Here is a 288358-nt window from a genome sequence, read left to right as displayed (position 1 = left end):
GTTGCTGACCTCTTATTTGAACTCCCAACAGTGGTTAGCACTGTTCCGTCACAGCGCCAGGGTCCCAGGTTCGATTCCCAGCTTGGATTACTGTCTTTGTGGAGTCTGCACATTCTCCCCGTGGGTTTCCACCAGGAGCTCCGGTTTCCTCTCTCAAGTCCCAAAAGATGTGCTTGTTAAGGTAATTTGGACATTCTGAATTCTCCCTCTGTGTACCTGAACAGACGCCGGAATATGCGACTAGTGGCTTTTCACAGTAACTTGCAGTGCTAATAGTGTTAATGTAAGCCTACTTGTGACCATAAAGATTATTATTATTATAGAATAGGTCTTAACACAACCCGACTAACCAGCTTTTTAACCCTTCAGATAAAATGACACCCTTTAACCATCTTCAATAATCTCTGTACCACATCCACTGCATTTCACTCCTCCTCTCCCTCAATCCACCATAGATATTAATTCCAATTGATTATAAAACCAGATTGAATGCTTGAAATTAGAGCTTCTGCAGTGGGTTTAGAAACCAGGGAAATGTATTAATTAATTTGAGTCTCACTTAACATCTTCTTACTCTCCGAGGGCGGCAAGGAGACAGAATGTACTGTGGGTGTGGGACTTTAATGTCCATCACCAAGCGTGGCTCAGTAGCACCAGTACTGACTGTACAGGTTGAGTCCTAAAGGACATAGCTGCTAGACTAGGTCTGCGATAGATGGTGAGGGAACCAACAGGAAGGAAAAAAAAAACCTACATCGCCTCCTCAACAACCTGCTTAACGGAGATGCAACTGTCCATGACAATATGTGACCACGCAAAATCCTCATGTAGACGAAGTTCCGTCTTCACATTGATGGTAATGCCACACATCTTGTGTGGCACTACCATCGTACTAAATGGAATAGATTCAGAGCAGATCTAGCAATTCAAGATTGGGCATTCATGAGGCACGATGGGCCATCAGCAGCAGAACTGTACTCGGCCACAATCTGTAACCTCATGGCCTGGCATATTGGGTAGCACAGTGGTTAGCACAGTTGCTTCACAACTTCAGGGTCCCAGGTTCGATTCCGAGCTTGGATCACTGTCGGTGCAGAGTTTGCACGTTCTCCCTATGTCTGCGTGAGTTTTCTCCAGGTGGTCCGGTTTCCTCCCACAGTCCAAAGATATGCAGGTTAGGTGGATTGGCCATTATAAATTGCCTAGTGTCCAAAAAGGTGAGGTGGGGGTTACTGGGTTACGGTGATAGGGTGGAGGTGTGGGCTTAAGTAGGGTCCTCTTTCAAAGCGCTGGTGCAGACTCGATGGGCCGAATGGCCTTCACTGAAAATTCCATGATATCCCTACTCTACCATTACCATCAAGCCATGGGATCAACCCTGGTTCAATGAAGAATGCAGGAGGGCATGCCAGGAGCATCACTAGGCATACTGAAAATTAAGGCGTCAACCTGATGCAGCATTGACACAGGACTACTTGCATGCCAAAGAACAAAAGCAGCAAATGCTAGGCAAGAGCTAAGCAATTCCACAACCAATGGATCTGATTGAAACTCCGCAGTCCTGCCATATCCAACAATGGAATGGTGGTGGACAATTAAATAATTCACTGGTGGGGGAGACTCCAATAATATCCCTGTCCTCAAAGATGGTGGAGCCTTGCATATCCATACAAAAGACCTGGCTGAAGAATTCACTCTAATCTTCAGCCAGAAGTGCTGAGTGGATGATACATCTCTGTCTCCTCTGGAGATCCCCAGCTTCACAGATGCCAGTCTTCAATCAAGTCGATTTACCCCACACGATATCAAGAAACGACTGAAGGCACTGGATACTGCAAAGACAATGGGCCCTGACAATATCACGACATTAGTACTGAAGGGTGTTGGGCGGCTGGTGCTGAGGTGTCGGGCTCAGCGCGCGCGGAGGTCGGAGCGGCGGGGGGGCGGAGCCAAACGGAGGTCAAGACAGCAGGCCCGAAGCCAGGGCGCGATGTAGGTGAGATATCCCACATCGGGTGGCTCCCACCTAGAATGTTGTAAGAAGACTGATGTCCGGTCCCAGGAGAATTCTGGAGGAATACAAAAAAGAAGAGAAAGAAGTTTTAAAGAAACTTGGTGAAAGCTTTTTTTTCCTTTTTTTTTGAAGGAAGAATTTTTTGTTTTTCTATTAAAAAAAAATTGAAGGAAAGAAGGGTGAAAAAAAAAAAAGTTGTGAAAGGATGCGAAAAGCAGCGCCAAGAGAGGAGGAAATGCAGGCTGGCCGTTGAATGAGAGGACCAGCAAAAGCGCTGACAAGACGGCGGATCCCGGACCGCATGGTGGGGCCGCACTACTTACGGTGGAGAAGATGACCGAAATGATGGCGGTGGAGCTGGAAAAGCAGTTTGCGAGGCACATGGAGGCTTTGAGTAAAGAGTCATTGGTGGAGGCGGCAATCCCCCGCTGAGGGTAGCTGTGGCAAAGACATCGGCCGAGGTAAGACAGCAGGGTGAGAAGATGAAGGAAGTGGAGGCGGCTGTGTCGCAGCACAATGACCAGTTCACCTCGATGGGGGACGAGCTGCGGAGGGTGGTGGAGGTCAACAGAGGACTCCAAGCAAAGCTCGAGGACTTGGAGAACCGCTCAAGGTGGCACAATCTGAGAATTGTGGGTTTGCCTGAGGGGATAGAGGCCCAAGGCCAACAGAATACTTTGCTAAGAAGTTGGCAGAGTTGATGGGGGTGGGTGAGAACCCCTCCCGGTACAAGCTGGACCGAGCCATTAAGGCTGAAGCCCAAAGTGAATGAGCTGCCAAGAGCGGTGATTATCTGCTTCCATAAGAAGCTGGGCGAAGCAGAAGCGGGAGGTTCAGTGGGATGCTGCTGGAGTTTAGATCTACCAGGACTTGACGGTGGAGTTGGCAAAAAGACTAGCGGCGTTTGGGCGAGTGAAGGTGGCACTGGACAAGAAGGGGGTGCGATTTGCTATGGTATACCCGGCGAAGCTAAGGGTAACGTATCAGGCCAAAGACTTTTATTTCGAGACAGCGGATGTGGCTGAGGCCTTCGTGAGGGCAAAAGGATTGGGACAGACGTGAGGAGCGGAGCTGGAAGAGAGACTGGACTGTGATTGGGGAGCTGGAAAATGTACAAATGTTATAACTTTCTTTTTACTGACATATATTGTAATTTACTTCACTTCACATTGTTACAGAGTCCAAGTTATTAGTTGGGTTGATTGGCATTCTGTGTTGCAACGGTTATATCTTATGTTAGTGAATGGTATGGGTTGGATTGTTGTTTTTGTTTTTTCTTTCTCTGGGACTGGGTAGAAGGGGACGGTATATCTTGGCGGGGAAGCCACCCGCGCAAGCTAACTAAAGTCGGCCAGTGATCGGAGGTGAGGTGAGAGGAGGCATGCGGACATTGGAGCCTGGTTAGCAGGTTTTGGTGGGCCTACGAGGGGGGGGGGGGGGGGGGGGGGGGACATTGATGCTGGAAGATGCTTTAAGAGGGAATGTAGGGGGGCGGGGAAGGGGTTCGATGTTAATAATGGACAGGGGCGGCTCAGGCTCATGGGGCAGGGCCCGGTGGTATGATGATGGTGGATAAGAAGGGTGCGGGGGGTGAGAAGGTTGGGGGGGAAGGGGGCTGTGTGTGTTCATGGCGACTATGGGTGACCCCTAATTCCCTTTTGTCATTTATTTGTGTGAACATGCGGGCTAATGTTTGGGGTTTGGTGGGAGGATGGGATTGTTGTTATTGATATGGGGATTGACATATTTGTTATTGATTATTGTTTATTGTTGGTGGGTGTAAATTTGGGAGAAAATGTGAAAAAGGAGGAGAATAAAAAATATTTTTTAAGAAATAGGTAGATTGTTCTGATGAAAGATCATCAACCTGAAACTCTAAATGTTTCTCTCTCCACATATGCAGCTCACTCGGCTAAATCGCTGGCTTTTAAAGCAGACCAAGCAGGCCAGCAGCACGGTTCGATTCCCGTACCAGCCTCCCCGGACAGGCGCCGGAATGTGGCGACTAGGGGCTTTTCACAGTAACTTCATTGAAGCCTACTCGTGACAATAAGCGATTTTCATTTCATTTCATTTCATTTCATATGCTACTGAGTATTTCCAGCATTCTCTGTTTTTATTGTCAAGATATGTTGTGTGTTCACAAGTTTAATGTCAAAATGTTTGAACTGCTGCGCTGAAATGCTGTAGTTGGTCATTTGTTTGAATGGTACTTGATCTGAATTGAATCCAAGCAACATCATTCTTGCACATTTCGATGGAAATTATGGTCTCCTGACAAGTTTTATTTTACAAGCTTTTGGAATTTTTAGTTCCAGTTGCTTTCAAACTCGTGTGGTGCTGCCCACAAATGGAGACAAGGTTCATTATCTGAGGAGTCGAGAATAGCACTGAATATTGTGCCGCCATTAGCAAACATCTCCAATTCTGATGTTATGATGGAGAGAAAGTCATTTTTGAAGATATTTGACCCTCGGACACTACCCTCAGGCGCTCCTGCAGTGATGTCCTGGGTTGAGATGATTGATCTCCAATAGCCACAGCTATCTTCCTTTGTGCTAAGCATGACTCCAATTGGGGCAGAGTTTTCCCCTTTCTTCCCATTGACCTCAACTTTACTAGGGTTCCTCGATACCACACTCCATTGAATACTGCCTTGATGTCAAGCATAGTCAATCACTCTCCCCTCTGAAATTCACTGCCATTGTCCTTGTTTTGGACCAAGGCTGTTGTGAGCTCGGAGGTCGAGTGCCCACCCAAGGTGGAACCCAAACTGAACATCGGTAAAAGTTCATTGCTGTTTGATAACACTGTCAAGAAAACCTTCCGTCACTTTGCTGATCAAGAGTAATGTGATGGTGGTAAGTGGCTGATAGAGTATAGTTTTATTCATAGTTTTATTCAAATAGGTGCTAGTTGAAGGCATATAGCTAAAGAAGCAAAATATTGTGTCTTGACTGAGAACCCAGTTATTTTCTCATATAATGAATTAACTATTGTATTCCAGTGTTTTGAGAGCACTGAGAGCGGATTGTTCTGTCTAATCAATTAATCAATTATTAAGGTCTCTGCCAAGCTATGAGACATAGCAAAATGTGAGAAAACATATCCAATACTTTTCCTAAGACTGCGTCCATGGATGCTAAGTTAGTTTTGATAGGCTCCAGTCAATCTTAAGTAATGTCGAATGTTTGATTAACAAATCATCCTTTAAATAACAGACATTCATTTAAACAAACCAGGTGGTCTCAGCTGAGAATTAGTAGCCAATGAACGTAAATGAGAGGTTAAACGAGAAATAAGAATTCCCATAAAAGTAGGACTTCGTGGTCGAGATCTTTTGTTCCTGAATTCATAGAATCATATAATTTGCAGTGTAGAAGGAAGCCATTTAGCCTATTGAGTCTGCACCAGCCCTTGGAAAGAGCACCCCGCTTAGGCCCACACCTATCCCCCCTAACCCAGTAACCCCACCTAACCTCTTGGGACACAAAGGGCAATTTAGTATGACCAATCCTCCTAACCTGCACATCTTTGGACTGTGGGAAGAAACCGAAGCACCCGGAGGAAACCCATGCAGACATGGGGAGAACGTGCAGACTCCGCACAGACAGTGACCCAAGGTGGGAATCAAACCTGGGACCCTGGAGCTGTGAAGCAACCGTACTAACCACTGTGCTACCATGCCGCCTATTCTTGAATCATTTATGTTTGTTTGTGTTAAAGTGATTTTCTTTTGCGCTTAATGCTTTTTGCCACGTGCTTGACTTTTTAATGTAATGTTTGATATTTTGTTTCTAAGTTTTTATTGCGTTCTTATTTAAGTGTATACCAGTGAGTAATTAATGATGATAAAGTTGTAATTCTGACACCTCCCACCAAACGCACACTTCCGATTCTTATTAGAAGGTAAAAAAGTACGAGTCCCCACAGTGGCCAGATTGGGTATTTGTTCTGCTTGTGGTCAGGACACACTAGGCGAGTTTCCAAATGTCGGGTAGATGCCAGTGTTGTAGCTGTATTTGAACAGTTTGGCCAGGGAAGTGACACATTCTGGAGCACAAGTCTTTGGTACCACGCACCAAGATGTTGGCGGGGCCAACTGAATCTGTATCCAGTACCTTCAGCACCTCCGGGTGCTCCGGTTTCCTCCCACAGTCCAAAGATGTGCGGGTTAGGTGGATTGGCCATGCTAAATTGCCCGTAGTGTAAGGTTAATGGGGGGATTGTTGGGTTACGGGTATACGGGTTACGTGGGTTTAAGTAGGGTGATCATTGCTCGGCACAACATCGAGGGCCGAAGGGCCTGTTCTGTGCTGTACTGTTCTATGTTCTATATTTTGATATGTGGAATGAATGCTGGCATCTGTGGTGCTGAGGATGTCATGAGGTTGAGATTGATCATCCAGCCGGCACTTTTGGCTGAAAGTGATTGCAAATGCTTCAACCTAATCTTTTCTCTTCGTGGTTTGGCATCTAATTTTGCTGTGAAGAGCCTTGGTTTGCCATTTAAATTGTTTGAATCTTCTCCGAGTGTGTTGTGGCAATCTTTTGATTATGGTGAGACATTATCGCCAAACACGATCCTGTTTTTGTAATCTGCATTTCCAGAAGAGCAGGATATCAACCCTGGGTAATCTCTTCCCTCAATGTTGATGTTCATTTAGGATCCCTGACATTATGCTGCCTGAGCATGAAACTGGAAACCTTTGCTTCTGTTCGACTCAGCTATTTAGGGCCACTCTGTTGAAAGGAGGTGGGTGGGGAGTTCTCTGGCTTTGAGACTTAATTAGCCAGGGATCTTGCTTTAGTGTAAAATTGTTCTAGTCTGTCATTTGATAAAGATCATGAACATTTTGTTGCTTGGCCTGTTATTCACTTTGTGAGATCACAAATCAATTTGAATGTGCTTTTGAAATATTAACCATGTCTGAGTCACTCCCATTTGGTGTTTATGATTATCACAGCCTATTATTTATGCAGCATTATGCACAATATATTGTTCAATGTACTCTATTCTACTTGGGACATACTGGGAATTGAAACATCCTCCTTCAGTTAGTTTGCTGGGGGTTGATGCTCTAATTTTAATTTAAGATAAAGAGTAGTGATCTGCCATTTTAAGTGCACCAATCCCTTTGTTCTATCCCCCCAAAATTACAGAAGATTTATTCTTTGCTTCAGCGAATGAAGTGTGTTGTCTGAATAAAGTATGTACATCATCTGTTAGTAAAGGAGACCCACAGCAGTGACAAAGTTGTACTATTCTACTAATAATTAATCTTATCTAAAAACGCAATTATACATATTAACAGTGTAAAAATATAATTGATGCAAAAATTGACTGTAGAAGCATGGGATTATAGATTCTTGTTCTCTACTCAAATGCATGCTCATAATAGAATGATTGTGTATTAATATGACCCATTTTACTTCCCAAAGAGCTGTGCAGCCAATAGATTGCTGTTAGTGTTACAAATGCAAATTCAGAAACCAATTCCTGAAAACAAGATCTTTGAAGCAGCAAATGAGTGACAATACTCATTAATCAGTTTTAATCAGCTTGAAATGTAGTTCATCTTGGATATTTAAAAAAAAAATGATGCCTGTTTTGAGAAGAGGCCTTATTTACAGCCTAAAGTTGGGTATATATAGCAATTGGCTTGGTTGGCAAGTATTGATGGTGTCACTATTAAAATTTGTTTCTGTGGTGGTTGCTTTCTTTAGTTTATTGGCATCAGTCACCCGTGAATGCACATTGCAACATCCCCAAGTACATGCTGGAGTTTAGTCGTGTTGGTGTTACGATCCCTGTCGAGATGGATAGCTTTTAGAAAGTATTCAAATTTGTGTCTGACTGGGTGGATTATACAACAAGATTTCAAGTTTCACGACTTATGTAATAAACAAGCTAAAACAATATTGTCCAAGCACTCTTTAATTGGCAGCTTGCCCTCTAAACTACCGAAACTTTAAACATTTTTAAACAATAGAAATTCCACCACCATGGCTATAATTCACACTGCCCCTTAACTGGACATCAGTCCAATGCTACTCTCAGTACAGGAGAGCTTACATCCTCTTTCCTTTTTAAACCTGATAGCGTCTATTTTCTGAACTGTATTTCGCTGTGACAGGTGAATTGGAGATTCTTCACTCTAGCCGAATCTTCCAATCTTGTTTAAATCCTGATGTGTTCTGTGTTTTCAACTTGAGTGTGAGTACCATTGAAGTTTGAGTGCAGGAATAGCTGCCTCTCTCTCTTTCTCTCTCGCTCTCTCTCTCTCACACATGTTCTCACTCCCTCTCTCTCGCTTTCTTTCTCTCGTTCTCATTCTCTTGTTCTCTTTCTCTCTCGTTCTCTTTCATGGATTCTTCCCATCTCCATAACAACATGAATCACATGGGTTTTGTATCCAGGTAGGAATGCTAATCAGAAAAGTTTAAATCCCAACTTCACTCTCTTTTGAAATTAGATAGACAGTTTAAAGTATAATCATTTACTAAAACATGAAATTCCTCACACATTCTAACTTGGAGACTACATTCTATTGACCGTCAGCAAAGCTGCCCTGGTCATTGTTTACACGTGTGAATATCTTCCATTATGTTCCAGTAAGATAGCCTCTTGCCTTTAAAAACCAAGATACCCAAGTTTGTTGTTGGGCAGAATTCAGTACTGGTCATGTGAACCCCCTGCACTCCATTTTACTCTAAATTAAAGAGTCAGGCCATTAGCATAAAAACTTTTGAAACTTCAGAGTTGCAACACTGTCCAGGATCTATTTACATGATAGTATAAATTGAGCGATATGACAATGTGCCCTGTTTATGTACAAAATTGACTTTTTTTGTGTGTTTTTCCCAGTCTGTGCATCCCCATCCATTTGAGAGCAGACCAAGTTAATAGTAGATGAGACCAGATGCTTGCGAATTGTTGAGCTGCTTTATATGGGGCTGGTTTAGCTCACTGAGCTAAATCGCTGGCTTTTAAAGCAGACCAAGCAGGCCAGCAGCATGGTTCGTTTCTCGTACCAGCCTCCCGGACAGGCGCCGGAATGTGGCGACTAGGGGCTTTTCACAGTAACTTAATTGAAGCCTACTCGTGACAATAAGCGATTTGCATGACAGCGAGGTTAACTGTTAAATATAATCAGATTTGTGTAGCACAATTGGTACAGATTACCTTTACAAAACAGCGCAGGGTGAAGATGGCACATCTGCCATTACAGCATCACAGGAACTGCTGCGTCACGGTGCCAAGGACCTAGGTTCAATTCCTTGGGTGACTGGAGTTTGTACGTTCTTCCCGTGTCTGCGTGGATTTCCTCTGGGTGCCCCGGTTTCCTCCCACAGTCCAAAGATGTACAGGTTAGGTGGATTGATCACCCTAAATTGACTCTTCATGTTCAACAGATTAGGTGGGGTTACTGGGTTACGGTGATGGGGTGGGGCGTGGGCCCAGTGTAGCCATGCTGGCCACGCAAAATGGACACTGAGCCAAACTAAAATGGAAGGCTGCTGAGAAACAGACAGTTCAGCCAGAACAGCAGTCTGCAAAGAGCAGTTTGCATTCTGCAGCAGCAGAAACCAGTTTGGGCTCAGGTAAAGAGACCTTAGCTAGGTGCAAATGGCAAAACGCTTTGCATGCTAATGAGGCCATCAGACTTGAACACCCACACAATAGATACATTTGGTTCTGAATGGACACATTCCAATCAAGACCCAGACATCGAGGCACCAGAAACCTCCGAACAAAAGGACATAAGAAACGCCCCCTCCATCACGGAGACCCCCTCGCATTGGGGAATTAATCCAGTATCGATAAGAAATTGATCCAATAGGTAGAGCCCGCCCGAGAAGAGGGAAGGACAACGGAACCCCTATAAAAGATAGGGACCTCGTGTTGTCCGGTCTGTTAAACCTGTGCTCCGGCCCCGACTGACACCTGGTATCCTGACTCCAGCCGTTGAGCACCAGCCGCCGAAACCGTAAGTTCAACGCTCGCTACGCGATCCAAGCCCGCTAGACTCCCAAGTGCCAGAACGCTTGCTGAAGGCTGCAGACAAAACCAGGACGAAGGCCTCGTTCTCTGACCTTGCCTGTTCCTGTTAGATAAGTATTCTGTTTGCTTATGTTTAGTTGTAGCTTAGTCTCTTAGTGTGTGTGCATGAGTATTTATTATTAACTGTATAATAAATATTGATCGTTTGAACTTGACTAATCGGTGTATCGTCTTTATTACTTTGAATTTGACCTTGGAATACTTGTGACGTTGCCTATACGGCAGCTGGCGACTCCAGAGCTTAAATAATTACATAGAACAGAGCCTAGCAGTGTTAAGCACACGTCGAACTCGGAGGCGTGTTAATACACTCCAATAAACGCGTTTTACGCCCATAGTAAAACGTGCAACACCAGATAACGTGCTCTTTCAGAGGGTTGATGCAGACCCGCTGCGCTAAATGGCTTTCTTCTGCACTGCAGGGATTCTATAATAATCTCCCGTCAACTGTTGTTTGTCTTACTTCAAAAACAGAAGTTTTTCCAGTGTTCGAGTCATTTTCCATCAGTAAAAGCCATTACAGATTTCCATTTTAACGTACCTGATTACCCTTATGACTTTCCTGTCTCAATAGGCCTTTTCCCCTGTCCCGTGTCCCAATTTTTATTTGTATTTCTTTACAGGCAGATGAGTACAGAAGCCTCATAGTTATGGTACTGGGCTAATGATATTGAAGTCATGGTCAGATCCCACCAGGGCAAATTGCAAAATTGAATTAATTTAATCTTGTAATTTATAGGCTAGCACCAGCAAAATGACAGTGCAAGTTGCTGGTTGTTTTAATGGCAGAACAGGCTCGATTGGCCAACTGACCTATTTCTTATTGTATGAAAACCAGCTGGCTCAGTACTGTTGTATCTATCACTTCAACCTGGTCTGAAATACACTTTCTCCAGTCACACACACACTATTAGTGAAAGTTAAATCGAAGCAAGTTGAGATGAGCAACAATTATTGACTTGCCAGTTTTTGGAAATAAATTTAGAGTAACCAATTAATTTTTTTCAATTAAGTGGCAATTTAACGTGGCCAATCCACCTAACCTGCACATCTTTGGGTTGTGGGGGATAAACCCATGAAAGCACGGGGAGAATGTCCAAACTCCATACGGACAGTGTCCCAGGGCCGGATCGAACGTGGGAGCTCGGCGTCGTGAGGCAGCAGTGCTACTCACTGCGCCACCACGCTGCTCTGACTTGCCAGTTTTGTCCTTTATTTCATGAACAAATGGAAAGAAAAGCAGGGTAAGTGTGGCACGTCTTTCGGGACTTGTGGGAGGAAACCGGACTGCCCGGAGGAAACCCACGCAGACACGGGGAGAATGTGCTGACTCCGCCCAGACAGTGACCCAACCAGGAATCGAATTTGTGACCCTGGCGCTGTGAAGCAACAGTGCTAACCACTGTGCTACCGTGTCGCCTATATATCGATACTCCTTCCAAACCCATTCTCTTGAAAACAGTCAAAACATTTTGAAAGCTCACATCACTCATGTTTACGGTTCTTCAATATTAATATTAATTTTTTTTGGAAAGGGGTTGAAACCCACGCAGACAGGGCGAGAATTTGCAAACTCCACACGGACAGTGACCCGGGGCCAGGATCGAACCCGGGTCCTCAGCACCGTAGGCAGCAGTGCTAATCAGTGCGCCACTGTGCTGCCCCATTACTTTTTAAAAAATAGATGGAAATAGAAAACACAAAAGCTGCATTCTGTAGTATAATTTGAGACTTGTATCCAGTCTCAATGTTTAGAATATTAACACCAAAACTATGTACAACTCTGTGGCAATGTCAATGTAAACTTGCTGAGTTTACTACAATTGATGTTGAGGGGAATCTAAAAAGAAACTGATCTTTCAGGGTGCTGGCTTTAGCAAGTATATCAGATTTGTGTGCAGTTTTGGTGTCCTTATCTGAGGACGGATGTTCTTGCTATGGAGGGAGTGCAGCGAAGATTTACTAGGCTGGTTCCTGGGAATGGCTGGCCTGAGATATGAGGAGCAAGTCGGGTAGGATTATATTCATTGAAATTTAGAAGAATGAGTGGGAATCTCATAGAGACTTAAAATTCTAACAGGATTAGACTGGGTAGATTCAGAAAGAATGTTCCCGATGGTGGGGGAGTCCAGAATTAAGGATCATAGTTTGAGGATAAGGAGTAAACCTTTTGAAACGGAGGTGAGGAGAAATGTCTTCACCCAGAGAGCGATGAATCCTTGGGTATTCACTACCACAGAAAGTAGTTGAGGCCGAAAGGTTGCGTAATTTCAAGAAGGAATTAGATATAGCTCTTGGAGCTATGGGATCAAGGGATGGGGGGGAAGGCAGGATCATGGTATTGAACTTGATGATCAGCCATGATCATGAACGGTGGAGCAGGCTTGAAGGGCTGAATGGCCTCCTGCTTCTATTTTCTATGTAATGTTCTATGTATTTTCATTGGGTTTGTTGCCAACTTCGTGAAATCCCTGCTCGGAAAACTGACAGTCCAAAATCCCATTGATACCAGTACAGAAATGCTGAAGCATAGAGAATTGTAGATTTTAATCCATGTCCAATCAATAGTTAAATTTGAGGATTTAGTAACACATTATTTTTGCATCTCAACTGGCAGCTTTGCATCGAGACGCGTGTTAATTTTCCTTCCAGCCACGATTGCTTGCAAATATGGCGATTCCTAAAAGGCCAGTGAAAGTCTGAGTGACACTTAGCTGAAATGATTTCGGTTTTCAAAACTAATTTTTCCAAAAAATACTATATCCCATTATCACTACAGTATTATCAAGCAAGCCTGCTAACCAATGCCTACAGATCAGTCTTGCTCACTTAGCCTGAAATGTGTTGCTGTTAAGAGCCAGGATTAATGTAATTTGAGGTTTTTGTCAGTTTGAAGCAGTTTTCAAGTGCTAAATTCCAATCCCATGTGATTTGGAAACTCAAAATATTTTCCATATTTCATAGCTGAGAGAATCAATTATGGGGCTTTCCTAGGCACCCAAGTCTCACCTATCACATACTTGTTTTATTTTCTCCCCTACCTGACTTGTTTGTATGTTTCTTTATAAAATAATTTTGCTTATTGAGGCAGAATATTTTAGACTTAAATAGAAATATTTAAAATTATAAATTCAACTTGTGTGCTAATAGGGTGCCTGATTTATTTATGCAGAATAACATTCAAATTGTTATGGAGTTAATTTGATTTTGAAACTCTTGACTCATTCTAAATATATGTAGGTATAATATTTAAATAGAGGATGAGTCATGCAACCGGAAAGTTGAACTGTTTTCATAATAAACAATTTGAAAAAATGGTAGCAGTAATGTAAATTGGAAGATGGCTATGAGCGCTTTGTTGCACAGAATTTATATCTTTTATATATTCGTCCTTGGGATGTGGGCGTCTCTGGCAAGGCCAACATTTATTGCCCATCCCTAATTACCCTTGAGGAGGTTCTGCTGAACTGTTGTCTTGAACCGCTGCAGTCCATGCAGTGTCAGTACACTCACAGTGCTGTTAGTGAGAGAACATGAAAGACTTGGTTTATAAATACTTCCAGATTGCTTCAGTGTAGCAGACATTGAAGTTTTCCACTGGCTGCATGAGCTTCAGAAGCTGCTTGTGCAAATACCCAACTGACATCAATATAAAAGCAGCTTAGAAACTCACCATTTGTAATATTTACGGTCACTAGCAAAATCTGACTTTGGTGCAGTGGAAGTGGGCTTATTATCATCATCCAGACCACCTTTCCAGGCAGTGTAATTTAAAGATTTATGGATGGGAAACATGGGTTTGGGATAGGATGCTGATGTGTGATACTCTTGATCAGTCTCACTGAAACAGGAAATGGCAAATGCAAAATAAATAATTGCCCATTGTCCACTGCAGTGCCTACTTCACCCCCAACCCGTTCTGCCAGTTTAATAGTGTACAACACAGTGGGAAGCACGCAAGATTAGCATAGTGACTTTTCACCCCTGAACTTGTTCAATTGCAGCCCTGAATAAATGATTGAAGATCGCTGCAAGGGCTGCTACCCCTGCCAGTCACATCTCAAGAAAGAAGAAAAAAAGGTACTTGATTGAATCCATTCAGATTCAAACATAACAGTGGAGAAGAGAAGATGACCTGAAGGAAATGGAACGTGTGTTTTGGGGAGGGTGTGGGGTGTATGCACGTGAATTTGAGTCGTCTTAAACCTGTCCTAGGCAACTATAAATTTTGGACATTAAGTATTTCCATTTTAATCTAAGTTTGCAATATTTCTCATGTCTGCATGGGTTTCCTCTGTGTGCCATGGTTTCCTCCCACAATCCAAAGATGTACTGGTTAGGTGGATTGGACATGCTAAATTGCCCCTTGGTGTCCTAAAGGTTAGATGGGGTTAAGGGGATAGGGTTAGGAGCAGGGGCATTGGCCAGGTCGGGTGCTCTTTCGGAGGGTTGATTCAGACTTGATGGACCAAATGGCCTCACTCTGCACTGTAAGCATTCTATGATTCTCTGCTTACCTTGGCAACTATGGATTCTCAAAATGGTGGGTCAGATGCGAAATAAGAAAATGTTACTTATGTATTTCTTGTCAATAATTGGCCCACTGCCTGGCTTAAATGGAAAACAGAAACTATCACCCTAGGTATAGTTGCCTATTTTCTGGGATGTTGACCTGCAACAGCTTTGAGAGCTGTTGGAACAAATGGATATTTTGCCAAGATCAAGCAAAATTTCAGATAAATATAGATAATTTCTATCAATATGTATGCAAGTGGCAAAAAGTATTGCAATTCTGAATGTGATTCGTAATAGGCAACAAATGCTGGCCTTGTCAGAGATGCCCACATCCCATGTATGAACACAAAGAATCCTGGCCTCTTCTTTCACAACACATCTGCAGTGCTCAGTGTATAGTGATCAAGACGGGGAACCCTGAGGGATTTTCTTTTTTCATTTGCCCCTAAAATGGACCAGTTGTACCTCACCGGTTGGGTGTGGTAAATTAGCAAACTTCCAAAGAAGGACCCCAGGAATCTCGGTGCACTGTTACATTCTTCACTGGCTAATTGCTGGGGTACTGCGTGCAATTCTGATCACTTTATGATAGGAAAGACGTGACTGCACCAGAGAAGGCACAGAGAAAATTTATGAGGCTGTTGTCTGTACTGAAGAACCTCAAAGAAAGATTGAATAGTCTTGAGGTGCCTCCTATGCAATAAATGTTCTACGTTTCTTTCCCAACATCCACTGAAATTCTTTTTAACAAAATGTTTTATTGAGGCATTTCTATATATACACACCAAACACAGCCATACAAAAACAAAAAGCAAGCAAACAGGAATACAAATAATCAAATGTCTAACACCCCACTGTTCTGCCTCCCGCTCCTCAGCTCCCCTACCTCCTTTCTTTAACCCCCCCCCCCCCCTACTATTTTCAAAGAAGTCAATGAATGGCTGCCATCTCTGGATAAACCCCACCACAGACCCTCTCAAGGCGAACTTTAACTTCTCCAGCCTGAGGAACTCTGCCAGGTCATTCACCCAAACCCCCGGTTTTGGTGGCCTTGGGTGCTGCCATTCCAATAAGATCTGTCTCCAGGCTACCAGGAAGGTAAAGGCCAGGACATCAGTCTCTCTCGTCCCCTGTACTCCCGGGTTGGCTGACACTCCACAGATCGCCTTCTGTGTTCGGGACCATCTTCAGCCCCAAGACCTCTGACATAACATTGGTGAATCCCTGCCAGAATCCCCCATGCTTCAGACAGGCCCAAAGCACGTGGACATGATGATTCGTAGGCCCACCCGCGGACCGCCCACACCTATTCTCCACCCCTTCAAAAAAACTGCTCATCCTAGCCACAGTCATGTGTGCCAAGTGACCCACTGTAAACTGAATAAGGCTAAGCCTAGCACACGACAAGGATGCATTCACCCTCCTCCCACTTACACTTCACTCTCCACTGAAATTCTAACGAACAATATACAGCCCATAATCTTGTTCTCTTTATAATTATTTGATCTGTCTATTTCTAGAAATGTATATATTTTTAATTTCAGATTTCGTAAGGCTGAAAGCCTCTTTTTAGGAATAGTTGTAATTTTAATGGGAAATATGTAAATAATATTTACTCATTTTGCATCTGACCCACCATTTTGAGAATCCATAGTTGCCAAGGTAAGCAGAGAATCATAGAATGCTTACAGTGCAGAGTGAGGCTATTTGACCCATCGAGTCTGAACCAACCCTCCGAAAGAGCACCCTACCTGGCCAATGCCCCTGCCCCTAACTCTAACACATTAACCCCACCTAACCTTTTGGACACGAGGCAATTCAGCATTTCCAATCCACCTAACCTGCACATCTTTGGATTGTGGGAGGAAACCGGAGCACCTGGAGGAAACCCATGCAGACATGAGAAAGTGCAAACTCCACACGGTGACCCAAGGTTGGGATTGAACCCAGGTCCCTGGTGCTATGAGACAGCAATGCTAACCACTGTGCCTCCCTGTGGTGGTGCTATTTGTGTAGTTAACTGATGTCACGGTCAACTCGTGACAGAAAATAAATATACATATATACATATATATGTGTGTATGTAAATTATATGTATACTGTTTTATAAAATCAGTTTTTTTTTCTGTGCTGTTAACAATGGAAAATTGCTGAGCTAACAGTATGGCTACAGCGTGTCACCTGATGCCTTGCAGCAGTTTACATGTAACAGTGAGTCTGTTCCAGAAGACTTTGAACAAAGAAAAACCTTCACAGGTCTCGATCTCATACAATGCAGTTCTAACACAGTGGTGTCTCCAAAAACAAAAATAATCCCACTTCCAATTAAACCTCAGGATTTCAGTCATCTTGTGTCCAACACGGCTGAGGTATGTCACATGACCAAGCTGCAATGTGATATTGCCTGTTCTTTACTGTTTTGACCTCCAATATGAACAAATCTCCAGCCAACCGACTCCAGACGACATTCTCTGTGCCTTCTCCCATCTTGGGAATCTTGCTTTGGGAAGGCGGAGAACTCTGCAACCACTAATCTCCCTTCAGAAGGAACATTCCTGTTGATTTCTGATTCTGCACACATGTAAAACACATACTTATATTTTACTGAGGTTGTGCCTGAGCCACCTTCATTTTTCCTTATCCCCATTTATTGTATGAGTAACAAAGGGTGGACATTGTAAAACCCCTCTCGCGCATGTGTAGGCAAAAATAAACCACCCCTTTTGTTTTCACCGTACCTCAAGTTTACCATGCAAGTTATTAATAGAGATTTGGGACATTTCAAATTTAAGGGTTGGAGAAAATACACCACCATTTATAAAGGAGGAGATCAGAATTTTTAAAAACACCTTTCTGTTTATGGACTGATAGAAAGTGGGGCAGTCAGGCAGTTTTAATTGACCGCCCTCCTGTCCGTGACACAGATGATAAAGTTTTTGGATTGCATCATGGCTGGTATCTAGGACTGGGAAGGATGCAGATTTGTATTTAACTGTGTGGGACCATTTCTTGATGAGACCAGTGGTTGACATTTGCTTAGTGGTTTCCTACTGAATTTGGAAACTAGAAAAATGCATTTATCATGCTGTTCAGTTAATATTAAATTGCAAATTGTTTTTTGACAGTTAGAGTGCAGAAGCTTTTGGCATTGAAAGTACACTCCAACTTTCCTATTGAATAGGCTTGGCTACAAGCGGTGGGGAGGGAACATAATTCATTCCATCGGAGTTGAATATTGAAGCAGTAAGATATTTTGCACACCTAATTTTTAAAAATAAGGTGAAAATTACCGATGGAACCAACCATACAAACTACCAGTGTGTCAGCTACTATAACTGAATAATTTGGTGTTGTTGATAAAGATTTCATGTACATGTGTGTCAAAGGAATAGTTTGGTGACAGGTGATCTGCTCTGTTTAATTTTTAAGATGGCTGCAGCAGAAAATGGCCAGATAAAGCTTCACTTCCTCCAAATATTAGCATGTAATATTTTGAGCACTCACTATAACAAATACGCGGAAAACCCAAAAGTTTAAAAAGTTAGCTTTCAGAGTCGGACGTGCTAACAGGACTTCTGATGCCACGAAAGGACTACTCTTCACTATTTAAAAAGGCAAAAAATACAGTGGAGGCGGAGACAGCTGAAGCATTTTTCTTCGGTTTTCACAGACAATGTGAAAGGAATTCAACTACCCAATGCCTGTTCCGTGCATATTTTTGTCACCTGTTTAACAGCTCCCACAAAAAATAGATTAATTTGGAATAAAACCTGCTTCACAGAATTTAATGTTTACCATGCTGCCCATTTACAGGCTGCAAGCTTAAAAGTAAGTTTTTCCATTTTATGTAGCAAAATGAGGAGGAAGTTCAAGATTGCATATTTTATTTACTTTAAAAGCGTTCCGCAGGTTATGCGAGACCCTCACTTCATACTTTTGAATTTTGGTTTGATTTATTGTCACTAAATTACCAAAACCAAGCAGGTAAGATATTTTGCACACCTAATTTTAAAAAATCAGGTGAAAATTACCGATGGAACCAACCATCGGCCCAATATCTATCTATTATCAAGACTTTTTGACTTTGGGTTTCGTGTATTTGTTATAGTGAGTGCTCAAAATATTACATGCAAAATATTTGGAGGAAATGAAGCTTTAATCTGGCCAATTTTCTGCTGCAGCCATAGTTTACGAGTACGCTGGGAGGTTGTGCCATTTGTGTAGTTAGTAGGAAATGTTAACCATTTAAGGAAGCTCCTGCTTATTCAAGTTCTTGGATGATTGCATTTCTGGGAACTATGTGGAAGAAGGAACATTACTAATTAATTTTTAACATGAAACAAATAAAGGATTACTCAATGTTGGATCCTCCCTGTGACAGTATTAGTCAGCAGAGCCAATGAAGCAGTTCCCATTCAGCTTTGAATGGAAGCTGTTAAATTGGAGCTATTCTGCAATAAAGCTGCCTCAACGTCAGACTAGTCATTATTCACATCTCTGGCATGAACAGTTGAAATTGCAGGGCAGCCAGAAAGCAGCACGCTAGAGGAAGCTACCAGAAGTCTACTGCTTCCCTGTCTGAGATCAGTGTAAATATAGAGCTGAAATGGTGGCTATGCTTCTACTAACGTTTTTGATGCTACGGATTCGGGTGAAACAATAATTGATGTTTTAATGCAGGGAAATTAGCGGTGCTGGATTGTAAACTTGAACTGGCAGACTGACAGAAGCTTGATTTGAAGCACATGGGAAAATACCATGGAGGCTGCTGTTTTTTTAACTGCAATCACGGTATTGAAGATTGAAGCTGCTTTCTTTAACTTGTTACCGAAAGGAAACTGTTAACTGTCTGTTGCCTTGGGAAGTCTACATTGAATTTTTCCCCCTCCCGGATGATCATGGTTTCTTGTTCGCTGCCAGTGAAGTGAACTGGACTGTATGTTTTCAGCTCGTTGAATCTCCCATTGGAGTTTCTGCAGTGACTAGCTGCTGGAGAAAAGCGACTGCTCAGCACAGCATCATTGCCAACGGAGTAATTGTCCTATTCTGATTCTGGGTCATACTTGTATGCTTCACCTTATTGTACGACGAATCCTGTTCGTGTTCGCTCTCTGTCTGTGTGTGTGTCTCTCTCTCTCTCTCTCCCCCCCCTTTCTCTTTCATTTGGCTTATGTTTAATTGTACTGTGTAGAGTTCATTAAATCAGTCTTTATGTGAAATTGGTTTGTAGTTTCTCCTGGATACTGCTTCGGCCTATTACACGGGGAAAAAAAGTCTTAGGCCTTCTGTGTCTCTACGTGTAAATCACTGAAGATCTAAACCACATGATTTGCCTGCTTTTCTATTTAAGGAATGGTGTCATGTCACCCATAACAACAGCTATGCTGCATCAAGGATACTCTGTCAAATGAGGAACCAGTTCAGTATCACTGTATGTGTTGGCACCAGGGTTGATTTTACACCGGAACTACTTCTGAAAAACCATATGGATCAGACCAGCATATAATCTCCAGCATAGTTAATTATCGTTTTCCATTTAAAAAGTGGAAGTACTGACTCTGAATAAAGATTATAAAAATAGTCTGTAAACAGGAGATCGTATGAGCCGAGGTGTGTATTGTTGTTCTGGAGGAGGTGGACGATGATTGCCCTGTTATTACTTCTAAAAAGCTTCAGAAAAAGTATGAGGATGTGTCAAAGTCAGTTTCGTCTGAAGATGGAAGGGTGAGCATATCACAGCTTATCTAAACATAAACCTGCACATTTACTGCATCCACTACAATATGGTAAATGTGCTTGTCCAGGTTATATCTGACAGCCTCTGTGGAGAGAGAACAGAGCTAGCGTTTCGAGTCTGGGTGACTCTTCGTCAAAGCTACAGAGCTACAGACCTGAAATTTTCCATCATTTTCCTGTTTTTATTTCAGATTCCAGCATCCCGCAGTAATTTGCTTTTATCCAGGCTTTATCTCTTTTTCATACACATTTGTAATCTTTTAAAAGAAAAACTGGAGAGTCCAAACATGTGCATCTTCAGCGGTTTGGTGGCTGAGAGAAATAAGCTCTAAGTTGTATGTGTTTACACCTCTAATGAAATGTGTACCAACAGTTTCCAAGGATCTGGGCCACGCTTTGGAGAAAAAACACACTGCATATTGCATTTCACATTGACATTTGAGTGTTTAGCAATCCTGTTTAGCAATCCTGCATAGTTACTGTGATAGATGTTGGCCATACTTGTCAACTAGTGATGTCATAGCGTATGCTAAGTTATTTTTAATGTGTAACTTTGTTTCTTTTAATGTTGCAGCCACCACTGGTTCACGCTATTTTTAATGGAGATCCAGATGAAGTCCGCAGCTTAATTTTCAAAAAGAGGATGTCAATGTACAGGTAAGTTATGTAATTTGATTATCTCTGCTTCACACCCCCCATCCCTCCATGGCCTGTTGGTCTTAAATTGCACGTGAGCAACTTTAAAAGCTTATAGGAATTTTCAGAGTTTGGATCTGAATTCTACCCAGTGTTTTTATATATCTATTAACAAAATCTGTGAAATTTTCAGTTTGACAAACTAGTGCAATGCTCCCGAAATTCTGATCTAGATTGTGTCTTCATTTTGCAACTGAATATTCAATCTCCATCCTCCACACTCCATTTTGTTTATTTATTTCAGTGTCTTCCAATGGTTTAGTGGGCTGGCCTGCTGGTGTGTTAACAGACGTTGTTGATTCCTTGTCCAATTTGTGATTTTAATTAAACTATTTAGCGACCAGAAGCTTGTTGCCTTTCTAAGTCTTTCAGTTTCCCCTCCCAATCTTAGGCAGGCAGGAAATTTGGTTAACTGAGTCTCATTAGCATGCTTTCAAGGACCTCCTTGTGAAGGGATTGGCCTGTTATGCTTCCTATTGAAAATGTGCCAAGTATCCTAGAATAAAATAACTTTTTTATTTTGTAATTTTGCCATTCTTCTAATTTATTTGTTCCAACAATGCTTGCAGCAATTCCAAATTGGTCAACCTGAAAAAAGTGATTTTAAAAGCGCGAATCATTTCTGTTCGAAACTTTTTGTAAATTCAGTTTTGTTTTAATATTCATCTTTTTCCAAGATTTACATAGAAATGGTTGGGAAGGAATTTTAAAAATGGTTTCTGGAAGTACTAGCATTGATTCTATAGTAAATCTACTTGAGTTGTCCAGCCTTAAACAAAATTGATGTTTGAGAATGTTCTGCTTGCATGCCTTTAAATTGTTTATGAAAACCAATATACATATAGGCTAAAAAATGTTTCTAATGCATCCATTTGCAAGTACCTTTTTATAGCATGTAATATTTCCTGCTTAAAACCTGTGAATCATGACAGAGTTCTAGTGTTCTGGTGTTTAATGGTCTGGTCTTTTTAAAATTCTTATTAAATAAAACACCTTTAGATCCAAATTCTGTACAGCGGCCATTTACTTAACCTTCATGATTATTTCTCCTCAAATTTCTGAGGCAGCTTCTGCTTTCTGCTTTAACTGTAGGCAGATGAAAAAGTCTTGACAAGTTGATGTTAAACTGAGGTAACCAGACATTGGGGCTGTGAAGACAAATTTGAGATAGTCCCTATTAAATAGTATTGTGACCAATTTATTCAGAGATAGTTTCAATTTTGTAATGTTTTAAAGTTTAACCTCTCCCCTAGTCAGCTTCAACCTGCAGTGTGTTTATAACATGGCAAATTCATCTGAGAGAGGATACAATGGTCACTCAAGATTTTGAACATCAAGCTCAACATTTTATCTTCACCTATTGAAAAAAATGAGTTCAAACCATGGTAAATTTCACATTGGGGCAGATATTGCATGGACTGCAATGTTGACTTTGCTATAACAGCACGATAAGCAAAGTTTTCATATTCTGTTCAGAGCCTATCTGATAATGCTCCTCAATGTCTGAGGCACGATGGCACATTGGTTAGCACTGCTGCCTCACAGCGCAAGGCACATTGGTTAGCACTGCTGCCTCACAGCGCCAGGGACCTGGATTCGATTCCGACATTGGGTGACTGTCTGTGTGGAGTTTGTATGTTCTCCCAGTGTCTGCATGGGTTTCCTCCCACAGTCCAAAGATGTGCAGGTTAGGTGGGACTATGAGGTTACTGGGGCAGGGCAAGGCAGGGGGAAAGGGCTGAGGTAGTGTGCCCTTTCTGAAGGCTAGTGCAGACTCGATGGGCTGAGTGGCCTCCTCCTGCACTGTAGGAATTCGATGGATGCATTTTTCTGCTCAATGTGCTGTATAAATTGCTTCCACTTGAATGTACACAGTGATTTCAACACACCAGTTCTCAAATTTGTACAGAGTGTTTAATTAAGCATTGTGTAGTTCCATTTGTTCATGGATGCATTAGCACTAAACTTTTTAGTTTACCTTACTAATCTGTGAAATATCACAACCTTTTCTTACTGAATAATTTTGATCCTCCCTGCCTGGTAGAAACTAGTCGGTCAGTTACAATTGGTCAAATGTGCGAATTGTAGCGTTTGACTTTCTGCCCCCAGTCTTTGACTGTAATTTGCTTACTGAGCAGGCGGGAAAGCTGTCTTCTGTACACCTTTATTCAATACGCATATCAGGCTCCAGGATATCCTTGGGATTGGTTTTCCAGCTAAAATGACAGACTTGAGTAAGGAATCCATTGTGGCTTTCCTTCAGGTCATACCAGCGAGAGAAGCTGGGGTCAGACAAGACCAAAACAGCAAGGTTTGCAAGTTAAAAAAAGTCTAAAGTCTTATTTTGTGGGACAGAAAAATCACGAGAACCCCCCCCCCCCCCCCCCCCCCCCCCCAAAGTAAATTTAAAGTCTTCTCTGCACTCCCAAAACCTCTTCCTGCAACTTATCTGTGTTGGGAACAATTCCTTTGATATCTGTACAATTGCTGCTGGCTGAAATTGCTGGGACAGCTATTTCCCACCCCAAATTATGGGTGGTAAACTGACAGGGCCTCAGGGAGTAAAAGTTGTTGAATAGGTCAGGACCCACCTGAAATACTGCCCCCAAGTTGAAATATTGGCTTTGGGATTTTTTTTTCTTTCATCTTGTCGATACATTCTTCTAAATTATTTTGATTACTTGTAGTGGTTCACAAAGCTTGGAAAGCTACAACATTTTAGCTCCGAAATAATGCTGCAATACAGTCATTTTATACACTAAGTCTGTCGACCATCAAGTGGCCTGCAAGTGCCAGTGAAGATGAGAAGCAGAACTACAGACACCATCCGTTACTAAAAAGGCAGATTACAAACCTAAGCAATATTGTTCTGTTCACATGTAAGTGAAGTTGTTTGCAAGGACCATCAAACATGGAATGCAATTTCACTGCCCATTAGCTTTAATGTCAGTAGCAGGAAAGATAATGGAGTTTTTGCTCAAAAGATGTAATAGAAAAACATACAGAAATGGGAATGTAATAATACACATTTAGAAAGAGATGGTCTTGCTTGACCTACCTTTATTCTTTAAAGAAGTACAGAAAATATAGATGAGGGCAATGTAGTAGATAGAACATATTTGAATTTTCAAAAGGCCTTCGTCATGAGTCTATTGTGCAGTGCCGTATTGAAGATCAGATCATGTGGAATCATGGGACAGATCGCTGGCTGGATGGCAAGCTGGCTCCAAAACAGAAAGCAAAATAGTGTTAAGCGTAGCTACTCTGGTCACAGCACTGCAAATTAGGCATGCAATTGGCAAGTTAGTTTCAATCCAGATAAATTTGAGGTGGTGCGTTTGAGGATGAAGAATAAAGAGGCCACATACTGCTGGTTTATAATCTAAATATGGTGAAGGAGCAGAGGATCTAAGGGCATGGATTCACAAAATCAAATGTTTTTAAAAATATTTTTATTCAGAAAAGAATTTCAATTATCACACACAGAACAGTCTAGCACAATTATGCAACTTTTATAAAAAATATCCCAACACAACCCCACCTAAAACAGAATACCCCAGAACTTCTCCACCCTAGTTACTCTTCATCCTTTCCACCTGCTTACCCGCCCCCCCCTTTTTATAGGCTAACGACAACCAGCACTTTAAAGAAGCTAATGAATAGCATCTACCTCGAGTAGAACCTCCCCCTCCTGTGACAACTTCCCTTCTCTATACCCTTCCACCTGACTGACGACCTAAGTGCAATGGCCAAAGGCTCAAACAGCAAAGCAAACCATGACTGGGAAAGTGGACATCCCTGTCTTGTACCACTATATAACCAAAATTAACACAAACTCAGTCCATTGATGCCCGCAGTGGGTGCCCTAAACAAAAGCCTAATCCAAAAAATGAATTTGGGTCCAAAGCCAAATCGCCTCAATACCTCAAAAAAGCACCACCACTCCACCTGGTTGGATGCTTTTGTCACGTCCATGGAGATGATTACCTCTGGATCGACTCTCAAGGAGGGTGACGGCGCCACATTCAGCAGATTCCTAATGTTGGCCAACAACTGCCGGCCCCTTATAACCAAATGTAGTGACACAGTCAATCGGGTAATTTAAAAAAACACTAATGCCAGGGTTTATTTTTAAAGGATAGAATTGAAAAGCAGAGACTAAACCTTGGTCAGATCATGCTTGGAGTGCACTGTTTCAGTCTTCATTTTTAACAAGCATATAGAGGCATTGATAATATTTCAAATAAGATACCAGAACTGAGGAAATAAACTTAGCAGGATTGGCTGAACAGACTTGCGACCCTTGTTTTTCTCTAGAAAAGAGAGGGCTGATAGAGGTGACCTTAAAGATACTGGAAGAGTTCAATAGTGTAAACATATAAAGAATGTTTTTACTTGTGGGGAGACCGAAGCTAGAGGTCGTAAATATAAGGTAGTGACCAATAAACCCAGTAGGGATTTATTAGACACTGCTTTACCCCCAAAATGGTTAGAATTGGAACGTGCGACCACAGAGTAGCAGAGGCAAATAGCATGGTATTTTTAAGGGGAAGCGGGTAGTAAAAAGGAGTAGAAGGAAGTAGAAGGGGTTTGATGAAGTGGGGTGGGAATGGGCTCATGTGAAGCGTAGACCAGTTGGGCCAGATGGCCTGTTTATGTGCTATATACTTGGAATTACTAGTGTGATAGATACAGTACAAATCTGTAATGGAGCTGAAATACAAATTTTTCAACTATATAAGAGAAAATCAAGTTTAATCTTTTCGTTGGGCAATGTGTTGACTTTTTAAAAAATAAATTTTGAGGACCCAATTCTCTCTTCCAATTAATGGTTAATTTAATGTGGTCAGTCCATCTACCCTGCATATCTTTTTGGGTTTTGGGGTGAGACCCACGCAGACACAGGGAGAATGTTCAAACTCCACAAGGACAGTGGACCGGGGCCAGGATCGAACCCGGGTCCTCGACGTTGTGAGGTGGCAGTGCTAGCCACTGTGCCATCATGCCGCCCACAATGTAATGACTCTTGACCAGGGTTCCAGGTTCAATTCCCTGTTGGGTAACTGTCTGTGGAGTCTGCACGTTCTCCCTGTGTCTGCGTGAGTTTCCTCCGGGTGCTCCGGTTTCCTCCCACAGTCCAAAGATGTGCAGGTTAGGTGGATTGGCCATGATAAATTGCCTTTAGTGTCCAAAATTGCCCTTAGTGTTGGGTGGGGTTACTGGGATATGGGGATAGGGTGGAGGTGTTGACCTTGGCTAGGCTGGCGGACCTAAAAGTGGATAAATCAAAAGATGAGTTGCCCCAGGCTGCTATGGGAGGACTCTGACCCAAATTTTTAATTCCTGTCTGGCCACAGGGGAGGTGCTAGAGGATTGGAGGGCAGCTAATGTGGTTCCACTTTTCAGAAGGGTGGTAGAAATAAACCAGGGAATTACAAACCTGAGAGTCTCACATCAGTCGCAGGGAAACTCTTGGATAAAATTCTGAAGGAGAAAATTAATCTCCACTTAGGAGGGGGCAAGATGTGTTCAGGGATAGTCAGCATGGCTTTATCAGAGGAAGGTCATGCCTAATTGATTCAATTTTTTGAGGAGTTGATTGGGTGTGTAGATGAGGGTAGCGCAGTTTATGTAGTTTATATGGATTGCAACAAAGCCTTTGACAAGGCTCAACTTGGAGACTGATAAAAGAAGGTAAAAGCACATGGGGCCCAGGATAACTTGGCAAGTTGATCCGGAATTGGCTTAGTGGTAGGAATCAGAGGGTGGTGGTAGAAGGCTGTTTGTGGGATCAGCGCTTAGGTCCCTTATTGTTGGTGATATATATGAACGATATAGAAGACAGCGTGTTGGTAGGGTGGTTAATATCAAGATCTAGATCGGTTGGGCAGATCAGTGGCAGATGGAATTTAACCCTGAAAAGTGCATGGTGATGCACATTGGAAGGAGTAACAAGACAAGGGAGTACTCAATGAATGGCAGGACACGAGGAAGCTCTGAGGGATCTCTATGTGGCGACTAGGGGACTTTCACAGTAACTTCAGTGCAGTGTTAATGTAAGTCTACTTGTGACACTAATAAATATTATTATTATTAAGAGATCTTGCATGGTCCGCAGGGTATTGGATAAGAGGAGAGGTTGGATAAACTAAAATTGTTTTCACTGGAGCAATGGAGATTGAGGGGCACCCTAATAGAGGTTTAAAAAATGATGAGTAGCATGAACAGAGTGGATAGCCAGACGCTTTTGCCTTGGCTGGAAAAGTCATTTACTACGGGACATAGGTTTGAAGTGTGAGGGGGAAAGTTTAGAGGAGACGTGCGAGGCAAATTGTTTACGCAGAGGGTAGTGAGTGCCTGCCTGGAACTTGCTGTCGGGCAGGTGCTGGAAGCAGATGCGATAGCGATGTTTAAGAGGCACCTTGATGAACAAATGAATAGGATGGAAATAGAGGGATACAGATCCCGGAACTGCAGAAGGTTTAGACAGGTATCATGATTGGCGCAGGCTTGGAGTGCGAAGCGCCTGTTCCTACATTGCACTGTTCTTTGTTTTCTTTGTTCTTTGAGGGAGAATGATTTTTAAGGTGAGGGGCAGGAGGTTTATGGGGTGTTTAGAGGAAAATTATTTTCACCTAGAGGATGGTGGGAGTCTGGAATGCACAGGCTGGGAGGGTAGTAGAGGCGGGAAACCTCACAATCTTTAAAAATTATGTGGATGAGCACTTGAAATGTCATAATGTTCAAGCTGGGATTAATGTAATTTTGTCAGTACCGACTTGATGAGTCAAAGGGCTTCTTCTGTATTGTATGACTCGATGTTTCTGATTGTGCATGTCTTGTGTAATTCCCAACAACAGTTACCTCAACCCCGATTTCAGAAGAGTGCCATTACTGCACAAGTATGCCTAATTGGCTTGTCCTACCATCCTGTGGTGTCTCAAAGTCTAACAATAAGTCTGTCAAATTATCTGCAGTTTACTGTAATGGAGTATGTATTCCATAGTTGCAAAATAAATTCTGAAACTTGCATCAATGCAGATGGATTTAAGACAGTCTTGGGTGCTAATTATCTGGCCGTGATGCAACAATATTTAAATAAATACTGATCAGAGGTAATTTTGATATTGTTACATTTAATTTGTAACAGATCGTTAAAAATGTTGTGCAGGCAAACTCCACATATAGACAGTTGGAAATATATACTGCTTTGAAATGGTTTTTCAAAGCTGCAGAATAAAGATTAATAACGAGGGGGAATAATTTTTATTTTATGCAAGTTTAGAGTACCCAATTCATTTTATCCAATTAAGGGACAATTTAGCGTGGCCACTCCACCTTTCCTGCACATCTTTGGGCTGTGGGGGCGTGTAGAAGCCAACAAAACTCACACAAACACTGGGAGAATGTGCAAACTCCACACGGGCAGTGACCCAGAGTCGGGATCGAACATGGGACCTCGGCGCCGGGAGGCAGCAGTGCCCCACCATGCTGCCCAGAGGGGAAATAATTTTGAGGTGAGGGGCAGGAGGTTTAGGCGGATTTGAGGAAAAGTATTTTCATCCAGAGGGTGGTGAGTCTGGAATCCACTGCCTGGGAGGGTAGAAGAGATGGGAAACCTCACGGCCTTTAAGACGTACATTAAAAGCTGTCATTTGGCTAAGAAATGGCTCCTGCTGGAGTACTGTGCTTTTTGCCCCCCTTAGTGCCATGGATTATTTATTCTCTGAAACCCACATAGTTCTTGTAATAAAGGTCTTGTATGACTGAAATGCCCAAAAATAACAGGGAATAGAATGCTAGGAGAAGAAACCTGTTGACTGAGTCTGAAGCCTCTCAACTCATCGGCAAGTAAAATGGTCGAGTCAGTTTCTGTTTCTCTGTCCATTCCACTAATGGCCAATGTGCTTTCTAGTACTTTGGTGAAAGAATTTGAAAAATACCCACAAATTATGTCGGAAAACTTCAAAAAATCAATTGAAGAGGCCATGGGCCCCTTTCGAACGACACTGGGGAAAATTAATCCGACCATAGAAGATCGGGGAGCCACAATCAAAGATATGGAGATGGTCTTATGGGGCCACAGCGATCGGAACTGTCTTCAGTGATCGAAACAAATAGATAATTGAGAGCCAAGAGGAATGATCTAGAAAATAGGTTCAAGAGGGAAAATATTTTGATTGTGGGGTTGCTGGAGGGGATGGGGGCCCATTGCCCATGAAGTACTTCTTGGACATGTTCAGCAAGACGGTGGGTGAGGGTGGATTCACATCCCCGTCTGAATTGGACCTAGCCCTTCGTACACTTCGGCCGAGGCCTGGTCCTGAAGACCCACGAGTGCGGTGATAGCGAGTTTCCAGAGCTTCAAGGAAAAGGAGTGGGTTTTGCGATGGGCAAAGGAACACCACGACTTCTTGGGCAGACCACTCCATCAAATTCTATCATCATGGGTGCGGAGCCAGCAAAGAAGAGGGCAGTGTTCAATGGAGCCAAGGCCGTCCTGCGTTAGAGTGGAGACCGGTTCGGTTTTGTCTACCCAGCTCGACTCAGAGTAACCTTTGAGGGAAAGGACTATTTCTTCAATGTGCTGGAAGAGGCGGACTCTTTCGTTAAAAGACACAAGTTGGGTACGTTATAATTGGGTTTTTGGTTCTCTCTGAGTTGAGTTCTTATAGTTCTTATTCAGAATTGGTGTTTTACATTATAGAGTTCTGTTTATTATGTTAATATATAACTTTCTTTGGTGTGCAAGCTAAATGGGGCTTTGGTATTTTGTTTATATCTATTTTTCTTTTTCTCCAGTTGGCTACCTCCCTGCTGACTAAGGAGTTAGTTAACAGGAGCAGTTTAGAAGGGTTCGCTGCATCTCATTCTAGTAGTTTTTTAAAATAATGAGTTAGAGTACTTGTTTGTTTGGGTTTGTTAGATGTAGGCGTTAGTAGTTTTTGCTTGCCTCAAATCTATTTGTATGTGGGTGTGATTGTATTCGAGGGCGATGGTATTGGGGAGAGTGGCAAATAGGTGTCTGTAAATTTTTCTTTTCCCAGTCTTTTGACTTGGTTGGTTGCCATCTTGGGTGGATCTGTTGCTGTACCTTTTAAGTATCCCTTGGTTAATCTTCCTTGGTGGAAATGGCTGACTCTTTATTGAGGGGTGGAGGGAGACCTGTAAATGGTTTGGTCACCTTGAACGTTTGGAGTTTGAATGGCCTAGTGAAAAGATCATGGGCATTTGCTCACCTTAAGGATTTAAACTTTTATGTGGTGTCTTTGAAATAGACCCATTTGCAGGTCAGGCACCGAAATAGACTGTGCAAGGGGTGGGTGGTGGGACAGATCTTTCACTCATGTTTCGATGGTAGGGCCAGGGATGTGGCGATTTTAATTCATAAAAATGTTCAGTTTTCTGTTTCTTAAGATTTTGGCCAGCACCAATGACGTTAATGATCTGTGGATATCTGGTGAGCACCCTGGTTGTCATGGTTAACATTTATGCCCCCAAATGGGACTATACAAATTTTATTAATACCCTGCTGGCCTTCCTTCCCAATTTAGACTCTCATCTGCTTATTTAAAAAAAAATTAAATTTAGGGTACCCAATTATTTTTTTTCCAATTAAGGGACAATCTAGCGTGGCCGATCCACCTCCCTGCATATCTTTGGGTTGTGGGGGTGAAACCCACGCAGACACGGGGAGAATGTGCAAACTCCACACAGACAGTGACCCAGGGCCGGGATCGAACCTGGGTCCTCGGTGCCATAGGCAGCAGTGCTAACCACTGCGCCACCGTGCTGCCCTTGCATCTGCTTATTTTAAGTGAGGAGCTGAATAGTATCTCGTACTCTAGAATGGATCGTTCCAAACCTAAATCTTTCCCCATCCTGGATAGCCAGGAGTTTGTCAGCTTTCATGATGCAGATTGAGGGGAGGAGGTAGTTCCTTGGCACTCCTTGCACCCAAGCAATAAAGAGTTTTTTTTCCACGTCTATCAAGTATATTTGCAGATTGAATTTTTTGTTCCAGACAGTCGTCTTCTCCCATCAGCGGTGCCGGCTGAGTACTCAGCAATTGTTATTTTGGATCATGTCCTACACCTTATTGATTTGCCGCTAGAGTCTGGCCCCACCCAACATCCACCATGGAGATTAGACACAAGACCATTAGTGGTTAAAACATTTTGTGAGCATATTTCCACTGCCATAGAGGACTATATAATATTGAACAAAACTGAGTCAATCTCACCTTCCATGTTGTGGGAAGCCCTTCAGGTGGTCCTTAGGGGGGAAATGATCTCCTACAGAGTGCATTTGGTTCGGACAGCGAGGATGGAGCAGCAGAGGCTGGTGGACTCCATTCTTGAGGTGGGCTACCAGTTCTCGCTTGATCCATGTTCTCCTCGTGTCTGCGTGGGTTTCCTCCGGGTGCTCTGGTTTCCTCCCACAAGTCTCAAAGACCTGCTTGTTATGTGAATTGGACAGGTTGAATTCTCCCTCAGTGTACCTGACCAGGCGCTGGAGTGTGGCGACTAGGGGATTTTCACAGTAACTTCATTGCAGTATTAATGTAAGCCTACTTGAATGAAATGAAATGAAAATGAAATGAAATCGCTTATTGTCACGAGTAGGCTTCAATGAAGTTACTGTGAAAAGCCCCTAGTCGCCACATTCCGTCGCCTGTCCGGGGAGGCTGGTACTTGTGACACTAATAAGATTATTATTATTAATAATCCTACCCCGGAGTTGCTGGCAAGTAGGAAAAAACTGCAAACACAGTTCAAACTATTGCCAATTAGAAAAGTATTAAGTCAGCTGCCACGATCAAGGGGCACATTTTATGAATACGGGGAGAAGGCGAGTCGTCCTTTGGCTCACCAGCTTAAACGGCAGGCGGCGTCCCGGGAGATATCTCTGATACGCAATTGGAGAGGTAACCTAGTAGCCCTATCTCGGGTTAATGCGGTTTTGAATCTTTATAGATCGGAGCCTCCTGCCGATGGGTTGGTTAGGTCTAATTTTTTGCACAACCTTCCCATTCAAACATTTGAGGTGGAAAGGAGCAGTGAGTTGGAATCGCCGTTATACCCAGACGAAATTGTAAAGTGTACTGGATTCATGCAATCTGAAGTGGCTTTCCAAATGAATTCTATAAGAAGTTCTCGGAGCAGCTTCTACCTTAATGATTCCCTATCCCAGGGATCGCTGCCCTCTACCCTCACTTAGGCCTCTATCTCTCTGCTTCTTAAGAGGGACAAACCCTATTTCACTTTTGAACGTCAAGCTACCTGCCAAGATGCTGGCTTCGGCTGCAGCCTTGCCTCCCAAATATAATCACTGAGGATCTGGGGGCTTTGTGAAGGGCCGACAATATGTCACCCTGTTAAATGTTGTCCTTTTCCTCCCCTCAGTGCCGGAACCTGAGGTGATAGCATCTCTTGATGTTAAAAGATATTTGCTAGAGTGTAAGTATTTATTTGAGATTCTTGGGAGGTTTGGTTTGGGCACCAATTTATTTCTTGGATTTATCTGTTGTATAAGGCCCCTCACTGTCGGTGTTGGTACGAATGTCCTAAACTCTGATTATTTGAATAGGGTAATGAGGCAGACCTGTCCACTGCCCCCACTCCTGTTTGCTCTGGCAATAGAGCTGGCTCACAATAGTGCTGAGGTCCTCTTTTATTTAAGGATGACATCCGGGCAATAGTAAGGGATGACATCGGTGCTATGGAGGATAAGGTTGAATCCATTTGGGTGGAAATCAGGAATAGTAAGGCGAAAAAGGTCACTGATAGGTGTAGTCTATAGGCCACCAAATAGTAACATTGTGGTGGGGCAGGCAATAAACAAAGAAATAACTGATGCATGTAGAAATGGTACAGCAGTTATCATGGGGGATTTTAATCTACATGTCGATTGGTTTAACCAGGTCGGTCAAGGCAGCCTTGAGGAGGAGTTTATAGAATGTATCCGCGATAGTTTCCTAGAACAGTATATAATGGAACCTATGAGGGAACAAGCGGTCCAAGATCTTGTCCTGTGCAATGAGACAGGATTGATTCATGATCTCATAGTTAGGGATGCTCTCGGAAGGAGCGATCACAATATGGTGGAATTTAAAATACAGATGGAGGGTGAGAAGGTAAAATCAAATACTAGTGTTTTGTGCTTAACCAAAGGAGATTACAATGGGATGAGATAAGAACCAGCTAAGGTAGATTGGGAGCAAAGACTTTATGGTGGAACAGTTGAGGAACAGTGGAGAACCTTCCAAGCAATTTTTCGGTGCTCAGCAAAAGTTTAAACCAACAAAAAGGAAGGACGGTAGAAAGAGGGAAAATTGACCGTGGATAGCTAAGGAAATAAGGGAGAGTATCAAATTGAAGGAAAAAAGCATACAAAGTGGCAAAGATTGGTGGGAGACTAGAGGACTGGGAAATCTTTAAGGGGCAACAGAAAGCTACTAAAAAAGCTATAAAGAAGAGTAAGATAGATTATGAGAGTAACCTTGCTCAGAATATAAAAACAGATAGTAAAAGTTTCTACAAATATATAAAACAAAAAGAGTGGCTAAGGTAATTATTGGTCCTTTGGAGGATGAGAAAATGGCTGAGGAACTGAACAGGTTTTTTGGGTCGGTCTTCACAGTGGAAGACACAAATAACATGCCAGTGACTGATAGAAATGAGGCTATGACAGGTGAGGACCTTGAGAGGATTGTTATCACTAAGGAGGTAGTGATGGGCAAGCTAATGGGGCTAAAGGTAGACAAGTCTCCTGGCCCTGATGGAATGCATCCCAGAGTGCTGAAAGAGATGGCTAGGGAAATTGCAAATGCACTAGTGATAATTTACCAAAATTCACTAGACTCTGGGGTGGTCCTGGTGGACTGGAAATTAGCAAACATGACACCACTGTTTAAAAAAGGAGGTAGGCAGAGAGCGGGTAATTATAGGCCAGCGAGCTTAACTTCAGTAGTAGGGAAGATGCTGGAATCTATCATCAAGGAAGAAATAGCGAGGCATCTGGATAGAAATTGTCCCATTGGGCAGATGCAGCATGGGGTCATAAAGGGCAGATCGTGCCAAACTAATTTGGTGGAATTTTTTGGGGACATTACCAGTGCGGTAGATAACGGGGAGCCAATGGATGTAGTATATCTGGATTTCCAGAAAGCCTTTGACAAGGTGCCACACAAAAGGTTGCTGCATAAGATAAAGATGCATGGCATTAAGGGTAAAGTAGTAGCATGGATAGAGGATTGGTTAATTAATAGAAAGCAAAGAGTGGGGATTAATGGGTGTTTCTCTGGTTGGCAATCAGTAGCTAGCGGTGTCCCTCAGGGATCAGTGTTGGGCCCACAATTGTTCACAATTTACATAGATGATTTGGAGTTGGGCACCAAGGGCAATGTGTCCAAGTTTGCAGGTGACACTGAAATGAGTGGTAAAGCAAAAAGTGCAGAGGATACTGGAAGTCTGCAGAGGGATTTGGATAGGTTAAGTGAATGGGCCAGGGTCTGGCAGATGGAATACAATGTTGACAAATGTGAGGTTATCCATTTTGGTAGGAATAACAGCAAATGGGATTATTATTTAAATGGTAAAATATTAAAGAATGCTGCTGTGCGGAGAGACCTGGGTGTGCTAGTGCATGAGTCACAGAAAGTTGGTTTACAGTTGCAACAGGTGATTAAGAAGGCAAATGGAATTTTGTCCTTCATTGCTAGAAGGATGGAGTTTAAGACAAGGGAGGTTATGCTGCAACTGTATAAGGTGTTAGTGAGGCCACATCTGAGTATAGTGTTCAGTTTTGGTCTCCTTACTTGAGAAAGGACGTACTGGCACTGGAGGGTGTGCAGAGGAGATTCACTAGGTTAATCCCAGATCTGAAGGGGTTGGATTACGAGGAGAGGTTGAGTAGACTGAGACTGAGACTGCACTCTTTGGAATTTAGAAGGATGAGGGGGGATTTTATAGAAACATATAAAATTATGAAGGGAATAGATAGGATAGATGCGGGCAGGTTGTTTCCACTGGCGGGTGAAAGCAGAACTAGGGGGAATAGCCTCAAAATAGGGGGAAGTAGATTTAGGACTAAGTTTAGGAGGAACTTCTTTTTAAGATAAAGATAGTTTTTTGAAGAATAAAGGGATTAAGGGTTATGGTGTTCGGGCCGGAAAGTGGAGCTGAGTCCACAAAAGATTAGCCATGATCTCATTGAATGGTGGAGCAGGCTCGAGGGGCCAGATGGCCTACTCCTGCTCCTAGTTCTTATGTTCTTATGTTAAATGGAAAGAGATTAATTGGGAAGGGGTGGAGCATCAGGTATCCATTTACGTGGAAAACCTACCTCTATCCAGCACTCTCCAAAGACGACTTTCTGCACCTTCTCTGGGTGCATTTTGAACTTGGACAAGAGTTAACCCCCCTCGGTGGCGAGCCCAATTGTTGCCTTTTCACCTTGCCTTGCCAAGCCAAGCTTTTGCTATCGAGGGGTCTTGGTGACTCACAACTGGGCCTCGCTTCATAAAATGTACCAGTCTGGTTAGTTAAAGCAGATTTGCAACGGTGGGACAAATTTCTCCCCCGGTTCCTTGGTCGGCAGGGTTCAGGCTATTAAAATGAACGTGCTTTCAGTGTCTCCCGTTTTTCTCCCAAATCCTTTTTTTAAAATCCAGGTCAACAAATTGATATCATCTTTTGTTTGGGTGGTAGGACTCCCTATTCTGTGGCGTTCTGCTCTAAAGTGACAAGCAGTTCCCAATCTTCTGTTTTATTACAGGAGCCAATAGTCAGAAAATATTGTTGTGGTTTAGCGATCCTAGATCCAAATGGGGATAAATGGAAGTGAGCTCCATACTACACCTACTCTTTGTGCACTAGATACTGCACTGTTGCCTTTTTATTTTGTTGGAATTTCCTCCTGACGTAGCGGTGGTCTTCTCCCTGAGAATTTGGAAGCAGTTTAAGCAGCATATCAGGCTCCTTCACCTGTCCTCACTAGCCACTATTTGCAATAATCACAATTTCCTATCTTCTGGTTTGGACCCGACATTTAGATCGTGGGAGGTGAAAGGTCTGGAGCAGTTTGGAGACCTCAGACAATGCTAAAAAGGTTGAATCAGATAGTTGAATTAAATTATTTTCATTTAATGTACAATTACATGTTCACTTGAAATTGCTTTCTCTATTTGAATGACAACTTTAAAAAAAAAATGTTTATTTTGAAGTTTTTCATAATCAAAACAACCTGAAACAATCAAACAGAAAAACACAAAAGAGGAAAAAAAGAGGCAAAAAACACACACCTAATTAACTTAAATTCAAAATTAACCTAAACCCCCTAAGAGCTGACAGTAACTAACTTCTTTACAAAGGGAATAAATGGTTGCCACCTTAGGTATAATCCCTCCACCGATCCCCGATGGTGAAATTGACCTTCTCCAAATGCAGAAATGATATTTGATCACCCAGCTAAGCAGATGCACTAGGCGGGATGGTTGACCTCCACCCAAGCAAAATTCACTTCCGGGCTATCAATGAGGCAAAGACAAGCACATCCGCCTTCACCCCACACTGCATCACCGGCGAATCAGACAACCTGAATATGGCCATCAGTGGACATGGAATCAAATCTACACGGAGTATCATATCGTGTTAAAGAAGCAAGCCCAGAAGCTTATCAACTTGGGACAGGTGTTCAGGGTTCATACTTATCCACAACCACAGGGAAGAACCTGTTCATTCTTGCCCTGGTCAAGTGCATCCAATGCAAAAACTTTAACTGAATCCGACTCAGCATCAGACTCAGCCGAGCACATGAAGAAATGGAGTTGACCCTGTGAAAGGGCCTCACTCTACACCTCACCATTAAGAATGGGACCAATTCACCCCTCCCATTTCATCAGGGAAGAGGGTGGCGCCAAAGGAAAGATGGGAAAGCTTTGTGCGATAAATTGCGAATTTGAAAATACAAAAAAAAACTGGCAATGGGCAGTTGGAATTCTCAGTTAACTCCGAAAAAACTAGCAAACCTCCCTTCACGAACAGGAGCCGTTGGGCTTTCTCTTGGATCCTTTTCAAAAGTGTGAGAGCAATGCTTAGAAGCAACACAATTTTCATCACGCACTTCATGGTGGAACAGGAATGGGTGAGAGTTGGACATTGCTTCGGATTAATCAGGAAGCACAGAAAGATGGAGTATACAGAATTGGTCCTTAATTGTGAGGTATCAATTCTCATTTAAAGGAATGATTCTTCAGGATTATGTCATTTTCATTAAGTTGTACTACTTTTAAAAAAGAATTGCAGGTAAGCTTTAGAAACAGAAACGAGTAGTGCTCTAAAGAATTCTATGGTAAATTAAAAAAAATATTTTTATTCTCCCTGTTCCATTTTCTCCCAAATTTACACCTACCAACAATAAACAATAATCCGTAACAAATATGTCAATCCCCATATCAATAACATGATCCCATCCTCCCACCAAGCCCCAAACATTAGCCCGCATGTTCACATAAACAAATGACAAAGGGAACCAGGACTCGCCCATAGTTACCATTATACACACAGCCCCCCTCCCCAAACTCTCACATCCAACCCCCCCCCCAACCTATGTTTGATGTTATCCAGTTCTTGAAAGTGCATAATGAATAATGCCCATGAATTGTACAACCCCCTCCATCCTTCCCCTCAGTTCAAACTTAACCTTCTCAAGAGTCAAGAATTCCAACAGGTCCCCCCGCCACGCCAGGGCACAGGGTGGAGAAGGTTGATCTCCATCCCACAGGATCTGGCCTTCGGACGACACCCCGAATATGGCCTCCAGGGGGCCCGGGTCCAGTTTCACGTGCACCCACTTTAGAAATACCCTAAAAACCCTCCTTCCAGTAATCCTCCAGCTTTGGGACGGACCAAAACATATGAACGTGATTAGCCCACACACACAATGTTCACACACATCTTCTACTCCTTCAAAGAATCGGCACATCCTCGCCCTCGTGAGGTGTGCTCTGTACACCACCTTCAGCTGAATCAGCCCCAACCTCATGCACAAGGTGGAGGTATTCACTCTCCGGAGCACCTCACACCAGAGCCCCTCCTCCGTATCCTCTCCCAACTCTTCCTCCCACTTGCTTTTATCCCTTTCCAGTGGTAATTCTATGGTAAGTTGATTGGAGAAAGTTTAACATTCACTTTGTATCTGATTATTTGAAAATGCATAAAGGAGCAAATTGGACCTACACAATTTGAACCAGGCTCTTAACATTAGTTTTTTCCTGTAAACCTGGAATTCCATTTCAGTACCTGAATAAACAATTGAGGTTAGGTGGGAGAATTTTTTCCACGGTGAGTAATATGGTAATCCTGCCAAAATGTTCGAGCAGAACATTCAAATCATAAGTATGATTTACCACTTTGGGTGGCTGACATTGATATTTTCCCCTTGCTATTTCAGGCATATGTTGTGTATTGTTAATGGCCTGTTTGTTTTAATTCAGAAATTCCATTCGTTTCTAGATCCCGATGATGACAGCGGCAATCTGTATTTATATAGCACCTTTAGTATAATATTCCTCAGAGGACTGTTGCAAAGCAACGTTTGACATAGAGCCGCAGAATGTGATAAGGCCATAAGACATGGAAGCAAATTAGGCCATTCGGCCCATTGGTCTGCTCCACCATTGAATCATGGCAATGCTTCTCATCCCCATTCTCCTGCCTTCTCCCCATAATCTCTGATCCCTTTAAATCAAGAACCTATCTACCTCTGTTTTAAAGACGCTCAGTGACTTGGCCTCCACAGTCTTCTGCTGCAAAGAAGGAAGGGTGATAATATGGGAAAGGTTGGTCAAGGTTTTAAGGAGTATCATAAATATTGCTGAAAAATACATTTTGTCGAAGCTTTGGAAGTTGTACTCATCTCAGCAGAACAATTACAAGAAGACCAATATCAGGGAAAACAATACCTTCATATTGAATTAGCAGAGCGTGCTAAGTATTGTCATGGGGACAGCACCAGTTGATAACGACTATCAGTTAACTGCCAAGGATTGTTTTAAATTTAAAACAGGCAGCTTGACTCTGATTATTAATAATAATCTTTATTGTCACAAGTAGGCTTAAATTAACACCGCATGAAGTTACTGTGAAAAGTCCTTTATCGACACATTGCTGCGCCTGTTCGGTAGAGGGAGAATTCAGAATATGCAAATTACATAATAGCACATCTTTCGGGACTTGGGGGGAGGAAACCGGAGCACTTGGAGAAAGCCTATGCAGACGTGGGGAAAACGTGCAGACTCCGCACAGACAGTGACCCAAGGGGGAATGGAATCTGGTCCCTGGCGCTGTGAAGCAAACAGTGCTAACCAGCGAATGGCTATTGCTTATTTTATATGGCAATCAGCTAGGGTTGAAAATATATTGCGTCATACCTAAAACCAAGGTTGAAAATAGTCTGGTTCAACCCCTAGTAATTTGCAGTGGAAGGTGATGGATTCGCTTTTTTGTTTTATAAATTTAGAATACCCAATTAATTTTTTTCCAATTAATGGGCAATTTAGCATGGTCGATCCACCTACCCTGCACATCTTTTGAGTTGTGGGGGTGAAAAAACACACACAAACAGGGAGAATGGGCAAAGTCCACACAGACAGTGATCCAGAGCTGGGAGCCACACTTTGGACCTTATCGCCCTCCCCTGTGATCCACTGCCCCGCCCGTGATCCACCGCCCGCCCCCTGTATCCACCGCCGCCCCTGTGATCCACCGCCCGCCCCTGTGATCCACCGCCCGCCCCTGTGATCCACCGCCCGCCCCTGTGATCCACCGCCCGCCCCTGTGATCCCACCGCACGACCCTGTGATCCACCGCCCGCCCTAGTGATCCACCGCCCGCCCCGTGATCCACCGCCCGCCCCTGTGATCCACCGCCCGCCCTGTGATCCACCGCCCGCCCCCTGTGATCCACCGCCCGCCCCTGTGATCCACCGCCCGCCCCTGTGATCCACCGCCCGCCCCTGTGATCCACCGCCCGCCCCTGTGTCCACCGCCCGCGCCCTGTGATCCACACGCCCGCCCCTGTGATCCACCGCCCGCCCTGTGATCCACCGCCCGCCCCTGTGATCCACCCCCCCCCCCCTTGATCCACCGCCCGCCCCTGTGATCCACCGCCCGCCCCTGTGATCCACCGCCCGCCCCTGTGATCCACCGCCCGCCCCTGTGATCCACCGCCCGCCCCTGTGATCCACCCCCCGCCCCTGTGATCCACCGCCCGCCCCTGTGATCCACCGCCCGCCCCTGTGATCCACCGCCCGCCCCTGTGATCCACCGCCCGCCCCTGTGATCCACCGCCCGCCCCTGTGATCCCACCGCCCGCCCCGGTGATCCCACCGCCCGCCCCGGTGATCCCACCGCCCGCCCCGGTGATCCCACCGCCCGCCCCGGTGATCCCACCGCCCGCCCGGTGATCCCACCGCCGCCCCTGTGATCCCACCGCCCGCCCCTTTGATCCCACCGCCCGCCCCTGTGATCCCACCGCCCGCCCCTGTGATCCCACCGCCCGCCCCTGTGATCCCCACCGCCCGCCCCTGTGATCCCACCGGCCCGCCCTGTATCCACCGCCCGCCCCTGTGATCCCACCGCCCCCCCCCCTGTGATCCCACCCCCGCCCCTGTGATCCCACCGCCCGCCCCTGTGATCCCACCGCCCCGCCCCTGTGATCCCACCGCCCGCCCCTGTGATCCCCCCCCCCCCCCCCCCTGTGATCCCACCGCCCCGCCCCTGTGATCCCACCGCCCCGCCCCTGTGATCCCACCGCCCGCCCCTGTGATCCACCGCCCGCCCCTGTGATCCCACCGCCCCCCCCCTGTGATCCCACCGCCCGCCCCTGTGATCCCACCGCCCCGCCCCTGTGATCCCACCGCCCGCCCTGCGATCCCACCGCCCGCCCCTGTGATCCCACCGCCCGCCCCTGTGATCCCACCGCCCGCCCCTGTGATCCCACCCCCCCGCCCCTGTGATCCCACCGCCCGCCCCTGTGATCCCACCGCCCGCCCCTGTGATCCCACCGCCCGCCCCTGTGATCCCCACGCCCGCCCCTGTGATCCCACCGCCCGCCCTGTGATCCCACCGCCCGCCCCTGTGATCCCACCGCCCGCCCTGTGATCCACCGCCCGCCCCTGTGATCCCACCGCCCGCCCCTGTGATCCCACCGCCCGCCCCTGTGATCCCACCGCCCGCCCCTGTGATCCCACCGCCCGCCCCTGTGATCCCACCGCCCGCCCCTGTGATCCCACCGCCCGCCCCTGTGATCCCACCGCCCGCCCCTTGTGATCCCACCGCCCGCCCCTGTGATCCCACCGCCCGCCCCTGTGATCCACCGCCCGCCCTGTGATCCCAGCCGCCCCCGCCCCTGTGATCCCACCGCCCGCCCCTGTGATCCCACCGCCCGCCCCTGTGATCCCACCGCCCGCCCCTGTGATCCACCGCCCGCCCCTGTGATCCACCGCCCGCCCCTGTGATCCCACCGCCCGCCCCTGTGATCCCACCGCCCGCCCCTGTGATCCCACCGCCCGCCCCTGTGATCCCACCCGCCCGCCCCTGTGATCCCACCGCCCGCCCCTGTGATCCCCACCGCCCCGCCCCTGTGATCCCACCGCCCGCCCCTGTGATCCCACCGCCCGCCCCTGTGATCCCCCCGCCCGCCCCTGTGATCCCACCGCCCGCCCCTGTGATCCCACCGCCCGCCCCTGTGATCCCACCGCCCGCCCCCCCTGTGATCCCACCGCCCGCCCCTGTGATCCCACCGCCCGCCCTGTGATCCCACCGCCCGCCCCTGTGATCCCACCGCCCGCCCCTGTGATCCCACCCGCCCGCCCCTGTGATCCCACCGCCGCCCCTGTGATCCCACCGCCCGCCCCTGTGATCTGACCGACCCGCCCGCCCCTGCGATGCGACCGACCGCCCGCCCCCGCGATGCGACCGACCGCCCGCCCCCGCGATGCGAACGACCTCCCGCCCCTGCGATGCGAATGACCCCCTGCAATCCGACCAACCGCCCGCCCCTGCGGTCCGATCCACTGCCCCCCCCCCCGCCCTTCTTATCTGCGATCGATTGACCATCTATGCCTATAAATCTTTCCCTTCAAGTGTTTACCCAATTTATTTGAAACTGTTACTATTGAACCAATGGCCACTATACTTCCAGACAGTGCATTTTAGATCATTGTGCATGTTTAAAATAAATTCCTCTGTTTCCTCTGGTTCTAATGCCACTCATGTTAATCCGTGTTCTGCATTACTGACACTTCTGCCACCAGAAACATTTTTAATTTACTCTTATCGAAACCATTCAAAATTTTGCACACATCTATATAAAATATCCTCTTAACCTTTTCTAAAGGGAACAGCTCCACCTTTTCTGGTCTCCACGTAACAGAAGTCCCTCAGCCTTGGTACTATTCTGATGCATTTCCTCTGTACCCCCTCCAAGATTTTGCCACCCTATCTAATTGGCCTCAACTTTTGACCATCTTTTTATTATGTGTTTATATAAGGGCATCCGGAAGGATTTTATGTTGCTTCTTCCATGCATCCTGACAAAACGTACCACCTCACTGCATAAATTTTAATTTGCCTCGTGCTTCCCATTTCAACAGCCTACCAATGTCTTCATTATTTCTGATATTTCTGAGTTTTGTATCTTTGTAAACTTTGAAATTATGTCAGTGTACGCTGTTCATTAATATATACCAAAAAACATTGTCTCCTGGAAAAGACTGCCTACTTCCCTCCAGATCACTTTTCACAATTAATATTTGTATTCGCACTGCGAATAAGCCTTTAATCTCGAAGGCTTTTATTTGTTGATGGATTTGTAATTTAGTACTTTATCAAGTACCTTTTGAATGAAGAATATCAACTGCATGACTCTCATCTACACTCTGTGATACCTCATCAAAAAACTCAAATCAAGTTACTCAAACATGATTTGTCTTCAGCAGATCTATACTGCCTTTCATTTTTTAACCCATAATTTCAGAAACGCCAAGTACACTGGGTTAAATAGCTGGCTTGTAATACAAAACAAGGCAGCAGCGCGGGTTCAATTCCAGTACCAGCCTCCCCGAACAGGCGCCAGAATGCGGCGACTAGGGGCTTTTCACAGTGATTTCATTGAAGCCTACTTGTGACGATAAGTTATTATTATTAATTTTGTCCCAGGTTTTATTGTCTCTCAAATATTTCCCACCACCAGTGTTGGCTATTTGGTCTGTGGGTGTCCATTCATTTTTAAAGAGGGTGTGTTACAATTCTTGAGTTCTCTGGCATCACCTTGATATTGGAGGAGGATTGGAAGTTTGTAATCAACCTCAGCAATTCCCACCCAACTCAATAACCTGGTGTGCATCCTGTCCAGCCTGGGTAACTGTTCTATTTTGAGGACTGTCAAGCTTTTAGGTGCCTCTTTATTTTCTAACCATCATTAATTGTTGGTGCCACTTTTACTGCTAGACTGGAAACATTCCCTTCTCACATGAAGACTGATGCCAAATAATCAATAGTCTTCTCAAGAAATCTTTTAGTCCCAACTCGATCCCACCTTTTGATTATCCTTTAACAATTAATATTTTGAGAGGTTTTGGGGTTTTGTTTTATATTTACTGCTAATCTATTCTCAGACTGCTTCTTCCTTATTTTTAGCTTTCATCTGTACCATTTACATTTGGCATAGTTCTCCATTGTGAACCTTATCACCATCTGTCTCTTTTTGTCTCATCTTAGCCTCTATATGTTATTCAGGAAGCTTCAGATTTGTGTGCCCTGTATGTGAACCGTCTCATCTTCGAAGGCCATGTAACTTCATGATCGTTTAATCTGATTATCATGACCATTCTCACAGTAATCCTATCCTGCAACAAATCTTATTCACCCAATGTCAATGTCCTCACTGACCTACATTGTCTCCTAATTCTCTAAAACTGTATATTTGAAATTGTTATTCCTGACATTAAAATCCTATCTCTGTACCCTCCTCTAGCCGTATAACATTCTCATCACAAATCCTCCATTTCTCCTGTGCCCCACCTACCACTGCTCCCACCATTGATGGTCTTCAGCTCCTAGGGGCCTCTCTCTCAGGAATCCCATTTGGTTAAGTCTTGTGCGCACACTTCCTCTTGTAACCCCCTCTGCTTAACAGCCACTGTTGGTCAGGTTTGGCCATTTGCTACGGTACCCATTGTCTTCATAGCTCCATCATGTTCCGGTTCCATTAAAGATGCGACAGAAAAAAAACCTACATTCCTATCACAATTTCTCAGTACAGCCCAAGGTGCTTTATAACCAACAAGTGATTTTTGAAGAAACCGGTGTAATGAAAGTAAGAAAGAAAGACTTGAATTTGTATGGTGCTCTTCACAGCCACCAGACTTCTGAAAGTGCTTTACAGCAATTGAAGTACTTTTGAAGTTTAGTCCTTGCTGTAATGTTAGAAATGCAGCACCCAATTTGCACACAACAGCTCCAACAAACAGCAATATAATAATGAACAGGTAATCTGTTTTTTTTTTCTCATGAAATTGATGAGAGATAGATATTAACCAGGACACCAGGGATAATTCCCCAGCTCCTCTTCACCATAATGTCACTAGATATTTTATGTCCAGTTGAGGGGGCAGAGAGGTGTTGGTTTAGTACTCCCGCTTAATCCTTTGGATTGTTGCCCTAGATTTTGTGCTCAAGTCTCTGGGGTGCAATTTAATTATATTTTTAAGAATATGTATTCCTACAGTTGTACAGGGTTAGGATGCAGTTTTGTTAATTTGTATAGTTATTATTTTGCATCAGTAACCAATATTTTAAATTGATTCAGTGAATGATTATGGATTTGCTTACTGTTTGCTACAAACATTATCCTGACTTCTGTTCATGTTACAAATTCCAAACAGAAAATATGTGCAGGTTAGAAGCCACTCCCATGTGTGTATAGAACCAAAGAACCATAGAACTCTTAGAGTCCAGAAGAAGCCCATTGGCCCATTGAGTCTGCACCGACCCTCAGAGAGCACCCTACCCAGGCCCACTCCCCTGCCCGACCCCAGAACCCCAACATAACCTGCATATTTTTGGACACCTAAACTGCACATCTTTGGACTGTGAATGGAATCGGAGCACCTGGAAGAACCCCCCCCTCGCTGTGAGGCAGCAGTGCTAACTACTGTGCCACCATTTAAATGATATAAAGTTGTAAGTTGGCAGTGATTATGGCTTCTGTAAGCTCACACATTTAAATCTGTTTCTCTCAAATTTTACTGAATGAAATGAAGATCAAAAAGCTGAGAGTGTGTCCTGATGAATGATTCCCAGAAGTTCAAAATAATCATATTTTGAAACTTAGATGTAGGAACTTCATCAAATGTATTCTCAGGTCAGACCATGTGCTGCAGACGGATGCATTCAGTGCAAAGACTGTAGTGCAGAAGGGATCCGGAAATGTGGGACTTTGGATACTTACGTATACATACACATGAACACATTCCTAAATCATATTAGAATAGCATAACATCCCTCTTTCTTTAAAAAAAATGCCTCAACATATTAAGATAAGTTTTAAAAAATCAACAAACTACTTTTATACTTGAACACCTTTTCTAAGAAACATTATTCACAGTATTGCTTAGGTGGTGGAGCTTGGTTGACATTGCTGTCAGTGATGAATTGTTGTGTGTTGCTCCTGTTGTATGAATTCTACTTGACGTTGCAGATATTGTGTCACTTGCTGGTGAAGTTGTGTTGCTTGTTGTTGATTATGCTGATGTCTCATTTGTTAGTGATGTTCCTGGTGTTGCTAATGACCGCTTCTGCTTTTCTAGCTTAGGTGTCTGTCAATCATGGATTTTGTTCCTTCTCATTTGCTTACTGGTAATGTATGATCATGGAGTCTCAGCTTCACCAAGTTTGCTGGGTTCCAAGTTTTTATGATTGGATCCTGTCTCAACAACTCTCAAGGATTTGGCATCCTTGCTCATGTGTTGCCATCTTTCTGCCTGTGCATCAGTGAGTTGTTGTCTGAACTTCCTCTCAGCTAATTGAAGGGTGCATCTTGCTGGGCAGAGTTATCTTGTTCTTTTGGCGATTGAGTAGCTCTGCAGGTGATTTCATGTCAGCCTTGAGAGGTGTCGCTCAGAGCAACAATAAGTCAAGGGATGGCCTTTCCTCTTGGCGTTTTTTGAATTGGTTCCATTATCATATATTACTCATTCAGGAATCCCTTGATTAGCAAACTGAACTTGTACTTCTGAGATGATTTTTGTAGCTCTCTAATCTCTCACCTGTCTGATGAAAGAGAATTTGAGAAATAATCTGCTACAATGAGGTGCCATTCTTAGTTTTGTGTGAATAAATTGGCTCCCACAGTATGCCATGGCCTGTGTAGTAGTTCGGTAGCTAGCATCTCGTCTTTCTGTTCTATATTGTTATACTTCTGGCATACATTGCATGCAGATATTTATGGCTGGATAATGTCTACTTAGTACGCAGCTGATATGGCTCTGAGTTTATGCTTTTCCATTTCCATGTGGCCGTTAGGTATCTTCTGAAGAAGTTCTTCCTGGGTCGCTTTGGGTATAATGATTCTGGATAAGGCCAGCAGAACATTATCTTCCAGTGTGATGTCATCTCTTATAGACCAACATTGCTGGCTGTGTTTGCCGTATCTTATCGGGCCATTTCTGGATCCCTTGCTGAGAGAAGCTTCTAACTGAATGGCCCATAACTTCCTGCGTCACATTTCAGAGTTATCCAATGATGCGCTGGGGAATCTCATTAGGAAGTTCCCATGCGAGGATTTACCCAGCAATTGCCCAGAAGTGCTAATTTCCTCTGGAGAATTGTGCTGGGCTGGGAACCATCCAACTGAAGCGATTTAAATCACTAACTTTGGGTGGTTCTGCCAGTTTTGCCCTGATAGCTACTTTGAAAGAGTTAGAAGGGGAAAAAAAATCACTCCTAACTCCAGAGTAACTATTTAAACACCCAGACCCAGTCTCGCACAGGACACCCTGCGCACACACACACACAACCGCCCCCACCCCACCCCCATCCCCCAAGAGATCCACCTGCAATCACCATCCCCCTCCCCACCATCACTAGGCTCCACCATCACTAGGCTAAATGAACGTAGGGTCAAGAAACCCTACTGCTGATTGTGAGATTTTATGTACTGGAACTTGATGTGCATAATCATAATCACAAATTTAAAACTGTATAATGTTTAAAGTACCGTACCGTGATTTGTGAAGCTTGAAGAAGTGCAAACCACTTGTTGCATTTAAAGAATGGAGCTAGTTGTGCTGTAGAGAATGAATGTGGCAATAAATATTTAACAAATGATATTTGTGCACTTTGATTGCACTTTCTGCATGGCGATGTTTTGAAGTATATGGAAAGTTCTGTGGCAGCAGAACAGTAATCCACTGTGTTGCAGGCTGTGCGTGTGAAGATAGTATTGGAGTCAAGCCAGGCTATAAAACTTAATTTCATCACCATGGTTTTTTGGAACGCTTTTGCTCAGGTAATATGGATGAATGTACGATTAAGTAGTCTTTGTGAAATTGGGAAAAATAGTACCTGGAAATTAAAAAATTAATATTTAATATTGTGTTGAAATGCCGATCAATAAAGGTAGATGTTCATAAATAATCACAAAGAGAATGTTCAGTGTGGTCTTGCAGAGCTTCCTATAAAAATGTGGACACATTTTAATTGATGTTACTAAGAAAAAAAAACTTGAATTAATAATGCACCTTTCATGACATCAAGCCGTCCACAGTCCTTCACTGTACTGAAGTATTTTTGAGTTGTACTCGATGTAAGAACAGCTTAATTTTATATAGGCACATTAAAGTAGGGAAATTTATCAAGTTACGTAAGAAGCAGAACAGATAAAAATTGACTGAGAAGGAGACTACCATTACTCTTTTTTTCTATTTATTCATGGGATTTGAGCATTGCTGGTTGGGCCAGAATTCATTGTCCTTGAGCTGAAAGGCTTGCTAGGCCACTTCGTTAGATAGTTTGGGGTGAACCACATTGCTGTGGTGTGTAAGCCAGACCAGGTAAGAACGGCAGATTTCCTTTGCTAAAGAACATGAGTGAACCAGATTGGTTTTTATGACAATCAACAATGATTTTTAATTCCGGATTTCTATTGAATTCAAATTTGACCAACTGCCCTGGTAGGATTCGAACTCTAAGTATTACCCTGGGTCTCTGGATTACTAGTTCAGTGACACTATCACTGTGCTGCCACCTCTTCAATCAGCTGACTAAATGCGTGATCAAGGAGAGAGGATCTTCAAGGAGCAGAGAGAAATGGCAGTCAAGAGATTTAGGGATAGAATTCCAGGTCTGAGGACTTAGACAGCTGAAGGAATGGCTAGCAAAGGTGGAGTTAAGGGAGCGAAGGATGCAGAGGACTACAGGAAACATGATAGTCAACATTAACATAGTAAGGTCCCAATAACAGCTTTTGAAATAAATAATCAGATAATCTGTTCTAGTGTTGTTGGCCATGATATCCAATCAACTCCCCAGTTCATCTTTCTAATTGAGCCATGTAAGATTCACTATCTCACCAGGCAATCATTTTGACAGTGTGCTCCTCTTCAATCCTGTACTGAGGTGCCCTCTGTTGCCCCATCATTGGCCATTCCTTTAGTTGCTTAGGCCCCAATTTTGAAATTCCCTCCCTACAGCAATGGCTCTCTACCGTGTTTCCTTCCTTTAAGACACTTCTTAAAACCTACCTGTTTGACCAAGCTTTTGGTCAGCTATCTAAAATGTCCTTTTATTGCTCCGGATCATACTTTGTTCTGTAATGCTCCTATGAAAAACCATGTGACATTTCATTGTGTTAAAGGCACTATATACATTTTTGTTTCCTTTTGCTTTACTTGCCAGCTTTCTGAGCTCCATCTGGCTATTCAAAACTCATCCAGAACTTTGCTGACTGCATCTCACCTGGACAAATTCCTGTCGATCAACGTCTCCTTTGCCAACCTCCATTGTTTCCCCATCTTTCAGCACATTAATTTTTCAAATTCCTTTTATTTACAAATCCCTTTACTGCTTCATTTCCACTCCCAATCTATGCCGTTTCCTCCAATCAATATTTCATTTTGCATCCTCCTCTAAGATTATAGGCCAGAATACATTGATCGGACGGGTGCTCACCCAACCCAGAAGCACATGAAATCGTGCAAGATGTCAGTGCAGGCCCTGACATCTCCGCGTGCTTGACCAATATTTTGGTCAGCGGGCATGCGGCATCTGAAGCTCACGCGCTGACAATCAAGCGGGCAATTCAGCCCATTGAGGGGCCAATTGGAAGCAATTTTACTGCGCTTATGTACTTTTACGGCTGGTGGGCAGGCGGATTATCCAGGTGGCCGTTGCATTTTAGTGGCAACCATGATTTGGGGCAGGATGAAATATTGAGGCTGAAATTAAATTTTAAAAGGTCACTGTAGATTGAGGTTTGTATTTGAATGTCCTCCCTAGACACAGCAGCGTTTTTCCATTGGAATTTACTTTGAAAAGGTAGGCAGCTCTGCAGCTGAGGGATTCCATTAGAAACAGCAGCCTGCATTCTTCTTTTTCACCCTGCCCATCCTCTTCCTGTTGAGCCTTTCCCAGCACATGTTTCACTGTCTGTTAATTAGCCAATCAGCATGAAATCATGTCCCAAGGCCAAAATCGGTCGGAAGCTGTATTGGCTGTGAACCCTGTCATTTTCCTTCCGAATTGCTCCTGCCAATGTCTCCCTTCAAAACCTCCCTTAAATCCTGACTCCTAACCACTTAATACATTGGCACCACCCAGAAAGACGGACTCCTGATTTGGTTTGGAGGCTGTTACCCTAAAAGGAGAAAATAGAAATGCTTTACATGCTTCATTGGGGCACCGATGCATCGAAATAGAAGTGTTATTCAATTACTGTGCAAAATTAAGAATTTTTTTTCTCCATTTATATCTATACATCTTCCTTTCTGTATATGACTCATACGTTATGGTTTTCCTGTGCGCTTTTTTTTAGTCACACGATGAATCACTTTTCAGCCCACAGAAATCTCCCATAGAGTGCTGGAAATAGTCTTTAAACTAAACCATCTTGATTCCCAGACAGTACTCCTCTTCCTCCCCCCCCCCCCCCCCCCCCCCTTTTAAAGCTGCATAAGCATAGTAACAATAAACCGTTCAACAATTTTATCATACCTTTTCATAAAAAACAGGGGAAAAACCTTTGGTTTAGTTTCTGCTTAGCACAGTAGACATGAGCAGCAGTGTATTAGGCGTGGATGGAGCTATTTTTATCAATGTGTGACTTCATGAAAAGAGCAGTCAATGAATGGTAAAGGCACGGTGAAATTTTTGATTTGATTTAACTTCTAATTTTTTCCCTGCCACTGCAGATAGTCCAGCCTGAATCAGCGTGTAGATTATGTTCAAAGTGATACTTTTCCAACAGAGGCTGTTGAAAAGTGAACATAGGTTGGAAACATCAATGACTTTCTCCTCCTGTCCCTGCTTCACTAGCCTAGGGACTCTTGAGGCCAATTATGATGTCTCTACTACATAATTTCCTGGTCCATGACTCATTCATTGGATAAACTTGCTGAGCCGCTGGGTGATTAGGCCATTAGGGAAATCCACATTTGCTTTTTTTTTCACATTTGAATTTTTCAGCATGGGTTTTTTGAAGGCTCAGGTGATGCAGCGTTTTTTTTTCTATTTTAGAGCAGTGAGCCCTGACAGCCTCCTGTTCACTCCAGGATTTTCTGTCCATTCAGTCTGTTGCTTTTAGTTGCAGTGTTGCTATGAAATCTGTCGTGCTACATTTGCCACTGTCAATTCCGCTGCTGCCCTCTGATTTGCTTATTCTGTATGAGAGGATGGGCAAGAGCCCTGATTTCTGCAGATCTCCTGCAGATTTTAGCAGTATGTTTTCTGCATATCTCCTGCAGATTTTAGCAGTATGTTTTCTGCCATTTAGCTGCCCTTTCAGTGTTTGATCCTAACAGGGAGAGGTTTGAAAATTAATTGTTCAGGCATTACAACATGGTCTGTAAATCCTTGTCAGTGTATTTTCCTCTGTTCGGTAATTTGCTTAAATTCAACAGGGTTAATATGTGTAAGATATGTATGTATGACTGCTAACTATCGTAAGGAAAATTTTGAAGGGAACCAGCTGCAAAGAAGTTGTTGCTGGAGTAAGTAAGAAGAAACAGTTTCCATTGACGGGCGGGTTGGCAACAGACAATTGGCAAACGAACCCAAGGGGAGATGAGATTTTTGTACTTGTGAAGCAAAATCTTTCAGGCTTAAGAGAAGGTCAAAGGATTTGGACTCAATGGCTAACTCTTTCAAAGAGCTAGCTCGGGTATGATAGGCCATATGATGTCTCCTGTGCTATAAGAATATGAACTGTGTGTCTTGACTTTGGAATTCAAGTGGAATGCTGTTGTACGGTTAGTTGCAACTTTAGATGACAATTTACTACTTTTGGCTTGAAATGGAGTGCTGTGACAAGTATGTCTTTTGTTAGCATTGTCACTCAGAAACAAATAGGAGATTTACTCTAAAATGTTTTTTCTCTTGTTGTAGGATGCTGAGAAGAGAACTCCTTTGCATGCTGCTGCATATCTAGGAGATGCTGAAATTATTGAACTCCTTATTCTATCAGGTATATTTCAACTATACAGTTTAGCCAGTTAAGACAACAATTTGTATTTTCTTTGGAATTTACACATCTTTTTGAAGTTGCAGCAAGAGATTAGGAAAGCCCCTGTGGAAATACCAGGCAATGTTTATGATTAGGATTTTGCATTTTCGCTTTCTCTAACCAAGTTTAAATTTTCTAAACTTGACTGCACCTCTCACTTCATGGTACAAGCTAGCCCAGTAAAAATAAAAGTAGCTTACAAAGTCGTTTAACAGCTAATTATTTTGACAGCTGCACCAGACGGCACGGTGGCACAGTGGTTAGTATTGCTGTCTCACAGTGCCAGGGACCCGGGTTCAGTTCTGTCAAGAAAGACGATTGTTCCTTTCTGCGCTCAATGGCCTTGGACCATAAGACATAGAAGCAGAATCACTTGGCCCATCGAGTCTGCTCCGCCATTCAATCATGGCTGATATTTTTCTCATCCTCATTGTCCCGCCTTCTCGCCATAACCCCTGATCCCCTTATTAATCAAGAACCTATCTATCTCTGTCTTAAAGACACTCAGTGATTTGGCCTCCACAGCCTTCTGTAGCAAAGAGTTCCACAGACTCACCACCCTCTGGCTGAAGAAATTCCTCCTCATCTGTGTTTTAAAGGATCGTTCCTTTAGTTTGAGATTGTGTCCTCCGGTTCAAGTTTTTCCTACAAGTGGAAACATGTTCTCCACTTCCACTCTATCCAGACCTCGCAGTATCCTGTAAGTTTCAATAAGATCCCCTCTCATCCTTCTAAACTCCAATGAGTACAGACCCAGAGTCCTCAACCGTTCCTCATACGACAAGCTGTTCATTCCAGGGATCATTCTTCTGAATCCTTTCCAATGCCAGCACATCTTTCCTTAGATACAGGGCCCAAAACTGCTCACAATACTTCAAATGGGGTCTGACAAAAGCCTTATACAACCTCAGAAGTACATCCCTGGTCTTGTATTCTAGCCCTTTTGATATGAATGCTAACATTGCATTTGCCTTCCTAACTGCCGACTGAACCTGCATGTTAACCTTAAGAGAATTGTGAACAAGGACTCCCAAGTCCCTTTATGCTTCTGATTTCCTAAGTATTTCCCTGTTTAGAAAATAGTCTATGCCTGAACTCCTCCTTCCAAAGTGCATAACCTCACACTTGTCCACATTGCATTTCATCTGCTATTTTGTATCATATACTATCTGTCCTTCTACAGATCTTTGTATCATACTACCTGTCCCTCTACAGATCTTTGTATCCTTCTTTACATAGCTTCTTGAACTGGCAAGAGTTTCACTGAGGCCTTATAAGGCTTTTCTGGGCAGCGTTCCCAGCAATACTGGACTCTAGACTGACAGCTCTACACTCCTCCCTTAATTGGGTGACTGTGTGGAGTTTGCACATGTCTGCATTTTGTCCGGGTGATCCGGTTTCCTCCCTCAGTGCAAAGATGTGCAGGTTAGGTGGATTGGCCATTCTGAATTGCCCCACAGTATTCAGGGATGTGTAGGCGAGGTGGGATTACAGGGGTGGTGGTGGGGGGGAAAGAATTGGGCTTAGATAGGGTACTCTTTCAGAGGATCGGTGCAGACTCGATGGGCCGAATGGCCTTTTTCCGCACTGTAAGAATTCTATGGTTCTATACTCAGCAATGTTGTCGATTAGCCCCTAAAGTGCAATTCAGTTGCTTAGAATCTATCAGTTGGGAGCCCTAAAGCTCGGAATAACAACTAGGACTTAACAAGTTACACTAAATTAAGTCTACACTAATTTTCTGCTGAAACGTAAAAGGTTAAAATTCCATTGGCCCCACTACTGACCAAAGGATGATGGTGCAAGACTGATGTGTTGCCAAACCTGAAGACGCTGATCGTACCTCAATCTATGAGGATTCTATACAATTATGGCTGGCTGTTTGTGTCCACCTATGCTTCATTGGTGCCTGCCTCAATCTACCACTAAGTCAAAATAAGTCCTAATAGCTGCATTGTAAACTGTCCTGCTCTGAGGCCCATCATGGGTTGATAAAAATCAAGGTGGTAAAGCTTGGAGCAATGGAAAGTGTCAATTTTTATGTCAAGAAAGATGATTGTTATTTCTGGGCACAATGGCCTTCCGTTACAGGGCTTCTTGGCTATTTGAAAGGACCGCTGTGATGTTCATGCCAGCTCTGAGCTGGCTAGAATTTCACTGAGATCGTATATAGCTATTCTCGGCAGAATTTCTAGCAAGACGGACCTAGACTGAGAGCTCTACACTCCTCCCTTAATTGGGTGTTGGGGCTGAAGATTAACCAGTGGTCTTGCTCAGCTACAAGTTTTTAACTTCGGATGGTGCCTGCAGTAAGCATTCCTCTGCCAGATATAGAGAAAAGTTTACTTTCTGCTTCAGTGTCAAATTTTCTGTTTATCTGCTTTTGCATATAAATAAGTACACAATCATTCAGACTTCAGACAAAATGCTGGAAGGAAACTCTGAAGGAGGCAAGTGTAAATTGCTCTATATAATGCTTCAAACTGCAGTAATTGGTATTTCTTAAAAATGGCCTTCAAATTCGAACCAGCCAGACCATATACGTGTATTTTGACCATTGTTTCCTCAGATCTGTGTCAGACGTATTTAAACAGTGAAATGTTTAAATATGTTATATATTTTAAATTTCTTTAAAAACTGGTCTTGGTCAAGTCTTTATTTTATAATAATAATGTTTATTAAGTGTCAGAAATAGGCTTACGCTGCAATGAAGTTACCGTGAAAATCCCTTAGTCGTCATACTACAGTGCCTGTTTTTGTTAAAGGGGTTAATGAGCTTTGAACCCGAGCAGTGGACTTGCTGTTTTAAGTCAGTGTTCCAGGTTATTGCGCTCGTTCTTGTTATTCCGTTGCATATCGTGCAGGAAGGTTTCAGCTAAATTTCTCCCCCTTGGCTAACCTTATGATGATATGAAATTGGTAGGGAATTCTGTGTTGGCCATTGTTATTTAGATACATTATTACTTGTACAATTTTATATTTGTAGGAGCTAGAGTTAATGCCAAAGACAACAAATGGTTGACTCCCCTGCATCGTGCTGTTGCCTCTTGCAGTGAGGTAAGTGTAAATGACTTTTCACATTGCCATTGCAGAATTAGAGAACTTGACCTTAAAGGCACTGTGTGCAAGTGATTTTGATTTTTCATGTTTTGAATAAAGAATGTGCAGTTGCAAACATTAGAAATGATTAGCTAAGTGGATCACCTTGACTGTTGTAACCAGAGGAAAAAATGAATTTGACTTTAAAAATGTAAATAAATGTTGGAATTTTGCTTATTATTTAATTTGGCAGTTCATTTGCAGTCTTGACTGGTGTTGAAAACCTGGTGTGAGGTCTTGTAGTTGTAAATGCACTACTATTGCAAAAAGCTGATGTCCTGTTTGAGAAGAGCTTTCATGTCTATGGACTTCTGGTGCTTTGCTAAAAATTGTTCTATTCTTGGCATGAAATTTTCTCAAATTTTTTTCTGGCATTGGTAGTATTACCTCAACAGTTGCTAAGATACTGGTCAGAAACCCCAATGTTTTATTTAATTTGTCACAGACTGAGGAAAGGATACTTCGCTCCAGGAATGATTCCACGCACATGTAGAGTTATGTTGTATTAAAACAAACTTTATTACTAGCGCAGTATTAAACTCGCTTCAACATCAGTTCAACATTATATACATTTTATAATGTTTATAAAAATATAGCTCACAATTACCAGTTAAACAATGCTTAACAATAAAATTAAACACTATCTCCTAACCACTATCTTTTCATCTCCAATCAAAAAACCCAGGACAAAACCCTCTTTTAAATGCAGTGAGAAGATCCAGGAATACTTGCTTTATAGAGATGTCTTGGATAAACTGCTTTTAGAGAGATCCTTCAAGAGCCAGCGTGCAAATTCTTGCCCGTGTCAAACTACTGTTTAACTTCCCAGCATTTAGCAAAAAGCTCCTGTGCTGTTCACAGTAAACAGTTCTTTGAGAAACTGCTGGTCTGTTCACAACCTAGTCGAAAACTCAACTCCTGACTGCCGTAGCCCCTGGCTCCCTTTAAGCACATCACCTCTATCCCACTAACTGGAGTATGACCTTCTGACTAAGACTGAACACAATGTCTCTAAAACTATCTACTCCCCAGGTAACCTTTCTGTAAACAAAATTCCATTCACCCTACTTCGGCAAAGAATATCCATGGCTGGAGTGAGTTTTGATCTTTTGCCATATTTTAATTGCACCTCTGTAGCCCCAAAGTCTAGCTTACTTTTAACCAGGATTTAAAAAAAAACATAACTGCCGCAGCCGAATACACAACTGTAACCCAGGCTTTTAACCATTAATGCACCAGATACATATAATACAATAGATATGAAATTCATACATTCATCACATAGCCCCCAACTACTTCACAGACCAGCTAATAATAATCTTTATTATCGTCACAAGTTGGCTTAAGTTAACACTGCAATGAAGTTACTGTGAAAATCCCCGAGGCGCTGCATTCCGGCGCCTGTTCGGGTACATGGAGGGAGAATTCAGAATGTCCAAATTGCCTAATGAGCACGTCTTTCGGGACTTGTGGGAGGAAACCGGAGCACCCGGAGGAAACCCATGCAGACACAGGGCGAACATGCAGACTCCACACAGGCAGTGATCCAAGCCCGGAATCAAACCCGGGTCCCTGGCGCTGTGAGGCAACAATGCTAACCACTAAGCTACTGTTGGAGAGCTTGTGCACCACTCAAGTGACTTATTTACCTTTATCATTTCTCATCTCTACCCAAACAACTTCTACATCCTGGGTTCCTGAACTTCGGTCATCCCTCTCTAATGCCATCATGAATTAACAGAGTCATCCCTCCCACGTTATCCTTGTCCTTCCTAAATGCCATTTACCCGGGTCCAATCTATGCAATTTTGCAGTCATGTCTCTGTAACAGCTACCAGATGGCACTTATTTATTTTTACTTGTACTATCAGTTCAAACAGTTTTGAATGCTACTTACAGTCAGACCGTTAGTTTTGTCCCTTTTTTATTTTGGGAGCTTCTTGTCTGCTGATTTACTCTTAGAATTGTATTCTGACTTTTGCTCTCATGATCTGTTCATCATTTACCATCTTCATGGCTTTCTTTCTTGTCTTGTCTCAAGTCTTCAATTCACCAAATCTTCTCAAATATGATCCATTGCCCCCAATATTTAGTTTAAAATCCCTCTTCTTTCTTCGTTCCCTTTTTGCTTATGTAAGAAGTGGACTTTGCCGAACTAAAAGTTGGCTGCGACAGGGAACATGATTCACAAGTTGGGTACAGTTTCTGGATAAAAAAGGACCCTCGTCCTTTTGGATTCTTACACCTTTTATTGTGAAGACGCATTACAATCAATTAAACCAGCCTGGTCCTCTAACAAATGAAGAGCCATCAAAACTTGTTATAAGTGGAGGGATGGTAATTTTAAAAATTCATTCTAGGAATGTGGATGTTGCTGGCTAGGCCAGCATTTATTGTCCATCCATAATTGCCCTCGAGAAGGTGGCGGTGAGCTTCTTTCTTGAACCACTGTAGTCCATGTGGTGCAGGTGCTGTAAGGGATTGATTTCCGGGATTTCGACCCAGTGACAGTGAAGGAACGTCAATATATTTCCAAGTCAGTGTGGTGAGTGGCTTGGAGGGGAACTTCCAAGTGATGGTGTTCCCATGTGTTCTTCCATCGTCATTCTAGATGGTAATGGTCATGGACTGAGAAGAATATCTCTAAAGGGCCTTGGTAAGTTCCTGCAATGCATCATGTAGATAGTATACATTGCTGCTACTGTGCGTTAGTGGCGGAGGGAATTGATGTTTGTGGATGGGGTGCCAATCAAGCCGGCTGCTTTGTCCTGGATGGTGTCGAGCTTCTCAAGTGTATTGGAGCTGCACTCATCCAGGCAAGGAGTGGAGAGTGTTCTATCGACTCTTGACTTGTGCCTTGTAGATGGTGGACTGGCTTTAGGGAGTTGGGAGGTACATTTTTGCCGCAGGATTCCTAGCCCGTGACCTGCTCTTGTAGCCACAGCACTTATATGTCTAGTCAGTTCAGTTTCTGGTCCGTAGTAATCCCCAGGATGTTATTGGCGGATTCAGCGATGGTACAGCTGTTGAATGATGATGAGTGCTGGTTATATTCTCTCTTATTGGACATGGTCATTGCCTGGCACTTGTATGGCATGGTTGTTACCTTTCACTTGTCACCTAAGGCTGGATATTGTCCAGGTCTTGCTGCATTTGGAGATTAACTGCTTCAGTATCAGAGGAGTTGCGAATGGTTCTGAACATTGTGCAGTCATCAACGAACATCCCCCACATCTGACCTTGTGATGGAAGGAAGGTCATTGATGAAGCAGAAGTTGGGCCTGGACACTACTCTGAGTAGTGCCTCACCATTTTTCTTCTCAAGCAAACAATGGATTTAGACCAGAAATGTAAAAACTGCTCATTAGCATGGGTTGCATCACGTGACTGAGGTTACTAGCTGTTGGAAAGTTTTAAATATTACATTTCTGGATTAGCAATCTGTGGGCTGTGAGCCTCCATCCTGTCAATACCAAAACAAGATCCCAGGCTGACAACAAAGGCTGCCTAAAGGCTAATCATCCTCAAAGCCTTTTGGACGATTGCTGCCTTTGTCTGCAGAGCAGATCAAGTCTCTATATCCACCTCCCCCTTCATTACCACCAACTTTAAAGGAATTCTGCATCTCCCTGCTTTCAACGAACCCGGCTGAACTTCAACTCCGATGCGAAGGAATCCTCACTGGAATCTAACATCATGACTCTGGTATTCACACGAGTTAATAACCATATCTTTGACCCTTTTATGTTACTAATAGTTGTCAAACTCCTCTTTTCTATCTCTTTGTGTGCTTGTGTGTGTATGTAGTTGCAGCCCCCCTCCTCCACTCGCAGTTTGAATTGTATGAACAAACCATATTTCTGATTTAACCCTAAAGATTTTTTTGTTATGAGTCACTTTAAAAATTGACTTCATGAACAGAGTTGGGGAAACACGCCACAGCATATTTCAAAAGTAAAACGCCTCTGCTTACAGACAGGCAGCAAGAAAAATAAAGGAGTTCAGTTTGTCTCTCTCCCCTGTCCCTACCACCGATAAATAAACAGGGGAAAGACGTGCATCAAAATTAATCATTTTATAAGCACAATTCTGAAATATGTTCGACTAGGAGAACCGAGCTCAGAAGGGTTTTGTGCACAGAGGGTTTATTTCAGATGGAATGATTTGCTCGAAGTGGCTATTGAGACTTCACTTAAATGTGAAAAGATGCAGCAAATTAGACAACTCCAGTTGAAGTTTACTCAAGCAGACTCCGATGCTGTCGATGCTATGATGAATCAATGCTGCAAGGTCTGATGAGACTTTAGCTGGATAATTTGACTTTTCTCTTCTACTGGTTGCTGACTGGCCTGATGTCCACTTCCAGCATTTCCTTTCTTCAAATTGTCAAATGTTATTCTATATAGTATGTGAAATAACTTTCTGGTTTACTTGGCTAAATAAACAAATTCCATGTGTTTTTCTTTGCTATCCTGAGGTGATGCTAGTTTGATGCCATCTCGTCTTGAAATGATTATTCTATTTCTTTTTTTTGTTTCCAGATCAAAGCGTTTTGCTCCGGGTTTAAATCGTGCACTAAAATTTATATTTATTATGTTGAATCTACCTTGTCAGAAAAAGATCTGTATATTCCCGTACCAGCCTCCCTGAGCAGGCGCCGGAATGTGGCGACTAGGAGCTTTTCACAGTAACTTCATTTGAAGCCTACTTGTGACAATAAGCGATTTTCATGTTGTTTGTACTATTGCTGAGGAGTTAATTTATTTCAGTTCACTGTGTGTTGTGACAGTTCCTTCATGTTTACAAAGAAAACTATGGAAAATGTCCTTCTCAAGCAATTGTCAGGATGCATTGAACTGTGTAACATTCTCTTCAGAACCAGATTCTGAACAATTTTGATCATCTTGGTGCAAAGTGATAGTGTGTTTCTAAGTATTAAATGCTTGTGTTTAAATTAATCTGCTGTCAGCTACTACTTTTGGGCTACTTTTCTTCATTGCAGTGAATTAGTGAAAATGTTGGGAAATTGGTTTGTTTACTTGCTGTCTCATCCAATTGTTTACAAATTTTAAAATTTTGATTCCAGGCTAGTTAAAATAGCTAGGAGGTCTGTTCTTGCAGATGTTGGAAACTTTGTGAGAACCAAGTAGAGTAACCCTTTGGGAATTAAAATATATTCTTAAAATTTAGACCAGATGGTCAGCTGTATATTCCAGTGGCTGACTTTACTTTCACATTATAAGCGATAATCTTTTGTATAACTGTTTATTTTGATTTAGGAAGCAGTTCAGGTGCTTTTGAAGCATTCGGCTGATGTGAATGCTCGTGACAAAAACTGGCAGACTCCGTTACATATTGCTGCTGCAAACAAGGCTGTGAAGTGTGCAGAAGCCCTGGTTCCCCTTTTAAGTAATGTAAACGTCTCCGACCGAGCAGGGAGAACTGCTCTACACCATGCTGCCTTCAGTGGACATGTAGAGGTATTATATTAAAATTATTTTAAAGTGGATTAAAATAATTGGGGTTAGTTGTATTTTTGTTAACTAAAAATTAACTGCTTCATATTGTTGCAAATATCTAGATCATAATGGCATATGCTTTAGAATGTAACTCAGTTTTTGGAAGTAAATGGGGGTATTTGGTTGAGAAATTGGTTAAAGCAACCCTGAAGTAAAGTACAATTAAAACAAGCTTGGAGTTTATTAAATGGTTAGGGTCATGTTGACTTAAGAGGTTAACAGCTGGAAAGTTAAGATAAACAGCAGGTGGATGTACAGTGAGTGGTGCAGAAGTCCCCCGGTCCACCTCCCTCTCTTAACAGACTTTCTGTTTTGGGTAATGCAAGCTGAGATTGTTTCTCAGTGGAATTCAGCAAGAGCCAAGTCACTGGCACCACGAGTGGCTCCGCTTACGCGGGATGGGGGGCTCTAAAACAGGTGATCACAGTCTCAAAATAGGGGATACGACATTTAGGACTGATATGAGGATAAATTTCTTCACTTAGTGGGTGGTGAAGCTGTGGAATTCTTTATTGCCTAAAGCTGTGGAGGCCAAGTCCTTGAAAAAATAGATACATTAAAGGCGTCCAGGGGTATGGGGAGAGAGCCGATATGACATTGAGATAGAGGATCAGTCATGATATTGAACGGCAGAGCAGGCTTAATGGACTGAATAGACTCCCCTCTTAATTTCTATGTTTTTCTTCTTATCTAAAGAACGGCAGATATGACGTTTGCAGTTATTTCAGTAAAGGATACTTTATTCATCTGTTTTTCCAGAAATAAGAAAAGCTGTGGAATTAAAAAGTAGTCAAATTGCATTTCTTCTTGGGCACAGGCTATGTGTATCAGATTGTTATGGAGGTGGGTGGAGTATAATGAGATCCTTTGTTTTCAAGTATTTCTTTGAACTCAGTTTGGGCCTAGCCAACAGGCATGGCTGGTTAATGTTGGAGAAACAGCTAAGAGACTGTCAACTTTGTGTTTAGACAACTTATAACTCCTTTGAAGTTGAGAGATAAAGTCAGACCTATACCGAAAGTGGAGTAAATGCTAGATCTATCGTCCATAACACAGCCTGCAGGTGGGAGCTGATATTTTTTTCTAAGACAGAATTGGAAAGGGGAAAAAGACTGCAGATTTGTTTAGTTGGAAGAAATCTACAGTGATCCTCCGTGAAAGTCAGTTAATTTTCTGGCCTTTGGCGTTCCAGAAATACTCTGCTTCATTGCAGTTTAAAACTATAGGAGCAAGCTATTGTAAACCGAGGGTATATTCTGATGTTTTAAATTACTGTGTTGGAGTCGCAGTTCGGCTCATGCTAGGGTTGTGGAATCCAGATTTGCGAGGTTGGTAAACAAGTGGGAGGCACTTAGCTGAAAGCTAATAGAAGGAGCTCCATGAAATTCTGTACCGTAAGAGAATAGCTGGAACAAAGAGGAGATATCAGAGTAAATTGTGGAGAGCGGTGATGCATCCTTTAGGTTGGCCCCAGGAAACCTGAATGAGTCTTAAAATTTGAATTTATAGTGGTAATAGAACTTATTTTGTTTAATTCTTTGGCTGTTTTTGCTACCACCACAACTACAGGAACTATACTCTCGCCACAAATGTAGTTGCAGTGCCTGTGACATCACTGCCAGCGACACTGCCTGCGTCAAGGAACAATATTTTGAATGCCGGCCGATCGCTGCCCCTTGCTGCCTTGTTTGCATCCCACTTGCTGTCTCACTCGCTGGCCCGCTCCCTGAGCGGAGGAGGGATATGAGCGAAGTTGGGAGGGGAAGGGTTGCAGGTGGTGGGGACGGGAGCGAGGGTATGGAGGGCAGGTTGCAGCAACAATGGTCTCACAGCAATGATGTCAGTGGCACTGACTTGCTATTCTAACACGTTGGCAGGAGATGCAGAATAATTCTTTTTGATATACAATAAAATTTGTTTTTGTTAAAAACGTGAATTCTTGTAGCATAGTTCTAGTTAATTGCTGGGTGATTGGATTTATTCTTTAATGGTTCCTAACAGGATCATAACAGTGTGAATTGTAAGGAATTCAATGTTGATGTCGGAAGCATTGATACTGTTGTTTAATGCTGCAGACCTGTATTTAATGTGCTTTATAAATATCTGATTTGATGTGCATAATTATCTAAAGATGTTTTGGAGTATGACCTTGTTTTTTAAAATAAATTTAGAGTACCCATTTTTTCTCCAATTAAGGGGCAATTTAGCGTGGCCAATCCACCTAACCTGCACATCTTTGGGTTGTGGGGGTGAAACCGACGCAGACATAGGGAGAATGTGGAGTATGACCTTGTTAAGTAAATTCTGAGCTAATAGCATACTCAAATACTAGTTGATATTAAAACAAAGTGAAATGCTCAAAACACTGAGGTGAAGGAGGAAGCATGTTTGAGGGGAAATTTCAGCTGTGTGTGCAGTCCCGGCAGACATGATAGGAAAATTCTGATATTTTAAAAGTGAAGCTGAGGGCAGCATGGTGGCGCAGTGGTTAGCACTGCTGCCTCACGGTGCAGAGGTCCCAGGTTCGATCCCGGCTCTGGGTCACTGTCTGTGTGGAGTTTACACATTCTCCCTGTGTTTGCGTGGGTTTTCCACCCCACAACCCAAAGATGTGCAGGCTAGGTGGATTGGCCACGCTAAATTGCCCCTTAATTGGAAAAAATGAATTGGCTACTCTAAATTTAGGAAAAAAGTGAAGCTGCTAGCTATTTAGGAAATTATGCAAGGCAATATTCAAAATATAGAAAATTTTAATTTAAAAGTAAAACCACAAATAGGTTTTCTCTGCTGTGCTACAACGTACTTCATCTACATCTCTCAAATCAAAGTGGTGAGGGCAGCACGGTGGCGCAGTGGGTAGCACTGCTGCCTCACGGCGCCATGGTCACAGGTTCGATCCCAACTCTGGGTCACTGTCCGTGTGGAGTTTGCACATTCTCCTTGTGTATGCGTGGGTTTCACCCCCACAGCCCAAAGATGTGCAGGGTAGGTGGACTGAGCACACTAAATTTTTTTTTTTTTTAAATCAAAGTGGTGATAATGACCCTGTTTGAAAAGTGCCACAGATTGGCATCTTGAGCCCTGGCTGTTTTTGCCAGCTACCATAAGCGTTCCCATCCCCAATTTTAATGTCATTTTTGAAACACTAATCCCTCAACAGAACTAAGATGAATTGTGCTGTTCTCTTGGACACGATGCCTTCATAGTGAAGGAGCTAAAGCATTGAACTCCCTAGGTCACTTCGAATTGCATTTAGTGTTTTGGGTCAAATTGCTTCCACTGCTTGTTGCAACACTTTTGCTAATTGCAAAATAGTGCAATTCTGTTGAAAGATCAGTGATTAAATATGTAGCATCCTTATTTACAGAACAGATGTTAGTAAATTATTGTAACTGAAGTAAGCTTGCAAAACAAAAAATTGTGATCAACTAAATTGAATTCAATAAAAACAACTGTTTTCCAGATGGTTAGCTTGCTACTATCCAGAGGTGCCAACATCAATGCCTTTGATAAGAAAGACCGACGTGCTATTCACTGGGCTGCGTATATGGGTATGGTATCTCATTTCTGGATTCATGTTCTGCTCATTAAGCTTTGACAAGTCATCATCAGTTTAGTTTTAAACCTTTGATAGTTTCTTTTAGGAAATTGTGGAGCTGCGACGATTAGCTTAGGGGAGGGGTTTGAAATGTTACCATTGGGCAATTAGAAGAATTCTGTTTCAGAGGTGAGCCCAGCTGAGTTATGGGTTAGTGCTTCATTTTCCTCAGGGCTGTGGGGATATCAGCTGAGCAGTCTGTAAATTGGGCTCTTTTCAAATAAAGCTGCAACTAAATTTAATTAGTATAATCCAAGTTATAGGTCGAGTTTTCATTTTATTTTTACTTCTCTAGCAAAAATGGTGATTCATCAGCAGTGTGCCTGTATGTGGTTTTGAGAATAATGTGAGATATCCCACTATAATCTATATTCTCCCCCTCCGCACTACACTCCCCCTACAAATCTGCACTCAGTATGCTTCACCCGATCAATGCCTGTGTCTAAGTATTTACGTTGCGTATTTTAGGGGTTTTTAATGAATCTATTGGCATTTTCAAAATTATATACATTGCCGTTCGCTTTCATTTATTGTACAGCACAAAAAGGCTTCTCGTGTATTTTATGTTTTCCCTATGTTTTTTCTTTTCATGTAATAATAATCCTTATTGTCACAAGTAGGCTTGCATTAACACTGCAATGAAGTTACTGTGAAAAGCCCCTAGTCGCCACAGTCCGGCGCCTGTTCGGGTACACAGAGGGAGAATTCAGAATGTCCCAATTACCTAACAGCACGTCTTTTGGGACTTGTGGGAGGAAACTGGAGCACCCAGATGAAACACACAGACACGGGAAGAACATGCAGACACCGCACAGACAGTGACCCAAGCCGGGAATCGAACCTGGAACCCTGGAGCTGTGAAGCAATAACCACTGTGTTGCAGTGCCACTGTATGGAATGATCTTAACATAGAACATTACAGCGCAGTACAGGCCCTTCGGCCCTCGATGTTGCACCGTCCTGTGAAACCCCTCTAAAGTCCCTCTACACTATTCCCTTATCGTCCATATGCCTATCCAATGATCTGTCTGAATTGTACGCAGAACAATATTTTTCACTGTACCTCGGTACACGTGACACTAAATAAATCCAATCCAGTAATTCCAAAGTAATTTAAGTTTTGTCCCCTCAGATGCTTACCTCAGTTAAACTATGAAAATTAAAAACAAAACCTCAAGGTTCCCAAGCTAAAATCGAAGAAAAATCAGAAATGAAGATCTGCATCTCTCTCTTTATGACGTCTCTCTCTCTGACCCCTTTCTCGCTTTAATCTTTCCCTGGTCATGCTACCTTGCTAGTCGCTGATTTCTCCCTCCCCACCCCCAAAGGTGATTTAAAAAAAATATATTTTCTCTGCCCAGTACAATGTTAATGACACATCCCGCCTGAACCAGAAAGAGGGAATTCCACCTGTTGGATGGAAAGGAGATAGAAAGGGAGCACTAGCCCTCCTTTCATCTCCCATATTCCTCCTCACCTTTCCCCATTTCTCCTCCTTTTCCGACTGCCTGTTTCATCCCACACACCTGATTAATTGAAGAGGGGAAGTCTGTGACACGTATTAAAGGTGATTGCAGTGGCACATTGTTTAGTTTCAGAGGGGATTTGAAATTATGCCATTCAGTAAACAGAAACAATGTGCTTGAAAAGGTCGCCAAGTCACCCAACTGAATTATGAGTGAATGCTTCACTTTCATGGTTTGAGAGAGATGTTCATTGAGCGTCCAATCAAGTTAGCTACAGCTCATTAAAAGGTGGGAGTTCAAAATGCAGGTAGGTTCGGTGAGGCAGTGTGAGCAATGGTGGCTGAGTACATAGATTAATCGTTGGAGGAATTTGCTGACGGGGTAAGCAAATGAGGTGAAAAGAGATCTGGAAGGTTTGAAATGGGCCAGTAAAATACATCAGAAATTTACACATCCGCACCTAATTTATTTTGCTACAACTATACCAATGTGGCTGCTGGCTAATTGCAAGACTCAGAATTAGGCTGCTCCACAGTGACACTCAATGGCCAGAGCCTGTAACAGCCTAAATTTGTAGAATTAACTCTATCAACAATTGTTTCAGTAACTTTTTTAAAAATCCTTTTTTATGGGATGTGGGGCAGCATTTGTTGCCCATCTCTAATTTCCCTTGGGAAGGTTGTGGTGAGCTGTCTTACTGAGCCGCCCGGTGCAGTCCATGTGGTGCAGGTACATCCGCTGCGCTGTGAGGGACAGAGTTTCAAGATTTTGACCCAGCGACCGTGAAGGAACGGTGATATATTTCCAAGTCAGGATGGTGAATGTCTTGGAGGGGAACTTACTAGTGGCTGTGTTCGCATCTATCTACTGCCCTTGTGCTTTTAGATGGTAGTGGTCATAGGTTTGGAAGGTGCTGTCTAAAGGAGCCATGGTGAGTTCTTGCAGTGCATCTTGTAGATGGTACACACTGCTGCTACTGTGCTTTGCAGGTGGAGGGAGTGAATATTTATCAAAGGGCTGCCACTGAGGCAGGCTACTTTGTCCTGAATGGTGTTGAACTCCTTGAGTGTTGTTGGAGCTGCACTTTTCCAGGTAAGTGGGGAGTATTCCATCACACTCCTGACTTGTGCTTTGTAGGTGGTTGACAGGCTTTTGGAGAGTCAGGAGGTGAGTTACTTACCACAGAATTCCTAGCCTTTGACTTGTTTTTTAACCATAGTATATATATATATATATATATGGCTAGTCCAGTTCAGTTTAATGGTGACCCCCAGGATGTTGATAGTGGGGGAATTCAACAATGGTAATGCCATTGAACGTCACGGGTGATCTTATTGGAGAGGGTCATTGCCTGGCGCTTGCACTTTGACTTTATGCTGGACTGCAGGACATTGGTGAAGCAGCTGAAAATGGTTGGGCCTAGGCCACACCCCTGAGGAACCCCTGTGCAGTGATGTCCCAGGACTAAGATGACTGACCTCCAAAAATCACAACCATCTTCCTTTGTGCGAGGTATGACTCTAACCAGTGGAGAGTTCCCCCCTGAATTCCATTCACTATAGTTTTGCTTGGGCTCCTTGATGCTGTACCCGATCAAATGCTGCCTTAATGTCAAGGGCAGTCACTCTCACTTCATCTCTGTAGTGCAGCTCTTTTGGTCAGGAACTGCGTAACCCTGGCAGAACTCAAATTGAGCGTCAGTCAGCAGGTTAATGCTTAGTAAGTGCCGCTTGATGGCACTGTTGATGATCCTTTTTATCACTTTGCTGATGATATAGAGTAGACTCAGTTGGCCATTTTGGATTTGGCCTGCGCTTTGTGTACAGGACATATCTAGACAATTTCCCACATTGCAGGGTAGATAATAGTGTTGCAGTTGTACTGGAACAGCTTGGTTCGGGGCATGGCAAGTTCTGGAGCACAAGTCTTCAGTACTAATGCCGGAATATTGTCAGGACCCGTAGCCTTTGCAGTATATGATGTCTTCAACCCATTCTTGATATCATGGGAGGTGAATAGAATTATCCCAAGATTGGCATCTATGATGCAGGGGACCGCTGGACGAGACCGAGATGGATCATCCACTCGGCACTCCTTTAAAAAAAAGAAATTTTTTTTTAGGGGCAATTTTATCGTGTCCAATCCACCTACCCTGCACAACTTTGGGTTGTGGGGGTGAAACCCATGCAGACACGGGGAGAATGTGCAAACTCCACATGGACAGTGACCCAGAGTCATGTGAAATTCTTTTGAAGAATATTTTTGAGATCCATGCAGTGATTTTAATAGATTAGATAATGCTAGATAATAGTTGTTAGTATTGACTAATGCAATAAGTCAGTGCTTAAATGTCATTTGTACCCTGCTGGTTTATGTAGGCCACATCGAGGTGATCAAGCTGTTGGTAGCACATGGAGCTGAAGTAACATGCAAGGATAAGAAAGCATATACACCACTTCATGCTGCAGCTTCCAGTGGAATGCTCAGTGTAGTCAAGTACCTACTAGATCTTGGAGTTGATGTAAGTTGAATACCTGAAATCATTTTAATTGAGTGTTTGTGAAAATGATCCAGCTGTATTTTTATTTATCATCATGTAGTCTTTTTGTGGATAAGAATTTGTCATGCTATTAACATTTAACATGATGCATTACCACATTTTAACCAAACTTTGAAAGTATCTTCTGAATGAAATACTAGACTTTTTAAAAATGAGCCCGAAGAATTTTCCATAAACTTCAATGTATTTGCAAGAAGTAATATAACCTCCGTTCCCCTCCCCGCTTTGGCTGAATTTTCAGCAGACTGATTTTCTTCTCACCTGCCTTTTGGAAATGTAACAATCACCATGGGTTAACATTCTGTACTTATTATTATTTTGCTACTTACTGACAACTTTGCTAAGTTTGTTCATTGTTTTAAAACCAAATTTACTACATATTTTTCCCCACTTTGGTAATGAAACTTGAAACTGGCTCTCTTTTTGCACCCATAAACCTCTGAGATTTTAGCCCAATAATTTTTAAAGCTGAAAAATATCAGCTATATCCTCACCAACTTTCGCTAACTCCAGCGTGATGCCACCACCAAACACACCTTCCCTTCACTCCCTCTGTCAGCATTCTGCAGAGACCGTTCCCTCCGAGACAATCTAGTCCACTCCTCCACCATACCTAGTACCTCTCCCATCACCCATGGCACCTTCCCATGCAATCACAGAAGGTGTAACACCTGCCCCTTTACCTCTTCCATGCTTAACATCCCTGGCCCAAAACACTCATTCCAGGTTAAGCAGCGTTTCACTTGCATCTCTTTCAATCTGGTCTATTGCATTAGCTGCTCCCGATGTGGTCTCCTCTATATCGGAGATACCAAATGCAGACTGGGTGATCGCTTTGCTGAGCATCTTCGGTCTGTTCGCATTCAGCATCCTGACCTTCCTGTTGCTTGCCATTTTAACAAAAGACCCTGCTCCCATGCCCACATGTCTGTTCTTGGCCTGCTGCAATGTTCCAGTGCAGCTCAACGCAAACTGGAGGAACAACATCTCATCTTCCGGTTAGGCACGCTACAGCCTTCCGGCCTGAACATCGAATTCAACAACTTCAGATGATCAGCCCAACCTCAACCCATTTGTTTTCATTTCATTTTAACTGTCTTTTACCATTTCTTTCTTTCCTGCACCTTTCTCCTCTTTGCTTCCCCCTTCCCCTCCCCCCACACCTACAGTTCATCCTCTGATGTTAGTTTCCCTGCTGTTTGACCGTTCACATCTTTTGTCCTCTCTGGGGACTGCCATTAGCACTCTTTCCCCTTGGTTTCTGTGGCCATTAGCACCCGGTTTCCCTGGGTTTCTGTGGCTATGACTCACCTTTCATTCTCACTCCACAGTATAAATATTTCCCACTCTCTCTGTCTGTTAGCTTTGACAAAGAGTCATCAGACTCGAAACGTTAGCTCTTTTCTCTCCCTACAGATGCTGCCAAACTTGCTGAGATTTTCCAGCATTTTCCCTTTCGAGCTATATCCTCACATTGCATTTGCGTGAAAGCATTTGTTAATTTGCCATAACCCTCTCTCAACTAATTTATTACATGTGAGAAATGACTTAACACTTGATAACTCAAGTATAGTAATAAGTGTGCAAACTCTAGTAAAAAGTCACCATCAAAATACTGTTGATGGTGAAAATCTGAAGTAGAAACAGAAAATACTAAATACAGAGCTGTGTCAAGCTGAAAGTTCATCAACTTGAAATGTTGACTCCTCTATCCACAGATGCTGTCTGATCAACTGAGAATTTTTAGTATGTTCTACTTTTACTTTGCAAAACAGATTTGAGCTATATATACTAATATCTTCTAAAAGTGACTTAGCGTTGTAATTTCAGATACTGTATGGCATATGAATATGTGTAGTTTCTTCTCTATGGAGAACTTAAACAATCTACAAATTCAAGGTTTGCTTTTTTAAATTCTATTTTTAAAAAAAAAACAATTGCAAAATTCCACAGACCAGTTTCAACGGTTCAATTTGTTTCCCATATTTGTAGTGTGTAATTTAACATTGTTTACTGTTGAATCATCCAATAAAATAGACATGGGAGTTTGGAATGTGGTTTCAACGGACGTAAAAGCAAAATATGAATGCATCTGTTAAAATTGTATTAACTTTTCTTACAAAATAAGCAATTCATTGCACAACACAATGAATTGCTGAACAAAATTATGCTGATAGTCAGGAATGTTGGCATTTCATTTTAAAACTTTATGTGGGCATTTCTCTGGATCTTTAGACTTGTTCTTGGGGAATTCTTAAATTTTATTCGCAATGCAAGTGTACTGTGTGTGTATTTACTGTTACGTACTTCCACAGATTAATGAACCAAATGCATATGGAAATACTCCTCTCCATGTGGCCTGTTACAATGGCCAGGATGTAGTTGTGAATGAGCTCATTGACTGTGGAGCAAACGTCAACCAAGTGAATGAGAAAGGCTTCACACCACTACACTTTGCTGCTGCGTCAACACACGGTGCACTATGTTTAGAACTCTTGGTCAGTAATGGGGCAGAAGTGAACATTAAGGTAAGGGACAGATACATCCACTGTCAGTAAATGAAAATAAAGCTTCCCTAATTTGTAATGTTGAGCACAGGGGTGCAATAATAATAATCTAATAATCTGCATTAGTGTCACAAGTAAGTTTACATTAACGCTGCAATTAAGTCACCGTGGAAATCCCCTAGTCGCCACACTCTGGCACCTGTTCGGGTAAACTGCGGGAGAATTCAGAATGTCCAATTCACATAACAAGCACGTCTTGTGGGAGGAAACCGGAGCAACCGTAGGAAATCCACGCAGACACGAGAGAACGTGCAGACTCCCACAGACAGCAACACGAGCCGGGAACCAAACCTGGATCTCTGACGCTGTGAAAAACAGTGCTAACCACTGTGCTGCCATGCTGCCCAATAAATGGATTGTGTGAAGATTGGATGACAACAGTAATTTCCATCTTCATGGGATGTTGAGATTTTTTGCTTTAGCTTTCATTCTGTTTTTTTTAAGGGTACCCAATTCATTTTTTTCCAATTAAGGGGCAATTTAGCATGGCCAATCCACCTGATCTGCACATAGAGCATACAGTGCAGAAGGAGGCCATTCGGCCTTTCGAGTCTGCACTGACCCACTTAAGCCCTCACTTTCACCCTATCCCCGTAACCCAAAAACTCCTGCCCTTTTTTTTTTGGACTCTTAAGGGCAATTTAGCAAGGCCAATCCACCTAACCTGCACGTCTTTGGACTGTGGGAGGCACCCAAAGGAAACCCACACAGACACTGTAAGAACGTGCAGACTCCGCACAGACAGTGACCCAAGCCGGGAGTCGAACCTGGAACCCTGGAGCTGTGAGGCAGCAGTGCTAACCACTGCGCCGCCTTGCTTTAGTTTTCATTTGTTTTCCACGGCAGATCAAATGTCCTAACTGTAAATTTATTAGCTTCCACGTATCAGTATAAACGGCTGTAAAAGCTAAATGCAAGTTTTAAAATCGTCAGTTTTGTTTGAGGTTGTATCAAAAGGACATCAATTTTTATCAGTTGGTAGCATGTTTCCTATATGTTTGAAACATGCTAATCAATGTGTTGTTTAATGTGTTGTGTTTTGATAAGTATTGGGCAGCAGTTATGCCTCAGCTTTTGAATCAGCAGTGGATGGTAAAATTTGAAAAGATTCACTCAGCCTCTGTATCTCTTCCAATCATGCCATCTCAATTCCACCTATCTTTTATAAAATCCTTAAACGCATTATCACCACTCAACTGTGACCACTTCTCTCACCAGAGCGTACTTAAATCTCTTCAATTTGAGTTCGGTCCTATGTACGAGATAAAATTTATCTAGAGTTGCCAATACTGTTTTGACTCCAGCAAAGGCTCAATTTCTGTCACAGTGGTTAGCACAGTCGCTTCACAGCTCCAGGGACCCGGGTTTGATTCCCGCTTGGGTCATTGTCTGTGCAGAGCGTGCACGCCCCCCCCCCCCCTTGTCTGCATGGGTTTCCTCTCGGTGCTCAGGTTTCCTCCCACAAAGTCCCAAAAGAAGTGCTTGTTTGGTGAATTGGACATTCTGAATTCTCCCTCTGTGTGCCCGAACAGGCGCCAAAGTGTGGCAACTAGGGAATTTTCACAGTACTTCATTTCAGTGTTAACGGAAGCCTACTTGTGAACTAATAAAGGTGATTATTATTATTATTATTATTAATAACATCCTCCCTTCATTTTGGTAGTGTGACAGTCTCACTGTGGCATAAGCTACTCTGCTTTTTCTACGTGCCCAAATACAGCTGTGGTGTTACATTTTGGTAGAAAGAATAAGGAGGCTAACATACTGCTTGAAAAATAAGTCCAAATGGGGTAGAGGAACAAAGTGGTCCATGAACACATAAATTATTAAAAGTAGCAATGCTGATTAATAAGGCCACAAACAAGAGGGGGGTGGGGGGGGGGGGGGGGGGAATAGCAGTGGAATAGAATTGAAAAGCAGAGAAATTGTTAAATTTGTATTAAACTTTGGTCGCACACACTTGGGGAGTATTGTACACAGTTCTGATCTCCATGTTATATAAACAAGTGAGGTATTGGAATAAGTACAAAAAAGGCTTAGAAGATGATGTAAGAACTAAGAGGTTACATTTATCAGGAAAGACTGAACAGACTGGGTCTTGTTTTCTATACTGAAGAGAAAAAAGTGTGGAGAAGATACTTGTACTTGTCTGGTGGCGGTAGAAGATCAAAGCTACGGGTCAATGAAGGCAGTCACTCATAAATCTAGTTGACAATCTTTGAGAAACTTCTTTATCTAAAGAGTGAAAAAATGTGGCTTAATTGAGGTGGATAGCTTAGATGCAATTACGGGAAAGCAAGACAAACACGTGAAGCAAGGAATAGAGAGTATACTGATAATTTTACATGAAGAGAGCAAGAGGAAACTTATGTGGTGCATAGACCAGCTACAGTGATTGGCCTGTTTCTGACATGTAAATTCTGTGTAATTACTGTAACCCTAAAAATTGATTATTCTCCAGTTTCCGCACATTGACTTTTGCCATGCTTTGAGGTTCAACCCATGCACCCACCCACCTAGTCCTCAACTGTGAGCTTCCTAACAATAACGCTAACTGTTAATATGGAATCAACTTCCACCTAGTTAATCATTACATTACTACCCTGCCTAATGCTGTTATGCACGATTTCTACTGTCACAGATGAGCAAGAACTTTCTCAAATAAGTAGCAATCTAGACTCTTGACTCCTTACTGATATCAGCTGTGCATGGCCTTGAGCTGAGCTTCAGACCCCAAGTGCCATCCATCTGCATGATGCCCAGTTCTAAAATGAACATCCGAACCTATTATGGAATTTGTGGTTTCAAAGCTTTTATCTTATTGGGACAGACCCAAATTTAAAAGGGAGCTGGGGAAGAAAACTGACCTCCTTAGTTTGTAAGGAAACTAAGACTGAAACTGAGAATGGAAACCAAAACATCTGGTTGAAATTATGTAAAAGAAGTCGGCGATCCGCCATCTGTGGATAATGAATCCAATGGTGCAGTATAGGCAGGCTGAAGAAGACACCTGTTAGATCCAGAAGCTGATAATAAACAAAGATATGGTTGCTCAAGCTGATTCTCTTACTTGAAGATAACATTGGTAGATCCACGCCATTCAGAATATTGTAAGCAGAGTAAATCATTTCTGAAGATGTGTGCCAATTTTAGTGAAGACCATGCCCATGGAACTCGGGTTGATTCTTCACTATTGTTGGCTGAGGACCAAGTTAAAATCTGGAAGGGGAACTGAAACACTTTGTGAGGAAGTCAGCGTTTTGAAGGGCTTTGTGACAGAGATTGATGACGTATATTCTGAATGGATTACTGAGCCAATTTGTAAGCTCTATCTTAGTTGTATCTGCCATTCAATGTATAATTTATTGTTTATATTGAACTGCAATTTGCCTGTTGATTCGTAATTAACTTGGGTTTTCGAGTACAGGTGGTTACCAAAGTTGCTATTTAGTGTTTGCTTTTTTGACTTGTGTAGTAAAATTCTTTTGATTTAAACAGTGTAACCTTGTGGTTTTATTATTGCAATAAATAACTTGGATTTTGGATTTCTTTTTCACAAAGGAAAAGGTTACCTACCAAAATCATCATAAACCACAAAACCTCTACCGGATCTATAGCTGTGCCAGAACTGAAATTCTGTACTCCACGCCAAATATAATTTCTCCAGTGCCACCACCAGTGCTTGTGTCTCAAGTGGCAACTCATTCAGCACTCTATCACCTCTTATCACGCTTGCCTACCTCCCACCTTGTACAGTTTTCTTAAAATATAGCAATTCATATTTTACATTTTGAATTTTGAAAAATGCAACCTTTAAATAAATAATAAATAAATGCCTTAATTCAATAAAGGATGTCAGTAGTAGGACATGGAACCGTGGTTGAATGTAGTGCAAAAGAGATGCAGAAAAACGTTCCTTCACTGTGCCACAGTAGCATCTCCATTCCAAACAGTTAAACACTGGTCAGCTGTGTTTCAGTCAGTAGCATTCTTGCCCTAGAGTCAGAAGGTTGAGAGTCCAAGACTTGAGGACAAAAATGTAGGCAGACTTTCCAATCCAGTAGCGAGGGTGCGCTGCACTGTCAACGGTGCTCTCTTTCAGATGAGATGTTGAATCGAGGCCCTATCTGAGTTCTCTTTTCGATATAAAAGATCCAATGCCAGCATTACAGAGAAGCAGCAGTTACCACCCCAATATTTATCTCTTCGTCAATATCACAAAAACAGATTGTGTAATAATTATCACATTGCTGTATGTGAGTTTTCTGTAAGCATATTGGGTGCTTGTATTTCTTACATTACAACAATCACTACACTTGTAAAGTACTAACTACTTAGCTGTAAAGCACTTTACGATATCTGGTATAAATGAAAGTCTTGGGAAGCACGGTGGTGCAGTGGGTTAGCCCTGCAGCCTCACGGCGCCAAGGTCCCAGGTTCGATCCTGGCTCTGGGTCACTGTCCGTGTGGAGTTTGCACATTCTCCCCGTGTTTGCGTGGGTTTCGTCCCCACAACCCAAAGATGTGCAGGCTAGGTGGATTGACACGCTAAATTGCCCCTTAATTGGAAAAAAATGAATTGGCTACTCTAAATTTATAAAAAAAATAAAAAAATAAATGAAAGTCTTTTTAAACCTTTATCCAACTCCTATTTGCCCACTGAATGATCAAGAGCTTTTTTGTGCATTTTGTTTTACAAATCAGACCATTTTGTTTGTGGACTAGGAATTGTCCGTGGATCTGTTGGTTGTTATTCTAAATGTAAACTCTAGACTACAGTTATAAGGGATTGATGTGCAGCAAATATGATCTGTGTGGTATAGTCAGACCACATCAGGTAGTGCTTTGTGTGTTGATAAATGAGGGCGTTATTGTTTTCAGTGTTCGGCTGGCAACACATTTAGATATTCATTTACTGAAAGTAAAAGGATTATTAGTAAAAAAAAAGTGCATTTAAATAATAATTGCAGGATTTTACTGAATAACAAGAGACTATTTAGTACATAAAACTTAGCACGCATTTCTGAAAAAACTACCCATTTAATTCCATTTTTCGTTGCCCATGCAAATTAATCATTTTGGAATATTTGTCCACTTATCCCATGAGTGCTAATATGGATTCTGCTTCTACCATTTTTCTGTACAGGGCATTCTATGTCTTAATCACTCTCAAATGTTTCCTAGCCTCGTAAATATTTTAGTTGATTTATTGCCATCAAATGTTGACATACCAACTGGTGAAAATATTTTTCCCTGTTTATCTCATCAAAATCTTATGAGATTGTCTCTTAAGCCTCTCTAAAAATGCAGCTCAGTTTCTCTAGTCTTTTGTCATACCTAAAGCTGCTTATTTCTAGTCACCTTATAGTAAGCTTTTTCTGTATCTGCACAGCTTTGAAATAATTTCTAAATTAAGAGCTGAAAACTGGACGTAATCATCCATAATTTTCTCGGGTGTCTCCCAATCACTGTAATTTTAGTGGAAGATTGGTTTTACCCTTTTATAGTACTTGATTCTGCTATTTTAGTGGTCTCAGCTCAGATAACATTGAAAGTAATGTTTTGTTGATGTAGCAGGTTGTGTTCTTTTGAGGCAGGGTTGAATTTCAGTGTAGCAACGGCTGTATGAAAGTTACTTGGCATGAATTAGATTTAATTCTATCAATGACACCTTCATTCGTAGTTAAAGGTATGAGAATAAAAGAGTTAATAGTTTTGTCCTTTTTATTTAGTTTTTAAAGTTCAGTTTATTATTTGCTGCTTCTCAGACTGTTTGTCTGATGCTGTTTGTCAATTCCCTCCAATCACATATCTTGATGGGTGGTTTTGTCAGTAAAATCTGAGTGGTATATGTGCATATAAAACAGACCTTTTTTTGGAGTAGCTACTTTAGTTCGGTGGAAGTGATGGAAGTAAAACTAAGTAACATGAATATACATCTGCTCATAGTAAAAGGCAACATGGCCTGGAAATATAGGTCCCAATGGTGTGTAGTCTAATCTAGGAACATCTCATGTGGAATGACTGACCTACTTAAGGATCTCTCTTATGGATGAGTAGTTCACTGCACATTGAGCTTCCTTGATCATTGAACACCATCCTTTTTGGTTGAATGCATATATTGCATGGATTACTGAGGGGCTAGCCCCCCAGCATAACATAGTTTTAAAAAATACAATTGTTTCAAATCAGTGTAAAGAATAAAAAACTTGTGAATTTTGATGTTTCTGTCATTATCTTTGATAAACGGCATTTAAAGATTGTCTTAATGGAAGAATAGATACTGCAAGCAATTATATACATTGATAATCAGTGCTGTCTCAGTGGTAACCTATATATGATTTAATTCTATTTTAGAGTAAAGACGGGAAGACTCCATTGCACATGACAGCAATTCATGGCAGATTCTCAAGGTCACAGACCATCATTCAAAATGGTAACTGACCCATTCATTAAACTAGTTATTAAATGCTTCAAGAATTTAGCTGTCTATAAAATTTTCCTCTGTTTGTTTAAATTATCATTTCATAGGTATCTAATCTTGGAGGAAATGTACCGGAATGTCTGTGTTTAGCCGTTCTGAGAGATAAAATGCCATTTAATATTTGTTTCTTAATTTGCTGCAAAGAATGAGAGACTTCTATTTATGAAAATGTTGCTCCAAGTTGATCATTTTGAACCAGAAATTGATAATATAATTTATATGCAATACTTTTACATAATTTGAGAAAAACTGAATAAATGAACAGTTGCATTTCAGCTTTTCATCAGAAATTAGGTTACATAAAATTTAAAATACAAATTGTGAACCTGTCCTGTGTTGACACAATCTTTATAAAATCCCTTGCAGCTGACTGTCATATATATGGAACAGCAGAATTCTGTGGTGAGAGAGTACAGAAGGCTGGAGGCTATAAACTGGAAGAAATAGCAGGTGGTCCCAAGAGTTCATTGCATGCTATTTGGGGTCAGTTAGCTGGCATTTGGGTCAGGGGTCCAGAAGGATGCCAAGTTGAGTTAGTTAACATAGGAACAGGTCTGGTGGTAGGGAGGAGGCACAAACTAGAGCTGGGTCAGAAAAGACTGGAACAAGAGATGGAGCCACAACTGAACAGAACAGATAAACAAATTGGGCCCTGGTAAAATTGAGACCAGAGCAGCAAAGTTTGGTTAAATATAGGGAAGGCATGGGTCATGTAGACCAGAGAGATTGAGCACATTGGGATAAAGGCAGAAAATGCTGGAAAAACTCAGCTCATGCAGACTTGAAAGGTTAATTCTGTTTCCCTCTCCACAGATGCTGCCAGGCCTGCTGTGTATTTCCAGTATTTTTAGTTTTAGTTTCAGATTCCCAGCATCTGCAGTATTTTACTTTTATTTGAGCTATTTTCTCAATGAAAGGTACCTGTTTAGCATTATATTGATATTGATATATTATCATACCGTGGACAGATTTTGTAGTTTTGTTACACTAGGTGCCACAGAACTCTGGGTACCTTGGTTATAGCTGAGTTTCATCTTTACTGAAGCTGTTTTACCGACAAGACTGCTTCTTTTGATCTATGAAATAAATAGGAGTGCTTTTTCTTAAATTCCAAGATAATTCTGTTACCGTCAGTATGCAGGTGCTCACCAGACATGTTTTTATTGCGTTTAGTGCAAGGGACTATTTTTTCATAGATTATCATAGAATTTACAGTGTAGAAGGAGGCCATTCAGCCCATTGAGTCTGCATCGGCTCTCGGAAAGAGCACCCTACCCAAGGTCAACGCCTCCACCCTATCCCCATAACCCAGTAACCCCACCCAACACTAAGGACAATTTTGGACACTAAGGGCAATTTATCATGGCCAATCCACCTAACCTGCACATCTTTGGACTGTGGGAGGAAACCGGAGCACACGGAGGAAACCCACACACACACACGGGGAGGATGTGCAGACTCCGCACAGACAGTGACCCAAGCCGGAATCGAACCTGGGACCCTGGAGCTGTGAAGCAATTGTGCTATCCACAATGCTACCGTGCTGCCCCACACATTTTCACACATACGTTTCACACATACGTTTGTGCTTCCTGGCAACCGAAACATGAGCTTGTGCACTAAGTAATCTGCCAAGTCACGTTCCCTGGATGAATAATAAACAGGTCTATTGATAGACAAGTAAATATTCTGACAGGCTTTATTTCATTTGCTACTGATCACTCTGATCTAGTAAGAAAAATTAAACAAAGTGGAAGCAAGCACGTCAGATTTCCGAGACAAACCGCAGGAGTGCTTTAAAACTGTTCAAAATAAATATACTTGGAGCTGTCAAAATGAAAGCATATTTGTGAAGTCAGATATTAAAAGGTTTCCATTTGCCGTAGATTTTGTAGCTGCCAAAGGGAGCTTGAAACAGGCAACGGTTGTGTCAGTTCCGTACATTGATTTGGGCAGAAATATAGGAAGGTGAAAACCCCCCGGGGGGTTGCTGCTGAGACTGACCACCCTCTACCTCTCCGCCAGGAAATCGAGAAACGGCTGCCACTGCCGGAAGAACCCTTGTACCGACCCCCTCAAGTCAAACTTAATCTTTTACAACCTGATGAACCCGGCCATGTCATTGATCCAGGCCTCCGGGCTCGGGGGCTTCGCGTCCCTCCACTGTAAGAGAATCCTACGCCGGGCTACTAGAGACACAAAGACCAGTGTACCGGCCTCTCTCGCCTCCTGCACTCCCGGCTCCGATGCTACCCCAAAGATCGTGAGCCCCCAGCCCGGCTCCACCCTGGAACCGACCACCTTGGACAAAGTTCCCGCCACCCCCATCCAAAACCCCTCCAACGCCGGACATGGGTGTGGTTCGCTGGGCCTCCCGAACACCTCCCGCATCTGTGTCCCGTCCCCCCCGAAGAACCGGCTCATCCTGGCCCCAGCCATGTGTGCCCTATGCAGCACCTTCAGCTGAATTAAGCTGAGCCGTGCACAAGAAGAGGACGAGTTCACCCTCCCCAGGGCATCCGCCCACGTCCCATCGTCAATCTCTTCCCCTAGCTCCTCCTCCCACTTCGCTTTCAGCTCCTCCACCGAGGCCTCCTCCTCTTCCTGCATCATCTGGTAAATCGCCGAGATCCTCCCCTCACAGACCCACGTCCCCGAGAGCACCCTATCCTGCACCCCCTTAGGCGGCAGCAGCGAGAACTCCGCCACCTGCCACTTAACAAATGACCTAATCTGCATATACCTGAAAGCATTCCCAGGGGGAAGGCCCCACTTCCCCTCCAACTCCTCTAAAATCGCAAACTTCCCATCGAGGAAAAGGTCTGCCTGATGCCTGCCCTATGCCAACTCAAAAACCCACCCTCCATTCTCCCTGGTGCAAACCGGTGATTGCCCCGTATCGGGGCCCACACTGAGGCCTTCACTCCCCCCCCCCCCCCCCCCCCCGTGCCGCCTACACTGCCCCCAAATTTTGAGGGACGCCACCACCACCGGACACGTGGAATATCTTGCCGGGGGGAGCGGAAGCGGGGGCGTCACCAATGCCCCTAAACTCGTACCCACACGGGACGCCACCTCCAGCCTCTTCCATGCGGCACCCTCCCCCTCCATCAACCACCTGCGAATCATTGCCACATTCACAGCCCAGTAATACCCACACAGGTTGGGCAGCGCCAAACCGCCTGCCTACCTCCCTTCGCTCCAGGAATACCCTCCTTACTCTCGGGGCCTTCCGCGCCCACACAAACCCCAGAATACTCTTATTCACCCTTTTGAAAAAAGCCTTCGGAATCAATATGGGGAGGCACTGGAAAAGAAACAAAAACCTCGGGAGCACCGTCATTTTAACCGACTGGACCCTGCCTGCCAACGAAAGCGGCAGCGCGTCCCACCTCCTGAACTCTTCCTCCATCTGTTCCACCAGCCTCGAAAAGTTAAGCCTGTGCAGGGCTCCCCAGTTCCCAGATATCTGGACCGCAAGATATCTAAAGCTCCTCTCCACCCTCTTCAATGGGAGCTCCCCTATCGCCATCTCCTGGTCCCCCAGGTGCAACACAAACAGCTCACCTTTCCCCACATTGAGCTTGTAGCCCGAAAAGTCCCCAAGTATCTTCAACACCTCTGGCATCCCCCCAGCCGGATCCGCGACGTACAACAGTAAATCGTCTGCGTACAACGACAACCGGTGCTCGTACCCCCCCCCCCCCCCCCCCCCCCCCCCGCACAATCCCCCTCCAGTTCTTTGAATCCCTCAGTGCCACGGCCAAGGGCTCAATCGCCAACGCGAAGAGCAGGGGAGACAAGGGGCACCCCTGCCTCGTCCCCCGGGAAAGCCGGAAGTCCTCCGACTCCTCCCGTTCGTCACCACACTCTCCACCGGGAGCTGTACAGCAACCTCACCCAGCTGATGAATCCCTCACCAAACCCAAACCTCCTCAGCACTTCCCACAGGTAACTCCACTCCACCCTGTCAAAAGCTTTCTCCGCATCCATCGATGCTACTATTTCCGCCTCCCCAGCCACCGGCGCCATCATCATAACATTAAGAAGCCGCCGTACGTTGACATTCAGCTGCCTCCCCTTCACAAACCCCGTTTGGTCCTCATGGATAACCATCGGAAACACATCTTCCAACCTTCTGGACAGTACCTTTGCCAACAACTTTGCGTCCACGTTAAGGAGCGAGATCGGCCTATAGGACCCACACTGGAGGGGGTCCTTGTCCCACTTCAGGATCAAAGGGATGATTGCCCTAGACATCGTCGGAGGCAGAGCCCCCCCCGCCTCGTTCAGGGTCCTTACAAGCAGCGGGCCCAGCAGATCTGAGAACTTCTTGTAAAATTCCACCGGGAACCAGTTGGGTCCCAGTGCTTTCCCTGTCTGCATGCTCCCCAGCGCCTCCATCAGCTCCCCCAACTCGATTGGGGCCCCCAGATCCTCCACCCGCTCATCCCCTACTCTTGGGAACTCCAGCCTATCCAGAAAGCAGTCCATTCCGCCCGCCCCCCAAGGGGGCACCGCCTGGTACAGCCCCTCGTAAAAGCATCTGAACACCCAATTAATGTCCCAACCACTCCGCTCCAGGTTCCCTCCTGCATCTGTGACTCCCCCTATCTCTCTCGCCACCTCCCACTTCCAGAGCTGGTGGGCCAGCATCCGACTTGCCTTCTCCCCATACTCATAAACCGCCCCCTGCGCCCTCCTCCACTGCGCCTCCGCCTTCCGGGTGGTCAATATATCAACCTCCGCTTGGTGACTGCGCCGCTTCCTCAAAAGCCCCTCCTCCAGGACATCCGCATACCTCCTATCCACCCTTACCATTTCCTCCACCAGCCTCTCCCTCTCGATCCTCCCCCCCCCCCCCCCCCCCCCCCCCCCCCCCCCCCCCCCCCCCCCCCCCCCCTCTCCCTGTACGCCCGAATGGATATAGGCTCCCCTCTAACTACTGGATTCAGCGCTTCCCAAACCACCCCAACTTGCACCTCCCCGTTGTCATTGGCTTCCAAATACCCCTCTATACCCCTACGGACCCGGCCACACACTTCCTCCTCTGCCAGAAGCCCCACATCTAACCTCCATAGCGGGTGCTGATCCTTCCCCTCCCCCAGCTCCAGGTCCACCAAATGCGGAGCATGGTCAGATATGGCTATCGCAGAATACTCCGCCCCCACCACTCTCGGGATCAGCGCCCTGCTGAGAACAAAAAAGTCAATCCGGGAATAAGCCTTGTGAACATGGGAGAAAAAGGAGAACTCCCTAACCCCCCCGGCTTCAAGAACCTCCAAAGGTCTATCCCTCCCATCTGATCCATGAACCCCCTCAGCATCAAGGCCGCTGCTGGCCCCTTACCTGTCCTAGACTTCGAGCGATCCAGAGCCGGATGCAGCACCGTATTAAAGTCCCCACCCAGGATCAAACCCCCCGTCTCCAGGTCCGGGATCTGGCTCAGCATGCGCCGCATGAAGCCCGCATCATCCCAGTTGGGGGTGTACACATTGACCAGAACCACTCGCTCCTCCTGAAGTCTACCACTCACCATTACATATCTACCTGCACTGTCCGCCACCACATTAGACGCAACAAACGACAAGCTCTTCCCGACTAAGATCCGCAACCCTTGATTCTTCGCATCGAGCCCCGAGTGAAACACCTGTCCTACCCAGCCTCTTCTCAGCCTCACCTGATCCGCCACCTTAAGGTGCGTCTCCTGGAGCATAGCTACGTCTGCTCCCAGCCCCCTCGGGTGTGCCAAGACCCGGGACCGCTTTACCGGTCCATTCAGCCCCCTCACATTCCATGTGACCAGCCGAATCTGGGGGGTCTTCTCCCTCCGTCCCCGCCGATCAGCCATATCTCTCCCACGGCTCACTACGTGCCCAGGGAACCCCCCAGGCCCGTTCCCCACAGTGGCAGACCCCCCTCTGAGCCCCCCCCCTTCACCAGCCGTTTCCCTACGACCCCTGCAGCAGCAACCCGGTACCCCTCACCCCGAGCTAGGAACCCCCTAGCTGCGTAACCCCTAACATTGTACTTCCGTAAGTCAGCTGACTCCTGCTGACCCCCGCCATACCGATGACCCCCCCCATGCAACGCAACCACCAATCTCCCCTCCTAGTGCCGGCCCCGCCCCCAACTCCTCCAGCGCGGGAAGAAAGCCCGCGCTTCCATCCCGAACCCCTCTCCCCCCCCCCCCCCAGCCCAACACGCGTGAAAAAGACGGGCACATGACCCAGCGGGACCGCGAACAGCTCCCCAACCCTCCACCAGTGGAAAAAACTAAAAAGCACCACAGTAAATAAATAACAGCCCCAAAAAACGAAGGAGCAGAGCAACGAAAAAGCAACATCAAACACAGCCAATAAAAACGAAAGGATACCAAGGAGGACAAAGCTTCCGGACAATGTACATCATTCCCCAGTCCTCAGTTCGAATCCAATTTCTGTGCCTGGACAAAAGCCCAGGACTCCACCGGAGAGTCAAAGTAGAGCTGGTGGTCCTTATAAGTGACCCAAAGGCAAGCCAGCTGTAACAGGCCAAACTTCACCCCCTTCCTGTGAAGCGCTCCCTTCGCCCGATTGAAGCCAGCCCTTCTCTTCGCCACCTCCGCGCTCCAGTCCTGATAGATCCTAATGTCCGCATTCTTCCACCTGCTGCTCCTTTCCTCCTTCGCCCATCTCAGCACGCACTCACGGTCAACAAAGCGGTGAAAGCGGACCAGCACCGCCCTAGGCGGCTCGTTCGGCCTGGGCTTCCTCAACAGCACTCGATGGGCATCCTCCAGCTCCAAGGGTCCTTGGAACGACCCCGCGCCCATTAACGAATTCAACATCACAACCACGTAGGCCCCCAAATCCAAACCTTCCACCCCTCCGGGAGGCCCAAAATCAGCAGGTTCATCCGACGGGAGCGGTTCTCCACTTCTCCATCCTTGCCAGCCATTTCTTGTGAAGCGCCTCGTGCGACTCCACCTTCACTGCTCGGCCCAGGAGCTCATCCTCGTTCTCCGAGGTCTTTAGCTGTATCTGCCGGATCTCTGCAGCCTGTGCCATCTGAGTCGCCATGATCTTGTCCAGCGAGGCCTTAAACGGTTCCAGGATCTCAGCCTTCAGCTCCCTGAAGGAGTGCTGAAGCAGCTCCTGTTGCTCCCGCCCGTGCCCACTGCTGCCACGCTGCCAGTTCCCCGCCCGCCGCCATCTTGTTTTCCTTGCCTCGCACCTTTCTCTGCTTCAAAGTCAATTTTCTGTCTGCTCCGCTCCTGGTGCAGCCCATCCACCGGCAGCTGAGCACAGTGGCCGCGTTCCCACCCGGGGAAAAGTTGAACCAGCGCCGCTGTGGGCCCTTAAAAGAGCCCGAAAGTCCAAAAATAGCGGGAGCTACCGAACGTGCGGCTTAGCTCCGCATCACCGCAACCGGAAGCCCCAGAATGGGTAATTGTTAGCTAGGTCAAATGTAGGGGGACTGGGAAATGAAGGTGGTGGTGGGAGGTACTGGGAAGGTAGCTTCAATGGTGGATGAAGGTGGGAGGCATGAACAGTGAGGTACATGAGGGTAAAGTCAGAGGGGCAAAGGATGCATGAAAAGGTGTGAAGCAGGACAAGGTTCAAGAGGTAAGGGGGTGTGAAGCTGTCGGGGAAGCGGAGGGGAGGGAGAGAGAGAGATAGTGCCAAGGTTGAGTATGTCTTTGCTCAGCCTGAATAAATGGCCAAGGAGGGCTTGGAATAATTTACAGGGGAGGAGGGAACCTCTTATATCTAAATAAAACAATGCAGGCTTCAAAGGCACATTCAATAAACACAGAGTTCATAAACCAAAGAGACAGGAATTGTCAACTCAGACAATTATAAAGGTCCAGTGGCTTGATAGGTCTTAAAAATAATAAGAATATAAGAAATATAACAACATGCCATAAGAAATAGCAACAAGACTACGACATTTGGCCCTTTTAATAAGTCTGTTGTGCCATTCAGTACGATCATGGTTTATTTACCTGAAACCCACCATCTTATACTAACCCCATTTGCCTTCATTTCCTTAGTATCTGTCGACGCCTGAATATACTCAATAACTGAACATCCTCAGCTTTGAGTTGGAGAATTTCAAAGGTTCACATAACTTTTAGTGAAGAAATTTCCCCATCTCAATCCTGAGTGAATTACCCCTGAAAATTCTTGTTCAAACACCATCAAATTCCCTTTCAAAAGTACTGCATCAACTCTGCTTCAAAAACAATTGGCCAAGGAATTCCAAGTTCTTACCACCCTCTATACAAATAATTTTTTATAACCTCCCATTTAACTCTGTAATTTTTATATTATGCTCCCTTGTTATCATCTTATCGATCAATGTAAAAATATATTATTTTTGCATTCCCATAATGCTTAATAATTTTGAAGATTTCTATCAGGTCACTCCTCAACCTTTTCAACTCCAGTGGGGGGAAAAAAGCCCCAATTTCATCTTAACCATGTTCAATCATTCAAAAGTGAATCTGCATTGCGCCTTTCTCCATTACATTTATACCCTACCACACAGTGTGCCCAAACTGTGCACCATACTCCAAATGCAGCCTTTCTAAGGTCTTGTGTAGATTTAATATTATCTTCTTTTTTATTTTTTGCCTAGATATTCAAAACCAGGGATTCAATTTGCCTTTTTGATTGTGTTTTTCTGGAACAAAAGTTCCAAACGCTGTTAAACAAGATTTGTTACTTCATACCGGACAAATTTTATTCAAGTATTTCATAATCCTGGGATCGTGCAAATTTAATACTTAGTAATTTAGACAAGTGCTCTGATAGGACATTCATATGGCACACAGTTTTATATCTCTCCTGATAGGATAAGATTATTTTGATTTCAGTTGAAATGCAATTGATCAAGCTCTCCCAAAATGTTCCCACATTCATAATTTAAAAACATATGTACCACATTGGCATTAATGCTGTGACCCAATGACCAATGACTTTTGTGCAAATAACATGCAAGCTAGCTACCTTGTGCTTCTCTCGACTCAATATAATTTTGAGTTCAGAGCCACTGTACCTTGATAGAGGTTTTGATCACTAAATAATTGGGGTCTTCCTTGACCTGTTCATCTATCACAGTCAGTGTTCCATTTATCTTGCAAGATGAGTAGTTTGGTCTTCTCAAAAGTATGATTAATTCTATTTTGTAATCGGCCTAACTAACAGTAGGTGGCCTTTCACCTGTTTCAAGATTTAGGTTAACAACTTCCTACATCGCTTAACAGTTTTGTTGCCTTATCTCTTGAAACAGCAACAGATTGTCCTGGTAGATCTCATGAAAGTCTAAAAATGAGAAGTGAATCAGATTTTTAACTTATAGTCAAACAGAATTTTAGTTGATCCAAGTAATTTATAGAGATTCACAGATATGTAGTGAGTGAAGATAACTGCTTGAGCTCACTCCATAAGTAAAGGCTTTGGGCAGTGACATATTTGATATGATTTTATGATGAGAGAACAGATTATGATTGGTATTAACTTTTTTTTAGCTAGAGATAAACTGTACATCTAATGAAATATTATCTGCCTTATTCAAAACATCCATTAAATACAGTTTTTGCAAGTTTAAACATGCTTCTAATGATGGATTTATTTTCCTCCTATAGGTGCAGCAATAGATTGTGAAGATAAGAATGGTAATACTCCCTTGCATATAGCTGCTCGTTATGGCCATGAACTTCTTATAAACACGCTAATCACCAGTGGAGCGGACACTGCAAAGTGAGTACAAATTATTGACGTTGCCACTACTTGAACGTGCATCATATGTGAGTTTGATGGACAGTTGTAGACAGTTCAACTGTAAAAGCATCAGAGCTGAACCCAACCTTGTCCAGTTGACATTTCCGTGTGCAGTTTTGTTGAGCATTTCCAGTCACTGATGAGGACCAGGGCTCTCTCGCTCCCTCTCTCATACCCCCTCGCTTGCCTCCTCTCCCGCCCCCTCGCCTTCTCTCTCTCTCTCTCTCTCTCTCTCCTGGGATATCCAGCATAGCCATCCAAGGTCTTTTGTAACCTCATCACCATCTTACAGAAATTCAATTTAATGAGTCTTGTTTCAGAACATGAAATCCCTATTCTTCGAATGATTCTGTGAATCTTACTGTATTAATGCTCTTAGAAATAGATGCCTAAAATTGCAGGCAACCCAGACTGAGATTTAAAAAAATATATTTTGTCAACTAGTCTCGTAGTTTAAAGAATTGTAACTGTATTGTGATTTACTAAAATATCAATAAATCAAGGGTGTCTGTTGAGAAGTCCATAAATGAATGATCTCAGTTCACATACTGGATTGCTCCATGTATTGATATTAGATAACTGCAGTTTGAAGAACCAGGACTATATATCTCAGTCAAAGATTTTGAGTGCAATTCATGTTTTAAAAGGTTAGTTCTCTGAAGTAGCCTAATCTTCATTGGAAGGAAGACATTTTACATTTATAGACTTTTACTACTTGCGATAAAACAAACTTTGAAAATTACTTAATTAACCATCTAAAAGTTCTAAGGGTGTTCGTTAGCATTGTTCTGTTTTTAATAGCAAAAAGACGAGCAGCAGCTCCCATACAATTTTGCAATGGTGTAGGTGTCCTAAATGTTGTGTTGAAATACAAGGACATCACCAAGTGTTCATACATAGAAGCAGGAGGAGACCATTCAGCCCTTCAAGTTTGCTCCTCCATTATGATCCTGGCCTATCGTCAAGTTCAATACCCTGATCCAACCTTCGCCCCTATCCCTTGATCACTTTAGCCCCAAGTGCAATATCTAACTCCTTCTTGAAATTACACAACATTTTGGCCTCAAATACTTACTGTGGTAGTGAATTCCACAGATTCACCACTCTCTGGGTGAAGAAATTTCTCCGCACCTCAGTCCTACCCCATATCCTCAAACTACAATCCCTAGTTCTGGACTCCCCCACCATCGGGAACATTCTTTCTGAATCTACCCTGTCTCATTCTGTCAGAGTTTAATAAGTTTATATGAGATCTCCTCTCACTCTTCCAAACTTTAATGAATATAACCCTAACCGACTTAGTCTCTCTTCATATGACAGTCCCACCGTCCCAGGAATCAGCCTGGTAAACCTTCGCTGCACTCTATCCATAACATAGAACATAGAACAGTACAGCACAGAACAGGCCCTTCGGCCCTCGATGTTGTGCCGAGCAATGATCACCCTACTCAAACCCACGTATCCACCCTATACCCGTAACCCAACAACCCCCCCTTAACCTTACTTTTTAGGACACTACGGGCAATTTAGCATGGCCAATCCACCTAACCCGCACATCTTTGGACTGTGGGAGGAAACCGGAGCACCCGGAGGAAACCCACGCACACACGGGGAGGACGTGCAGACTCCACACAGACAGTGACCCAGCCGGGAATCGAACCTGGGACCCTGGAGCTGTAAAGCATTTATGCTAACCACCATGCTACCGTGCTATAAGAACATCCTTCCTCGGATAAGGACACCGCAACTGTACACAATACTCCAGGTGTGGCCTCACCAATGTCCTATACAATTGCAGTAAAACATCCCTATTCCTATACTCAAATTCTCTCGCTATGAAGGCCAACATACCTTTTACCTTTTTTACTGTCTGCTGTATCATAGAATCATAGAATTTACAGTGCAGAAGGAGGCCACCTCTCAATTTACACCCATTCAAATAATAATCTGCCTTTCTATTTTTGCTATCAAAGCGGATAACCTCACAATTTATCCCATTATACTGCATCTGCCATGCATATGCCCACTCATTCAGCCTGTCCAAATTCCACTGAAGTATCTCTGCATCCTCCTCACAGCTCACCCTCCCACCCAACTTTATATCATCTGCAAATTTGGAGATAATACATTTAGTTCCCTCGTCCAAATCATTAATATATAATGTGAACAGTTGGGGTCCTAGCACAGATCCTGTGGTAACCCATTTGTCACTGCCTGCCAATCGGAAAAAGGTCGATTTATTCCAACTTTTCTGCTTCTTGTCTGCTAACCAGCTTTCTATTCATTTCAAAATACTATTTGCAATCCCTTTCATTTTAACGTTATATATTAATCTGCTATGTTGAACCTTGTTGAAAGTCTAATAAACCACATCGACTGGTTCTCCCTGGCTAGCTCTACTAGTTACATCTTCAAAGAATTCTAGCACACCTTTGTGACTCTACATTCCTTAAATGTTCAAGACCTCGTTTCTCTTGTCCCTTTTTTGAACAGAAACCAAACTCTCGCCAGCCATCCTGCATGGTCTATAGCACAAAGCAATCCAGCTGCTTCATCACAGCTGTAGCTTCTTTATATCCCCATCTTTAGCAGCAGCTGTTATTTTTTTATAACTGTAAAAGTGTTAAACTGCCAAAGAATTTTGTTTTGAATTTCTCTCCCCATGAACCAGGTTCCCCTCCAAATTACCACCCCGATTTGGAAATATATCACCGTTCATTCACTATTGCTGGGTCAAATTCCTGGAACCTCCTCCCTAACAACACTGTGGGTGTACCTATACCACGGGGACTGCAGCTGTTCAAGAAGGCAACTCACCACCACCTCCTGAGGGTAACTAGGGACGGGCAATAAATGTTGGCCTAACCAGCAACGCCCACATCCCGTAAATGAATTTTAAAATTGAAGGGAGCATTTTAAATCTCAGCCATCCTGTAAAGCTCAGCATTCATGGCAGTATATGGATTTCTATAGAAGTATGTGTGTGTGTTATCTGCACTTATTAATCACAAGCTCGTTGCTTTACATGTGGCTGATAATTTAATATATTAACAATTAAGAAACTTTAATTTCTGAAGCCAGAAGCACATTTGGAACAAGTATTCACTGAGAATTGCTTTTTTAAAAATAAATTTAGTGTACCCAATTAAATTTTTCCAATTAAGGGGCAATTTAGCATGGCCATTCCACCTACCCTGCACATCTTTGTGTTGTGGGGGCGAAACCAACACAAACACGGGGAGAATGTGCAAACTTCACACGGACAGTGGCCCAGAGCCGAGATCAAACCTAGGACCTTGGCGTGTGAGACTGCAGTACTAGCCACTGTGATGCCCCACTGAGGATTACATGTGGGGGATTACTCCTGCAAGCAATATTTCTTTTTTTTTTTTTAAATAATTTTTATTGAGAAATTTTGATTTTATACAACATTGACGCACCTTAGTAAAATACCGAAAATAACAATAATATTAACAATCATATACATTCGCCCCATCCCCATGAACAACCCAGCATTTTAACAACAACGCAAATTAACACACTATAAAGTTACAGAATAAACACTACAGTAATGCACCCCCCCCCCCCGGGTTGCTGCTGCTATTGACCCAGTTACCTATCTCTGAGCCAGGAAGTCCAGAAAAGGCTGCCATCGTTTATAGAACCCTTGTATTGATCCTCTCAGGGCAAATTTGACCTTTTCCAATTTTATAAATCCCGCCATGTCACTGATCCAGGTCTCCACACTTGGGGGCCTTGCATCCTTCCATTGTAACAGAATCCTTCGACGGGCTACTAGGGACGCAAAGGCCAGGACACCGGCCTCTTTCGCCTCCTGCACTCCCGGCTCTACCGCAACTCCAAAAATCGCGAGTCCCCACCCTGGTTTGATCCTGGATCCAACCACCCTCGACACCGTCCCCGCCACCCCCTTCCAGAATTCTTCCAGTGCTGGGCATGCCCAGAACATATGGGCGTGGTTCGCAGGACTCCCCGAACATCTGGTGCACCTGTCCGCACCCCCGAAGAACCTACTCATCCTAGTCCCGGACATGTGGGCCCGGTGCAGCACCTTAAATTGGATGAGACTAAGCCTCGCACACGAGGAGGAAGAGTTGACTCTCTCCAAGGCATCCGCCCAAGTCCCGTCCTCTATCTGCTCCCCGAGTTCCTCCTCCCATTTAGCCTTCAGCTCCTCCACTGACGACTCCTCCACCTCCTGCATTACCTTATAGATGTCAGACACCTTCCCCTCTCCTACCCACACCCCCGAAAGCACTCTGTCCATCGTCCCCTGCGAGGGCAGCAAAGGGAATCCTTCTACCTGTCGCCTAGCAAACGCCTTTACCTGCAGGTATCTGAACATGTTCCCCTGGGGAAGGCCAAATTTATCTTCCAGTTCCCCCAGGCCCGCAAACCTCCCGCCAATAAACAGGTCCCTCAATTTGCTGATGCCCGCCCTTTGCCACCCCCTGAATCCCCCATCCGTGTTCCCCGGGATGAACCGATGGTTGCCACCCAGTGGAGCCTCCATCGAGCCCCCTGTTTCCCCCCGATGCCGTCTCCATTGTTCCCAGATTCTTAGGGTCGCTGCCACCACCGGGCTCGTGATAAACCTCTTAGGGGAGAGCGGCAACGGTGCCGTTACCATGGCACCCAGGCTCGTACCTCTACATGACGCCATCTCCATTCTTTTCCACGCCGCCCCTCCCCCCTCCATCACCCATTTACGCACCATTGACACATTGGCTGCCCAATAGTACCCCAGAAGGTTGGGCAGTGCCAGCCCACCTCCATCCCTTCCTCGCTCCAGGAACACCCTCCTCACTCTCGGAGTCCCATGTGCCCACACAAAACTCAGAATACTGCTAGTCACTCTCCTAAAGAAGGCCCTGGGGATAAATATGGGCAGGCACTGAAAAAGGAACAAGAACCTCGGAAGCACTGTCATTTTGACGGACTGCACCCTCCCCGCCAACGACAATGGCAGCATGTCCCACCTCCTGAACTCCTCCTCCATCTGATCTACCAGCCTGGTAAAGTTATGCTTGTGGAGAGTCCCCCAGTCCCTGGCCACTTGCACCCCCAGGTACCTAAAGCTCTCCCCTGCCCGCCTAAGCGGGAGCCTACCAATTCCTTCCTCCTGGTCTCCAGGGTGCACCACAAACACCTCACTCTTGCCTAAGTTTAATTTATAACCTGAGAAGGTCCCAAACTCGGCTAGTAACTCCATCACTTCCGGCATCCCTCCCACCGGGTCCGCCACATACAGTAACAGGTCGTCGGCATACAACGACACCCTATGTTCCTCTCCACCTCGCACCAAGCCTCTCCACCTCTCTGAATCTCTCAATGCCATCGCCAGCGGCTCGATTGCCAGTGCAAACAACAAGGGGGACAGGGGGCAACCCTGCCTAGTCCCTCTGTAAAGCCGGAAGTACTCCGACCTCCTCCTATTCGTGGCCACGCACGCCATCGGGGCCTCATATAGCAGCCTCACCCATCTAATAAACCCTTCACCAAATCCAAACCTCCCCAACACCTCCCATAGGTACCCCCACTCCACTCTATCGAAGGCCTTCTCCGCATCCAGTGCCACCACTATCTCTGCCTCCCCCTCAATCGCCGGCATCATAATGACATTCAGCAATCTCCGCAAATTCGTGTTCAGCTGCCTTCCCTTCACAAAACCTGTCTGGTCCTCGTGCACAACCCCTGGCACACAGTCCTCTATCCTGGTGGCCAGGATTTTTGCCAGCACCTTAGCGTCCACGTTGAGGAGAGATATGGGCCTGTATGAACCACACTGCTGGGGGTCCTTGTCCTTCTTTAAAATTAACGAGATCAGCGCCCGTGACATCGTCGGGGGCAAAGTCCCCCCCCCCTCCCACGCTTCATTGAGTGTTCGCACCAGCAAGGGGCCCACTAGATCCACAAACTTTTTATAAAATTCCACCGGGAACCCATCCGGCCTCGGTGCCTTCCCTGACTGCATCTGCCCGATCCCCTTAACTAGCTCCTCCAGCTCAATCGGCGCACCCAACCCCTCCACCTTCTCCTCCTGCACCTTCGGGAAAGAAAGCCCGTCCAGGAACCTCTCCATTCCCCTCCTCTCCCCCGTTGGCTCCGACCGGTACAGTTCCCCGTAAAAATCCTTGAAGACCTCATTCACCTCTACCCCCTTCCGCACCACATTCCCACTCTTATCTCTCACTCCAGCAATCTCCTTAGCCGCATCCCGCTTACGCAGCTGATGAGCCAGCATCCTACTCGCCTTTTCACCATGTTCGTACACTGCCCCTTGTGCCTTCCTCCACTGTGCCTCCGCCTTTCTAGTGGTCAGCAAATCAAATTTAGCCTGCAGGCTGCGCCTCTCCCCCAACAGTCTCTCCTCTGGTGCCTCTGCATACCTCCTGTCCACCTCCAGCATCTTTCCCACCAGTCTATCCCTCTCACTCCTTTCGCTCCTCTCCCTGTGTGCCCGGATGGATATCAGCTCCCCACGAATTACTGCCTTCAGGGCTTCCCAGACCATCCCCACCTGAACCTCCCCCGTATCATTCACCTCAAGGTACCCCTCAATACTTGCCCGGACCCTCCTACACACCTCCTCCTCCGCCAACAACCCCACATCCAACCGCCACAACGGACGTTGGTCTCGCACCTCTCCCATCTCCAACTCTATCCAATGCGGAGCGTGGTCGGAGATTGCAATGGCCGAATACTCGGCCTCCTCCACTCTCGGAATCAGTCCCCTACTCACCACGAAGAAATCACGAGTAGACCCTATGTACGTGGGAGAAGAAAGAGTACTCGCATGCCCTCGGCCTCACAAACCTCCATGGATCCACTCCACCCATCTGATCCATAAACCCTCTCAGTACCTTGGCCGCCGCCGGCCTCCTACCCGTCCTAGAGCTGGACCGATCCAGTGAAGGATCCAACACCGTATTAAAGTCCCCCCCCTATGATCAGACCTCCAGATCCGGGATCCGTCCCAACATACGCCTCATAAAGCCCGCATCGTCCCAATTTGGGGCATACACACTAGCCAGTACCACCTTCTCTCCTTGTAGCCTGCCCCTAACCATCACATACCTACCCCCCTTATCCGCCACCACCTCCGATGCCTCAAACGACACATTTTTCCCCACCAGAATCGCCACTCCCCGGTTCCTCACATCCAACCCCGAGTGGAAAACCTGCCCCACCCATCCCTTCCTCAGGCGGACCTGGTCCGCCACCCTCAGGTGGGTCTCCTGAAGCATTGCCACATCCGCCTTTAGCCCCTTCAGGTGAGCCAGCACCCTCGACCGCTTCACCGGCCCATTCAACCCTCTCACATTCCAGGTGACCAACCGGATCAGAGGGCGTCCCGCCCCCCTCCCCCGTCGACTAGCCATAGCCCGTCGACTGCCCGCCCCAGGCCAGCACCCCCTGCTCGACCCCGTCCCCATAGCGACAACCCCTCACCTCTGTCCCCCCAGCCCCCACCAGCTCCTTCTTGACCCTACCAGCAGCAACCCGGTATTCCCCTTTCCCCCCCTCCCTTCCCCCCCAGGCTAGGAACCCTCCCAGCCGCGAACCGTCCTCCATTGTACTTCCGTGGGTCAGCTAACTTCTGCTGACCCCGGAAACTCCCGCCAATAGCCCGACCCCTCCCGAAGTGGGATCATCCCCCAATCTATCCCTCCTCCTGGCACCGCTCCAGCGCGGGGAAGAACCAGTTAAGGCCCCGCCTCCCCCGTCACCATCTCCACCCCCCAGCCCCGCAGCGCGGGAAACCAGAGGAAAGCCCGCGCTTTCGCACTGCCCCACCACACCCTTCTGACGCAGCTCCCAAATAACAGCCCCACTCCATACCCCCACTCCGGCATAGAATACAACATACCCCCCCCGACCCTCCCCTCAAGATACACAGCCCAGACAATGTCCCACAGCACAAAAACAAAAACATAGCAGAACAACCCCCCTGTAAATAACCATATCAAAATTGCAAAAGTACTAAAACAAGAAGAAAACAACAGAAGAAAAAGAGAACACAGCAACAGCAGAATCCAGCACTAATATCTTACAGCCGACCTCGCAACCCCCAACCCCTAGTTCAAGTCCAGTTTCTCCGTCCGCACGAAGGCCCATGCCTCCTCCGGGGAATCAAAATAATAATGCCGGTCCGAATAAGTTACCCACAGGCGCGCGGGCGGCAACATTCCGAACTTTATCTTTTTTCTATAAAGCACATCTTTCGTCCGATTAAATCCGGACCGCCGCTTAGCCACCTCCGCACTCCAGTCCTGGTAGATCCGCACTACCCCATTCTCCCAATTGCTGCTCTTCACCTTCTTGGCCCAGCGCAGCACGCACTCCCGATCACTGAACCGGTGGAACCTCACCAGCACCGCACGCGGGGGTTCATCTTCCTTGGGCCTCCTGGCCAGCACCCTGTGCGCTCCCTCCAGCTCCAAGGGCAGATGGAGAGATCCGGCCCCCACTAGCGAATTCAGCATTACAGCCACATAGGCTGTCAGGTCCGATCCCTCCAGCCCCTCTGCAAGGCCCAAGATCCGCAGGTTTTTCCGCGTCATGCGGTGATCCAGCTCCTCAAAGCGTTCCTGCCACTTCTTGTGGAGTGCTTCGTGCCCCTCCACCTTACTCACGAGGACCACGGCCTCCTCCTCTCGTTCAATGGCCTGCGTCTGCAACTTCTTGATGGCAGCACCCTGGGTGGACTGAATCTCTGACAGCCTTCTGTTTGTTTCCTGCAGAGAGCTCAGTACTTCATCCTTGAATTCTTTAAAGCAGCGCAGGAGATCAGTTTGTTGTTTCTGGGCCCAGAGTCTCCACCCCTCTGGAACTTTGGCAGTGGCCATCTTGGATCCCTTCCCCCGTTTTTTCTGAGGAGCTGCTGCTGTTTTTTCCACCTTTCCACTCCGAGTTCGAGTCATGGACTGCAGGGAAAGTCGTTCAGCACACCTTCCCCCACCGGGAGACGTCGAAAAATTTCCGTTTTGGGCTCTCAAAAGAGCCGAAAAATCTCTTTAAAACGGGAGCTTCCAAATGTGTGGCTTACTGATCCATCACAGCCACCGGAAGTCGCAAGCAATATTTCTAATGAAGAAAGAACGTACATTTATGTAGCAACTAATCACATTTCTGAAAAGTATCCATGGCATTTCATGTAAAGATACAATTGTTCTGTATCAGCTATTGTGACACTAGCTAGATGCTGATTCAAGTACAGTATTGTTATTTAATTTGTTCACAGGCTGAGGACATACTGCAATCTTTCCAATTGTATATCTTCAACTATGTGTGTTACATTTTAATTAGTATGCATATAGTTTTCTTGCATTTTAATCTATTTATTTGCCCAGATCTTGTTTTAGCAAACAATATGGGAACTGAGAGAAAGATCATTGTACGATAACTTATAATCAGATATTTAAAATCTCAGCTTTTGATGCTGCTATGTATTTTGATGTTGCCAAAAAGGATTGTGAAGATTTTAATTAAGGAAAACAGTTTTTAATTCTAAGAGTAATGTGATTTTTGAATAAATTAAAGTTTTAAAAAATTCTGTTTTTCCTCTAGCCGGGGTATTCACGGAATGTTTCCACTACATCTAGCAGCCTTAAGTGGCTTTTCTGATTGCTGTCGAAAGCTGTTGTCCTCAGGTATTTGTACTAAAGTTAAACTTTTAGCTACAAATTGGTGCTTAGACCCCAATGATGATCATCATTTAGCCCCCTCCCGCTGCCTTCACAGCCCTCAATGCTGATTCTTTTTTTCCAAGCACATTCAAATGCGTCAACATAGCACAAGACAAAGTACATACAGCTTGTTCAATTTTCCCATCATTAATCTCCCCCACCCCCCCCCCATCGCAAACAATTCCTCAAACACGGACAGAAACTGCCTCCATCACAAGCAAAACCCCTCCTTCTACCCCCTCGGGACGAACTTTATCTTATCCAGCCTAAGAAATTTATACATCCCCCAATCAAGCCATGATCTCCGGCGTCCAGTTCAGTAGTATCTATTTCCGGGCAGTTAGAGAGGTAAAGGCCACAGCCGTCGGTCCCCTTCCCCTCCTGCAGCCAAGGTGCCTCCAACACCCCAAAAACTGCGTGGTCCAAGATCAGTCACCTCCGTCAAAACCGCCTTACCCACAGCAAAAAGATCAATACGGAGTATACCTAGTGGACATCGGAGAAGAAGGAATATTCTCTCTACCCCGGGTGCCTAAACCTCCAACCTCCACGAATCCACCTCCCCACCTCCCCCAACTGGTCCATGAACACCCCCAACTCCCTCGCCATTCCAATTTAGGTCTCGGTCTATTCATCCTAGGCTCCAGTACACTATTCAAGTCCCCACTCATGATCAATTGGTGAGAATCCAAATTCGGGACAGACCCCAACAACTTCTTCATAAAGTCCACGTTGTCCCAGTTGGGCACATACACATTCACCAGCACCACCAGTGCCCCCGCTCACTATCACAAACCTGTCCCAGGGACCCGCACCTCCTTGGCCAACGCAAACACCGCCGCCTTGCAAAATAATATTGTGACCCCCCCCCCCTCAACTTTGAATTAAGCCCCGAATGAAACGTTTGCCAAACCAACCCTTCCTTAGCCTCATCTGATCCTTCACCCGTAAATGTGTTTCCTGCAGAAATATCACCTCGGCCTTCAAGCTCTTTAGGTGCGCGAACACCCAGCAGCGTTTAATTGGACCATTTAACCCACTTACATTCCATGTTACAATCCTCGCCGGGGGTACCCGCCATCATCATCCAGCTCAGACTCTGCACAAACCTCCATCCCCTCACTAAACCAGGCCCACCCAAGATGGCCACCCCCTCTGTCCTCACCCAAATGCAACCAACATACCAACTGCGTCACCCACCACCCAGTCAGGCTAACCACCGTAGTGCCCCTCTACCCCGCCCATTCTGCTTCCATTCACTAGCATTTCCTGGATACTGGTGGGCCAGACAAAGCACCCAACTATACCTTCCATCCTACCCCGTCCCATTCCACTTGCACTGCGCATCCCCTCTTCAGCCCACCCCTACATCCCTTCCCTCAATGTCCTATACCAATAACAGTAAAAAAAAACACACCACAGATGCCCCATACACAAAGTTATCAATTATCTCCAAGAACCCGCGCACACGCAAGCACAACCAATAGTAAGCTGAACAAAGGGTACCACAGGCACAGAAAGATACAACAATGTACAAAATGTGCAAAAAGGTTAAACAAAGTGCACAGGATACAAAAGGGTATGCAAAGTACAAATTTCTCCAAAAAAATACAGACGGTACACAAGTCCCTTACTCAGCCCGACCCCAACCCATGCTCCTTAACAAAGCCATTCACCTCCTCTGGCATCAAGAAATAATTTTTGCGGCCGTCAGATGTTACCCAAAGTTTGGCCGGGTGCAGCACCCCAAACCGTTGTGCCGAAAATGCGCTGTTTTAGCCCTATTAAACTCCGTCTGTCTCTTGGTCAGGTCGGCACCAATATCCAGGTAGATCCGAATTCGATTTCCTTCCCAGCTGCAGTTCCGATTTTCCCTGGCACTCCTCAAGGTCTTTTCTTCGTCCTGGAACTTGTGCATACACACAATCACCACTCGTGGCGGCTCCCCAGCCCTCAGCTTCTACCTCGACCTGTGCGCACCTCCTCCGGGGCCTTGTCGAAGCCTCCACCAACTTTGCAAACACCTTTGCGACGTAGCCTGTGGCATTCGTTCCCTCCACTCCCTCCAGAAGGCCCAAACACAAAGATTTTGCCACCGAGACTGATTCTCTTGGTAATCCAACCTCGCACGCTGCGCCTTACGGACATCACTCAGAATTGCCATCTCTGCCTCCAACTAGGCATTCTGGTCAGACACCTCCTTTTCCACATCCTGGATCATCGCTCCTTGCGCCTCCAAGTGCTCTCCATCTGATCCAGGGTCCCGTGAAGAGGTGCTACTGCCATCTCAATCACACTTGACCAGTCTCCCTGCATCTCCTTTCGTTGCTGTCGAAATTCCCCCTTAATAAAACTCATCAATTGTTCCATCAGCAGTTTAACCGTCAACAACGTCCCTTCCCCCTCCGTCATCTTCCCAACTTGTGCTCTGCCACGAGTCTTCTGCAACCTCTGGGCTAAGGCTCTCCCCGACTTTAACGGGGTTCGATACCCCGTAGACATTCCAGTCTGGGGGAGCGACAATCACTTTCCACTCTCCTCACACTTTATCTATCAAAATTCCCCATCAATCGGGTCAAAAAGGACCAAAACTGACACTTCCAGCCAGTATCTAGGCATTCAGGTGGCGCAAGGGCTATCATGCGGCCGATCAGACCATGGCCTCCACCTGAGATCCCCTATGCTGATTCTTAAAGCAAAGACAATCAAGAATGTGGGAGTAGAAATCCTTCTCAGGTGGTGCAAAATGAGCAGTTTCGAACCAGCAACCCATAAAAAGCACCCTCTGATATTTAATTCCATTGCAGTCAATTCTGAGTATTTCTGATAATGTTCTTTCCTATAATGCTAATTTTGCACTGCTGCATGAAACAAAGTTCAAACCCATGATCAGTGTACATACCTTTTATTTCAAGTTAATTCCAATGCTCTTGCAATCTACTTATTGTTTAAACTTGAGCATGAGATCCCAATTCTGCTTGCTTCACTTTACAATTGGTTCCTGGATAATCAGGTGGCCATTTTTATGATGTGGAATCAGGAATTCGTTGGTTAGCACGGCGCCGAGGTCCCAGGTTCGATCCCTGCTCTGGGCCACTGTCCATGTGGAGTTTGCACATTCTCCTCGTGTTTGCATGGGTTTTGCTCCCACAACCCTAAGATGTGCAGGGTAGGTGGATTGGCCACGCTAAATTGCCCCTTAATTGGAAAAAATGAATTGGGTACTCTAAATTTAGAAAAAAAAACAGGAGTTTGTTAAAAAAAAGATACCCGCTTCATTTCCCAGACTGCCACTTCCCCAAACCACATACATTTCTTTGTTCACTACATAAAATGAAGACTAAGTAAAATAAAAGATAAATACCCAAAAAAAAGTCATGCACAAGTATGTCTGAATATTGCATGTAGTAAAGCTGGAAATGTTTAATGAATCTGAATTCCTTGTCTGCTGCAAACTAGTTATTGGACTGTAGAAACTTGGTGTTGTCACTTGTTTATTCGAATAAATTGGGAATTTCCTGAAAATAAATTCCCCTGGACTATCACAGCTGCTACGTATATACTTATGACCTTAATGTAAGTAATTTTCCCTCCACATTTCGACCACTACCCTGATCTCATGTCATCCAATCAAAGTTCTATATCTTGTATACTGTGACATAACATCATGTTAAGCGAATATCAGACTACCAGTCAAGTGTGTGGATGGGGATTGTCAGTTGATTATTTGAAACACTTGGTGCGATTAATTTTCTAATTTTTTGACGATGTAAAAAGTTGCTTTCAATCTTTTTACACTGTCGCTATTGCTAGATTGTGTATGTTGAACAAAACCCTGCTTAGCACCAATTCAGCTTTAAATGTTCTGCTGACAATTTGGCAGAAGAGATGAATGTTCCTTTTGTGGTTCCTCAAAAAACTTATTCATTTTACAGGCTTTGATATCGACACCCCAGATGAATTTGGCAGGACTTGTCTTCATGCAGCTGCTGCTGGAGGGTGAATAATGATCTTTTTGCCTTTTTTTGAGTCAGTAACACTGAGCCATCAACAGCACTGTCGATGACCATAATTATATCCCTATATCTCATAGAGCAGCAGTTGGAAAATACTAACAGCTAACACCATTATCTATGTCTGAGATGGGCAAATTACAATGTGAATGCAAATGAAGTACTGCTGTCAAACATGATCTTGATCAGGAAAGCTTGCATGAAGGCATCTTGCTATGTAAAGCTTCACTCTTTTCTTCCAGTTAAATTACTTTTCTGCCATATTGAAAGATCACACTTGCACACAGTCTTGACTTTATTTATAGGGTAGTCAAATAACAGAATTCATTATTTTAGTTTATTAAAGATACTGTTTAGACAAATTTAGTGACTGTAACAAATTGTCTTGTGCTTTAAAATTGCTAATAATTTGAAGGCATTTGAATGAATTCTGGAGATTCCAATGGCATTCTACGAATGTCATTGTGAAGATATTTGGAGTGGTTCCCCAAGGCTTTGTGGGTTATTACATCATACATGAATGTCCAAGTTATCCTTTTTGATTCCAATTCTCTGTTCTAGTACCTGATTTTAGCCAGGACAAAAATAGGTTGTTACATTTGGCAGTAGTTCAAAAGAGAATTGGATGTGGTTCCTACTCCTCAGCAATTCTTGTCATGGGAAATACCCTGTCCTAACTTAACCATGGATAATGGCCATTTAGAGAAATTACACCAGGTCATCATTTATTTCCTTGTAAACATATAGAGTCTCCATCTCTTACAGCAGGCAGGTTTGTGCTAATACTATTTTCTTGTTATAAGCAATGGCTTGTCTAACGCAAACACAGTCTTGTTAGTGACCCAATACCAGCAGCCTCATGGCTTGCTACTGATAGACAACATTGATCAGCACAATTCCATATCTCTCCATCATTCACCTACAACATACACGGCAGTGGCAGCATATTTTAATGACCCAATGTGTACTGAATCATCCGAATAAATTAATTACTCATTCACTTAATTCCTCATTGACGATTGCATAAAAAGCTCTGGACACCAGCAGCAAATATAAGAACGATACAAGAATTTCGCTCTGAGGTAATACATTGCCTGATTTGACCATTAGCATTTAGTTGTTAATTTTTCCCAATGAAATGTTTAAATACCAATGCATGTTGTGAATGAAGTGTTACATAGAAAATAAGAGCAGGGGTAGGCTATTCAGCCCTTAGAATCTGTTCTGCAATTCAATATGATCATGGCTGATCCTCTATGTCAACGCCAAACTCCCACGCTATCCCATTTCTCTTGACAGTTTTAGAATTTAGAAATATATCTATTTCCTTCCTTAGTATATTCAGTGACTTGTCCTCCACAGCGCGTGGTCAAGAATTCCACAGGCTCACCACCCTCTAGGTGAAAAGGTTTCTCCTCATCTCAGTCCTAAATGACCTACCCTGTATCTGAGACTGTGACCCCCAGCCAAAGGAAACAACATTCAGTCTGTCCAGCCCTGTCACAATTTTATACATTTCAATTAGTTGCTCTCTCCATCTAAATTCCAGTGAATACAGACCCAGGTGGGGCGGCACAGCAGTACAGTGGTTAGCACTGCTGCCTCACGGCGCCAAGGACCCGGGTCCGATCCCGCTCCGGGTCACTGTCCATGTTGAGTTTTCGCATTCTCTCCATGTCTGCGTGGGTGTCACCTCCACAAACCAAAGATGTGCAGAGTAGGTGGATTGGCCCTGCTAAATTGCCCCTTAGTTGTGAAAAAAATAATTGGGTACTTTAAAAAAAAAAAAATAGAATACAGGCCCACTAGACACAATCCCTCTTCATAGGACAGGAATCAGCCTGGTGAATCCTCACTACACTCCCTCTATGATAAATGAAAGTATATATTTTCTTAGATAAGGAGACTAAAACTGCACACATTATTCCAGGCTTAGTCTCACCAAGGCCCAATACAGCTGCAGTAGGACATCTTTGCTTCTGTGCTCAGGTTTTTCTACAATGAAGACCAACATACCATTTGCCCAACAAACTGCTTGACCTACCTGCATGCTTGCTTTCAGTAACTGATGCCCTAGGACACCCAGGTCCCTTTCGTCAACATTTCTTAATCTATCACCATTTAAATAATATTCTGCTTCTCAATAACTTCACATTTATCCATGTTATACTACATCTGCTATGCATTTGCCCACTCACTCAACTTGTCTCAATTACCTTGAAACCTCTTAACATCCAGCTCATCACTCACATTCCCACCAAGTTTCATGTTATCAACAAACTTACTTTTGGTTCCCTCATCCAAACCATTGATGGATATTGTGAATAGCTGGAGCCCAAGCACTGATCCCTGCAGTATCCCACTAGTCACCACTTGCAACTGTGATAACCCCTGGGCTAGTGCGTGGTCAATTCCAGTTCCACTTGACTTGGAGTCGCAAAACAATTGAAATTGACAATTCATTCTTAGAAAATACCCAAAGTCTTTGGTTTTTGGCTGCCCAATAACTACTGTCACCAGATTTGTAAATTTAAACACAATTTTTATTAATAACAATAATTATGAGTAAATAGGCAGCAAATACAACTGGCGAAGTATCTAATTCCTAACAACCCCTCTTTAACTCACCGCACCCTTGTATATATCTATATATATATATATATATATATAGATATATATACACACACACACACACACACACACACACACACACACAGGAGAAAGAGGGGTGTGAAGAAAAATAAAAAGGGATAAAAGTCTCTGTTTCAGATGAAAGTCATCCTGTGCACCTTTCTTCTGTCTAAGCCTTTCAGAGTGTAATAGTATTCACTGTAAATTGACAAGGTCTCAAAAGCCTCTGGAGAAAGAGAGAGAGAGACAGCAGCTCACAGCTTCTTCTCTCAGTATCCAGGGCCTGACTTGTCCCTTCCTGGGTTCTCTGAAAACCATCCCACATGGTAGGACCCAATCACCGCCTGTCACCAGGCAGAATACAGTATTCGGCCAAGTATTCATTGGCTACCAGCTAACCAATCGATACGAATTCCTCCGATCTCTCGGATGCCAGAAAGTCTTGAGTTCGAACGCTAAACCTCCAAAGCATTTTGCAACTTTTGAGTTCTTCACTTCCTTTGCTCGACTTAAAGGTGTTACATGTCCATTGAATATCCATGGTTCTAAATGATAATGACTAAGTAAAAGAGATGGGAAATAAGATAATTAACAGGAAGGGCCCTTGCATTACTTCGAAAAAGATCTATTCATCCCTACTCTGCTTCCTGTCTGCTAACCAATTCTCAATCCATGCCAATATATTACTCCCAGGCCTGTGCTCTTTAATTTTGTACACTAACCTTTTGTGTTGAATTTTATCAAAACCTTTCTCAAAATAAAAATACAAGGGCTACCTCACAGCACCAAGAACACGGGTTCACTTACAGCCCTGGGTAACTGCCTGTGTTGAATTTGTACATTCTCCCTATGTCTGCGTGGGTCATTAGTTTCTTGGGTGCAAATGTTTTTATTATACTAATTTCTTTCAATTTCTCTCACCGTCCCTTAGCGTTTCTGGGAAGTCATTTGTGGCTTCCTCCATGAAGACACAGCAAATGTAGTTGTTTAATTGTTCTGCCATTTCCTTGCTCCAGTTTCGGACTGTAAGGGACATACGTTTGTCTTGACTAATCTTTTTCTTTTTCTTTAATTCTAGAAGCTTTTATAGTCTATTTTTATGATAGTTTCAAGTTTACTCTCGTACTCCTCTTTTTTAAAATAAATTTATCGCACCCAATTTTTTTTTTCCAATTAAGGGGCAATTTAGTGTGGCCAATCTCCAATTTAGAATGTGCACACCCCGTGCACAGTGACCCGGGGTTGGGATCAAGCCCTGGTCCTCAGTGCCGTAGGCAGCAGTACTAACCACTGTGCCACCGTGTCGCCCTAGTTCTCCCCTCTTAATTAATCTCTTTGTCCTACTTTGCTGAATTCTGAACTGCTCCCAATCCTGGAGTCATAGTAGAAAGGTCCCATCAGCCCATCATGTCTGCACTGTTCAGAAACAACCAGCTAAGTACTCTTATCCCATTTTCCAGTACTTGGCCCATAGCCTTGTATGTCTTGGCATTGTAAGTGCACATCCCCTCTAAACCTCCTGCCCCTTAACGTAAATCTATGACCCTTGGTCATTGATCTCTCCACCAAAAGAAAAAGTTTCTTCCTGTCTACTCTATTTTTGTCCCTCATTTTATGCATCTCAATTATTTCTGCCTACAGTCTCCTCTGCTCCAAGGAAAACAATCCAGTCTATCTAATCTTCAGAACCAAAACTCTCCAGCCAGGCAACATCCTGGTCAATCTCCTTTCCAGTGCTATCACATCCCTCGAGCTTGCTCCTTTTCTAACAACTTTATAGGCCTCATAGTGAAGGTGCCAGTGGGTAGCAGTGACCATAATATGATGGAATTTTCCATTTAGTTTGAAGAAGAAAGGATTGGGTCTGAGACTATGTTTTAAACTTAAATAAGGGCAATTATTAGGGCATGAAAGCTGAGCTGACTAAAGTGATTTGGCAAATTAGGTTATGGGATAGGTCAGTAGAGATGCAGTGGCAAACATTTAAGGCGATATTTCAGAATGTACAGAATAGATGCATTCCAATGAGTAAGAAATAGTTGAAGGGACAACTCGCCATCCCTGGTTAATTAGAAACATTAAAGATCATATATTTAAAGAAAAACATCTAATTGACAGGTGACAGGTCAGAAGACTGGAATGGATATAAGGAACAGCAAAGGATGACTAAAAGATTGGGGGAAAAATTAGAGAACGAGAGAAAGCTTGCCAGAAATGTAAAAATAGATAGTAAGAGCTTTTATAAATATTTAAAAGAGGAAAGAGTTAACAAAGTGAGCATTGGTCCTATAAAATGTGAGTCTGGAGAATGGAAAACAAGGAGAGGGCTAATGAATTGAACAGGTATTTTGCATCAGTCCTCACGATAGAAGATACAAGTAACATCCAGAAACATCTATAAATCAGGAAATGAAAGAGCGTCACAGGACAATTAGTCACCGGGGAAGTGGTACTGAGTAAATTGTTGGAGCTGAACATCTGTCATAGGGAAAATGTTAGAAGCTATTATTGAATAAGTTATAGCCGGGGCATTTGGATAAACTCATGGTAATCCGGAGGAGTCTACATGGTTTTGTGAAAGGGAAATAATGTTTAACCAACTTATTGGAGTTACTTGAGGACAAAACGTACTGTGGATAAAGAGAAACCGGTTCATGTGCTATACTTAAATTTCCAGAAGGCATTTGATAAAGTGCCACATTGGAAGTTATTGCGGAAAATAAAATCTCATGTTTATAGAGGTTAACATATTGGCATGGATACTAGATTGGCTAGCAAACAGAAAGCAGAGAGAAGGCATAAATGTGTCTTTTTGGCAAGATGTAACGAGTGATGTGACACAGGGATCAGTTGAGGGACTCAACTGTTTGTAATTTATATAAATAACTTGGATGAAGGGGTGGATTGGATCAGAAAGTAAGTTGTGAAGAGCAAATAAGGAGGCCGCAAAGGGGCATAGATTAAGTGAATGGGCAAAGATCGAGCAAATGGAGTATAATGTGGGAAAATATGAAGTTGTCCATTTTGGCAGGAAGAATAAAAAAAGAAGCATATTATCCAAATGGCGAGAGATTGCAGAGCTCAGGTGCTGAGGGATCTGTGTATATTAGTGTATGAAAAGGTTAGTATGTAATTAGAAAAGCTAACAGAGTATTAGCAAGGGGAATTAATTACAGAGGTATCGTGGTTATACTTTAGTTATACAGGGAGCTCATGAGATCACAGTTGAAGTACTGTGTACAGCTAGGTGAGGTGGTATTGTCACTGGATCAGTAATCCAGAGACCCAGCAGCATGCTCTGGAATCCAGGTTCAAATCCCACAACTGCAGATTATGAAATTTGAATTCAATAAAAGTCTGAAATTAAGTCTAAAGACCATGAAACCATTGTCATTTGTTGTAAAAACCCATCTGGTTCACCAATGTCCTTGGAAGGATATCTGCCATCCTACATGTGACTCCAGACCCACAATAATGTTGTTGACTCTTAAATGCCCCCTCAAGGGCAATTAGGAATGGACAATAAATGCTGGTCCAGCCAACAACTCTCATGTCCCATGAATAAATTCTTTATTAAGGAAGGATGTACAGACAAGTTTAATTGGAATGGGTGGGTTGTTTTATGAGGATTGGTTAGTCTGGCTAGGCTTGTATCTGCTGGAGTTTGGAAGAGTAAAAGGCAACTTGATTGAAACATAAGATCCTCAGGAGTCTTAACAGGGTTGATGTGGAGAGAATGTTTCCTCACGTGGGAGAATTTAGAACTGGGGTCACTGTTTAAAAATAAAGGGTCGCCCATTTAAAACGGAGATGAGGCAAAGATATTTCACTCAGAGTTGTGAGCCAGAGTTTTTACAGCACGGAAAGATAGGATTCAGCCCATCGTGTCCGTGCAGGCCATCAAACACCCATATACTCTCATCCCATTTTCCAACACTTGGTCCATAGCCTTGTATGCTATGGCATTTCAAGTGTTCATCTAAATACTTCTTAAATATTTTGATGGTACCTATCTCTACCATTCTTTCAGGTAGTGAGTTACAGATTCCCACCACCCTCTGGGTGAAAAGGTTTTTCCTCACATCTATAAACCCCTTAATCATTACCTTGAGTCTCTGCCCCCTGGCTATTGACCCCTCCACTAATTTTAATGATCTTTATTGCCACAAGTAGGCTTACATTAACACTGCAATGAAGTTACTGTGAAAAGTTTCTAGTTGCTAATTCCAGCGCTTGTTTGGGTACACAGAGGGAGAATTCAGAAAGTCCAAATTACCTAACAGCACTTCTTGTGGGAGGAAACCGGAGCACTCGGAGGAAACCCATGCAGACACGGAGAGAACATGCAGATTCCGCACAGAGAGCGACCCAAGCCGCGAATCGAACCTGGGATCCTGGCGTTGTGAAGCCATTGTGCTAACCACTATGCTTCCGTGCTGCCTACTAAGGGGAAAGGTTCCTTCCTTGCCACCCTATCTAAACCCCTCATAATTTAATACAGCTCAATCAGGTCTCCCCCCGCTCCATGAAAAACAATCCCAGCCTATCCCCAGTGTTTGGAACTCTCTTCCTGAAATGGTGATGGAATTGTTGCTCGTTCTGAGTAAGTCTGTTTAACACTCCTCCAGCAGAGGAAGTGTGCTTAACACTCGCTTGGCTCTGTTTCCCGTTTCTATGCTCTGGAGTCACCAGGTGCCGTAAGAGACACCGTCACAAGTATCAAGGTCAAGTTCAAAGCAATAAAGCTATACACCAATTAGTAAGTCCAAACAGTTAGAGTTTATTATAACAATTATAATAAATACTCATGCACACGCTAAAGACTAACTTACTTCTACCATTAAACGACTAATACTTATCTAAGAAGGAACAGGCAAGGTCAGGGAACAAGGCCTTCGTTCCGTTCTGGTCTGCAACTTCTTGTTACTACTGGTCGGCACGGGTGTAAGTATTGCCTGGGTCAAGGTAGCGATCGTCGTTTGGCACTTACTTATCGATGGCTGCTGCTCAACGGCTGGTGTAAAAGACAGGATTCTGGAGGCTGGAGTCAGAGGCCGGAGACAGGAGACCGAACCATGTGCGGGACCTTTTATAGGTCCCAGGAGGTCCGTGCCCCTTGGGGCGGGCTTCCTCACCTGCTGGGGATTTTCCCAATCGATATGGTTTGAACCCCCCTATCCTAGGGTTGTTCCTTGATGGCTGGGGCGGTTCTTAGGACTCATTGTCCTGGTTTCGCTGGCTCCATCGTGTCTGCTTCGCTTTTGAAAGTACCGATTGATACTTGAGTGTATCTATTGTGCCCGGGATTGTCCCGGTATCACCTCATTAATATGTAAACTGTTTTCCCATTTACAGCGCTGCCTGAACTCTGCAGCTGTCGGGAAACCGGTTTTTGCAAGTGTCTCAATGCTGACTGTTTCTGCAAGCTGTTTGCTCTTTACTATGTCCGTTTATCCCTGTATTCTTTGCAGTCTTCCATTTTGTGTTACTGGTGTCCATCTTAGATGGCTGCAGAATCAGAGCTTTTGAATATCCTTAAGGTTGACATGGAAAGATTCTTGGTAAGCAACGGGGTGGTAGGGTACTGGGGGTGGGCTTGACGCAGATTTGAAGTTACTATCAGATCAGCCATTATCTTACTAAATGGCGGAGCAGGCCAAGGAACTGAATGGCCAACTCCTGCTCCTTGTTTGTACATTCATATGTCTGTTACTTCCTTAAAACACCTTATTACGTCACTCTGTGATCTGCATTGTTCTCATGACAATGACTACATTTCTATAGTCTGTCTTCGTATTTGTACGGTGACATTCAAGTAAATGTCACTGAAGTCTCAATATTATTTCATAGCGTGGCGCCCAATCCTGCAAATAGTACTATAATTGCAGTCTTACATAGCCTTATCATTACCTCTTGGTTCTATATTCCATATCTGCTTGTGATAAACATTTTGTTTTAAGCCTTACCAGCATGCCGTTCTGATATTAATGACCTGTGTGCATGTGCTCTAAAATCCCCCTCCATATTATTGAAGATACTTTCATTTAGATTAGAGCATAATTATTGCAATTTTTTAAAATTCAAAATGCTTCATACTCTCATTTAATAACACTGGTTCTATCTGCCAACTTTGAGATAATCCCCATATCAAATAAATATCCTTTCTTTAGACCTACTAAATAATTAATTGTATTCTTTTTTTGCTATTATTTGCAAATCTGAACCGACAATGCACCCCATCAGGGGAAAAAAGGGCATTTCAAAATACAATGATAATAAAAGTTTTTGAAAAATACTGATTCAATATGAAAGTGTTAATGTAATAATTAGCAATGGCAGGTCAGGCAACAGTTACATCTGTTGGAAGCAGTTGAGGTTGTAGAGTTTATTATTAGACTGCATAAAATACTATGCATGGGCAGGATTTTCCACTCAATCTGCACAAGTTCCGGCTCATGTGATTGCTGAATTTCAATATAGTTTGGTAGTTTAACTTTGATTTACATTTTTTTTTAGAAATCTGGAATGTCTAAACCTGTTGCTCAACAGTGGAGCTGATTTCAACAAAAAGGATAAATTTGGACGGTAAGAAATGAAGCTGATTTTTAGAAGAATCCATTATGCAGTTGAATAAAATTTGGAAAAATTCCTTTATGAATTCTAAGATTATATTAAAGGTGATGCTCACTCCAAGCATACTTATGAGGGCGTACCTGCCTTCTGCTTTTGTTCCTATCTCTCCTTAATTTTGGCACAAATTTACTCATACCAGATTGTTTACTGTTCCTTTTTCCTTTCCAATCCACTAAGCTAGTTGCTAAGCATGGGACATGGAGGCATTAGTTCTCAGTGCTGTTTTGCTTTGTCTTTGCTTATAAACCTAATGGCATATACCTTTGTTTCTATTGATCTTGGTCCTCTCAAGTCAGATCTAGTCATGTTCATGAAGAATAGTTTGTTTAGAGGCTAGTGTCATGACCGCATAAAAGACATTTCCTTGAAGTGGACTGTGAGCTAAGAATTTGTGTGTATATAGTCCCCTTTAATTTGAGTGGGGAAGGCAATGGAGTACTGGTATTGTCACTGGACTGGTAATTCTGAGGCCCACGGTAATGTTCTGGGGATCCGGGTTTGAATCCCACCGCGGCAGATATTGAAATTTGAATTCAATAAATTATTTAATTCATAGACTAATGGTGATGATGAAACAACTGTCGGTTGTTGTAAAAATCCAACTGGTTCATTCGTGTCCTTTATTGAAGGAAATTGCTGTCCTTACCCGGCGCCTATATGCGACTCCAGATCCACAGCAATATGGTTGATTCTTAAATGGCCTAGCAAGCCACTCAGTTCAGGGCAATTAAGGATGGGCAATAAATGCAGACACATCTCATGAATGAACAAAATATTTTATTAAATAACCCAGCAGAAAAGCTTTAGTTTCAGGGAAGATAAAGGTTAGTTTATTACAAAACTACTGCTAGTAGTTACTTTTGAAAATGTGATAAAGTTCTTAACTAAAATACAGATGCGAAGATTGAAATGTAGATAAGAAAAAAGAGACACTAACGATGAGACTTCAAACTAATCTCTGTGAGATAGTGTTGGTCGAACATCTTTCCAAAGTGAAAGAGTTGAAACTTGAGGTTTGGTTTAGCAACTGCGATGATTTCAGTAGATGAAGTGTTGGAGTTTGTCTTTGCAGGTGGACTCTACAAGCAGGTCAGTTCCTGGGAGTGGGTGAAGGCTCCTATTTTTACTTCACCAGTACTGCAGGTGGTGGACCTTGGTACCTTTATTTAACGACAGCAGCCTGATAATTGTTTCTGGAAATTTTCCTTGATTCTTGTCACAAAGCAGTTTCTGTTTTAAGGTCCCTCCCTTATGATGTTCAATGGTGTTCTCCAGGGCTGGCAGCCTTCTGCCTTATATTATGAAGCCCAAAGGTGGCTGCTCCCGAATTGACAAATCATGCTTCCAAATTAAGTATTGGCCATTCAAACAACCTTTCTTCAAACTGGGCCTTTTCATTCAGGTCCTTATCAGTTATTGTCTTGTTGCTGAAAGAAGACCAGCAAGTGGAAGGATCTCATTTGCACTTGTAGAACACTAGTTGTGATCCCTCTTGAGATAAACAGTTTGATAAGGTTGTGACACCAACCCAGAAAGATGCCAAGTTATCTGTCCATTCATTGAGGGGTACGATAGCACAGTGGTTAGCACAGTTGCTTCACAGCGCCAGGGACCAGTTTCGATTCCCGGCTTGGGTCACTGCCTGTGCGGAGTCTGCACGTTCTCCCCATATCTGCGGGGTTTCCTTCGGGTGTTCCAGTTTCCTCCCACAAGTCCTGAAAGACGTGCTTGTTAGGGTAATTGGACATTCTGATTTCTCCCTCTGTGTACCCGAACAGGTGCCGGCGTGTAGCGACTAGGGGAGTTTCACAGTAACTTTATTGCAGTGTTAATGTTAGCCTACTTGTGACAATAATAAAGATTATATTATATAAAAATACAGTTGGCACTTGACCAACTCCCACGGATACAAACACCTTTGTCCAACGTGAATTTAACCTTAGGTTTTGCCCTTCCAGGCACAGAAACATTAAATTAAACACCTAAAACTATACATTATTTCTCTTGTTTACCAATACAAATATAAATCCCCTAAAACTACATTTGTTTTCCTCACAAGCATTGTTAGGCTACAATCCCTTTCCTAATTATAACTTAATAATTCACATGCATCTGATTACCAGGATGCTTAAGAACACAACCTCTTGGAAGCAAATCAGGACTCAATTTGCCCTCTTTGGTAGTTGAGAAAGATCCCATGGCAGCATTCAAAGAGACAGGATTTTTCCTTTTGTACTCGTCAGCCAACATCATTAAAAAATTATCACTTGGTCATTTATTTCATTGTGGCTTGGGTCTAATTTTAAAGTGTCTTGAAATTACATCATCTTAAAGGCACTAAACAAATATAAGTTATTGCCCTTTTTGAGACCTTGTGCAAATTGGCTGCTGCGTTTTCTACGTTGCAACAGTGAAGCTTTGGAACAGCCTGAGGCCGTGAAAGGTGTTTTATAAGTGCAAGTTTTTGTCTAAAGCAAAGTTCCATCTACATAGCAGTAGGTCATATTTCCATCTCTGGATGGAAGGAATATTCTGCAGCTGTTTCATGAAAAATATTAATAAAATGAAACCCATCCATATACAATATTTAGGCCGTTGTGTATGTGTTACTTAAAATTGCACATACAGAACTATAGAATCCCCACAGTGCAGAAGGAAGCCATTCAGTCCATCGAGTCTGCATTAGCCCTGTGAAAGAGCACTGTACTTAGGCCCACTCCCCACCCTATTCGCGTAACTCCACCTAATTTGCACATCTTTGGACTGGGAGGAAACAGGAGAACCTGGACGAAACTCTCATACACGAGGAGAAAGTACAAACTTCTCACACAGCGTCATCCAAGGCCGGAATTGAACCCAGGCCCCTGGTGATGTGAGACAGCAGTGCTAGCCACTGTGCTGCCGTGCATGTCAAATTTATTGTCCAGATTTATATTTACAAAGAGGAAGAAAACCACTGTTTTCAATCACGTTGTTATCTCTTGCTTTAGAAACAGGATGATTCCCAGTTACCAGTCCAAATTGTTTTTGTTTAATTTATTACGAATCCCACTTCTGTTTTTCTGAATACTTTTGTCATAAATGTGTACGCTGTACAAATGAGGAAAGGCTTTAGATTATAAGCCTTCCTCTTTCTTATGAATGCAATTCTCTATCAACTCACTTTTCTAATTGTGTTTCTAATTGTGTTTCTAATTGTGTTGTCTGTTCGATCTTGCTATTTCTTCTTTTCAAATAAAGTGAGGTTACTTTATTTACCCGGATCGTGTTTTCCGGGTCCTTAAGGGGGAGGGGGAGCAGCCCCAAGTCGTAGTCCACATTGGCACTAACGACATAGGTAGGAAAGGGGACAAGGATGTCAGGCAGGCCTTTAGGGAGCTAGGATGGAAGCTCAGAGCGAGAACAAACAGAGTTGTTATCTCTGGGTTGTTGCCCGTGCCACGTGATAGTGAGATGAGGAATAGGGAGAGAGAGCAATTAAACACGTGGCTACAGGGATGGTGCAGGCGGGAGGGATTCAGATTTCTGGATAACTGGGGCTCTTTCTGGGGAAGGTGGGACCTCTATAGACAGGATGGTCTACATCTGAACCTGAGGGGCACCAATATCCTGGGGGGGAGATTTGTTAGTACTCTTTGGGGGGGTTTAAACTAATTCAGCAGGGGCATGGGAACCTGGATTGTAGTTTTGGGGTGCGAGAGATTGAGAGTAGAGAGGTCAGGAGCACAGTTTTGACTTCGCAGGAGGGCGGCAGTGTTCAGGTCTGTGGTTTGAAGTGTGTCTATTTCAATGCCAGGAGTATACGAAATAAGGTAGGGGAACTGGCAGCATGGGTTGGTACCTGGGACTTCGATGTTGTGGCCATTTCAGAGACATGGATCGAGCAGGGACAGGAATGGTTGTTGCAGGTTCCGGGGTTTAGGTGCTTTAGTAAGGTCAGAGAAGGGGGCAAAAGAGGGGGAGGTGTGGCGCTGCTAGTCAAGGACAGTATTACGGTGGTAGAAAGGATGCAAGATGGGGACTCTTCTTCCGAGGTAGTATGGGCTGAGGTTAGAAACAGGAAAGGAGAGGTCACCCTGTTGGGAGTTTTCTATAGGCCACCTAATAGTTCTAGAGATGTAGAGGAAAGGATGGCGAAGATGATTCTGGAAAAGAGCGAAAGTAACAGGGTAGTTGTTATGGGAGACTTTAACTTTCCTAATATTGACTGGAAAAGATATAGTTCGAGTACATTGGATGGGTCGTTCTTTGTACAATGTGTGCAGGAGGGTTTTCTGACACAATATGTTGACAGGCCAACAAGAGGTGAGGCCACTTTGGATTTGGTTTTGGGTAATGAACCAGGCCAGGTGTTAGATCTGGAGGTAGGTGAACACTTTGGAGACAGTGACCACAATTCGGTGACCTTTACGTTAGTGATGGAAAGGGATAAGTATACCCCGCAGAGCAAGAGTTATAGCTGGGGGAAGGGCAATTATGATGCCATTAGACATGACTTAGGATGTGTTGGTTGGAGAAGTAGGCTGCAAGGGTTGGGCACACTGGATATGTGGAGCTTGTTCAAGGAACAGCTATTGCATGTTCTTGATAAGTACGTACCAGTCAGGCAGGGAGGAAGGGGTCGAGCGAGGGAACCGTGGTTTACCAAAGAAGTGGAATCTCTTGTTAAGAGGAAGAAGGAGGCCTATGTGAAGATGAGGCGTGAAGTTTCAGTTGGGGCGCTTGATAGTTACAAGGAAGCGAGGAAGGATCTAAAGAGAGAGCTGAGACGAGCAAGGAGGGGACATGAGAAGTCTTTGGCAGGTAGGATCAAGGAAAACCCAAAAGCTTTCTATAGGTATGTCAGGAATAAAAGAATGACTAGGGTAAGAGTAGGACCAGTCAAGGACAGTGGTGGGAAGTTGTGTGTGGAGGCTGAGGAGATAAGCGAGATACTAAATGAATACTTTTCGTCAGTATTCACTCAAGAAAAAGATAATATTGTGGAGGAGAATGCTGAGACCCAGGCTATTAGAATAGATGGCATTGAGGTGCGTAGGGAAGAAGTGTTGGCAATTCTGGACAAGGTGAAAATAGATAAGTCCCCGGGGCCGGATGGGATTTATCCTAGGATTCTCTGGGAAGCCAGGGAAGAGATTGCTGAGCCTTTGGCTTTGATTTTTATGTCATCATTGGCTACAGGAATAGTGCCAGAGGACTGGAGGATAGCAAATGTGGTCCCTTTGTTCAAGAAGGGGAGTAGAGATAACCCCGGTAACTATAGGCCGGTGAGCCTAACGTCTGTGGTGGGTAAAGTCTTGGAGAGGATTATAAAAGATACGATTTATAATCATCTAGATAGGAATAATATGATTAGGGATAGTCAGCATGGTTTTGTGAAGGGTAGGTCATGCCTCACAAACCTTATCGAGTTCTTTGAGAAGGTGACTGAACAGGTAGACGAGGGTAGAGCAGTTGATGTGGTGTATATGGATTTCAGTAAAGCGTTTGATAAGGTTCCCCACGGTCGGCTATTGCAGAAAATACGGAGGCTGGGGATTGAGGGTGATTTAGAGATGTGGATCAGAAATTGGCTAGTTGAAAGAAGACAGAGAGTGGTAGTTGATGGGAAATGTTCAGAATGGAGTTCAGTTACGAGTGGCGTACCACAAGGATCTGTTCTGGGGCCGTTGCTGTTTGTCATTTTTATAAATGACCTAGAGGAGGGCGCAGAAGGATGGGTGAGTAAATTTGCAGACGACACTAAAGTCGGTGGAGTTGTAGACAGTGCGGAAGGATGTTGCAGGTTACAGAGGGACATAGATAAGCTGCAGAGCTGGGCTGAGAGGTGGCAAATGGAGTTTAATGTGGAGAAGTGTGAGGTGATTCACTTTGGAAAGAATAACAGGAATGCGGAATATTTGGCTAATGGTAAAATTCTTGGTAGTGTGGATGAGCAGAGGGATCTCGGTGTCCATGTACATAGATCCCTGAAAGTTGCCACCCAGGTTGATAGGGTTGTGAAGAAGGCCTATGGTGTGTTGGCCTTTATTGGTAGAGGGATTGAGTTCCGGAGCCATGAGGTCATGATGCAGCTGTACCAAACTCTGGTACGGCCGCATTTGGAGTATTGCGTACAGTTCTGGTCGCCTCATTATAGGAAGGACGTGGAAGCTTTGGAACGGGTGCAGAGGAGATTTACCAGGATGTTGCCTGGTATGGAGGGAAAATCTTATGAGGAAAGGCTGATGGACTTGAGGTTGTTTTCGTTAGAGAGAAGAAGGTTAAGAGGTGACTTAATAGAGGCATACAAAATGATCAGAGGGTTAGATAGGGTGGACAGCGAGAGCCTTCTCCCGCGGATGGAGGTGGCTAGCACGAGGGGACATAGCCTTAAATTGAGGGGTAATAGATATAGGACAGAGGTCAGAGGTGGGTTTTTTACGCAAAGAGTGGTGAGGCCGTGGAATGCCCTACCTGCAACAGTAGTGAACTCGCCAACATTGAGGGCATTTAAAAATTTATTGGATAAGCATATGGATGATAAGGGCATAGTGTAGGTTAGATGGCCTTTAGTTTTTTTTTCCATGTCGGTGCAACATCGAGGGCCGAAGGGCCTGTACTGCGCTGTATCGTTCTATGTTCTATGTTCTATGTTCTACTTCAAGCATGAATCCTAATTACCTTTTTTTAAAAAAGAGTAGTCATCTACTTCACCAATTTGAGGTTTTGTCTTGTGATTTGATTAAGGTATGAGAATTGCATGGCTAATTTTCTATATTACGTCAGTAATGTGTCATGCATGACACCTGCTCCTATTCTGCAACTCTTTCTGCTCTTCCATCTGATTGCAATGGGCCACCTTTGCTCTGCAGTTCACTTACAGCTCTTTCCTGACATGGAATCTTACTGAAACACTTTCATCCAGCTGAATTCCTAAGCTCTGACCTCCTACTTCCCTTGTGTCAGACCATCAGTACACTAGCCCCGTTTTCAAACCTGAACAACATAGAACAGTACAGCACAGAACAGGCCCTTCGGCCCTTGATGTTGTGCCGAGCAATGATCACCCTACTCAAACCCACGTATCCACCCTATACCCGTACCCCAACAACCCCCCCCTTAACCTTACTTTTTAGGACACTACGGGCAATTTAGCATGGCCAATCCACCTAACCCGCACATCTTTGGACTGTGGGAGGAAACCGGAGCACCCGGAGGAAATCCACACACACACGGGGAGGACGCGCAGACTCCGCACAGACAGTGACCCAGCCGGGAATCGAACCTGGAACCCTGGAGCTGTGAAGCATTTATGCTAACCACCATGCTACCGTGCTGCCCCTCCTTGAGGCTCAGGGACTTGGAACAAGAAAATGGTATAGATTAGAAAGATGGGTGGAGTGGGAGCCTGGACTATCAACCAAACAGCAAAATAATGGAAGACCATACAACTCTTGAGACATGTACTTTGCTAGTTATTTTCCTTTTCCTGGTGTGGGATATGCATATTTTTTGAAAATAGAATGTAACCAATATGCTAGTCCTTGATCATAATGCACCTGTCACTGTCCTGTCAACAAAGAATTGTAAATATAATATTATGTTTCTCCTCATTCTTATTCATATGGGTAAAAACCATTGGAAGAAAAGAATATCCAGAGATATTCGATGTCCCATATTTCGATGTTTTTGGACTATTTATTTGAAATTTGTTGTTTTATTTTTTACAATTGATATATTTTATCATGTTCTCTATGGTTGTGTGACCAGATGATCGGAGAAAACAAAATTTCATTTCATTCACTCAATACAATATACTCTCCCAAGAAAATGAGGATCAGGGGAGAAGATAGGATTTTCTTCAGGTCCAAGGAAGTTAGATGTATGAAAAATATTCTAAGTTGGCTTTGAGGATCCATGACACAATTCAAAATAAAACTTGGGTGCCATTGTTTATCTAGTGAGGTGACTGCAATGATGGGATGGTTTGTTAGCATGGTTAGCTGAGGTAGGATTTAAGGACTGGCTTAATCCCTTAAATGAGGATAAGGGACTATTTGTTCATTATTAGTTCATGGAACAGGCTTAGAAGGGAAGGCTGGATGGACTAAGCATGATAATGTTACTATTAGTAAATACCTAGCATGACACTGAGTTATGGATAACAGTAGGCTGCAGAGATAGCTAGAGTTAGCTGCTCTATCTCAAATCTCTATTGGAAGATGTCTATAAGTAATTAAGTGAGGCTAGTGTCCAGGCAGTCACACATAAAATGGCTACTTGTGCAAGGTGTTTTATGATTGCCAGTCCTTGTGGAACTATATCCCAAAAAATCACTCTCTTCATGAAAAGAGAAAATAAGAAAAATATGGCAGGGCAAGATGTTTTCATGAAAAGGGAAAATAAAAATATGGCAGGGCAAGATGGTTGAAGTTCAAGATGTGGCTGAAACAATATGTAGACGGGTATTTACTCAACTCTTTTCTGTCTATTCTTGTAAGGACCTCACTGCATTATGCTGCTGCCAACTGCAACTACCAGTGCCTGTTTGCTCTTGTGGGATCTGGGGCCAGTGTAAATGACCTTGATGAAAGAGGTTGCACACCGCTTCACTATGCAGCGGCATCAGACACAGACGGAAAGTAAGTAATGCAGGCTGATTGAAAACCGGCAATGACAAAGCTCATTGATGATCTTTATTTGTGTATTGTCTCTTTCTCAAGGCTACAGCTATTCACCGTTTCCCTTTTAAATAAAATAAAGAAACTAATGACAGGTTTTATAGATTTAGAGTATTTTTGAATGCTAGTTAGGAATTGGTCGAATGTACTTGCAAAGTTATAAATTGAAGGTGTAACATAACTATTGATTGGAGGTCCTGGTTTGTAAATTACCGAGCAAGATTGATAGTCTCTTGTTAGTAGATCATTTATTTGGTCAATACTCTATCTGGTCTTGAATCAGATCCTTTGAAAGGGCAAATTAAGCTTTAACTGTGTACCTTTGTCAAGTCCTTTTCTCAAAGGGCTTTGAATTTCACCTCTCCTCATCAAGTTTAGTTATTTGGTCAGTTGGTTTGTGCAGCATTGTTGCCCAAAAGAACATAGGAATTAGGGGCAGAAGTCGGCAATTAAGCCCTTTGAGCCTGCTGTGCCATTCAGTCAGATCATGGCTGATTTATTCCTGGTCTCAAAGCCACCACCTTCCCTGTTACCCATATCCTTTTAACCCTTTTTTAAAATCAGAAATATTTCTATCTCCCTCCCTCTGATTCGGTCTCCACCGCACTTTGGGGCAGCGAGTTCCACAATTTCACCACCCTCTGCTAGATGTAGTGCCTCCTCATCTCAGTTTTAAATCTGCCACCTCAAACTATGTCATTGACCTCTTGTTCTAAATTGCCCACAAGGGGGAACATTTGGTCTACATTTACTTTATCGATCCCTTTTCGTATTTTCTGTACCTCCTATCAGATCCCCTTTCATCCTTCTAAATTGCAGTGAGCATAAACCCAAACTGTTTGTCTCCTCAAATGTTAAACCTTTTCGTCCTTGGAATTGATCTGGTGAACCTCCTCTAAACTGCCTCCAATGCCACCGCATCCTTCCTCAAATAAGGAGACCAAAACTGGACACACTGCTCCAGGTGTGGTCTCACCAACACCCTATACAGTTGCAACAACACTTCTCTACTTTTGCACTCCAGTCTTTTTGCAATAAACGCTAATATTCCATTTGCCTTTCTTATTATATTTTGCACCGACATACAGACTTTTTGTGATTCATCAACAAAGACACCCAGATCCCTCTGCCCAGATGCATTTTGAATCTGCTTTCCATTTAGTTAATAATTTGCATGACTTGTTTTGGCCAAAATAGTTAACTTCGCATTTAGGAGCTGGTTTAGCACAGTGGGCTAAACAGCTGGCTTGTACGCAGGACAAGGCCAGCAGCGCGGGTTCAATTCCCGTCCCAGCCTCCCCGAACAGGCGCGGAATGTGGCGACTAGGGGCTTTTCACAATAACTTAATTGAAGCCTACTTGTGACAAGCGATTATTATTATGCACATTAAACTCCATCTGCCAAATTTTGGCCCAATCTACTAGCCTATCTATATCTGTCTGTAAAACCTGTATCTCTCCTTCACTGCCTGCTTTCCCACCTATTCTAGTATCATCCGCAAATGTTGCTATGTTACATTCTGTCACTGCTTGCAGATCATTTATATAGATTGTGAACAGTTGAGGTACGAGGACTGAACCCTGAGGTGCCCCATTAGTTACCGTTCGCCAGCCAGAGAAGGATCCATTTACCCGACCCTCTGCTTTCTGGTCGTCAGCCAATCCTCAGTTCAATCTAGTATTCCACCCAAACTCCCTGCGATCTCACCTTCTGGATCAATCTTTTATGTAATACTTTGTCGAACGCCTTCTGGAAGTCTAGATATACCACAGCCACAGGTTCCACCTTGCTGGTTACGTCCGTTAAGAATTAAAGCAAGTCAAGCATCACTTTCCCTTCATAAAACCGTGCTAACAACGGTGGATTGAGCTTTGTCTTTCCAAATGTTTAATCGTCGTCTCCTCAGTGATTGATTCCAACAACTTCCCCACCACTGAAGTCAAGTTAACCGGTCTATAGTTTCCTTTATTTTTGCCTTTCTCCCATTTTGAATAGGAGAGTTACATTAGCGTGTTTCCAATCCACTGGGACCTTTCCAGAATCAGGGAATTTTGAAATATAACCAATGCATCCACTATCTCTGCCGCCACCTCCTTTAATACCCTTGAGTGCAAGCCATCGTGTCCTGGAGACTTATCTGCCTTCAATCCCATTAATTTACTCAATACCTTTTCCCTTGTAATGGTTCTTGCACTAAGTTCCTCTGCCTTAACTGCAGTTCTTGGAAACATTTTATTATCCTCTACCGTGAGGACAAAAGGCAGAATATTGGTTCAGTGCTTCCCCCATCTCTCTGTTCCCCATTATTACCTCACCAGCATTGTCCTCTAAAGGGCTGACATTTACTTTACCTATTCCCTTCCTCTTTTTATACTTGGAGAAGCTCTTGATATCAGTGTTTGTGTTCTGCTAGTTTCCTTTCGCAGTTCGACTTAGCTTTTTGATTCTATTTCTGTTTTTGCTGAATCCTAAAGTTCCCTCAATCCTCCAGCTTACCGCAAGCTTTTGCAGTATGTTATCCCCTAGTTTTTATCTTTATGTCCTCCTTGACTTTCTTGTTTAGCCATAGAACATGTTTATTTCTTTCACAATTCCTCTCAGGATTGTACTTTAATGGATAAATCTCCCTGAACATCCGCCTCAACCATTCCTCAACTATCCTCCCCTCAATTTTTTGTGTCCAGTTTACTTGGGCAACTCTTTCCTCAGGCCTGTAAATTACCTCTGCGCAGTGCTAAAACTCTAGTTTGGCTCTCTCTCCCCTCTCGCTCAATCTGAATTTGAAATTTTAGCATGCTGTGATCACTCCTTCCAAGAGGATTCTTAACGACAAGAGTATTTATCAATCCTTCGTTACGTAATGCTAAATCTAAAATAACCCTCTCCCTGATTGGCTCCATAACATATTGCTCTATGAAACAATCCCTCAAGCACTTAATGAAATCTCCCTCAAGGCTACCAGTGCCAATTTGATTAATCTAGTCAATATGCATGTTAAAATCACCCATCATTACCATTGTGCTCTTCTCACAAGCCCTCATTATTTCTTAGTTTATAATGTGCGCTACTTTGAAAGTATTGCTCGGGGGCCTGTAAATTACTCCTGCTTCAATATCCCTTAGTGCCACTATCATCAGTGATCCCCACCAAATCATACCCATTTGTTTCTATTTGTGCCTTCAGCTCATTGACCTTATTCTGAATACTGCGTGCATTTATTTAGGTACAGGTTTATTTAATATATCCTACTGATTTGCACTACGCTTTTTATACATTCTGACCTCTATCATTGATCTCTGATAATACTCGGCCTCATGCCCAACTTTCACTCACCCAGTCACCTAACATTTTAATTTTTTAACGTTTTCATACCCCTCCTTAGTCATTAGAATGGCCCTGCCTGTTCATTCTATTAGCCTCTACCTTCTCCTCACATGCAAACCTGCTGCTCTGGTTCCCATTAACCATTATACTTCTTGTAGTTGTTGTTCGTTATGCTCTCTCCTTAATTGGCTCTGTTTATGACGGTTAATATGGTCGCCGTCCTTAATTCTAATTATGCTTGCTCAAGAGTCGCCAGGTATCTTTTCGATACCGCCACAAGGTTCAAAACCGAATACTGATCAAAGACTCGATACACCAGTTAGTAAGTTCAAAATCAATACTCATTTATTTACACACAGTCAATTATACTCATGCACAAACTCTACCGACTAAACTATCGCTACTACTAAAGCCTATACTTAGCTTCGGGTGCCCACTCAGTCAGAGGAACAATGGCCGTTGTCCGGTTCTGAGGCTGCTGTCATCGAACTTGTATAGAATAGTAACTAGGAGCGTCTATCTCGTAGCGTGCGTTGACTTTGGACTTACTTGTCTGGTGCAGCTGCTAGGCAGGTCTCTCGTTGCTGAGAGCCAAGGCCAAGAAGAATGATTCTCTCTTGGGGGCTTCTTCTTCTATCCCAAAGGGGCTTTGCGTGCTTTTGGGCGGGACTTGAACTTGGCCCCAATTAATTGGACCATATCCTATTCATTGGTATTGATTTCCTCCAATAAAGGGGTGGCTGCCTTGATCGCTGGGCGGGCTCTAGGTGACCGTTGGCCTGCTTTGTTTTAGTCTTCACTGGCGCCGGGGTGTTTGCTTGGTATTGTTTGCTTAAATGTTTCGCTTTTGTCCCCGGAGATAGCTCATTAGTATGCTAATGGCTTTGCAGTATCAGTCTTGTCTGGGAGCTGCAAACTTCAATCCACAGACAAACCTTGCATTGGCTTGCTTTCTCAGCATTGTCCAATTTTCCCTTCATTCTCTGCAAGTGTCCATTTTGTAATCGGGACCTGGCCACCCCAGGTGGCTACATATTTTTACTCTTCATTGCCCCCCCATTTGCTAGTTTAAAATCCTTGTGACCACCGTATTTATCTTTTCCACTAGAGCACTGGCCCTAGATCGGTTCAAGTGTAGACCCTACCAATGGTACAGATCCCTCCTATCCCAATACTGGTGCCAGTGTCCCATGAAATGGAACCCCCCTTTCCAGAACCACTCCTTCAGCCACGTGTTTGCTTCCCTTATTTTCCCATTCCTATGCCAATTTCCACATGGCTCGGGTAGTAATCAAGAGATTATAACCCTTGATGACCGGTTCTTTAATTTTGTTCCTAGTTCATGATAAACCCCAAACAGATCCTCTTTCCTGGTCTTGTCTGTATTCTTTGTCTTAACGTGGACCACACAACTGGATGCTCCCCCTCCCACTCCAATATCGTTTCACCAGACAGGCAACATGCCATGTGGGACTTTCAGTCCTGCTTACAAAGGACGGCACCTGTCCCCCTAATTATAGAATCCCCTACAACGACCACTCGTCTTTTTGTTCCCCTCGCTTGAATGGTCTCCTGTACCATCATGCAGTGGTCAGCTAACTCATCCTGCCTGCAGACCTTTTCCTCATCCACGCAGGGAGCAAGTACCTTGTACCTGTTGGACAAGGTCAGTAGCTGATGCTCCTCCATGCCTAAACTTAGGATCTCTCTCCCTGCTTTATTCGCACCCTCCTGTCCCTGAACACTGGCCAAATTCAAGGTAATTGGCCTAAGGCGGCGTGACTGCTTCCTGGAACATATTATCTAGGTACCTCTTGCCCCTCCCTGATCTGTCGCAGCGCCTGAAGCTCAGAATCCAGATCATCAACTCTGCGCTGGAGTTCCGCAAGCAACCAACACTTGTTACAGATATGAGCACTAGGAACCACAATGGAATACATGCAATTATAACCTTTTACAATAGACAATCTTCAGGCGGTTTGATTTACAATACTATGAAGGCATTCATTTTATGTTAATTTTTCAAAGCCACTCATCCCTGCTATCATCCAAACTAACCTCTAATTTATCCTTTCCAAACCATTGATTCACTTCCTAAAGCAGGGTGCCTTAAACTGGATGCAATATCCTAACTGTCCAAATAATTGATTGTGCAATCGTATTGGGTGTTGGTAAGGCCTGGAGTAGTGTATCCAGTTTTGGTCTCCTTACATGAGGAAGGATGTGATGGCATTGGAGGTAGTTCAGAGGAGATCACCAGATTGATTCCGGGAATTAAAGGATTGACGTACGAGGAGAGATTAAACAGTTTGGGCTTATGCTCGCTGGACTTTGGAAGGATGAGAGAAGATCTGATCGAGGTGTATAGAATACTAAGAAGGATTGATAAGTAAGCCTGGGCCAAATGTTAAATGTTCCCCCTTGTAGGCAATCTAGAATGAGAGGTCACAGACATAGGTTGAGAGGCGGTAGATTTAAAACGGAGATAAGGAGGAACAATAATTCGTAGAGGGTGGTGAATTTGTGGAACTCGCTGCCCTATAGTGCGGTGGAGACTGAATCATTGAATAGTTTCAAGAAGGTGATAGATATATTTCTGATTTTTTTAAAAATGGGTTAAGGGATATAGGGATCAGGTGAATTTGAGATGAGATGAAGAGATGAGGAATGATCTGATTGAATGGCAAAGCAGGCTCGAATGGCTGAATTGCCTACTTCTACTCCTAATACCGTGTACCTATGTAAATCACTCAATTTATCATTACCACTTTGGTTTGTACTAAGTGCCTTTGATCTTATAAACCAATTTACTTTTTTAAACAGTTTGTTAATTTATCATACCGTACTTATAAGGATTTATGTTTTGAACCTCTAAATGTCTCTTTTATCCTTTTTTTTTTCCATTTCATGTATTTCCTTAATCTTCCAAAAATCCAACACCTAATAGGCGTAATCCTCCTGAACTGCATCTAAGTGCCAGACTGATTCCCACTGGTGCTAGGATTGGCCCTGACATGCCATGCTATGGCCCTTGGAATTTGTTTTTGTTTTTTGCAGAATCAGCTTTTCCGTGCCATTGCATAGCACACCAGGTCCAGGCGCTCCGATCTCAAATAGCTGCCGCATCCCCAGGCCCTCCCCAATCCCCCAGCACGGTAGCCTTCCTCCATAGCTGCACTTTCTAAGACGCACTTGAGAGCAAAGAGGCAGACTAACTAAATGAAAAAAACTGCAGTTCGAAAAACACCTGCTATTGGATCCCTGCAGAGCTAAATAATAAACAATCTGATTCTCCCCATTGAAACTGACTCGGCTTGTCATCAAAAAGCTATCAGCAGGCCATGGAGTGTGAAATTGAATGTGTATAATCTAGTTCAAAGCTTTCAGCCTTCTAGCCATGCACACAGACTTCTAACTTCAAAGGGCAATGAAATTGACTGTGAAAAAGGATAACTTTTACCTTCATCTCAAAAACGTGACCTACTGACATTCTTTTTAAAAGCTTGAGGGGTACAGGTGAGAACACATTCACTTTATTATGAGAGATGTGTATTTCTGAGATATTGAGTGACTGTTTAAGTGGTGTAGGGGTACAGATAGAACACATTTATTTTATTGCGAGGAAACCTAATTTTTAACAGACTGACTGATTTTTAAAGGCTGCACATGGGGAGAGCAGACAAATGAGCTCCATTCCAGACAAGACCACCAACCTGATCCACTCCAGCCCAGTGCAAAGCCCACTGACCCCCTACCTACCAAATGAAGGGCCCCCCTCTGATCCCTGGTGGCAATTGTTGGGAGGGTACTTGCCACCCCTCAGATTGCAAGCCGCCAGGTCCACATTCCTCCCATTCCTATCTACCAAATCTGCTAACTTGCCCGTATCTTGTTGCTTACAATTCTCTGTACAGTTAATCACAGTTTTCTGACTTTTCACCCACAAGATAAAATAAACCTTAAAAGTTTGCCAATATTAGATTAAGGAGGTGGTCATTACCCTTGTTTTGAGTTTGCCCATCTCTGTTTTGTCACAAGGCAGTCACTTGTTTGACTATTCATGTTTTTTATTGCCAGCTGTCACATTTTGGTGTGTTATATTTTTTCACTGTGCTTGCTCTAATTTTAAATCATTGTGCTTCTCCCACTGTTTAATTGATTTTACTTAGTTATGCACTGCTCTTTCCCATTACTCAAAAAATCTCTAAAATTGATGTTGATTTGAAGACAAATGCTGAATTTCCAGTTAATTATCTTGACTAAGTAACAGTGACCCCAGCATTTCCTGTTAGCTATTATTTGAAAGATAGTGGGAATTTGTTTTCAGTTGAAAATCATTTTCAGTTCAGCACAGTATCCTGCTTGTACAGGATCAGTTTACAAATAGCTCTGAGAGCTTCAGTTGCCTGACTGATGGTCATAAAAATATTTTTGAATGACCCGTTAATGAGATTTTTAAGATGCCTGAGAGCTGTGTACCAAGTTGGATTTGCAAGTAGTGTTTTTAAATTGCCTCTTTCAAAGCTTCCTGTAGATAAACTAGCAGTTTGACTTGATTTCCTGCAATATAATAGCTGCTGTGTGTGCAACTTTGGTCATTTGCACGTGAAAGCTTAGTTTAATGCTGTGTATTGTAGAATTAGTGCTTTTGTGCACATTTGTGTCCGACTGTGAAAGCTGTCGTTCATTTCCTGATATATTGAACTATTTAAGACACAACTTAGTAATGACTGAATAAATGGGTTGCTTTATTGATTTACTGTACTATATATAATCAGTATATTGAATACTTTTTTCAATGTTGTATCCTTCAACATTGTTTTCATTAATTTTCTTCAAAAAATTCAAAATGTCAATGTATGTTACAATAATTGGAAGTTTCTTTTTGATTGTTTTCTTGCCAATTCCGAGCGCATCAACGGCCAGCTCATTTTATGTCAAAAAAAAAATCACGATGACTAAATTGTCTTTTTTTGGGGGGGTGGTGTGAGGGTCATTTCTTTTTCAAGAAAATTAGAGAACAGAATACTTTCACGTTATGCACTTGCTGCCAGCATTGAGTGTTCCGAAGTCAGTACTCGTCCTCGAGGGTTAGCAGCTGGCGAGTTAGGTTAGGAGTATGATTCCTAATTTGCGGTTGCTCGTGGAAAATGGCAAGAGGTCCCAAATTGAAATCCTCTCCAAGCTTTTGTTTTCCATCAATATAAGATAATCACCAAGAAACCCAACAGGGAGTTCCGGAGACACCCCTTTACCCAAAGAGTGGTGAGACAGTGAAGTTGCGACCACAGGGAGTGGTTGAAGTGAGTAGTATAGATAATTGCTTGTCTAGTTTCCAGCTTCTACTTACATTTATGGTACAATTCTGATACTGCTTTTCTTCAGTAAAATTGGTGACCATATTCCACTTTTTATTTAAAAAAACATTTGACCTGTTTAATACAATACAGTTGATGGGCAGGTGGTTAAGACTTTGGACTTGAAATCCAATGGGGTTTCCCCATGCAGGTTTGAGCCCTGCTCACAGGGAATTCATGAAGTAATTAAGCAAAAACTTAAGACTGAACATTGCATTTATTTTGTCAGTGTCATTTCTAGCACCATCTAAATTTCTGATCTGGACAAATATATCGATACATAACATTATAACCTGAAACTAAAAATTGATTGCAATAAAGCTGCTGAATTGAATTATAAAATTGGCAATGTTAACAATTCCTACAAGAGCTTGAATCTGCTACGGTCTTGCCTTCTCTCGCATAATGGGGCTTGAGGTCCATTTGTCCCCATGTTAGAAATTTCCTGCTTCTGTGGAGAAATGCTGGTTTAGCACAGTGGGCTGAACAGCTTGCTTGTAATGCAGAACAAGGCCAACAGCGCGGGTTCAATTCCCGTACCAGCCCGAACAGGTGCCGGAATGTGGCGACTGGGGGCTTTTCACAGTAACTTGATTTAAGCCTACTTGTGACAATAAGCGATTATTATTATTATTATTAAATTATGTATGTGAGAAAAATATATAGCTTTTACATATGTGGGACCAGTTGAAGCTCAGCCTGGTAAACTCAGTTACCACCTCTGGAGAAAGTAAACATAACTAACTTTGTAATGGAGTTCAAATCGCCATCATGTGGAAGAAGACACATCAGCAGCTATTTGTGGGCGAGGTACTTGAACATCATCAGTTCATGCCATACAAAATATTCCATTGAGCCAGCAATCAGAGGTTGATATTTGGTATAGAGCAGTACAGAGAGGACGGCAAGAAACCAATTTTGTGAGCCAACAAATGTGCGACTTACTCCTTCATAGCCGCCACCGAAAGTAACTGGTAAAATAGTTACTCACACACAAATGAAGTTTAACATGTCAGTGTCAAATTATATATTTTGGTAGAAAGGCCGGGGAGGTACAATATAAATTAAAAGCTATAATTTTAAAGGGGCTGCAGGAAGAAGATCCTAGGGACTAAGTAAATAAATCTTTGAAGGTGGCAAGATAAGTTCAGAAGGCTGTTCATTTAAAGAAAGACATACAGGATCCTTGGCTTTATAAGTAGAGACATTATGCACAAAAGCAAAGCAGTTATGCTGAAAACTTTTATCCATCATTGGTTAAGCCCTAGTTGCAGCATTGTGTCCAATTCTGGGCACCACATTTTGGGGAGGTGTCAAGTCTTTGGGAGGCGCAGATATCTGCTGCAATGGTTGTGTGTGTGTGTCTGTCTGTGTGCCCACTAAGGGCATCTGTTGTGTTTTTGGATAATATTTTTTATGCACAAGAACACCATCCCCACTCGCCTATAACTAAATATAACCTTAACTAATAACCCCCCCAACAGCTGACGGTGAGTAGCTCACTGAAAAAGGAAATTAATCTGCCATCTCGAGTAGAACCCTTCTGCTCTACCCCTTCTACCCGCCCCCCTCATGGTGTACTAGACCATCTCAACGTGTGGGAGCACCATTAGATCTCCCAACCAAGCCGAGACACTGGGTGGAAAAGGAGAACTCCAATCCAGCAGAACTCGCCTCCGGCCTATCAATGAGGCAAAGGCAAGGGCATCTGCCTTTACCACCTCTGCAGCACCAGCAAGTCCGAAACCCTGAAAATGACCACCAATGAACAAGACTCCAGCTCAATCTCAAGAATCCCTGACATGGTGTTAAAGAAGGAGACCCAATAGCTTACAAGTTTAGGATGTGACCAGGACATATGGGTATGATTCATCAGACCCCGAGAACAGCATTCGCACCTATCCTCCACCCCGAGAAAAAAACACTCCTCACCTTGGTCAGATGCACCCTGTGCACCACCTTGAACTGAATCAAGCTGAGCCTAACACAGGAGAAGGTTGAGTTGAGCCTCACACCACATCCCTCCCTCAAAAAACGAACCCAGCTCTACCTCTCACTTCTTCCTCAGCTCATCCAACGAGACGCTCCACCGACAGGATTGGGCCATAAATTTCTGAAATCTTTCCCTCACTCACTACGGCCAAAGATAAAACCTTATTCAAGAGGGAGGGCAAAGGCACCAAAGGAAACCAAGAGATTTCTTTACGCAGGAAACTGCGCACCTGAAAATAACTAAATAAATTAGACCTTGGAGATGGAATTTATCCAGCAGTTCCTTAAAGCTAACAAGCCTACTCTCCACAAACAGGTCCCCAAGTACCTCCAGCCCCACCCTTACCCAGGACCTGAACTTCAAGTCCAAGCATGCTGGCGAAAGAAATGGTTCTTAGAGTTAGGGGTTACTAATAATATGGAGCCAGTCTTGATATGTTGCCTAAGCTGCCTCCAAATCCTCGGTGTGAACACCACCACCAAACGTGCCTCCTGGAGCAATTCTCCAAATCATCCAGCTTGACACGTAGTATTATTGCAATGATAGTCTTTATTAGTGTCACATGTAGGCTTACATTTTAATCCCTGTTTGTCTCTTGTTTATTCCATTTATTTTACTTTGTTTTGGCTTTTATAATGTTTGCAACTGGACAGTTAATAGGACCAACACCTTTAAATTGGACTTCACCTTTAGTTTTAAAAAAAAAGGAATCCAGGAGGATGTGCTGGCATCGTTGATGAGCCATCTGAATGGACTTGGCAGTCGCCCAATGTGCTATGTACTTTGCCGGACTCTTCAATTATATCTATGCTGATTGGTGCTGACCATTCCGGAGTGTTCTGCCAGGGACAGGAAGACGTCATCTTTTTTTTTTGTTTTGGTTTGATCAAGAAGCTGGCGGGTCAAAGCCGTGATCGGTCTCTCTTACCTGATGGACTCTGTGTAAAGGTTCAAAGTGAAGACCTTTCCCTCTCTCTACGGTCAGATTAACCTGCAAGGCTGCAGGCAGGGTCAGTTGTTTAAAGAATCCTCTTGAAAATTTCATGAGGGGAACTCTGTTTTTCCTTAGTAAAGCCACGAGACATTCTGGTGGAGCTGGGAACAAATAAGAATTATATAGGCCTGAAGCGGATCTTCTGAGTGAAGACCCAGGTTAATAAAAATGAACATAACTCCCCCGGGGGAATCCCACAGTTTGGGGATTTGGACTGAATGTTCCAGCCAGAAGATCCTTGTTAGCCATCCAACCGGTGGTTCTCAATCACTCCACATACTGGAAAGACAGTCAGCTGAAAAAACAACTTTGATGTCCGAACCAGGGGCTCTCGTCTAACATCTCACATTAATCCTCTTTTATTTTTCCCCTCCCTCTCCCTCTGCATGTGTATGTTCAGGTAGAGGGCGGAACAGCATTTGGTGGGGGGGGGGAGGGGGGAGTAGTAGATTGGCTGGTCATTTTGTATTGTAATTGTTGCATGTCTTATCTCTATCTTTTTGTTATAAATATACAGTTGTTGTATTTCACTTACAAATCTGATGCCTGTAAGTCATTGGAGCAGTCAAGGGCCAAAGATCTCAGAAACTATATACAAATTATTGGTTAATTCAGCCCAAGGTGTCGTAACACTGTCGAGAGAGCAACAGGGTTAAACGTTTTGAGACAAATATAACTCTTCAGAACTGAACCTTTTGAACTGAACAGAGTTCTGAAAAAGAGTCATGTTCATCTCGAAAGGTTATTTTCTCTCTCTCCATAGATCTGCTAAATATTTCCAGCACTTTGTGTTTTTATTTCAGAGTACTTATGTTTATGGTGTGCCATTGTTTCTGAAAATAAATAAGATACTCTTATTTAAATCTCATTTGTTTTGGTGTATTTTCAATGTATTTTCGACACATTTTGGGGAAATATGTTCAGCTGGGGAAACTTGGAATTGTTTGCAGCCAACAACTGAGAGCAGCAGTTAACGCAAGGTAAAGGTGATATCTGGTGTGTATAATTAAAGGTCTGCTCTCTCTAACTTAATATGTGTAGTATAACACTTTGTTATAGTTGGCTTGTGTATTGAAAATTGAAAAACTTACGACTTTTTCAAGGGATGTGTTGGTGTTGTAACTCACAATAGTTTTCTTCACCATCTTCAGGTGCCTGGAGTATCTGCTCCGAAATGATGCAAATCCTGGAATTCGAGATAAACAGGGTTATAATACAGTGCACTACGCTGCTGCCTATGGGCATCGTTTATGTCTTGAACTTGTAAGTCTGTTTAACTTGGCTAATTTTTAAATTAAACTAAATGTTTTCAATAGATGTTGCAGAGCGAATTAGTGAAGTAAGCAGCATTTGCTTAGCAATAATCTGTTCACTGGTACTCAGTGTGGATCGCTCAGCCCTAGCCTCATTATTGCATTGGTTCAAATGTGGACTGAAGGGGTGAAGTCCAGAGGTGAGGGAAGAGTGACTGCCCTTGGCATCGCGACAGCATTTGACCGAGTGTAGCATCAAGGAGCCCTAGAAAAACTGGAGTCAATGGGAATTGGGGAAAACTCTCCACTGGTTGGAGTCATACCTATTTAAAAGTTTTTTTTTCCAATTAAGGGGGCAATTTAGAGTCGCCAATCCACCTACTCTGCACATCTTTGGATTGTGGGGGTGAAACCATGCAGAGTCGGGGAGAATGTGCAAACTCAACACGAACAGTGACCCGCGTCCAGAACCCAGGTCCTCGGCACCATGAGGCAGCAGTGCTAACCATTGTGCCGCAGTGACGCACCAGGGTTGTAGTCATACTTAACACAAAGGAAGATGACTGTGGTTGATGGAAGGTCAATTGTCTCAGTTCCAGGATATCACTGCGCGAGTTCCTTTGTGTAGTGTCTTAGCTGCTTCATCAATGACCTTCCTTCCATCATCAACTAAGAAGTTGGGGATGTTCACTGATGATTGCACAATGTTCAGTGCATTATGTGACGACTCATATTCCAAAGCAGTCCAGGTCCAAATGCAGCAAGAACTGGACAATATGCAGGCTTGGACTGACAACTGGCAAATAACATTTGTGCCACGCAAGTGCCAGGCAATGACCATCTCCACCAAGTGACAATCTAACCTTCGCCCCATGACTTTCAATGACATTACCATCGTTAAATCCCCCACTATTAATATCCTGGAGGTTACCATCGACCAGAAACTGACTAGCCATATAATAATCGTGGCTACAAGAGCAGGTAAGAGGCTAGGAATCCTGCGGCGAGTAACTCCTCCTCCCCCCCCCCCCCCCCCCCCCCCCCCCCCCCCCCCCCCCCGGGACTCTCCAAAGCCAACCACCGACAAGTCAGGCGTGTGATAGAATACTCGCCACTTGCCTGGATGAATGCAGCTCCAACAGCATTCAAGAACCTTGAGACCATCCAGGACACAGCAGCCTGCTTGATTACTATCCCATCCATAAACGCTCATTCGTTCCACCACTTAATACACTCTGGCAGCAGTGTGTACCAGCTACAAAATGCACTGCAGGAACTCGCCATGCTGCCTCAGAGACAGCACCTTCCAAACCCATGACCACAAACATTTAGAAGGACATGGGTAGCAGGCACTTGGGAAAACTACCACCTGGAGGTTCCTCTCCAAGAACACACATTCTGACTTGAAATTATATCACTTTTCCTTTCACTGTCACTGGGTCAAAATCCTGGAACTCTGACGACAATGGTTCAAGAAGGCAGCTCACCACCACCATCTTGAGGGCAGTTCAGAATGAGCAATAAATTCTGGCCTAACCGGTAATGTCCACATCCCATGAATGAATAAAAGAAGTAATTTTGGAAGTAGTGATTGGTTAATTCCCATATAACCTTTTGCTGTGGAACAACCTTGATTTGAATATTTGTATGTGGACTCCAGTATGATTCCCACCATCAAAAATATCACATCAGACTTTAAGGAATAAAAAAATGTTTGTTATTTACATTCCCAAAGCACTTCACAGCCAATGGATTACAATGAAGTGTAGTCACCACAGCAAGTGCAGTAAATGAATGGATGAATGATTAGATGATCCATCTTTTGGTGATGTTGGTTGAGGGAGGGATGTTAGTCAAGATACCAGAAGAACGCCTTGTTGTTTTCAAATATGTGATATTTTTTTTTTTGCACCTGAATAAAAAACTGGGATTTTAATTCAAAGTCACATCCAGAGATGCGCCATTTCCATGGTGCACACTGGCTGTGATTCTCCGTTCTGGGACTATGCGATGTTCTCCCGCAGGAGGTAAATTAGAACTGATTTGCACCCCTAGGAGCGCAAATCAGGAAGCAATTCAGTACCCTTCGCCGTGCAAACTTATGCATGGCGAGGAATACAAGGGACATCACCCCCAAGACCCGCTGGATAGAGGGACAGCTCCCCAAGACCCCAATGGTATGGCTTTTCTAGAAAAGCTGAGAGAGTTGTTCTCCCTCTCACCTTTTGAACCAATTGCTTCCAGCAGAGCTGTGAGAATGCCTTCCCTCTCACTAGTATCCAACTGCAATCAAATTAGCTAAACTGAAACTTAAAATCTTCTCTACCTTACAAGGCCCCAGTTGCTATGAAACCACTGCTGGTGTATTTATTCTCACGTCATAGCTCTCTTTCAGCATAGTAGAAACACAATTGAAACTTACCGAGCTCCCACACATACAAAACACCTTTGTCCAGCATGAATCTGACTATAGGTTTTACCCATCCAGGTAGAGAAACATTAAATTCAACACACTTAAAACTGTACCCTATTTCTAATGTTTACCAATACAAATCTAATTCCCTTAATTTTTTTCCCTTTGTTTTTCTAACGGTATGTGCATTAGAGTTAAAGAATTGCTCATGTAGCTACTTGATTACTTTTAGTTTTTATTGTGGGATGGGAGGGTGGTGCTTATAACTTTTAAGCTTTGCCATTCAATAATTTGTTTTATTTTTAACTTCTCCAGATTGCAAATGAAACTCCTCTAGATGTAGTAAGTCATTACATTCATTTTGTATCTTGTGCCCTAATGGTTTATCATTTAATATGCCATTGCCTTTAATACATAGATGTGATATTGTGACAATTATGTATTCAGTTGTGTACATTTAAAATCCAAAATTAATTGCTCCCCTATTTGCTACTATTTTACTTTTGAAAACAAGTCAGTTCAATCTTTTATATTTGCAGTTCAGGAAAGCTCTAAAGGTTTAGATTGCATACATATTAACGTTTACAATATTTGTTTAATTTGCATCAGTATCCCCATCATGACGAGAAGCTGCATGGAAAGGCATTACTTACAAAAATGTGTTGAGTTAATATGCACGGTTTTATTTGATTTTGCCTCATTTATTTACAACCATGCAGAAAGGTGAGAAAAGACCAGATGCAAAATTATTAGGCCAGTCTGAAAACAGGATTTCTTACACTCTTCAATAGCCCTCAGTGACCAAAATTTAGCCATCTTGGAATTTGTAATCTCCAGGGCTTTTCAGTCTCCTTGGTTAGGCCACTTGTGTTATGAGGTTTTATATTTGCTCTGGGTTGACATTTTCCTATCTTAAGATTGAATGTATGCTGCCGTGTCCTGGAACTTTAGTCTGATGTGTTTTTTGATGTAATTATTTTTAAAGTATCTTATCTATTTTATTAGCTGATGGAAACTTCAGGTACAGACATGCTGAATGATTCTGATAACAAGGCGCCTATCAGTCCTTTGCATTTGGCTGTAAGTAGAAAATACTTCTATAAATGCTTGATGTGTATCTGGACTGTATACAAACATTCTGGTCGGACTGCTTAGCTAGTTACTCATGTCAAGCAATAGATTGTAACCGTTATGTGATTTGGGTATTTTTAATCTCTACTACTGCTGTTTTCTGACCATATATCTGTTGAGCATAATGCAATTTTATAAGTGTTTTTTGAAAATGCATTTTTTCATTTTTTTGACTCTGGTGGTTTTCATAGTGGCGCGAGGTTTATTCTGTTCAATGTGGAAGAAAGGTTGGAAACATAGAAAATAGGAGCAGTGAGCCTGCTGGGCCATCAATGTGATTCTGGCTGATATTCTAGATTGCTGGTTTTAAGCCTAATTATAGAATCCCAACAGTGTAGAAGGCGACCATTTGGCCCATCGAGTCTGCTCTGACTCTCCGAAAGAACACACTACCTAGGCTCAATCCCCCATCCTATCCTCTTAATCCCACCTAACCGTTGGACACTAAGGGGCAATTGTAATTAGTGGGCAGCACGGTAGCATAGTGGGTAGCACAGTTGCTTCACAGCTCCAGGGTCCCAGGTTTGATTCCCGGCTTGGGTCACTGTCTTTGTGGAGTCTGCACGTTCTCCCCGTGTGTGTGTGGGTTTCCTCCCACAGTCCAAAGATGTGTGGGTTAGGTGGGGTTACAGGGATAAAGGGGGATGGGGTAGAGGTGTAGGGCTTAAGTGGGGTGCTCTTTCCAAGGGCTGGTGCAGACTCGATGGGCTGAATGGCTTTCTTCTGCACTGTAAATTCTATCTATGATACATCATGTCCCATCCACCAATCTGGTCATCTTTGGACTGTGTACGGAAACCGGAGTACCCGGAGAAAACCCCCACAGACATGGGGAGAATATGCAAACTCCACACAGACAGTCACCCAAGGTCAGATTCGAACCCAGTCCCTGGTGCTGAGAGGCAGCGCTGCTAACCACAGTGCCGCCCATACAACCATATTCCCGTGCTCTTCCCATATCCCTTGATGGTTTAGAGTCTAGAAATCTAACTCATTCCTCCTTAAATATATTTTGTATCTTGGCCACCACTGCCTTCTGTGGCAGAGAAATTCACAGGTTCACCACCCTGTGAGTGAAGAGGTTTCTTCTGTCTTCAGTCCTCAATGGTCTACCCTGTATCCTGAGACTGTGACCTCTCCTAGAGCCCTCCCCCCTTCACCCCTCCCTCAACCAGAGGGAGCATGAACCCTGCATCTAGTCTGTTGAATCCTGTCAGAATTTTATGTTTCACTTCCAGTGGTGGCCATGAGCTGATCGGTTGCACACAAGGTAGTTCCTATTTGGAGGCTTTGGATTTGGCCCTTTCTGCCTGGTTAATGCCACTTTTGTTGGAGATTGTGTAAAATAAGTGGTAAAGCGGAAATGGGGGGGGGGGGGGGGGGGGGAAGAGCTGGGAATGGAATTGGGATGGGAGATGTAGAGTGAAATTATGCACAGGGTGAATGCGATGTCAGACTGTGCGAGGATTAGCATGGTACAGTTGAAAGTGGTGCATAGGGCCATGTGAGGCAGGCTCGAATGAGCCGGTTCTCTCCAGATATAGAGGATAAATGCAAGAGATGTGGAGGGAGGCTGGGAAACATGTCCACATGTATGTTTTGGTCATGTCCGAGATTTATGAGTTTTGGAGTCCCAATTTTTGAAGCACCATCGGAGGTCTTGGGGCTGAAGATGTCATAACTGCTGGTGGTGATCTAGAGTGTCGGAGCTGCCAGAGCTACTGGAGGGGAGGGGAGCCGAAGTTGTGGCCTTCACCACTCTGATTGCCTGGTGGCGGATTTACTCTGGGGTGGAGGTTGATGGAGCCACCGAGGGTGGCGGCATGCTTGGAGGGGTGTGGTGGAGTGTCTTAAGGTAGAAAAACATTTATATCACTCTCAGGAAGGTCAGAGAATGTGTTCTTTGTAAGATGGAGGATGTTTTTGTTCCTATTCGAGGATGTGTTTGTCGCCGGGGTGTGTAGGGGAATTAAGAGGTAGCTGAGGAGATTGTGAAGGCATTGGTGGTGATCTTCCTGGAGGCAGGAAGGATCCCAGAGGACTGGAAAATGGCTATGGTAACACCGCAGTTTAAGAAGGGAGGGTGGTAGAAGATGGTAAATTACAGGCAGGTTAGCCTGACTTCGGTCATTGGTAAGGTTTTAGAGTCCATTATTAAAAATGAGATCGCGGAGTACTTGGAAGTGCATGATATAATAGGACTGAGTCAGCATGGCTTTGTCAAGGGGAGGTCATAGAACATAGAACATTACAGCGCAGTACGGGCCCTTCGGCCCTCCATGTTGCGCCGACCAGTGAAACCATCTGAACCCTATCTGACCTACGCTATTCCATTTTCATCCATATGTCTATCCAGTGACCATTTAAATGCCCTTAAAGTTGGTGAGTCTACTACTGTTGCAGGCAGGGCGTTCCACACCCCTGCTACTCTCTGAGTAAAGAAACTGCCTCTGACATCTGTCCTATATCTACCACCCCTCAATTTAAAGATGTGTCCCCTCGTGTTTGTCATCCCCATCCGAAGTAAAAGACACTCACTGTCCACTCTGTCTAACCCTCTGACTATCTTATATGTCTCTATTAAGTCACCTCTCAGCCTTCTTCTCTCTAACGAAAACAACTTCAAGTCCCTGAGCCTTTCCTCGTAAGACCTTCCCTCCATACCAGGCAACATCCTAGTAAATCTCATCTGAACCCTTTCCAAAGCTTCCACATCCTTCCTATAATGTGGTGACCAGAACTGCACGCAGTACTCCAAGTGCGGCCGCACCAGAGTTATGTACAGCTGCAGCATGACCTCGTGGCTCCGAAACTCAATCCCCCTACTGATAAAGGCTAGCACACCATAAGCCTTCTTAACAGCCCTATTAACCTGGGTGGCAACTTTCAGGGATTTATGAACCTGGATGCCGAGATCCCTCTGTTCATCTATACTACCAAGAATCTTGCCATTAGCCCAGTACTCTGCATTCCTGTTACTCCTTCCAAAGTGAACCACCTCACACTTTTCCGCATTAAACTCCATCTGCCTCTCAGCCCAGCTCTGCAGCTTATCTATGTCCCTCTGTAACCTATACAAATCTGTTCGAGTTCTTTGAGGAAGTAACACGGCCTTTGACAAGGTGCCGCATGGGAGACTGTTAAATAAGTTAAGAACCCATGGTGTTAAGGGTAAGATCCTGGCATGGATAGAGGATTGGCTGACTGGCAGAAGGCAGAGAGTAGGGATAAAGGGGCCTTTTTCAGGATGGCAGCCAGTGACTAGGGATGTGTCTCAGGGGTCGGTGCTGGGATCACAACTTTTCACAATATACATTAATGATCTGGAAGAAGGAACTGAAGGCACTTTTGCAGATGATACAAAGATCTGTAGAGGGACGGGTAGTATTGAGGAAACAGGTGGGCTGCAAAGGGACTTGGATAGGCTAGGAGAGTGGGCAAAGAAGTAGCAGATGGAATACAATGTGGAAAAATGTGAGCTTATGCACTTTGGATGAAGAATTGGAGGCATAGACTATTTTCTAAATTGGGAGATGCTTTGGAAATCAGAAGTACAAAGGGACTTGGGAGTCCTTGTTCACGATTCTCTTAAGGTTAACGTGCAGGTTCAGTCGACAGTTGGGAAGGCAAATGCAATGGAATACAAGACCAGGGATGTACTTCTGAGGCTGTATAAGGCTCTGGTCAGACCCCATTTGAAGTATTGTGAGCAATTTTGGACCCCGTATCCAAGGAAGGATGTGCTGGCCTTGGAAAGGGTCCAGAGGAGGTTCACAAGATTGATCCCTGGAATGAACAGCTCGTCATATGAGGAAAGTTTGATTACTCTGGATCTGTACGCGTTGGAGTTTAGAAGGATGAGGGGGGATCTTATTGAAACTTACAGGATACTGCGAGGCCTGGATAGAGTGGATGTGGAGAGGATGTTTCCACTTGTAGGAAAAACTAGAAGCAGAGGACACAATCTCAGACTAAAGGGACGATTCTTCAAAACAGAGATGAGGCGAATTTCTTCAGCCAGAGGGTGGTGAATCTGTGGAACTCTTTGCCGCAGAAGGCTGTAGAGGCCAAATCACCGAGTGTCGTTAAGACAGAGATGGATAGGTTTTTGATCAATAAGGGGATCAGGGGTTATGGGGAGAAGGCAGGAGAATGGGGATGAGATAAATATCAACCATGATTGAATGGTGGAGCAGACTTGATGGGCCGAGTGGCCTAATTCTACTCCCATGTCTTATGGTCTAAGGGGAGAAAAAGGGGGAAAATTTGTTAAACTGTGTGGATTGTGATATGTTTTTGAAAGTTGATGTGTTTTGTGTACTTTGGTTTGGAATAAAAATATATTTTTTTAAATCAAACCATTTGATACGTTTCAATTAAATCTTATTCTGGAGTCATGCCTGATACAGCGAAGGTGGTTGTGGGGGTTGGAGGTTAATTATCTCAGTTTCAGACAGGGTAGTGTCCTCGGCCCAACCATCTTCAACTGCTTCAATGACGTTCCATCATAAGTTCAGAAGTGGGAGTATTCGCTGATGACTGATATTCAGCACCATTCGTAACTCCTCAGATACTGAAGTAGCCCTTCTAAATGTAGCATGACATCGACAATATCCAGGCTTGGGCTGACAAGTATGTGCCACACATGACTATCTCCAAAAATAGACAATCTAATCAACACTCAAGAAGCTGGAAACCACACAGGACAAACACCCTGCAAAGTTCCCTGCAGGAACTCACCAAGGTTCCTTTGGCAGCACCTTCCAAACCAAATATCACTACTATCTGGAAGGACAAAGGCAGCATATACCTGGGGATACCACCACCTCGAGGTTCTGCTCCAAGTCACTCACCAACCTGACTTGAAAAGATAATCCATTCCTTCACTGTCATTAGGTCAAAATCCTGGAATTCCCTTCCTAAGAGAACTGTTGGTGTGCCTAAACTTCAGGGACTGCAGCGGTTTAAGAAGGCAGCTCACCATCACATTAAGGGGAACCAGGGATGGACAATAAATGCTGGCCGAGCCAGTGACATCCACATCCCTTAAATATTTGCTGCACTCTCTCTATGGCAAGTATTTCCTTTCTTGGGTAAGGAGACCAAAACGGTCCACAGTGCTCCCAAATGTAGTCTCACTAAGGTCCTGTACAACTGCAATTAGGCATCCTTGCTCTTGTACTCCAGTCCTCTTGCAATAAAGGCCAGCATACCATTTGCCTTCGTAACAGCTTTTTCCTACTAAAGTGGATAACTTCACACATATCCACTTTATACTGAATCCACTTTGTATCTTGTCTAAATTGTCTTGAAGCCCTTTTACATCCTCACTGCTCATACTCCCACCAAGTTTTGCCAGCAAACGTAAAAATATTACATTTGGTTCCTTTACCCAAATCATTCATGTATATTGTGAATAGCTGGGACCCAAGCTCTGATCCCTGGGGACCCCACTAGTCACCACCTGTCACTCTGAAAAATACACATTTGTTCCTACTCTGTTTCCTGTCTATTAACCAATTCTCAATCCATACCAGCACTTTACTCACAATCCCATACTCTTTAATTTTGCACACCAACCTCTTATATGGGACTTTCTCAAAAGCTTTCTGAAAACCCAAATACACATCTGATTCACCCTTATCCTTTCGACTAGTTGTGTCGTCAAACAAACTCAAGTAGGTTTGTCAAACATGATTTCCCTTTCATAAATCTGTGTTGACTTTCTCTAATCCCATTGATATTTTCTAAGTGTCCTGTTATCATATCCTTTATAATAGATCAGCATTTTCCCCACTAATGTTCGGCTAACCGTTCTGTAATTCCCTGTTTTCTCCCTCCCTCCTTTTTTAAAAGTGTGGCTACATTTGCCACCCTCCAATTGACCGGGACTGTTCCAAAATCTACAGAATTTTGGAAGGTGACAAGTTCTATGATTTTTGTACATTGCTTGTCATTTTAAAGCAATTGTGAAACCCTATGACTTGGCTGATTAAGCTGAATTGCTGTTAATTAAAAGGCAGATAAGTTGAGCTATTTTGTTTTTTTAGGCTATTTTACTGGTTCAGCATTGGAAAATAGCTCTGAAGTTTTAAACATTTTTTAAGGATTGTTTTCTCTCAATATTTTTAAGTGCAGGTTTTGTTTTTTGACTTAAAAAAAGTTGTACTTTTTTTTGTCTGTTTAAATTATGCATTTTCACTCTGAGCAAAATATATTTTATTCTGTCCTTTTTTTAGGCATACCATGGTCACCACCAGGCTTTAGAGGTACTAGTACAGTCTCTCTTAGATTTAGATGTGAGAAATAATAACGGACGTACACCATTGGACCTGGCAGCTTTCAAAGGACATGTAGAGTGTGTGGACGTGTTAATCAATCAGGGAGCATCCATTCTTGTTAAAGATTTTGTGACTAAAAGAACTCCAATTCATGCTGCAGGTATGTACAAACTTTATTGCTAGGTATTTTTTTTAAATGGAGCAAAATGACCAGATTTTCACCATCATAGAAGTGTTTGTGAAAAGTTAATATTTATTCTATAACGTACAAAGTTGCTACTACAGGGAATATATGAATAGTAGAACAGCAAAGGCAATTCACATTCACTCAATTATTTTAGATCTGGTGCAACCACGTATGTCCTTTATGCACCCTTTATCCATGCAATCTCCCGGGAAGTGAAAAACAAAAAATTGGGGACAGATAACTTGTTGCTAATTTAAGAAAACATCCAGAAAGTTCTCTTGAACCCTCAAATGACGAGGCAGTAAGAGACTGTAATAACCCATTAATCCTCTTCATCCCTAATAGCTAACAACTTGGTTTCTAAGGTGGAAATGTCCACCATTCATGAACTTATCAGGTTCCGTTTTAAAGAAATTAAGCAAATCCATAACTGGAGGGATTGATTCTTTGTAAACAAAGCAGCCGATAAATAAAATGTTACACATAATATCTAAACTAACTATGAATTTTATGTACATATCCTTTATCATTTTAAATACCTCAATCATGTCCCTTGTCAGCCTGCATTTCTCCGACAACTTCAACTTTTGAAATCTGTTTTGTTCATGAAGGCCTCTAAATCTAGTTGTCAAAATCTTCATTTACTTCAAAGCGTCAAAATCCTTCAAACTGATTCCAAACTGGTTGTGATACCCATGTAGTTTAGCAAGAACGTTGCATTTTGAAAATTGAATTTACCGGATGTCGGTGTCACTGGCTAGACCACCATGTATTGTCCATTCCTAATTGTCTTTGCGAAAGTAGCGGACAGCTGCCTTCTTGAACCGCTGCGGTCCCCGAGTCCACCCACACTGCTGTTAGGGAGGGAATTCCAGGATTTCCCTCAATGACAGTGAAGGAATGGTGATATATTTCCAAGTCAGGATGATGAGTGGCTTGGAGGGTGTAGTAAGGGGGCTTGCCTGGCAGGCCACATGACCGGCTTTGGGCCAATTGCACAGGAGCATGTAAACCCCAGCCGATAGCGAGTTAATGCGGGGTCGTGGGAGCAGGGACCCAGGCAGTGTGGACCCCAAAGCCAAAGAGATAAGACCCCATCCTATTGTGTCCTATGCCTGTATATCTAACAGCCTCTGCCTTTCGTTAGTAAACCCGTTTATTACTACTGAAAATATCCGGAGTGTTGTCTCAAGCCACGACAGCGGGGAATTTCCAGGTGGTGATATTCTAGATGATGATGGTTGTGGGTTTGAAAGGTGCTGTACAAGGACCCTTGGTGAGTTTCTGTAGTATGTCTTGTAGGTGTTACACACTGTTCTTCGATGATGGAGGGATTGAATGTTTATGAAATGGGTGGCAATCAAACGGGATGCTTTGTCCTGGATGGTGTTGAGCTTCTTCAGTGTTGTTGGAGCTGCACTCATCCAGGCGTGTAGAGAGCATTCCATTACCCTCCTGACTTGTGCCTTGTAAATGGGGGGACACATTAACTTTGGGACATCAAGAGGGGAGTTACTCACCATAGGGTTCCTAGTCTTTGACCTTCTCTTGTAGCCACTATTTATAAGGCTAGTCCAGTTCAGTATCTGGCCAGTGGTAACCCCCAGGCTGTTGATAGTGGGGGATTCTGTGATTGTAGTGCCTTTGAATGTCAAGTGGTGGTGATTAGATCCTCTGTTGTTGGAGTTAGTCATTGCCTGGCCTTGTGTGGTGAATGTTATTTGCCACTTGCCAGCCCAAGTCTGGATATTGTCCAGGTCTTGCTGCATTTGGGCATGCACTGCTTCATTATCTGTTTACACATGAATGGTACTGAATATTATGCAGTCATCAATGAACATCCCCACATCTGACCTTATGATGGAAGGAAGGTCATTGATGAAGTAGCTGAAGATGATTGTGCCAAGGACACTACTCTGAGGAACTCCTGCAGTGATGTCCTGGAGCTGAGGTGAATGACCTCCAACCACTACAACCACCTTCCTTTGTGCCAGGTGTGACTCCAATCAGCAGAGGATTTTCACCCTCAATCCCATTGAATCCAATTTAGCTCGGGCTCCTTAATGCCACACTCGGTCAAATATTGCCTTAATGTCAAGGTCAGTCACTCTCCCCTCTGGAGTTCAGCTCTTTTGTCCATGTTTGAACCAGGACTGTAATATGGTCAGGGGTTGAGTGACTGGCAGAACCCAAACTAGGCGTCAGTGAGCAGAGTATTGTTAAGTAAGTGCCACTTTATAGCACAATTGATGACCCCTTTCATCACTTTACTAATGATGGAGAGTAGACTGAGTAGAGTAATTAGCCGGGTTGTATTTGTCCTGCTTTTTGTGTAACGAACATGTCTGGGCGATTTCCCACATTGCCGGGTAGATTCCAGTGTTGTAACTGTACTGGAATAGCTTGGCTAGGAGCACAGCAAGTTCTGGAGTACAAATCTTCAGTACTATTGACCAGAATATTATCAGGGCCCAAAGCCTTTGCAGTACCCAGTGCCTTCAGCTGTTTCTTGATTTCATGTGGAGTGAATCAAATTGGTTGAAGACAGACATCTGTGATGCTGGGGATCTCTGGAGGTGGTTGAGGTGGATCATCCGTTCAATACTGAGTATAGTGTTCAGTTCTGGTCGCCACACTACCAGTAGGATGTGGAGGCTTTAGAAAGGGTGAAAAAGAGATTTACCAGGATGTTGCCTGGTATGGAGGGCATTAGCTATGGGGAGCGGTTGAATAAACTTGGTTTGTTCTCACTGGGGCGACGGAGGTTGAGGGGCAACCTGATAGAGGTCTACAAAATTATGAGGGGCATAGACAGGGTGGATAGTCAGAGACTTTTTCCCAGGGTAGAGGGGTTAATTACTAGGGCGCATAGGTTTACGTTGCGAGGGGCAAGGTTTAGAGGTGATGTACGAGGAAAATTATTTACACCGAAGGGAGTGCGGGGAACTCGCTGCTGGAGGAGGTGGTGGAAGCAGGGATGATCGTGACGTTTAAGGGGCATCTTGACAAATACATGAATAGGCTGGGAATAGAGGGATATGGACCCCGGAAGTGTAGAAGATTTTAGTTTAGACGGGCAGCATGGTCGGCGCAGGCTTGGAGGGCTGAAGGGCCTGTTCCCATGCTGTACTTTTCTTTGTACTTCTGGCTGAAGATTGTTACAAATGCCTCAGCCTTGTCTTTTGCACATATGGGCTCCTCCATTATTGAGGATGGGGCTATTTGTGGAGCCTTCTCCTCCAGTGAGTTGTCTTCCACCATTCACGGCTGGATGTGGCAGGACTGCAGAGCTCAGATCTGATGCATTGATTGTTGGATCACTTAGTTCTGTCTCTTTCTTGCTGCTTATGCTGTTTGGCACGCAAGTAGTCCTGTGTTACATGTAGCTTCAACAGGTTGACACCTAATTTTTAGGTATGCCTGGTGCTGCTCCTGGCATGCCCTTCTGCACTCTTCACTTAACCAGGGTTGATCCCCTGGCTTGGTGGTAATGGTAGAGTGGGGAATATACCAGGCCATGTGGTTACAGATTGTGGTTGAGTACAATTCTGCACTCCTCCTTTAGAGCTTTCCCAATATTAATTGCTCCGCCAGTGGCGGCCGTGCCTTCAGTTCCCAAGACTCTATAAGCTCAGGAATTCTCTCCCTAAATCTCTATCTCTCTTTCCCCTTTGCTCGTTAAACCCTACCTCTTTGACCAAGTTTTTGGTTATAAGCCCTAGTATTGCCTGTGTAGCTCAGTGTCAAATTTTGTTCAGTGTTCCTGTGAAGCACTGTAGGACATTTTACTTAAGAAAGACACTATATATTTTTCAGTTACATCATCCGTATATTTAGTTGTGAGAACTATTGATGCAGTAAATTGCCTGCTGTTACATGCAGCTTGTGTTCTGCTCAGCACCACAAGATTTAAGGTTGCTTTTCAACAGGCAGGTCAAGAGATTTGGGAGGTTCTAAATTGTTTTTACCGTCATCTGGTAAGTAATGAAAGCCTTAATGTCCTCAATATTAGAAGCATTGCAGAGCTATCTGATAAAGTCACAACCTGTCTTGAAATATGCCATTGTACCTGGAAGTGGAGCACATAATTTAAGATAAGCCGGATGACCAGCTATTACTTTACCCTGCACAGGAACTCGTCTCAAATGATTGTAGTTAAAGATTCCGCAAGGATTTTTTAAATATCACACCACAGAAAAGGAATGCTTTTTGGGAGAAACTGCTGAGAAATAATCTCATTGTTATACGCAAATGTTGTAACCGTAGGCAACTGTATGAAAATTGGTGCTTTCATATTTACAGTTGTAAAAATAGCCACCTGACATGTTTTCTAATTTTTCAGATTTTTCACTTATAGATGTATAAAAGTTAGCATACAAAGTAAATTGGTGATATATAATTGTTTAAATCTGTTGGTAGCTGGCCATGGGTAAGGTGAAGGAAGTTTCTCAGGCTGGAAAAATATAGGAAGAGATTTTCTGAAAGCATATGTCCAGTCTGCTCTAAATCGTGAGACAAGGGAACAGTTTAAATTTAGGGGCTGGCTTAGCACAGTGGGCTAAATAGCTGGCTTGCAATGCAGAACAATGCCAGCAGCGCGGATTCAATTCCCGTACCGGCCTCCCCGAACAGGTGCCGGGGTGTGGCGACTAGGGGCTTTTCACAGTAACTTCATTGAAGCCTACTTGTGACAATAAGCGATTATTATTATTTTATTGAGAGTACAGCATAATTTGTCAAAGACACTGGGGGAGATTTTTCACTCCCCTTCTTTGAGGCAGGTTTGGCAATGGGAATGGAAAATCTCACCAGAGGCCCAAATCATGTTTCACACCGACGTAAAAACTTAAATGTGATTTTCCCCGTCTCCTACTGGTAACACACTACTATTATAATATATTTACATAGCAATATCAGGCCTCTACGCCTGAAACGTGGTTTCTGATTTTGTTTGAAAGATCTGGGACTAATACTGTTTCACCAAATGTTTGACAATTCTTCCTCAAACATGTTACTTTTTTTTTGTAGTTCATATCAAGCTAGGCCCATCAATTAAGTTTTAGTTGAATATGGGAGGGAGCAGCACTCGGATGGATTGGATTTGGATTTGTTTATTGTCACGTGTACCGAGGTACTGTGAAAAGTATTTTTATGTGAGCAGCTCAACACATCATTAAGTATATAAAAATAAAAGAAAATACATAATAGGGCAACACAAGGTACACAATGTAAATACATAACACCGGCATCGGGTGAAGCATACAGGGGTGTAGTGTTAATGAGGTCAGTCCATAAGAGGGTCGTTTAGGAGTCTGGTAACAGCGGGGAGAAGCTGTTTTTGAGTCTGTTCGTGCGTGTTCTCAGACTTCTGTATCTCCTGCCCGATGGAAGAAGTTGGAAGAGGTAAGTAAGCCGGTTGGGAGGGGTCTTTGATTATGCTGCCCGCTTTCCCCAGGTAGCAGGAGGTGAAGGAGGAGTCAATGGATGGGAGGCAGGTTTGATGGACAGGGTTGTGTTCACGAATCTCTGAAGTTTATTGCGGTCTTGAGCCGAGCAGTTGCCATACCAGGCTGCAATGCAGCCAGATCGGATGCTTTCTATGCTGCATCTGTAAAAGTTGGTAAAAGTTTTGGACATGCCGAATTTTCTTAGTTTCCGATGGAAGTATAGGCGCTGTTGTGCTTTCTTGGTGGTAGCCCGACATGAATGGACCAGGACAGATTTTTGGAGTTGTGTACCCCTAGGAATTTGAAACTGCTAACGATCTCCACCTGTGCCCTGTTGATGCTGACAGGCGTGTCCAGCACTTTGCTGCCTGAAGTCAATGACCAGCTCTTTAGTTTTGCTGGCATTGAGGGATAGATTGTTGTCACTGCACCACTCCACTAGGTTCTCTATCTCCCTCCTGTATTCTGACTCGTCGTTATTCGAGATCCAGCCCACAATGGTCGTATTGTCAGCAAACTTGTAGATGGAGTTGGAACCAAATTTTGCCATGCAGCCGTGTGTGTACAGGGAGTGTAGTAGGGGGCTAAGTGCGCAGCCTTGAGGGGCCCCGGTATTGAGGACTAGGACTATTGTGGAGGTGGTGTTGGTGTTCATTCTTACTGATTGTGGTTTGTGGGTCAGAAAGTCGAGGATCCAGTTGCAGAGTGAGGAGCCAAGTCCAAGGTTTTGGAGCTTTGATTTGAGCTTGGCTGGGATTATGGTGTTGAAGGTGGAGCTGTAGTCAATAAATAGAAGTCTGATGTAGGAGTCCTTGTTGTCGAGATGCTTTAGAGGTGATGTAGTGCCAGCGAGATGGCGTCTGCTGGGAACCAGTTGCGACAGTATGCGAATTGCAGTGGATCTAGGCGTTCTGGGAGTATGGAGGTGATGCGCTTCATGGCCAACCTCTCGAAGCACTTCATTACGACTGAAATCAGGGCCACCGGACGGTAGTCATTGAGGCACAATGCCTGATTCTTCTTTGACACCGCGGTGTATGATGGTGAGCAATTGCTCATATGAGCAAATGACTTTTTGAGTTCTGCATATTAATTTAGTCATTGGCCTTTTCAAGCTAACAGTTTTTCCGAAACAGTTATATCTACATGGTCAATATTAAGATCATCATAAAGTATGGACTCATTTAACCATACAGAAGAACAAGTTCTTTTCTTGATAGTGTTGATTCTTTCTGCGCAGGAGTCCATTTAAGAAACTTACTTTGGAAAAAAAAAAGTTGTCATTATTTTGAAAATGTTGCTGTTTTTCAAAGGAAACAAACCAGCTCAATTAAATTACCATTAGAGATAAGTTGGAAGTTCCCTTCCAAGTCACTCACCATCCTGACTAGGAAATATATTGCCGTTTCTTTACTGTCGCTGGGGCAAAATCCTGTAACTCCTTCCCTAATAGCACAGTAGGTGTACCTACACCACATGGACTGCAACGGGTCAAGAAGGGAGCGGACCACCACCTTCTGAAGGGTATTTAGGGATGGGCACCAAACGCTGGCCTGGCCAGCAAAGCCCACATCCTGTAAAAATTAATTTTAAAAAACAGGTTGGGGAGGTGTTTGGTGCATCACTGAAATAATAATAATAATTTCTTATTGTCGCAAGTCAATGAAGTACTGTGAAAAGCCCCTAGTCGCCACATTCCAGGTTTGTGGAGGCCGGTATGGGAATTGAAACTGTGCTGCTGGTCTAGTTCTGCATTACAAGCCAGCTGTTTAGCCTACTGTGCTAAATAGATCCCGTAGAGCATCCGAATCAGAGAGGAGTGTGCCACTCGGCTCCTCGAGCCTGTTCCGCCACTAAATAAGATCATGGTGATCTGATTGTAACCTCAACTCCACATTCCTACCTACCCCTGATAATCTTTCACCCTGTATTTATCAAAAATCTATCTAACTCTACCTAAAAATAATGAAAGGCTCTGCTTCCACTGCCTTTTGAGGAACAGAATTCCAGAGACTCACGACCCTCTGAAAGAAAAACATTTCTCCTCAACTCTGTCTTAAATGAGCGGTGACTCATTTTTAAAAAGCAATCACTAGTTCTAGATTCTCTGACAAGAGGAAACATCTGCCCCACATCCACCCTGTCGAGACCCGTCAGGATCTTAAAGATTTCGATCAAATCGCCTCATACCCTTCTGAACTGTAGTGGATAACAATCTAATCTCCAACATTTCCTTATAAGACAACCTGCGCATTCCTGGTATTAGTCCAGCAAACGTTTTCTGAACTGCGTATTTACATCTTTCCGTAAGTAAGGAGACCAATACTGTACACAGTATCCCAAATGTGGTCTCGCCAATTCCCTGTACAACTGAAGAATAACCGTCCTACTTTTGTAGTCAATTCCCCTTAGCTTTCCTGATTACTTGCTGTCCGTGATTGATGGTATTTATTGTTGTTAAATTGTGCTGGTGATGTGGGAGGTGGATATTAAGACAAGGGAACCGATCACAACAGTTTTCCCTGAGTGGTGGAGTTGCAGCTCAACCCACCCCAGCAAATGGTGAATATTCCATCACAAAAATGGCACAGAAGCTTTGAGGAGTCAGGAGGCAAGTCATTTGTTACAAATTCCCAGCTTCTGCCTTTCCTAAAGGGTTTAGATGGTGGGGCCTCAGTGTTGGTGGTGCTGTTGAAAATCCAATCATGTTGTTGCACTTTTTACTCGTTGGTAATTATCATTGCGTAGCATCAACTTAGCTTGAATGATATGGCACATGTCAGCGCAAGACTGGATTTTTAGCTGCTTAATTTTCGAAGTTGTGAATGAAGCTGGGACATTGTAGCAGTTCTGTAAAAAAATTGCAAACGATAGAACACTTTGCACATGTATCATTCCGTTTAATATTTTTTTTTTACATTCTCAGCAACAAATGGCCACTCAGAGTGCCTACGGCTCCTAATAGGTAATACTGACCTCTACACTGCAGTGGACATTCAAGATGGAAATGGACAGTGAGTAAAATAAAATATTTCTACTGCATGTTCCATTGGAAAGGTAGACTTTTTTTGGTGTAGGTTAAAGGTGCTTGGAAGAATTGAATTGTATTGACGTTTAAGGAAAAGATTACCATGGGAGAATGTTGAGAACAGAAAAAAATACAATTTTTTTAATGTAAATTGCTTTCTCTTTATGGCCATAGAATATATATATTAAATGCCTCAGCTTACACAGAGTAGCCACTCTGTAGCTGGCGGCAGGCCAAAGTTTGGTCATAAAATTGCTTTTACTATAAATATATTCAGAAAAAGATTCTTTGCAGCTAAGGACTGCTTCATGGAATTAGTTGTTCTCCCTTGATAGCTGAGCTGATTGAATCACTGAGTACCTGAGCAATACAGGCAGCAATAAATCACGCCTGAGTTAGCAGATGTCTGATGGAGTGGAAGTTGGGAGAATTAAGAAATTATCTCGGCTCGTTAATGAAATAGTAGCTCTGTTGGAAGTGCATATGCATGTTAGGACACATAGAGGTGTAATCCTCCCTTCCTTCTCAATCAAATGCTTACCTCATTATTTCACTATGCAATAGATGCAAACTACCAGCCTGTTGGTCTGATTCAACAATGAGACTTTTACTTGGCTGCTCATTTTTTTTTAATGTACTGGCCATCCATTTTATCCCTCGTCAGTCATTTTGCTCTTCTGCATTTGACCACTTTTTGTGAAGTGCCTCGTGCATCTCCACCTTCCCCACGAGGACCACGGCCGCCTCCTCCCGATCAGCGGCCTGCTGCTGCAACTCCTGAATGGCCGCCCCCTGGGCTGTCTGGGTCTCAAGCAGCTTGCTGGTAGTCGCATTCAGGGAGTCCAGCAACTCAGCCTTCAGCTCCGCAAAACAGCGCAGAAGAGCAGCTTGCTGCTCCTGTGCCCACTTCTACCAATCCTCGGGTGCTCCGCCGGCCGCCATTTTGTCATCATCCCCCCGCTTTTTTCTGGGGAGCTGCTGCAGCCTTTTTCTTTGCCCCACTCCGGGTGCGCACCATAAATTTCGGGGAATGTTCCTCCAAATACCTTCCCCCATCGGGAATCGTCGAAACAGCGCCGTTTGGGGCCCTAAAACAGGCCCGAAAGCCCTTCAGTAGCGGGAGCTGCCGAACGTGTGGCTTAGCTCCGCATCACCGCAACCGGAAGTCGCTCTTCTGCATTTGAGTTCATGCCAAAGCACTGCAGCAGTTTGCCAAATTACCCTTGGGAGAATGTTGAAGACACACCTATAGAAATCTTCAAGATATTTTTTAAAATGCACGCGTACATTAATGCTACTGTGCCGGACATGTGTTCATTCAGTGGGATGACAATCTTCAGCTGCTTTGTGTGGTAACCAGTTTATCTTCGTTCCCCTCTCCCTCAAATTGGATTCAAAAGCATCTAGCAGCTTGAATCTTTCAAACATCCTTGTGATCATTACCATTTTCATCCTGTAATTGGATATTATAGATTTAAAAGATGATGTATAATTCATATGGTGTATTTAGAGGCTTTTTGTTTTGAAAGTTAAAGTTTCCATGCATTTGGGTCACCCAGAAATATATTGTTCTGTATGTACTTGACGTGGAAGTATACCAGAGCAACCTTTTAGCCCCGAGACATTCAACAGCATTCATTTTCCTTTTGCTCTGCTTTATTTTGCCTTTCAGAATTTATATTTTGTAAGAAGTGAGCTGTAGTGCTGTTCAAGATTTCTTATAGAGCAAAAATTGCCAGTATCTGTTTTACCACATATATTCTGACAGCATAAATCAAAGTTGCATGCTTTTATTGCTCTTTATTAAAAAGAAAAAACATTAAGCCGTTGACAGCACAGTTGAGGTAGTAAGCTAATGCACAGATGTGAATTTTTGAGTCAAGATGCACAAACATTTGGACTGCTCGTAGGTTTCACTTTAATTTTTTTTTTTTTTGGCCCTATCAGTGCTATATTTAGCACTAAATTTGACCAGGAAATAGTTCTGAAACTATTCTAGTTGTGGTTGAAAGAAAAATTAAATCACTCAAATTGTTCATTTTTATAAGGTTAGATGTGATTTGCATAGTTGCCGTTGCTTAACTGATAAATATGTTGCTGCTTGTATTAAGACTAAAAATGGTAAATACCATATTTTCTAACTCGTACTGACCTTAATTTTTGATGTAAAGCATTCTTTGCTTAGTAATGTTTTGTATCAAATGTACCCAAGTTGAATAGCAAAAGGAGACCCCAAAAAAAACATCTTTTGCAGTTGAATTCTAACAGCTTTGAAGATGCAACAGTCTTGCTTGCTTTCTATATATTTCAGAAATTGTTTCAACGTATTTATTCACGACCATAAGTACCGTAGAACTGATGCAACTTCACCCCATAGGTATCATCGTGTGTAAAATAAACTGCTGTGTTTTAACAGAAACTGTAGTGAATGAATAAGTACACTCTGTTGTGTTGTTACCTTTGCAAGTGGTATCAAAACATTGAAATTTTAATATTTATATTCAATAAAAATGCCAAAATTAAATCAAATGCTTACCAACTTTGTTTTATCTCTCATATAAAAAATGACCATTTGTAAAAAGAGCAAGCACTTTGGTGGAGATGATGGTGTAGTGGTAATATCATTAGATTAGTAATACAGATACAGAGGTAAATCCTTTGCAGCCATAACTTCAAATCCCATTAGAGCAGTTGGTAAAACCTAAATACAATTTATTAAAAGTCAGGAATTGCAATCTAGTCTCTGTAATGATGACCATAAAATATCATTGACTGCTGTAAAAACCCATCTAATTCACTGATGGGAGGGAAGAAAATCAGTCTTGCTCACCTGGTCAGGCTTTCTTGTGACTCCGAGCCTACAACAATGTGGTTGAGTTTTAACTGCCCTCTGAAATGGCAATGCAAGGGCATCTGCAGCAAAGGCTGACCTAGCCATGACACCCATCCCATCAAAGAATACATTTTTAAAAACTTTGAAAACCATACTGCAAATGACTTGAGGAGGAGTGATAGGAAACAATATAAAATTTGAGCAAAAATAAATAGACTTGGAAGGCGAAAAACAGAAGCTGTAGAAAGTAGAAGGGTTAAGTACATTTGTCTATCCTTCTCGAAATCCTTTCAATTAAGTATAAACAGCATTGTGTACACATTTTAAAATGCTTATTCAGTCACACTTGTAAAAGAAACATACTTTCCAATCTCCAATCTTGTTTGTTCATTGGCATGTGTACTAATAGACTATTGTACATTGTGGTTATGTATTTAATCTATATAAATAGGCCTAGCAACTGTTTCAACAACTGATAGAACTGCACTTGTTGGAAAAAGCACTGGCAATATGGCCATTATTGTTGCTGTTTCTGCATTTTTAGATGCATCAGTGGACATGTCGAAAACTTAAATAGCAATTTTATGGTCAAAGAAAAAACTGCATCTGCTGGTAGCTGGTTACGGGACAAATCTTTATCCAATGCTTGGCATTGGGCCAATTCATATTATTTTATCATTGTAAATCATATTTAAAGCTTATTATTTGAGAGGTATAGCGACACAATAATGACAACTATGAACGTGATTCAGCGATGGCCGACCTGGATCACGCCCTCACCGCACAAGATCCAGATATGGCGGGACTCGAACGGCTGCGCCTGCGAGACCCTGCCAGGGCGGCGTTTAGTACTGGCCCACGCAAACATGGACCAGATGTAACAGCACCTCGGGGGTTCTCGCAGGGCATTAGAGACCCCTGGGTAGTCAGGGAAAGGGCAGGGTGGTACCTTACACTCCCCAGGCACTTCAGCATTACCAGGTTGGCACTGCCAGGGATCTGGCAGGGGGTGGCTTTCCAATTGGAGGAGAGGTGGCCATAAAGCAAGGGGGAGGGGGCTGCAATCAGGGAGGAGGGGAGCGGGACTGCCACTTAAAATTGCACCCCAATCTGTGAACTGCCATTCCTGCTGGCGACCTCAGCTTGCCAGCAGGAAATCTCTCTAAAGTGTGGCCTCGCAGGGAGAAACTCCCCGAAGTCCAAAATAAACCGGCAAAGTGCAGTTGAATTGCGGGCTGATTCGCAGCCCTGTAGCCGGCAAGAATCACCCTGCCAAACCCACCCAAAAGCAGACTTTAACCTTTGTCTGCTGAATTGCACCATATATTACCAATAATTAGGTCACGTGTTAAGTAGTTACATATTTTACCTGTTTTACTTTTAAATTGCTTTTTAAATGTTGAAATTAAAAGGAAATGTTTCCCCAGTCGTGTATCACTCCTGGTAAATTCATTTTTTTTCTTTTATTCATTTACGGGATGTGGACATCACTGGTTAGGCCAGCATTTATTGCCCCATCCCTAATTTCCCTTCAGAAGGTGATGGTGACTTGCCTTCTGAAGTTCCTTTGAGCCAGGTGTGACTCCAACAGGGAAGGGTGTTCCTCCCGATTCCCATTGACTCCAGTTTAACTCGGGCTCCTTGATGCCATATTTTGTCAAATGCTGCCTTAATGTCAAGGGCAGTCACTCTCACCTCACCATTGGCATTCAAGCCTGTTGTCCATATTTTAACCAAGGCTGTAATGAGGTCAGGAGCGGAGTGACCCCGGCGGAACCCAAACTGAGCGTCCGTCAGCAGGTCATTGCTGAGTAAGTGCTGCTTGATAGCACTGATGATTACTCCTTTCTTCACTTTGCTGATGATAGAGAGTAGACCGATAGGGCGGTAATTGGCTGGGTTGGATTTGTCCTCCTTGTGTACATGTCTATTTTAATTCTATTATCAATATTCATAATATGCACTCAAAATACATGAAATAAACTGATTTCTTATGTTAAATGTTCGCCTTAAAAAAAACTTGACTACATAATTAAATTTGGCATATAACCATAGTTTGAATTGCTTTCTTTCTTGTAGAACTCCTCTGATGTTGTCAGTTTTGAATGGACATACGGATTGTGTATGCTCCCTTCTTAAGGGTGCAAATGTAGATGCCAAAGACAAATGGGGGAGAACTGCATTACACAGAGGGGTGAGTACTTTTTGATGGTTTGGCTCTTAATTTATTGTATAAACATGAACTCGAATTCCACTCACGAGTCGGCTTCCACAGCCACAGCAGGTGATGCTCAGTGCGGATGTGACGGATGCCCTGAGCGCAGTCCATCATCTCCCAAGATGGACAGATGCCATCATTCATTCAAATATGAACAAATCTGAGATGCTTTTGAAGGAGGCTACTGTTGTTACTACATTGTAAATAATAACACAGCGCAGTCTCAGCTCCTGGATGGTTTGTATTTCTAACTGGTTTTAGTTGCTCAATCACAGTAAAGAATTAAGAATGAACAGGCAGGCAAATAAATTGAATAATAGTCGTTTGGTTGTATAGGACTTGAATATTGCTGATAAAAGAGACTTGCTGAAGCTTTTCATCTTGCACTCATCAGGACAATTTTCAAGATTACCGAGTTGTAAAGGGAACAACAATTTATACTGCATGAGAAGCAAGTGGGCTCTGATTGGCATTGCCGTATAACTGCACCAGGAACTGACAGTTAACTGACAAACTTTGATTAAATTTACACCAGGCAGGTTGAGTCTGATTGGCCACTGACAACGTGTCTCTTCTTTCAGTAAAACTTTATAATATAATTGGATTTACTGTAACTATTTTACAAAACTGGTTTTAAGAATATGTTATGAGTATTTGATGTACGAAAAGTCTCAAAACCTGGAAATATATTTTTTGGGCAAAATGCATAATGTATAAAAAGCCTGAATGGTTTTTATCACTGAGAATAGAAATGTTGTGCATAGCAATTGTCTGTTTTGCATTTGAAAACCATTTTATGGCACATTGGCTCTGACCACTGAACTAGCTCTTGCTTTCTTAGTTAGCATATACTTTTGTCAGCAAATCAACTTCAACTTAGTGGCATTATTGCATATACTATGGAATCAAATGCATGTTTTCTCAGTCCATGGACTGCTTGAAGATAGGCAGTGTTCCAGAACCATGAACAAACTTCAGACTATATTGCTGTGCTAACACAGAATTAAACAGGTAGATTTTATTTTTAAAAGAATGAATAAAATACCATTGGAAAAATGTAAACATACCGGACTTAATTTTTTATATACGGTTGGTAGTTTTCATAAATTGTGTTGTGGTTACTTCAGCAAGATTAATTTATTCACACAAGAACCAGATAGATTGAGAATGTTATTTATCTTCTCCTTCAAAAACAGTACAGTTTTATATGTTACACAATTGGAGTTATTGTAAAACTTGTGTTTTATAGGCAGTAACTGGTCATGAAGAGTGTGTGGAAGCTTTACTTCAACACAACGCTAACTTCTTAATTCGGGACTGCAAGGGTCGCACATCTCTGCACTTGGCAGCTGCTTGCGGACATGTAGGAGTACTTGGGGCATTACTTCAAGCTGCATCCTCAATGGATATTGTTCCTATAGTTTCAGACAATCATGGTTACACACCTCTGCACTGGGCTTGTTACAATGGTAAATAAGTTCAACTTATATCTGTGGCCTGCAAATAAATTATGTTGATTTACAGTTTATGTTCAAAACCAACAGCAAGAAATCTTCTAACTTCTGTATTACAAATAACTGAATCATTGGGCAGTTCTGAAATTACTCTCTTTACAGAAAATGTGTGCTCCCATTTGCCACCTGTCCTTTTGCTGTTCAGAAATTCAATTTTTAATCTTTGTTCCTCTGTACCATATATACATTGTTAATTATTTCTGCCTTCATACTGATGTCCATTATTTTTTAATAGTACCTGCACTTTGGAACCTCATAGGTTTCTGATAACTATCTCTTCGCTATTTGCCTTTTTGAAGAATATAATTTATTGTGGGGCAACACGGTAGCATGGTGGTTAGCATAAATGCTTCACAGCTCCAGGGTCCCAGGTTCGATTCCCGGCTGGGTCACTGTCTGTGCGGAGTCTGCATGTCCTCCCCGTGTGTGCGTGGGTTTCCTCCGGGTGCTCCGGTTTCCTCCCACAGTCCAAAGATGTGCAGGTTAGGTGGATTGGCCATGCTAAATTGCCCGTAGTGTCCTAAAAAGTAAGGTTAAGGGGGGGGGGGGGGGGGGGGGGGTTGTTGGGTTATGGGTATAGGGTGGATACGTGGGTTTCAGTAGGGTGATCATGGCTCGGCACAACATTGAGGGCTGTAGGGCCTGTTCTGTGCTGTACTGTTCTATGTTCTATGTATCACGCAATAGTACTTCCATTCTGTGTATTGCTTAAAAGTTGATTGGGCTTTTTTGTCGTCAGTTTTTCTGTCTCCGAGCTCTGGGGTTGCTTTGGGTTTCAGAGCTCCAGTGGCAGCTGGAGTCACTGGCACATCTGCATGGTTGAGAACTTTGTGGATAACACGTTTAGAGGTGTGGTCGCACCACACTTTAGGAGCAGGGAGGCAGAAGGGGTAACTGTCAGGCAGACAAAGAGGCTCCTGACAGTCCGCTCACTAAGCGGTTTCCATTTTGGATACTGGTTGGGGTGTAGGTTCCTCGAAGGAAGCTGTCAGGGCCAAGTTTCTGGCACCATGATTGGTTCAGCTATAGGTCAGGGGAGGAATAAAGGAAGAGCAGTAGTGATAGGGGGTTCGTTAGTTACGGGAACAGGCAGGTGTTTCTGTGGCCCTAGGCATGACTCCAGGTGGTATGTTGCCTCACTGGTGCCGGGGTCAAGGATGTCACGGGGCATCTGCAGGACATTCTTCTGGAGGAGGGTGAACAGCCAGAGGTTGTGGCCCACATTGATACAAATAACTTGGTTAGGAAAGGGAAGGTGTGGGTAGAGTGCCTTGTCTCTAATTTAACAAAGGAGAGGGATGATGGGGATAATCGAGTCAGAGGAGGATTGTGAAATATTAATAAAATAAGGATGGGGCGGCACATGGCGCAATGGTTAGCACTGGAACTATGGCGCTGAGGACCCGGGTTCGAATCCCAGCCCTGGGTCACTGTCCGTGTCGAGTTTGCACATTCTCCCCATGTCTGCGTGGGTTTCACCCCCACAACCCAAAGATGTGCAGGTTAGGTGGATTGCCCACGCTAAATTGCCCCTTCATTGGAAAAAAAAAATAATTGGGTACTCTAAATTTATTTTTAAAAATATTTTTTTTTTCCCCCACTTAGAAATGAACAGATTAATCAGGGATAGTTAGTATGGTTTGTTAGGGAACGGTCATGTCTTACCAACTCAAACAAATGTTTTGAGGAAGTAACAAAGATTGATGAGAGTAGTGCAGTGAATGTTGTCTACATGGATTTTAGTAAGCTATTTGACGAGGTCCCACATGGCAGAATGCTCAGAAAAGTAAAAGCCCATGGGATACAGAGGAATGGGCAAATTGGATTCAAAATTCACTCCTTGACAGGAAGCAAAGGGTAATGGTCGATGGATGGTTTTGAGAATGGAAAACGATTTCCAGTGGCAGTCTACAGAGCTCCGTGTTGGGTCCTTTGCTGTTTGTTTATATATTAGTGATTTGGTCTTCAATATAAAAGGCATGATTGGGAAATTTGTAGTTGACACAGAAATTGCCCAGTAGTTTATACTGAAGAGGATAACTGATGTCTTCAGAATTATATTAATGGTTGGATTGAGTGGGCGGCGAAGTGCCAAATGGAATTCGATCCTTGGGCGGCATGGTGGCGCAGTGGTTAGCACTGCTGCCTCACAGCGCTGAGGACCCGGGTTCAATCCCAGCCCCAGATCATTGTCTATGTGGAGTTTGCACATTCTCCCTGTGTTTGCGTGGGTCTCGCCTCCACAACCCAAAGATCTGCAGGCTAGGTGGACTGGCCATGTTAAATTGCCCCTTAATTGGAATTGGGTGCTCTATTTTTTAAAATGGAATGAAATCCAAAGAAGTGTGAGGTAATGCAGTTTACAAGAATGTTGCCAGGGCTTGAAAACTGGAGCTATAAGGTATTAGGAAAACAAAAGTAATTTTAAGGGATTTATATTTGTTTTGGTGAACAGTTAGCAATAAGATATAGTTTTAAGTGTGTTAAATTTAATGTTGTTGTGCCGAGTAAGGTAAAACCTATAGTTAGATTCATGCTGGGAACTAGTGTGAGGTTTGGTTAAGCTCCAGCTGTGTTTTATTGTGCTTTGCGTGGGGTATGATGCGAAGAGTAAATAGGCCAGTAGAGATACAGATTCCCTTCAGTGCAGAAGGAGGTCATTTGGCCTATTATAAGACCATAAGACAGGAGCAGAATTAGGCCACTCGGCCATTGAGTCTGCTCCGCCATTCAATCATGGCTGATATTTTCTCATCCCCATTCTCCTGCCTTCAACCCATAACCCCTGACCCCCTTATTAATCAAGAACCTATCTATCTCTTGTCTTAAAAACACTCAGTGAATTGGCCTCCACAGCCTTCTACGGCAAAGAGTTCCAGATTCACCACCCTCTGGCTGAAGAAATTCCTCCTCATCTCTGTTTTAAAGGATCGTCCCTTTAGTCTGAGTGAGATGGTGTCCTCTGGTTCTAGTTTTTTCTACAGGTGGAAACATTCTCTCCACGTCCACTCTATACAGGCCTCGCGGTATCTTATAAGTTTCAATAAGATCCCCTCTCATTGAGTCTTCACCGACCCTCTGAAAGAGCACTCTATCTAGGCCAGGGGTGGGCAAACTACGGCCCGCGGGTCGCATGCGGCCCGCCAAAGGTCTTTATGCGGCCCACCAAGATCAAGTCATATTAAAAAAAAAAAAAATTTTTTTTTAAATTTTTTTTTTAATTTTAAGGTTAATGGGGGGGGGGGGGGGGGGCTGTTGGGTTACTCGTATAGGGTGGATACGTTGACTTGAGTAGGGTGATCATTGCTCGGCACAACATGTGTTTCATGTGAAGTTTCTACTTTAAAATATTAATAAAAATTAATTGCTTTTTTTTCTTTAAAAACCTTTTATTTTGGCTATATTAAATATTAATTATTTTACTTAATATACTATGCGGCCCTTTAAAATTGCGAATTTCTGAATGTGGCCCTTGCACGGAAAAGTTTGCCCACCCCTGATCTAGGCCCAATCCCCATCCTATCCCAATAACCCCGCACATTCGTCATGGCCAATCCCCCTATCTTGCACATCTTTGGGCACTTATTTAGCATGTGGGTGTTGCGTAGCAACTGGGGCCTGAAGGTAAAGAAGCTTTAAGTTTTAGTTACAACTGAATTTGTCAGAAATTGGAGATAGGTAGTGAGAGAGAAGGCAGCTCTCACAGCTCTGCCAGAAGCAGTTGACTTCAGCAGGCTGGAGAGGGAACATCTCTTTCAGCTTTGCTAGGAGAAAAGGCATGCCATGCTATAATGGTTCAGAAATCAAGTGCAGAGATCTGAAGAACCATTAGATAAGGAAACTAGAGAAATGCAGACATTTCCAAGAAGCAAAATGTATTAGAACAGAGCACTTTAAGACAGACAACTGCAAAGAAGGCCAAGGACACCAGAAAGATATCCAAGTGATTTTCAGGTTTGTGAGATTTTACTACAGCCTGTGGAACTTTTGGTGATTTTGCGTAAAAGCAGTTAAAACAAAGGAAACCTAAAAGGGAGTAATGTAAAATCCTGACTGGATTCGCTGTTAAAATTGGACTGGAAGCTTTGTTTAAAAGACACTATTGTGACAATCTGGGGGAATTCTGAGGAGAAATCCATAGACAGTAATTTGGGTTCAAAGCGGAGTGCATGTATTTGACCACAGTCATCATGTGTAATTAAAAGGGACTTTTGTGTTAATTAGACCATTGTAACTTAAGGTGTATTCTGTAATTCATTTTAATCTTTAAATCTGTGAGGATTTGTTAAGCTGAGTGGAGAGTAAAGGAGTATAGTATTATTCAATTTTTCCATGTTTAATGGGTGGCACAGTGGTTAGCACTGCTGCCTCACAGCAACAGGGACCCAGGTTCAATTCCGGCCTTGGGTCACTGTCTGTGTCGAGTTTGCATGTTCTCCCCATGTCTGCGTGGGTTTCTGGTTTCGTTCCACAGTCCAAAGATGTGCAGGTTAGGTGGATTGGCCATGCTAAATTGCCCCTTAGTGTCCAGGGATGTGCAGGTTAGGTTATGGGGTTACAGGGATAGGGCTGTGTGAAAGTAGGAGGGCCAGTACAGACTCGATGGGCCAAATGGCTTCCTTCTGCACTGTAGGGATTCTATGATTTTCTATTAATAAATATTTTTTCTTGCTGTTGAAACCAATTTGCGGCCTGTGACTCTCTTCCTCCAGTTTTAAAAAAAACATAAAAGTTCAGCCTTTCGAGCCAGAGTTCCATTCTGGAATTTTCCAGTCAGTTAAAACATGGGACTGTAACAGAGGAAAGATTGGATAAACTAGAATTGTTTTTCTTCCAACAGAGGAGGCGGAGTGGTGACTTAATTGAGGTGTAGAAGATTATGATGGACCTAGATAGAGTTGACAGGAAAGACCTGTTTCCCTTAGCAGAGGAGTCAATTATTAGGCATACCGATCTAGGGATTAGAGGAAACATGAGGAAAAACATCTTCACCCAGAAGGTGGTGGGTGTCTGGAATTTGCCGCCTAGTTTGATTGTGGAGGCAGAAACCCTAATCTCATTTAAAAGATACCTTGATCTGCACCTGAAGTGCTTTGTCCACAGAGAAAAAAAATATTTAAACTGCTTTATGAACTTTTTTAAAAATACATTTAAGGCTATCCTTTTTTTTCCAATTAAGGGCCAATTTAGCGTGATCCTGCGCATCTTTGGGTTGAGTGTGTGAGACCCATGCAGACACTGGGAGAATGTGAAACTCCACACAGACAGTGACCCGGGGCCAGGATCGCACCTGGGTCCTCTGCGCCGTGAGGCAGCAGTGATTGTTTTATGAATTTGTGTTATCAAGGAAACATTTCTTATAAATTACCTTGAAAGCTGTCATTAAAATTTAGCAAGAAACATAATGCAATATTGCTTGTTTGAATGAATGTGTTCATTAATACTCCTCTACTTCCAAGGCCTCAATCACAAACCAAGCCATCTCTATACATTTGCCTGTATCCCTCACCACCCACACTGCCCATCAAACTCTACTTCTTTGAAAAATAAACTTCCCCAAGACACATTTTCTTATGATATGACTTAGTTTTTTCCCCTTGATTACAAGGAATGCAGACATGAATGCATCCCGTATGTCACTGGTTTAGTAGATCCGCCCATCACCATGTCTAATTGGGCCACATTAAATACTATGGGCCTAATTCTCCACTGCTAAAGCCACTGTGTTCCAGGGTCCTGCTGAGAATGAAACTAGCCTAAAGCTTCTTTTCTCCATTACTATCTGTCTTCTTTGGAAGGATCAAATCATGAAGTCACTTGTTATAGATCTTTTTTTGTTATTGTGAAGAATTTCCATCTTCCCAACAGAAGTTAGCCATGGTCATTCAAGGAGTAAAAATTCAACTTTGTTATAATAATAGTAATGGTTATTATTGTCACAAGTAGGCTTACATTAACACTGCAATGAATTTACCATGAAAAGCCCTTGGTCGCCACATTCCAGCGCCTGTTTGGGTACACAGAGGGAGAATTCAGAATATCCAATTCACCTAACAGCACGCCTTTTTGGACTTGTGCGAGGAAACTGGAGCACCCATAAGAAGCCCACGCAGACACAGAGAGAATGTGCAGACTTCGCACAGACAGTGACCCAAGCCGGGAATCGAACCAGGGACCTTGGCGCTGTGAAGCAACAGTGCTAATCACTGTGGTACCATGTTTAGGTTGCTGCTCAGAATTGATCTCTTGATTTTTCACCGTATCTAAAACACCCAATTATTTTTAATACTCTTGGAATTTGTTGTGACTTCTTACTAATGACGGTTACATCCTTTGTATAGTATTTTATTTCCCTTAGTCCCGCAAGAAAATATACAAAATAGCTGAATACCGCAATTTTCCTCTTTTATTTGGATATTAAATCCAATATCATACAGCTACAAATATTTTTGTATGGAGCTGTTATTGCAATGCCTAGTGCCTAATACTTTCAACAATTAAAACTGGGCGACAAACAAAACTGAAAATAATATCATGTATAATTATACAGCTGATGCTATAATTATATAGCAAACTACAAAATAGAAAAGAATCCCAAGGTGCCTGGCAGTCTTCATGACTAAATGTTTTTCATTCCTGGTGTGCTTCCTTACGAGAACACTACAGTGTTTCTGTACAATCTAAAACAAGAGTAAAAGTACAAAATGGTCTAACGTGTTTTCTTCTCTTCATCAGGTCATGATACCTGTGTAGAACTTCTGCTGGAACAGGAGGTTTTTCAAAAACTGGATGGCAACTCTTTTAATCCATTGCACTGTGCTGTGTAAGTTTGTTTTCAAATCCATTCTGATTTGAATTATTACAAAAGTGTCCAATTAAACATATCTTTTAACTTTTTTTTGTTTCTTTCAGAATAAATGACAATGAAGGTTCAGCAGAAATGTTAATAGACATTCTAGGTGCTAGCATTGTAAACTCTACAGATGGAAAAGGAAGGTAATGGAATGTTAATCTTACAATTCTCATTTTAGTCCCCATATACCTTTGAAAGCTGTAAATCCTGTTGGCTATTAAATGTAACCAATCTCCACTTTGCTTAGTTAGATTCTTGACATTCCTGTTCACAAAGATCAAACAAAAAGGAAAATGAAGTTTATGGGGAGATGGTAATGCCAATACAAAATAGTGACTTAATCCAGTGGAGTATCTAAAAGGTGTCTTTTTCCTCTGGTAGGAGCTTTCTCACAGCCTAGCCAAGCAAAAGCCTGACAATCATATTCACAGAATCATAGCTTACAGCCAATGTCCTCGACATCACCATCCCTGGATATGTCCTGCCCCACTGGCAGGATAAACCCATTAGAGACGGCAACACAGTGGTGTGCAGTCGGAAGGAAGTTGCGCTGGGAGGCCTCAGCATAAACTCTTGGACTCCATGAAGTCTCTTGGTGAAGTCTCACCAAGCCAGCGGGTTAACCTTGGTTCAATGCCGAGTGCGGGAGGAAATGCCATGAGCAGAGCCAGGCATGCCTAAAAATGAGGCATTAACCTTGTGAAACTACAATACAGGACTACTTGCTTACCAAGCAGCATGCAATGGACAAAGCTAAGCAATTCTACAACAAATGGATCCGCTCTAAAGTCTGCAGTCCTGCCACATCCAGCCATGACTGGTGATGAACAATTAAACACTTCACTGGAGGAGGAGACTCCACATCTATCCCCATCCTCAGTGATAGAGTAGCCCAGCGCATCAGTGCCAAAGATAAGGCTGATTCATTTGCAACAATCTTCAGCCAGAAGTGTTGAGGGGATGATCCATCTCTGCCTCCTGCAAAGGCTCCTAGCAGATGCCAGTATTCAGCCAATTGAATTCACTCCACGTGATATCAAGAAACGGCTGATGGCACTGGATACAACAAAGGCTATAAGTCCTGACAATGTTCTGGCAATAGTACTGCATATTTGTGCTCCAGAACTTGCTGTGCCTCTAGCCAAGCTGCTCCTGTACAGCTACAACACTGGCATCTGCCCAGTAATGAGAAAATTATCCAGCTATGTCCTGTATACACAATGCAGGATAAATCCAACCCAGTCAACTACCGCTACATTGGTTTACACTCAATCATCAGTAAAGTGATGGAAGGGATCATCAGCAGTGCTACCAAGTGGCACTTGCTTATCAATAACCTGCTCACTAATGCTTATTTATGTTCTTCAAGGGCCACTCACAAGGTTAATGCCTCATTTTTAGGTATGATCTTATCACAACCTTGCTTCAAACATGCACAAAAGAGCTGAATTGCAGAAGTGAGGCATCAAACATCATTTGACTGAGTATGACATCAGGGAGCTCCAGCAAAACTGGAGTCATAGAATTTACAGTGCAGAAGGACTCCTGGAACGAACAACCTACCCAAGGTTAACACCTCCACCCTATCCCCATAAGCCAGTAACCCCACCCAACACTAAGGGCAATTTATCATGCCCAATCCACCTAACTTGCACATCTTTGGAGTGTGGGAGGAAACTGGAGCACCTGGAGGAAACCCACGCACACACGGGGAGGATGTGCAGACTCCGCACAGACAGTGACCCAAGCCAGAATCGAACCTGGGACCCTGGAGCTGTGAAGCGATTGTGCTATCCACAATGCTACCATGCTGTCAATGGGAATCAGTGCGGGGGGGGCTCTCCGCTGGTATGAATTTCACACAGCACAGGAATTTATTGCAGGTCAATCACCTCAGTTACAGGACATCACTGCAGGTGTTCCTCAGGGTATCAACAGCCTGGAGGTTGCCATTGACCAGAAACTTAAGTGGACTAACCATATAAATACTGTGGCTACAAGAGCAGGTCAGAGGCTAAGAATCCTGTGGCCAGTAACTCACCACCTGATCCCCCAAAACCTGTCCACCATCTACAAGGCTCAGGTCAGGAGTGTGATGGAATACTGTGCTCTTGACTGGATGAATGCAGCTTGAATCATAGAATTTACTGTTCAGTCGGAGGCCATTCGGCCCATCGAGTCTGCACAGGCTCTTGGAAAGAACACCCTACTTCAGCCCACGCCTCCACCCTATCCCCGTTACCCAGTAACCCCAGCTAACCTTTTTGGAAACTAAGGGCAATTTATCATGGCCAATCCACCTAACCTGCACACCTTTGGACTGTGGGAGGAAACCAGAGCACCCGGAGGAAACCCACGCAGACACGGGGAGAACATGCAGACTCTGCTCAGACAGGGGCCCAAGCCGGAATTGAACCTGGGACCCTGGAGCTGTGAAGCAACTATGCTAACCACTGTGCTACCGTGCTGCCCCTAACACCTCCAAAAACAGTCAATCTCGATACCATCCAGGACAAAGCAGCCTGCTTGATTGGCACCCATCCATAAACATTCACTCCCTCCACCACCGATGCACAGTGCCAGCAGTGTGTGCCATTTGCACGATACATACTGCTGGAACTCACCGAGGCTCCTTGGGCAACACCTGATTTCCAATAACTTTACAACACTGATGTTAGGGTATCCGGCCTATATTTTCCTGGTCTACCCCTCTCTTAAATAGCAGTTCAACATTAGCAACAGGCTCTTCCCCACCAGTCCTCTGACTCTACGTATCCAATGAAGATTGAAAGATTGTGACCAAATCATCTGATATTTCTTTTTTTTAAATAAATGTAGTGTACCCAGTTCTTTTTTTCCAATTAAGGGGCAGTTTTAGTGTGGCCAATCCACCTAACCTGCACATCTTTAGGTTGTAGGATAAAACCCACCAAGACACGGGGAAAATGTGCAAACTCAACACGGATAGTGACCGAGGGCCAGGATTCGAATCCGGGTCCTCAGCTCCATAGTTACTCCCAGTGCTAACCACGTGCTGCCCGCATCTGATATTTCTAAGCTTCTTTCAGCAAGCTAGACTGTATTTCAACTGGACCAGGTGATTTGTTAACTTTCAGTTCTCGGATAAGATATTACATTTGTTTCCCAGTTTCCATGATTCAAGTGAACTTTCACATTGAAGAGGAGCAAAATGTCCTCCAATGTTCCCCCTCAATACTGCAAAGACAGATTAACTAGAAATTTATCTCATTACAGAAATTGTTCTGCATACAACATTTGGTGATTTCAGCATAATTATAGTGGCATGCATTCCTGAAGGACTTCATAAAGAGCAATATAAATTAAATCTAATCCTTGTCTTTGTCCAAATCTATTTTCACTAATTGTGTAATAGACTGGGGGAATCTGGAAGAGATGAGATGTTTCAAACTGTATTGAGATATTTCATGTGCCGAATAATGCAGTGATTGAAATGTAACCCATCAAGTAATTCATCCTTCCTAACGGTGGAGCAATGAAACAATTATAACTTGGCTATTTTATTCGCTACAGAACCCCTCTTCATGCTGCAGCTTTCACAGATCATGTTGAATGTTTACAACTTCTACTCAGCCATAATGCTCAAGTAAATACTGCAGATTCAACTGGAAAAACTCCAATAATGATGGCAGCTGAGAACGGGCAGACTAACGCTGTTGGTAAGGATATTATTTGTTCATTTATTTTATCAAGGAAGTGGTGCACATTAGAATCAATGCCAGGATCTTTGACCCGTCATATTATATGCAGTTTGCTTACCTGAACTTGCTGAAATTATTCCTTTATTAAAACAAGCAATTTACTTCACAATTGTGGTCTTTCTTCAGACCTCAGTTAACTTCACTTTGCTTTCAAAGACGTTTGATAAAGTGCCACATTTTAGGCTTGTCAGCACAGTTGAAGACCAAGGAATAAAAGGTGCAGTGGCAGCATGGGTATGAAATTGGCAGGAAGCAATAGTAGTGATCAGATGTTGTTCGGACTGGAAGAACATATACAGTGGGTTCCCCGTGATCCAGCCTAGGATAATTGCTTTTTGTGATATATGTGAATAACCTGCATTTGGGTACACATGGCACAACTTCAAAACTGGCAGATGACACAAAACTTGGAAGTATTATGGACTGTGAGCAGGATAGGGATAGATTTCAAGAGGACGTGTGCTGATGGAATTGACTGACACGTCACAGGTGACATTTATTGCAGAGAGGTGTAAAGTGACATATTTTGATGGAAAGAGGAGAAGAAATATTTAAAAAGGGGTGCAGGAGCAGAGAGACCTGGAAGTATATTTATGATGGCAGGCCAGATTGTGAAAATGGTTTGAAAAAACATACAGAATTCTGGGCTTAAGAGTACAAAAACAAGGGAATTCTGACAAACTTGTAGAAAATGCTGATTTGGTCACAATGAATATGTTGTATCTAATTTTGTGCACCACACTTTAGGAAGGATGTGAAGGCTTTGGAGAGGGTGCAGGAAAGATTTACCAGAATGATTTCAGGAATGAGGAACTCGGTACATGGATAAATTGGAGAAGCCTTAAGTGTTCACTTTTAAAATCCTGGGGGGGGACAGGAATTTACTCAAGATTCCGGACCCTGACATTGGGATGAAATTGGTGTCCCGAGTTCCTGTTTGCTGACATAGCGACTAGCTCAGCAATTCTATCGTAGGCTATCTCCTAATTGATCGCCTCCAGGTTTGCCATCCAATTAAGCATAGTGGAAAAACTGCAGACGCTGCTCGCCCAGTCAGATGGCTCTGCATATCTAAAGCCATGGCAGCCTTACTGGGAGAGATCTCACTGAGGAATCTTGGGAATAGAGAGGGCCCTTCAACATAGTATATAAAGTTAAAAATCAAAGGACCAAGAAAGCAGGTCTCTCTGGGTGGTCATTGGGGTAGGGGCAACCTTTGTTGCCTGCGGCTCCCTCTGTGGGTAATTGAACTGCCAGTTCTGATGTCTGCAGCCTTCCCATGCGCCTGCTGTGGGGCTGGTTTAGCACAGAGGGCTAAATAGCTGGTTTGTAATGCAGAACAAGGCAGCAGCCTTGTTCCGGCCTCTGAACAGGCGCCGGAATGTGGCGACTAGGGGCTTTTCACAGTAACTTCATTGAAGCCTACTTGTGGCAATAAGTGATTATTATTATTATTACACTGATGGCAAACTGGTGAGCATGTGGGGTGAATCGTCCGAATAGGAGCCTTAATCATTTAAATCTACTGCTCACCTGCATTCGCAGGCAGCCAATAGGCATCAGTCCCAACGCTGGGAAGAGGTGGGAATGCCTCCAGGAGCTGTCCTGATGCTGCTGCTTGATATTTTCCCCAGAAAGGTCTTGCCAGGATTGTCTAGATTAAGTAGATAGAAAAAAATTGTTCTCACTGGTTTACAATGCTTCTATTTAAGGTGATAGGCAAAAGAACCAAAGGTTACATGTGGAAAAGTGTTTTTGCTCGGAAGTGGTTATGATCTGAATGCACTTCCCGGAAGGGAGGTTAGAAGTAGATTCGAAAGTTACTTCATAGAATCCCTACAGTGCAGAAGGAGGCCATTCGGCCCACTGAGCCACCCATCCTCCAAAAGAGCACCTCAGCCCACTCCCCGCAGTATCCCTGTAACCTCACCTACCCTACGGGTCAATTTTACTATGGTCAATCCACCTAACCCGCACATCTTTGGACTGTGGGAGGAAACCAAAGAACCTAGAGGAAACCCACGCAGACACGAGGAGAATGTGCAAACTCCACGTAGACAGTCGCCCAAGGCCGAAATTGAACCCGGGCCCCTGCCGCTGAGAGGCAGCTAACCACTGTAAGAGATTCAGATAATTGCTTGAAGAGAAGAAAATTGCAAGGGGTGGGCATAGCTGAATTGCCCTTGCAGAAAGATGGAATGGACTCCACAGGCCACTCAGCCAGTTCTTTTGTACTCTTTACAATTTTGTGATTCTTATGGGAAGATGATTGCAAAATGCATAATATGGGAATTTGTTACTTTTCATGAATAGCCCTACATACCATTTCACTTCAATACTGGGTAGTAATTACATTGTTTATAAACTTACTTCAGCTATTACTGTCTTTTTAATTGCAATGTGTAATACATATTAATTATCATATGTATCCAAGTCTAAAGTCTGATTACCATAGCCAGAAAGAGGCACACTGGAGGATTAAACATGTAATTTTAAAAATTCATTTATGGGATGTGGGCGTCGCTGGCTAAGTCAGCAGTTACTGCTCATCCCTAATTTCCCGTGCTTTAACCCAGATATTAAACAATTTATAGAAGTGATGTCGGTGGGTTGGGTTGTGATGATTATTGGGTTGCTGTGCTGTTCTGATATTCTGTGTATATTTGTTAAATGCCTTGAATAATTTTTTTTAAAAACAAATCCAGTGTGATAAATGGGACTCTTGTTGAGTGGAGTGCTCATTTTAATGCAGTTTTTGTGCTGAAATTTAAAATAATGGGTATTTGCTGTTTTATTCTAGAGGTATTGGTTGGCAGTGCAAAGGCCAACCTTATTCTGCAAGATATGAACAAGAACACAGCCCTCCATTTGGCTTGCAGCAAGGTGAGTGTCGAATTTCAAAAATCTTGGATATGTAGCAATTTTATAGTGTTGGTCATTGGTAGCTGTTTAATATTTTGTCATATAAATATGCAATTGTAATTTAAGTGTTCCCTGGTGACTGGCTGAGGCTAAAACTGCAACCACACCATCCAGTTTCAACACTGAGCTGAGCTTTCAACCCCATGTCCACTCCATCACCAAGACTGACTACTTCCATCTCCAAAGCATCATCTGTCTCCACTGCTGCTTCAATTCATCTGAATCTTCCACTCATGCCTTTGTTATCATCTCCAATGTTGCCTTGACTGCCATTTCCAACCTTCACAAACTTGAGATCGTCCTCCAACAATCTGCTATCCATATCCTTACTCACACAAAGTTCTGTTTATTCTGTTCTCACAGACCTATGGTCAAACCATTTTTGGATACTAGAGGGGACCAGCAAGATAATGACGGTTGAAAAGATAGAATAAGGGCAGCTTACAAATTGAATTTGCCACAGTCACATCTGGTGGCAGCTGTGAGCTGAGCGGTTGCACAAAAGGTGATTCTCCCCTAGAAACTTTTATTTACACCGTTTAACCCGGTCAAATGGGCACCAAAACTGCAAAAGATTCCCCAGCTTAACTCCTATCTACTACTTAACCGACCAGGATGCCATGAGCCAGCAACCAGGCCACAAAAAACGTTAAAAGTAGGGAGAGGAAACCCACAACCCCAGAACAGGGAGACCAGCTAAGTGCCCAGAATCAAGCATGGCAGGCCCAACAGGATTGTCAATGCCGGCCCAACCGATAATGGAAAAGCTGATGGAATTTATCACAAATGAACTCCAGAAGCACAGAGAAGCAGTGAAAGAAGACCTGATGGTGACAATGAGGTCAGCAGTAGAGGCTATGCTGGCCTCCACAAAGAAGTGGACGAGCACCACCAGCTCTGAATATTTTTGGCTATACAGAGACAAGAGGCAGGGATGCCCGCTGTCCTCGCTGTTGTTTGCGCTGACAATTGAGCCACTGTCTATCGCTCTTAGATCAGCGGAGGGGTGGACGGGCATCCAAAGAAGAGACAGGGAGCACAGAGTTTTGCTCTGTGCGGATGAACTGCTGCTTTCTACGTCTTGGACCCCATAGCCAGCATGGGCAAGGTAACTGAACTCCTGAACAACAGAACCTTCTTGGGATACAAACTAAACCTGAGCAAGAGCACACCTAATTAGGACATGGATGACGGTTCTTCCCGGAGGTGGAGGACAAGTGTAAGTGATGTCAGGGGAGCCCGGCCAAACTCAGCGGGTTCTGGACAGCCACCTTCGAGGCCTGTCCAGAGTGGTGGGAGTGAAGATGGAGTCATGCTCATTAGTGGTGGTCTTAGGCATATCGGAGCATCCAGCACTCATTGTGGGGAGGAGGGTCGACGTCCTGGTATTCGCATCCCTGATTGTCTGGCGGAGAATCCTGCTTGGGTGGTAGTCAGCAGAGCTACGCAAGGCCTCAGGCTGGCTATCCAATCTAATGGAGTTTCCAAAACTAGAAAAAATAGAATTTGCCATCAGGGGATCAGGAAAGGTTCCACCACATGTGGAAATAATTCACCAGCCTCTTCGAAGATTCGAAGACCTATTTATGCCAGCAACAAGAAGGGTGCCAGAGCTCATCTCCTGACTCTCTCCATCCTGGGGTGGGGTACTCACTGAGAATCTGCCGTCTCACACCACAGAGGTAGCTCGGACCATAGATACACTATGCTGGTCACTGAAATGTAAATAGACCGCTTATCTCTTTTGTTGTGTTTTTTTCTCTCTCATTATCTCTTACACTGTTTTTGTTTGACAACAATAATGTAAATTTCAATCACATGTATAATAAAATGTATTTGTAACCTCAGTTATGATCAATGCAACTGTACGATTGAACTGTATGATGGCTAGATCTACCTGTCATAAATGGGGAAAAACTCCCAATAAAAACACTTTTTAAAAAATTGCCACAGGTGAGTGGTAGATTGCAGCTAGCAGCAAAATGCAAAATATAGTGGTAAATGACTTCAGTAAGGTCATGGTGCAGCCTCACAACCAGAATTATTTCATTTCAAATTAGAGGGCTATTATAAAATTGTCATACGATTTTTGTACCAATGTAGCTGATAGCTACAACAGGTAGTGTGAGCATGTTACAGTTCACGTGGAGTCAGAGTTGCTGTGGTAACATGGGCTTTTACATGCATCTGAGAGTCTGGTATAGGAAGTGATGGTGGATGTTCATGCATTCTTTCCATCACATGGCTGACCAGAAACATCTCCTGCTGTGCAGCCTGCCGCTGGCCTGTGTTGGAAGGATTTTCAGGGTGATACTCAATCTCTTTGGCTGCACTATGAACGCATTTGTTTATTAGGTCATGGAGTGGGACTCGAACCTGGAGCTTCTGGGCCATTATTCAATACTTCACAAGACATCCTTTCTATAGCAAATAGTTTTTTTTCCATTTTTACAGGATGTGGGCTCTGTTGGCTAGGCCAGCATTTGTTGGCCATCCCTAAATAATTATTTTCCTGAAAAAAAATTATTTTTTTTCAATTAAGGAGCAATTTAGCGTGGCCAATTCACCTACCCTGCACATCTTTGGTTGTGGGGGTGGGACCCACACAGACATGGGGAGAATGTGCAAACTCCACACGGATGACAGTGACCCGGGGTCGAACCTGGGTCTTCGGTGCCGTGAGGCAACAGTTCTAACCACTGTGCCACCCTGCTGCCTTATCCCTAAATAATTCTAAACTGGTAATTAAATTGAGATTTGTCTTGCTGGGTGTGAAATGTTGGAATGGTTCTCAGTTCTCTGATGAGTTGTTGGTTTCACTTTTGAAAAGGTGTAGTGAAGTTACAGAATTATAACTCCTTTGATATTTCTCTCAGTGCCCAAGTTATTAGAAGTGTCTCGTCATTCTTGTTCCAAACTTGAACGGTTAAAGAAAATAGCTGGAAGTAATGTGGGTAGGAAGTTATTGAAATGGTGACTAAAAATGATGAATTAAAGAAACAACTGACATTTTCAGGGCTGCGAGATTGAGTAAATGTATTCTTTTTAGACAGTTTGTGAGATGAATCATATGATGTATTATGTGACAAAATACCTAAGCATTCTTACAGTTGTTCATCTGTGTTACAACATCTTTTGTTTTTACTAAAAGATTTATAATTTTTTTTTAAAAGCAACATTTTCTCTTGCGTTTTAGGGTCACGAAACTAGTGCCTTGTTAATACTAGAGAAGATTACGGACAGGAGCCTCATAAATTCAACCAATACTTCATTGCAAACGTAAGATATTTATTTTTTGGGGGGGGGGGAAAATCAAATTCTTGACTTCTCTAACGGTAGACTTATCTATAGGCTGATTTTTAAAATTTGTTTTTGGGATGTGGGTGTTGCCTCCTGGGCTAGCTTTCATTGCGCATACCTGAGGGCATTTGAGAGTCAAGCACATTGCTGTGAATCTCATCACACAGGCCAGACCAGATAAGGATGTCAGATTTCATTTCTTAAAGGACATTGGTGAACCTGTGAATTCTGTCTGTATATTTAAAGTTTTCTGATGTCATCTAATGAATATTCAAAATGTATTAACAATTATTTGAAAAAATATAATTCTGGTGTACAGGCAGTGGTAGTTCAGTGTACAGCTTTTAGAATTTTGCCCAAATGTATTCACTACAACAGCTATTTACAGAACTGGTAGGCATACAAATGGTTTATTTTCTGATCTTAGCCTCTGCTCCCATTTGTTTGGGCAGCAGCTATTGGTGATGATTCTGCCATCCCCATTGATCTGTCCTCTGGACCCATCTTTTGTTTCTTGTCCTATCGCCATTCCCTTGTTATTTGATCTCTTCTCGATTCCATCCTATCACAGACCTTCCTTTTTATTCTCCTCCATCCATGCACTACCCCTTTCCAGCCCTGCTTCTATTTGCTTAAAATGTGCAGTAACTTTTTTTTATTTTTGATGGAAAGTCATCAACCTGAAAGACTAGCTCTACTTCTCTCTCCTCAGATAGGAACATAGGAGCAGGCCATTTAGCCCCTCAAACCTATGCTGGCATTCAATGAGATCATGGCAGATCAAAGTCCATGCACTCACCTTTGCTATACAACTGGTAAAAGTATTATTAATCTTAGATTTAACAATTCATCTAAAATCCATTGCGGTTCGAATTCCATGTGTGTGTGTCTCATCTCCTGTGTCTTACTGGCAGAAACTCTTGTCTGGCTCTGATATTTACATTATTAGACACACACACCGCCTCTCCCCCCGTTTGCATCATCTTTCCTCGTAACAACCTTTAGAATCCAGGTACCATTCTAGTAAATCTATGTTGCAATCCTCCCAAGGTTGTTAGATATGGGCCGGGATTCTCCCCTGCCCGGCGGGGGGGGTCCCGGCGTGTTGGAGTGGCGTGAACCACTCTGGCGTTGGGCCGCTCAAAGGTGTGGACGTCCCTGCACCTTTAGGGGCCAAGCCCTCACCTTGAGGGGCGAAGCCCGCGCCGGAGTTTTGGCGCTCCGCCAGCTGGCGTGGACGGCCTTTGGCACCACGCCAGTCGGGGCCGAAGGGACTTCGCCAGCTGGCGTACGTCCGCGCATGCGCCGGAGCGTAAGCGGCTGCTGACGTGCATGCGCAGGGGGGGGGGGGGTCACTTCCGCCTCCGCCATGGTGAAGACCATGGCGAAGGCGGAAGGAAAAGAGTGCCCCACGGCACAGGCCCGCCCGCCGATCGGTGGGCCCCGATCGCGGGTCAGGCCACCGTGGGGGCACCCCCAGGGCCAGATCGCCCTAGGACCCCGGAGCCCCCTCGCACCGCCTGCTCCGGCCGGTAAGGTAAGTGGTTTGATACACGCCAGCGGGAGAGGCATGACAGCGGCAGGACTTCGGCCCATCGCGAGATTGACGCCGGCCCCCAGCGATTCTCCGACCCGGCGGGGGATCGGAGAATCCTGCCCATGATGTCCAGAACTGCTTGTGGAACTCCGTGTTGTCTGGACTTTGCATAGCTGAAGCATGACATCTACCCCCTTGTGCAGAAAACCCAGCAATCCACTCACCTTTCTGATTAAATTGGTACAGTGACAGAAAATAGAATGCCTGCCCACTATCCCAATTCTGTCCCTTGCTACTTGGCCATTCCCTAACAAGATCTAATAATTGCACTTGATTCCATGCACAACAACTTTAGTTAGTCACTTTATCAGGTTCCTTCCAGAAGGCCATAAAAATAACATGCACAGATATTCACCTGGCCATTACTGCAGGCATTTTCAAATGATTCAGTCAGATTCATCACCCATGACCTCTTTACAACTCCTTGCTGGCTGTCTGATCAGCTGTACATTTTTCGGGTGTGCAGCATTCTTCCCTTAATTATAGGTTCTAGTAATTTTTAGAAAATGGATGTTTGGCTAATTGGTCTACAACTCCCTGATTTCCTTCTATCATCTTAAAAGCGGAGCGTGTGCACAATTTTCCATTCTAATGAAACAATATCTGAATCTTCAGAACTTTTGAAGATTATGGCTGGAACATCTGTACTGTTCTCACCAATTTATTTTAAATCCTGGAATGGGAACCATCTGGTCCTAGGAAATTGTCATACTTCAATGTCATTATTTTCTTCTTTGTTCTTATTTTGTTTATTTTTAGCACGTCCCTGTTCCTGATTCAATATTTGTTTCTTAGAATGTCCAGCCAAATACTGACAAATTAATTATTCAACACGTCTGCAATTCCATATTTTTATCGACAGTATCACTGCTATCAGTTTTCAAGGATTTCACAATGGTCCTGATCGCTGCATGAGCATCTATCATAGAATTTACAGTGCAGAAGGAGACCATTCGGCCCATCGAGTCTGCACCAGCTCTTGGAAAAAGCACCCTACCAAAGGTCAACACCTCCACCCTATCCCCATAACCCACCCAACACACAGGGCAATTTTGGACACTAAGGGCAATTTATCATGGCCAATCCACCTAACCTGCACATCTTTGGACTGTGGGAGGAAACCGGAGCAACCGGAGGAAACCCACGCACACACGGGGAGAATGTGCAGACTCCGCACAGACAGTGACCCAAGCCGGGAATCGAACCTGGGACCCTGGAGCTGTGAAGCAATTGTGCTATCCACAATGCTACCGTGCTGCCCATGTAATCTTTACATTTGTATCACTTCATGGCTGCTGCCTGGAATCGTATACACAAATCCCACAATGGGCTTAAATCTATTCCTATTTCTTAATTACCTGGTTACATCTTAACGTATCCTCTCGTACGGTTGAAGTGATTGCTGGCCCAGCCAGCGACGGCCATATCCCATGAAATAATTTTTTAAAAATGGTTAGTTGCTAAGGCAACTCCATCCTCTACGCTATCTTTCCTGCAGACATTATAACACAAGAACATACCCTTTTAACTGTTTATTTAGTTCAGTTGTGACCACCTTGCATCCATATTTTAATGATGACTCCAATGTCATACAGTAAGTTAAATTTGTAACTGTAGTTATTTCAATTGGCCATTATAATCTGTATAATTTCTTATTCCTTTCACCTGGTTGAATTACTTTTGTTTTCTCTTTTACCTAAACCACATTTTCTGACTGTTACTCTGCACTTGTCCCTTTTGTTTGATTTGAAACTGGACTGAATAAAACCTTTTTCAGTTGAGCCTTATTCATTTACTAGTTTCAATTCATTCTGACTGCCATATTTATCTTTTCATAAGGACCCTAGACCCAGTCCACTTCAGGTAGAGCTTGCCGCCAATGAAGTAGTTCCTCCCTGTTTCAGTACTGATGCCAGTGCCCTATGAAATGGAACCCCTCTTTCCCCTTTGCCACTAGCCGTATATTTACTTCCTTAATCTTCTTATCCTTATGCTGCTTTGCCCATGGGTCAGGTGGTAATCCAGAGTTGTTAATCCTTGAAGCCTCTTTTATTTAGCTTCTTGTTCTTGGTACTCTTCAAATAGGACCACTTGCCTATTCTTCTCAGTGTTGTTGACCGCAACCGGGGTCACAACAGTTGGAACATTGCCCTCACAGCCCTTCTGCAGACACTAGGAGATATTCTTAACCCTGGAACATACAAACTAAGAGCAGGAGTAGGCCACTTGGCCCCTTGAGCCTGCTCCATGTTTCAAGAAAATCATGGCTGATCTGATTGTAAACTTCCACTCCATATTCCCACCTACTCCTGATAACCTTTCACCCTTTTTTCTATTCATGAATCTATCTAGCTCTACCTTAATATTCAAAGACTGTAACAGTTCCTAAATTCCTAACACTCATGAACCCCTGAGGAAAGAAAGTCCTCCTCATCTCTGTCTTAAAGGGCAGCCCATTATTTTTGAACAGTGCCTCCGAGTTCTAGGTTCACGCACAAGAGGAAATATCCTTTTCACATCAACCTTGCCAAGTCGCCTCTTACTCTTCTAAATTCCAGCGGATACAAGCTTAGCCTGTCCAATCTTTCCTCGTAAGATAACCCTCCCAATCCAGCTATTAATCTAGTAAATCTTCTCTGAACTTCTTCCAATGCATTTACATCCTTCCTTTAAATAAAGAGACCAGTATTGTACACTATACTCCAGATGTGGTTACACCAAATGCCCTGTATGACTGAAGCATAACATCTCTACTTTTGCATTCCATTCTCCTCCCAATAAATTACACATTCTAATTAGCTTTCCTAATTACTTGCTGTACGTGTATACTAACCTTTTGTGATTCATGCACAAGTATTCCTAGATCCCTCTGCATCCAAGAGCTCTGTAATCTCTCACCATTTAGACAATATGTTTCTCTTTTATTCTTCTTGCTAAAGTGGACAATTTCACATTTTCCCACATTATACCCCATTTTCCAGATCTTTGCCTACTCACTCAACCTATCTAACCCATTAAAGACTCCTTGCGCCCTCTTCAAAAATTTACTTTATTACCGCTCTTTGTGTCATCTTCAAATTTAGCAACCATATCTTTGACTCCTTCATCCAAGTCATTTATATGAATGGTAAAAAGTTGAGGCCCCAGCACTGACCCCTGTGGGGCTCTATTGTCACAAATTTCCAATCAGAGAAAGACCCATTTATACCTGCTCTGTTTCCTGTTAGCTAGCCAATCTTCTACCCATGCAAATATGTTAAACCCTACACAATGACCTTTTCTTTTCCACAACAACTTTTGATATGGTATCTTGACAAATACCTTCTGAAAATCTAAATACAGTACATTCACTAGTTCCCCTTTATCCACAGTACACCTTATTACTTCAAAGAACTCCAAAAAAATTGGTGAAACATAATTTCCCTTTCACAAAACCACGTTAACTCTGCTTGATTACCTTGAATTTATCTAAGTGCCCTGCCATAACATTTTTAATAATAACTTCTAACATATTCTCTATGACAGATGTTAAGTTAAATGGCTTGTAGTTTACTGCTTCCTGTCTTCTTTCACTTTTTGAATAAAGGAGTCAAATTTGCTATATTCCAATGTAATGGGATACTCCCCAAATCTAGAGAAATTTGGAAAACTAAAACAAGTGCTTCAACTATCTCATGAGCCACTTCCTTTAAGAGCTTACGCTGATGTGCATCAAGTCCCAGGACTTGTCAGCAAAGACCATAATGGACAGACATTAGACAGGCAATATGACCTTCAGAACACCCCCTTTTGTGATCGAAGTGTATGGTATCTATCCCCATGACTATACTGTCACCTACCATTACCATGTTTCTTCTCACTCCCCCACTTGAATGGTTTCTAGTGCCATGGATAATATGTGCATCCACCCTGCAGATTCTGTCTTGATCCGCACAGGTAATAAGAACCATATACCTTTTTGGATAATGGCAAAAACCATGGCTCGCCTGGCAATGCACCTGCCAGCTCCATACCTTTTTTAAAAATTAATTTACGGGATGTGGGCACTGCTGGCTAGGCCAGCATTTATTGCCCATCTCTAATTGCCCTTGAGAAGGTGGTGGTGAGCTGCCATCTTGAACCACTGCAGTCCCTGTCTGAAGGTAAACCCACAATGCTTTTAGGGGGGGATGTTTCAGGATTTTGACCCAGCGACAGTGAAGGAACCCGGATAGATTTCCAAGTCAGGATGGTGAGTGGAAGGGGAACTTCCAAGTGGTGGTGTTCCAATGTGTCTGCTGCCCTTGTCTTTTGAGATGGTAGAGGTTGTGGGTTTGGAAGGTGCTGCCCAAAGAACTTTGGGGAATTCCTGTAGTTCATCTTGTAAATGGTGCAGAATGTTGGTAATATTCGCCAGTGCTGGTGGGAGTGAATGTTTGTGGAAGGGGCAGTGCCAATCAAGCAGGCTTGATTGTGTTGAACTTTGAGTGCTGTTGGAACTGTTTCAAAGTGCTGTTAGGGGCTGTTTAGCTCACAGGGCTAATCGCTGGCTTTGAAAGCAGACCAAGGCAAGCCAGCAGCACGGTTCGATTCCCGTAACAGCCTCCCCGAACAGGCGCCGGAATGTGGCGACTAGGGGCTTTTCACAGTAACTTCATTTGAAGCCTACTCGTGACAATAAGCGATTTTCATTTTCAACTGCATTTATCCAGGCAAGTGGAGAGTATTCTAGCACAGTCCTGACTTGTGCCTTGTGGCTGGTGGATACAGGCTTTGGAGAGTCAGGAAGTGAGTTACACGCTCGAGGATTCCTAGCCTCTGACCTGCTCTTGTAGCCACAGTATTTACATGGCTAATTCAGTTCAGTTTCTGGTCAATGGATGTTGAGAGTGGGGGATTCTGTGATGGTGCTGCCATTGAATGTTAGGGGGTGTTGGTTAGATTTTCTCTTGCTGGTTAGATTCTATCTTCCCTGACTTCAAGCCACACCCTCTTGTCCCCGATCACTAAAAAGATCTGTCCCAATTCCTGACCTGGGGCATGTCTGTCTTCTGAATCAAAGTATCCAGGTAACACTTGCCCCTCCCTGATGCCCCATAATGTCTACATCTTGGACTGCAGTTTGACAACTCTTGAGGTGACGTTCCTCCAGATGCAAATATGTACTGCAGACGTAGTTTTCTGGGATGACCGTGCTTTTCACAAACTCCCAGATGCCACCACCTCTCTCAGTCCTCCGCTGTTGTGATTTTCTTTTAATTCATTCAAGGGATGTGGGCTTTGCTGTGGAACCAGCATTTATTGTCCAATCCCAATTGCCCTGCATGAGCAGAAACCTCTTTCAATTAAATTCAGTGACATCCCCCCATTCGCAATGACTTTTTTCACAAATGATCTTGTACACAGGATCTCCTATTGCGGCCTCAAATCTTCACCCATCCACAGTACCTGTACTGTACTTCATCTGAAATAATATTGGTATTTAGAAGATAGAAAAACAAGCTTCCACCAATGCACACTGTGCATGCATTGTCTGTAACTGCACATGGGTTGCTGTGATTTACAGGGTACAGCCATTCATGACCAGTATTTCCAAGTACAGGTACAGGACTAAAAATGAGATTTGGGTGCAGATAATATCCCAGCTGAGTTACAGGTAGCTCTCGAATTAGTAGAATATGGTTATACCTGATGTCTCAGGACCCACAGTCCTATCTAATGCCTGGCTGAAGGATCAGTCTCGGCTGCTGTGTGTTTCACTATGGAGGAGAACTGGAATGTTAGGTGATCGTGATAGTGTGTCATTTTGCCAATCTGGGCACTTGTCTGGTGAGGCCATGCATATACCAATAACAAGATGGAAACAAAGTAGAATCCCTGTTCCTGATCACTATCCAGTGGTCCCTGGGTTAGAGTGAGGGAGGAGATGAGCTAGGGTTCCTGCTCCTGATCACTGTCCAGTGACCCCGGGGTCAGAGAGAAAGAGGGAGGAAATCAGCCAGGGCCATCATTATTGTTGGACCCTTCCAAAGCCATGTTCCTCCATATCCCTGCAATCTCCTCCACCCTCACCAACCTCTGAGATATCTACGTTCCTCTAATTCTGGCCTCTTGTGCTTTCCCAATCATAACTGATGGCCTGTCTTCAATTGTCTGGGCCCCAAGATCTGGAATTTCCTCCCTAAAGCTCCTCTGCCCTGAAAACATTTTCCTTGTTTAAGGCTCTCCGTAAAGAACATAAAAACTAGCAGCAAGAGAAGGCCTTCTAGATTCAATAAGTTCATGGCTGATCGTTTTGTGGACTCAGCTCCACTTAGCCGCCTGCTCACCATAACCCTTGATTCCTTTACTGTTCAAAAATCTATCTACCTTTAACTTAAAAACATTCAACGAGGTAACCTCAACTGCTTCACTGGGCAGGGTATTTTCCAGATTTACAAACCTTTGGGTGAAGAAGTTCCTCCTCAACTCAGTACTAAATCTGCTCCCCCTTATTTTGTCGCCACACCCCCTAGTTCTAGTTTGACCCGCCAGTGGAAACAGCCTTCCTGCTTCTCTATTAAGAGCTTAAGAACATAAGAACTAGGAGCAGGAATAGGCCATCTGGCCCCTCAAGCCTGCTCCGCCATTCGATAAGAGCTTGGCTGATCTTATTCTCTTCAAAATTTTATATGTTTCTATAAGATTCCCCCTCATTCTTCTAAATTCCAGTGAGTTTAGTCCCAGTCTCTCCTCATAAGCCAATCCTCTCAACTCCGGAATCAACCTTGTGAATCTCCTCTGAACCCTCCAGTACCAGTAAATCCTTTCTCAAGTAAGGAGACCAAAACTGTGCACTGTACTCCAGGTGTGACCTCATCCACACCCTATACAGCTGCAACATAACCTCCCTATTTTTAAATTCCATCCCTCTAACAATGAAGGACAAAATTCCATTTGCCGCCTTAATTACCTGCTGAACCTGCAAGCCAATTTTTTGCGATTCATGCACAAGGACACCCAGGTCCCTCTGCACAGCAGCATGTTGCAATTTTTTGCCATTTAAATAATAGTCCATTTTGCTGTTGTTCCTACAAAAATGGATGACCTCACATTACCACTATTGTACTCCATCTGCCAGACCCTTGCCCACTCGCTTAAACTATATCCCTCTGCAGACTTTCAGTGTTCTCTAAATACTTTACCACTCGTATTAGTGTCATCTGCGAACTTTGACACATTACACTTAGTCCCCAACTCCAAATCATCAAAACTTACCTCTTTGACCAAGCTTTTGGTCATCTAACTGAATATCTCCTAATGTGGTCATATTTTGTTTTGTGATGCCCCTGAGAAGCACCTTGAGATATTTCATTGTTAAAGCTGCTATATAAATATAAGTTATTGGTGGAATTCACTCAACTTAGCTTATAGGTTTTGGTTCAGAATGTACCTGAGCTGCTGAGTGTTTCCAGCATTTTCTATTTTTATTTCAACTTTCCATATCTGCAGTATTTTGCTTTTGTTTTGGGTTTATCTTCCGCATTTAGACCCGATCAGTGGAGATAATAATAATCTTTTATTGTCACAAGTATGAAGTTACTGTGAAAAGCCCCCCGGCACCACATTCCTGCGCCTGTTCGGGCAAGCTGGTATGGGAATTGAACCCGCGCTGCTGGCATTGTTCTGCATCACAAACCAACTGTCTAGCCCACTGCGCTAAACCAGCTCTTTAGCTATGTTCTAAAATATCTACTTCACGTTGGCTTCAGATACATCTGATTTTCAAACATTAAACCCTTCAGTATATAATCTGATCTCAGCTAGACAAATAAATAGCAAAGATGGATGGAAAGGCTGCTAACAGAATGGAAGCTCAAGGAAGCTCAGTTTTAATCATCATGTTTTTCAATACTTTGTAAGTTGTGTTTATCCATTGATAGAAATTGCTCTGGTTGCAGAATGCAGAGGAAAAGAGAGAACCTTGTTCCCTCATTACCAGGCATTCTGGCCGGCAGTCCTTGGCAGATGAAGCATCCAATACTGAAGTCCTGAATCTCAAGGAAGGCCCGAGGGTGGCTACCAAAGTGTCTGAATACTTTTGGCTCTCCCTCATGGAACTGCCGGAGGTTCCCCGCTGATTCTCCAACCATTGGGCGAGACCTCCATCAGGCCAATTAAATCCAACCCAACGTTTCAGGTCAATGACTTGCTGGATAATTCCAGCATCTTTTAGTTTTCGTTTTAGATTTCCAGCATTGCATTATTTTCCTTTCCTTTCTGCTAAGGGCAAGGCATGTCTAATTTTTTTGAGGAAGCAACAAGAAGGGTCATTGAACATGTTTTATGTAGTCAACATGAATTTTAGCCAAGCTTCTGATAAGGTCTCAACCTGGTAGACTGGTCAGAAAAGTGAAATCCCATGGAGTCCAAGACAAAGTGGTAAATGGAGCCAAAACAATGAACTAACAAGAAGCAACGGTTAATTGTTGGATGTTTTTGTGACTGGAATGCTGTTTTCAGTGGGTCCTGCAGGTCTCAACACTGAGTCCTTTGCTTTTTGAGGTATTTATCAATGAATTAGGCTTGAGCATGGGAAGTATGATTAAGAAGTTTGCAGGTTATGCAAAAGTTACCAGTGTGGTTGATGATGAAGAAAGCTGTCAACTGCAGGAAGATATTAATGAACTAGTGAGGTGGGCAGAGAAATGTGAGAAGAAAGTTACCATGGCAAAGGAATACTCAATAAATGGTAGGATACTGTGAGATATATAGGACAGCTGGACCTAGGAGTGCATATATACAGATCTCTGAAGGTGACTGAGCAACTAGGTGAAGGCACATATGGGCTGCTTACCATTATTAGCTAAGGTATAGTATGTAAGAGCAGGGAGGTTATGTTGGAACTAGTTAGGTCACAGCTGTGGCCTGAACTGAAGAATTCTCTGTGATTAAAGATTGGATAGGCTAGAATTGTTTTTCAGTGGAACACAGGACACTGAGCAGAGACCAAATTGAAGTTATAAAATTGAGGGCTAGATACAGTTGATAGGTGGGCCTTATTTCCCTTGATTCAGAGAACATAGAGTTAGGGTCAGAAGATTCAAAGGGAATTTGTTTCATCCCAGTCTATCTCTCTGAAGTGCTTTGGGGAATTTTTCTACATTAACGGTACTATTTAAATATAAATGGTTGTTGTAATGACTCACGATAGAACTTGTAGTTTTCTGTTCCCACAGACCACTGCATGTTGCTGCACGTAATGGGCTAACTGTAGTTGTGCAAGAGCTTCTGAGCAAAGGAGCTAGTGTACTTGCTGTAGATGAGAATGGTAAGTTTGTGTTTACTTTCAATTCATCTAATTTATGAAATAAAATGGAAATACATGCTGTCCAAGTGTGATGAGCTTTGGAAACTAACCACTTCATGTCAATGACTGGGAGTTGCAGTAATTTCTAGGGTATTAATAATTGTGTACTTAGTTACTTTTATTTTTTTTTGCAAAGACCAGCATTTACAATTATTTAAACAGCTGTTTACTTTTTTGTTATTTACTGCTAAGTGCTTGTACCCATTAAGTCTCATTTATTCCACATTGCTTCTGTGAATTTTATTACAGTTGTGTGTACATTTCTTTGTTGCCTGTTAATGGCCTCTGACGCTTTTCCTCAGTTTCAAGCCATTCTTCAAAACTGGCCAACGCTATATAGAACATAGAACATAGAACAGTACAGCACAGAACAGGCCCTTCGGCCCTCAATGTTGTGCCGAGCCATGATCACCCTACTCAAACCCACGTAACCCGTATACCCGTAACCCAACAACCCCCCCCTTAACCTTACTTTTATTAGGACACTACGGGCAATTTAGCATGGCCAATCCACCTAACCCGCACATCTTTGGACTGTGGGAGGAAACCGGAGCACCTGGAGGAAACCCACGCACACAGGGGGAGGACGTGCAGACTCCACACAGACAGTGACCCAGCCGGGAATCGAACCTGGGACCCTGGAGCTGTGAAGCATTTATGCTAACCACCATGCTACCCTGCTGCCCCGAAATTGCATTCCTCCTGTTCCTTCAGTTCTACACTGAAGTGTCAGCCTAGGTTGTGTGTTGTCAGGCCTCTGGGGTGGGACTTAAAACTACAACTTTTTGACTCGCACGAGAGTGCTACCACCAAGATAAATTATAGATCTTGTCTGCCTGTTTGTTCCCCTCACATTTAATTCAGGAATTTTCTTGACCCTGAGTGGATGACACTGAACCTATAGCTGTGCCTATTACTTTAAGGCATCTTAAACTGGTATTATATTGACAGTGCCAGCAATATACCTACAATGATATTCAGGTATAACTCTTTAAGAGGAAACATTTTACTCTTGAAACAAGTTATTTCCTCTATATGCGAAAACAAGGCTTCAACCAACAAATGTTCCAGGATTTGTGAAGCAAGGTGCCTGGTCTATCTTACGTGCAGATTTAAATAGTCTGCCTCACTGGTACAGCTGCTCAGCACTGATGCTGTACCTCTCATCTACGTACTAAGTTTATTTATCTCCTTTTTCCCTTTGTGTCGATTGCAAATTGTTACAATGGTCCTGGCCAATGTTGCAGTCTTGTTTTTAATATTTTCATCACAGTTCTATCTTGTAGCTATATGAAATACAATAAAATTTCAAGTGCACTTTGCACATACTAACTTTTTAAATTAAAATAATTGTACATAACTCACCAGTAATTGTATTGTTACTACTGTTGGTAAAGGTGTGGAGTAATCTATGATTAATGTAATTTTTAAAACTTGCTGTTTTAGGTTACACGCCTGCATTGGCTTGTGCTCCAAATAAAGATGTGGCAGACTGTTTAGCCCTTATTCTGGCCACCATGATGCCTGTTTCATCCAGCAGCACTTTGCCCACTCTCAGTTTTAATGCCATTAATCACTACAGTAATCCTTCAAAGACTGTGTCCTTTGACTCTCTACCGATAATGAGAAGTGATCATAGCTCTTTCTGCAGTTTGAACAGTATAGGCAGGGAAGATGTTTACCCTTATACTGAAGATGATGAACTAAATGATTCAGATTCAGAGACCTACTGAATACACTGACTTGAACTTTCATGATGAAAGCCTTTGGAGCATGCCCACAGGTTGATGGTTTTTTTTAAAAAATGAGCGCCTTCTGAACTCACTCAGCCAAGTGGAGCAAATACATTATAGGTTTAAAGTTGAATTTATCAAAAAAGAAGACACAAGAATGCAGGTCTATGGAACAAGAAACTACAGACAAAGTCAATGGATGCCAATGTTATGTTATTTTAATGCTCTTTATTTCCAGTGCCAGGATCCATTTTAACCACATACACTGGTTAATGGTTTGAATGAGAAGACCTTTACAATGCTGGGTGGGATACCTAGAATTAAGGGGGACAGCTGATCAAAACTTCCTAACTCTGAGGCATTACTGAATCTAATGAAGAAAATGTGTAAAATGATTGGTGTATATCACATCATTCACTTGCATGATGATTTGCCAAAGGGACCAAACAAATTGATTTTTTTTAAAAATCTTACGTAAAAGTGAAACAACAAATATTTAGAGAGCTGTAATTAACGATCTCTCAAGCTGCAACTTTTAAAACTTTGCTTTAACAGTATTAAAGTAAAACCGTTCAGATTTTGATGTACATCTGTTGATCAACTCTAGGTCTTACTAGTTTTGCACGGATATGGTAACGGCATTGTGGTAGGATGGGGGGGAAAGGGAAGAGAAAACTGGAACCTATTTTTGAACCAACACAGATGCCCCTTAGTTTGGCTCAAGACCAATGAACATGGTGAAGTCAGGGTGATGGATAATTAAAATCTACCAAGTTATTGTGGAGAACTACTCATTCTTTTTGCAGTTTTTTCAACCCTTAGTTTTACCAGTGTATTTTATGATATAGCTGGTATTTTAAAATAGATTTTTAGATGTGGAAACCAACGATGGCACAAGTCTCGGAAAGCAAGATTGCCTGGAATTTGCATCGTAGTGGATTTTCATTTTTAATTGACTTTCATCTTTTAGATGGTTAACTGTTTCACAGTTATTTAAGTCACATTTGTACAATTGTATGCTTGGTTCCGATTTCTTCAGTGCCTTCATTGTTGTCTGTTTCATTCTTATGGATGTACATTCAAGGAGGGAGACGTATGAAGTTTTTAGTCGGTGAGACCTATTTCCCTGTTAAGAATTTTCTTTTCAGCGCCCCATTTGGCATAGCCAAATATGGCAACCTGTTGCTTAATTGTTTCCACAATCGATTCGAACAGGTTTGGCAGAGATTGGGGAAGAAATCATCTGGAATGTCATGACAGGCATACATTTTCAGTTGTATCAGGCAGTATTTTAATTCTGTTTTTCACAACTGAAGCATGTTAGCACTGCATTTGGTTCTGTAATGCCAGAAAAGGCTTTTGTGTTACCTGCCCTAATGGATAGATATCAATTGTTTTTCTTTTAAAACACTACTTGGTACAAATTAGTTTTATTAAAATTGTGCTCCTGAAATGTATTTAGTTCATTTGATTCCAAACAGCAGGCCTGGAGAGCACAATAAATGGCTGAATTTGATTCAGTTTAATCCTTTTAAATCACTACATTCTTAAAAGTTTATTGTTGCATTTCATTCAGCAGTTCCTTTACTTAGTTGTATAATGTCAACTACTGTATAACTTTTACCTATTTTGCCACTTTTTTTTAGTTGGTGTGACTTCTCAGCAGTCTTGGGTAAAAGCCCTAAAAAGAACAGTTCCATCAAACCATGACATTTTAATAACTGGAATCCTTTAAAGTGCAAACTGATTTCTCAAAATGTTGAAGTGTGAAATGGGACAAAATCTGTGCTGTTTTAATGTACTTCTGATTTGTTTTATTTTCTTTTGAAGAGGTTAAGATTATAGCATGTATATAGAAATTGTGACTGCTTGGTTACCGACCTGCATTCTTTAAATACATTGCTGAGATTATTGTATATTTTATGGATAATAAAACACAAATGTGAGTTGTATGTAACTAAGTGTTGTATCATGTGTATTTTATGATAGTAGTTAGAAATTAGCTAGATTTAAATCCTCTGTGCTTCGATACATAAGCTGGCAGCACCCAGCTTTAACCTCCAGCACCACATTTGACTCTTTATCTGTAGTTTCACTGCCCAGCATCTTTCTGCAATTGCCATGGATGAGATAGGAGGTTCTTTATCTCAATATTGTGCAGCTATTTATATTGTAACCCCTTTCTCATCAATACCTAAAATCTAATTCATCCAGAAATCTGCTGCGTATAATAATGTTTTCTTTCTTCGATAGAGCCACAGACCTCGGTTCCATTAGCTTTCAGTGCATTTATTTCAAAATACTGATGTTTTTAAAATTTGTTGATGGAATGTGGGCATGGCTGGCTGGCTCTGTCTGTATTATTGTCTGTATTACCCTAATTGCCCTTGTTCAGAGGACATTTCTGTGGGTCTGGAACCGCATGCAGCCCAGACCAGGTAAGGATGGCAGATTTCCTTCCTTAAAGGATATTGGTGAACTAGGTGGGTTTTTATGACCATCAACAATGATTTTTAATTCCAGATTTCTTTTATCAAATTCAGATTTCACCATCTGCCCTGGTGGAATTTGAACCCAGGTTCCCAGAGCATTACCCTGGATCTGTAGATTACTAATCAAGTGATATACTGCGCCACCAGCTCTCCCATTTGCAAATAATTGCATTGACTTATTCTACAACATTTTATGGTCCCACATTCCTAACCATCAACACAGTCGGTTTGATGCTGGTCTATTCAGCAGCAGCCCTTTCTCAGCTCCAGCAATGCTCCTAGAATGTTCCACCATCATGCCTCTGCACACTGACATTCTTTTCCAAAGACTTCCTGCTTTCCCCATTTTGTAATATCTCAGTCCAACCTCCATAAGCTCTGCAAAATGAATCTCTCCAACCCTTTGGTAATCTCTGCTAAGTCTTCAGAGACTAATGTTCTTTTATTTTTTGTTTTGGAAGCACTTTGAGCCACTTGGTTCCCTTGAAATATTGTAAGTACACTTAAAAGAGAGGAGTTGAATTTATATGGCACGTTCTGACATACAGCAAGGATGGATAAAGAGCAGAGGTAAGTGACCAGATAATCTTTTGTTGACGGTGCTGGTTGATGGATAAATCTTGGTCAGGGTGCCAGGAGAGTGCCGTGGGATATTTTGTGTCCTGAGAGAGAGTGACATGTAGTTTGACGGAATCTTTAACACACTAATGAGCATTCTGGGAGAGGGCTAAATATATAAACAGTGTGAGAACAGCATAGACCAGAACATCATTGGCAAAAGACTCAAAAACAGACCATTAATATCCACAATGTTTTTTTTAAAAGCTATGGCACACAGCAGTTGATTATTTTTTAATCTTTTATGGGATACGCACGTCCCTGGCAAGGTCAGCATTTGTTGCTCATTCCAAATCGCCCTTCAGAAGGTGGTGATGAGCTACCTTCATAAACCGCTGCAATTCATATTGTTGTAGGTACACCCGCAGTGCTGTTAGGGAGGAAGTTCCAGGAGTTTGGCCCAGCGAAGTGAAGGAATGGTTAGGAATGTCTGTGGCTCGCAGGGAAACTTGCAGGGCGCAGTGTTCCTATGCATCTGCTGCCCTTGTCCTAGGGGATGTAGGTCATGGATTTGGAAGGTACTGTCGAAGGAGCCTTGGTGAGTTGTTACAGCATATCTTGTAGATGGTACACACTGCTGCCACTTGTTGCTGATGGTGGAGGGAGTGAACGTTTAAGGTGATAAATGGGTTGCCAAACATCCTACGAAAGGAAACAAGGACGTAACAACAGACATTACTGGAAGAGTTACTGGACGCAAGCATCCTAGATAAAGGGAATTGTAGCGACATGTATGACCGACTGGTAGAAAAGGCCGACACCATACTGGACGCAACAAGAAAGAAATGGGAGGAAGACCTGGGGAATAGGGTGGGGAGTCTGGAGTAAAGCACTGCATAGGGTCAACTCCACCTCCACGTGCTCAAAGCTCAGCCTGATGCGACATAAAGTGGTACATAGAGCCCACTTAACAAGAACTCATGAGTAGGTTCTTCCCGGAGATGGAGGAGATATGTGAACGGTGCCAAGGAGTCCCGGCCAACCACGCCCACATGTTCTGGTCTTGCCTCAGACTTGCTGGGTACTGGACAGCCTTCTTCGAGGCAATGTCTAAAGTTGTGGGGATGAGGGTGGAGCCATGCCCCAAAGTGGCGGTCTTTGGGGTATCAGACCATCCAGATCTATTCCTGGGGAGGAGGGCGGACACCCTTGCCTTCGCCTCCCTGATGGTCCGCTGTAGAATCCTGTTCGGCTGGCGGTCAGCAACAACACCCAAAGCTGCAGACTGGCTGTCCGGCCTCTCGGATTCTCTCCAAATGGAGGAAATGAAATTCGCCACCCGAGGGTCAGACGGCGGCTTCCACAGAACATGGGAGCCATTCACCCAATTGTTCCGGGACCTGTTTGTGGCGTGGCCAACGAACAAGCCGAAGAATAGCCAGGTAGCCAAGAATCAGGGGAAAGTAGCCAAGGCATAAGAGGGAGGGACGGACCGGGGGGGTGGGGGTGGAGGAGACAGCTAAACCTAAGATAAAAGGAAGGTGAACCACAGGAGAAGGGGAGGGGGCAGGAGGAAGGAGGCGGGGAACGAGAGAGGTGGGATGGAGGCAGGGAAATGATAGCCAGAAGAAGGGCATGGGAAACAATAACAAACTTGGCATCTGCAGGAACAGAGAGCAAGGAAAATCTGGACGAAAGGCGGGATGAACAACTGAAGCGGAGGTGAATGCGAGACGACAACGGCAGCGAAATCCGTCCAGGAGAAGCAAGTGACAACACCAACACCAGATCCATTCGCATATTGCCCTCTGTAATTGTTTCTCCGGCACCCAAATGTATATGTACCTCCCCAGTTTCCCCCCCCACCCCACACAAACAGATGCCTACTTATGTGGTAAGAATAATAATGCCAATTGTACAGAGTTGCTGAACTAGTGCATAATACCCGACCAGTTATTTGTTTTGTTTATGTGTGCTCTTCTCTTCTACATATATTTTATTCTGTGTAAATAATGGTAAATATACTTTGTTCAAAAACCCAGTAAAAAAAATGTATTAAAAAAATAACTAAATGGGTTGCCGATGAAGTAGGATGCTTTGTCCTGGATTGTTTTGAGTTTCATCATCCAGGCAAGTGACACTTCCATCCCACTCCAAACTTGTGCCTTGTAGGCAGACTTTGGGGAGTGGGTAGGTAAGTTACTCGGTGCAGAATTCCTAGCCTCTAATCTGCTCTTATTGCTACAGTGTTCATGTGCTGACCAAGTTAAGTTTATAGTCAATGATAAACCCCCCCCCCCCCCCCCCCCCCAAGGATGAGAATGTTAGGGGAGGTTCAGCATGGTAATGCCGTTTAATGTTAAGGAAAGATGACCAGATGCTCCCTCTTTGGGAATGGCCATTGTCTGGCACTTTTGTGGTGCAAATATTACTGGCCAATTATCAACCCCGAAGCCTGAATGTTGTCCAAGTCTTGCTGTAAATGGACATGGACTGCTTCAGTACTTGAGGGATGTGAATGTTACTGAACACTGCAATGATCATGGAGCTTTCCAATCTCTATCCTTATGCAAGTGGGAATGTCATTAATGAAGCAGCTGAAGGTGGAGCTAGAACACTACCCTGAGGAACTCCTGAAGCAATATCCTGGGACTGAGATAATTGGCCTCCAATGACCATAATCATCATCCTTTGTGGTAAGCATGACTCCAACCAGTAGAGTTTTCCCCATGATAACCATTGACTCTGGTTTTGGTATGGCTCCTCGATGTCATACTCGTCAAATGCTGCCTGGATATCAAGGGCAGGCACACTCTCCTCACCGCTGGATTTCAGCTCTTAGGTCTATTTTGGATAAGACTAATGAGGTCAGGAGCTGAGTGGCCCTGGCAGAACCCTCCAATCTAAACAAATAAAATGACCTTTCATATATTTTGTACCTACATGTTCTCATTTGTGACCATAACACAGCAGTTTATTCTACTCTGCATCCTTTGCTTAAATTTTATGATTTATGCATGCTTGGATAATGCTGCCACCTTGTGAGCAAGTGATAAAATTGCAATGTAATTAAGATGGCTGGGATGTAAAGCACAATTTCTCTCCGCATGAACAGTCAGTCAAGGTGGCTGAGAAGGTTAAAGCCACAACAAAAAGTTAGTTTGCCGACAATTGACTGAAGGCATCACCCAAGCAAAACCTTGCTGAGCCAGTGAAAATGTTGTCGTGTGTATTGGATGAAAATGCTAAAGGTTATACAGTTCAATAGTGATGCTTGAATTAGCAGCAGGTTAGAGAAGGTTCATGAGGCTGATTCTGGTGATGAAGGTCTTGCTAATGAGGACTGGTTGAGCAGGTTGAGTCGATACCCTGCAAGTCCCCATACTGTCAATTCCCTTGAGATCAATAATCTGTCTAAGTCTTGAATATATTCAATGTTCTAGCTTCCACTGCTGCCAGCAGCAGAGAATTCCAAAGACCCGTTAAAGAAGAAATTTAAACCTCCATCTTACATTGGAGGCCCCTGTTTTTAAACTGTTGCCCCGAGTTCTAGACGTCCCAATGAGGGGAAACATCATCTCAACATCTACCCTGTCAATCCACTCACAACTCTTTATTTCAACAAGATCACCTTATTAAAATGTGGCCCAGCAGTAAGCCAGAAACCCACGAAATGGCCTCGGGAACTGAGTTCAAATCCCACCATGGCAGATGGTGAAATTTGAATTGAATAAAAATCTGGAATTAAAAGTCTAATGATGACCATGAAACCATTGTTGATTGTCACAAAAATCCATCTGGTTCATTAATCTCATTTAATCTCCCTTACCTGGTCTGGTCTTCATGTGACTCCAGATCCACAGCAATGTGGTTTACTCTGAACTGCCCCCCCCCCCCCCCCCCCCAAGGGCAAATGGTGTATCTGTCCACTTCAGATACTTTCGACCAGTTCACTTACTCACTTACTTCACTTACCAAGTGTCTTTTAATAGCAAGGAGAACAAAGAACAAACACAAATATAAGTTCAACAATCTTTATTAAACCACAATTAACGCGTAAATTAGCCCAAAATATATAATAGGAGAAACACCCAAGATTTGGTTATACTACCCGCAAAGATGGCTTGATTGAACTGCGGGTTTGATTCTTGAGTCCCTCTGGTCCATCGTCGCGAAGATGGTTCTCGCATGCTGTTTCTTCCTTTTCTGGTCAGTCGTCTTGATTTCATCTGCGTGGAGTCTTCGCTCCTGATGAGCCTTGGGTGCCTGTTTTTATCCCCCTCCCTTCGCGCTCTTTAGCCATTTTCTCTGATTTTCTGCCAAAGGTGCCTCGGGAGAGGGTCTCACCACCCAATGGTCCAGTTTATGATCATTTGACAGAACACCTGAGCATGCCCCAGGCATCCCATCTCTGGTGGTGTGGGCCGCACATGACCTATTCCCACATGAGGTACAATTCTGGGTGACAGAAAGTCTGGGCTAATAGACCTGTGCATATTCTTAAGACGGAGGGTGAGCAACCAGAAGTCGTGGTGCACATAAACACCAATGACATAGCTAAGGAAAGGAATGAGGATCTTAAAAAGTAATTTTAGGGAGTTAGATTGGAAGTTAAAGAGCAGGACGAGCAGAGCAGTAATCTCAGGATTGATACCGGTGCCCCGTGCAAGTGAGGCAAGGAACAGAGTGCTAGTGCAGCTGAACGTGTGGTTACAGGGCTGGTGCAGGAGGGAAGGCTTCAGATGTGTAGATCATTGGGACACCTTATGGGGAAGGATGGACCTGTACGTGAAGGACGGGTTGCACCTATACTGGAGGGGCACCAATATCCTGGGCAGAAGGTGTGCTAGAGCTCTTTGGGAGGGTTTAGACTAGTTCTGTAGGGGGATGGGAGCCAGAGCTTCGGATCAGAGGATAGGGTAGCTATGGAACAGGCAGAAATGAAATGAAAATCGCTTATTGTCACGAGTAGGCTTCAATGAAGTTACTGTGAAAAGCCCCTAGTCGCCACATTCCGGCGCCTGTCCGGGGAGGCTGGTACGGGAATTGAACCGTGCTGCTGGCCTGCTTGGTCTGCTTTAAAAGCCAGTGATTTAGCCCAGTGAGCTAAACCAGTATGCAGCGAGACTGTGAGGAAGGGTAGGATTTGGGGCCTCACGGTAGCATGGTGGTTGGCATCAATGCTTCACAGCTCCAGGGTCCCATGTTCGATTCCCGGCTGGGTCACTGTCTGTGTGGAGTCTGCACGTCCTCCCTGTGTGTGCGTGGGTTTCCTCCGGGTGCTCCGGTTTCCTCCCACAGTCCAAAGATGTGCGGGTTAGGTGGATTGGCCATGCTAAATTGCCCGTAGTGTAAGGTTAATGGGGGGATTGTTGGGTTACGGGTATACGGGTTACGTGGGTTTAAGTAGGGTGATCATTGCTCGGCAAAACATCGAGGGCCGAAGGGCCTGTTCTGTGCTGTACTGTTCTATGTTCTATGATAGACAGTTGATATGGCAAAGTTGCACACATTGGTTAAAGTGTGTCTGTTTCAATGCAGGGAATGTCAGGAATAAGGGAGCTGAACTTAGAGAATGGATCAGTATTTGGAACTTCAATGTTGTAGCCATTACGGAGACATGGATTTCACAGGGGCAGGATTGGTTGTCAGATGTTCCGAGGTTTAGATGTTTTAAGAAGAATAGGGAGGGAAGCAAAAGAGGAGGGGGAGTGGCACTGTTAATTAGAGAGTGCATCACAGCTGCTGAGAAGGAGGTAGTCGAGGAGGGTTTGTCTACTGAGTCAGTATGGGTGGAAGTCAGGAACAACAAAGGTGCAGTCACTTTATTGGGAGTTTTCTATAGACCCTCCAATAGCAGCAGAGAGATGGAGGAACAGATTGGGCAGCAGATCTTGGAACGGTGCAGAAGTAACGAGTTGTCATGGGTGACTTCAGCTTCCCTAATATTGACCGGAACCTCCTTCGTGCAAATGGTTTGGATGGAGCAGATTTTATCAGGTGTGTACTGGAAGGATTCCTGACTCAATATGTAGATAGGCCGACTAGGCGGGAGACCATATTGGGTTTGGAGCTTGCCAACGAATCAGCCCAGGTGTCAGATGTCTCGGTGGGAGGGCGTTTCGGTGACAGTGACCACAACTCCTTGACCTTTACCATAGTCATTAGAGAGGAATAGGAACAGACAGTATGGGAAGGTATTTAATTGGGGAAGGGGAAATTATACTGCTATTAGACTGGAGCTGAGGAGCTTAAACTGAGCACTTTGTGTGCTGGATAGTTTTGTCCCACTCAGACAAGGAAACAATGGCAAGGTGAAGGAGCCTTGGATGACGAGCAGTGGAGCTTCTCGGGCGGCATGTGGCACAGTGGTAAGCATTGCTGCCTACGGCGCTGAGGGCCCGGGTTTGAATTCTGGCCCTGGGTCACTGTCCATGTGAGGTTTGCACATTCTCCCCGTGTCTGCGTGGGTTTCATCCCCACAACCCAAAAATGTGCAGGGTAAGTGGATTGGCCATGCTAAATTGCCCCTTAATTGGGAAAAAAATAACAATTGCGTACTCTAAATTTTAAATAAAGGGAGAAGTTGAGCTTCTAATCGAGAGGAAGAAGGAAGCTTATGAAAGATTGAGGAAGCAAGGATCTGGCACAGCTGTGGAGGGTTACAAGATAGCCAGGAAGGAACTCAAAAATGGACTTAGGAGAGCTAGAAGGGGGTATGATAAAGCCCTAGTGGGAAGGATTAGGGAAAACCCCAAGGCATTCTACACTTGCGTGAGAGAAATAAAAGGATGATCAGAGTGAGAGTAGGGCCAATCCGGGATAGTGGAGGGAACTTGTGCCCAGAGTCTGAGGAGGTCAGGGAGGCCCTAAATGAATATTTTGCTTCAGTCTTCACTAGAGAGAGGGGCCTTGTTGCTCATGAGAACAGCATGAACCAGGTTAATAGATTCGGAACAGATTGATATTAAGAGAGAGAATGTGCTGAACATTTTAAAAAGCATCAGGATAGATAAGTCCCCTGGGCAAGACGGGATATACCCAAGGTTGCTATGGGAAGCGAGGGAGGAGATTGTTGGGCCATTGGCGATCTTTGCGTCTTCACTGTCCACAATGCCCACATCCAATGAAATTTGTAAATTTGCCAACAATACAGCCCTCCCTTCATCATTTGGATTGTAAATAGTTGAGGCCCCAGCACTGATCCCTGTGGCACTCCTATCAATACAATTTGCCAACCTGGCAATGATTTTTTAAATTCCAATTCTGTTTCCTTTCAGTTAGTTAATCCTCAATCCTTGCTAATAGTTCGCCTCCAACATTGTGAACTCTTGTGTAGTACTCTTTTAAAAAGTTATCTTTGTACCCAGACTTTTTTTATCGTTTGGGGAATAGTTGGGGGAGGAGGGGGATGGAGAATTGGTGGAAGGTCTCCTCAGCTCATTTTCAGCCGGTAGAACCATGTTGAATACTCCTGTGGCCAACAAGCCCTTGCGTTGACTCTAAGCCGGAGCTTCTGGCCCAGTGATGGATATGCCACCATTGTATCACAAGACCGCCTATACAACAATTTGAATGTTGATCCTTATCAAATGAAATAATCCAGAAGAATTAGTCAGGGCCGGCACAGTGGGCAGGTGGCTGATTTCCATTGTGGAAAAATCCAAACTGTATTTTGGATTAAAGCTGCATTTTAAATAGTAAGAGCAGCTGACAACTGAGCCTGAAAGAAAGGCAAAATCAAATCTTGTGTTTTTATCTAAAGGTATAGCATCGGATCATCTGACCACTGTAAAGTCAGAAATGGGGATGTTCGCTGATGACGGCACAATATTCAGCACCATTTGCGAGTTAACAGATACTGAAGCAATCCATGGGCAAATGCAGCAAGACCTGACCCCATGCAGGTTTGGGCTGACAAGTGGAAAGTAACATTCATGCCACATAAGTGCCAGGCAATGACCATCACTTACAAGAGCAAATCTAGCCATCACCCCTTGATATTCAATGGCATTACTATTATTGAATTCCCCACTTCCAATATCCTGGGCGTTACCTTTGACCAGAAACTGAATTTGGCTAGCCATATAAATACCGTGGCTACAGTGCAGGTCGGAGGCTAGGAATCCTGCGGCAAGTAACTCACCTCCTGACTCCCCAAAGCCTGTGCTATCTACAAGTCACAAGTCAGGAGTGTGATGGAGCACTCCCCACTTGCCTGGATGAGTGCAGCTCGAACAACACTCAAGAAGCTCCACACCATCCATGACACATCAGCACACTTGATTGGCAACCCATCTATAAACATTCATTCCATCCACCACTGACGCACAGTAACAGCTGTGTGTACTGTCTGCAAGATGCATTGCAGGAACTCGCCAAGGCTGCTGAGGCAGCACCTTCAAAACCCATAGCCAGTACCATCTAGAAGGACATGAGCAGCAGACACATGGGAGCACCACCACCTCAACGGTTTCCTTCAAACCACTCACCATCTTGACTTGAAATATATCGCTGTTCCTTAGGGCAGCACGGTAACATAGTCGTTCGCACAGTTGCTTCACAGCTCCATGGTCCCAGGTTCGATTCCCAGCTGGGTCACTGTGCGGAATCTGCATGGGTTTTCTCCAGGTGCTCTGGTTTCCACAGTCCAAAGATGTGCAGGTTAAGTGGATTGGCCATGCTAAATTGCCCCTGTAATTGAAAATACAGACAAATGTGTCATTTGAAACATGGAAGTCTGGCAATATCTGGTCTGAGAGGATACAGGGAAAGATCCCACAAAAGGTTAATAGCAGCTGCAAAAAGCAGGATTATAAAATGCAGATTCTTTCTCACAAGCAGGCTTATCAAACACACAGGTTTCATGTGGTAAGCTAAAACAATGGCTCACACCTTCATTGAAAGTAACTATCTCAGGAAGCATCTGGAAAAGCATGGATGAGAGAGTCAATTGAATTAAGTGACGAATGTTTAAAACAGGCAGGTCTTTCAAGTCATAACAAAGTTAAATTTTAGCATACAGCTAAAAGCAAAGTTTCACACCTTAATTGAAATAAACTCTCTTAGTAAACAGCTGGAAAGGATGGATGACGCTCAGTCGAATTTGGTGTCAATTCTAAGTGTAAAATTCTACGAACATCAAGTCAATTAAAAGCAAATTGGAGACGACCTGTCTACGAGAGACATAATTTAAAGTCAAAATCAAAGGCAAAGTTATGAGCTGGGGACAATTGGAAAATTAAACGATTCGAAATCACAGAAATAAAAGTAACACCTATTGAAACCAAAGCATTTTGTAATCAGATCTGAGAGGTGACGTTATGGCCAAAATGAATAATTAGTTGTTTCCAATTGTTTACATCAAAGATACTTTTTAACAATCAAAGTGAAACAAGCTCATTTACAATAAAGTCGTTAAAACTTAATAACACTTCGAAAGAGAATATAAACCCGAAGTAAGGGGACAGCCAGCAGAGCCAGCTCTCACAGCTCGGTACATGGGAAGGATAGGACACAGCAACCGAGTTCACCAGCGAATACATCTCAAGAAGACCAGATTTTAAAGAAGATTGATTGTCAAGGTGGGCCTGAAGGTCCCTTCAACCAACAGGAAGGATCCAGAAGCAAGATCGTTTTACCTTTCTGTAAAGAAAGTGTTTGCAGCTTTTAAAAGAAAAAATATAATAATAAAATAACTTAACCTGAAAAAGTGGTTTATTCCTGAAAGTCTACGTTACTTACTTAGCAATGCAGGACCCAGGACATCGATGCTACTAAGTGGTAAGTAGATAAAATGCTTCGGTGAAGGTATGGGTTATACCGGGGGACAACTTGAAAATATAGTTTGACCTGAATAGCACCCACCGAAGCCTGCATTCCCCGGAGTCAGGGAGTGAGAATTCCTGTTCACCATTTAGAATATCGACCCTTTTTTGGTATACGGGGAATTCTAAGAATAGTGGTGAGTTTTAACTTCACCCCTTAGTGTCCAAAAAATGTTAAGTGGGGGTTACTGGGTTACGGAGCTAGGGTAGATACGTGGGCTTCAGTAGGGTGCTCTTGGTAAGAGCTTGTGGAGACTCGATGGGCCGAATGGCCTCCTGCGACTGTAAATTCTATGATTCACTGTGGCTGGGTCAAATTCCTGGAATTCCCTCCTGGCAGTGCTTTGGGTGCACCTACGCCAAATGGACTGCAGCGCTTCATTAAGGCAGCTCACCACCACCTTCAGGGAAATTAGAGATGTGCATAAATGTTGGTCTCTCCTCCCGACATTTCCCGGAGCACGTGAGCCTCACTAATGGCGAGAGTTCTTTTGCTCGCAGGGTCGGAGGAAGGGAGCATTTCTGGTATCAATGGACGGATTATGTCAGAGGAAGAGGGGGTTAAGGCCACATGACGGAGGAGTTGGGGCAGGTGTTGGATGGTGAGGTGTGGAGTTAGGCCTTGTGGAGAGTAAACTCCACATCCTCATGTACGAGGCTTGGCTTAATACAACTTAAAGTGGTATATACGGCTCACCTGACTAGGTCCAGGTTGAGTCGATTCTTTGCATGAGTGGAGGACAAGTGCGAGCACTGTGCAGGGGCCTGGCCAATTATGTGCACATGTTCTGGTCATGTCCCAGGCTTGTGGGTTTCTGGGTCTCCTTCTTTTAGCACCATGTCGACGATTCAGAAAATTGTCCTGGAGCCCTGTCCCTTGGTGGCCATATTTGGGGTGTCAAACTTACCCAAGCTGCAGACAGGCACAGGGGCTGATGCCCTGGCTTTTGCCTCATTGATTGCACTCAAGGCAAGTGCTGATGTGGTGGAGGTCAGCTCCTCTACCCAATGTCTCAGTGTGGCTGGGAGACCTGATGGAATTCCTATACTTCGAGAAAGTCAAGTATACCATGAGGGGAGCAATTGATGGTTTTACCGAAGGTAGCATGTATTTCAAAGAGTTGGTCACGGTTAGTTACTAAAGGGGGGGGGGTCAGGGGATGGGGCGGTTTAGGTGTTCCTGGAGGGGGGGGGGGGAAGGGTCTGCGGAGATAGTAAGTGGAATTGGGGGGATGTTATTTTGATTGGTATTGTTTTGTCTTTGAATTATGTATAAAATGAAATAGTTGAATAAAAATATTAAAAAGTAAATAAATGTTGGTCTCAGCGACATCCACATCCCTTAAATAAACAAACAAAAGATAAATTTAAGGAGTTAACATCTAACTTGTATAAAACATTAGTTTGGATGCAGTTGGAGCATTGTGCATCTATATATAGGAATGATATAAATGCAGGATAAGAGCTGGAACACAAATTATATAGGAATGAAAGCAGGATCTTGCCACACATCTTCTCTGTTGTGTAGCACTACACTCCATATGCTTCACCCGGTCTGTGTCTATTTATTTACATTGTGTATCTATCATATGTCCTCTGTTTTTCATGTCTGGTACAATCTGCCTGGACTGTACGCAGAACAATACTTTTCACTGTAGCTCAGTACACATGACAAATCTAAAGGAGTATGGAATTATAGTTATGAAGACAGACTTGAGCAGTTGGTGATCTCTTGGAGGATTTTTGGATTAAGAAGTTATGACGTGGATGCTGATGGATTCTTTCCAACACTTGGAGAGATGATAGCCAGAAAGAAAGAGCTTGCATCTATAGTGTGTGTTTTCATAATCTTGGAGTATCTTAAAGTATTCTATTGCCAATAAAGTGTTTCTGAAGTGTAGTCACTGCTGCTGACATTATACCAGAGCAGCCTTTGGCACAACCACATCTTAAACGTCAAGCATAATAATTTTCTTTCCAATTAAGGGGCAATTTAGTGTGACCAATCACCTCCCCTGCACATCTTTGGGTTGTGGGGGTAAGACACGGGAAGAAGGAAGGCAGACAGCATTATCAGAGACCCTCCCACCCAGGCATTGCCTTCTTCCAGACCCTTCCATCAGGCAGAAGGTACAGAAGTCTGAAGACTCGCACATCCAAACATAGGAACAGCTTCTTCCCCACAGCTACAAGGCTCCTCAATGACTCCCCCTCAGACTGATCTGTTCCCTGTGAGAATAGTATTTACGATGCCCTATGCTGCTCTTGCTCATGTATTTGCTTTGTTTGGCCCCTTGTTCCGCACTGTAACCAATCACTGTAAATGTACCATTTGTCAATTTTTTGTCTACTATGTACGTACTGTGTACGTTCCCTTGGCTGCAGAAAACTACTTTTCACTGTACTTTGGTACATGTGACAGATCAAATCTAGGAAAATAGAAATCTTATTATCATAGAATTTACAGTGCAAAAGGAGGCCATTCGGCCTATCAAGTCTGCACCAGCCCTTGGAAAGAACACCCTACCCAAGCCCACGCCTCCATCCTATCTCATAACTCAGTAACCCCCCCCACCTTTTTGGCACTTAAGGGCAATTTAGCATGGCCTATCCACGTAACCTGCACATCTTTGGACTGTGGGAGGAAACCGGAGTACCCGGAGGAAACCCATGCAGACATGAGGAGAACGTGCAGACTCCGCACAGGCAGTGACCCAAGCCGGGAATCAAACCTGGGACCGTGGAGCTGTGAAGCAACTGTGCGAACCACTGTGCAACCGTGCTGCCCCAAAGTCAATATCAGGAATGGGATCTTGGTTTGGAGTTTCTGAGAAAATGGTTATGTACTGTGGCATTTGTTAGTTTTTTAAAACGTGAATTATTCTTCTCTGCTCTACATCGATCACAGTAAGAAGTCTTACAGCACCAGGTTAAAGCCCAACATGTTTGTTTCAAACACTAGCTTTCGGAGCACTGCTCCTTCCTCATTCACCTGAGGAAGGAGCAGTGCTCCGAAAGCTAGTGTTTGAAACAAACATGTTGGACTTTAACCTGGTGTTGTAAGATTTCTTACCTTGTTCACCCCAGTCCAACGCCGGCATCTCCACATCACTACTTCGATCAGTTCTACAAATGGGCTCTCCTATCTGCTTCACACCAGATTTGAGAAAGATCTTCTTGGGCCTGTGTTTTCTTCATATTTTTGGCTAATTGATGCTGGTTGATTTTAAATTTTCATAAATCGACAGGACCTCTCATATATTCTGGACATATCTTTTTCCCCAATGCGGCACACGTTTTTTAATGGCACAGTACCTATCCAGATTTCACAATACAGAAATCTGCTAGACCTGGTCATTTGAATGGTCTTGTCACACCCCTTGATCAGGCCTATCACTCAGTAGGATCTTGTGCAGTGGGAAGAAAGTAGGCCACTGCTGAACACCTGAGAGACCTGAAGCAGCAGAAATGGTTGCCATGGTCAGCACCTTCCAACTGCTCCCTCCCCAAAGCACCAGTCATCTAACAAATACCTGAAAAATAAATGGACTTAGCTTTAGGATATTTAGGATGGTTTTTGTCACATTCAATCTTCCAATTGGAGATTATTCACAACCCATCCCCTCAGAGGAACTCAGACATCCCAGAGCAATGTAAAAGATATAGGGGCTGTATATAGATACAGCATATAGGGGCTGGTTTAGCTCACTCAGCTAAATCGCTGGCTTTTAAAGCAGACCAAGCAGGCCAGCAGCACGGTTCAATTCCCGTACCAGCCTCCCCGGACAGGCGCCGGAATGTGGCGACTAGGGGCTTTTCACAGTAACTTCATTGAAGCCTACTCGTGACAATAAGCAATTTTCATTTCATTTTCTGATGTAAGACTGAATGCCAGAATTCTCTGCCCTTACGATCTGAGCATGTGACAGGAAAATTGTCTCCATTATGTTTGAGTTAAATCTTGTAATATTTATGCTAATATTTTATTGCAGTATTGCAGGCAATTTCTTTTCCCCCTCTTCCAAAAATAAAATAATAAACTCCTTTCTTCCTGAGCTTCACAGTAAGAGGACATTTCTGCTTTATAAGAGTAGTGAGGCAGATGATCTTAAAATAGTTAGAGAGAGAGTTCGTCATTACAGTTCAAGAATTCTTAATAGAAGGAAAGTTTAAGCACACAACTGAGCATTGGCTATTACACTTTATTAATATTGCAAAACACGGGTATAACTATTTATGGACATACTATGAAATCCAACTCTTCGTCAAAGCTTACATTATGCACGCCCCTGCACTTCCTGTGAAATATAAAACCCCTTGGTATTGAGTCAGAGTCCAGATGGTTACATGTAATTGTTACTATCTTCACACTGGAACAAAAGACTGCTTTTGATGTCTTCATACTTTGATTACAGAAATATGTTCAACCTTGTGAAGATCATTTCCCAAAAATGCTCGAATTCGATTGGAAGAAATAAAAAGATAAATCCATTGTATAAAAAAAGCGTTTGCTTTGAGGATTTGATTGATGTTAATTAATAGGTTCTCTAACTCTATTTTGAAAACATTCAAAAAATGGAGAAAATGATCTTTACACTTATCATAGGACACCAGTACATTTGCCTGTTTATACTGGATCCTATCAAACTGATGTTTTCCTTCATCTTCAGTATAATGTGCCATGGAACAGAGGAATGGGAATAGGATTTTGTCCCTTGAGTCTGTTCTGCTACTCATTTTGATTATGACTGATCTGTATTTTAAGTCCATCTTTTGAAATCACTGTCTAACAAAAATATATCAAATTAAGTTTTGCAATTTTTAGTTAATCCACCCTCAACAGCTTTGGGAGAGTTCCATGTTTTCCTATGCTTTTTGTGAATAATTTCTTCCTAACCCACGTAAAATGTTAAGGTAGTGTTGCCTTGTTCTGGATTCTCGACCAGAGGAAATCATCTCCCTGTCTATTTTATCAACCCATTTAATCATCTCAGCTACCTTAATTAAATTGTCCCTTAATCTTCTATGTGCAAAGGAATACAAGCCTAGTCAGTGCAATCTATCCTCGTTCTTTATTATGCTATAGCCCATTAGCCCCAGTAAAGGAAAGTAGTCACCATAGTCCCAGATGACCATAGGTGCTTTGCCCTTTGCCAGGAAGATCTGACTGATGGTAGATGAAACCTGAGGATCACTACATCTCAGGCGAGGGGCAAGGCTGAGAAGACGCGCCTTCATGAATAATCTTAGATCAGGGGTGGGCAAACTTTTCCGTGCAAGGGCCACATTCAGAAATTCACAATTTTAAAGGGCCGCATAGTATATTAAGTAAAATAATTAATATTTTAAATAGCCAATATAAAAGGTCTTTAAAGAAAAAAAAGCACATTTATTTGAAAAACAAAGTAACTCAGTAAGTAACAGAACAATGTCAATGAGAATGATGCATCTGACTGCAGTCATTTACCAGTTTGTTGAAATCAGGTGTCAAGTTGCTTGTGCTGATCCTTAACACTGACAGAAGCACAGCCTAGCCGAGTCAACGATAAAAACGCGCATAGTGGGGTGGATGAGTGGGGCTGCCTTATTGGTCGGTTTAGTTGGGTGTGCGACCAATAGGAGTCCAGGTTACAAACAATAATAAGGCTTATTGTTTGTAACCTGGACTCCTATTGGTCGCACACCCAACTAAACCGACCAATGAGACAGCCCCACTCATCCACCCCACTACGTGCGTTTTTATGCGGCCCGCCAATGAGGTGCCCGGAATCATAACCGGCATTTTTGAAAAGCCGCCGGGGAAAGCCGCTTCAATAAGCGCATTTACTTCAGCGGCTTTTCCCCGGCGGCTTTTCAAAAATGCCGGTTATGATTCCGGGCATCTCATTGGCGGGCCGCATAAAAACCTTTGTCGGGCCCCATGCGGCCCGCGGGCCGTAGTTTGCCCACCCCCGTCTTAGATGGTACAGGAATTGAACCTGTGCTGTTGGCCTCGCTCTGCATCACAAACCAGTTGCCCAGCCAACTGAGCTAAACTGTCCCCCATTAGCCCCTGTATCATTCTGGTGGACCTGTGGTGTATCTCCTTGAATAGAAATATATCCTTCCTTGGGTGCAGTGCCCTGATAACAGTGCTTTATCACAATAATAATCTTTCAGTGTCACAAGTAAACTTCCATTAACACTGCAATGAAGTTACAGTGAAAATCTATATAACTGTTGTATATCTTACATCCATTATATCTCGGCCTCCTTGAGGTAAAGGTCAACAATCCATTAGCCTATTAAATTATTTTGTATCTGTCCACTAGCTTTTAATGTTTTCTCTACTAGGACTCCTAAATCTTTGTGATTTACTACAGTTTTTAATTTCAAATAAGTGAGTAAATATTCTGCCAACAGCACAGGGTTTGATCCGATTCTGGCTGAAGTACACTCAAAGGCAGCTCCTTCACCCGATCCACAGAAAAATAAATCATGACACTTTGCCGTGGTTGGGTGAATAATCATCAAGGACCTTCCTTCAAGCGGGGAACTCAGGAAGAAGAATCTTTCTCATACCACCTTCCATAGAGTGCTGCAGTCACAAGACCTTCTGACATCCCCTTCTTAATCATATAAAAATCATTGTTACTCCACCCTTTGCTATCTGCACGATAAATTTTCATCTCACTAGCCAGAATTTCTGGAAAGATATGGCGTGTGCTGAAATTCCCCCACAACTTAAAGTCTATGATGTCAGAGGCAGTAGCAACACTTTGTCCACAGGTGTCATAACCAGCACCTGCACACTTCACTAAGGCACATACTTGGAGGTAATAAACGCCATGTACTGTGTGAAGCCCATCAAAGGCTCCTAAAGCATACAGATTAGTGGGTGTGTGACCATGTTTGTAGGCTACATGGCAACAGAGGGCATTAGTACAGACTTGCAGGTTACCTTGCAGGCCTGGCAAAGAAATGAATGTATAATTATCAAACATCATCTCAGCATGAAAAATATCTCCAGTACCATCCATGTGGGACACTGCGGAATTTTTGAACAGATCACTTTGTTCCTGCTTTCCTCCCCACTTCTGCTCCTGAAGAAAAGTGGATGTCTGGGAATCAGACTGTTCGAGGTTAGGATTTTTGATGGATGTAATTAAGGGGACATCGGCCACAAGAAGTTTTCCTTCACGACTCTTTTTGTTGTAGTAATAGGGGAAACCTAAAGGAGTGTAGATGCCACTTCCTGTCATGTTGTATTCAGGATGATGCTGATTGGCTGCAAGAAGATTGATACCGAATGCAGCAGCAAATGCTTGGTGAAACTGTACTGCAGATAAGAGTGGCAACTGGTTCATCCAGGCTGTGGGAAATATAATTTGTTTTATACCATAACGCTCAATTAAACTTACTGCGGGCTCATAGAACAATATATCAAAGCAAGTAAAAATGCCAAATTTTCCAGCAAAGGGTGTATCAAAGATGACATGTTGCAATGTCTTAGGTGTGTCATAAGCAACTTCAAAGTAAAGGTTCCATTTCTGGTATTTGGCTATGAGAGTGCCTTCAGCATCAAAAACCACGTTTGTGTTAAACTGATATCTTCCATCCGGTGGGCACTTAGGGTCACTGAGCTCACAGGCTTCTCTTTCCCCCATGTTTGCTATCAAGTACATACTGCTGTTTCGTGCCATACAGCTCAGTTGATAAAGGACCTACAATAAAACAGAAAATTGAATACATTTTGTGATGAATATAGATTTTATTTCAACAGAATTTAAGAACTGGGATCCAGTTTAAACTCTTCTCTGGGGGAAGAAAATCTCATCCCTCAGTAAAGGGTGTTTAAAGCAGTAGATTTACTTAACACAAAAATTGTGAATTATTCCACTCCTGATGTTCAGGGAACTATGCAACAAATTTAAGATGGATGCCCTAGGAAGGGGGAGAAAGATGAAACGGTACAGATGAACACAGTCCTGAGTTTAGAACAGTGCTTTATGATGCTCGGGAGGCAAGATGACTCCCGTTATATGTTACAGGTGAGAAAATCAATCCATTTCCGATTCATGTTACATCTGAATTGCTGCATTGATTTGCTATTATTTTGTTTTATGTATAGTCTAAAATTTAGCAGAATAACTCCAGAGTATCAGTAGACTGTTAACAATTGCTGAATCATAGACAAAACATATTTCAGATATAGAAAAGTGAGATAGCGGTAGCAAACATTGCAGTGTTAAAACTAGATTTTGGATTAATATATAAAGGGCAGCATAGTGGCGCAGTGGTTAGCACTGGTGCCTCACGGCGCCGAGGTCCCAGGTTCGATCCCGGCTCTGGGTCACTGTCCGTGTGGAGTTTGCACATTCTTCCCTTGTTTGCATGGGTTTCGCCCCCACAAGAGAAAGATATGCAGGGCAGGTGGATTGGCCATGCTAAATTGCCCCTTGATTGGAAAATATGAACTGGGTACTCTAAATTTATTTTTTAAAAATATATAAATGGACCTTTGTTAGATGGTTGAATAATAATACACACCTTCACAAATTATGTGAAACAGCAACAACTTTAAAAAGATTAAAAAACAATGCAGCCTTTTGCCATTCTTTCCACCTTTGAGTTCAGCTGGTGTATGAAGCTGTGTATTGAAGTTTTCATACTTCATTGTAATTTGACTTTATTCCCATGACTGTAAACTGTACAAGTAAAAGCAAAATTCTGTACTACAACTCCGCAATCATAAACTAGTGCAAATGTGAGCATTTTTGTCAGACATTAGTAAGTTTACCTGTTGATAACTGTTGGAAGTAATGGCAGGTGGATTTTAACGTGGTTCCACGTAAGCTAATGCACAATGGAAAATAAATTAGGAAACTGGTACACCATGAAAAGGCAGGTGGACATAACTGACGATTTACCAGCGAACTAATGGTGAGTATGAGGTATAAAGGAGGTCTAGTGTTGCATCAGGTAGCTTCCCCTACCTCTGAGCTGGTAGCTTCGGATTTGAGTCCCAAGCAAGGACTTGAGGGCCGAGGTGGCAGCAGGCTGGTAACCTGTCCCACAAAATTCTAACTATGGGAATGAACATGAGTATGTTCTCTGACTGCCTGTAGGTACAGAAGAGATGATGAATTGATGAATGGATGGATGATGGATGAACTATACAGCCGAGTACAGTATTAGATGTGCCTTCAAAGTATTTAAATAGAATTTAAATCAAGTCATCTTATCCTTATATGCATCATTGGTGAGATTGGAGTTGGAAATATTTCTTATACCATTTTTCAGGGTGCGGTCATTGCTGCAATTCTTAGTTCTCAGTTTGTTTTTATTCGTTCGGGGGTGTGGATGTCACTGGCTAGGCCAACATTTATTGCCTGTCCCAAATTGCCTTTGAACTAAGGGGTTTGCTAGGCCATTTCAGAGGGCATTTAAGAGTCAACGACATAGCTGTGGGTCTGGAGTCACATGTAGGCCAAACCGAGTAAAGGTGGCAGATTTCCTTCTCTCAAAGACATTTGTGAATTTAACTATTGTTAGTTTTTTGAGGCCACATTCCTCAATCCCTTGCTCCCAGTGGGAAGCTATGCTAGCAGGAGATATAGACTTAAGAACTGGGACTATCATTGTAACATATTGGCCAAGATCTTTCAGCAGCATTGCCATTTCCGTAACAGCCTCCCCGAACAGGCGCCGGAATGTGGCGACTAGGGGCTTTTCACAGTAACTTCATTTGAAGCCTACTCGTGACAATAAGCGATTTTCATTCATTGTCCCCAAAAGTTTCCCAACCCAGTGATATTAATCATTCTCAGACGGGACTTTCAATCCCGTCTGTAGCAGAGATGCATCAACACAGCCTCTCCAGGATAAGTCCAGCAGGAGAGATTATTTCTAAATGTATGAGTCATTTAATAAATAATGTGGATTCATGATGGGTAGTTTGGTAAGCTAGGTAAGTGGATAAGGTGGGTAGGTGGAGAGAGGTGAGTAGTCAGGGCCAGGGAGGTAGCTGTGTGGTTGGATGGAGTAGTTGTGTCTTTGGAGGTTTGTTGAGTATAGATACCTCAGGGAGTTAGTCAGGGATAGTCATGGGCGTAGTTGAGTGGTAGTTACATCAAGTGGGGGATGTAATTAGGTGGTCAAGTCAGGTTGAAAGGGGGGGTATCTGGTTGGTCTGGGGGATTGTCTGGTGGTCGGAGGGTTTGATGATGGTGGGGGTCAGGATGTCAGTTATGATGCTCAGTTGACTTACCTAGCTGTTATACCAGATATTAAACTGTCTAACATTTCCACTGTAAGTACATAATTAAGTCTCGCGTATCTGACTCAAGTCTCCATATATCCGGGTTGGAGACTTTAGTGGAGAGTCCCAGGCAGCAAGCACTCAACCTATTAGAAGTTTAAACTTCCTGGGTTATTACAAGGTAAGTCTGCACATCAGGACTTCCAACAACATCCAACTTATCTCCCATTTCCAAAGATGCGGAGACCGGAGGGTTTGGGACATTATTTCCAAAATGTTGCTCCAGTAGATAATTCCCCTCCCCCCATAGTTAACTCCACTGCTTATCAGTTTCAAGGAAAGTTTGATCAACCCACGATTGAAACCCTTAACCCAAAATCCAGAACATCTTGCAATCTCGATAAATAAAGCCTTAAGTGTACCTTAAAACAAGAGTCCTAATTATAAGTACAGATTTTGAAATATGACCCCTCCCCCTTCCCCCCCCCCCCCCCCCCCCCCGCCCCCCACATCCCACCAAAATATGGTAAACTCCTCAAATCCTATTAATTGAAGCAAAATTTGATTCCTTCAGTCACCATAAACCACCAGGTCAGTTTACGGTGTGTGGCTTGAGAAATCCTAACTTCTGAATAATTTCAAAATGGATTGAGACGGTTCAAATAGGAATGATAAGACTGCTTCAGGCACTCTGAGCTGAAAATGGCAGATTGCATAGCTGTAAATATGCTATCTAACTTGGGCTGTGAACAAAGAATGAATGCCAGCATTAAATGAGCAGCTCTCAAATGAGTGCCCAGATCAGAAGAAAATTTTCTGCAGAAATAATGGTATTGCGAATCAGACTCCAACAAAACCAAAATAATGTCACCTTCAAAAGACAATTGGGCAAGTAACTGGATAGCAATGAGAATGAAAAACTTGAGAAATGTAAATTTTTTTAAAACTGCAAATGTTAGAAATTTAAAATAAAAACAAAATGGTGGGAGATACACAATAGTCAGTCCACATGTTAAAGAGGGAAGAGAGGATTGTTATGGGAGTTTTTCTTTGATATTTTAGTGTACCCAATTAATTGTTTCCAATTGAGGGGCAATTTAATGAGGCCAATCCACTTACCCGGCACATCTTTGGGTTGTGGGGGCGAAACTCACGCAAACACGGAGAGAATGTGCAAACTCCACACGGACAGTGACCCAGAGCTGGGATCGAACCTGGGACCTCGGCGTGGTGAGTCAACAACTGCTCCATCGTGCCGCCTGTTTGTCATGGGAGTTGACCATTCATAAGAAAGGCCTTTTCAGCCAAATTAATAAATGAAATATTTTGGGCATTTTTACAAAATTGCACTCAAGTGAAAAATCTCATGCTGTAAGTGCCTATTGGAATCTCTGTGTTTGATTCCTGTCCACTAAAAGGAAAGGATGGAAAGATGTAGAGAGAGCACAACTCAATTCCCGGTGTACATTTTGGGATGGGGGGGGGGGGGGGGGGGGGGGGGCGGTAGGCCTCCATATCACAAACATGATTGAGGAAAGTCACCCCATCGAAATAAAAATGATTTAAAAAACGCAAATGTTCGTATTTAGTTCACAAGCACAGTTCTAGAGAGAATAGTGCTGTGAAAGTTAGAGTATTCCAATCAGACGTTGGAACCTTTGCAAAGTACTCTGGGTAAATTGGCATCACTGTTAACATAAGAACATAAGAACTAGGAGCAGGAGTAGGCCATCTGGCCCCTCGAGCCTGCTCCACCATTCAATGAGATCATGGCTGATCTTTTGTGGACTCAGCTCCATTTTCCGGCCTGAACACCATAACCCTTAATCACTTTATTCTTCAAAAAACTATATATCTTTACCTTAAAAACATTTAATGAAGGAGCCTCAACTGCTTCACTGGGCAAAGAATTCCATAGATTCACAACCCTTTGGGTGAAGAAGTTCCTCCTAAACTCAGCCCTAAATCTACTTCCCCTTATTTTGTGGCTATGCCCCCTAGTTCTGCTTTCACCTGCCAGTGGAAACAACCTGCCCGCATCTATCCTATCTATTCCCTTCATAATTTTATATGTTTCTATAAGATCCCAACGAGTACAGTCCCAGTCTACTCAACCTCTCCTCGTAATCCAACCCCTTCAGCTCTGGGATTAACCTAGTGAATCTCCTCTGCATACCCTCCAGTGCCAGTACGCCCTTTCTCAAGTAAGGAGACCAAAACTGAACACAATACTCCAGGTGTGGCCTCACTAACACCTTATACAATTGCAGCATAACCTCACTAGTCTTAACCTCCATCCCTCTAGCAATGAAGGACAAAATTCCATTTGCCTTCTTAATCACCTGTTGCACCTGTAAATCAACTTTCTGTGACTCATGCACTAGCACACCCAAGTCTCTCTGCACAGCAGCATGCTTTAATATTTTATCATTTAAATAATAATCCCGTTTGCTGTTATTCCTACCAAAATGGATAACCTCACATTTGTCAACATTGTATTCCATCTGCCAGACCCGAGTCCATTCACTTAACCTATTCAAATCCTTCTGCAGACTTCCAGTATCCTCTGCACTTTTCGCTTTACCGCTCATCTTAGTGTCATCTGCAAACTTGGACACATTGCCCTTGGTGCCCAACTCCAAATCATCTATGTAAATTGTGAACAATTGTGGGCCCAACACGGATCCCTGAGGGACACCACTAGCTACTGATTGCCAACCAGAGAAACACCCATTAATCCCCACTCTTTGCTTTCTATTAATTAACCAATCCTCTATCCATGCTACTTCTTTACCCTTAATGCCATGCATCTTTAACTTATGCGGCAACCTTTTGTGTGGCACCTTGTCAAAGGCTTTCTGGAAATCCAGATATACCACATCCATTGGCTCCCCGTTATCTACTGCACTGGTAATGTCCTCAAAAAATTTCTCTAAATTAGTTAGGCATGACCTGCCCTTTATGAACCCCTGCTGCGTCTGCCCAATGGGACAATTTTTATCCAGATGCCTCGCTATTTCTTCCTTGATGATAGATTCCAGCATCTGCCCTACTACCGAAGTTAAGCTCACTGGCCTATAATTACCCGCTTTCTGCCTACGTCCTTTTTTAAACAGTGGTGTCACGTTTGCCAATTTCCAATCCACCGGGACCACCCCAGAGTCTAGTGAATTTTGGTAAATTATCACTAGTGCATCTGCAATTTCCCTAGCCATCTCTTTCAGCACTCTGGGATGCATTCCATCAGGGCCAGGAGACTTGTCTACCTTTAGCCCCATTAGGTTGCCCATCACTACCTCCTTAGTCATAACAATCCTCTCAAGGTCCTCACCTGTCATAGCCTCATTTCTATCAGTCACTGGCATGTTATTTGTGTCTTCCACTGTGAAGACTGACCCAAAAAACCTGTTCAGTTCCTCAGCCATTTCCTCATCTCCCATTATTAAAACTCCCTTCTCATCCTCCAAAGGACCAATATTTACCTTAGCCACTCTTTTTTGTTTTATATATTTGTAGAAACTTTTACTGTCTGTTTTTATATTCTGAGCAAGGTTACTCTCATAATCTATCTTACTCTTCTTTATAGCTTTTTTAGTAGCTTTCTGTTGCTCCCTAAAGATTTCCCAGTCCTCTAGTCTCCCACCAATCTTTGCCACTTTGTATGCTTTTTCCTTCAATTTGATACTCTCCCTTATTTCCTTAGATATCCACGGTCGATTTTCCCTCTTTTTACCGTCCTTCCTTTTCGTTGGTATAAACCTTTGCTGAGCACTGTGAAAAATCGCTTGGAAGGTTCTCCACTGTTCCTCAACTGTTCTACCATAAAGTCTTTACTCCCAGTCTACCTTAGCTAGTTCTTATCTCATCCCATTGTAATCTCCTTTGTTTAAGCACAAAAGACTAGTATTTGATTTTACCTTCTCACCCTCCATCTGTATTTTAAATTCCACCATATTGTGATCGCTCCTTCCGAGAGGATCCCTAACTATGAGATCATGAATCAATCCTGTCTCATTACACAGGACCAGATCTAGGACCGCTTGTTCCCTTGTAGGTTCCATTACATACTGTTCTAGGAAACTATCGCGGATACATTCTATAAACTCTACCTCAAGGTTGCCTTGACCGACCTGGTTAAACCAATCGGCATGTAGATTAAAATCCCCCATGATAACTGCTGTACCATTTCTACATGCATCAGTTATTTCTTTGTTTATTGCCTGCCCCACCATAACGTTACTATTTGGTGGCCGATAGACTACTCCTATCAGTGACTTTTTCGCCTTACTATTCCTGATTTCCACCCAAATGGATTCAACCTTATCCTCCATAGCACCGATGTCATCTCTTACTATTACCCGGATGTCATCCTTAAATAGCAGAGTTACACCACCTCCCTTACCATCTACTCTGTCCTTCCGAATAGTTTGATACCCTTGGATATTTAACTCCCAGTCGTGACCATCCTTTAACCATGTTTCAGTAATATCCACTAAATCATAGTCATTCACGATGATTTGCGCCATCAACTCATTTACTTTATTCCGAATACTACGAGCATTCAGGTAAAGTACACTTATGTTGGTTTTTTTACCTCTGTTTTGAATCTTAACATCTCCAGTTTTATTCCTTTTAGTATTACTGGGCCTATTCACTGAGCTCCCCTCAGTCACTGTACCTTGTACTGTCACCCTTTTTGATTTTTGACTATGTCTTCTCTGCCTTGCACTTTTCCCCTTACTTCCTTTTGCTTCTGTCCCTGTTTTGCTACCTTCCAACTTCCTGCATCGGTTCCCATCCCCCTGCCACATTAGTTTAAACCCTCCCCAACAACTCTCGCAAACTGCACCAGTATCAAGACAGGGAAACAATCCTGCGCTGGGCCAGGCAAAACAGAACCTGTAAATGGGAAGGGCATCTCATTAGAGTCTACGGGGACATTGGGGCAGACCAAGCCAGGAGACAGGTCAAAATCAATATCAAAATCAAATGCATCGGTTCCCATCCCCCTGCCACATTAGTTTAAACCCTCCCCAACAGCTTTAGCAAACGCGCCCCCCCCCCCTTCCCCCCAGGACATCGGTTCCAGTCCTGCCCAGGTGCAGACTGTCCGGTTTGTACTGGTCCCACCTCCCCCAGAACCGGTCCCAATGCCCCAAGAATTTGAATCCCTCCCTCTTGCACTATCTCTCAAGCCACGCATTCATCCTATCTATCCTGACATTCCTACTCTGACTAGCTCGTGGCACTGGTAGCAATCCTGAGATTACTACCTTTGAGGTCCTACTTTTTAGTTTAACTCCTAACTCCCTGAATTCACCCTCCCCCCCACCCCCAGAATGTCCTGCAGCCACTCCAAGACATCCTTGACCCTTGCACCCGGGAAGCAACATACCATCCTGGAGTCTCGATTGCGTCCACAGAACCGCCTGTCTATTCCCCTTACGATCGAGTCCCCTATCACTATAGCCCTGTCATTTTTCTTCTTGCCCTGCTGTGCAGCAGAGCCAGCCATGGTGCCATGAACCTTGCTGCTGCTGCCTTCCCCTGGTGAGCCATCTCCCTCAACAGTATCCAAAGTGGTATATCTGTTTTGCAGGGAGATGACTGCAGGGGACACCTGCACTGCCTTCCTACTCTTGCTCTGTCTTTTGGTCACCCATTTTCTATCTCCCTCAGTAACTTTCACCTGCGGTGTGACCAACTCGCTAAACATGCTATCCACGACCTCCTCAGCATCGCGGATGCTCCAAAGTGAGTCCATCCGCAGCTCCAGAGCCGTCAAGCGGTCTAACGGGAGCTGCAACTGAACACACTTCTTGCACGTGAAAGAGCCAGGGACAGTGGACGTGTCCCTGAGCTCCCACATCGCACACGAGGAGCATGACACGGGTCTGGGATCTCCTGCCAAGTCTTAAATCTTGGGTGAACTTATACAACTACAATTTCAAAAAACGAAAGTAATATAAATAAATTAGACAACGAAAAGAAAAACTACTTACCAGGGTTAAAAGCACCTCCTCCCCACCCAGCTTCGAATTGCCCCCTAGCTTCAAATTCCCAAACTCACTCTTGGTTGTGCCTCACTCTGGCAGTGTCTTCTCTGGCTCACTGGGAGAACTCACCCAGGGTCTCAGACGCTCCCTGGTTCTCTCCCTGCAGATTAAAAGTCACAGGCCAGAAGAAAGAGAGAGAACAAAACAGTAGGGAAAAGCACCTTCTCCCACTCTGCAGCGAATTACCTCACTGCACCAAATTACCAAGTTCCAAATTCCCACTCTGGATGTGCCTCACTCCGGCTGTGTCTTCTTGACTTGCGCAAAGCTTGTTGGCCAAATGCTGATCATGAAAGTTCCAAAAGAGACAAAAGACTTCCTAAGGTGTAACAATATACTTACATTAAGTGCAAACGTTGTTTGGCACCTACCTCTGTATCACTATATTCTGTTGGATGCAGACAGGGATTCCATTGAACATCATTAGGATCTGGAATCGGCTCCAAATATGGAAAAATGGAAGTTCTGGTAAACTGAAAACCATGGAGACCATCTTCTGGAAATACAATTATCTTAACTCCCTGTAGTAAAGATCAAAAAGAATAATTTCATGCATTAGCATGATCGCAATTCTTCAGAAAATCTAATATGTACGACTGTAACGATGGGTTTGTCAGGACAGTGTTTTGCAGGATGGTGCTAATGTAGTCCGTTACACATTGGTGCGATAATGCTGATGTTGTACTGTGCTTACCAAGCTGTTATAACCTGCCTGCTTACCATTGGCTGGGGACTAATGACAATCCCACAATCCTGTGGGAGTATGAGCTTCCCCAATGAGGGGGGCGGAGAAATCATTAGCAGACCCCCTGTGTAAATAGAGCTGGCAAGTTTGGAACCAGCAGAGAGAAAGGAGTGAGCAGCAAGGGAAGTTGCTGCTGCTGCTGCTGTTGTGTGTATATATATATTATATATATATATATATATATGTTATTGTAAATAAATGTTATTTCTTTGTATCCTGAAAACTCGTGGTGGATTCTTCGTGGCCCTCACAAAACAAGCCCATGCTCATGTCAAACTAACAACTACTATAACCAACATCAGTGGAACTGCCCCATACTAAGTTACGGATCAATATGAGGCAGCAAAATGGTCATAAATGTCGCTCAGGCTGGGAACCAAAAGCAACATTTTAAGAAGTGAGGCATTTGCAGTATGCATTGACCCTTTTCCGTCAAAAAGTAGAAAATCATTACACTTTGCATGCTGGACTTCTCAAATGATCAATGGTTCAAGCGCTTTTTCTTTATTTCTTTATGGGATGTGGGGTCACTGGCGAGGCCAGCATTTAATGCCCATCCCTAATTGTCCTTGAGAAGGTGGTGATGTTCTGCCTTGTTGAACGCAGCAGTCCACGTGGTGTAGATGGTGCTGTTGGAGAGGGAGTTCCAGTATGTTCACTCTGACAGTGGAGGAAGTGTGATATTGTTCCAAGTCAAGATGGTGCGAGAATCAATTTTTTTTTAAAATCAGTAATGGTAACACTATTGAATATCTGGGGAGATGGTTAAATTATATCTTGTTGGAGGTGATCATTACCTGGCACATATCCGGCACGAATGTTACTTGCCACTTAACAGTCAAATGCATCTAGACAGGGTTACCTCACTGTCTGAGGAGTCAGAATGGTGCTGAACATTGTGCAGTCCTCAGTGAACATCTCCACTTCTGATCTCATGAAGGAGCGAAGGTTATTGATAAGCAGCTGAAGATGGTTGGACCTAGGACACTATCCGGAGGGACTCCTGCAGTGATATCCCTGGCCTGCGATGATTGACCTCCAACAGCCACAACCATGATTCCCATTGACATGAGTTTAGCGAGGGCTCCTTGATGCTATACTTGGTCAAAGGTAATCACTCTCACCTCATCTCTGGTTCAGCTCCTTTGTCCATGCTGTCAGAAGGTCAGCAGCTGAGCTGGTCTTGTGGAACCTCAGTGAGCAGGTTATTGTGCAAGTGCTGCTTGAACACTGTCCATCACTTTGCAGACGCTTGACAATAGGCTGATTGGGTGGGAATTAGCCAGGTCGGATTTACCCTGCATTTTGTGGACAGGATATACCTTTTTTTTTGGATTATATTTTATTAAGGTATTTGAAAATGTTTATAACAGTAGCAAAAACAACATGGTAAAATAACCACCCCCCCCCCCCCAGCCAGCCCAATCCTCACACACCTCAACCATACAACAACAACCCCCCCCCCCCCCCCCCCCTTTGGAATACTGCACCCTGCTGGCATTTTTAATTTTCCGGCTGCCACCTCCGGGAGAACCCTAACATTGACCCTCTTAAGGCAAACTTTATTTTCTCGAGACTGAGAAACCCAGCCATATCACTAACCCAGGTCTCTACACTCGGGGGCTTTGAGTCCTCCACATCAACAAGATCCGTCTCTGGGCTACCAGGGAGGCAAAGGCCAAGACGCCGGCCTCTTTCGCCCCCTGAACTCCCGGATCTTCCGACACTCCAAAGATCGCTACCTCTGGACTCAGCATCACCCATGTTTTTAGCACCGTGGACATTGCCTTAGCAAAACCCTGCCAAGACCCTACAAGCTTTGGGCATGCCCAAAACATGTGGACATGATTTACTGGGCTTCCCGCGCACCTCGCACACCTATCTACCCTGAAAAACGTACTCATCCTAGCCGCTGTCATGTGTGTCATGGACTACCTTGAATTGTATCAGGCTAAGCCTGGCACACGATGAGGGCATCTGCCCACAGACCCGCCTCTATCTCCTCCTAGCTTGTCCTCCCACTTGCCCTTAAGCTTCTCCACCAGGGTTTCTTCCGCCTCCGAAAGCTCCTGGTAAATATCTGATACCTTTCCCATCCCACCCAGGTGCTGGAAACTACTCTAATCTGTATTCCCCGTGGTGGCAGCAACGGAAAGGCTGGTACCTGTTTTCTCAGGAAGTCGCGCACCTGCAAATACCTAAACCCATTCCCTGCTGGCAGTTTAAATTTATCCTCCAAAGCTTTCAAGCTGGGAAAGCTCCCATCTATAAATAGATCCCCCATCCTTCTAATTCCTGCCCTCTGCCAACTCCAGAACCTGCCATCTAGCCTACCCGGTACAAACCTGTGGTTATTATAAATCGGGGTCCAAGTCGATGCTCCCTCCACTCTCTTATGTCTCCTCCATTGCCCCCAGATTGTCAGAGGCGCCACCACCAGTGGACTTGTGGAGTATCGGGCCGGCGAGAATGGCAGAGGTGCCGTTACCAATGCTCCCAGACTGGTGTCTTTACATGGTGCCGCCTCCATCCTCTCCCATGCCGACCCCTCCCCCACTACCCACTTCCTAATCATGGCTATATTAGCCACCCAGTAGTAATTGCAGAAGTTCGGCAGCACCAACCCACCCTCCCACCCGACTGCACTCCAGAAACACTTTCTTCACTCGCGGGGTTTTACCCGGCCACACAAAGCCCAAAATAATCTTATTCACCCGTTTGAAAAAGGCCTCAGGGATGAAGATGGGGAGGCACAAAAAGACAAACAGAAATCTGGGGAGGACCGTCATTTTCACGGTCTGTACCCTCCCCGCCAGTGATAGCGGGAGCATGTCCCATCTCTTAAAGTCCCCTTCCATCTGTTCCAGTACCTCCCATTCCCGGGCCATCTGGATTCCCAAATATTGAAAGCTCTTCCCTACCATTCTAAGCAGCAGCTCTCCCAGTCTCTTCACCTGCCCTCTTGCCTGGATTGCAAACATCTCGCCTTTCCCAATATTCAATTTATACCCCGAAAGATTGCCAAATTCCCCCAAGATTTGCATTACTTCCCCCATCCCCTCCAACGGGTCCGAAATGTATAAGAGCAGGTTATCTGCATAGAGCGAGACCCGGTGCTCTACCCTTGCCCAAACCAGCCCTTGCCAGTTCCTGGAGGCTCTTAACGCCATGGCCAATGGCTCTATGGCCAGAGCAAACAGTAACGGGGAGAGGGGGTACCCTTGCCTTGTCCCTCGGTGTCGTTTAAAATACCCTGACCTCAGCCGGTTCATACGCACGCTCGCTACTGGTGCCTGATTGAGCATCCACATTCAGTAGAGAAATTGGCCTGTATGACCCGCATTGCTCCGGATCCTTCTTCCGTTTCAGGATCAATGAAATTGAGGCCTGCGACATTGTTGGGGGGAGGACTCCCTTCTCTCTTGCTTCGTTAAATGTCCTCACCAGCATTGGGCTCAATATCTCTGAAAACTTCTGATAGAATTCCACTGGGTGGCCATCAGGCCCTGGGGCCTTGCCCGACTGCATGCCCTCCAGCCTCTTGATTATTTCCTCAATCTCAATTGAGGCTCCCAGCCCTTCCACCAGGTCCTCCTCCACCCTCGGGAACCTCAACTGATCCAGAAATTGCTTTATCCCCTCCACCCCAGCCGGGGGTTCCGACTCATATAATTTACTATAAAAGTCCTTAAACAGCTTGTTCACCCCCGCTGGGTCCAGGACAGTATTACCGTCTCTAGCCTTTACTTTACCTATCTCCCTGGCCGCCTCTCTTTTCCTGAGCTGTTGCGCCAACATTCTACTTGCCTTTTCCCCGTACTCATAGATCGCCCTCCTTGCCTTCCTCAACTGTTCCACAGCTTTCCCTGTGGTCAACAGTCCAAACTCCACCTGTAACCTCTGCCGCTCCCTCAGTAGCCCCGCGTCTGGGGCCTCCAAGTATCTTCTGTCCACCTGAAGTATCTCCTCCACTAATCTATCCCTCTCAGCCCATTCCACCTTTTCTCTGTGAGCCCCTATCGAGATTAATTTCCCTCTGACTACTGCCTACAAAACTTCCCAGACCGTCGCTAAAGAAACCTCCCCCATATCATTTGTTTCCAAGTAGTTCTGAATGGACTTGTTAACCTGCCCACAGACCGCCTCATCCGCTAGCAACCCCACAACCAGTCTCCACAGCGGGTGTTGGCTCTCTCCACAGTAACCCGTAGATCCACCCAGTGCGGGGCATGATCCGACACTGCAATTGCTGAGTACTCAGTATCCGCCACCTTCGGTATTAGCGCCCTGCTAAGAACAAAAAAGTCGATGCGAGAGTATACCTTGTGGACATGTGAAAAAAAAGGAAGACTCTTTTGTCCTCGGCCGTGCAAACCTCCATGGGTCTACTCTCCCCATCTGTTCCATAAAACCCTTCAATTCCTTTACCGCAGCCAGCCTCCTCCCTGTCCTGGATTTTGACCGGTCCAATTCAGGATCAATGACTGTATTGAAGTCTCCTCCCACGATCAGGTTATGTGACTCTTAAGTCTGGAATCTTACCTAACACCTGCCTCATAAATTCCACGTCGTCTGAATTCGGAGCATATATGTTCACAAGTACCACTCACACCCCCTCCAGCTTCCCACTCACCATTATGTACTGATACAATTCTCCCTGCCTCGAATGCCACTTGTTTGCTGATCAAGATCTCTACCCTCCTGGTCTTAGAGTCCAGTCCTGAGGGGAACACTTGGCTAACCCACCCCTTCCTCAATCTGGTCTGGTCTGTAATCTTTAGGTGTGTCTTGTAGCATTTCCACATCAGCTTTTAGTTCCCTCAAATGGGCGAACACGTGAGCCGTCTTGACCGGCCCATTCAGTCCATAAGACCATAAGACATAGGAGCGGAAGTAAGGCCATTCGGCCCATCGAGTCCACTCCACCATTCAATCATGGTTGATTTCAACTCCATTTACCCGCTCTCTCCCCATAGCCCTTAATTCCTCGAGAAATCAAGAATTTATCAATTTCTGTCTTAAAGACACTCAACGTCCCGGCCTCCACCGCCCTCTGTGGCAATGAATTCCACAGACCTACCACTCTCTGGCTGAAGAAATTTCTCCTCATCTCTGTTCTAAAGTGACTCCCTTTTATTCTAAGGCTGTGCCCCCGCGTCCTAGTCTCCCTGCTAATGGAAACAACTTCCCTACGTCCATCCTATCCAAGCCATTCATTATCTTGTAAGTTTCTATTAGATCTCCCCTCAACCTCCTAAACTCCAATGAATATAATCCCACGATCCTCAGACGTTCATCGTATGTTAGGCCTACCATTCCTGGGATCATCCGTGTGAATCTCCGCTGGACCCGCTCCAGTGCCAGTATGTCCTTCCTGAGGTGTGGGGCCCAAAATTGCTCACAGTATTCTAAATGGGGCCTAACTAGTGCTTTATAAAGCCTCAGAAGTACATCCCTGCTTTTATATTCCAAGCCTCTTGAGATAAATGACAACATTACATTTGCTTTCTTAATTACGGACTCAACCTGCAAGTTTACCTTTAGAGAATCCTGGACTAGGACTCCCAAGTCCCTTTGCACTTTAGCATTATGAATTTTGTCACCGTTTAGAAAATAGTCCATGCCTCTATTCTTTTTTCCAAAGTGCAAGACCTCGCACTTGCCCACGTTGAATTTCATCAGCCACTTCTTGGACCATTCTCCTAAACTGTCTAAATCTTTCTGCAGCCTCCCCACCTCCTCAATACTACCTGCCCCTCCACCTATCTTTGTATCATCGGCAAACTTGGCCAGAATGCCCCCAGTCCCGTCATCTAGATCGTTAATATATAAAGAGAACAGCTGTGGCCCCAACACTGAACCCTGCGGGACACCACTTGTCACCGGTTGCCACTCTCTGCCTTCTGTCTGACAGCCAATCGTCAATCCATGTTAGTACCTTGCCTCGAATACCATGGGCCCTTATTTTACTCAGCAGTCTCCCGTGAGGCACCTTGTCAAAGGCCTTTTGGAAGTCAAGATAGATAACATCCATTGGCTCTCCTTGGTCTAACCTATTTGTTATCTCTTCAAAGAGCTCTAACAGGTTTGTCAGGCATGACCTCCCCTTACTAAATCCATGCTGACTTGTCCTAATCCAACCCTGCACTTCCAAGAATTTAGAAATCTCATCCTTAACGATGGATTCTAGAATTTTGCCAACAACCGAGGTTAGGCTAATTGGCCTATAATTTTCCATCTTTTCCAGTCCTCTCGCGTTCCATGTGATCAGCCTGGACGGGGGGGTGGGGGGGGGGGGGGGGCTTCCAACCCACCCCCACCTCCCGCCAACTAGCCATCACCCTTTTAGGCCAGCCTTGAGCTCGCGCTCCCCGCTTCCTCGAGTCCCCACTCGGGCTGTCGCCGTTCCCGACCTCCCATTTGTCCCCTCGTAACAGTTCTTGCCCTGTCAGCAAAGCAGCTCCCCCCTCCCCCCCCCCCTCCGTCTCTCAACAACAGTAAAACCCCAACCCCCCCAAGTCAAGCTTCAGCTTAACACTTGCCCACCCCCACTGCACTTCCGAGAGTCAGCTGACCCAATCTGACTCGATAGCTCCCGTCCCTGGCACCAAGCAGTCTGTCTCCCTTTTGTACTCTCCTCTCTCCCCCCCCCCCCCCCCCACACGAATGAACATTTTAAAAACATCCCATTCCCTAGTAAACAAACAACAGAAAAAAAAACTGAAGAAACAATCACTTTTGAAAACATTGTCACCCAAAAAGCAGAACTAAATTCAAAGCCCCCCCCTCTAACAAGGTCCCTGCAAGACGGATCAACCTTTAACCAACCACACAGCCCATTATTTCACATAGAGCTACTTAAAGTTTTACAATCCAGCACCACAAATCGCTGCCACAGTACTTCTCCAAAGCTTAAGTGTCTTTTAATTTGCCTCCAGTTTCATTTCTTTAATAAAGGTCCATACTTGTCTGGCGTTTCAAAGCAGAAGTTTTGTTCCTCATGTGTGACCCACAGGCGAGCTGGGTACAGCATCCCGAACACTTCACCCCCTTCTTAAAGAGGGTCATTTTTGCTCAATTGAACCCAGCTCGCCTGTTGGCCAAATCTGCTCCCAGGTCCTGATAAATGTGCAACTCACAGTTCTCCCACTTGCTGCTCCGTTCTTTCTTGGCCCACCGCAAAACGTGACCCTTGTCCATGAAATGGTGAAAACGTACCACCATAGCCCTCGGCGGTTCGTTCACTCTGGGCTTCCTCACGAGGGCTCTGTACATTCTGTCAGATTCCAGGGGCCGAAGGAACGCCCCAGCCCCCATCAACTTCTCCAACATGTCCATCACATTGGCCCTCGCATCCGATCCCTCACTGCCTTGAGGGAGGCCAACAATTCTGAGATTCTGCCTCTTGTACCTATTCTCCAGGTCCTCCAGCTTCTCCTGCATTCTTTTCTGGTGGTTGTTCATCATCCCCACCTTGCTCTCCAGCACGGTTATATAATCCTCGTGCTCGACCAACTTTTGTTCGACCTCCTGGATCTCTCTCCCGTGGGTGTCCTGATTCTGAACCACTTGATCAATTGAAGCCTTAATCGTGTCCAGTGTGTCCTTCTTCAGCTTGGCGAAGCAATCCTCGAAAAATTTCACCAGCTGCTCCGTCGACCACTGTGCCATCTCCCCACGGCCCTTGCCTTCCACCATGCTGTCCCATGTTACCATCTCTGCTTGCGTCCCCCTTATAGGACTTTGTCGTCTTACACGGCCACTTCTGGTCCAATTCTCCATACACTGGAGGGGAATTTCTCCTCACTGTCTCACTCTTCACTGCTTTATCCCATAAAATCTGAAACAAAACCGGGGGGAAAGGCCCAAAAGTCCGTTACAGGCGGGAGCTATCAAATGTGCAACCTACCCCTCCATGGCCGCCACCGGAAGCCGTGGACAGGACATACCTAATCACTTTTCCACGTTGGCAGGTAGATGCCAGTTGTAGCTGTACTGGGACACCTTGGCTAGGGGCACAGCAAGTTCTGGAGCACAGGTCTTCAGGACGATGGCTGGAATATTATCAGGGCCTTTGCAGCATCCCGTGCTATCTGCCATTTCTTGATATCACGTGGGGCTAATTGAATTGGCTCAAGACTGGAATCTATGATGTTGGAACCTCAGGAGGAGACGTTCATGGGGTGTGTTATTCGTAGCGGTGCACAGTAGTGACCGGATGGAGTGTAGTGATTCAGGGAGGACCTCCTGCCAGCGAGAGGCTGGGAAGTTCCTGGACCGTAGGGCCAGCTGGATGGCCCTCCAAACCGTCCCGTTCTCCCTCTCTACCTGCCCATTTCCCCGGGGGATGTAGCTGGTCGTTCTGCTGGAGGCGATACCCCTACTGAGCAGGAACCGACGCAGCTCATCACTCATGAATGAGGATCCCCTGTCACTGTGGATGTAAGCGGGGAAACCGAACAGAGTGAAGATTGTGTTGAGGGCCTTGATGACGGTGGCAGACATCATATCCGGGCATGGGATGGCGAAGGGGAGCCTGGAGAACCCGTCGACCACACTGAGGACATATGTGTTGCGGTCGGTGGAGGGGAGGGGCCCTTTGAAATCCACGCTGAGGCGTTCAAAGGGGCGGGAGGCTTTCACCAGGCGCGTGCGGTCTGGCCGGTAGAAGTGCGGCTTGCACTCCACACAGACCTGGCAGCCTCTGGTGACTGTCCGTACTTCCTCGACAGAGTAGGGCAGATTGCGGGCTTTGACGAGGTGGTACAGTCGTGTGAACCCCGGGTGACAAAGGCCGTCGTGCAGTGCCCGGAGTTGGTCTACTTGTGCGCTGGCACATGTACCTCGGGAGAAGGTGTCTGGGGGCTCGTTGAGTTTGCCAGGGTGCTACAAATTCTCGTAATTATAGGTGGAGAGCTCGATTCCCCACCGCAAGATTTTATCATTTTTGATCTTGGCCCGCTGCGTGTTGTTGAACATGAAGGCTACCGACTGTTGGTCAGTGAGGAGAGTGAATCTCCTGCCGGCCAGGTAATGCCTCCAATGCCGCACAGCTTCAACGATAGCTTGGGCCTCTTTTTCGACGGATGAGTGCCGAATTTCAGAGGCATGAAGGGTGTGGGAAAAGAATGCCACGGGTCTGCCTGCCTAGTTTAGAGTGGCGGCAAGGGCGACATCTGAAGCATTGCTTTCTACTTGAAAGGGGAGTGTCTCGTCTACTGCATGCATCCCGGCCTTGGCTACGTCTGCTCTGATCTGGGTGAAGGCTTGTTGTGCCTCGGCTTTGAGGGGGAATTGAGGTGGTATTGGGGCAGCGCGGTGGCACAGTTGTTAGCACAATTGCTTCACGGCGCCAGGATCCCAGGTTCAATTCCCGGCTTGGGTCACTGCTGTGTGGAGTCTGCACGTTCTCCCCGTGTGTGTGTGGGTTTCCTCCGGGTGCTCCGGTTTCCTCCCACAGTCCAAAGATGTGGTTAGTTGGATTGGCCATGCTAAATTGCCCTTAGTGTCCAAAATTGCCCTTAGTGTTGGGTGGGGTTACTGGGTTACGGGGATAGGGTGGACGTGTGGACCTTGGGTAGGGTGCTCTTTCCAAGAGCCGGTGCAGACTTGATGGGCCAAATGCCTCCTTCTGCACTGTACATTCTATGAATTCTATGACTGTATGAGTGGGTGGGCCTTGTCCGCATAGTTGGTACTCACTGGGCGTAATAGGAGAAGAACCCCAGGCAGCGTTTGAGGGCCTTGGGGCAGTGGGGGAGGGGAAGCTCCATGAGGGGGCGCATACGGTCGAGATCGGGCCCCAGAAGTCCGTTTTGGACTACATAGCCAAGGATGGCCAGGCGGGTCGTGCGGAACACGCACTTCTCCTTGTTGTACGTAAGGTTGAGGAGAGTGGCGGTGCAGATGGTGACATTTTTTAAGTACGGAAACGTGGCCCGCAAACCGTACCAGTCGACCATTCGGTCCATCTCCCTATGGAAGACCCAGACCCCGTTAGTGACGCCGAAGGGAACCCAGAGGAAGTGATAGAGCCGACCGTCCGCCTCGAAGGCAGTGTATGGATTGTCCGATTTACGAATGGGGAGCTGGTGGTAGGCGGATTTCAGGTCAATCGTCGAGAAGACCCGGTACTGCGCAATCTGGTTGACCATCTCAGATATGCGTGGGAGGGGTTTGCGTCGAGCTGCATGTACCGATTGATGGTCTGGCTGTAGTCCATGACCATTCTGTGTTTCTCCCCCATTTTTACTACTACCACTTGAGCTCTCCAGGGGCTATTGCTGGCCTTGGTAATACCCTCCCGAAGCAGACTTTGGACCCGATGAAGATCTTGTCCTGGGTGCTGTACCGTCTGCTCCTGGTGGCGACGGGCTTGCAATCCCCAGCTAGATTGACAAAGAGGGAGGGGGGATCAACCTTGAGGGTCGCGAGGCCGCAAACGGTGAGTGGAAGTAGGGTCCCGCCGAATTTGAGGGTGAGGCTCTGGAGATTGCACTGGAAATCCAGGCCCAGCAATAGTGCAGCACAGAGGTTGGGGAGGACGTAGAGACGGAAACCGCTGAATTCTACGCCTAATTCTATTGACAGTGACCGTGCAGAACCCTCAGATCGTGATTGAGTGGGATCCGGAGGCCAGGGAGATCTGTTGATTGGCGGGGTGGACCGCGAGGGAGCAGCGCCTTACCGTGTCTGGGTGTATGAAGCTTTCATTGCTCCCGGAGTCCAGCAGGCAAGACGTCACATGGCCGTTGATTTTCACCGTTGTCGAAGTGGTGGCCAGGTTGTGAGGACGAGACTGGTCCAGTGTCATCGAGGCGAGCTGCGGGTGGTCATCCGAGGTTTCAGATGGAGAGCGTCGGCGACCCAGATCTGGTGTTCCAGCCCTGTGGGGGAGACAGGATGGCGGCGTTCGGAGGTCCTGTGGGGAACAAAATGGCGGCGCCCATGGGGACGGGGCAAGATGGCGGTGCCCATGGGCCGCACGTGGACTGTGGGGGGGAGATGGCAGCACCCACTGGCCGCACCTAACCCTGGGAGGAGAAGATAGCGGCGCCCACTGGCCGCACGTGGACCTGGGAGGGGAAGGTGGCGGAGCCCATTGTGCGTTCGGCCGGGGGGAGGGGGCGATTGCGGGTGCGGTAGCGGCGACTACGCTGGGCCTGGCACACAGCTGTAAAGTGGCCCATTTTACCGCAGGACTTGCAAGTGGCGGCGTTGGCGGGGGTGCTTCTGCTGACCGCAGAAGTAGCAGCGGGAACCCCCGGGGTGTGCGGATTGGCGGGTGGCGCAGGCGTATTGACTGGGCAATAGTCGGGGGAGTTGCTTGCGGGGTCCAGGAGGGGTTGGACGGGTGGGCCGCGCGGCGAGCGGGGTAGGCCTGGACATTACGAGATGTGACCGACATGGAGAGCGCTAAAGCTTTCGTCTATGTTAGGTCGAGCATGGCCCCTTCCAGCAGTCATTGTCGGATGGGGTCTGACACAATCCCCGTTATGAACGCATCGCGCATGAGGAGATTAGAATGTTCGGTGGCCGTAACGGCCTGACAGTCACAGTCCCATACGAGTGGGATTAGGGCCCACCAGAAGTCTTCGATTGACTCACCAGGGAGTTGAGAATGAGTGGCGAGTACGTGCCTGGCGAAGAGCATGTTTGCTTTCTGCGCGTAGTTCTCTTTTAGGAGTGCCATCGCTTCCGCGTAATTCGGGGTGTCCTGGATCAACGGGAACACGTTGGAGCTCAACCTGGATCTTCTGAGCTTCCGTCGGCGTGGGGTTCGGAGCGTTGATGTAAGCCTCAAAACAAGCTAGCCAGTGATTAAAGTCCTTTCTGGCATCGGGCTAGTGCGGATCCAGCTGCAGGCGATCTGGTTTGATTCTGATATCCATTTCTTAGAAAATCTGACTGTAATAAATTGATGCACGATCAATTGCACAAAAGACTCAGATTGGTACAACTGTGGCTTTATTACAGTCAAATGAAATGAAAATCGCTTATTGTCACGAGTAGGCTTAATGAAGTTACTGTGAAAAGCCCCTAGTCACCACATTCCGGCGCCTGTCCGGGGAGGCTGGTACGGGAATGCGTGGCCTCCTACTGAAGCTGGCGAAATGGCAGATCAGAGGAGGACACGCATATTTATACGACTCCTTGTGGTCGGAGCTAGTCGGCAGGGGCTACCGGCGAACCAGTAGTACAGGTCCTACCTTACATCCCCTAATACAGGTGCACACAGTGGTTCACCACAAGGAGTTTGGAGCCTTCTCTGGTTACAAGCTTAATTTGAGCGAGTTCTTCACCGTGAGCCCCCAGGGGGGAGGGACAGTGTTGGAGGGACTTCTGTTCAAGCAAGCCCAGATCAAATTCCGATACCAAATAGCTCACAACTGGACACACGGATCCACAAATATAACCTGACAAGTCTGGTGGAGGAAGTCAAAAGGTACCAACAGAGTCTGGGCCCACTCCCACACGCAGTGAGAGTGCAGATGATCAAAATGAACATACTGCCCAGGTTCCTCTTCCCGTTTAGATCCCTCCCGATCTACATCCCCAAGGCCTCTGTCAACGCAGTCGACAAACTATCAGCACCCTTCTTAGCCTTAATCACCCTCATTTACAATCCTTTTGTCTTTTAGTCCATGACACCTTTGTCAATCTCCACCTATTGTTGGCCCCCTATCGAGTCCCACTGCTCGATACCTTCCCTCCCCCAACAACAACAGTATAAATCCGACCCCATTTCCAGATTTCCAGTTATCTCCAGCTTTGACAAAGTGTTACACAGACTCGAAACGTCAGCTCCCTTTTCTCTGCACAGACACTGTCACAATAACACAGGAGGTTGCTATGATCTGGAGTACGCTGTCTGAAATGGCGCTAATAATAACTTTTTCACAATGGAATTAGATAATTAATTACAGTATTACAGGGATAGAGCAAATTCCTCAACTAGCAACAAGGCCCAGCTCTTCATTCTGTAGCTAGCAGCAGAATAAATGTTCACAGGGGCCTGCCCCAGTGATGGTGAAGAACAAAAACCCTTGTGCTTCAATGGGGGGGGGGGGGGGGGGAGGACCCGGGAGGGGAGGACCCCAATACACAACAGAAGTTTACATGAAATATTTTACAAAGTGAAGATCCTTTGGGAATGTTTTGCTACAAACTTCTGAGTTTAGTTTCCTTACCAGTGTTATTTTCTGCTTAGAATGCAGCCATGCTTTAAGAGTAAATACAGGATTTGTGCAGAATAAGCAGATCAAACGTGAGAAATTTGCTTTACCTGTTTGCCTGCTTCATGGACTTGCACTTGATAGATGTCCAAGTTTTTTTTCATGTGCTTCAGTGCCTCCTCGCGTGTGGCAGGGGTCTTTGTTTTTGGCCGCAGCACAGCTGAGTGTTCATAGACGGCCGCTTTGTAAAACTCCAGCCCCCATACCGGGATTACAAAGCATTGCCACACCAACAACAGCCACCGCAAGCAAAATGCTTCCATTCCTGAAATTGTGATGTTTCAGTGCAACAATTAGTGGCAGCACTGCTCTCTGGGTATTTGTGTGGATTTTTATACTTGAAACATTGCTCAACAGTTAACATAAAATGTGTATTCTGCAAGAGAGATGCAGTCAGAAGTGACCAACAACATCCCTTGTTCATTGTGCAGAATTGGACTCTAGCCTTGTAAACAGTATATCACCTGGATTATCTGAACACCACGTGGAGCAACTGTGGCCATTGACAAACTTTCCATTGGACTTCACTGCACTATTTAAACTTCTTTATGCTTACCACAGCAGTGTTTCTAGTCACTGTGAAAGTCTTAAGAGTGCGGGATTTTTTTTATCTCTTCCATTGCTTTTTGCACCAATTTCAGTCGGGCCTTTTCAATACGTTTGTCAGCTGAAGCTGTGATTGTTAATTATTGTCAAGAGGTTTAACTGCTTATCGTGAGAACAGGAAGGAAAAATAAAATGCAGTTGTTGATTCGCTACATGATTCTTGTGAATAACAGGCAACAGCTAGTCAACTTCAGAAAACTCACAGTTGCAATAAAATTACATCCAATCCTCTTAAATTGAGGTCAAGGTTCATGGCCAGTTGTATAAGACAGCACTAAAGCTGGAGAGTAAATTGTGTAGTACTAAAAGGTTGGCAAATGTTGGATGAAACGTGCATACAAAATTTAGGCTGATTGACTAAACAGCTTCAAAACAGCCAATAAATCCCTCAAAGTTTTCAATTCAAAAAGCAGTTATGCATAAATACATCAAACATATTTATACAAATACCCAAATAAAGACCTGTGTACAAGTCCCTTCCCTCAAAGGGATTGAATAAGTAAAATTCCTTTTTATTCTGTTCAATTTCAAGGTTTTTAAATAGTTTTGAGATTACATTCCACAATTTCATCTGTTTTCCATTGGAAGCTGAAACCCAATGGCCTCATGCACGATATATGAAAAGATATGACACTTAGATTTAGTTTACCAATCCCGTGTGGAATGATGGGCAGCAAGACTCTGCCTCTGGCCCCAGTCCATTGTAATTTCTTTCGCTTCAGACAGGTGGTGCCCAGGGCCGGTGCTAGGAATTGCGGGCCCAATTAGAAAAGTGATGGCGGGGCCCCTACTCTACAAAAGTAAAAATTTATGTATGTTTATATTTCGTGTAGTATGCTCGTCTTTAACCCAAAACAAACATTAAATGCTTGATATACTAAAATTTTGAAACTTACTTACCCGGGCGGAAGGATTTGGAGGCGCAGGGCTGAAGGATTTGTCGACGGTAATGCGGTGCGTTCCCCAAAAGTAAAAACTACCCTATAGTTCCTCTTAGAATACAGAAAAGGCTTCAAACGGTAACTCTGTCGCCGCTGGCGCGGGGCCCCCTTAAGGTGCGGGGCCCAATTTGATGAAATTGGTCAAATGGGCTTAAAACCGGCCCTGGTGGTGCCCTACTCTTGAAGGTCCTCCTTAAATGTACTTCACCAAGTCACCTTTGGGCACCCCCATCTTATTTTATCATCACCTGGTGTCCATTCATTTGCCACTCTGTACATCTAGGAGGTGAAATATATGTTCTGCCATTCTCAGACATCTCTCTGCAATGATATCCTGCCGGCACCTCTGACCAGTTCTCTGCACCACTTCTTCTTTGGTGATGTTGACTCTCCAAGTGATGCTCGGGATCTTACGGAGGCAATGGTGGTGTAAAACGCCCTCAACTTACTTGGCACCTTTGGTGTTCTCTTCCATGGCTCCCTGGCATCGATTGTGATTGCTAATACAATGGGGATGTAGAGTCGTAGATTCATGGCCGTACAGATGATGTTGATGCCTCCACTGTGTGGAGTGGATGGAAGATCAATGCTGCTTTGCCAATTCTTGTATGGACATTGGTCTTACTCACCATTCCTGACGATATTGCTTCCAAGGTAGAGGAAATGGTCGACATCCTCTATCTTCTATTGCCCAATGGTGATGGAAGGCCTGTTGCCATCCAGTGACCAATGTCTTGGTCTTCTCGCAGCTGAGGTGTTGACCATCCTTGGCTAGGCTGCTGATAATGTTCTGAGGCACCTGTGTGATTCTTTGGCAAGCAGGGTGCTGCCGTCTGCAATGTCCAGGTCGATTGTGATGTTGCCAAGGAATGCCAACATTTGCACCCACCATCGCCTTTCTTACGGGCCAGGTTTAGAGAACCCCAAAATGCATCATGGAGTTCACCTGATCCATAACTTTGAATAGACTTTGGTTATGGGGAGCACAAAGGCCCACTTTACAGATGTGATGCAACAGAGAACTAAGAGTATTTTTAAACAAAAAAACAATGTTTATTCTTAGCAACTATCAACTCAAATACTCCCCCCAAAGAATGCATTACTCTATAAGTAACCCTTAATCTTTCCTTGCAAAATCCAAAATACAAATACCCTCTTCAACGCAGACATCAGATTTAAATTCTCTACTGAGAGCAGTTATCACTTTTAAATTAGCAAGTGATTTGAAGACATTCCTTTCATGCAGAAAGAAATCAGAATTACACCTAGTTTTGTTGGATGCAGCTCCCAATCTGCAAAATGAAACTAAACACACCCTGTAGCTGGTAGCTCAAAGTGAAACTAAAAACAGACAGCCCAGCTCCACCCACACTCTGGCATCATTGCAACTATTTGATAAACACCCATTTCTTAAAGGTACATCCACTACAGCTATTTGTTCAACACCCATTTCTTAAAGGTACATCCACTACAACTATTTGTTCAACACCCATTTCTTAAAGGTGCACCCACTACAGCTATTTGATAAACACCCATTTCTTAAAGGTGCACCCACTACAGCTATTTGATAAACACCCATTTCTTAAAGGTACGCTCACATGACACCCTCCTCATGACAAAATCAATAATCAAGAGGAAAATGACAGGGAAGCGTAATATAGCCTTGCCGTACTTCTGAGATCATGTAGTCTGCAGTGTCCATGTTGGTCTTGAGGCAGCAGCTGAAGTTACAGAATAAGACTTTGAAGATGTTAATGTATAGTTCTAGGATGTACTGTCTTGCAGTGTATCTTAGTGACTGCCAATTGATGCTAGTGACAATCTTCTTGAGATCAATGAAGTCGATATCAAGTAGCTTCTAATATTCCAGGCTCTAGTGATCCTGAGCACAGAGGGCTAATCATCGCATCTTCTGCCACCCCAACAACCTGCCTGTCCTTCACGAAGGAGAGTGTCTACTCTGCTTTCATTCAGGGTTATATCTCTCCAGTTCTGGCAGCCACCGATGTACCCGTTTTTGACACCTTTAGGAATAGTCCTCACCATCAGTCATCCGGGACAGGTTCTGCAATCTAGTTGTTGTTAATAGGTCTGCGAGCTCTGTTGTGACTGCGTTCTTGCCAATTTTCAATAGCTCCTCTGTGCCTCATCAATCCCAGGTGCTTTGTTGTTCTTCAGGCTTTTGATGCCTCTTTGGAGCTCTGATCTGGCAATTTCTTCCAAGTTGATGTTCAGCTGTTGAGCTGTGGTGCCTTCACTGAACCTGAAAGTGGAGCTGGGGTTGGGCTGGTTGAGAATTCCTTCATCAATAGCGCCCTGCCATCCTTGCCCTTGATTGGTACAGTGGTGTTGCTTCTCACACCAGTCAGCTTCTGTACAATTATGTAGTGTCCTGGAGTCATTTGTGTTGCTGCTTCTTGTACCTCTCTGCCTTTTACCTCATTTGTTCTCCACAGCTTTATCAAGTCTTCTGTACTTCTCACCATCTTCTCGTCTTTGCTCAGTGCTCTTTTCCTGGTACTTCTTTCTCTTAGCCAGCTTTCTTTCATTGATCAACTTCCGCATCGAGACAGTGATCCATCTTTCTTTGTTAGTTCCTCTCCTTTGCCCGATGATTAAGATTTCATTCCCTTGTGTCATGTGAGAGTACCTTTAAGAAATGGGTGTTTATAAATGGGTATGTATATAAATATCTGTAGTGAGAGTACCTTTAAGAAATTAGTGTTTATTACTGCAGTGATGTCAGAGAGTGGGTGGGGCTGGGCTGTCTGCCAGCTTTTTACTTTTGCTTTATGCTTTTTGCTGCAGGGTGGGTTTGGTTTCCTTTTAGTTTTGGAGAAGCTGAAATCACAGCAGGATGTGTATGAATCTCTGCAAGCTTCTGAACGTTCATTTGGGATTTTTAAGTTGTAGCTGCTCTCAATAGTGAATTTAAACCTGATCTTTTTGTTAAAAGGTGTTTTTTAAGTCTTATGGAGGTTAAAAGTAAAGTAAGGATTACTTGGTGTTGTATTCTTTTGGGGGGTTGTATTTGAATTGATGGTTGCTAAGATGTTCACTGTTTGTTTTAAAAAGGTTAACTTGAGTTCATAGAATAAACATTGTTTTGCTTTAAAAAATACTTTTCCATTTCTGCTGTACCACACCTGTAGAGTGGGCCGTGTGCTCCCCATACCACAATCTATTAAAAGTTGTGGGTCAGGTGAACTCCATGATACACTTTGGGGTTCTCTAAACCCTGGCCCATAACAAATTGGGGGCTCATCTGGGATAAAGGTCTATCTATTGGATTGGCTTAGTGAAGTTAAAGACAGTGAGGTGTGAGCATATTGTGGTTGTTTTTCAGGTGTGGTATTTTAGCTTAAGTAGGGAGTGTGTTGTGGACAATGGCTCTTTCAAAGGCTCAGAAGTTTTTGGGGGCGGAGACGGTCACACGCAATGCCTTACGGACAGAGACTAAAAGCAGACTGTTAGATTTGGCAAAAACATTGCAGTTAACATTACCTGACAAAATGCGAAAAGATGAGGTAATTATGGCAATGACTAAGCATTTAAAGTTGCCTGAGATAGAGTCTGACGCATTGGAAATGGCAAAAATTCAGTTGCAAATTAAACAAATGGAACATGAGAAAGAATTAAAGCAGCTTGAATATGAACGAGATAGAGATGAAAAAGAAAGAGAGAGAGAGGAAAAAACTGGTAGGTAGGGCTAGTGAAGTGTTCGCATCACTACCGGAAGAGGTATCTGGAACGTATGAGGAGGTGAAAAAATCCAACTCAGGTGCATATGAACTAGTGCCAGAGCCTACAGACAAATGTAGAAATTTAAGGAAAGAATTTGGTCAAACATACGTAGAGTTTGAAAGGCTCAAACAGAGTAATTTTGATAGGTGGATAAGGGCTTTGAAAATAGACCAAACGTATGAAGCTCTCAAAGAAATTATGCTTTTGGAGGAGTTTAAAATTAAATTCCTGATGTAGTGAGAACTCATGTGGAAGAGCAGAGGGTTAAAACTCTGAGATTGGCAGCAGAAATGGCAGATGATTATGAATTAGTTCATAAATCAAAGCTTGGTTTCCGACTTCAGTTTCAGCCTGTGAGGGATAGAAACTGGGGACATGAGAAATACTCAAGTGGTAAAGGTAAAAGTGATCTGATGGGAGATATTAAGGAGAGTGTATCTCAGACTAAAAAAGAAATCCAGGAGAGTGGAAAAGAAATGAAAAGTTGCAAATGTTTTCACTATAATAAACTAGGTCATGTAAAGTCACAGGTGGTTGAAGAAAAGCACTGGGAAGGCTGACGTGGTAAAACAGGATAACATAGTGGGGTTTGTTAAAGTAGTAAAGGAAAGCCCAAGTAACCGAAGGAGGTACAAAAGATTGTACAGCCTGATCAAGAGGTGAGTGATAAGAAGGTGCCAGATCTCTTTAAAGAATTTACTTGTGTGGGTAAAGTTTTCTCATGTGTATCAGGAGGAGCAGGTAAAGAAGTCACAATTTTAAGAGATACGGGAGCTAGTCAATCTTTAATGGTAAGAGATGAGGAGTTATATAGTTTGGGAAGAATATTGCCAGAAAAGGTGATAATATGTGGAATTGAGGGTGAGAGGAGTAGTGTTCCATTATATAAGATAAGGTTGGAAAGTCCAGTCAAGAGTGAAGTGGTAGTAGGAGTAATAGGGAAACTATCTTGTCCAGGAATACAGTTTATCTTGGGTAATGATATAGATGATTCACAGGTGGGAATGATGCCTACTGTGGTGGATAAGACGGTGGAAAATCAGACAATGGAAGTATTGAAGGACGAGTATCCTGGTATTTTTCCGGATTCTGTAGTAACAAGGTTGCAAAGTCACAGGTTAAGTCAAGAGGAGAAATCCAAGAGTGAAAATGAAGTTGAAGGGCAATTATCAGAAACGATTGTTGATCAGATGGTTGATAAAGAACAAGAACAGGTGGTGGATGAGGAGGGTATTTTTAGTTCAGGAAAATTGGTGGAGTTACAACTGGCACATGAGATACCAATGGGAGGTCATTTGGGAATAAGGAAAAATCGAGCTAAAATCCAGAAACATTTTTATTGGCCTGGACTACATAAAGATGTAGTTAAATTTTGTCAATCATGTCACACATGTCAAGTGATAGGGAAACCTCAAGCAGTGATAAAACCTGCTCCCTTAATACCCATTCCAGCATTTGAGGAACCTTTTTACAAGGGTCCTAATTACATAGAACATACAGTGCCGAAGGAGGCCATTTGACCTATCAAGACTGCACCGACCCACTTAAGCTATCACTTCCACCCTATCCCTGTAACCCAATAACCCCTCCTAACTTTTTTTTTGGTCACTAAGGGCAATTTATCAAGGCCAATGCACCTAACTAACCTGCACGTCTTTGGATGTGGGAGGAAACCGGAGCACCCGGAGGAAACCCACGCAGACACGGGAGAAAGTGCAGACTCCGCACAGACAGTCACCCAGTGGGGAATCGAACCTGGGACCCTGGCGCTGTGAAGCCACAGTGCTATCCACTTGTGCTACCGTGCTGCCCATTGATTGATTGCGTAGGACAGCTTCCTAAAACGAAAAGTGGGAATCAATATCTTTTGACGATAATGGATGTGTCTACTAGGTTTCCAGAGGCCATTCCAGTACCTAATATTACAGCTAAAAAGATTGTGGAGGAGTTACTTAAATTCTTTACTAGATATGGACTACCCACAGCAATACAATCGGATCAATGATCACATTTTACCTCAAGGTTATTCAAAGAAGTTATAGATAGCTTAGGAATAAAACTATTTAAATCAACTGCGTACCATCCAGAATCGCAGGGAGCGTTAGAAAGGTGGCATCAGACATTAAAGACAATGTTGAGGGCTTAGTGTCACAATTATCCAGAGGATTGGGATAAAGGAATTCCATTTGTACTGTTTGAAATTAGGGATGCACCTAATGAATCAACCAAATTCAGTCCCTTTGAACTAATTTTTGGTCATGAGGTAAGAGGACCACTTAAATTGATTAAGGAAAAATTGGTGAGTGAGAAATCGGAAATTACATTATTGGATTACGTGTAAAATTTTAGAGAATGATTAAATAGGTGAATTGGCCAGACAACATTTAAAAGTTGCACAAAATGTGATGACCATGCTCGAGTCCCAGGCTAACCACACGGATCCCCGCCGTCTATGGCAAGGTCTGCAAGACATAACGGGCTACAAGATGAAGGCATGTAAAATCATCGGCTCCAACGCCCCCCTCCCTGATGAGCTCAACGCTTTCTATACCTACTTTGAGCAAGAGGTCAGCGAGAGCGAGCCCACCACCCCAGAAGCCACGGATGAACTTGTACCTGAGATCACCACTGCAGACGTCAGAGGAAGCATTGCTCCGAAAGCTCGTGTTTGAAACAAACCGGTTGGACTTTAACCTGGTGTTGTAAGACTTCTTACTGTGCCCACGGAAAGCCACTGGCCTGGATGGGGTACCCGGACGAGCACTCGGGTCTTGCGCGGATCAGCTGGTGGGGGTATTTGCAGACATCTTCAACCTCTATTTACAACAATCTGAGTTCCCTATCTGCTTCAAAAAGACAACCATCATCCCAGTACCAAAAAGAAAAGCCAAGCAGCGTGCCTTAATGACTATCGTCCAGTGGCTCTGAGATTCATCATTATGAAATGCTTCGAAAGGTTAGCCATGGCACGAATCAACTCCAGCCTCCCAGATTGCCTTGATCCACTACAGTTCACCTACCGCTGCAACAGGTCCACAGCAGACGCCATCTCCATGGCCTTGCACTCTACTCTGGAACACCTAGATAACAAAGACACCTATGTCAGGCTCCTATTTATTGACTACAGCTCAGCCTTTAACACCATCATTCCTACGAAGCTTATCTCCAAACTCCGTGGCCTTGGCCTCGGCTCCTCCCTCTGCGACTGGATCCTGAACTTCCTAACCCACAGACCACAATCAGTAAAGATAGGAAACAACACCTCCTCCATGATCATCCTCAACACCGGTGCCCCACAAGGCTGTGTCCTCAGCCCCCTACTATACTCCTTATATACCTATGACTGTGTGGCCAAATTCCCCTCCAACTCTATTTTCAAAATTTCCTGATGACACCACCGCAGTGGGTCGGATTTCAAACAATGATGAGACAGAGTACAGGAATGAGATAGAGAATCTGGTGAACTGGTCCGACGACAATAATCTCTCCCTCAATGTCAACACAATGAAGGAGATTGTCATCAACGTCAGGAAGCATAGTGGAGAACTTGCCCCTGTCTACATCAATGTGAATGAAGTAGAAAGGGTCAAGAGCTTCAAGGTTTTAGGTGTCCAGATCACCAACAGCCTGTCCTGGTCCTCCCATGCTGACACTATAGTTAAGAAAACCCACCAACGGCTCTACTTTCTCAGAAAACTAAGGAAATTTGGCATGTCAGCTATAACTCTCACCAACTTCTACAGATGCACCATAGAAAGCATTCTTTCTGGTTGTATCACAGCTTGGTATGGATCCTGCTCTGCCCAAGACCGCAGGAAACTACAAAAGGTTGTGAATGTAGCCCAGTCCATCACACAAACCAGCCTCCCACCCATTGACTCTGCCTACAATTCAGCCAGCATAATTAAGGACCCCACGCACCCCGGACATACTCTCTTCCACCTCCTTCTGTCAGGAAAAGATACCAAAGTTTGAGGTCACGTACCAACCGACTCAAGAACAACCTCTTCCCTGCTGCCATCAGACTTTTGAATGGATCTACTTCATATTAAGTTGATCTTTTCTCTACACCTTGCTATAACTGTAACATTACATTCTGCAGTCTCTCCTTCCCTATGTACAGTATGCATTGTTTGTACAGCATGCAAGAAACAATACTTTTCACTGTATACTAATATATGTGACAGTAATAAATCAAATCAAAATCAAATGAAATGGGTAGTGGACAAGAAATCCAAAGTTCGTAGTTTTACCAGAGTTTTAGTTTTGTTACAAGTGGTAGGTGAGCCTTTAAAAGCAAGGTTTTGTGTACCTTATCAGATTGAAAGGAAATTTAGTGAGGTGAATTATGTGGTACAAACGCCAGATAGAAGGAAGACTCGCCGAGTATGTCATGTGAATATGCTTAAAAGGTACTTGGATAGGGAAGGAGAGAAAAAAGAGGAGGTTTTAATGGTTCTAACTCAAAGTGACGAATCAAATCCAGATAACTGTGAATTTGACATACCTCAAATTAAATTGGAAAATGAGGTTGTTCTTAAAAATTGGGATAAATTGTTGAGTTACCTTCCAGAGGAAAATTGAACTGACCAAAAGAGTTATTGATGTGACATGGGCAAGTTTATAGAGATAAATTGGGAAGTACTAAAATGGCTATACATGATGTAGATGTGGCAAATGCTGTTCCAATCAAACAACATCCATATAGACTTAACCCTTTACAATTGGCACAGGTTAACAAAGATATTGAGAGTAGCTTAAAAATGGCATAATTGAAGTGGGTTGCAGCCAATGGAGCTCACCCATAGTGATGGTACCAAAACCAGACAGTACCCAACGGTTGTGTGTGGATTATAGAAAGGTTAATGCAGTTACTAGAACGGACTCTTATCCTTTCCCATGTTTAGAGGATTGCATTGAGAAAGTGGGACAATCAGCTTTTATTTCAAAACTGGATTTACTTAAAGGTTACTGGCAGGTACCTTTATCCGAAAGGGCGAAGGAGATTTCAGCTTTTGTGACTCCAGGTGGTAGATACCAATTCAAAGTTATGCCATTTGGCATTAAAAACTCCCAAGCCACATTTCAAAGGTTAACTAACAAAGTTGTTTCAGGATTATCCAATTGTGAGGTATACATCGACGATCTTGTAATTTTCAACCAGACATGGAAAGAACATTTAAAATATCTGATGGAGTTATTCGATCAACTTCAGGAGGCGGGTTTGGTGATAAACCTAGCCAAAAGTGAATTTGGAAAAGCCCAAGTCACTTTCCTTGGCCATACAATCAGACAGGGTCGAATGGTCACATGGGATGTGAAATCAACAGTTATTGAGGAGTTTCCGATACCCTCTACACGAAGGGAAATAATGCGATTTCTTGGCATGAGTGGATTTGATCGAACATTTGTGCAAACGTTTTGTAGCGTGATTGCTCCACTGATGGACTTGCTGAAGAAACATCGACATTTTCAGTGGACAGCGGACTTTCAACAGGCATTTGACTGCCTGAAAGCTGTGATAACCAATGCTCCTGCGTTGGAAAATTACAAGGGACTCTGTGATCAGATTGAATAAAGAATCTGACTTTAAAGAGAAATGCTGAGGCGTAGAGAAATTAATAGATCGTACAAAGACCTTCTTGTTCAAAGTGATGTCAATCGAAAAGGATTTCAGTTGGAGGAAGTAGAACAAAAATGGACTATATTATTATACCTGTTTGCGTGTGTTGTCTTTTGAAATGAAAATGTATATTTACTGTGTGCATTTCTTAAAGGATAGTGAAAATGTAAAAAATGAAATCATCTTGTAGTTGATGGTTTTTTTTCTTGGGAGGAGGTGTCATGTGAGAGTACCTTTACGAAATGGGTGTTTACTACTGCAGTGATGTCAGAGAGTGGGTGGAGCTGGGCTGTCTGTCATCTTTTTACTTTCGCTTTAGGTTTTTTGCTGCAGGGTGGGTTTGGTTTCCTTTTAGTTTTGGAGAAGCTGACATCACAGCAGGATGTGTATGAATCTCTGCAAGCTAATGAACGCTCATTTGGGATTTTCAAAGTGGTAACAGCTCTCAATACTGAATTTAAACCAGATCTTTCTGTTAAAAGGTGTTTTTTTAAGTCTTATAGATGTTAAAAGGAAAGTAAGGATTACTTAGTGTTGTAGTCTTTGGGGGGTTGTATTTGAATTAATGGTTGCTAAGATGTTCACTGTATGTTTTAAAAAGATTAACTTGAGTTCATAGAATAAACATTGTTTTGCTTTAAAAAATACTTTTCAATTTCTGCTGTAGCACCCCTGTGGAGTGGGTCATGTGCTCCCCATACAACAATCAATTAAAAGTTGTGGGTCAGGTGAACTCCATGATACACTTTGGGGTTCTCTAAACCCTGGTCCATAACAAATTGGGGTTCTCAAAATCCTGGCCCCTAACACTTGCCTGGGGCGGTCGATGGCACAGTGGTTGGCACTCACAGCGCCAAGGATCGGGATTTGATTCCGACTTTGGGTGACTGTCTGAGCAGTCTGCACTTTCTTCCAGTATCTGCGTGGTTTCCTTCGGGTGATCCAGTTTCCTCACACAGTCCAAAGATATGCAGGTGAGGTGGATTGTGCATGCTTAATTTCCCCATAGCACCCAAAAATGTACAGGTTAACTGGGGTTATGGGGATAGGGTGGGAAAGTGGGCCTACTCTTTCGGAGGGTCGGTGCAGACTTGATGGGCTAAATGGCCTCCTTCTGCACTGTGGGGATTCTATGGATAGCTTTTGCACTCCCTTTAATTCTTCTTTTGAAGATTTCTCACTGTTCCTCAATGTTACCCGACTTAATTAGTACTTTGAATCTATTGGAGATGGCCCACTGGAAAATGTGGAGGCGTTTTCAAAAAGAAGCAATGAGGCGCTTCCACCATCTCTCTGGCCGGTGGACAAGAACAAAGTGTGCTCCAGTTCCAAACCTCTAAAAAAACACATGAAACTCAAGCCTCGAATAAGCAAGAAGTACTTAGAACATGATCTAAAATAACATAGCTTGTTTTAAATATGCTTTCAACCAGTAGGTGAGGCTGGAACTAATAAATTACAGCATCCTGAAATATCCTTCAGGCCTCATCCTAATTTCTGTGAAGCTTTCGGCTTGTGCATTTTTCCTTGTATAGACTGCATGAGCAGTTAATACAGTTTTAAAACTTAAAATCTGGCCAATGAACATAGCTGGTTACCCCCTCTCTTTTTCAATTTTATCTCATTAATGTGAATAGCGCTCAGCTATTTCAGGCAGTCAAAATCAGTACCTTTTTTGTCCCATCCAGATAGCATTAATAAAGGCTGGAAATGCCATTTACCTACATGAAAAGCAGCTATTTAATACATAATCATTAACAACTGTAATGAATGTCAGGAAATGTGGTTGAGGCCAGGAAATCTGCTCATTAGAAACAAGTATAAGAATAATCTTTAGTGTCACAAGTAGGCTTACATTAACACTGCAATGGAGTTACTGTGAAAATTCCCTAGTCGCCATATTCCGGCATCTTTTCGGGTACACAGAGGGTGAATTCAGAATGTTCAAATTACCTGACAGCACATCTTTCAGGACTTGTGGGAGGAACCCAGAGCATCCGGAGGAAACCCACGCAGACACTGGGAGAACGTGCAGACTCCACCTAGACAGTAAACCAAGTCGGGAATGGAACCTGGGACCCTGGAGCTGTGAATCAACAGTGCTACCCACTGTGCTACCGTGCTGCCCATAGATACTACAATGGTTAATATTCTGGAAAGAGGCAATGAATATAATGGGCTTGAATGTCCTCCATTTTATACTCCTGTGAAATGAATTCCGGGGAATCTTTATCACCCAAAAGAACTGTTCCATGCTCATGTGTAATCAGGAAATTATCATAGAATCCCTACAATGCAGAAGGAGGCCATTTGGCCCATCAGGTCTGCAACGACCCTGCTAAAGAGCACATTACTTAGCCTACCCTTTCCCTGCCCCCCCCCCCCCTCCACCCACCCCCAAACCCTGTAACCCCGTAACCCAATCTAACATTTGGAAGGTTGGAATTGAACCCGGGTCCCTGGTGCTGTGAGGCAGTAGTGCTAACCACTGTGCCACCGTGCCACCCACAGTGATCCTGATTTCAAATCAGTAACAATTCAATCTGTTAAGGCGATTTGGAAGATAAATTTACGGAGGATTTGTCTAAATGGGAAGGTGGAAGGTTGGGAAATGGTGCCCAACTATCATCCCAGCGGTGTCCTGCAGGTACAATTACCATAATAATGCTCATACCTATGATTAGCACACCCACAAACCCTTCCACCTCTCCAGACTTTCTTGTCAACTAGCCTGTTTTAATTGCAATGTTCTGCCAGCAAATCGCTCTGTGCAAAACACCCATGGTAATGTTTCTACAGAACAATAACCACAATCACCCACTAACCTATTGACACGGTAAAAGATACATTCTCCATACTCTGACGTCAAACGTCTGTTGCAGATGTACATACTTTTAAAAAATTACTTGACCAGAGTTACAAAGCCAGAGCTCAGAGTGTGTCTAGGGGCAAACCCCTAATCCCAGCTCCTCACCTGTTCCAAAAAACAATTCACATTGAATCCAATTCATGGTCCCCACAAGAGAGACATACCGGACCCAGTCACTACACCTGACCTCACGTTCATCTTAGCCGAAAGGCCGAGAAGCGATACAGATGCATATACTTGAATATTATTTATTCTTTCCTTAATTTCGGGGATTTCAGGTCCCTTTGAATGGACTTTAGAGAAAAATGATACCCCGCAATTTGAACAAACACAATTGTTTGGATATTTGTTTAATCAACAGCATGGAGAAATATTCTGAATTGTTAATATAACTACGTTTTCATAGAAACTGTCCTATAATGGAGGTAAGAAAACTGGCTAGTTAATTGAATTTTTAAAATTTTAATACATTTTAAATTAATAATGATAGTATTCATTAATTTGTATACATATTTTCTGTTAATAATGTCAGTTTTCCATAAATTCATTAGGTATATCTGTTTTAAATATTGTCTACAAGGACAGAGAATGAATTCTGAGATTTTCAAAGTCTGTCTGGTCTGGGTATCTGTAAATGGCATTTTGTCTGTGATTAGTGAGTCATTGATGCATCAGTGAGTGGGTTGGAGAGAGTCTATAAATTGGAGCAATTCTACATATTGAAAATCAGAGGCAGCAGGGCCTTGGCTAATAAACCAGTTTCAATCTCCAAGACAGGTAACAAACAGTGATCTGAAAAACTGCTGCTGCTCACATTACACTTCAGCCATTTTTCTGATTCATTCCTTATTTGTTTTAATATCGGTTTTCAAGTTTCTTTGTGCAAAAATTCTGCCATATAAAAGCAGTATAGATTCCATTGCACTTGGCTCTTGTGGAATATTTATTTAGTTATTTTTTATAAATTTAGAGTACCCAATTCATTTTTTTTCCAATTAAGGGCCAATTTAGCGTGGCCGATCCACCTAGCCTGCACATCTTTGGGTTGTGCGGGTGAAACCCATGCAGACACGGGGAGAATGTGCAAACCCCACACGGACAGTGACCCAGAATCGGGATCGAACCTGGAACCTCAACGCCATGAGCTTGTGGAATAGTTATTACTGTTGCTCCCTTTTATTGCTTTATTTCTTGGGGATTTCTCACAGCACCAGGAGACTCCACCTACTGTGCTGAAGATTTTACACATCAGAGACAGTCTACTATCCAAGGATCACCTACCTTCAATTGTTGGAGTAGCTATATTTCTTATGCCTGTGCATATCTCTTTTTATTCATTCGTGGGATGTGGGGGTGGCTGGCTGGCCCAACATTTATTACCCATCTCTGAGGGCATTTAAGAGTCAATCACATTGCTGTGGGTCTGGAGTCTCATGCAGGTCAGATCAGGTAAGGACAACAGATTTCTTTCCTTAAAGGACGTTATTGAAACAGGTGGGTCTTTATGACAATAAATTATGGTTTCACAGTCATCATTAGACTTTTAATTTCAGATTTTTATTGAATTCAAATTGCATGGTGAAATTTGAACTTGGGTCCCCAGAGCCTTACCCTGGTCCTCTGGATTACTAGTCCAGTGACAATACCAATATGTCACTTTGCCCCCTTCATGGAGACCATCACCTAACTGTGCAGCATTCTGGAGGATGTGCTGAGCCCCATGGGCAATGATGGCAGCCTAATGTCAGCAGCACTGAATGTCACTGTCATGCTGTCATTTCTACACCTCAGGTTCATTCCGGGGATCTTCTTGAGATATGTGTGGGACCTCACAGTCTGCGGCTCATCACTGCATCAAAATGATCACCAATGCCCTGTTTAAGAGGGACATGCCAATATGTGTGATTTCATGCTGATTGAGACAGCCAAACTGAGAAGACCATAGTGTGGGGCCATTGTTGGATTCCCCCAGGTTCAGAAAGTCCTTGCTTGCACATGTTTGGCCACCAAGGCTCCTACAGAACTGCCAGAGGAAGGGCTTCCACTCACTCAAAATACAACTGGTCTGTAAACACCATTTGATTTTTTTACCTAACAACAATCTATCCACCTTCTCTTGAAAAATATTCAATGGCCTCACCTCCACTGCCTTCTGAGAGCAAGTTCCAAAGTCATACAACCCTCTGAGAGAAAATAATTCTCCTCATCTATGTCTTAGAAGGGCGAGCCCTAATTTTAAAACAGTGCCCCTAGTTTTGGATTTGCCCACAAGAGGAAACATCCTTTCCATGTCCACCTTGTCAAAACTGTTCAGGATCTTATATACTTCAGTCAAATCACCCCTCAATCTTGTAAACCCCAGGTGGAAACAAGCTAATCTATCCAACCTATCCTCATAAACCAACCCACTCATTCCAGTATCAATCTATAAAGCTTCCTCTGAACCATCTCTAATGTATTTACATCCTTCCTTAAATCAACAGACCAAAACTGCACACAGTATGTAAGATCTGATGTCATTAATGACCTGTGTAACTAAGGCAAAACATCCTTACTTTTATGTTCAATTCATCTTGTAATAAAGGATAACATTCCATTAATCTTAATTACTTGCTGTAAACTAATGTTTTTGTGACTCATGTACTAGAACACCTAGACCCCTCTGCACTGTGGAATTCTGCAGTCATTCTCCATTGAAGTAACATTTGATCAGCTGTGCATTGTATAACAAAGACTCAGAGAGGGCTTTAAACTAAATACTGGATAACAGGGATGGTTCACGTGAGGGGAGATTCAGAAAAGTTAATGAGAAAGCACAAGTTAGTGATGTGGATAATGATAACCAGAGTGTGATAGGAAGGGACAGAGTGTACAAACTTAACAGTGCAGCAGCAAATAAAGTCAGAGTAGGGAAAATGGTAAAAAGACAGAATGAAATGCTCCTAACCTGAATTAATGGGTATAAAATGATAACTATTACAGAGTCATGGTTGCAAGATGACCAAGGCTGGGAAATAAATGTTCATGGGTTGTTATGTGCCACATGGGTCTTACGGGGTAGGGATGATCCACTACCCCGCAAAGCTTGCAGAATATGGTAAGGAGGAGGGGGGGGGGGGGGGGGGGAGGAGGCACAGGGGACCCTTACCAAGGTTCATATGTCTTTGTATAAATAGAGTTGACCAGTCAGGCACTGACTAGAGAAGTCCTAGTAAGGGACTACTGGAGTTGTACATAATAACATGTTAAATAAAGTAAGTTGTGTTTTTCTCTACAACTTGGTGTGTCTTCATTGCCTCTTACAAAAAGAGTATTTGACATTTCAGAAGGATGGGAAGAGAGGGCATAGGAGATGGGTTAGCTGTCAATAAAGGATGAAATTAATAAAGTAGTGAGAAATTATCTTGGCTTGGAAGATCAAGATGGAAGGCCAGATTTTCTAGTCTCAATCAGGACCAAACAGATGTACTTGGGGAAAAGTACAAAATTACTTGCCTCCTGAATTGTCTGCAGTAGTTTTCACACATTTCCACTCAGAGGCACAAATACTGAGAGGCTTAGATAGAGTGCATGGGGAGAGGATGTTTCCATGAGCAGAAAAAACTAGAACCCAAGGGTACAGCCTCAGACTAAAGGGGCAATCCTTTAAATCTGAGATGAGGAGGAATATCTTCAACCAGAGGGTGGTGAATCTGTGAAACTCTTTGCTGCAAAAGGCCGTAGAGGCCAAATCACTGAATGTTTTTAAGACAGAGATAGATAGGTTCTTGATTAATAACGGGATCAGAAGTTATGGGGAGAAGGCAGGATAATGGGGATGAGAAACACATCAGCTATGATTGAATGACGGAGCAGATTCAAACGGCCGAATGGCCTAATTCTGCTGCTATGTCTTATGGTCTTATTTCAGAAAGTTAATTATGTCGTACGGTTGGGGGTGAGGGGTGTGTTGGGGTTGGGGGGGGGGGGGGGGGGAAGGAGCAGGAGGAGAAGGTGTCACCCAATACTCTTGCACCGGCCCACTGTCTGTGTAAAGACTAAGTCATCGCTCCTAGACAACTTGGTTGTGGAGCTTAAGGGGATGTGGGTGTCACTGGCTGGGCCAGCATTTGCTGCCCATCCCTAATTGCCCTCAAAATGAGTGTCTTGCTAGGCTGTTCCAGAGAACAGTTTAGAATCAAGCACAATATTGTGGGGTTTGGTGTCATCACGTGTAAGGATGGTAGATTTCCCTCTCTAAGTGACATTGTTTTTGCAACAATTGATGATACTTTCATGGTCACCGTTACTGAGGCCAGCTTTCAATTCCAGATTTTATTGAGTTCCACCAGCTGCCATGGTGGGGTTTGAACCCATGGCTCATAACTTCCTGCTAGAGCAGCAAGGCCGCCAATTTTAAAAGAGAAATGTGTGCACTTACCTGTGCTCCGATTATGTGACAAACCTTCCTTTCTCTTCGGCAGCCAAGGGCCTCCAACACCCTATTTGCGCCGGTTCCAGTCCGATGCAGAAGGAGTGATACGGTCAGCTGGGAATGCCCATTAAGGGCAGGCATTTGAACAAAAGATTTAGAACATAGAACATAGAACATTACAGCGCAGTACGGGCCCTTCGGCCCTCGATGTTGCGCCGACCTGTGAAACCATCTGAAGCCTATCTGACCTACACTATTCCATTTTCATCCATATGTCTATCGAGTGACCACTTAAATGCCCTTAAAGTTGGCGAGTCTACTACTGTTGCAGGCAGGGCGTTCCACACCCCTACTACTCTCTGAGTAAAGAAACTGCCTCTGACATCTGTCCTATATCTACCACCCCTCAATTTAAAGCTATGTCTCCTCGTGTTGGTCATCACCATCCGAGGAAAAAGACTTTCACTGTCCACCCTATCTAACCCTCTGAGTATCTTATATGTCTCTATTAAGTCACCTCTCAGCCTTCTCCTCTCTAACGAAAACAACTTCAAGTCCCTGAGCCTTTCCTCGTAAGACCTTCCCTCCATACCAGGCAACATCCTAGTAAATCTCCTCTGAACCCTTTCCAAAGCTTCCACATCCTTCCTATAATGTGGTGACCAGAACTGCATGCAGTATTCCAGGTGCGGCCGCACCAGAGTTATATACAGCTGCAGCATGACCTTGTGGCTCCGAAACTCAATCCCCCTGCTGATAAAGGCTAGCACACCATATGCCTTCTTAACAGCCCTATTAACCTGGGTGGCAACTTTCAGGGATTTATGTACCTGGATGCCGAGATCTCTCTGTTCATCTACACTACCAAGAATCTTGCCATTAGCCCAGTACTCTGCATTCCTGTTACTCCTTCCAAAGTGAACCACCTCACACTTTTCCGCATTAAACTCCATCTGCCACCTCTCAGCCCAGCTCTGCAGCTTATCTATGTCCCTCTGTATCCTATAACATCCTTCAGCACTATCCACAACTCCACCGACCTTCGTGTCATCTGCAAATTCACTAACCCATCCTTCTACACCCTCTTCCAGGTCATTTATAAAAATGACAAACAGCAGTGGCCCCAAAACAGATCCTTGCGGTACACCACTAGTCCTTGCGGTACACATTTAGATAGAAAATAACAGGTAAAGTGTTTTAAAGGTATGTAGATGTTTATTTTGCTTTTTCCTTTAAACAGTCATTAGTATTGTTGATAAATCTTTTAACGTAATTTTTAATTTAATTACATTTTTTAATTAAAGGTGATTATTTATAAGTGAACATAGGTTTGGCTATTTGTTTTAAATCAGTGAAACTATTTAAATCTGCACTATATTATTGTATAATTTTACATGTGGCAAGCTTAAAAATGTTTGTATGTTTTAATGTAGATTAAGATAAGATTTTAAAGCGCCCCGGGACTTTTTGTTGACACTGTCCTTGTCACATCGGATTTTTTTTGATTAGTATTTACAGAACCACTGCAGTGCAGAAGAAAGCCATTCAGCCCATCAAGGCTGCACTGACACTCCGAAAGAGCACCCTACCCAAGCCCATGCCCCCCGCCCTATCCCATAACCCCACCTAACCTTTGGACACTAAGGGGCTGTTTGGCATGGCTAATCCACCTAACCTGCACATCTTTGGACTGTGGGAGGAAACTGAAGCACCCAGAGTGAACTGCGGCTGTCCACTATCACGACTATCTCCAGACTCCCCGAAGTACAGAGTCATGTGGTAGTTCTCTACTGCCACCTGCTGGTTGGAGGTCGTATACATTACTATTTACATGACTGCTTATGCATATCATCGCACACAGATCCCTGATGTTGATAGGCAGCAGTGCTAACTAGTGTGCCATCATGTTACCCGTGTTAAATACGTTCCTGCCTTGTTTACTTACATTATCTTATTCATTGATAATTATCTCAATTAAATGATGTTTCAGTAAGACATTTGTAGAAGCTTGTAAATTTTAATGTAAAACATTGATGAACAAAAATAATTTTATAAATGCAAAACTTTGAAACCAGTTTACATTTAACTTGACCTTTAACTTTATCAGTTGAACATTGACATAAAACTATCTCAACTTTTATAAATTTCTTGCAATAAAATATATTTTCTCACTTAAGCACAATAGTTCCATCTATTTGCAAAGGGAAGGGAGCGAAGGAGGAAAGAGGGGAAGGTGAGGGTTTTGACAATTATTAATTGACAAGCTCAATGTCGGAAAGCAGCAGCTGCTGAGGCGCAGTGTCCTGGCATTCATCTCCTCTGACATCATTTTGGGATGCTCTTTAGCAGTAAACCCTTAGGGGTGGATGATTGATTCGGTGCAATGCCTATCAGATAGGTATTTCACATTAGCTTACAGGAGGCTTACATATATCAACTAAAGCATTAAACTTTGTTAAACAATGTCGGTGCTAACGCCACTGTGAGAGAATCATGAGTTTGTGCCGGGGTGGGTGGATAGTGTATACAGCAGGTGGAGGGGAGTGGGGCTGGTCAAGGTGAGGGATCTGTATTTGAAGGAAGGGTTCACCAGTCTGGAGGAGCTACGGGATAGGGTAGAGCTGCCGAAGGGGAGTGAGTTCAGGTATCTGCAGGTTAGGGACTTTGCGCAAAAGATCTGGAGGCGGTTCCCCAAGTTGCCGGGATACACACTGCTGGAGCGACTGCTGCTCCCGGATGTGGAAGGGGAGGAAGAATTGGGGATATTTACAAGTGACTGGAGGAGCAGCGAGGCGAGCAGGTGGTGAAGATCAAGGAAAAATGGGAAGCGGAGTTGGGAGGGGAGATCAATTGGGGAGCATGGAGTGAGGCACTCCGTAGGGTAAACGGGACCTCCTCATGTGAAGGACGAGCCTGATTCAGTTTAAGGTGGTGCACAGGGTGCATATGACTCGGGCAAGAATGAGTGGGTTCTTTCAGAGGGTAGCAGATGAGTGTGGGCAGCAAATGAGTGTGGGCGGGGGCCAGCGAATCACGCGCACATGTTTTGGGGTTGCGAAAAATTGGGAAAATTCTGGACGGGAGTGTTCGTGGTCTTAGCCAGTATAGTGGAGGAGGAGGTGGACCCGGATCCTTTGGTGGTGATATCTGGGGTTTCAGAGAAGCCGGAGCTTCTCCGGTTATTATGGCCTTTGCCTCTCTGATTGCACAGCGACGAATTTTGCTGGAGTGGCGATTGGCATCGCCAATGGGGATAGCGGCTTGGTTGGGTGACCTGTACGACTTCCTGTGATTAGAGAAGATAAAGTATGAGTTAAGGGGCTCTTCAGAGGGGTTTGAGGAAAAGTGGGGAATGTTTTTGACCGTGTTCGAGGGGCTGTTCGCTGGGGAGGGGGGATGGAAAGGGGGAAAAATCTGTATATTTCATTGTTGGGAAGTGTTTGTTCGCTGTAACCTGTTTTGATACATGTTTGTAATAAAATACATTAAAAAAAAAGAAAAAGTAAATAAACTTTGTTAAACCGTTTGTAACTGAGGCCTGTAAGGATGAACATTACATCAGGGAGAGTCGTAAACAACTCAGCTTAAAATATGTTGCAAAATCCAAATGTACTTTACCTCTGAATCAGCTGGGAGGACAGGCGATCTAACATTAGTGTCCTTGAAGGAGTCAATAGCACCAGAGTCAAGGTCATGATCATTCGAAACCAACTCCACTGCACCAGCCATATGCTCCGGATGTCACTGTCCCGACTACCAAAACAAATCTTCTTCACCTAGCTCAAAGAAGGATCTTGAACAAGAGGAGGACAAAGGCTTACTTCAAAAAGTGAAACATAGACGTCAACGCCTGGGAGACTGTTGCTCAGAAGAGATCTACTTGGAGGAACCTCCTGATTGAAGGGTCACAATTCTTCAAGAACACGTGACGGCAAGAGGAGACCCGAAAGAGGAGCCTGAGAAAGGAATATTGCAACTTAGCATCCAAGGACCGATCCCACCTTTGGGAAACTCCTGCCAAGTGAACGATTGAAGATGCGGCTCTAGGATCGGGCTTATCAGCCACACAAAGACCGACACAACCCATGGCCAGTATCACAGAGTATCTTAGATAGACAATCATACCCGTTAGCGAGTGGTCACCGCGTTCAATCCATTATAGTTCCTTTAATGGAATTAACGGGCTCATGACAAACCAAAGTTTAAAAAAAATAAAAATATATCATCTATTCATTTTATTTACATTTTAAACATATTTATAAACACTAAACGCGAATAATAAAAAGCATTAATCTACCAAAAGATATCTCCTGATGTCTCCTGCCTTTGCTATACTGAAACAATTCCACATAATAAAAAGTATTTCTGCATAGTAAAAACTCCCACGTTAACATTGTGGCTGGATTTTTCATTCAGTTGTTACAACGCAACGCAGAACTTCAAGCTGCCATAAAAAACCCGGCCGGGACCTTAATTGCCACACGCCTCCGGCTTGCATGCCTAAACGCCTGCACTTCCGGGTCGTCATGCCGCGCGTGTGCTGTACACCAGCAATTTAAGTCGTGAATCTTGCAGGAATTTACGGGCCCATAGCTCCAGGTCATTAGCCCGAGCCTCTGAATTACCAGGTCAGTGACATTCCCACTGTGCCACCATCTCCACATAATACAGGTTATGGTTGCCAAACTGAAAATGCACGTGGAGTAAAATTGAATTGGCATGGAAGGGTCATGGAGAGTATGAGGTGATATGGGAGGAGATCAATGGGTGGCAAGATTAGACATGGAGGGGCAAAGGGGGATATGAAGGGGTATGAGTGTCCATCGGCCCATGAGGAAATGTGGGTGGAGGTATGAGTTGGATTGGAGGGACCATGGAATGGATGGGTGAGGTGTTTTGAAGGGTGAGGATGAGAGTGCTTAACATCTTGTAAAACAGCTAGGATAAAGTTCCAGAGAACAGAAATGGGCTTCTAACCACCCGCATCAGCAGTTGCCTGCTTCCATGGCCACGTAGGATCTGCTTCAGTGTTTACTGGGCCCCAACTCAATCCCACATCCACGTCATTGGAGTGAGAATCTCATCCAGCAGGCCTTTAAACAGAGGCAGGTTCTTTAGATGTGGGTATCGCTGGTTGGGCCTGCATTTGTTGCCCATCCCTAATTACCCTTGAACTGAGTGGCTTGCTAGGCCATTTCAGAGGTTGGGGGGGGGGGGGGGGGGGCAGCTAAGAGTCAACTGCATTTCTGTGTGGATCTGGAGTCACGTGTAGGCAGACTGGATAAGAACAGCAGATTCATTCCCTGAAGGACATTCGTGACCAGATGGGTTTGTACGACAATCAGCAATGCTTTCATGGTGATCATTAGAATGAATTCCATATTTTTTAAAATAGCATTCAAATTTCACCTTCTGCCTTGGTGGGTTTCAAACCCGGAACCCCAGAGCATTACCCTGGGTCTCTGGATTACTAGTCTAGTAACAATGCCACTACGCCACCACCTCCCCTTGAGCTAATCGGCTCGGTAGTGGAAATCTGGCCCTAGATTCCCTTTCCAGATCTGTTACATAAACATGAAGCCGTATTTAGATGGGTTCATTCAGCTAGCAATACAAAATGCAATTTAGGTAAATTAATTCATATTTTGGGTTGTAAGTATACAATGAATAGAACTAAATTAACATATTTCTTTTTGAAAACATTTCATTGAAGCCTAGACATGAATATTTATTGAGGCCATGAAATGAATCCATAATTCTATCATCTAAATTTCAAGTTATGGATTTGACTGCAGTTTTACTACCCAGCCTATACCTAAATTTAGTTTGCAGACTACCCTAAAGTAGTTTAGGCATTAGTATTTGCGTGCGATTTACACAAGCTCAGTGATTTGAATAACCCTTAAATCAAATTGTTGCGACAAACATCGGGGATGACGCAATCTCCCTGACTGAGGCCTTCCCTGACCAAGGCCTCGGTAAACCTCGGAGGCCACATGATGTCTGGCCTATCAGGGTAAAGCGTGCAATTCCAGCAGGCTGGGGGCCTTTTATAGGCAGCAAGTTAGCAAAGTAGTTAGCACTGTTGCTTCACAGCATCAGGCATCCTGGGTTGATTCCCAGTTTGGGTCACTGTCTGTGCGGAATGTACATGTTCTTCCCGTGTCTGCGTGGGTTTTCTCCGGGTGCTCCCGTTTCCTCCCACAGTCCAAAGATGTGCAGGATAGGTGGATTGGCTACGCTAAATTGCCCTTAGTGTTCAAAAAGGTTAGATGGGGTTATGGGGATAGGTTGGAAGTGTGGGCTTAAGTGGAGTGTTCTTTCCAAGGGCCGGTAACTAAATTCAATCGAACAGTTTAGTTGACAGAGGGAAGGATAAGGTTGAAAACAGGATGCTTCTGCTCCAGATGTGTCATAAGAGATATGGGAGGTGTGAAAAGTATTCAAGTGGTGGGGCAATTCTAATTTAATTCATACCAATATGTTATTCATTCAAATACAACACAGAGCACATAACGCCAAAGGAAATAGCACATGCTTACATAAAGCAATTGCAACTTCTGTTTTTGTTTCTCTCCAGGCATCTTTCTAAATGTTTATATCAACGCTGAATATAGCTGAAGAAAGGGTAAGTTTCCACAATGAAATAAATCCTTCAACATTCGCACCGGAGGGTTAAGAGAATGAAGTTTCCCAAAATTGTGAGTTCTAAAATATCCACTTTAATTTACAATGTAATCTAGAACTCCTCAAATCTGGTTATGCAATCTTACATTTTTCAACAGGTAAAGAAGCACTAGATTGAACACATTCCCGCACCACACTGGGTTGACTCACATTATCACAATTATGTAGCTATTCCTTGAGACTTTTTCCTGCCTGGTCAATGATCTGAAACTACAAAGCTGAAAAAATAAATATTTTTATCAAGAGCTTTCATCTCACTGAGGAGGTTTCTGGCCAATCCACATCTAACAACCTGCTCTGAAAACACTGCTCCTATTTTGACAGCAGTGACAATTGCACCAGAGCAGCTGAGACAATCCACCACATTCTAAAACAGTCAGCCACATTCTAAATAATACAACCACACAATTCTTACAAAAAAGTCAATTGGCCTCTTCTCCTAGGGCTACAAATTCTTTTAAAAATTCCAGAAGCCATATCAGGAAACAGTTGTTCGTTTTGGCATATCAATTTAACATTATAGTTACATTCCTGAAAATTGCAACTTTAAGTGAAGCAACATTAAACAAATCTTATTTTCCCACAACAATCAATGTAAAAAGTTTAGTTAGTTTCAGTCGGAATTTTCTATTCAAAGCAACATTAAAGCATAAAATGCTGTAAGTTGAAAACTTTACACTGCTAATTTCCTATATTCATGAATAAAATAAATCATAAAATAAAATAAATTTTAAAATATAAAAGAAATAAGTTAACTCTTTCTACATTCTTCAGATCACTGCCTCCCCATCTGCTGCACCCCATGCTCACGGACCCGCCCATTCGCTGTCTCTCCTGCTTACTGCCTCTCCAACTTGCTGACCCTTTAACCCTCCAACCCACTGACCTTCTGCCTCACTGCCTCTCCATCTCGCTGCCTCTCCAGCTCGCTGCCTCTCCATCTCGCTGCCTCTCCAGCTCGCTGACCCTTTAACCCTCCAACCCACTGACCTTCTGCCTCACTGCCTCTCCATCTCGCTGCCTCTCCATCTCGCTGCCTCTCCAGCTCGCTGACCCTCTGACTCGCTGACCCTCAGACCCGCTGACTCTCCCGCTCGCTGCCTCTCCAGTTCACTACCTCTCCAGTTCGCTACCTCTGTGGTTTGCTGCCTTTCCTGCTCGCTGACCCTCCAACTCTCTGCTTCTCTGACTTGCTGCCTCTCCTACTTCCTGACCCGACTGCTGTCTCCCCCTCCCAGTATTCCCCAATCCTCCCTGTTGCTCTGCCCTCCTCTCCCCACCCTTGTTGCTTCACTCTCCTGACACCTCTCCCTGAACAAGAGAGAGGCCGGAACGGCAGCTTTGGAGTGAGAGTAACTTTGAATCACTGAGCTAAGGTGAAAACTGGGGAGGTGGCTAGTGTGAAGGTCAAGGGGTGAGAGGGTCAGCACTGACATAACAGGGGATGAAAGGTGGGGTTTGAGGAGTTGGAGGATCGGCAGCGATTGGGCGGTCAGAGAGAGTGTGTTGTCAAGAGGAGAAGGAGCAGCAGCCACTGGGAGGGTTGGTAAGAGGGTGTTGGTGAGCAGGTGGATCAGTAACAACTGCGCAGGTCAGCAAGAGGGAGGGTCAGGCAGCGGGAGGGTCAGCAACTGAGAGGCCGCTTGTGGTGATATGATTTGCATACCTGTCTGCCATTGGGGCAGAACACCGGCTTACCATTGGCCCTGGTCGGTCATGTGCCTCTCGACCGATTGGTCAAGAGGCTGAGTTAACCACGCCTCCTTGCCGAGGTATAAATAGTCAAAATCCCGGCGGTCGTCCATTTTATTGTAGACAACCGCAGGGCTAAGTTCTAGTTTATTAAAGCCTAACTTTTGTAAAGCAACTCGTCTCTCGTGCAATTGATGGCACATCACTGCTCCAGACTGGCACCAGTCGAGTCCCATGACTCACACACCGATCATGAATATTAACCCCATTAACTCCGTGATGTCGAAGCAGGGCGATTCAAAACATGGCAACTTAAGATGTGACATATTGCACCAAACAAATCTCTTCTCAAATCATTCTCTATAATTTTTTTTGTTATTACTTCAGCACAATCTCTGTTACAGATGGGGTATTCAATCTCAAACATTGTTATGTTTTATTCCTAAATCAGCATCTGGATCAAACTAATGAATCCTAGGCCCCTATTGTATAACGCAAAACGAGATTCCAACTGGGCTCCAAACTTTGTAACAGTAATGTTGTGTAATGGATTCGGACCTGAGAGCAAAATGTTGTATTGGTCATACAGCAGAGATCAAAACGTTACAGTTTTTAGGTATCAATTTACTCTTAATTAGCCATAGTCCATAAAGAATCATAGAATCATGACAGAGCAGAAGGAGGCCATTTGGCTCATCAAGTCTGCATCGACACTCTACCTAGGCCCACGCCCCATCCCCGTATCAACACCGAACCTTTTTGGACACTAAGGGCAATTTAGCATGGCCAATCCACCTAACCTGCACGTCTTTGGACTGTGGGAGGAAATGGAGCACCCAGAGGTAACCCACATAGACATGGGGAAAATGTACAAACTCCACGAAGACAGTGACCCAAGGCTGGAATTGAATCCTGGTCCCTGGCATTGTGAGGCAGCAGTGCTACCACTGTGCCACCGTGCTGCCCAAAGGACTGTATGTATCTCTCTCTCCATTTGAGAGTAGAGAGAGAATTGTTTATACATACCGTACCTATTTTGCAACTGTGGGGCAAAGTGAGGAGGCAGGCCTCCATGAACTACTACAGACAGTCTGGGATTAAACCACACCATTGGCATCATTCTGCATCACACACCATCTAGCTGATCTCACAGTCTATATTTCTAAACATATTATGGTCCATAAGGGTCTAACATGGAATAGCACTCTTCTCCCATCTCGTTCACTTCTCCTTCACCCCCTGCCCTCGCAAGGCAAGTGTTAAACTCCAGGCAGCATTTGCATTTACTTGCTCAGCCATATGGGATTTCCATTAATTTTATCTCTGATTTTGAGCAATTTCTGAAATGTGACATTGACAGTAAAGATGTGTGATTTATCCACAGGCTAAATAACAAACATCAGAATAGAAGATGGACAATCAGACATGTTTCAAGTGAAGAGATGAGTACAACAAGTCTGTGTCCTCTCATCAAGATTACTCAATCTGTTTAGAGAATAATTAATCAGAGAATTGAATGTACTTCCAGGAGTAAGAATTGGAGGCAAGAAAATAATAAACTTGCTGACGACACAGCACTATTTTCAGAATCAGAAGAGGCCCTATAAAATAGACCAAGCAAGATCTAGATTTAGAATATGGATTGAGTATGAACACCAAAAATACAAAACAAAATGGTAGGTCACAGGAATACATTAGAAGAAACTGTAATGAAGATTGAAGTGTTGGTGTCACATTGGAACAAGCAGCTAAGTTTGTCTATTTAGGATGAATGATAACAGAAGATCATAGAACAGTACAGCACAGAACAGGCCCTTCAGCCCTCAATGTTGTGCCGAGCCATGATCACCCTACTCAAACCCACGTATCCACCCTATACCCGTAACCCAACAACCCCCCCCCCCTTAACCTTACTTTTATTAGGACACTACGGGCAATTTTAGCATGGCCAATCCACCTAACCCGCACATCTTTGGACTGTGGGAGGAAACCGGAGCACCCGGAGGAAACCCACGCACACAGGGGGAGGACGTGCAGACTCCACACAGACAGTGACCCAGCCGGGAATCGAACCTGGGACCCTGGAGCTGTGAAGCATTTATGCTAACCACCATGCTACCCTGCTGCCCCCAAGATGGGAGATGTGATGCCAAAATTAGAAGAAAGATAGAAATAGTCAGAAGTAATTTTGTGAAGATGAAGAATGTTTTAACAAGAGATCTCAATTTTGTAACAAGGGAAAACGTCACAACCATAAAACCATAGAAAGGTTACAGTCCGGAAAAAGGCTGTTCAGCCCGTCATGTTTATGCTGGCCAAAATAGAAAAAAACCTAGCCGTTAATTTTAAGATGCTGCGTTCCATCCATTTTCCTGTCGGCATGAGAAATTTGGATAATAAGAACATAAAAAATAAGACCAGGAGTAGGCCGTCTGGCCCCTCCAGCCTGCTCCACCATTCAATAAGATTATGGCTGATCTATTTGTGGACTCAGCTCCACTTACCCACCCGCTCACCGTAACCCTTAATTCCTTTACTGTTCAAAAATCTATTTACCTTTGCCTTAAAAACATTTAACGAGGTAACCTCAACTGCTTCTCTGGGCAGGGAATTCCACAGATTCACAACCCTTTGGGTGAAGAAGTTCCTCCTCAACTTAGCCCTAAATCTGGTCCTTCTTATTTTCAGGCTATGCCTCGTTCTAGTTTCACCCGCCAGTGGAAACAGCCTGTCTGCTTCTATCTTATCTATTCCCTTCATAATTTAATATGTTTCTATAAGATCCCCCTAATTTAACTTTTTTTCTGTGGCAGGAAATAGGAGCCTTTTAAATATGCATGCAAAGACATATGATAGAAATTGCATATTCAGACCATAAGACAAATTAAGAGGTGCTTGTAATTACACGTGCAAAATTAACCCTAAAAAGTAACGTCCAGAAAAGAAAATGTCAGTACCTCGACTATTTGATCAGAGCTGAAAAGCTACAGATCTCTCCTAGAGGGAAAAGAGCAGAGCAGCAAAAAGAGCGAGGTGTAGTGAAAGATGGACATCACAGAATGATTGCAGATGAGCTAGAGTGGATGTGTGAGAATGGTGCAAGGCACATAAGACAGCAGATCTCCTGCCCGGGGTAGCTACGAGCAGCAGTTTGAACAAAGGCTTCCTGTTTTCACAATCTTTCATACTTTGTGGTTTTCTAGTCTGCTGCTTAGGTTTGCAGCTCATCAAAAACAATGGCAGGTACTTGTGCCGTTCCAAGAACCAGGTCAACCATTAACTATTAATACCTCTTTAAAAATCACTATTGTCTCGGCACTCTAAAAGACCCTCAAGCAACTGCACATCCAGAATTATGTACAAAATAGTTCAATTAGCAAGAGAATTATTTATAAACAGATCAATGCAGGATAAACCTACAGAATGTAACATGATGGATGAACGGGAGCTTGATCAAAGGACTTAGTTTTAAAGAGGCCCTTAATAGAGAAGAAAGAAATGGAGGTTTTTCAGAAAAGAAAGTAAGGAAGAAGGATCAAAAGATTTCCATTTATACATCTTTCATCGCTTTAGGACATTCTTTACTTCAGTTAATAAGGTACTTTCAAAATGTAGTCACTGTTGTAGTGTAGGAAATATGGCAGCCAATTTGCCCACAGCAAGACCCCACAAACAGCAGAGTAATAATGATGAGGTGATCTTTTTTCGTTATGTTAGTCGAGGGATAATTATTGCCAGGAAACTGAGGAGAGCTGTTCTTTTCTCAGCCATTCATGGGGCATGGACACGGTTAGCAAGGCCAACCTATATTGGTCAGCCCTATATACTGAGTTGATTGTTAGTCCATTTCCTTGGGTAATTAAGAGATAACCATATTGCTGTGGTGGGACTGAATTCACATTCAGTCCAGGACAGATAAGAAAAGCATTCCTTGTTGATACACATTGTCTTCCTACATCACCCATGTAATTTTTTTATTGTTGTGTTTAAATCCTATGACAATATGGCCAACCGCCTAAAAAGCTGGGCCAGATACAGATTTGGGAAATCTAAATTAAACAGCAGCCGACAGCTTGAACCGCCAGTGTAATGTTCTTGTTGGATGTCCTGATTTATATTACAAGGACACTTGTAGTTAAAGCTATAAGCGATTTATTAACATTAATTGAGGGTCCAATATATACAAAACAACAGAGGAATAACAGTATGAACAAGCACAAACCGCTATCTCTCTCCCAGCTCCCTAGTCAGTCTGACGTCACCTGACTCTAACATTCACTGCTCTATTAATAAGACTCCTAGTGGTCAATTGATGAATTACAGCACAACCATTATATCACTACATCCCCTTTCCTTTGAAGGAATAAATTAATATATTATCATCAGTATATTTACATGTGAATATCATTAGCCTGTGAGTCCAACAGTATTATTTTTTTTCTTTAATATTTTAAAAATTGGTTAAACATATATATATATACAAGAATGTCAAGCATAGTATGTATAAATATTCCAAATCAAGTTGATCAGGTTTTTTTCTGACTCTGGTTGATCTTCTCAAAGTTTGACTTTGCTGCTCAGAACTTGTAGAATCAATGTTCTCCATGACATTCTCATGCTCAAGAACTGCTGAACTATCTGACACTGCAGCTGGTGTTGATTCTGATGTAGATTCGTCATCCATCACGTTGTTGTGAAAGTCTTCACTGGTTTTCAAGAGCTCACAATGATTTCTTCTTAAAGCCAACCCTTCTTCTGTCTGTACATTATAGGAATGAGGTGCTGCTTCTTCAAGTACAATGGCTTTTCTTGACCAATTGCCTGAATCTTCTATTCCCACATTGTCATCACTACTCAGAGGTGATAAAGTTCTAGACACTCTATCATAGAACTGCTTTTGTTTTGCTTTAGGTTTTATATTTCCTGCATTACCACTGCATCCTCCTCCTTTTCCAAGTACGGAAGTGTGGTATGCAATCTTCTATTCATGAGTAACTCTGCTGGTGATCTACCATGTGACAATGGTGATGCTCTGTAGCTCAATAATGTGAGATATGGATCAGATTGGCTGTTATTATGGGCCAGGGATTAGAGAACCCCAAAGTATATCATGAAGTTCACCTGACACACAACCTTTAATAGATTTTGGTTATGGGGAGCACAAAGGCCCAATTTACAGGTGTGATGCAACAGAGAACTAAAAGTGTTTTTAAAACAAAAACAATGTTTATTCTAGGAATCCAATTAACATTTTTATAAACACAGAGTAAACAGTTTATCAACTACCAACACACGTAACTGCACCGATACAACACTCTAAAGATAACCCTTAATAACTTCCCAAATAACATCCATAAGTTAAACCCTTTTTAAATAAAGACAGTAGATTTAAATTCTCTACAGAAACAGGTATTACTTTGAAACATCAATGATCTGGAGACATTCTTTAGCTTGTAGAGAGAAAGGTCATTTTACACATCTGCTTCCTTTGACTGCAGCTCTCCAATTCTGAAAACGAAACCAAAAACGCACTGCAGCTCCCAGCTCAAACAAAAGTGAAAGACAGACAGCCCAGCTCCACCCACACACTGACATCACTGCAGCTATTTGATAAACACCCATTTCTTAAAGGTACACCCACTGACACTGTCCATTGCCTTCTTCAACAATTGCTTGACAATTTGTACACCATTTTCATCTTTGCCATTGTGGGTACAATGGACCTGACATGACATGATTGAAGTCATATGTGACTGCAAAGTGTTGCCACGCTTTACAGCTAAAACAAGGGCCATTGTCACTCATGACGAATTGAGGAATTCCAAGTCTAGCAAAAATTGGCTTGGTATGCAGTATTACACTGCTTGCCATTGTGCTTGACAGTACAGGCATTTCGGGATGGTTTAAACAATAGTCTATGAAAATTAAATAATCTTTCCCTTATCGATGAAAGAGATCAATAGCTACTTTCTGCCATGTTTCCGTAGGTAAATCAGATATTTGCATAGGTTCTCTCGTTTGCTTGCAACGATGCGTCTGGCATATGGCACAACAACTAACCATCCTGTATATCCTGGTTTATAGCTGGCCAGTAAACAAAGGCTTGAGCTCTCCGTTTACTTCTCAATCTCAAGATGTCTTCCATTTATCCACTTAAGTATACACTTGCGTAGAGATTGAGGTATGACATGGTATTCAAACAAAGTACTACTCCATTAACGATATTGAGTTCAGATCTTATATTGTAGAACCCCATATATTGAACTCTGGGCCAGTGTGAGTTGCTGTTCCTCATCACCTCTTGAAGAATTTGATCCTTCCTGGTCTCTTAGATCTCACATAGTTTCGTATTTAATACTGGTAGTAGAGTGGAAATAAGATTGACATATAGATCTCCATCTGCATATGGGCAGCATGGTAGCACAGTGGTTAGTACTGTGGCTTCACAGCGCTAGGATCCCAGGTTCAATTCCTGGCTGGGTCACTGTCTGTGTGGAGTCTGCACGTTCTCCCCGTGTCTGTGTGGGTTTCCTCCGGGTGCTCCGGTTTCCTCCCACTAGTCCCGAAAGACGTGCTGTTAGGTAATTTGGACATTCTGAATTCACCCTCTGTGTACCCGAACGGACGCCGGAATGTGTGACTAGGGGATTTTTTTAAGACTTAATAAGACTTAATTGCGATGTTAGCCTACTTGTGACAATAAAGATTATTATTATTGCATCTACAGCAATTTCACTCCTAATATTTTGTATCAGCGCTCTCGATAATGATCTGTTCAGAACAAATATTTGCCTGCCGTGTAAATGAGATTGAAATCATAGCGTTGTAACTCCATCATCAACCTCTGAATGTGCGGAGACATTTGGTTGAGATTCTTCTTGATGATGTTAACCAAAGGATGATGATCTGTCTCAACTGTGAAAGTTGGAACCCATACAGGTAGTCGTAGAATTTCTCCAAGCCTACAACTAAACAGAGGCATTCTTTTTCAATTTGAGCATACTGCTGCTCTGTTGTCATCATGGATCTTGATGCGTATGCGTCTGGTTTCCAACCGTCATGCTCGAGTTGCAGAAGAACTGCTCCTACACTATCTTTCGTCGCGTCTGTTGACACTTTAATCTGCTTAGATGGTCAAAAAATGTGAGAACTAGCATGGTGGTTAGTGAAGTCTTGAGCTTCTTCCACTCTTGCTCATGTTGCTCACTACAAGTGAAATCCATTGTCTTGTGCAGGAGCTCATGTAGATGTGTTGTTTTTGGTGACAGGTTTGGAATAAATTTCCCTATAAAATAGATCATACCCATCACTCTTCAGATGGCTTTCTTGTTATGTGGTTTTGGCATGTTGAGAATTGCTTGGATTTTGTCCTTGTCAGGTTCGATGCCATGCGATGAGAGCTTGTCGCCGAGGAATGTGACCCCAGTTACTCCAAATTGCCACTTTTGCTTGTTGACTTCAGCCCATTTCTCCTGATGCTCATTAGAACTTTAAGCAACCTTGTATTGTGCTCTTCTATAGTTGAGCCCCAACCAATGATATCATCCACATAGACACATACACCTTCGATACCTTCGATTATGTGCTCCATGGCACGGTGAAAGATTTCTGATGCCGAAGTGATGCCAAACGCATTCTCAGAAAGCAATACCGTCCAACTGGCATATTAAAAGTGCAGTACTTTGTACTTTGTACTTTGTACTTTGTTCCTCTAGCTTTAGCTGCCAGAAACCTTGAGCTGAGTCATGTTTCGTAAAGAATTGTGCACCGACTATCTCAGATGTGATTCCCTTACACTTAGGTATTTGTTAGTGTTTGGGATTTGGGATCCATACTTATGTGAATATCACCATTCTTTTTCTTTACACATCCATGGAATTTACCTAATCAGTAGGTTCTTCTATCTTTCTGATTACTTTTAACTTTGTCACTCTGTCTAGCTCCTTTTTGGGGCGATCCCAAAGAGCTGCAGATACTCTTCTTGGTGCATATATCACAGGTTTTTCATCCTCTTTGAGTTTTATCTTGTGGGTGAATGGTAGTGCACCAAAACCTGTGAACACATCGCTGAATTTACTGATAATGTTCTCAGAATCGTTGGAATGTTGATCCAATCCTTTGTGGATGCTATATACTGACTGCACTGGACCGGATTCTTCACAGGACTGATCACCTGACAATGAATGCAAGCCCTCGGATACAATACAGAATGGGAAGGAATAAAGTGCATTCTTCACCACCACACTCAAGTCACAAGCACCATAACATTTAATGCTTAAACCATTATAATCTCTCAGAGATACTTTGTGTTTTCTTCTAGTCGGCTGAATGTTTAGATTTTTAAATCAGTCGTGCTGATTAAATTGGCTTTGGCATCAGTGTCTAACTTCAATTGGACTACTGCACCATTCGCTTCAAGCGGTCGCAGCCATTTGTCCTCATTGACCGCATTTATTTTAAATGGAGTATCAGTTTGCATTTTTTTAAGTGCTGGAAGATTTTTTGATGTCTACAAAATATGATTCTTCTCTGTTATTACTCCAAACAATTATGTTTTCATCACTGGTGACCGTGTCTTCCACTGTGCTTACTGATCTGGGGTTGAGTGAGAGTAACAATGAAAGAAATGAAAATCGCTTATTGTCACAAGCAGGCTTCAAATGAAATTTCTGTGAAAAGCCCCTACTCACCACATTCTGGCACCTGTTCAGGGAGGCTGATACGGGAATTGAACCTGCACTGCCTGCCTGCCTTGGTCTGCTTTAAAAGCCAGCTATTTAGCCCTGTGCTAAACCAGCCCCTAATTCTGAGCAAAGTGATTTTTTTCCTTCACATCTGGAACAAAACTTGCCAAATGCAAGGAAAAAGGGCGGCAACCAGAATGTTTCTTCCAAGAAGTCGCCGCCATTACTGAGAAACATTTTAGAATGCTGTGCTGCTAGCTTGTGAGCCTGACAAATCTTAACTGTTCCAAGGACACCTCAGATTCCCTCAGCAACCGTCCCCTCAGCTTATTTTCATTTACACCAAACACAATTTGGTCACGATTCATGAAAATGAATGAAATTAAATGAAAATCGCTTATTGTCATGAGTAGGCTTCAAATGAAGTTACTGTGAAACGCCCCTAGTTGCCACATTCCGGCGCCTGTTCGGGGAGGCTGTTACGGGAATCGAACCGTGCTGCTGGCGTGCCTTGGTCTGCTTTCAAAGCCAGCGATTAGCCCAGTGAGCTAAACAGCCCCTAGAATCATGGAAGATTCTATCACAGAAAAATTACAGGTTTTAGCTTTTAAACTTTAAATCAGTGATGAAATGATCGATGGTCTCTTCTGTCTTCTGTAAATGTGATCTAACACATAGCGTTCATAAATTTCTTTCTTTCTGGGGGCGTAATATGCATCAAATATTCAAATTACTTTGTTAAAATTTTTACTCTATCTGCCATTTGCAAATTGAAACATATTAAACACAGCAGTTGCTTTGGACCGTGCTGCTGTTAGATTCGCTACCTTACGCGAATCGGATTGATCTCCTAAATTTACTGCAGTAAGAAACAGATTAAATTGTTGTTTAAATGCACACCAGTTGCTGTCCACATTACCATGAAATCTGAAACTCATTGGTGGCTTCAACGACTCCATGTAGTTCATTTGTGCAGTCTGCAAAATCTTCAAATCTCTGTGGACCTCGTGGCTGATAGTTTTTCTCTCAGTTTTTAATACCATCTACTCTGGTACCATGGAATGTTCTTGTCAGATTTATAATACAGGAACACTTGTAGCTAAAGCTATAAACAATTTATTAATATTAACTGTGGATCAAATGTGTACAAAACAACAGATGAGTAACAGTATGAACATGCACAAACCACTACCTCTCTCCCAGCTACTTGGTCAGTCTGAGGTCACCTGACTCTAACATTCACTTACGTACTAATGAGTCTCCTAGTGGTCAGTCGGTGAATTACAGCATAACCCTGATATGACTACACCCAGGCCTGATGGGAATTCAGACAGGCCTCATAAACATGGACACGGATCAGAGGCGAACAAGGGCAAGCCTGAACTTTCCTTGGAGGTTGGCACCGGAGGTAATAGACCTTGGCCAAATAAGGTCAATGCTTTGTGTAAGGGCTGGTATTGGCTAGACTCGAAGACACCTCAGGTCAAAAATCAATCAGACTCACTGGCGTCTCAACACCATGTATGGAAAGGGTACTCTGTACACCTGAGAATGGATCACTAAGGGGTGTCTGGCTCCTTCCATATATGGAATCAGCAATCCCATTGGGTGCTGCGGCCCCCTCCCCTCAGTAACCTCATTGGCTGGAAGCTTAAAGTGTGCACAGCTGCTGCTGAATGGACTCTTGCCCTGGTGATGCTGTGTGCATCGGGTGATGCCCGCCTTTGAAGATGTTGCCTTGACTGAGACTTTTGGCTCTGTGGTGCAGGACATAAGCGCTCACTTTGAGAGACTGCAGGGGACCTTTAAAAGAGTGGTGGAGGCGCAATCCTGCTGCATGGTGTGCTGTTTATCCTGACCGGGTTGGGCAGTGGGACCAGGCAGGGGGTACTCCTGAGCCCTGGTCCTGGCAAGAAATGGGAGATGAATTCCCCATTGAGAATTCATAGAATCATAGAATTTACAGTGAAGAAGGAGGCCATTTGGCCCATCTAGTCTGCACCAGCCCTTGGATAAAGAACCCTACTCAAGCCCACGACTCCACCCTATCCCCATAATCCAGTAACCCCACTTAAACATTTTGGATACTAAGGGCAATTTAGCATAGCCAATCCACCTAACCTGCACATCTTTTGACTATGGGAAGAAACCGGAGCACATGGAGGAAACCCACAGACACTGGGAGAATGTGCAGACACCAAACAGACAGACTCGGCCCAGCGGGCTGCATCATTCCCCTTGGCCCAAGCCTCGACCCAGCAGATTGAGTCATTCCCCTTGGCCCGAGCCTCAGCCCAGCAGGTTGAGTCACTCCCCTTGGCCCAAGCTTCGCCCCAGCAGGTTGAGTCATTCCCTTGGCCTGAGCCTCAGCCCAGCAGGTTGAGTCATTCCCTTGGCCTGAGCCTCAGCCCAGCGGATTGAGTCATTCCCCTTGGCCTGAGCCTTGGCCCAGCGGGCTGCATCATTCCCCTTGGCCCAAGCCTCGACCCAGCAGGTTGAGTCATTCCCCTTGGCCCGAGCCTCAGCCCAGCAGGTTGAGTCACTCCCCTTGGCCCAAGCTTCGCCCCAGCAGGTTGAGTCATTCCCCTTGGCCTGAGCCTCAGCCCAGTGGGCTGAGTCATTCCCCTTGGCCTGAGCCTCGGCCCAGCAGGTTGAGTCACTCCCCTTGGCCCAAGCTTCGCCCCAGCAGGTTGAGTCATTCCCCTTGGCCTGAGCCTCAGCCCAGTGGGCTGAGTCATTCCCCTTGGCCTGAGCCTCGGCCCAGCAGGTTGAGTCATTCCCCTTGGCCAGAATCTCAGCCCAGCGGGTTGAGTCATTCCCCTTGGCCTGAGCCTTGGCCCAGCGGGAAGAGTCATTCCCCTTGACCTGAGCCTTGGCCCAGTGGGTTGAGTGATTCCCCTTGGCCAGAGCCTCGGCCCACCGGGCTGCATCATTGCCCTTGGCCAGAGTCTCAGCCCAGCAGGTTGAGTCATTCCCCTTGGCCTGAGCCTCGGCCCAGCAGGTTGAGTCATTCCCCTTGGCCTGAGCCTCGGCCCAGCAGGTTGAGTCATTCCCCTTGGCCAGAGTCTCAGCCCAGCAGGTTGAGTCATTCCCCTTGGCCTGAACCTCGGCCCAGCAGGTTGAGTCATTCCCCTTGCCCCGAGCCTTGGCCCAGCGGGTTGAGTCATTCCCCTTGGCCTGAGCCTCGGCCCAGCAGGTTGAGTCATTCCCCTTGGCCAGAATCTCAGCCCAGCGGGTTGAGTCATTCCCCTTGGCCAGAGCCTTGGCCCAGCGGGTTGAGTGATTCCCCTTGCCCCGAGCCTTGGCCCAGTGGGTTGAGTGATTCCCCTTGGCCAGAGCCTTGGCCCAGCGGGAAGAGTCATTCCCCTTGACCTGAGCCTTGGCCCAGTGGGTTGAGTGATTCCCCTTGGCCAGAGCCTCGGCCCAGCGGGCTGCATCATTGCCCTTGGCCAGAGTCTCAGCCCAGCAGGTTGAGTCATTCCCCTTGGCCTGAGCCTTGGCCCAGTGGGTTGAGTCATTCCCCTTGGCCTGAGCCTTGGCCCAGTGGGTTGAGTCATTCCCCTTGGCCAGAATCTCAACCCAGCGGGTTGAGCCATTCCCCTTGGCCAGAATCTCAGCCCAGCGGGTTGAGTCATTCCCCTTGGCCAGAATCTCAGCCCAGCGGGCTGCATCATTCCCCTTGGCCCGAGCCTTGGCCCAGCGGGTTGAGTCATTCCCCTTGGCCAGAGTCTCAGCCCAGCGGCTGCATCATTCCCCTTGGCCCGAGCCTTGGCCCAGCGGGTTGAGTCATTCCCCTTGCCCCGAGCCTTGACCCAGCGGGTTGAGTCATTCCCCTTGACCTGAGCCTTGGCCCAGCGGGTTGAATCATTCCCCTTGACCTGAGCCTTGGCCCAGCGGGTTGAGTCATTCCCCTTGGCCTGAGCCTTGGCCAGCGGGTTGAGTCATTCCCCTTGGCCCGAGCCTTGGCCCAGCGGGTTGAGTCATTCCCCTTGCCCCGAGCCTTGGCCCAGCAGGTTGAGTCATTCCCCTTGACCTGAGCCTTGGCCCAGTGGGTTGAGTCATTCCCCTTGGCCTGAGCCTTGGCCAGCGGGTTGTGTCATTCCCCTTGGCCCGAGCCTTGGCCCAGCGGGTTGAGTCATTCCCCTTGCCCCGAGCCTTGGCCCAGCAGGTTGAGTCATTCCCCTTGACCTGAGCCTTGGCCCAGTGGGTTGTGTCATTCCCCTTGGCCCGAGCCTTGGCCCAGTGGGTTGTGTCATTCCCCTTGGCCCGAGCCTTGGCCCAGCGGGTTGAGTCATTCCCCTTGCCCCGAGCCTTGGCCCAGCAGGTTGAGTCATTCCCCTTGACCTGAGCCTTGGCCCAGTGGGTTGTGTCATTCCCCTTGGCCCGAGCCTTGGCCCAGTGGGTTGAGCCATTGCCCTTGACCTGAGCCTTGGCCCAGCGGGTTGAGTCATTGCCCTTGACCTGAGCCTTGGCCCAGTAGGTTGAGTCATTCCCCTTGGCCCAAGCCTCGGCTGTGGGCTGCCTGGGCTTTGGAGAGACAGCATGGTGGGAGTGATAGTGTCTCGTGCTGTGACCGCTGAAATCTTAGAGAGACCCTGAAGTGTATTCATTGATCCTACCTTATCCATTGCCTCTTGTGTGGCATGGAAGATGACTTTATCCTGAAATTTACCCTCCGGTTCCTCGACAATCCTGATTGTTAATCCCTGTTGATCATGTTGTTGACTTTTTGTTGCTGTCTTTTTTTCCTGTCAGTGAGTGTGAAATGTAAGTGTGATTTCCTGTGCCATTTATCATCCTTATCCTGTTATCCAGTGTTAGCACGATAATTTTGGGAAGAGAGATTTGTGCAGTTTTACTCCTTTTGGCCACTGTGTCTCATAACCCTCATGGTTGGGGGAGGGGAGTGTTTTTGTCACCACATCTCATTTATGAAGAGGATGTGTGGAGCTCAGCAGGGTGATAGGTGGGTGGATATGGTTGGCAGGGTTAGTTCAGTCCTCATTGTTGGGTGTCTTGACAGGTCTGCTTCTCCTTGGCACGATCCTCTCCCCCCCCCCCCCCCCCCCCATAATCAGAACATTTTTTTTTGTTAGTCCTCTCTTCCTCTCCTCTCTTCATCACTGTGGTTTTGCCCTGGACCTATTTTTGGGGCTTTAGTTGCGTTACACAGCTTGTATGTAACTCCCCGCAGATCTGGCATTTCCGTGTATTTTCTTTTGTTTTTCCAAGGGTGGGCTTGATGAATCTGCTAACGGCTCCTACAGATAATCTAGAATCTGGAAAGAGAAGGCTGTGTTGGCTCATTGGTGCCGTTGGTACTGCTAGAGCTGAGCGGGATGTATGTTGGTGCGTAGCCTGATGTGTTGGGTACTCTGGATCCATGGAGACTGCGTCTACCTCAGCAGTAACACATACAGGCTACCAACACTTGAAATAGTACAACACTATTTTATTAAGCTAGAAACCGTTGAACATACTTTCACTGTGGGTCGACACTATGTTAGATTAAACTAAAGACCTATGCCTATCCTAACCAGTCTATGCACTCAGCACATGGTGAAGATCTGTGCTGCAAGCTGTAAGCTCTGTCCTTCTGAGAGGCTGCATCCCGAATGAGCGGGAAAACTGATGCCCTCTGTCTTTATAATAAGTGTGCTTTAACTGGTGATTGGCTGCGGTGTGTGTGTTGATTGGTCTTGCTGTGTGTCAATCAGTGTGTGTGTCTGCACCATGATATACTGGTGTATATTATGACATCCCCCTTTTATAAAAAAATGTATGTTTGTGGCAATAAATAATGTGTGGTGATTGATGGAACCATCAATTCACCAGACACGTGTTTCCGATATGAATCTAGGCTTTAATCGACTTACTTCAGAGCCAGCCTGTTACCTGTTGATGAACTCGTAGTGAACTCAGGCTGACTCTGGACAAGGGTATTTATACAGCTGCACTAGGGGGAGGAGTCGTGGGCGGAGCCAAGGGTGGAGCCCAATACAAGTTCCTGAGTGCTCCCAGCACTACTCCCCCTAGTGATAGGATAGCGCTACTGCACTTACAAAGACAGTGTGAATTAACATATATACATCTATGTATTACATTCACCACGTTCACCCCCTGCAAAAAAATCAAGTCCGGCAGGGGTGGTGGTCTATAAAGTCAGTCTGTCCGGTGGTCGAATTGTCCGTTGTGATCTGCGGAGCACCGGGGTTGCAGCCTCTTGCGGTGGCTGGATGGGTGTAGTGTGCTGGGGTACGATGGCGGACTCCAGGGAGGGTGGTATCCGAGCTTCATACTCTCCTGGTTCGACTGGGGGCTGGCTACCAACACTTGAAATAGTACAACACTATTTTATTAAGCTAGAAACCGTTGAACATACTTTCACTGTGGGTCGACACTATGTTAGATTAAACTAAAGACCTATGCCTATCCTAACCAGTCTATGCACTCAGCACAAGGTGAAGATCTGTGCTGCAAGCTGTGAGCTCTGGCCTTCTGAGAGGCTGCATCAAGAACCCCGTTCCCCCTGGGGTTGTAGCTGGTAGTCCTGCTCGAGGCGATGCCCTTGTCGAGTAGGTACTGACGCAGCTCGTCGCTCATGAAGGACGACCCCCGGTCGCTGTGTACGTAGCTGGGGAAACCAAACAGGGTGAAGATGCTATGCAGGGCCCTAACGACTGTGTGGGAGGCCATGTCGGGGCACGGGATAGCGAATGGGAAATGGGAGAACTCGTCTACAACGTTTAAGAAGTAAACGTTCTTGTTAGTTGAAGGGAGTGGCCCTTTGAAATCAATCGCGAGGCGTTCAAAGGGCCTAGAAGCCTTGACCAGGTGGGCCCTGTCTGGTCTATAGAAGTGCGGTTTGCACTCTGCACAGATCGGGCAGTCTCTGGTGACCGCTTTTACCTCCTTATTGGAGAAAGGCAGGTTTCGGGCCCTGATGTAGTGGGCGAGCCGGGTGACCCCCGGGTGGCAGAGGTCATTGTGGATGACTTTTAATTGGTCGATCTGCGCGCTGGTGCATGTCCCGCGGGATAGGGCATCTGGAGGCTCGTTGAGCTTCCCGGGTCGATATTTAATATCGTAATTGTAGGTGGAGAGTTCGATCCTCCACCTCAGAATTTTCTCGTTTTTAATTTTGCCCCTTTGCGAGTTGTCGAACATGAAGGCAACCGATCTTTGGTCGGTGATGAGGGTGAACCTCCTACCTGCGAGGTAGTGCCTCCAGTGACGGATAGCCTCCACAATGGCTTGTGCTTCTTTCTCGACTGAAGAGTGTTGGACTTCTGAAGCGGAGAGGGTACGGGAGAAAAATGCAACTGGTCTCCCTGCCTAATTTAACGTGGCTGCAAGAGCTACCTCTGAGGCGTCGCTCTCTACCTGGAATGGAGTGGATTCATCCACCGTCCGCATGGCCGCTTTGGCGATGTCCTCCTTGATGCCGTCGAAGGCCTGGCGTGCCTCGGCTGACAGGGGAAATCGTGTGGTCCTAAAGAGTGGGCGGGCTTTGTCCGCATATTGAGGGACCCACTGGGCGTAGTAGGAAAAGAAACCCAAGCACCGTTTGAGGGCCTTGGGACAATGAGAGGGAGGGAGTTCTAATATACGGTCCGGGTTGGGGCCCAGGACTCCGTTTCCCACGACATAGCCGAGGATGGCTAGTCTGGATGTGCGGAAAACACATTTCTCCTTGTTGTACGTGAGATTCAGTTTCTGTGCCGTCTGGAGAAAACGGTGGAGGTTGGCGTCGTGGTCCTGCTGGTCATAGCCGCAGATGGTGACATTGTTCAAGTACGGAAACGTGGCCCGCAGCCCGTACTGGTCCACCATTCGGTCCATTGCTCGTTGGAACACCGAGACCCCATTAGTGACGCCGTAAGGGACCCGGAGGAAATGGAAGAGGCAGCCATCGGCCTCGAATGCCGTGTAGTGGCGGTCCTCCGGGCGGATTGGGAGCTGGTGGTATGCAAACTTCAGATCCACCGTGGAAAAGAGCCGGTACTGGGCGATCTGGTTTACCATGTCTGCAATCCTGGGGAGGGGATACGCGTCGAGGAGCGTAAATCTATTTATGGTCTGACTGTAGTCAACCACCATACGGAATTTTTCCCCGGTCTTAACGACCACCACCTGATCTCTCCAGGGACTATTGCTGGCCTCTATAACCCCCTCACTGAGTAGCCTTCAGACCTCTGCTCTGATAAATACCCTATCCTGCAGGCTATACCGCCTGCTACGAGTGGCTACGGGTTTACAGTCCTTTGTGAGATTGGCGAAGAGAGGAGGGGGGGGGGAATTTGCAGCGTAGCGAGGCTGCAGATCGTGAGTGGGGGCAGGGGCCCTCCGAAGCTGAGGGTGAGGCTCTTGAGGTTGAATTGGAAATCTAGGCCTAATCAGAGTGGCGCGCAGAGTTCGGGCAAAACGTAGAGTTTGAATTTTGAGTAGCTAGCGCCTCGGATTGTGAGTGTCGCGGCGGTGCGCCCCTGGATCTGAATGGAATGGGAGCCTGAAGCGAGCGAGATAGTTTTCTGCACGGGGAAAACGGGGAGCGAACAGCATCTTACCAGGTCTGGATGTATGAAGCTCTCAGTGCTCCCGGAGTCGAAGAGGCATGGCGCTTTGTACCCGTTGATATGGACCTCTGCCATCGAGTTTCGTAGATTCTTTGGTCGTGATTGGTCCAGGGTGACCGCGCTGAGTTGCGGGTAGTCGGCGGCTCGATCAGCTGTGCTGGAGTGGCCCCGTGATGACTGCCCTCTGAGTTCATAGTCGAATTCGAATTCCTCCGCAGAATTGTCCGAGCGCGGGGATGCCGATCGGGCACGCCGATCGCACGTGGCGGGCAGCGAGGAAGATGGCGTCCAAGATGGCGGCCCCCATGAGTTGCACGTGGCCGGCCGCGTAGTGGAGATTTTCCAAGGTGGCGGCCCCCATGGATCGCACATGGCTGGAGGGGGCGGAGTCGGGGCACAGGCCGCAGTGTTTCGGGCCCCACGGGGCTGTGAGTGAGGGGAGCGATTACTGCAAGTCGCTGGGGAGTTGGAAACTGGGGCCCTTTTAGCGAGGCACGCTCTTGCGTAATGGCCTTTTCGCCCGCAGCTGCTGCAGGTCGCGTTGCGGGCCGGGCAGTGCTGCCTCGGGTGCTGGTTCTGGCCGCAGAAATGGCAGGCTGGAGCGGCACAGTGGCTGGCTGGAGCAGCATAGTGGCTGACTGGGGCAGCATGGTGGCTGGGCGGCCGCGTAGCACAGGCCTGGGGGAGTCGCTGGTCGGGGGCCCATGATTGGGTCGCGGGGTCCGCGGGGAACGAACGAATTAAGGCTGCGGAAGGAGACCTCCATCGTGGTCGCAGCTTCCACAGTCGTTTCTAAGTCCTGGGCCCCCTTTTCCAGCAGTCGTTGGCACACATAGTTAGACCTGAGGCCCGCTACAAAAACATCGCGTACCGCCAATTCCCTGTGTTCAGCCGCGGTAACCGCTTGGTAATTACAGTCATTGGACAAATTATTGAGTTCCCTTAGGAATTCGGCGAGTGATTCCGTAGGCCGCTGGCGGCGAGTCGTGAACACATGGCGAGCGTAAACTTCATTAATGGGCCTTACATAAATTTATGACAGTAATTTACACAGTATATGAACTGGCCGAGTTTAGTTGCGTAGAGATTCTGTGGCTCACCCTCGCGTGCAGTAGACTTAGCTTCTGATCCTCTGTAGTTTCGGCTGTGCTCGCTTCTGCCAGGTAGGCCTTGAAGCACCAGATCCAATGGGAGAAGATTTCTTTACCCTCTGCATCCTGCGGGTCGAGTTCCAGGCGTCCAGGCTTGAGGGCCGATTCCATAATCGATCTTTACTGTTCTTAAGTCGATTAAATTGATGGAACCATCAATTCACCAGACACGTGTTTCCGATATGAATCTAGGCTTTAATCGACTTACTTCAGAGCCAGCCTGTTACCCGTTGATGAACTCGTAGTGAACTCAGGCTGACTCTGGACAAGGGTATTTATACAGCTGTACTAGGGGGAGGAGTTGTGGGCGGAGCCAAGTGTGGAGCCCAGTACAAGTTCCTGAGTGCTCCCAGCGCTACTCCCCCTAGTGGTGGGATAGCGCTACTGCGCTTACAAAGACAGTGTGAATTAACATATATACATTTATATATTACATTCACCACAGTGATATTGTTCCTAACTACGTGTGGGGTGCTAAGATATATTTACAAGACTATGTACATAAGAACTAAGCTATTTACATGGGAAGGTGCCTGGTGCAGATAAACAGTATGCAACAAAAGAGTAACTAGATCAACATTATATACAAACCAGGGAAATGATCAAACAAAGCAACGAAACAATTCACAGAATCCAGAAATTCGAAAAGTTCATGAATTTAGTCTCTGAGGTGGGCGACGAATTCTGGTTGACCGCCTCAAGGGTGGGTCGAGAGCCGCCGGTTCAGGAGCGGGCTGGACTGCGTCAGGCTCAGGGGGAGGCAGAGCGACAGAGAGCTCTGCATAGTCTGTGGCAGGGTCGTCATGACGGTGAGGTGATGCCGGAGGAGCACGTGGCGAGCGTGGAACGAGATGAAGGGCGCGTCGATTGCGGCGCAGATGAGAGCCATCCGGTAGACGAACCAGGAATGAGCGGGGGGGCCACCTGCCGAAGGACAACAGTGGTTGCAGACCAGCCACCATCCGGAAGATGGACGCGAACGTTGTCAGCGGGAGCCAGATCAGGGAGATCAGCTGCACGGGAGTCATGAGCCGCCTTGTGCTATGCACGAGACAGCTGCATCTGGTGAAGGACTGGAATGTGGTCAAGGTCTGGGACATGGATGGACGGCACCATCGTCCTCAGGGTGCGATTCCTGAGTAGTTGGGCTGGCGACAAGCCAGTGGACAGTGGGGCGGAGCGATAGGCCAGCAAGACAAGGTAGAAATCAGACCCAGCATCGGCAGCCTTGCATAGGAGCCTTTTGACGATATGTACTCACTTCTCTGCTTTGTCGTTGGTGTGGTGATTGTAGATCTGAGTAGATGCAATACAACTGAGCAAGCACTAGAGGGAGCACGGGAGAGCTATATATACACAGGGACAGGAAGTGACGACACACTTCACGGAAGGCAGAACTCGTAGCAGGACACAGACACACAGGCAGGCAGCATTTGAGGTAGCCGTAAGTTAAGCTCTGAAGAGAGAACAAATTCACAATAAAGCATCTTCTCCACATTTGAGACTACGAGCTTTATTAAGACACGAGGAACAACACATGGTACCAAGAGTGGCTTCAGACGCTTACTACAGGACAACTCAGCTGCAGATACAGAAAGAACAAAATGGCATGGAAATCTCCAACTGGACATTCGACTTGGGAAGACATCGCTAATTCGAGGATGTGGAATGGATACCCACCTGTTCTGGAAAATACAGAATGTGTCATTTGAAACATAGAGGTCTGCCAATATCTGGTCTGGGAAAGATCCCACAAGAGGTTGGTGGCAGCTGAAAAGAGCAGAAACTGTGGCCAGCTCTTCTGTCAAAAATGCAGTCAATTTCAGTCTGTCAGAATTGTTATTACAACCTGCAGCAGGAGAAAGGGAAAAAGAAAAAAGAGAGTTTGCATAGATTTCTTTGTGCTGTTGAAATATTGTAATGGACTGCCCCTTTAAGCCCCGTAGTCCTTTCCCTATCGGAGGTCCCGATTTTACCGCCAAAAAGCACTAAGCGCGGGCTTCCCTCGCTCCTCCCACTCCCCCCACGCACGAGGCAGCAGCCATCGGAAGAGAGCAGCAGAACGCGAGGCAAGAACAGCTGACGGCCCGGGGGAGCTCCGCTCCCCCCAAGGAGGTGGAAGGCTCAAAGAAACGGCAGCAAGAATGAGGAGGATGAGAAGGAAGATGTTTGTTGGTGGACTCAGCTGGGAAACAAGTAAGAAAGATTTAAGGGACTGCTTTTCTGGAGTTGGAGAGATTGTAGACTGCTTAAGTAAAACGGATCCTGAAAGAGTAGACAGGGTATTGAATGGGGAGCACAAACGTGATGGGAGAGTTATTGATCCCAAGAAAGCTCAGTCTATGAAGGGTAAGGTTGAAATAAAATTGGCCCAATCTAAGGAAGTGTACCAGCAGCAGCAACCAGCAGCAATGGGAAGGACAGAGAACAGAGAAAACAGAGAAACAGCAACAGGAGAGAAGGGGAGGAGAACTAAAAGAGAGAGAGAGAGAGAAACAGCAACAGGAGAGAAGGGGAAGAGAACTAAAAGAGAGAGAGAGAGAGAGTCTGAAGGTCCCTACAACAAACGAGCAGCATCCAGAATCACTAATCGTTTTTCCTTTCTGTAAAGAAAGTGTTTACAACTTATTAAAAAAAAGTATAATAATAATAAAATAATTTAACCTGAAAAAGTGGTTATTAGCTTACTTCACTTCCTTAGCAATGCAGGACCCAGGACATCGATGCTACTAAGGGGTAAGTAGGTAAAATTCTTCGGTGAAGGTATGGGTTATACCGGGGAATAACTTGGAAATATAGTTTGACCTGAATGGGACCCACAGAAGCCTGCATCGGAGTCAGGGAGTGAGAATCCCTGTTCACCATTTGAAATATCGGCCCTTTTTGGTATAGGGGGAATTCTAAGACAGAGTGGTGGATTTACAAAAACACACCTCAGCTGGACACGACTGGCGATGTAAGAAATGTCTGGAAAATGTTTAAACAAATGTTCGATTTTTATATCATAGCTAATGATGTAGCAGCAGCCTCAGATGAAATTAAAATAACAATGCTCATCGCAGGACATGAAGCTAGGAAAGTATATAATGGATTTAAATACTCAAAAGATGAAGACAGCAACAGCTTACAAACAATACTAAACAAATTTGAAGAGTACTGTAAGGAATTTGAACAGCACGGTATGCTCAGAGGCCAAACTGCACAGAGACTGAGTGATGCAAAACTTAAACAATCACTAAAAGAACAAGAAATCGGAGTGAAAAGTACAGATCAAAAAGAAGAAATAACTTGAATTTTTCACAAAGCCAAAAGATGTCACGAGCGTCATGACGTCTGAGCATCCGGACCACGCCTACTTAAAAGGGAAATGCCCGATAATTGAAAACAAAATACTTTAAAACCAAATTTTCTTGCCTCAGAACACAGAAAAACGCCTGAACTTAAACCAGCAGTTGAAAACAACTCGCGCAACACCCTGGAAAAAGCAGTCTGCACCACCCAAAGTGAAGAGAACAAAAAGAAATCCGAAACAAAAAAAGATTATTTGTTTTTCGAAGAATACTACTCAGACATGGCTGAGTTATTCGGATATGCTGATCACAGCATCAGCGACACGATCGCAAAGCTCAACACGAATCTACTCGTGGTAGATGAATCCAACACCATGCTGCCATGGCAGATCGTCAATACATTGGATGACAGCAATACCCAAGGCGAAGACGACGCCACACAGAGTGCACAGAAAGACTCCACAGAGAGACCGATGACAGGCTCCACAGTGAGAGTGATGAAAGACTCCAAAAGGGAAGCAAGCAAACACTCCCTGGCGAACACCATGCATGAACAAGACCATGAAGGTCAACCCGCCGTATCTGAGCAACCGCAGGCAGACTATGAAAGTCTACCAAGCTCACATAAACAAGAAGAAGACAATGTACATCTACCCACTGCATGCGAAGACAGTGACAAGGTGATCACACTCGACATACAGGAGGTACAGGATCACAGCGAGACTGACAGTTCTCAGCTTGTCTGTACAGAAGCACAGAGTAGGGCCACCCAAGAATCCAGAGAAACCACGTCAACCAAAACCATCCAGATTTTGACTCCAGAAGAGGAGCGCCAAGAGTCCAATGCGACCACGCCAATAGAAACCATGCAGATTTTGACTCCAGAAGAGGAGCACCAAGAGTCCAGTGAGACAACATCAACAGAAACCATGAAGATTTTGACTCCAGAAGAGGAGCACCAAGAGTCCAGTGAGACAACATCAACAGAAACCATGAAGATTTTGACTCCAGAAGAGGAGCGCCAAGAGTCCAGAGAGACCACGTCAAGTAAAATCATGCAGATTTTTGACTCCGGATGAGGAGTGCCAAGAGTCCAGAGAAACCGCGTCAAATGAAATTGTGAATAATTTGACTCCGGAAGAGGAGCACCAAGAGTCCAGAGAGACCGCGTCAGATGAAATCGTGAAGAATTTGACTCCAGAAGAGGAGCACCAAGAAAGCAAAGACGATGAATCAAATCCACCAAAAATGACTGATGTCACCAGCATCAATGCAACATCAGATCACTCTCACCATTCTCGAGACGAAACGTTCAATGCAACAGATTCCACAAAGGACACTCGCACCAATAACTGTAACAATTACTCAAATTATCCACACGGGACACTCATTGAGCATAACAAGAAAAACAAAAGCCACAAGAAGCACAGCAGAAACGAGAACAACAACAGCAAGAACAAAAGCAACATGAAGCGCGACAAGAACAAAAATCGCAAGAAGCACTGCAGAAACAAGAAGAACAACAACAGCACCAACAAAACGTACAAGCACAACGACAAAAACTACAAGAAGAACAACAAAACCAACAAGAAGAATAACAAAGATAGCGACAACAACAAAGACAGAAACGACAAAAACAGCAACAAGAACGGCAACGAAAACAACAAAGACAGGAACGACAGAAACAACAGCAATGAAACAACGACTTGTACAAAATGGTACAACTCTTGCCACAGCACACTGCAAAACAATGATAAGACTACAAACATACCATGGGATGACAACGAATTGCACAAACTCACATCTGCTCCAGAACAAGCAAGCACACCAGCTTTCAAAGCAAATGACATACTAAATCGATACCACAAGCACAGAAAAAAGTCCATGTCAGTCAACATCAGTGGTTCGACCATGCAAACACCTCGGGATGACGCATTGGTTACTTAAAATAACAAGAACACCAACAACATTCACCACGTCAACAACAACAAAACAAAAAACTCAGTGAACAAATTCATCAAGTTTGAACTCATAAATGTTTTTATTAAGAGTGGACTCATAAATATAAATTGGCTTTGTAAAATATGCAATAGCACCATCACTTGTATAGAGACACATCATAAGTAACTATTTTGTACAATTTTCTTTAACGATGTACAGAAAATATGTAAAGAAAAAAGGGGTGATGTGGTGATTGTAGATCTGAGTAGATGCAATACAACTGAGCAAGCACTAGAGGGAGCACGGGAGAGCTATATATACACAGGGACAGGAAGTGACGACACACTTCACGGAAGGCAGAACTCGTAGCAGGACATAGACACAAGCAGGCAGCATTTGAGGTAGGCGTAAGTTAAGCTCTGAAGAGAGAACGAATTCACAATAAAGCATCTTCTCCACATTTGAGACTACGAGCTTTATTAAGACACGAGGAACAACACAGTTGGACTGGGGGTACAGGGGACTGGACGTTACATGGGCAAAATTGTACCGCCTGGCAAAGTTGGACCATTCTTGGCTGGCGAAGCAGGAGCCATTGTCAGACATAACCATGAGCGGGATGCCATGTCGAGCAAAGGTTTCTTTACATGAACGAATGACTGCAGACGAGGTGAGGTTGAGCAACCGTATCACCTCCGGGTAATTCAAAAAGTAGTCCACAATCAGGACATAGTCTCTACCCAGCGCGTGGAACAGGTCGGTGCCCACCTTGGTCCAGGGTGACGTGACCAACTCATTATTGCTTTATTGTGAATTCGTTCTCTCTTCAGAGCTTAACTTACGCCTACCTCAAATGCTGCCTGCCTGTGTGTCTGTGTCCTGCTACGAGTTCTGCCTTCCGTGAAGTGTGTCGTCACTTCCTGTCCCTGTGTATATATAGCTCTCCCATGCTCCCTCTAGTGCTTGCTCAGTTGTATTGCATCTACTCAGATCTACAACTCATGAGTGACCAACTCATGGGGCTACAGGGTTTCACGTGGTTGGGCTGGCTGGAATCGCTGACAAGTGGGGCAGTTGAGCACGGTGTTAGCTATGTCCTCATTAACGCTGCGCCAGTACACTGCCTCTCGAGCCTGTCGACGGCACTTTTTCACGCCAAGGTGGCCCTCGTGCAGTTATTCCAGGACAAGCTGGTGCGTGCTGTGCGGGATGACAATGCGGTCCAGTTTTAGAAGAACCCCGTCTATTACCGCCAGATCATCTCTGACATTATAGAATTGAGGGCATTGGCTCTTGAGCCACCCGTCCATTAGGTGGCGCATGACATGCTGTAGCAGGAGGTCAGCCGCCGTTTCGCGGCGAATTTGGACGAGGCGTTCATCCGAGGCAGGTAGATTGGAGGCCACGAATGCCACATGGGCGTCAACATGGCAGACAAATCCCGCTGGGTCACATGAAGTGGTGACTGACCTGGAGAGAGCGTCAGCAACGATGACGTCCTTGCCTGGGATGTATACTAGCTGGAAGCCATATCGCATGAGAAGAATACGCTGGAGGCGAGGCGTCATGTCGTTGAAGTATTTTTGTATGATATTGACCAGAGGGCGATGGTCTGTCTCGACGGTGAACTGAGGAAGTCCGTAGACATAATCGTGAAATTTAATGACAACAGTCAGAAGGCCCAGGCATTCCATTTCTATCTGCGCGTAGCGCTGCTCCGTGGGGGTCATCGCACGCGATGCATATGCAATGGGGGCCCATGATGAGGCCTCATCACATTGAAGGAGCACTGCTCCAAATCCGGATTGACTGGCATCCGTAGAAATTTTGGTCTCCTTGGCTGAATCAAAGAAAGCTAAGACCGGGGCCGTGGTCAGTTTTGCCTTGAGTTCCCTCCATTCATTGCGGTGTTGTGTGTGTTGATTGGTCTTGCTGTATGTCAATCAGTGTGTGTGTCTGCACCATGATATACTGGTGTATTTTATGACATACCCCATTATGGCACGGGAAGTGTATCCTGATCTCCCATGATTGCACGGCTATGTGGCTTGGGAGGGTATGCGCCATTTTACCATGTTGTCATGTTTCATGACCCTATCCAGTTTGACCCTCGGTCTCTAGTGGGGCTATATGAGTATCTAGTTCTGTCTAGATCAGGGGTGGGCAAACTACGGCCCGCCAAAGGTCTTTATGCGGCCCACCAAGATCAAGTCATTAAAAAAAAATTATAAAATTTTTTTTTTTTAATTTTAAGGTTCATGGGGGGGGGCTGTTGGATTACTGGTATAGGGTGGTTACGTTTACTTGAGTAGGGTGATCATTGCTCGGCAAACATGTGTTTCATGTGAAGTTTCTACTTTAAAATATTAATTAATAAAAATTAATTGCTTTTTTTTCTTTAAACTGAGTTACTTTGGGTGCGATTCTCCGCACCCGCGAAAAATCACGAAATTGTCATGAAAAACGGGCGCGTTTTACGACGGTCGGGAAGGGTCCATTTCCCGACGTATTCACTTCCGGGAAATGGGCTAGTAATGCGGCCGCGTCAATCACGTGCGCGATGACGACGGAACGCGGCGACGACACGATCACGCCCACGTGACGCCGCCCGATGCCGTAAAAAGGCGCGGGCGAGCACAGAATCTGTCGGCCATGATGTTGGAGCCCAGGAGAGCTGCGGTGGATACGCTGCTCGATGCTGTCGAGCAGAGGAGGGGCATCATCCGCCCACGGAGAGGACATTGCCAACCTGCCAGCGCGGTACGCCAGGCCTGGCGTGAGGTGGGTGCTGCCGTCAGTGCTGTGGGGCAGACCCCTCGCTCTGCAGAGCAATGCAGGAAAAAGCTTCATGACCTCACCAGGGCTGCCAGGGTAAGTGCCAAGAAGGTGCCCCCTGGTCACAACCATCCCTCCCCCCCCCCTTTACTTAATCACCCACCTCCCCCCCCTGGCACGGGGGGGGGGGGGTGGAGGGGGATTGGGGCAGAGTTATTTGAGGGTGGTTCACAAAGTTGTCACAGACCCAGCGCTCTGGCCCCGTGGAGAGATGCAATCGTCTTATGACAACTTGACCCCCAAACTGTGCCAGTATCTGAACGGACTGCTGATACCTGCCGTATTGTAATGATCTACCTATGTACCCTCCCCCAACAGGCCAAGTCCGCTCACAACACCCGTGAGCGGCACAAGACTGGAGGGGGTTCGCCCAACCTGCACCCCCTCACCACCTTTGAGCAGAGGGCATTGGACCTTGTTGGGGGGTCTGCCACCCGGGATGTCACGCTATGCGAGGTTGGCGGAGCTGCAACAAGTGAGACAACCCTCCTTGACAAACACCCACCCCTCCCCCATCCTCTGTCCCTTCACACACCCTGCCCACTGGGACACCTCCCCCATCCTCTGTCCCTTCACACACCCTGCCCACTTGGACACCTCCCCATCCTCTGTCCCTTCACACGCTGCCCACTGGGACCGTCCAGCGGCCGGCCGAGCGAATCTAAATAACCCGTCTCATTCTCTTCCCTAGGACGTGATGCCGAACGACCTGGGCCGTCTGGCTGCAGACTGACACAGGCATCTGCCGCCACCTCACCCGGGGCCGCACGACAGAGGGTGCCCGATCAGCGGGGAGTCCCATCCTCCCCAACCCAATCTGCAGATCAGGACGCCCAGAGGGTGGCAAGACCACAAGCCACGGAAATGGCCAGCGATAACCCTCCGGACTCTGAGTGGCCCCACACCATTGAGGAGGCGCTAAATTGCGACAACATTGGGCTTGCGGCACTGCTATCTCCCACAACATCCATCATCCCAGAGACACTCACCCCGGCGGGCCTATTTAGTGATGAGTCTCCTAGGTCACAGTCTGGGTCGCACATCACAGCTGAGCAGGTACAGCAGGTGGAGGTCGGAGCAACCGAGGGCCCGGACTCGCGGAGGCCAGACCAGGCCCAGCATGCAGCTGGCTCCCAGACGTTTTCCGAGTTCCTGGAGTTTCTCAACCCACCCGCACAGCCGATGCCTCAAGAAACCCAGGGAAACAATGATGGGATGAGGGCTGTCTTCCAGACTCTGCAGATGCTGTTAGAGGAGTCGAACCACGTCCACGAGCAGGGAGTGGTGCCGCTCTTGGCAGTGACCCAGTCCGACACCGCACGGGTGGCATCCGCGGTGGAGGCAATGGGTCAGGTTATGCAAGGCGTTGGGGTTAATGTGCACGCGTCATCCTCGGCCCTGGACAGGGTTGCCCTCTCACAGGCAACAATGTGCCAGAGGCAAAACAACATTGCCGGCGCCCTGCAGGCCTTGGCCCAGTCTCACCAGGTCATTGGCCAGTCGCAGCAGTCAGTCACTGAGAGCATCAACCGCCTGACACATGTGCTGGATGGCGTCGTGCACACACAGGTTGAGGTCGCACAGTCCCTGGCGGGAATGTCTAACTCCCTGGACTCTGTGTCTGCAAACTTTTGGATCCTGGTGGATACCGTTGCAGGCCTCCAAGACTGGCAGCGCCAGGTGTCGGTGGTGCGACGGGGCACCTCCCCGCTCGCACCTCTGTCCCAAAGTGAGGCCCGGGGGCCACCGGGCTCCCCGAGGGAGGAGGAGGTTTCGGGGCCCGTCCCATTAAGTCCATCACGGGACGTCCCAGAATTCTCGGCCTCCCCCCGTCCCATCCCTGGTGCATCGGGTGGGCAGCAGGCAGAGCAGGGTGGCACAATGTCACCCGAGACGCCCGCAGAGCAGCCTGGCCCATCAAGGCCAGGTCGCCCCAGGAAACACTTGGCCAAGGAGAAACGAGTCGAGGGGGGCGATTCGCAGAAATCCTCCTCCACTCCTGCTGTATCATCTGGGGACTCACGTAGACGTAGTGTTAGGGCCCGTAAGGCAACTAAGATAGACACTGAGTAAGTTGGCACAGGTGAAGGGCACAGTTTAGTTGTAGGGGCTAGGGCACCTGTAAATAATTGTTAACATTAAACGCACTGTTCCACCTTACTTGTAATACCGTGTGATTGTTCCAAAGCCACAGGAATCGTGATGGTGACCGAGTGTCGCTGGGGTTGACGAGCGGTGAAACTTCGGTGCCGGGTGTGCAGTCCCTGCCCCTCCCCCCACCCCCTCCCACAGCTAGCCCACGCGGGCACGTGATAGAGTGTCAGTGACGATCTCAGCGGCCACAAAGGTGGATGGTTCAGCTATTGCCATGGGTCAGACTCTCTCTAATGATTCTGAGCTCACAGCTCTTCGCAGAGCGGGCTGTCATCATTCCACATGGCACTGATCACACCCGCTGACAGCCATCAATGTTGTGCCATACCGTCTGGACCCAGTGGTAAGGGTGATGTCTAAGTGGAGCAGTGTACACTGAGAGGGGGTTGGGGGGGGGGGGGGGGGGGGGGGGGGGGGGGGGGGGGTTGTGGTGGTGGAAGTTGTGTGTTGACCCTCTGCACGACTAGAGATGCAGGTGGTGGTTTGGTGTTCAGCGGGGACGTCACATGCGATGCGTGAACCGTGCTGCCACCAAGGCGTCGCGTGCCCGCCGTCCTCGCCGGGTCCGTCGCGCCGCCTCCTGGACATCACCAGCACCTGGGTCGTGTCTGCGTGCTGCGCCTGCCACTCCGCCAGCCTCCTCCTCTTCCCTCTCCTCCTCCTCCCTCTCCTCCTGCTCCTCCTCCTCCTCCGTGCTGGCACCACTGCCACTGGCTTCTCCCTCCGCTTCCTGCAGCAGGTCATCTCCCCTCTGCATCGCGATGTTGTGCAGCGCACAGCAGACCACAACAATGCGAGCGACCCTGTCGGCCTGGTACTGCAGGGCCCCTCCGGAGCGGTCCAGGCACCTGAATCTCATCTTCAGGAGGCCAAGGCAGCGCTCCACCACACCCCTGGTTGCTGCATGGGCCTCGTTGTATCGTGTTTCCGCATTGGTCTGAGGCCTCCGTATAGGCGTCATCAGCCAAGACCTCAGCGGATAACCCCTGTCGCCTAGCAACCAGCCCCTCAGCCGGGGGGGACGTCCCTCAAACATCGCAGGGATGAACGACTGCGCCAGTATGTAGGAGTCAAGCACACTCCCTGGGAACCTTGCAGAGACATTCATGATCCTCATGTGGGGGTCGCATACCACCTGGATATTCATGGAGTATGTCCCCCTTCTGTTTGTGAACACGTCCCTGTCCCCTGCAGGCGGGCGCATGGCGACGTGAACACAATCGATTGCCCCCTGCACCCTCGGTATCCCGGCCACGCTGGCAAATCCACGAGCTTGTGAGTCTTGACTTGCTTGGTCCTCGGGAAAGGTGATGTAGCGGTCCGCGATGGCATAGAGGGCATCGGTCACATCCCGGATACACCTGTGCACCGATGACTGGGAGATCCCGGAGACGTCCCCGCTCGGAGACTGGAAGGAGCCGGTAGCATAGAAGTTAAGAGCGACCATCACCTTGATGGCAACCGGGATCGCGTGTCCTCCCCCCGTTCCACGTGGGGCGAGGTGCGCCACGAGGTGACAGATATGTATCACCGTCCGCCTACGCAGCCGGAGTCTCCTCCTGCAGGTGATGTCTGTCATTGTTAGGAAAGAGACCCGGACACGGTACACCCTCGACCTTGGTCGTCGCCTCTGGCGCCGTGGCTGCACCCTCACTCTCTCCTCTTCCTCCTCCTCCCCCCCCCCCCCCCCATGCTGCTCGACGACTGGCAACTCCTCGGCCCGTCCCTCTGCTGCTGCAGCTGGCCCTGCATCCACTGCGGGTTGTGGCTGTGGATGCTGCTGCATCGCCAAATGCAGTGCAGCGGCCCCAACCACTGCGCAGAACATAGCCGTTCTGTTCACAGACATTGTGCTAACCTACAGAAGGGTGGTGGGGGCAGAGAAACGGGACATGTTAGACGGAGGTTAGTCGACACCTCGGCAGCCGCCTGCCACGGGATACCTGTGTGTCCCGGTGGCCTGGTCGCGCTGCTGACACGCAGGCAGCCTAACCCCTGGTCACTTTCTCATCCAACGGCCAGTAAACTATGGCCTCCTCACCGGTGCGTCAGTGGCCTGTGGCCGTAATCCACAGGGGAACCAGCGGCCGTGTCCTCGTGACCGGCACGCCATGGCATGGTGGCAGACATCTTGTAACCGGGGTTGGACGGCTCACTCGCTCACTCTCTACCTAACCCCCCCCCCCACACCCACTCCCACTCCCCCCTCCATCTCCCCCACTGCCCTCTCCATCTCCCCCACTCCCCCTCCGTCTCCCCCACTCCCCCCTCCGTCTCCCCCACTGCCCTCTCCGTCTCCCCCACTCCCCCCACTCCGTCTCCCCCACTCCCCCCCACCTCCCCCACTCCCCCCTCCGTCTCCCCCACTGCCCTCTCCGTCTCCCCCACTCCCCCCCTCCGTCTCCCCCACTCCCCCCCTCCGTCTCCCCCACTGCCCTCTCCGTCTCCCCCACTCCCCCCTTCCGTCTCCCCCACTGCCCTCTCCGTCTCCCCCACTCCCCCCCTCCGTCTCCTCCACTCCCCCCCTCCGTCTCCCCCACTGCCCTCTCCGTCTCCCCCACTCCCCCCCTCCGTCTCCCCCACTGCCCTCTCCGTCTCCCCCACTCCCCCCTTCCGTCTCCCCCACTGCCCTCTCCGTCTCCCCCACTCCCCCCCCTCCGTCTCCCCCACTCCTCCCCCCTCCATCTCCCCCACTCCCCCCCCCTCCGTCTCCCCCACTGCCCCCTCCGTCTCCCCCACTCCCCCCCCCACTCTGGACCCCCCTCCCGTTCTCAGGGATGCCTTCCCCGTTGTGGCCAGACTCGAGCGGTGCGCTGATTGGTGCGCTGAGCGGTGCGCTGATTGGTGCGCTGAGCGGTGCGCTAACCTCCTGGAAGCAGTCGTCAGCTTGCACGACTGGTTGACGAACTTAAAAAGCAGGTGTGTTTCACGCCGTGCAAACAGGCGCGATGACGTCGGGACTTCGGCCCATCCGGGCCGGTGAATAGCGGGGGGGGGGGGGGGGGGGGGGCAATTTGTAGCGATTCTGGTCGTGTCGGGGGCGTAATGCAGGCGTTTGGCGGGAATGGCGACTCGGAGTTTGTGCGGGGTTTGGAGAATAGCGGGTGGGCGTCGGACCAGCATCGCCGTAAAAATTTGCGACGCCCACTATTCTCTGACCCGTCGTGAGTGCGGAGAATCGCGCCCCATGTTTTTCAAATAAATGTGTTTCATGTAAAGTTTCTACTTTAAAATATTAATGAATAAAAATTAATTGCTTTTGTTTTCTTTAAAAACCTTTTATTTTGGCTATTTTAAATATTAATTATTTTACTTAATATACTATGCGTCCCTATAAAATTGTGAATTTCTGAATGTGGCCCTTGCACGGAAAAGTTTGCCCACCCCTGGTCTAGATCCATGCTGTGCTCATGTACACAGAACATGTTGGTTAAGCTGTTTTTGTTTTTATTTCCCCTTCCTTGCGATAGTGAAACGTAACTTTGTTGCATTCGTTTATAAATATAAAATCTGAATAAACACATATTTTTTAAAATGGAGTCATGTGATGTTTTACATCTACTTGAGAAGACAGATGAAGTATTGTTTTACTTTCTTGTCCGAAAGGACAAGTGTGGCAAGCCTTGAGTACTGGAGTGTCTGACCAGATTCTTGTCCTCAGGTCTCTGGAGTGAAAATGGATCTCACAATCTTCTGACTCAGGTGTGGATCTTGTCAAGCAGGAAAAGCAGCTTGAACAAAGACATCCTGTTTTCATACTGTTTTGTGGCCTGCGGTTTTCTAGTCTACTGCTTTTGTTTGCAGCTCATAACAGTGAGAGACGACTTCTGCAGTTCCAAGAATTAGCTGAAGCATCAACTATTAATACCTCTTTAAAAATCCCTATTGTCCTGTCACTCTAAAAGACTGCACATGTACAATTAAGTGCAAACACGCTAGTTAACTGAGTAAAAGAATCATTTGTAAGCAAATCAATTTTTGCTCTCTTTCCTTCCCTCTCTTCCTCTCTTTCTCGCTCACTTTCTTTCTTTTC

The 288358-nt window shown here is 44.4% G+C and overlaps 2 protein-coding genes and 1 long non-coding RNA gene across 5 annotated transcripts; 1 reads left to right on the top strand and 2 right to left on the bottom strand.

The window, feature by feature from the left end:
* Positions 1-24163: 24163 nt before the first annotated feature.
* LOC119966329 lies at positions 24164-44203 on the bottom strand. Of its 2 annotated transcripts, none has more exons than XR_005460734.1 (3): positions 44117-44203; positions 35892-36118; positions 24164-24246 (listed from the first exon to the last, which is right to left on the bottom strand). It is a non-coding gene; the product is annotated as an uncharacterized LOC119966329 (long non-coding RNA). The 2 variants fall into 2 exon arrangements; XR_005460733.1 differs by having other exon boundaries at positions 24169-24246; positions 35373-36118.
* A 7487-nt stretch (positions 44204-51690) lies between these two features.
* ankrd28b (ankyrin repeat domain 28b) lies at positions 51691-187922 on the top strand. Of its 2 annotated transcripts, XM_038797809.1 has the most exons (26): positions 51691-51769; positions 54795-54865; positions 60187-60387; positions 63890-63977; positions 67869-68011; positions 70366-70578; positions 76975-77053; positions 86733-86847; positions 96460-96542; positions 100514-100577; positions 109739-109807; positions 118339-118479; positions 131339-131450; positions 134169-134195; positions 134859-134933; positions 141224-141425; positions 149826-149913; positions 154840-154954; positions 156228-156447; positions 163228-163315; positions 163405-163488; positions 166898-167043; positions 169886-169968; positions 173204-173286; positions 184102-184193; positions 185679-187922. In XM_038797809.1, the coding sequence occupies exons 4-26, from the start codon at positions 63890-63892 to the stop codon at positions 185963-185965; spliced, it is 2697 nt and encodes an 898-aa protein (XP_038653737.1). In that variant the 5' UTR covers positions 51691-51769; positions 54795-54865; positions 60187-60387; the 3' UTR covers positions 185966-187922. The 2 variants fall into 2 exon arrangements, 1 of the variants encoding a protein (XP_038653737.1); XR_005460732.1 differs by lacking the exons at positions 51691-51769; positions 54795-54865; positions 185679-187922 and having other exon boundaries at positions 60191-60387; positions 169888-169968.
* Positions 187923-204780: 16858 nt separating this feature from the next.
* On the bottom strand, positions 204781-229451 carry LOC119966327 (biotinidase-like). Its single transcript, XM_038797808.1, has 3 exons — positions 229169-229451; positions 215510-215659; positions 204781-206545 (listed from the first exon to the last, which is right to left on the bottom strand). Exons 1-3 carry the CDS (start codon positions 229379-229381, stop codon positions 205379-205381), a joined length of 1530 nt encoding a protein of 509 aa, XP_038653736.1. The 5' UTR covers positions 229382-229451; the 3' UTR covers positions 204781-205378.
* Between the last annotated feature and the right edge of the window lie 58907 nt (positions 229452-288358).

The sequence above is a fragment of the Scyliorhinus canicula genome, chromosome 5 (genome assembly GCF_902713615.1).
Source record: "Scyliorhinus canicula chromosome 5, sScyCan1.1, whole genome shotgun sequence".
NCBI lineage: Eukaryota > Metazoa > Chordata > Chondrichthyes > Carcharhiniformes > Scyliorhinidae > Scyliorhinus > Scyliorhinus canicula.
This window is presented reverse-complemented; position numbering and strand designations above follow the sequence as displayed.

Coding starts and splice junctions, on each gene's coding strand:
- ankrd28b (XM_038797809.1), top strand. CDS start 63,890: ATGGTTAGCTTGCTACTATCCAGAGGTGCCAACATCAATGCCTTTGAT. Junction 86,848..96,459: donor AGTGGAGCGGACACTGCAAA/GTGAGTACAAAT, acceptor TTTTTCCTCTAG/CCGGGGTATTCACGGAATGT. Junction 163,489..166,897: donor TCTACAGATGGAAAAGGAAG/GTAATGGAATGT, acceptor TATTCGCTACAG/AACCCCTCTTCATGCTGCAG.
- LOC119966327 (XM_038797808.1), bottom strand. CDS start 229,381: ATGGAAGCATTTTGCTTGCGGTGGCTGTTGTTGGTGTGGCAATGCTTT. Junction 215,660..229,168: donor TCCATGAAGCAGGCAAACAG/GTAAAGCAAATT, acceptor TCTTTACTACAG/GGAGTTAAGATAATTGTATT. Junction 206,546..215,509: donor CAGAATATAGTGATACAGAG/GTAGGTGCCAAA, acceptor GTTTTATTGTAG/GTCCTTTATCAACTGAGCTG.